This window comes from Macrosteles quadrilineatus, unplaced genomic scaffold (assembly GCF_028750875.1).
Source record: "Macrosteles quadrilineatus isolate MER2022 unplaced genomic scaffold, UCM_ALF_1.0 Scaffold_4__1_contigs__length_99947679, whole genome shotgun sequence".
NCBI lineage: Eukaryota > Metazoa > Arthropoda > Insecta > Hemiptera > Cicadellidae > Macrosteles > Macrosteles quadrilineatus.
The window spans coordinates 25,760,189-26,010,852 of record NW_026542597.1 but is presented as its reverse complement, the minus strand read 5'-3'; the positions used below and the strand labels follow the sequence as shown (position 1 = coordinate 26,010,852).

At 34.5% G+C, this 250,664-nt stretch overlaps 4 protein-coding genes, 1 long non-coding RNA gene and 1 other non-coding gene across 7 annotated transcripts; 3 read left to right on the top strand and 3 right to left on the bottom strand.

Moving 5' to 3' along the window:
* Positions 1 to 14,845: 14,845 nt before the first annotated feature.
* On the top strand, positions 14,846 to 14,918 carry Trnak-uuu (transfer RNA lysine (anticodon UUU)). The gene has a single exon. It is a non-coding gene; the product is annotated as a tRNA-Lys (tRNA).
* Positions 14,919 to 31,034: 16,116 nt separating this feature from the next.
* LOC128993307 (muscarinic acetylcholine receptor DM1) lies at positions 31,035 to 55,611 on the top strand. Of its 2 annotated transcripts, none has more exons than XM_054417116.1 (7): positions 31,035 to 31,234; positions 31,698 to 31,939; positions 36,872 to 37,151; positions 40,281 to 40,413; positions 49,920 to 50,029; positions 51,619 to 51,844; positions 53,916 to 55,611. In XM_054417116.1, exons 1-7 carry the CDS (start codon positions 31,038 to 31,040, stop codon positions 54,537 to 54,539), a joined length of 1,812 nt encoding a protein of 603 aa, XP_054273091.1. In that variant the 5' UTR covers positions 31,035 to 31,037; the 3' UTR covers positions 54,540 to 55,611. The 2 variants fall into 2 exon arrangements, with proteins under 2 accessions (XP_054273091.1, XP_054273090.1); XM_054417115.1 differs by having other exon boundaries at positions 40,263 to 40,413.
* Positions 55,612 to 65,285: 9,674 nt separating this feature from the next.
* Positions 65,286 to 67,851, bottom strand: LOC128991452 (uncharacterized). Its single transcript, XM_054414342.1, has 4 exons — positions 67,747 to 67,851; positions 66,873 to 67,039; positions 66,378 to 66,437; positions 65,286 to 65,367 (listed from the first exon to the last, which is right to left on the bottom strand). The coding sequence occupies exons 1-4, from the start codon at positions 67,823 to 67,825 to the stop codon at positions 65,314 to 65,316; spliced, it is 360 nt and encodes a 119-aa protein (XP_054270317.1). The 5' UTR covers positions 67,826 to 67,851; the 3' UTR covers positions 65,286 to 65,313.
* Positions 67,852 to 90,624: 22,773 nt separating this feature from the next.
* Positions 90,625 to 227,230, bottom strand: LOC128991282 (serum response factor homolog). The gene is made up of 5 exons (XM_054414034.1): positions 226,677 to 227,230; positions 190,792 to 191,043; positions 101,865 to 101,931; positions 100,534 to 100,623; positions 90,625 to 96,244 (listed from the first exon to the last, which is right to left on the bottom strand). Exons 1-5 carry the CDS (start codon positions 227,124 to 227,126, stop codon positions 96,027 to 96,029), a joined length of 1,077 nt encoding a protein of 358 aa, XP_054270009.1. The 5' UTR covers positions 227,127 to 227,230; the 3' UTR covers positions 90,625 to 96,026.
* On the top strand, positions 119,359 to 171,821 carry LOC128991283 (uncharacterized). The gene is made up of 6 exons (XR_008490624.1): positions 119,359 to 119,424; positions 127,278 to 127,353; positions 127,630 to 127,693; positions 157,935 to 159,147; positions 162,247 to 162,280; positions 171,667 to 171,821. It is a non-coding gene; the product is annotated as an uncharacterized LOC128991283 (long non-coding RNA).
* Positions 227,231 to 230,718: 3,488 nt separating the features above from the next.
* On the bottom strand, positions 230,719 to 248,902 carry LOC128991922 (exostosin-2). Its single transcript, XM_054415207.1, has 10 exons — positions 248,028 to 248,902; positions 245,641 to 245,853; positions 243,960 to 244,140; positions 242,915 to 243,054; positions 241,134 to 241,359; positions 240,329 to 240,512; positions 239,345 to 239,511; positions 233,926 to 234,069; positions 233,169 to 233,297; positions 230,719 to 232,364 (listed from the first exon to the last, which is right to left on the bottom strand). The coding sequence occupies exons 1-10, from the start codon at positions 248,546 to 248,548 to the stop codon at positions 232,143 to 232,145; spliced, it is 2,127 nt and encodes a 708-aa protein (XP_054271182.1). The 5' UTR covers positions 248,549 to 248,902; the 3' UTR covers positions 230,719 to 232,142.
* Between the last annotated feature and the right edge of the window lie 1,762 nt (positions 248,903 to 250,664).

The window sequence follows — 250,664 nt, the reverse complement described above, 5'->3', positions numbered from 1 at the left end:
CAAAGCCACGCAATGAATCTCCCAATCTAATTTGCTATTGCGATTGCATTAGTGATTGTGTTCCTCTGAAATGATTGTTATTGTCTCCTTTTAAACCCCTTCGCCTACGTGATTTAAATGTTTTCCAACAATATATGGTGTAGCTAATGTTTTATGAAATCTTTTGGATTTTGAATAACGTAAGTTTTTTTCAAACAGGCATTTTGGGTATGTATCTAATGAAAGTTAGCAGGTTGTGTTAGGTAGTCCCAGCCATAGCGATAATCCTTTTCTTAACCTTTTCATTTTAGTTTCCTCCTAACCTTTTCAGATGAGTTGGGTAAACAGTTTGCTACTATATTTGGTAAAAAGTTAATGTAGTTTTGGGGAATCCCTGTGCAACTTAAATCTCCCTAACCCCCTAGGTCACCTCATTACATTAGTTTTCAAACGGTTCAATAGCCAAAGATGTATATTTTTGATCAACAGAAAGATTTGCATTGTGGGCCTGGAAGCTTTATGAACATTACTTTATACCGCAATTTTTTTACCATTGCAGATAATGCGAAGTTTTGGGCATGAGTATTAAACCTAATAAACTACTTCTTGAAGCAAATGTCGAAGTTTCCATTATTCTGGGTACGGTTCACAATAAGTCGAAAGGAAATCTTAAACGATAGGGTCGAGTAGAAAATCAAACTGAAGATCTTTATTGGGGAAAAATGTCTCAAACCCAACCTTCATCGTAGCCAAGACGGCGGTGGTTTAAAATTGCGTACTTGCACGTGTAGAGCAAAGCTATTTAGATACTCCTTGATGACGTCATGGGTTGTGGGAGCTTTTTAAAATCAACCACTTGTGGACTCTTCGCGGTGGCAGACCTTTCTTGTACGCTATTTGTTTGTAGAACCATGCAGAAACTATACTAACGAGAATGAGATCCGAAGCGTATGCTATACCCGCAGTACACCCATGTATCATAATTGCTGCTACAGCGCCGTCCTATATTTGCCCATCTTGGCGTATTGGTTTTAAAACGCACCATGGATTTGTGTTGATTTCAGCAGTTCAAAATATAGTTCAATGATTCAGTTGATTGTAACTGTATTTCCCTTTGCTTAAACAAAAGAGTTTATACAACTTTTATATTAATTTTGTAGTCCATCATAAATAATTAATTCGGCTATACAGGTATAATATAACTTTGTATAAACTTTTACGTTTGTATTTTTTAGCATGTTATACTAAAGCAAAGACAGGTAGTTCTGAAATTATAAATTTTATCTATGTAATAAATATTTAGCAAAGCGAATAATTACACATTATTGTAGTTGCCACAAATATTTAAAATTTTTACTGACTGTGACTTTCTATTTAAATTTCATAAAAAATGGAGATACTGGAAATGGATAACTGTAATTAGCATAGGTTTTAATGATTGTAAATGCAGTAAATCGTGGATAAATGTATAAATTATTATCAATAATTTAGATGGGGACGCCACGAATGTGTGTATTTAACCCAAAGGATGAGTGTAGAATGATCTGTAGCTTTGTTACTGACTAAGATCAGCTGTTTCACTATTCGGGACCATTTATTCAAAGCCCAATGATCAGAAACAGCTGGGTCCAGTTCCATCAAAAAGCTTCTGGCTTTTCTCAGGATCGATCCGGCAACCTTTTGAAACCAACTTAATAATGACGCCATTATAATAATGTAGTTATATCGATAACGCTAGTATTCACGAAATAAATCTATCTTTATTAGTATGTATTCAATGTAAATTGTAAAGGTACTTAAACTCAGATACTAACACTATATAAATTACAATTTTCGTATATTAAAGTATGATCAAAATTAAATGAAATAACCAAACACACGTTGAACAATAGTTATCTGTGTAACTAGTGCGCAAAGTGGCACTTTGCGCTCATGTTAAACATTAAATGTTTTCCTACAGTTACTATAAAGCATATAAATAATTTATCCTTCAAACACTATTCAACACGTTTTTAGGTTTGGTTAGATCCAAGCATTGAACGAAATGGGAAACGCTGCTCCATCTGATCGTAGTCGTGATATCTGTAAGTGTTACCTACTTATTTTCAAGCGTACACGTATTACGTGCCAAATAACACTCTGTTTTCTGTTATTGGTTGGAATACTGGAGTGCGGCAAAAGTAAAATGAGTGCAGCAAAAGTGAGTAAATGCAGCAATATGCGTGCTATAGTCAGTGCAAGGAAGCCCATTTTGTCAGGTAACTGTAGGGAAAAGATATTGTATTTATCTGATAAACAAATAATCTGTGGTATTTATTTGTACATGTAGTAAATTGTGATCTTATCGTTAAGTCAGTGGTCAAAATGTCCATTTTAACTAAAGAAATAAGTGGGTAATGAGAGTAGAATTGAGTGTGATACCTACTGTAGCTTTAGTACTGACTATAGCGGTTTTTAAACCACTGTAATTTATTTTTAGTCAAATGACCAAAGACAGCTTGAGAACATTTTAGACCACTTACACAGTCTTTTTTCAAGATCCCCTACCTCCTGCTTACTATTCGAAATTGATTACCACTCGGATGAGCAGATATAATATCGTATATCAATTTTAAATCTTTAAATCATATATGGATTACAATTGGTAATTTAATCAAGTCACTGTGTAAGTTTAATCAGTGTACTTGCCAGCTCCTAGTCACTGTTGATATACGGCCTTGATTACTGAATGTGTTTTGTGTATGTTTCTGTTCGGGACCCAAGTTCTACCTTACAGGTGCGACACACATTGTAACTAATGAATCCGATATTTGTAGCTAAATATTTGATTTGTGTCGTATTCAAGACTTAGATCAGTCTTCCATGCTAGCCTAATTAAACCTAGAACAGAGCGTTATAGTTGATACGATATGTTGACTTAATTATAACATTAAAATTTCACATAACCTATATGAGGTAAGATACTAAGGTATACAATTTTATTTCTCAGGTATTATTAACTCATATTTTTAATGTTATGATTACATTTTTACTCCGATTTCATACAATTCGAGTGACTTTTCTGGCGTTGTTAAAGCTCATTTGACAAACTTTATAATGATTGACAATTTAAAAAATTGAATTCAGTTTTGAGATATCTTTTAGGAACCACACATAGGGCAGATAAAACGCTAGGGTGGACAAACGTCTTTTGTTGATCAGGTCGATATTAAAAACATAACATGAAAATTGGTACAGAGAAAAAAAGCATTTGATACCAATTAAATTATCCTCCATAGGATACCATTTTTGTATCAGGAATGTTTGTAGTCCTGATGTTATATATCAGTAACCACATGTCATAAAACAATCCCATAACGTAGCCCCTGAGGATTTTGTGTTTCTGCTGTACACGATGATTGAAATGAAAACTTCCATGACATATTTTATGGCTACGAAGTCAAAAAGATGGAAACCCCCAAACCAACCCATTCCTATTACCTTAACCTGCTTTAGCTTTTTTGTGTTGCTTCGGCCTAAGGAACAAATACACACACATCTTCCAGAACATTTGTAGCCTGTATAGTTTTGTAGATCACAGCAGGGTGGAATGTACAAAGCGAGTGCTTCAACAATAGGGTGGGCTGAGGATGTTCGCTTTCATTCTATGTTTTCTAATCTTAGCAGAGGCAGTAGGAACTGTCGTGAGGGTTGTGTGGAGGGGGGTGAGGGGGTGTAACACCAGCGGATAACTGTGCAATCTACCAGAGATTGTCAAACTCAAGTCCAGTTCAGCAAAATATACAATAGTTTTGAAATTGCATTTGTTGGTTTCGACCAAAGTAGTCATCAAAGTGGTAGATGTATCGGGACTTCATTTGAAGGTCGTTTTCAGATCGCGAAAAATAAAGTTTTGATATACAACTATTTGTCATATATCATTTTGATATAACAGATTTTTCATTATAATGCAGGTATATACAACAATCTTTAGAATTAAAATGCACGAGAGGTCGCCTAGTGGTCGAAACTCGACTTCTCTATTTTCACCCCACGCTCTAAAAAAATCATGCGATTGGAATTTCTTCTTGTTAGCGAATTTCCCTATAGGGAAGTAGCTATACCGTAGGTGGCACAGTAAGACCTAGTCCCGGGACCGATTTACTTTTTCATTTTGATGTCCCTAGAGACCAAAAACACAATTCGTTCAAAATTTTATATACGTCCGTGAACCCGATAACTTGAGTAATTTTTGTCCGATTTTGATGAAATTTGGTTTAAAGGTGTAAGGCAGGATAAAATTGGATGAATTCGCGTTCCAGCATGATCGGACCATGCGAATGGGGTTTTACGGGGGTTGTTATTGGTTAAAAAGTGGGTTTTTCTTATTTTTGACCCTAAAAACACAAGATTTCCCAATTTCTCTCTAACTCTTTTTAAAGGGCTAAAAAAAAAATAGTTAGTACCGGAGAAAATTAAAAAATTTTAAATTTAAAATTCCCATGTTATTCTTATGGAGAATATTGTAAAATGTTGTAATTTGCTTGTTTATTTATTTTGATTGAACTTGGCAAATTTATTTATTTTATACTAAGCTATTTTATATTTTACTAAAAAAAATACACTTTATTAGTTTCCTTGTAGCAGCAAACCTAGGTCCTCATTAAACCTAATGTTATCTAAATAGATTTAATTGAAAATAAATTCAGACAAATAGAAATTCGCTTAGTCAGCATGTTTGCTGTGGTGGGGGTATTTTATTTTATATTTATATTTGGTTGTTATTTCGTCATCTGTATGGCAACCCATAAGGCCCATGTTAAAATATTGTTTAAATTTTAAATACATTTTTGTGTTTATTTTTGAGCCTATTTTAATTTATAAAAGGATTCTGCACATCTACAGGACCATATATTTCTAACAGTATGCGTGGATTTTCCCTACGATGCACACGAGCTGAGAAAAAAGGTTTGAAGGAAACATGCTTGCCTATTAATATACACTAGAGGTCGTCCAGTGGTCGAAACTCGACCAAAAATATGTAATGTACACACTTATCTATTTTCTACCCACACTGTAAATAAAACATGTGATAGGAGTTTCTTACATTTGTTTTGATTTTCTGTTTATATTACGTTGTTATTTCGTCACCAGCATGGCAACTCATAATATCCATGTTAAATTTTTCAAAATTTTAAATTCATTTTTTGTGCTTATTTTTGAGCCTATTTTAATTTATAAAGGGATTCTGCACACCTACAGGAAAATAGCTTTCTAACAGTGTGCGTAGATTTTCCCTACGATGCACACGACCTGAGAAAAAAGGTTTTAAAGAAACATGCTTGCCTATTAATATATAGATAGATATTTTCGTTATATAACTAAATAATATAAACAAATAAATATCCTGGCTAAATTTTGAATTCAGGCTTTTTTACATTAATTGTAACTAATGTGCAGCACAAATGTAATGTAATAGGCAGATTTTCTTGTCCTAAAATCACTTTTATAATAAAGCCAAATATTTTTAATATCGTATGAGTTTCAATTAGATTTGCTAACCAATTTATTAACCTTTATTCTGTGCAACCAATTTGTAATTTTAATCATAAACTTTCATGCTGCACGAGCATTTACGAATACAAGTCGAATTTCACAGTCCTTTTTTCAGATTTTACAGCTACGGTTGTTTTATATGTTCTTTATTTGTTTGCTGCATCTTAACTTATTAAAATTATGAAAAGACTGAGTCTTGGCACATGAACTCTTGTTTCAGATCAACTAAAAAACAAAAGTTCCACTATACTGTAGTGATCATTGTAATTTTGTAATGAATTCAATTTTGTTATGTTTTATAGTGGTGTAGTAAAACTGGTAAAACTGTCCTAAATACAAACATTAACCTACAAATTTTCTTTAAACAATAAACTAATTAACCCGAAAGTGATTTGTTATTAGATTGACTCTTGATTGATTTCTGGATCAGTTGATGGATTCTGTCCTCATCAATATAGGCGGAAATACATCAACGGACCCATCGTCACGACGTCGTCTGCGACTTTGGAACTAATTAGCTAAAACTCCGACAGAACAAACTACACCTTCTGATTGATTATTTGTGACGTAATTGTCATTTATTTTCTACGTCACATTAGCTAAATTTTTGCGAAAAGGTTCAAGTAAATGTTTTAAATTCGTAAAGATTATAACAATGTCTTAACAGATATTAATTACGGTTCGACTTTTCCTGAACGAATTATACCTAGAGACATTCAGATTGTGTGAAATTGATATATTACTACTTATACGTGATACTTGGATTAGTGTTTTAAATAGCGATTTTTTTGCGTTTAAGACTAAATGGAATGCAGTAATATATATAGATTAAATTAATATGCCTACGTTTCCCAAAAAGTCATCTATGTCTCTAATATCTAAGTCTCTATGTAATATATTTTCTAAATCGATGCTATAAAATAACTTACTTTCAGTGATAAATGTATTCGTACGTGTAAAATCTTGTATAAATGTTTGACCTGAGATATAGCAACTAATCTTACTTAGACATTCCATTCTTATATTAGAGTTGTACCAAGTTTCAGAATGGAAAATGCTGTTTAGTGAAACGAAAAAAAAGTGCTTCTTTTCAATTTATTTATTTATCATTCCAATAGCAATACACCAATTTACATTCAACACATAAGATGGCTACCGATTTACATGTCATAACACCATTTTAACCATACTAAAAAGAGCACCAGGTTTTAAACAAAAACCCTCTTTTGGATCCCTACCAATCATTATTGTTTGAACTAAGAGAGGAAATATATCAAGGAAAACATATTTCATAAAATGCTTAATCAAAAATTATGTTATATTGAGTAAGACAAAAAAGCTGGCTACAGGTTGCCCATATAGATAGGATGTCTGCTTCAGAAGTGAATGATAACACTTAGAACAGATTATCAGGTTGATATAAAACTTGTTTGACAAATTATGCAAACATTTTTAACCATATTCTTTTATACTTTATATTTTACGTATCAGATGAAAAAGAACGATTTTGACTAGAGTAAATGATACTGTACGATGTAGGAATATCCAAAATAATGTTATGTCATAAGACAGGGTTTGAACGTATACAATGCCATATCAATTCTCGACTAGCCATAAAAGTGGGACACAAACTACACAGCTGGTGGATAAAGATTAGAACAGAATTTTATGTGAAACAATATTCTACATATTTCCTCAACTTATGGAGGAGTGTCTAGATGTAAGATACAGCCACACGAAGAGGAATATAAACTCAAAATGTTTTAGCGAATTTCCCATAAAGGGAAAAAGGTATTACCGTAAATCTCATGGTAAGTCTTGAACCCGGGACCGATTTACTTTTTCATTTTGATGACCCTAGATCCGATTTCGCTAAAATTTGCTTCAAACGTGTAAACCTACGTTTATTCGAACGAGTTCGCGAACTAGCATTATCGGACAATGGGAACGGGGTTTTATGGGGAGGTTTATGGAGTAAAAATTGATTTTCTTGTTTTTGACCCTCAAAACATAAAATTTCGCAAATTTTCTGTAGACCATTTTGAAGGGCTTAAAAATCAAATAATTTAGTATGTTGAAGTGGCGTAGTCTGCAGGTTTGCTGCGGCGAGGTATTTGAATAATGTTTTTGCACGCATGATTGAAACTTTACTTATGGTAATAACACTAGGTCAATTGATTGACCAAGGGTTTGGAAATTGATATAGTAAAAATTGCGAACAGCTATGATAGGACTTTTAGAAAATTCTAAAACGAAGAAAGAAGATAAATATTACGGAAACTTTAACCATGCAGTTAATAAAATATTGACAAGGAAAACCAACGTACAATGCAGGCCAAAATTATCCGTTCATCAAATAAAATCACAGCGAAGAGTGGTTCGATAGCTACTTCAAATGTAAATTGAATGATTGTGATTCTTTCAATAGAAATTGCACGAAGCAAATTCTATCAATATTATTTATCTATTATTCCGCAATTTCCTGAAATGACTAATTTCATACCCAACATTTTTTTTTTTACAGAAGTTTTTAAGTTAAAATCTCGGTAGTAATACTAATCGTTCTACATACAGTTCGTTTACAAAATGTAGGTGAATTGAGGGGAAGTTCCCTCTCTACTTTTTTGTACATATTACAGCTGACTGACGTTTAGCAAACCTCAGCTGTTGAGCTATTGTTTTAAAGGTAGGATCAAGACGTGGAGGGCATAGATTTCCTCAGCTATAACTATATTAATAATCTGAACTAAAGCATAAAATATTTCGAGTTTCTTCAATAACGATTTCCCAAGAGATATTAAAATAAATCACAATTTAACTAATGATAATACGCGACCGAATCACGCACGTTAGAACGAACATGTTTCTCGACATGTCGGTGAAAGTTGACAGGTGATGATGTGAGGGGGGGGGGTGGAGGGGGTGACAGGGTGACAATAATTGGAGGAAATGGAGTGAGGCAAGACGGTGACAGTTTCGTGACGAAGATACGGGAAATGAAATACCGCTGCGACAACAGTGCACCTGGTGGCGCGGGAGGAAAAACTTGCATCTCATATCATTTGTACATACTGGTGACAAGTAGGATATAGTTGTAGAGTGGTACATTGGAGAGATATTTTGGGGGTTTTCTGCTGAATAAAACCATAGACAAAAAGATTTTTTTTGTCTATGATAAAACTGACTAATACTGTACTAAACACTCGCTAATAGATCTGTCATCTTTAAGTAAGATAAAACATACTATATTGTATATTTCTCATCCTTATGGAACAGCTGACGCTAATTTTATTGTCAGTTCTTTCCGTTGCACGGTAGAGGTCGTGTTTTGTTTACAGTTTTTTTTTCTTGTTATTTCAGTAATTTAAAACCATGTTTACTAAATAAAACTATTTAATCATACAACTCATCTCCTAGTAATATAACCAAACTAGCTTCAAATTGTGCAATGGCATGAGAAGTCTACCAATGTTCATGTTTAATTTATGATCATCTAAATAGTCTGAAGAAAATTTAGTTAGATCAATCAGACTCATTTAGAAGTACTGTAGTGTTTGTCTCTTGTTTTCTTCAACTTATATTACAAATATTTAAATCAAAACAGTCTCACCTTCTGGTTGTATAAGTAAATAATATTGTACATGTCATAAAATCTACCAAAACATTAGATTAAAACATTTAGCCAACACTAACCCCCCAACATGATACACACAAAGACACTTGTCCGATTTTAATTAATGTCTACTTGTACTATCCAAAAAGCACAAATTTAAATTATATTTTCACTCCTAATTGTTGCTACTTTGATATAGGTTATATTCATCAGAGTAGTTTTTGGAAAAATCAATTTAAGTTTCCATTGATTTAAGTTGTTTTGGGATTACAATAATAAAAAAACTAAATTAAGATAAAAGCAAATCGCACTCATACCATATACAATTTAAATTGTTTGGTACTCCAAAAGTGCCTATATGAGAATCTTGAATAATCCTCCAATCTCATCACTACGAGATTTTATAACTAGTACACTATTTTCTTACTTCGGCTAAGAATTTGTAAAATTTCAAAACGTATTGTTCAAGCGGAGAACTTTTTGTCCAACATCGGGCTATTGTTGAAGAGGATCGTTCATTAATCAGGCAATGACAAATGGAATTTGGATCCTGAATCGAACCTTCAACAGAACTCTTCTTCAGGCGAATCTTTAGACATTTATCAAATATAGTTTTAAAACTAGTTTACACTAAACCTATTCATGGATTCATTTAAAAAGATATACCCAAAACCCTACTACAGCTTATACATAATTTCCTTGACCAACCAGATGAAAAGAAATATTTTAACTGCAGGAGTAGCATAATATACAAGCATTATATCACTATACTTTAGTATCACTACAAACGCTCGTCATAATTCCGTTCCTGAACCAAGATATACATAAATATTATATTTAGGTTTACCGGTTCATCTTAGGTAGGTTTATCTTAGCGATAACCTGGTTTAGGATCTCAAAGTGCTGAGAAAATGAAACCACGATGTTTCATATTCTAAATGGAATCTGTTATTTTATTTGATTGTACAGGCTTCTGAAGGATAAAAGTGTAATATGAACGGCACTCGACTGCAGATTGCCTCTCATATTTAATGTTTGTTTGAGGATTGGTTGTAATTTTTTTTTTATTTATGTCCTTGACAAGTAGAAACGTTACAATGATTTTTATCTCGAATAGGTTCTCTACTACACCGCTTTAGGAAGTTACGATTTGTGTTCAAATGTTCACGGGACAGTGAACAAATTTATAGAGACTTTTTTTGTAAAAATAAATACCTTTCCCACGAACAAATTATGGGGTTTCCTTAGACATACATGAAATATAATAGGGGATTCACATTAGGTTTTATACGTACTACTAAGTAACTCAATGATTGTGATCTTTAGATTGGTTGCCTTGGAAAACGTTAAATATTTTCACATATTTTGTTTGTTATACCATCCATATTCCATTTCTTTACATCATTTTAAAGTGACAAAAAGGTGGCTGGATAAGGCCTTAGCGATGAGACTCTTTATAATAAAATAACAGTACATTTTATAAATGAAAGGTAACCATAAATTTTTCATAACTTCATTTGTTAATAAATGTTGTAATAATAATAATGATACATTGTTTATAATTTAATGATAATTTTTGCCCTCATATTACAAACTAAACCCACTACAATAATAATAATTGTTGAGAAATCTAAACTGGTTACCTTTTTAAGTAGTGCGACCAGTGAAAGATATATTTACTGACAAAGGCAATAAAAACTACTTTGAGGGATGTTTTAGCCAGGTATAATTCGTTATTATTTTCAAATATCTACCGTACTTATTAGAATGTATTAATTATAATCAATGCTTTGGATACTAGATAGTTCTATACATTAGGTTAAACCCCCCATTCTTGTATCCTCCCTTACTCTCTTAAGCACCGGTAAAGCTACTTTTTAAATACTTAAATACTTTTTCAATGAAATGGCGACCATACAAAGTAGGTATTTTAAGCCAAGTACGAATGGAGATGAGTGTAGGATGAGTGGCGCGATCTTGTATAATAGTCTTTTTTATTGACTAAGGCCGACTTATTCCTTAGCCACAGCTGTTAATTAATAGCCAATGCGGATAGTCGTAGTACTCACCTGTGCGGACGTAAATCCACACCAGGGAGTATCGCATCCACAGTGAATGCCTATAAATATCCACAATTAGTAACCTCCTAAAATGTATTGAAAATAAAAACTAAAAACTCATCTTGATGGAGTTTTAGATCAAATTAGATATCACAGGCAGTACAAGGAGTGCATTTTCAGCAGGACAGTTCATTACTATTGGTTAATAGTCTCAGCGGGGGTCCTGATGACCCTATCTCATCTAAACTGCAAAACCGTTCAGCAGTTGCTTCTATACTCCGGGTCTATTGTATGGCTATTGCTGAGAACACGAGTTAAAAACAAAATAATAATATAAGATATTTATTCCTTTAAAAAATCATTTCATTCACCATAAAAAAGTCATTGATGGTTTTATTTTCATTATTTTGCCAGTTTTGCCGTTGGATTAGGATGTTAATTAATAGTTGTGTTTAAATGAATGTTTATGTGAGAAAAATTATATACACTGTGTCCCTGAATCCTCTACCAACCTTTTGAGTTATCATTCCTGCACAAAAAACAAACTGAAATATCACGTTAAAATTTCCAAACCCCCAAAATTACCCGTACCTGTCACCATTTTGTTTTTCACATGCATATTTTTTATAATGGCCTTTTGTAGAGACTCGAAATTTTGCGCATATATTAACACAATTACACATTTTAAGGAACAATTTTGTTTTTTTTGCCATGTTTAGTTTTAAAATTGTGGCGATTTAACAAAAACCACTGTTCCATAGCTGCAATGTTTGATTTAGACAATCTTTTTACAATTTTTACATTACTAAATTTAAGAAAATCTGTTTATAAATAAGGGAGAAAACTTATTTTAAGATACTGCATAATAGTCAGAGAAATATAGGATTTGACCTTAAAAAAATTGCAAGAAAACGTTTTATGGTTTTATTTTGTAGTGTTGGGTTTGCAGAATGACATACTAAAAGTTGCCAAAAATCGTTGCACGAGAAAACCACTAAAATTACAATTTAAAATGGCGGCTTTTCCCAACATTGGAACGATTTGGTAAAAAGATACCACATGCATATTGTATGAAAGTTTTTCGAGAAACTGACTTGGGACCACCACCGTTATTTATTGGGTCGTTAGTACTTCATTTTGATAGGGAACACGTTTTTGGCCGCCAGCTTGGATCCGTCATATTGGACATAGATAATTTTTTTTTAATGATAGTGTTGTGACACATCATTACAAACTACATTTTTACACCAATTTCAATGCCGAAATCCGTTTTTAAATATCATTTTTTTTTATTTAGAAGATATATTCAAACGAAAACTCTCCCCCATACATTTCTAAGGACGATTCGTAGTTTGATAATTTTTTTAAACTTATTTTAGCGAATTTCCCTACAGGGAAGTAGCTATTACCGTAGGTCTCATGGTAAGACCTAAGCCCGGGACCGATTTACTTTTTCATTTTGATGTCCCCAGAGGCCAAAAACACCATTCGTTCAAATTTTTATATATCTATATATATATATATATGTGTGTGTGTGTGTGTGTGTGTGTGTGTGTGTGTGTGTGTCCATCCGCACGATAACTTGAGTACTTTTTGTCCGATTTTGATCAAATTTGGTTTGAAGGTGTAAGGCGGGATAACTTGAATGAGTTCGCGAACCAGCATGATCGGACTATGGGAACGGGGGTTTATGGGGGGTTTTATGGGGTAAAAATAGGTTTTTCCCATTTTTGACCCTAAAAACACAAAATTTCACAATTTCTTTTTAAACAATTTTGTAGAGCTTAAAAAAACAAATAATTTAGTACATTGAAGCGTTATTATGCGCCTAATTGTTACAGAGAAAATTAAAAAAAATTGTAATTTTGAAATTCCCATGTTATTCTTATGGAGAATAAGTCAACTGTTGTTGTTTGCTTGTTTATGAACATATTTTGATAACATTTGGAAAATACATCAATTTCTTACTAAACCACAGTACCTTTTAATATTTTACATTAAAAAACACTTTTTTACCCTCCCTGTTGCAGCAAACCTAAGTACTCATTAAACTAATTCTGTTTAAATTGGGAATAAATGTGATATTTTTAAGGAGACATTTTAGTTTAAATCCAATCAGGCAAATTGAAATTCGCTAAGTCTGCAGGTTTGCTGCGGCGGGGGTATTTCTAATATCTACTGTTCTTATAACGCTTGCAGTTCGTTCTAGCCTTAAAATATTCAGTAATGTAAGGGCTTCTATTTAAGCTCTTAAACATTAAAATCAGACGAGTTAAAGACCAGCTACGAACCTCAGAACAATATTAAATTTAACTTTTTAGAAATATATTTTTATTAAAAGATTTATAACTCGGATTGTTAATACGTCACCACGTTCTTTCTGGTCTTAAATTACTTTGTAAATGTTTTCTTTCATATTATTAATCACTAAATAAAATCTGACAAATTTAAAATGAGTCATGAATCTTCATTTAACAGTGAATTATTTCTTTTTCGAAATTTGTCGTTAGTTAAGTACATATATCCCAAACCCTAATAACACCCAAAAAGTAATTCATAGCTAAAATAAAAGTCAATAATATTACGAATCATTAAAGACTATAAAGAGCTTTGGGAGTTATTTAGAATTGGGGATATACGTCTTTAACTAAAGAAAAATTTCGAAATAAATACATTTTAATATTAAATTAAGATCCATGACTCATTTTAAAATTGTCATATTTTGTTTAATGATTAATTAAATCAAAGCCAAACATTTACTGAGTAATTTGAGACCACAAAAAACTTGGTAACGTATTAACAACCCAAATTATAAATATTTTAATAACAATTTATTTCTTAAAAGTTAAATTTAATATTGTTCTGAGGTTCGTGGCTGGTCTTTAACTCGTCTGATTTTAATGCTCAAGATCTCAAATGAAAGGCCTTACATTACTGAATATTTTAGGACTAGAACGATTTCAAGCGTAAAAAAAAAAACTGAAGATATAAGAAAAATAATTAAAAAAAATATCAAACTACGAAACGTCTATAAGAAATGTATGGGGGAGAGTTTTAGTTTGAATATATCTTCTACAGTAAATGAAAAAAAGATATTTAAAAAGGGATTTCGGTGTTGAAATCAGTGTATAAATGTAGTTTGTAATGATGTGTCACAACACTATCATTACATTGAAAAAAGTATCTATGTCCAATATGGCGGATCCAAGATGGCGGCTAAAAACGTGTTTCCAATCAAAATGAAGTACTAATCACCCAATAAATACAGGCGTTGGTTCTAAGTCAATATCTCGAAAAATGTGCATAACAAATCCATGTGAAATGTTTTTTTTTTATTTGTCCAATGTTGGGAAAAGCCGCCATTTTAAATTGTGATTTTAGTGGTTTTCTCGTGCACCGATTTTTGGCAACTTTTAGTATGTCATTTTGCAAACCCAACACTACAAAATAAAAACATAAAACGTTTTCTTGCAATTTTTTTAACGATCCCTGTGTAAGTTTTTTAATTTGCTTGGACTATAAACAATATATGCAGTCATTAGGTGAAATTGCTGATAGTTATCTAAAGCAATCAGCTGTTTTAATTGTTGGACCAATCACATTACAGGATTTCAACACAGATAGAACGAGATTGGGAAACACGGCTGAGTTTCTCAGAGCCCGGATAGCTCAGTCGGTAGAGCATTAGGCTTTTAACCTAAGGGTCCAGGGTTCAAGTCCCTGTTCGGGCGAATACTTTTGATCCGTGAAATATTAAAAGGTTTTGGGGCCCTTCTTTCCACTGGTACTAATCCATCCTGATTCAGCCTCATGCAACTTTAACCTAAGTATAAATCTCATAATATTTCCCAGGAATACCTCTTTGTCTTCAACTATGGTTATTATTGAACCTTTTAACTTAACTAGCAACATTTATTTTTCGACAAGGTACTTTTTCAATTTCTAAGGTCTATTAGTCTGTGGAAGAAATACATTTCTGTACAATTATCTCCATACTTATTTAACATTAGATTTAAATGTCAGTTACTCACTACAAACTTTAAACTATACAGTACTTGTTTTTTCTAAAATAAAACAATTTAATTTCTAATTAAGTTCAAAACTTTACAAAACCCAAACCGTAAACACCAATGATTCAGAGCAGTGGAAATACGCGGGAAACGAGAAAAACAAATACCTCCGAATCAATTTCGAGCCGTGAGACATTGGCAGTATCGCCAAACAAGACGACAGCACGACAGCAGTAGCATTTATCAGCTACCCCTGCTTGTTTGCTGGGCAGGTGACGGGAGGGGGAGGGGGAGGCTACTTCTTCCCTGGCTTGTTGACTCTCTCCCGCCCATTCAACACGATCTCCCGCCAAAAGCGAGAGATAAACAACGCTTATGTGATCACCCCTTTCATTAGCCTGCGGTGGAGTGTTTTTATTCTGTTGACAAACGGGTTTCCGCTTTATCAACAGTAAGTGGGGTGTAGAGAGTTTATTAGACTTTGGCAAGTTGTAGTTGTCTGTAAATCATGTTCTTGTAAAATTTGGTAGTTGTATACACAAGTAATGGTGTATAAGGGGATTTCACACGGATTACAAAATGGGCCCACACCCAAATGTCTGTAAATCACGTTCTTGAAAAATTGGGTAGTTGTATACAAAATTAATGGTGTATAAGGGGATTTCACGCGGATTACAAAATGGGCCCACACCCAAATGTCTGTAAATCACGTTCTTGTAAAATTGGGTAGTTGTATACACAAGTAATGGTGTATAAGGGGATTTCACGCTGATTTCAAAATGGGTCCACACCGAATAAATTATTATTACTCGGGGTAGCGGATTTCTACCCCCGGATATTTACCCCCATGAAAAAACGCCTACGTCATTTTGACGTCACGAGGGGCGGGGCCTATACATGGTCGAGAAACAGCCCGCGACTGGAAATTTACCCCCAATATATTATTAAATAATCAACATGTAATTGTTTGATTATAAAGTGATTTGCCATAGCACGGAAATCTACCCCCGGATATCTACCCCCAGACATTTACCCCCGGATATCTACCCCCGGACATCTACCCCCGGATATCTACCCCCGGAAATCTACCCCCAGTTATCTACCCCCGGACATCTACCCCCAGACATCTACCCCCGGACATCTACCCCCGTACATCTACCCCCGGACATCTACCCCCGGAAATCAACGGCTCTTCGGTTAAGCATTGTCTTGTAATATCCAGTATTAAGCATGCGATATGATATGTCATTGTCTTGTTTAACATTATCTATCTTCCTAATTCAGTAAGCTGTAACAGTCCTTTTTTCACCCGACCTTCTTCGCCGATTGTTACGATTGAGGTGTCATTTTAAAGCTTAAGATCTTGCGCAGAGCAAAATGGCAATTAAAAAGGATATTTCGATTAGGGCTTCAAAAGGTTGACCCCTAAGCCTTTGATTTATTCCTAGAAGGTGCTTCCAATGGTTGACCAACTTTCACACTATACAGTAACAGTTTTAAAGGTGAAATGTGAGCAGATTACTAATCAGTTCCATTTTTAAGTCAGGTTGAAAACCAGAATAGATCGTCTGCATCTAAACAAGAGATGGAATACTACCCCAAAACGACTTTTCGTTCTCAATTGGCCCTCTATCAATAACCTGTGTTGCCTGTACAGCGAGGCATTTTGAGAAGGAGAAAACCAGCCGGATGAATGCTTTAGGTTTATCAATAACGAAGATAAACATGGTTTTAGTTACACACCGGTAATCTTTGAGTTGACTCATTTAAACTCATTGTAAATATTCATTGTTATTCATTTTGAAATAACTCCTTTAATACTTTGCAATTGCTCGAATTCGAGCAACATGTACACTAAATACATATTATTGCACTTACGATTTATTTGATCCGTTTATTTACGTGAGTCACAACGTTTTTAATCTTACTTGGTTTTGGATTTTATTACAAAACATGATCGGAAATGGTTGCAGTATTTGTAAACTAAATGTAATAACAAATTTCCAGTGACAGCTAGAAAAAAATCATCTTTATCCAGCTTTTCATCTTTCACAGCTGTTCGGTATTTCATTGATGTCGTATTCTCCAAACAAATTATTAGTATTTCATTAATTACTGGTAAACATTAGGAGTAGACTAAACTTGACAAAAATTCAAAAAATTGGGGGTTTGAACCAAATTTATTTTAATTCAAAAGTAGTGAGGCCATATTTTAATGGCTTAAGTTACTCGTGTCAATCCACCGAATCCAAAAAGGCTATTTAAATCGAATCACGATCGATGCTCTAGTTTTTGAGAAGAAGGCCACGTAAAATGCCTTCTGGGCCTTGACAGACAAGACAGAAATTGAGATAAAGACTTGTTTTGGCTTCTTTAATGTATGAATCGTAAAAATGACAAAAATAAATAATTTTAAGCAATGTTCATACTAAACTCTAATTTCATTAAAATAAATTTGTAAAACCAAAAGAACCATGAGGTAAAAATACCTTCCCTATCCCGAAATATCCAATTTTATGCTTTTACATTATTCTCCGTTATTTCACAACCAGCATTGACAACCAGAACCAATCATAAAATATGTTTATGTTTTATTTTTTACGATTAATTATATGTGTAAACAACTAGACTTTTTAGCCAATGTAAAACTCCGGATAGTGTCTACGACATAGGAGGTAATTACTACTTATTACTAGGAGGTAATTGATGGTGAAAAAATTATTAATTCATTAATCTACCTGTGGCAGGATTTTTATCAACATTTAATTGCATTTTTACCACTAGTAATCAGAAAATAACCTCCTTCAGTGATATGTTTTAAATTTCACGATCTGCGCTCGTGCATGTGCCGTTAGCTATGAATGTATGTGAAAATTGGTTAACAATTTAAATCACTGTCTGAAAATAAATCAAATGCTTATGGGTTAAACTTTTGAAGCCCTTTATCAACATATCATTTTAATTACCATTTGCGTTGCACTGAATCTTAAGCTTAAAAATTACACCTAAATCAGTTACAGCTTAATGAATTGGGAAGATAGATGACATTAAACAAGACAACGACATATCACATGCTTAATACTAGATATCAGAGAGTAATTATTAAACGAAGAGCCATTGATTATTTTTATAAACCAATTACTAAAATCAACTACAACAATGAATATTGACCGATACGTAGTGTAGCACGGGGGGTAGATTTCTGGGGGTCGCAAATAAATAATTCCGGGGTCGGACATTTATGATTTGACCACTGGGGGTACATTTCTGGGGGTAGATTTCCGGGGGTAGATATCCGGGGGTAGATGTCTGGGGGTAAATGTCCGGGGGTAGATGTCCGGGGGTAGATGTCCGGGGGTAGATGTCTGGGGGTAGATTTCCGGGGGTAGATGTCTGGGGGTAAATGTCCGGGGGTAGATGTCCGGGGGTGGATGTCTGGGGGTAGATTTCCGGGGGTAAAGTTCCGGTGTCAGGTTTATTAGCATTTTGATTAATTACAACTGTTAAGTAAACCGTGAAATGCGAGTTGATTGAATATACAATAATTTATCCATCCTAAAAGTTCGCGGCCGGAAATCTACCCCCATACATGTGACGTCAAAGTGACGTAGGCGTTTTTTCATGGGGGTAAATATCCGGGGGTAGAAATCCGGCGACCCTCAACTTATCAAACAATATCAACATTGCTTGGTTCACAATTGGACTTAAATATGGATTCCAACAGTAACATAGCATAAAGCGAATAGAAAAAATAATACTCGTTTACATAAAATTACAATAAAGTCACGAGGCAAAGTATTTCCCTTTACTTTTGCAATTCACAACTCTGAGATTCAATAGAGGATATTATATACGTTTCAGGGTACGAAATATTTGTTAAATAAATTGTATGTAGGTAATCAACACAGGCCAATTTAGGTTGCATTTTGTGCCAAAGGAAATTAACTTAAAATAAATTATATAAAGTTTATTATTTGTAATTTATTAGTTGTAAATAATGAATTATTTTAAACGTTTATCACGCCATGAAACCGATATTTCCTGAAACATTAAAAACCTAAAAATGAATTTTTATATAAGTAATTGATTGTATAACTACTATTAGTGACACACGTTTCCTCGTTGATTAAATCAGGATTTGAATTATTAAAACTATAAAAGCACGAGACAAACGTTGAACGGTTCGCCTCGTGTCGAAGTGTAATATTTGCGCCGAGGGAACACAAGATTTTACGAGCTACAGTTTTATAGGCTGCGAGGCGCATTTGTTGGATTCATACTTGGTCTACTTCCTGGATGTAAATAATAAATGTGAGCAAGCGGAAAATGTCAGTTACATACACAACCGACACAGCACAAGACGTGGAGACTACGAGGCAGTGAAACGAGAGGGAGAAATATATGGAGAGAGGAAGATAAAAAGGGATCGTCTTCAGCTGTATTGAGTTTTGGATTTGTTTTGGATGAAATATGAAGCCTCTTGAAACATGATGTCTTGGGTTTGAAAATGTCGAAAAATAAAAATCAATCAGAAATAATCAATGTAGAAAGTACTTGTTGGTCAGAAAATCTACGTATTTCTATAAAAAACGAGAAGATCTGTGCGCATTCTATTAAGGCTTAAAACTTGTTTCCTAGGCAAAATAATGCAATACACTTTTACTTAGATTACAGTATGTTTGTTCGAGAATTATGGGGTGAATAAAACTATTAATTTACAAAACGAATTTATTAATTTTAGATCTACATCACAGAGTGGTTTATTTACCTCAATCAGGTTATATAATCAAAATAGGAGCCTATATAACCCGTTTTCATCATCTGTCTTGTCTCTAGTTTACAATCGGATTGTAGTTAAACAATTAACTGAAGCATCAGCTGTTGTGTGATAATTAACCATTCAACCCGTTATAAATTAAGTTGGTCAGCTTGACTACATAGTTCATAGTAAGCTCTAGAAATAAATCAAACACTAGGAGGGGGGGAGCTCTAAAGGATTATACCCGTTCAGTCACAATTCGTAACTACGCTAGATCATAAGCTTTGAAATGACACCTCCATAGTACAAATCGGTTAAGTAGGATGGCTAAAAAAAGGAATGTAGCAAAGAAAACCCTTATTGTATTATTTGTAAGGATAAATTATCTATATGACACAAAAATCATTGGACAAAATTGGCTGATATTTCACTCATAGTACACTTTCATACTGAGGATAGCCACGAGCATACTGTTGTTTTTTAACATGTTACTGAGAGTTTGGCTGCAGATATTGAAAGTTTTAGATTAGGCTTTAAATTACAATACTTTAACTAAAAAATTGTCTCAATTTTTATCAATTATCAATTATTTAAGATGGGGACGCCACTATGTGCGTATTTTAACCCAAATATGAGTGAAGTATGAGTGTAGGATGAGTGGCGCGATCTTGTAGTCTTGTTAGTGACTAAGGCCGACATGTTCCTTAGACACAGCTGTTAATTAATAGCCCATACAGCTAATGGCAACTAAGGGACCTACAGTTTATAGTGGAATCCGAACCACATTTTTTCCTTGTAATTTACGAATTGGTCTAATTATCAGGATAGTACTGCGGATAGTCGTAGTACTCACTAGTGCGGACGTTAATCCACACCAGGGAGTATAGCATCCACAGTGCATGCTTATAAATATCCACAATTCGTGACCTCCTAGTAGCTGGATTACAGGACGACGCCACCCGTCATTGAAACAAAGTAAACTATAAGGTTAGTTTTGTTTAGTCGGATTTGTTTATTTATCTCGCATGATTATGAAAAATAATAAATGGTCTCCATATAAAAAATATATAAAAAAAACTACAATGTTAATAGTTTTGGGATTTATCCATACAGTATATATCTCGAATGTTTAGGAAAGAAATAATAAATGGTCTTTAAATACACCTTATATATGGATATGGATGAAAAACCATCATATTTTCACCCTAGGGTTGCCACAGTTTAAGGTTGTGGTAGCACTGTTTAGTGGGGTGAAAGAGGTAGAGAGGCTCAAAGGAACACCTTAGACAGCAGCTGGTGACGTCAAGCCCTTGACCAATACTCAGCTGATCAGTTGATCACGTCAGGGCTGCCACAACAATAACGCTAATCTCCAATAAAAACTCTCATCCAAAATCACGGACATTAGAACAGATACAGTATGGACCACAAACATGAACAAATGACGTAATTGGCCTGAATTAATCTAATAATCGTAGCACGTGGTGCTGTTTTATACTGTGAAAAAATATTAAAATTTTAATAATAAATTTGATTTTTTTTGCCAGTGACGTTTATGTTTATGTTCATGCATGGTCCCATGCAGTTTTCTGGTATAAAATCCTTTCCTAGGCTTATAATAAAGTATAATAAATGGGTTACAGAGACATGTAATTATAGATACAAATATTTTCAAAGACAATTACTTAGTAGTCAACGTCATGTAGCTCGCTCAATAATTTTGACGAATATAATTTATAATTTCAAATTTCAAAACTTTTTAAAATCACAATTTTATAGTTTTTAACACAGTAAAACTCTACCTTCATAAATACATAGTTCGTCTGATAACACTTCAAAGTGTACACACACATATATAACACACACAGTGAAATTATTATGTAATAAATTACTAAGTTCTTACAACGCTTAAAATTTTGTCTGAAAATTTTATTTCTATTATAAATTACTATGTTATGAAGTTGTTAAGTCTAATCTATATGTTTACATTATTTGTTTTTCTTTTCCGACGTTTGGCTCTTCTACCCGGCAGATTTTCATAATTTTGGTCTTAAATTGAAAGTATGCACGTACGTATTTGCCATCATTAATTTATCTACTGTATTACTCGACCAAAAACACAAATTTGATTTTATTTTATAATTTTAACTTCAATTAAAGATGTATTTCAGCAGTTCTAATTACATTATCCTAGAACCTTCAGTGAAATACAGTACCAGCTTTCATTTGAGCTTATGTTTTCTGTGCTATTGGTTATTAAGATCGGGCGTACCCGAAGCACGCTGCTGAATCACGAATCAACAATAGTTATAATTATTTTAGGGCTCATCAGCAATCAATGATACATAACTCCATGTTTAATTTAGTTATTTTATTTGTCTTGGTCTAAATTACTCCTAGAAATACAGGCTTTTATTTTAGATATCGATCGTTTTGTATTACTCAGTTAAATACTTATGTTATTACTGTACCATTATTGTGAATTTTATTTTGCTGCTAATTCAAGTAAAGTTTAATGCTACTTAGGTTGTTTAAGTAAACATGTGATAATTGATACAACCTAAGAACGAGCAGTATTTTATTTGAAGCTAAACATACACTTGCCAACAATGAACAGACTCTGCTGAAGTAAAAATAAACTGCAAATAGCGCAGTTTAATAGGGCCCAAAACTTGTTTTCTAGGCAAAATGAATCCAGTGCAAAACCCATTTACCTTAGATTATGTTTCTTTAAAACAGTTATCAGGTTAATAGCTCCTAATTTACAATAAATTTGTAGATTTTAGATCTACACTATAAGAATGATTCGCCTTCGTCTACCTGAATCATGTCACAGTTTAAAAAAAGTAGTCTATTTAAAATACATTTTCATAAACTGTTAAGTATCTTGTTTACAATCGGACTGTGGTTAAACATACAACTAAAGGAACAGTTTTAAAATTACAATTTATATAAACCGGATATTTTAGTCTTACGGGATATTTTAAAATTGACTCAAAAAATAAACTTAACGTGAGAGGGGCGAAGACCTAAAGGAAATTACCTTTTTAATTTCCATTTGCAGATGAGGTGGGCCATAAGCTTTAAATTGACGCCTCAATCGTACAAATCTGTTAGGTAGGACGGATGGAAAAGAGATGTTACAGGGAAAATCCCATATTGTATTAAGTATATAGACAATTTAAATCGATGACAAGATACATTTACTGTTAAGTAACACAATTATGGAGTATTACATAGGAAATTATTTTCTTACTTACCTTTTGTTAGGTACAAGAAATGGTGAAAGTTTAAGTCGGATGTCTCGGCTTAGAGAACAGTTGTGAATTAGTAACGCATCGCCCCAAGCTGTATCCTGCACAGAGTAACTGAGTAACTCTCGCCACAGAGTATGTTAACGGAAATCCTGCAACCATCGGAATATATGTTAAAGCTTTATAGGTAATATAATCTTGAAAAGCTAAATAGTAAGCTTATTTTTAAATTATCTTAATTGACTTTGTACACTCAATAGACTCCCCATCACGATGTATGATCTGAAGTAGGTTTTAACTCATAAAACTGAGGACGATTTAAAATTTTCTTCTTTTGGATAAGTTTTACGAGTGATTTACATTTTGGTTATAGTGGATAAGTGTACGTATTGCTAGATGTATTGGATTACAGTGGTTTAAAAGTTTATGAAATAAGAAGGATTCTATATATTATTAGGCAAGCATTTTTCTTTAAAACCTTTTTTCTCAGCTCGTGTACATAGCAGGTAAAATCTACGCATGTTGTTAGAAAGATATTTTCCTACGGATGTGCAGAATCCCTTTATAAATTAAAATAGACTAAAAAATAAACACAAAAAATGAATTCAAAATAAAAAAAAAATAACATGGCCCTTAAGGCTATGCCATGCTGGGGACGAAATAGCAACGAAATATAAACGGAAAATAAAAAAATGGAAGAAATTCCAATTACATGTTTTATTTACAGCTTTGTATGAAAATACAGAAGTATGTTCATTACATATTTTGATCGAGTTTTCGACCACTGGACGATCCCTAGTAAATATAAATAATTAAACACCACTTTGCATTTAGCAGGTTTTCGCGGCACGGATAAGATATCTAACAATAAATGTGTGGTGAGGTATTTATTTGAAAATTCTCGATTAAACACTTCATTGAAAATTAAAGTATTAAGTACAGGTACACTCTGTGTTCCTGGGCATAAGCACAAGAAATTAAACTATTTTATTTTACTTTTGAAGGGTTTGTTGTATATAAGCCTTCCGTAAAGATAATTTAAAGGATATATGTTCCGTTAACTTGTAATTATTATTGATTCAACATTGGAAATTATTTTGAATTGATTTAGTGTTATAGTAATGAGCTTAATTAGTTTGCAAATACTTTTGTTGGAAAAGGGAGTTGTTTCTTGGAAGAAGACACAGTGTTCAATGTAAAATCTAAATTCAATCAGTAACTTACTTAACATTAATTATTAGTGAGATAATCTCACTTTTGTATAACAAAATACCCCTTCTTTATCTCGTACAGAAAAACAATAAAAAAATAATACGAGTACATAAAAATGCAATTTTTACATGTAACTGAATTATCGTGGAGTTTAAAAAAAGTCTGTAGCTTGAAACTGCCGCAACAATGAGTCTCGACCGGAAGATCAGCTGTGGAGGAAGTGGCGATGACGTCACCCAGTGCCAACAGCAAGCACTAATCACGCCTACGCTATGCTCTTACGCTATTTTCAATTTTGCATCAAAAACCACAATAAGCTACAGCCCAAGGCCCCCCAGACTGCCTTTGTCCCGGCGAAGATTGCTTAATGAGTATTTCGATTTGAAATATTATATTGCGGCTAATTAGTGAGGAATTTGAATTTGTAATTTCTCCAGAAAATGCACAATCTTTGAGATTTTGTTCGTACTACTGGTACTACTAGGTAAAACTGTGATTTAAGGGGTGGGAATAGTTACTTGAGTTAGTAAAATAACCAAGCATTACAATTTTCAAAAGCAACTCTTGATTTTTATGTGCCGTGTTGTTTCGGGGTAAACAGTTCATGGCCATACTGATGATACTCCAGAATAGACTGGGTGAAAATAAATAAATCGTCCATCTTACTTGGTTGAGGCGAAACAATCTAAATAGACTATATAAGGTTCGTAAAGATTAAATGTCACCTCCTGCGATTTTTCATCACGTACTTTGGAGACATGATGAAACATACACAGTAATACAACAATAATTGAAAACTAACCAGTAACATGTTTATGGTTGTAGAAAACATACATTAAATTGACAAATGGGCCTACATAAAATAATAATTTCGTAACTGAATACGTGATTAGTTTCAATACTTTAGTAATTGAACGTTGAAATGCTCGATAATATACCATACTTTTCTTGAGATATACTCTAACAATGAGTATTTAAGAGGGACGAGATTTGACAAATCTCGCCGAAAACGAGAAAATAATGGTGGAAGAATATCTTCAGGGACGGATTTGCCGAAGGGAAGTTTCACTTAGCAAAGTAGACGTTCTCGTTCACTCGATTAGCACATGGAAATGAAACTGCCAAAAAAGCATTCGATTACGTGATTGATTAAGTAATTCGTCTTTCACAACATGTCACGGTACTTAAGTATCGATATACATATCGATATCGATATACATTTGGTTTTGTGGGCGTAACCGCATCACCTATTGGGTGTCAAGAAAATCACTAACACATTGTAAATCCTTTTGGGTTTTGGGTTTGGGCTTTAGGTGTTTTTCTTTCAGGTGATGAAATTGGTACGAAACACACATTGCCATTTCTATCTTTTTATTCAACGATCTATAGGCTCATAGTTTAGGATATTTTCTGACCACTGTCTTTAAAATATCTCAGAAATTGGCCATCAATACTTGCAGGACAAGAGTGATAGATGAAGAGGCCTTCCAAATTATTACAGTCACTACCTTCACATTTTCCTTAAACATCCTGGACGTTTTCTTGGCAGCTCAAATATACACTTTTTGTTTTCCGCTCCAGAAAAAAGTTGAAATATTCCTTCCATCAGTCCTTTTAGGTGTGAAAAATTCAGAAAAAACAAAACCGTAGTACTTGACAACACATTGTGTATCATCAAACTGGTACCTCGCTTTACTGCCATGACTTTAACAATGGCAATAAGATTTCTCGTCAGAAGTCACATAAAAGTAGTAAAACATGTTACGAGTTCATATTTCTTTACTGTAAAGTTTGTATTCTTCTCAAATGGTTGTATTTCAGAATTTTATGTAACGTTTGGCATCCCTCCAGTGCTATCTGCATTATTATCACACATGGTTACACGTGGTGTCCATCCCAATACTTAAACAAACAAATTTGAGTACACATTTTCGTACTATCTCAAATTACATATCAATCTAATAACGCACCATGTACACAATTGTTTTCATATGTGAATACAAAAATATCTTGGTAATAGAAATAACATAATTATTATTCTATGAGATTATTGAATCGAGCTAAATAATGTAACTGAAAATCGATAGGCTCCGAATATTACATACATCTTATCGTAATATTATTTTTACTTCTTCTAGAAGTTAAAATAAACTCGTCTTAGAAAACTTCGAACAATTAATTTTAAAATAAACCATTTTAACGAAGAAGTATTTCAAATAGGAATAAAAGTATGAAACGGAAAATATATTTTTTCTTATAATTTTAATTTATTTTTTTAGTTTAATTATAATCAACAATAAGTATTTGGTATTAGTTTAACAATTTGGATAAAATATATTTTCCAGAGTAAGTATAAAACACAGGAAACCTTTCTTTTATTTACTACTTAGCTGTTTGCAAACTCAAGGCAAAAGAGGCACGAAAACGTATAATTTTGTTTGTTGGTCATATTCAAATTATAGATGAACATTTTCTTGGATTTAATTTAATATTACTTTGATAAAAGTTGAAACACTTATTCTGTTTTCCTATAAATTCTTGTCCCATATTCTACTTTTTTACACCCACTTGCAGATTATTTGGGGACACTTAAAGAATGTTAATTCTAAACATATTACCTACATTTCCTAGTGGTCTTGTTTTGCTTTATAAGAACATATCCCCTTTCTGTTTAAGAAGGACTAGTATGACTTAACATATTTTTAAGATGGGACTAATAGGGTCTAGTAAAGTAATTTATTGTTTGATGAAGGCTTGCTATACTAGTAGACTTTTCTTTTTAAAAACCCGTGTGACGAACTATATTCTTCGTCATATTATTGCACCTTTATTTGAAAATAAAACCATTTTGCAAAACTAAAAAAGTTTTAATTTAAAGATAACCTGTAAAAATAACTTCTAACTAGTTTTCGATTTAATTTGCTAATGAATACAAGCAGTAGTTCAGTAAGTGATTCAATTTATTCGTCTATTACGACTATGCTAGTGTACATTTTACTATCGATATGTCGAACTATTTACAATAGGGTAAGCTACAGGCGACAAAACAAACGATACATATTTTCAATACATGCGATTGTTTACAATCAAAATTTAAAACTGAGTTAACAACAGCTGATTTCTACTCCCTAGGAGCTAAAAACGCCCTTTACTCCCTAGAGAGTAAAAATGCTACCTTAGACCCCCATCGCATGCTTTTTACTTTAAATTATTTATATCAATTATTTATATGTAAGAGTGCTTTTAATAATTACACCGGTGGATTGTAATACGAATAAACCTAATTAATGGTTTGTCGCTTCGATTTAAATATCGTTAAAAAATATGACCAGGAAAATGTATTATATTTAGGTGTTGATTTCCTTCTCTTTTATCCTGGTTTGCACTGCATCTACTGCAAATTGACCAAACCCCTGTTTTATTGATTCATTGGCTAGGTAAAATCAATAAATAAATACACCACCTTCTTTTTATGGCTAAACCTGAAACACTTATTCGTCATTTTATTAATAGTCTTTTTAACGAAAGTTTGATTTTTTTAAACATAACGACTTGTCAAATACTTTATTGAAAGTATTTATCATTCGAGATGAACTCGTTATCCTTTTTACAACAGCCATGCAAATAAAAAACGCAACGAGCTTAAACATTGAATTCGCTTAATTTATTCTGAAATTAAATTAAATTAGCATACAAAGGTATTCTCTGGGCCAATTTCGGTCGAGATGCCTGAATCCCAGCTAATCACAGCCCCCTGCTTCTACAGTTTATCTCAAATTGTCAGAATAGTTTACTAAAACTAGTCACATAGCAAAACTCGAACCCCATGCCTAAATTACAGAACTGCTTTAACGATATTTTTTTTTGCTCGAATCAAATAATTTAACAAAAACATTCAGATAGCAAAGCTTGGCCCCCATATGTAAATCACAGCACTGTTGTTTTGCTCGAATCGAATCATTTACACAAACGTTCACAGAGCAAAGCTCGGCCCCCGACGCCTAAATCTCGGCTAATCAAGGCACATGAGTCTCCCGTGGCCCCATCAGTGTACTACTACAGAGTAGAGTCCCCGGGGGCTCGTCTCGGGTAATTGACCACCTTGGGAAATGAAGTTCATCACGTTAACTGGACCATCGTGAGCCAAACAGCCTCCCACCCCTCCCCACCCCTCCTTCCCTTCATAGCTGGCCTCTGCCAAAACACACTACCCCTCGTCGAGACGGGCCAACACAGTGCTTATATTACAGTATGGGATGATAAACTACGCCTTCGGTTGGGTTTCAAAATCAACCCTTGGAATATTGCCGATACAACGTTTAGTATGTGCGTGTGGCCAATAAAATTAAAATAATCCGAAACACTACCATCTGTACACAGGGGCCTTCAAATGTAACATGGACGACACTTGCCTACCTCGTAAAGTAATAAACAACGAATTGTTCCTGTGGTTTTTGCAGTAAAAATACAACGTATATTAAGACTTCTTGCTGATCGCTGTAATTGCTTATTTCTAGTCAAGTTTTGACACTACAAGAAAGTAGACAGTTTTATTTACCAAAAAGAGTACTAGAACTAACCAAAGTAATAACAGTATGATAGTTAAGTTGGAGTTTAAGAAGTTATAAGAGCGATACATTAGAGAGTTTTCGTTCACGTAAGTTCACAAAAGGATAAAGTAGGTTTGCACCATGTAGCTCGAAATTGTCGAAGTTGGGGACCGGCACTGCCCCCGCAATGCCATGTGGCGCTAATACAAATGCGCATTTCAAATTTCCAACAAATACCCTTTTCTTATGAGGTGCACTATAAAGTCTTAATCTAAACGCCAAGGTTCATATTTTTAATGATTACATTTTACTTTACAGTAGTAATTGTGTTACAGGATGAGGGACTGGTGACCGGGCGACATGGATGAGATGCTAAATGTTACCTCAAGCCAGATACCCCCGGAGCCCAGGACTCACTACACTGGCACATATATCTTACACTCGTATCATGTTACAGGATTAGGGACTGGTGACCGGGCGACATGGATGAGGTGCTAAATGTTACCTCAAGCCAGATACCCCCGGAGCCCAGGACTCACTACACTGGCACATATATCTTACACTCGTATCATGTTACAGGATGAGGTACTGGTGACCGGGCGACATGGATGAGGTGCTAAATGTTACCTCAAGCCAGACACCCCCGGAGCCCAGGACTCACTTCACTGTCACATATATCTTACACTTGTATCATGTTACAGGATGAGGGACTGGTGACCGGGCGACATGGATGAGGTGCTAAATGTTACCTCAAGCCAGACACCCCCGGAGCCCAGGACCCACTACACTGGCACATATATCTTACACTCGTATCATGTTACAGGATTAGGGACTGGTGACCGGGCGACATGGATGAGGTGCTAAATGTTACCTCAAGCCAGATACCCCCGGAGCCCAGGACTCACTACACTGGCACATATATCTTACACTCGTATCATGTTACAGGATTAGGGACTGGTGACCGGGCGACATGGATGAGGTGCTAAATGTTACCTCAAGCCAGACACCCCCGGAGCCCAGGACTCACTTCACTGTCACATATATGTTACACTCGTATCATGTTACAGGATGAGGGACTGGTGACCGGGCGACATGGATGAGGTGCTAAATGTTACCTCAAGCCAGATACCCCCGGAGCCCAGGACTCACTACACTGTCACATACATCTTACACTTGTATCACGTTACAGGATGAGGGACTGGTGACCGGGCGACATGGATGAGGTGCTAAATGTTACCTCAAGCCAGATACCCCCGGAGCCCAGGACTCACTACACTGTCACATATATGTTACACTCGTATCATGTTACAGGATGAGGGACTGGTGACCGGGCGACATGGATGAGGTGCTAAATGTTACCTCAAGCCAGATACCCCCGGAGCCCAGGACTCACTACACTGTCACATATATCTTACACTTGTATCATGTTACAGGATGAGGGACTGGTGACCGGGCGACATGGATGAGGTGCTAAATGTTACCTCAAGCCAGATACCCCCGGAGCCCAGGACTCACTACACTGTCACATACATCTTACACTTGTATCACGTTACAGGATGAGGGACTGGTGACCGGGCGACATGGATGAGGTGCTAAATGTTACCTCAAGCCAGATACCCCCGGAGCCCAGGACTCACTACACTGTCACATATATCTCACACTTGTATCATGTTACAGGATGAGAGACTGGTGACCGTTCGACATGGGTGAGGTGCTAAATGTTACCTCAAGCCAGATATCCCCGGAGCCCAGGACTCACTGCACTGTCACATATATCTTATACTTGTATCATGTTACAGGATGGACTGGTGACCGGGCGACATGGATGAGGTGCTAAATGTTACCTCAAGCCAGACACCCCCGGAGCCCAGGACTCACTACACTGTCACATATATCTTACACTTGTATCATGTTACAGGATGAGGGACTGGTGACCGGGCGACATGGATGAGGTGCTAAATGTTACCTCAAGCCAGACACCCCCGGAGCCCAGGACTCACTACACTGTCACATATATCTTACACTTGTATCATGTTACAGGATGAGGGACTGGTGACCGGGCGACATGGATGAGGTGCTAAATGTTACCTCAAGCCAGACACCCCCGGAGCCCAGGACTCACTACACTGTCACCCAGATAATCTTCATCGCCATCACCGCTAGCTTCCTCTCCATCATCACCGTCGTCGGCAACTCCATGGTGATGATATCCTTCAAGATCGACAAGCAGCTCCAGACCATTAGTAACTACTTCCTTTTCAGGTAATTTACTTCATAGTTCCAAAGTGTCAAATCATCATTAAGTTTAAAATCAATTACTGTATTTCAAACAGTCTACAAGACCTATGCTTCTCTAAATTCATGAGGTAGGCCTAACTGTTAAGTTTTTGACACCGATCTATAAACCGTGCTGATCAGTAGGTGTCGTTAATATTAAAGCCTAGTTCATTGATGATACGGTTAGAAACAGGCCTGGTTCACTGACATAATTAATGTTCTTAGCACATTCTGTTATGGACTAAGCAGTCTGTTTGGTGGTGTTGAAATTAGTCCATAACAAACAATCAGGGAAACCCCTTAGAATCCAAAAGTAAATAACATAACTTATTTTCCCCCAATAGTACCTATCTCTTTCAAAATTGTTTTTCAAATTAACTTCTACAAAATTAGCTTAACTCTGGAACCTTGATCAAACTTTTCTATTCATTTTCTGCTCCTTTGTCAGCCTGGCCGTGGCGGACTTCGCTATCGGGCTGATATCGATGCCGCTGTTCACGGTGTCAACTCTGCTGGGGTATTGGCCTCTGGGACCCCACGTCTGCGACACGTGGCTCGCCCTGGACTATCTGGCCAGCAACGCTAGCGTGCTCAATCTGCTCATCATCAGCTTCGACAGATACTTCAGCGTCACGCGGCCGCTCACCTACCGAGCCAAGCGGACCACCAACAAAGCTGCCTTCATGATAGGTCAGTAAACTGATCGAGTGCAAAACGGATTGGAAGGAATGAGGTAACTGATTCTTTTGATGAACCTTGATATTTTTTACCTTGGGAGGCCAAGTCGGCCAGCAAACAAAGCTGCCTTCATGATAGGTTAATGGTAGTGAAACGTGATCAAGTATGTAATGGATGTTACTAGACGGGTGGTGAAGGCTTTCTCTGCATTCTAAAAGAGAGTGCTGAAGCAGAAAAGAACAGGACTGAAAAATATAAGAACTGTATGAGGTAACTGTATCTGATTTAAGTCATTATCCTAGGAAGGCCATGTTGACCAACATACACGTTGCACTGTAGATGCAATCTTTTTGTCCTATTTCGGTCTGCCGATGGAAAAATTCTATAGAAATTCATAATCAGCTGCTGAGAATAGTTATTTGTGTAACTAGTGGTGAACGTGGCACTTTGCTGCACACGAGAGCAATGTTTACGCACGAGCCGCAGGCGAGTGCGGAATGATCTCGAGTGCAGCAAAGGCCTTTTTCACTCGTGTTACACATTATATTTTTCCTACAGTAACTATGAAGCATATAAATAATTAGTCTTTCAAACACTATACAACACGTTTTTAGGTTCAGCTGGCAACACAAATGGTGCCCTAGAGAAAGTAGTACCCGCGGTCCGTATCACTCCGCTATTTTTCCTCGGCAAGAAATGTGCTCCGCGTTTTGAGAATATAGTTCCGTATGTTTTTGTAATTTGAAGTGGTTTCCGCGCCTAAAAAAATGCTTTAAAGGTATTTTCTTGTTTATTAAGATCGTGGAAATGTTTTAAAAACGTTTAAAAGAAAAGTCCAAAAAGTTCAGAAATACCGAAACTATAAACACGAAATGACAGGTTAAATCGTAGTAGTCGGGGGGCAAACTGTATTCCGTGGGATTTTTTGTGAAGCAAATGTGTGACTATGTGGAATCTCTTTATTATATGTCACATAATGGTGTAGTACCGGGTGTTTACCCTCAAATTGCGGGGTTTGGTTTTTATGACGTCGTAAATCCAAGATGGCCGCCATGTGTGACATCTATTCATTAAATTAATAATAACTCTTTTCAGAGTAAAATAATCGAATTTTAATTTACACCATTGAATTCAGCTCAAAAAATCAAACAATTTGGTGTTTTGAATCATTGCTCTATGACCATTGGTTACCGAGATATTGAAGGCGTAAAACACAGAACATTGTCCCCATGTTATCCTTATGGGGAACAAATAAAATTGTATATCTAGCTTATTACTCAGCATATCTTAATAATAATTGGTATGTGGCTTCATTTAGTAGAGATCTACTTGATTATGGCCTAAAATCCCCTATTTTTACATTTCCGTGGCAGCAAACCTGCATACTAACTTCCAATGTTATTCTTATGGACAATTTTTTGCATGCTTGTTCATGAACATACTTTGAGAAATGATGATGTGTGGCTCCATTTTAATTATTTATTGAAGCATTTGTAATTCGTTGAGTATACAGGTCTGCTGCTACGGGTAGGTCTGCTATAAACAAATTATAGGTATTAGAAAATAAAATAAATTAGACTATAGTTATGAGGCATGTGTAATTTTGTAGGATTTTGAATTAAGCAATTGTATGATTGGTGGTGATAGATAGGTAATGACATGTAGAACCGTGTACTACGGAGCATTTTGTCTGAAAGTGTGGCCAAGCTGGTGTTTTCGGTCGCCATCTTGGATTCGCCATATTGGATGTTAATAACCTTTTTATACAATGCTAGTGTTGTGACACATCATTATGAACTAAATTTTCACGCTGATTTCAATGCTGAAATATGTTTTTAAATATATTTTTTCGTTTGGAAGATATATTCAAATAAAAACTCTCTCCCATACATTTCTTACGGACGTTTCGTACTTTGAACATTTTTAAGATTATTTTTCTTATATCTCCAGTTCCTATTAACGCTTGCAGTTCGTTCTAGTCTTAAGATATTCAGTGATGTATGAGCTTTCATTTGAGCTATTGATCTTTAAATTCGGTTGAGTTAGAGCGTTAGAGTCGAGCTACGAACCCTAACACAATATTAGATTTAACTTATTACAAATCTGTTTATTTTATTTTATTTATTTATTTGTTAACGGTTGGACCATTTGTACATGAATAATACAATAATCTTACATACGGAAGAAGCAGAAAAAATCACAGGCCAGTACAAAAGTAGTGAAAAAAAAAACTGGAAAACAAGACTTCAAATACAAGACATAAAAAGATAAATAACAACTATAAATAACAAACTATAAATAACAAACTATGAATAACAAACTATAAGTAACAACTATAAATAACAAACTATCTGAACAAGTTGACAAAACGAGATATTCGAAAAACAAAACCAGTATAGGAACAATAACAATGATGCAATGCAGTAGCCGAGTGAAACTTCAGTAAAGAGGCAGAACAAACTTAATGAAAAACAGATAAAACTTGCAGAAAAATAACAATATGATAAACTCTGTACAAGAACAAGATATAACAATGCAATACCAACAGGATAGACTATATTAACAAAAATAAATAACAATGCAATAAATAGAAAGTTTGGAAATATGCAAAGATTGATGCAGGAGTTCAGCAAAAGAAGAAAAAAAAGTTCTGTTGTTATTAAAAGATGTATATCTCGGGTTATAAGTACGTCACTAAGTTCTTCCTGGTCTCAAATTACTTGGTTAATGTTTGATTTTACATTTTAATTATCACTAAATGTAATCTGACTAAGTTATTTTAAAATGAGCCATGAACCATCATTTAACATTAAATTATTTTTATGTCCAAAACTTTCTTTGGTTAAAGACATACAGGGCTAGTCATCAGTGTTACAATTTTTAGACGTGGAACCTTTTAGTCTTATATGCCTCATCACACATAATTTACTTTGTACTTACACCAAACAAATGTTGTAACCCTGATGACCAGCCCTGTATGTCTTTAATTGCTTTAACCAAAGAAAAATGTCTAAATAAAAATAATTATTAATGTTAAATAAAGGCCCATGACTCATTTTCAATTAGTCCGATTTCATTTAGTGATTAATAACATTTTAAACCAGACATTTACTGAGTAATTTAAGACTAGAATGAACCTTTTGCCGTATTAACAAACCGAGATATAAATCTTTTAATAAAACTGATTTGGAAAAAGTTAAATTTAATATTGTGTTGTGGTTCATAGCTCAACTCTAACTCGTCCGATTTTAATGATCAATAGCTTAAATAAAAGCCCTTACATCACTGAATACTTTAAGACTATAACGAATTGCAAGCGATAATAAGAACTGGATATATGAGAAAAATAATCAAAGTACGAAACGTCCGTAAAAGATGTATGGGGGGGGGGAGTTTTCATTTCAATATATTTTCGAAACGAAAGACGATATTTACAAACGGTTTTCGGAATTGAAATTAGCGTAAACATCTATAGTTTATAATGATGAGTCACAACACCAGCATTACATTTAAAAAAATATATTAATGTCCAATATGGTAGATCCAAGACGGCGGGCCAAAAACACCAGCTTGGCCACACTTTCAGACAAAATGCTCCGTAGTACACGATTCTATATGTCATTACCTATCTATCACCACCAATCATACAATTGCTTAATTCAAAATCCTACAAAATTACATATGCCTCACAACTATAGTCTAATTTATTTTATTTTCTAATACCTATAATTTGTTTATAGCAGACCTACCCGTAGCAGCAGACCTGTATACTCAACGAATTACAAATGCTTCAATAAATAATTAAAATGGAGCCACACATCATCATTTCTCAAAGTATGTTCATGAACAAGCATGCAAAAAATTGTCCATAAGAATAACATTGGAAGTTAGTATGCAGGTTTGCTGCCACGGAAATGTAAAAATAGGGGATTTTAGGCCATAATCAAGTAGATCTCTACTAAATGAAGCCACATACCAATTATTATTAAGATATGCTGAGTAATAAGCTAGATATACAATTTTATTTGTTCCCCATAAGGATAACATGGGGACAATGTTCTGTGTTTTACGCCTTCAATATCTCGGTAACCAATGGTCATAGAGCAATGATTCAAAACACCAAATTGTTTGATTTTTTGAGCTGAATTCAATGGTGTAAATTAAAATTCGATTATTTTACTCTGAAAAGAGTTATTATTAATTTAATGAATAGATGTCACACATGGCGGCCATCTTGGATTTACGACGTCATAAAAACCAAACCCCGCAATTTGAGGGTAAACACCCGGTACTACACCATTATGTGACATATAATAAAGAGATTCCACATAGTCATACATTTGCTTCCCAAAAAATCCCACGGAAGCTGGATATGTGCAGTTTGCTCCTGGACTATAGTTATAATAGTCAATCAGCTGCTGATAGTATTATTATCTTTAAGTGTTGCCAACCTATTTCCAAGCGTACAGGGATTACGTGCATAATAGAACCACGCTGTTTTGTGTTGTTTCGTTGGAATCCTGATGTGCGGCAAAGTATAAACCGTACGGCAAAGTATAAACCGTACGGCAAAGTATAAATATGCAGCAATTAGCAGCTTTCTGTACTATAAACAGTACAAGGAAGCCAACTTTGTCGGGTGACTGTAGGAAAAAATACATTTTAGTTATTTAAATCTAGGCAATGGTATCGTGCAAAACACTTTGCCATTGACGTGGCAAAACATGTGGAATATACCTATTGCATTCGTTGAAGGAATGACCACTAAAGCCTGTTGTCATTCTGATCCGTACACTTGAGGTACAAAGTCAAACTTTATCCTCCTCGACCTGCTCATCACCATGCTTGTCATGTCCAAAATGCCTTGGCCAAAATACCATAACAGGTTCTCTGTAAATTTTAATCAACATCTAAATTATCTTAGAACTAATTCCTTTCTTGCAGGGTGCGCGTGGGGTATCTCGTTGCTACTTTGGCCTCCCTGGATTTACGCCTGGCCCTACATAGAGGGCAAGCGAACCGTCCCCGACGACGAGTGCTACATCCAGTTCATAGAGACCAACCACTACATCACCTTCGGCACGGCCATAGCAGCCTTCTACGTGCCGGTCTCCGTCATGTGCTTCCTCTACTGGAGGATATGGCGGGAGACGGAGAAGCGACAGAAGGACCTGCCCAACCTGCAGGCGGGGAAGAAGGACAGTAGTAAGAGGAGTAACTCCAGGTATGCAGACTCTTGGAAACGTTAACTCTGAAACTTATAGTCTGTATGACGGAACCTGTCGTCTGACCGGGTCTACCTTGGAGAGATACGAGTCTTAAACCATTGGCCAGTTCTCAGGTAGAGAAAGGTTGAGGAGACATATTCCATCATACAGAATATAACAGTTTTGGTAAAAAAAAACCTTAATCATTGCTAAAATACTCCAAAAGAACACTGTATACAGTATAATTCATTTAAAAACTATGGATACTATAGTCTGTATTCTAGGACCTTTCTCCTGACCCTCCATCAGGTTCATAGTTACAATTCAAATATCTTTAAATTAAAACCATTGTTTGCATATTGAGGGCTCTTTTCTAAGCATTGATGCCTTTTCTAATTCAAACCCAACGAAAATACAATTTGCATTTTCACTTTAATCTTAATTAAGTAAGTTGTCAACTCAGATCCCAGTTCAAAAAATGCTTGATAAGCTATCATTTAGGGGAAGATATAAACTTATTTTGTAACTGCTGGTGTACTCAATCCAGGATATAATAATGATGAGACTTAAACACTTCACCGAAAGTGCGTTAAGCTGGTTAAAAAAAAATCATGGACAACAATCTTTAGTGAACCCCTACTAACTGATTCTACTTGGAAAGTTATACCACACAAAGAACGTTTTTAGTTTCAAAATTTACATCTTGTCCAAGTGCTACAGTATATTTCATTTTAATCAAATGGCTAGGCTGAGGATTTATCGAGTAAAACATATATTCTAAGACTAAATTTGCTAAATAAACTCATCCGGAGTCGTATTGGGGAGTTTCCACTGTTTTGCTAGCAGTAAGCATAACAGAGCGAATGTTTGGTAAACAAATGATCGGACAGACGTTCGCTCGAACATTGTTAAAGTCAGCAGTAAATCGAATTGCATCTATGGATAAATACCGGTACATTTAACAACTTTTTCAAACACCTTTAGTTATAAATTTTACAAACTTTTAGTAAATCTAGAAAACTTTTATTTACAATACTTTTTAAAGATTTTGACGGTCAAAAGACGTTTAAATTTGTTGTGAAAAAGGTAAGGGTCAAATAAAATAAAAGTAAATGGTTTTAAAAATGAATACAACGTGTTATGTTCAAACAATTGAGATTTGCTAAGATAATTATGGAAAAATAAACAAAAGTTAATATCCTATCCGGAAATACAACATGAAATACATAAAGAGAAACGACAAAATACCATGTGAAAATAATCAACACTTTTTGTACCAACATTTTTTATTCGACTGATTATCTCGGACATTAAAGCATGTGTAAAAAAAACCCCATAAATCAAATTTAATATTGATGTTTTGACTGAACCAACCGAAAAGGAAAAGTCAATTGTGATATATTCGTCCCAATTTTAAGTTTGCATTGTATTAAAATAGATATCAAACTATTGAATATTTTAATTACCATACAAAATACATGCATTGAAATTCTTGCACGATGTTTGTTAATCAAAACTAACTGATGTGGAAACTCAATCAAATTAAGTTGGTCAAGGCTACATGATGATAAACACATGCATGAGACAAATAATTTAATGTTGTTTGTTTGATAATATTATGAATAACCTAAACCACCTTAAGTGGAATTTTCCAATGCAAAACACACTACTGAAAGGAATACAGTTGAAGGGTTTCAACTTAGGTTTAACTAAATTCTTGTGTGTTTAAGATGTTATTATTCTATTTTTACACTTGCTTTTTGCTAAAACACAGCTTCACTTCCAAGCTTTTCCCTTTGCACTGCATGCTTTTCAGGTTAATGCTACAAAAAGCATATTTTACTTGTCAATATGAGATAAATTTATTTATTTACCGTATCAATGACGTGATATTGAAAATTGGGTTTGATTAATCCGTTTCAACATTGCTCACAATAATTACGATAAAAGCTGAACAATTGAGAATTCTCTCAAAAATTAACAATTTGAATGGATAAAATACTCAACAAGACCCAACATTACATCCTTAAAAAAAGTTGCACATTGATTGTTTTTCAAGTGTAAACGTATACAATCTCTGATTTACTAACGTTATTAATTTTGACCTTATTTGTGCCAAGTTTTATGTTTTAAAAGGGTTCCCAACATGTGATATATTTTCCAATCCCAGTTTGTTTTTTAGTCTCTGACTGAATATGCTAGGAATTTTTTCTCATGCGTTTTTTATGTAAGGGTTTCTTTTCATCTACAGTTTTTGTTCTAAATTGAAAACTAACGCTAACGCTGTCAATTCACGGAGTATTGTATGAGGTGGGTTAGTGTTGCAATTGCAAAACCTCTAGGAATATGTAATGTTTCATAGTGTAAATTTGCTGGGTATTTAGAGGGAATATTTCCAATGGCAAAGTTTTCCCCTTCGACCAAAACACTAGACTAACCTCCCATATTAGTTTGACCGATTTGTATTCGAGTAGGCCATTATTAAGACCTCTTTCAGTCAAAGTGAGAGTTTAACTATTATTTACTAGATACATCTTATATCACACCGGTGGTTGAAAATAAAGTTAGTGCATTTTTTAACCTTATACGAGATCACGTAAACTATTTTCAGTACTTAACCGTACTTTAGGAGTTTGGAGGAGTAACACGTGTTTCCAAACTTCGATAAGTACGTATTTCAAACTCATCACTTAAGCGAACAAAATAGAAAGGAGATGTAGATGAGTTTTATACTGTATCCTAAATTCGATAAAAATACTTATCGAGAATGAACAAATAATACTTAACAATACAAAATTGTTAGGGTTTCTTGATTCTTGTAATTATTGGACATCTTACAAAAATTTGATGAATGCATACCTAGGGGAAGCTTTTGGACACTTTGCCAGGCATTCGGCACATGTATTCAAGACTTGAATGTATAGGAATAATTTTTGGGCTTTCGTGGTGTAAATACAATCCATCGTGGTTGATAAATGAATTATACATTTTGAGCTTTTTACGTAAAATCGGTAACTACAAACTCCGGACACCAAAGTTTGCACCAATGTTGGGAACCCTACCCTCCACGCCTCCCCGCTAGCACCGCTGTATCGTTGCTTGTCTTGTCCTTGCCACGGTGGCTGCAGTAGTGTGGTTAAATGCAGTGACGAGGCGGTCGACCTGGAGGAGTGGCGGAGGGCGAGGGCCGAGTCTGGGGCGAGGACCCTGACAGACGGCGAGCTGGACAGCGCCTTCCTGAGCCACGGCATCGCCTACTCAGACCACTGCAGACAGAGGGTGAGTGCATGTAGCTGTAGTTGTAGGGAGGTAGAGGTGGAGGTAGAGGTAGTGATGGAGGTAGACAAAGAGGTAGAAGTAGTGGTGGAGGTAGAGTTAGTGATGGAGGTAGACAAAGAGGTAGAAGTAGTGGTGGAGGTAGACAAAGGTGGAAGTAGTGGTGGAGGTAGAGATACAGCTAGTGGTAAAGTTAGAGGGTATAGTTGATGGTAGACGAAGAGGTAGAAGTAGTGGTGGAGGTAGACAATGAGGTAAAAGTATTGGTGGAGGTAGAGACAGATAGTGGTAAAGTTAGATGCAGAGGTATAGTCGGTGGAAGACGAAGAGGCAGAAGTAGTGGTAGACGAAGAGGTAGCAGTAGTGGTGGAGGTAGAGATACAGGAATTGGTAAAGTTAGAGGAAGAAGTATAGTTAGAGGTAGACGAAGAGGTAGAAGTATAGCAAGTACAGCAAGGTGGAGTTAGAGATACAGCTAGTGGTAAAGGTAGAGGAAGAAGTATAGTTGGAGGTAGACGAAGAGGTAGAAGTAGTGGTGGAGGTAGACAAAGAGGTAGAGGCATTGGTTATATAGTCAATGGTAGAAGTAGTGGTGGAGGTAGAGATACAGCTAGTGTTAAAGTGAGAGGAAGAGGTATAGTTGGAGGTAGACGAAGAGGTAGAAGTAGTGGTGGAGGTAGAGATACAGGTATTGGTAAAGTTAGAGGATGAAGTATAGTTGGAGGTAGACGAAGATGAACATGCACTTGTTCTGGCACTTAAGGTTTTTAGTGGTGGGAAATATACAGGTATTGGTAAAATTAGAGGAGGAAGTAGAGTTGGAGGGGAGGTAGACGAAGAGGAAGAGGTAGAAGTAGCGGTGGAGGTAGACAAAGAGGTAGAAGTAGTGGTGGAGGTAGACAAAGAGGTAGAAGTAGTGGTGGAGGTAGAGATACAGGTATTGGTATAGAGGAAGAAGTATATTTGGGGGTAGACGAATAGGTATAAATAGAAGATTCCTTAAAGACAAATAGTTTTCTACGTATAATTTGTGAACCCCTAACTTAGCCAAAATCCCACAGGCACATCGGAATTCACAGCTTTTCAAACTCAACTTTTATCTGGGGTAATTTATAACTGCACCACCCAGTTATCTTTTTTATTTAAGTAGAGTAAGTTTTACTTCAGGACAACGGATACAACGTTATGTACTGTCAGGATAAAAAGAACCTTATCGCGGGTGTGGTCAAGTTTATAAGCAGAATGCACCTTGCACTTTATCCATGCCAATGTTTGCTGAATTACTGTATTTATTTGTGTTTATCTACAACATCGAATAATTCTCCACAAGGGAACAACAGAACCCCTGATCTTCGTACTGTAATAGCTATCGTTGATCTTTTCTCATTATTTTATGGTGAAATAGCCTCTGGTGATGTAGTGTTACATTTAAGTTTTAATTTTTAATATTACCTCGCTTCATCAAATAATCCCACTACTACTAGCACCTAAAACTTTATGGTTTCAGACCCCTGGAGCCTACCTTCAAATGTAAAACTAATATCTAGTATCATTCCAAGTTGGAAAGATACGGTACTTCAAAGCTATTGGACCAACCCAAACCATGTCGTTTGTTCGTGTAATGTGTATTTTCCAATGGTTTTGACGGATCTGCCCAATTTGGGTGGTTAACAAAATAATTTGTCACAGCTGAAGATGGACTCTAAGAGTCTGAAACTAAAGTAGTATAGTATACCACTAGGATAATTTTGACGGAGAGGGAATATTGTAAACCTTTAAAGGTTAAATTATCTTTTGGTATTAGATAGCGATCTCATAGTTTTTAGTGTGTAGAAGGTTTGCCTTTAAATAGCTTCATGTGTAACATTTTAAGTTACTAGTTGGAATTTTCCATTACTGATATGATCACAACATAGTCAACTACTATCACGGCTTCATTAATGTATAAGGCAAACAATGCAGATGATAATAGCTTAACGGCCAAATACCAATTACCCTTCCCTTCCCCCCCTTCACCCCTCCAACACCAGTGTGTATTCCAGTCTCGCTTTGAAATATTTGAGTATACGTTTATTCATCTTTCCTTGATTATTACGTAGCACTTTAGTCGTAGTACCACCAAAGGTAACACTTATAAATGTTTATGCCAAAACCAATCTAGGATTGTTCCTCGTTTCCAGATTATTACAATTAATAAAATTTGGTCGTCGTTAAGCTAACAAATACTAAATTTTTGTTGTAGTGGTGTTTGCGGACCAAATATTTGACATATACAAAGGTTAAGTTACCTTATGTCGCTTGTGGTCCAAGTCTTGTCCTTAAGGATTATACGCATTTTGGCGCGAACACCAACGTCAGATCCATAAGAACTAATTCGAAAGTTCACAAAAAAAAAATACATAAACACAAAATCACTGGTTGATCGTTATTTAGCATAATTTTTACTTGGTAACGACACGAAACAAATAATAAACAAGAAACAATAATAACAAGAGACAAATTGTAAACAAAACACTACCTCTACAGTAAACTGGACAGAACTAACAATAAAATTGGCTTCAGCTGTTCCATAAGGAATCTATTCTATAATATTAAAACGAAACTGGGTTTTTTTATTTCACGATTCTGAATCAACCACTTGACGGATTTTCATGATTTTTGTGTTGAAAGAAAGATAATTTTGAGAACTAGGGAATGTCGAAGCCATAATTTTAGTTTAGGGTCCCAGTTTTTTAGAAATTAAGTTTTAATTTTCAAAAAGTCTAGCAGCCGACGGACGAGTTAAAGTCGTTTTACTGGTGGTTTAACTAACAGCTGGTTTCTAACTGTCATTGAAATGTTTATGTCACAAGATGTTTGTATACAAAACTATTGATCCAGAGTTTGCCTACACACTATTTTACTTTAAAATGCAGTTTATTACCTACCGTAAAAGATCTATGTTATCAGGAGATTGTGTGTACACATGAAAATGTCAACCGGTGTAGTAGGTCTCCAGAAAACTGACCAGTAAGCTGCAGGGTGTCAGTAGAAACCAAAATCGATTCATACCATATCATAACTATCCCAGTAGTACTGATGATTCAGAAACTTGATAAAGGGGTACATTCCAAAAGTCTCAGATCTCGGATGGGCTGGGCAGGCTTTGCATGGCGGAGAGAAGATACTTCAACTTTTAAAAGTGTATTCCAAGGAGTACTACAAGGTAGAAGACCACTTGGAAGACCAAGTAATGAAAGACATCTTCAGACTGGTATCTTCCTTAGAAATGGCAAGGGATAGAAGAGAACGGGAGGCCAGGATCATTTTAGAGGTTTCAGTGGCCAAGGTGGTAAAATAAGGTAGGTAAGTGATAGTAGGCCTATGCAGTGGAAGGTGGTATGTAGCTGCTGTAATGAAAGCAGTGTGTGTGAATCGGCCACCAAGTTGTAAACTAGCTGTTCTGAATCATATACAGTTTTAATAGACTACTCGATTCCCGTACGTAGGACGGGCCAAACCGCTCGTTATCCTTATTGTTAGTTCTGTCCGGTTTTCTGTAGATGTCGTGTTTTGTTTACAGTTTGTTTCTTGTTATTTCAGTAATGTAAAACCTCGTTTAACCAAATAAAACTATCTAATCATAAACAATAACTCGTGCACTAGCTATATAACCAGACAGTGAGACACAAATAATGAGAAACTAACCCTAAAATAATAGAAACAAATTGTAAACAAAACACGACACATACAGAAAATTGGCTTCAGCTGTTCTATAAGGATAGAAATCTACTAAGGGACTATGTTTTATCTATAATTTTATCTAACAGCCCTTTGTGGAATTGAACAAATTTCAAACTAACTACACAAAATAAAACGTTTTATTCATTCAAAATTGTTTATTCTACGGTATCTTAACTAAAACAGTGAAGCACAAATTGTAAAATTAAGCCTAAAATAATACAAACATGACATCAGCACCCTCAAATGTGAACACCCAAAATGAAACACACTTGTACTATCTGAAGTCAACGATAAAGATGTTCTTTTTTCAAAAGAGGTGTAATGTAAAAGGCCAGAGTTTTTGGCTGCGACCTTTCATCTAGTTGTTTTAGCGAATTTCCCCTATGGGGAATTAGGTTTTTTCATACATATTGAGGCACTCACAGTGTATAGATTAGTTATTTTGTAAACTAACATCCCCTTTAGTAACAAGACCTAGGTTTGGGCCGTTCCCTAACAATAAAACCGTAAAAGATGCTTTGGGGTGGAAACAAAAAACTACAAAAAGTAGCGTAAACTGCCATAAACACTAAATCACATTCGGATTCTAGGGCAAAGCCAACCTATTTAGACTGTTTTATTACATTGAGTTCAGGCTGGAATGATTAGTCAATAGATTATACAGGTCAGATATTAACTATTAACTAATGCACTTTATCAGTCACTCAGATTGTCTATTTGCATTGATTAGAAAGGTCGCCACTAGCAAATCAACGATAGGCTAACATAGGGACAGTGTCAGTCAGTCAATACAAATGTACGGTAATAATACGTTATGAATAGTTTAACCTACTGTCAACACCTCGACGATATTAAGTTGGTATTAAGTTGATAAGTATAGGCTATATTGTCTTAATAATCATTTTAACATTACGTCCTATTTCATTTTAACTAAAAATAAGGCATAAATCAAACTTCCATAACTTTTAATGATGCTGATAAAATAGTAAATCCAAATAATAGATTGCTTACACCTAAACAAGTATTTGGAAGATTGTTCAATTTGGGATAAAGCAGACACTGTAAAACACATTCTAAAAAATCAATTGACATGAGTAAACTTGTTATGGGTTTTTGTTTACATTCGGCTCAATGACGTGTTTGTTTGTATTTATTATACATACCGTTTCTGTTTCTGATATCTGTGGTTTAAACCTTTAAACGGTTCTTATAAGAAAAGTCTTTTCGTTTGAATCGCATGTATGATATAACAGCTGACCGCCACTGTTATAAATCATGTTGTTGTGATGAATTTTAGCAACTGCAAAAAACAGGTAAATATTTATTTTCTCATTGGTTATGTTTGGATTTTAAATCCTTCATTATTTTACAACAAATTTTTACGTTCACGCAAATATTGTTCACGTGGAAAGTTTCGATGATTAGATTGTGTTAGTTGTACTGACTTTTCAATTATATCAAGCAGACCACCTAAAGATGCACTTCAAAGACACAGAAGACTTTATTGAACTAAGCTTTGAGGGTAAAAATATATTGAAATATTAGTGGCTAAAAATAGAAAAACAAAATAAAGATAAAATATACATTGTAGAAAATATAGATGCAATTAGCCTTGTTACGTTTGTGACCAAAACAATTCATAGCGTTCCTAAATTTAAACGTTCTTCAACAAAATTTATTCAACCTCTGATTCGTTACTTGATTTTATATTTATGAAGCACGTGGAAGATTTTGGGTTCACCAATGAAGAGAAACTAAAGATCATCGAGAGTTTGGTACTCGAAAATAGTGAAATCAAACTAATAAAGGAAGAAATCGCGGAGCTAAAAAAGGAACTCTCGGATCTGAAAAATGTTTTATCCAAACATGAAATAACTGATAAACAATACCTTTCAACAAGAAATTATTATTACAGCAGTTCCCCGATGGACGTTTTGAATTCCCCACATAATTTAGCAGAAACACACATGTTCTTCGGTAAGAACCACGAAGAAAGAATACCTCACAAAGTTGAATTTGAAATGAATGCAGAATCAAATCGCGAAGCTAAACAGGCTTTATTAAGACGCTTTCAATTTGAAAACTCATTAGGTGGATTTCCTCTGAATATTGAGCAAGAAAATCAAACGTTTCTGAAAACACAACATGTAGATACCAAGAAACAAGAGCAAAATACTTCACAATCGGATGAAATAGGAATATACATTCAAGATAATTGTACTAACCAATCATGTCTTCTCCATACGGATAAATTCAACCAAGAATGTTTCAAAGAAAAACAAAAGCTACAAAACATTTACATGAGAAATCCCAAGAGTCCTTTTTACATACCAGAAGATTACATTGACATCAATGCCTACCAAAAAGGGTTATTTGCCCATAAATTGAACCCAACGCAGGTTCTGTATGAGATCTGTGGGATTTGCTGCTGGGGCAAGCCAGAATTTGTTGATGGGGATATACTCAAAGGCTTCATGACATGTGTGAAGATAAAGGGGTACAGTTTCATGTCTTCGCATTTGGGGAGAAGTAAAAAGATTGCACGACATCTTGCATCTACTGCGTTCTTGAACGAAATCGGCTTCAAGTTCACCTTCCAAAATATACAATGATGAAGAATTACAATGGTCATCAAGGGTGTATCAGAATCTCCAATATTTACCTCGTGTTAGTGAAATACATACAGTGAGTGATTGAAATATTTCTCCCCCTTTAAAATGGTTGTATTAAAATTTGACCTCTACCCTAAGATTTATTATGCTACGTGAAAGTATCTCTGAGTATCTTCCTACCTAGTGCGGTCTTTTTTGTATAATTTAAAAACAAAATTTATCTTGCAAAATGACGTACTTTTTAATTGATTAATAAAGGATTGATTGATTATACTTTACCTAATTATTTTATAGAAAATGTTTTGACAAAAAAAAATTAAATTGATTTTACAGTAAACATATCACTGGGTTAGATGGATAGGCAGCAAAGACAGCTAAGGGGACTCTTTTAAGGGAATGACACTTGTGTGTTAATTTACTCCAAGAAAATCTGTAAATAAAATGTTCATTTGGCCAAATAGTATTTGTGCTGTAAGTTGGACACATGAATAAATGACTCTTTTATATTATTTGCGGATTACTTCCCTACATTAAATAAGTTTTACAAACAGAACTCCTCGTCGGCCTAAATATTTGGAAACTTACACAACTTTACTGGTATAAAAAGTCATAACCTTGGGGAAAGTTATGGAATTTCCTCGCAGTGACAGACTGATGAGCAAAGTTGGACCTAAGTTGGTAGTCAAGATGCCTTCAGTTCCAGAACTGCCCGCCAGGGGCGATCTTGTAAAGTTGTGCTTAATTAAGCATAGCGGGCACTCCGGCACTCCAAGAATGCTCTCAGCTAAATACTTCAATTATAAGTCGTTTTAGAAACAGACACCGTCTTAATGAGAGTTTTACATTTTACGTGAACAAAATCCACCTCTAAAGGTGTTTTAGGAGTAAATAATCGTGTTTGTCATATAAATGTTATTAATACCTAAAATCAAACGCAATTAGAGTAGTATCGATGAAGAGTGATCTGGTTCAATTAATGAGTTTTACCCTAGACATGGGCTTAAAGTACTTCACTTGATTGTCGTTTTACCTTACAGTTTAATGTGGGGCCGTGTGGTCATTTAAAACTGAAACAATTTGCAACAATAATAATCCAAAATTTAAAGAAAAGTAGACAACTTATGTTGAAGTATTGTAACTATGTACGTAGTCTTGTTTCTTTAAATGGGAAGATTTCTTACATTCAGATAGAAGTTTGACATGCTGAATAAACAATTACCGTTTTGTATTTTTTACATAGATACATTACTTCACATGCGATTAATATCTTATGTCATACCATACACGTTACGTCTGTACAAAACGAAACTCCCAAAAGGAACCGACATATTGAAAGACACGCCAGTAGTATCGTTAGGTTTCGATTAAAAATGTCTTTAAACTATAGAATTTAAGCGAGATCGTTTGGGCTATCATAAATAATTCCCCATATTCTTGTGCATGGTAAACAAAATGAAAATCGTAATACCTTTTCTTGGCATGTTTTATGTCACAAAAAATCCCCTATACCAAAATCTCGAACACAGTTTAAACAAACACATTTATACAAATTCTTTCACCGAATACCAACGTATAATGTAACCAGTTAAAAACTAACTGTATCAACAAAAACATGAATATATTAATTTTGTCAAAACCAAAATTTTATTTGACTTTTCAGTTCCAAACTTGGAATTAACAAAATACGCTGATTGTGCTGTGAAAGACTCGGCTGAAAAAGGTGTAAACTGGGGTGAAGCAAACTGGGAATTGATTGAGAGAACGAGGCAGCGGCAAGGGCGTCTAGGGGGTGGTAGGAATGGGTAGGGGTTGGTATGGTAGGGGGGGGGTCTGATAATCGAAACAGCGTGCCACTGACAGGCCTCGGGTACGATACGAGCGGCGAGCGGTGAGCGGCAAGCGGCGAGCGGCATCCTGAGCGGCACGTGAGCGGCGGTGGTGGCTACGATACAAGCGGCACATTTATAACGCTCATGAAATTTCCCAAGTTTTATAAGTTAGTTTAGTACTAAATGGTAAACTATGCTTACCTGCAAGACGTATTGCGACTTTGGTTGCTATCTGACAATTGTTTGCCTTTAAAGAAAAACTTAGTTTATAGAAAAACCACTTTTCTGGTGACTGAAGTGTTTTTAAACTTCCTTGTTGGTCATTCCACAAACATTACCTGGGCTGCACCTCACGTATAGACTCGTATCGCATGTTTGCTGATGTTTTCCTGTCATTTTAGGCCGAACAAAAGCATGACTCACCTGAGCGGCGAGCGGCGTTTTCGCGAAAATCGGTTTTGACTTGGAACCATGAGCGGCGCTGAGCGGTGCCGCTCACCGCCGCTCGCCGCTCAGACTTATCGTGGCCACGCTCAACAAATTTACACGCAACCAAATGAGACCCGATGTCAGAGCGGCGCCGCTCATACCGCTTGCCGCTCACCGCTCGCCGCTCGCCGCTCGTATCGTACCCGGGGCCACAGCCTCTTCACGTGGCAACTGGCAGCTAGGAGTGGACACAATCATAGCTCCTCAACCCACTACACAAACACAATGTCATGTTTGCACTGTTATGGGTTGTCTACGTACATGGTACAAGGGATGTTAGGGTTTTGTTAACATTTCAAATTTCTTACTCGCTGTTTGGATGCAGAGTTTATGACTAGATGTGTAATATGTATTGGAATAGTGGACCAGCGTCCTATTGTAAAATTTGAAGTGTGTTCTTGTGTTTCATGTCGATAACGTTTATAGTGTGATTTATTTATATTTCACTTTTATTGTACGATAGTTACGAATTGTGCTTTACTTGTTGGCTATGATCCCAGAGAATAAGCAATTGTAATTATATCAATTTTTATTAGGTAGAATATTTTTTTTTAATTTGAAAAAGTAACCCCCTGCTGTCAAAATGTTCCTTGCGAAAATCTATCAGAACTAAGATTAAAATTGTCTTTCTGATCCATAAGGATGACAAATGTAGGCCTACAGAGAGATAGTTTTTAAAATATGGTATCGAATGGCACATCCAAGCTTTGGGCTGTAACCTAATATAAAGTTGAAAGTGTGTATAGTTTCCATTTATTAACAACTCAGGTTTGGAGTCAGCTAATGAAATAATTTATTATAATTTTTATGTTAAATTTGTTACATGACTGATACAGTATATATTTGGTGATTGCAGAAGGCGAAAGCGTTGACTTGGGCGTGGATCAGAGAATGGTGCATCGCCTGGTGGCACTCGGGGAGAGAAGACGAGGACCCAGACATAGAGGACACTCCTAGTGATATGGGGTACTCAGTGACATTGCAAAATACTAGGTTTAAATAAATAGTAGGTACGAAAGTAACAGTTCCAAAGATTAACCTAGTACAACCAACGAACAGTATGACGAGAAGCTAGACGGTACGGGGTACTCGTTAGTGACATTGCCATACTTTGGATTTAGATAAATAATAAGTACGAGATAATAATAATAGGTAACTGTTCCAAAAAAATTACAGTTCAATATAATGACAACAAGGGGAGGGGTCTAGGTTATGGAGTACTTGTACATGTACAGTATTGAAGTAATAAGTACCACAGAAACTGTTTTAAAGCAATCTAGTACAACTGATCCCAAAATTCCAAATAAGCTTATCCCTTAAACATACAATCAAATCGCTAATCGACTTGTTGAAAGAAAATGATTAATTTCCAACATGGCTGGAGTTTGAGAATGAGTTAACGAGTATACTAGTCCATTGCACAGCTGTTGGATTTTGACATGCAATTCTGTTCTGAGTTATTAATACGATTTGTTAATAAATATAAAATGAATACATTTTGTAAGTGGAAAATACATTTAGTATCGAACAAAGGTAGAGATTGTGTCAGCAGTAGCCTCGAGCGGTGTCGGGCAGGAAGGAACGCCTCAGCGGAACACATTCCATGTCTGACGCGCTCAATTTATATATTGTTTTAGTAAGCTTATTTTGTTTTAACACGTATTTGATTGAAATACTAGGTCCATAGATTTTACATGTTTTATAAACATTTTAACTTTACGACGTACAGATTAATGTTATTTGTAGATAATAACGCGCAAATCGTAATAAATGTGCTTTACAGGTTTATGATATGAAGAAAAATTGTCAACCAGAAATAAACAAAAAGATGGTAATAAACGTAATCATTGCAAAAGCAACCACTAAAGGAGCAATAACAATATGAATGAGGGGGAATGAGTTCTGAATAGTACAGTCAGATAGTCAGAAAACTACTTACGAACTACCAGTATCGTTTTAAAAATTATGTATGACAACACAGATGGAAATATTGAGGAAAACTCTAAAATGATCAGACAAGAAAATTGATTTTTACAACTATATTTTACGTACTACGTATTTAAGATTTTCTATTATGACTAATGGTACAAAAAAAATGTATAGGTTATAATTTTACAAAAAATATGTCTATTTATTCAAATATTAAAAAAATGTATATTACCGTAGCAATAGTTTGAAAAGTGAATAGGTACCAAAGTATTGTATAAACAGTAGGTATAGTCAAACTGCAAAAGTAACTCTTATACATCGATATTTGTTACAAGAAGTAACAGTTGCAAAGAACAGTTACAAAAGTAACAGCAATAATAACAGTTGCAAAAAATAATAGTTTTTCTAGGCACGAGCCCGGGAATGTTTTTCACATTACTTCAGGCTAGACCTAGGGATTGCGGGACTATCACTTAGATAAAATCCATTGGTGATTTCGTGCGATTTGAGCCCGGGACATCAGGGACCGAAGTCCCGTGCTCTCGCTACTAGACCAGCTCGCTCCCCCAATAAAATAGTAGTCTGAAAAATAACCGTAGCAAAAGTAACACTGTGTTTTGTTCCAGGTACGCGACCCCCGTCAGTGTGGAGACGCCTCTGCCGTCGAGTCTGTCAAGAGGAACGTCGCTCAACGTGATCCGCGACCCTTACGCCGCGGGAAATGTTCCTCCGCAGACTCCGCCGTCGAGGATACATCCTCACGGGCCAATCGTGTCTCACCACGTACACTACGACGGTCGCAGCCTACCTTCGGCCAACCGGCTGCAGGCGAGGTCGCTCTCCACCGACTCGGTACCTATTATATGGCTAGAAGTAACAGTTGCATAGAACAGTTGCAAAGAGCAGTTGCAAAGAACAGTTACAAAAGTAAAAAAAATAATAACAGTTGAAAAATAATAGTTTTTTTTTGTCCTAGGATGCTAAGCCCAGGGTTGTTTTTCACATTACTTCAGGCTTGACCCCAGAGGTCAATTTTAGTCTGTTATTTACCTGGTACCAGTGGTACCACGGACTTGGCTCAATTCAATGTTCGTTCATTTTCTATTTAAAACTGGATTAAACATTTAGCTAGAGAATGTTAAGTCTTCTACTATCTAAAGATGTACATTGGATAACATTCCTTAGAGGAAAAGCCATCAATTAGAAAATAAATGTGAAGATGTTGTAGTAAGAAAACTATTCAGGAGGTTTGAGGGACCTTTCGTTTCATAGATGGATTATGGATTATGGTTATAAACCATATGGATTATGGTTTTAGCCAATGTGTTTAACGATGTAGACGATTTCCCTTAAGTAGTCATAATCGAATTAAAGAGCTGAATTTTACTATTTAATTTAACTATAATTTTGTAGATCCCTAATTAATAAATGTATGTTTTGGATGCTAGGCCAAACTAATCAACAATACATCGGGCGAAATTTCATAGGTTAAATACATACGAAATATTAAGAAACCTGCCTCATATATTTTCTTTTTCCTTTTGAAACTTCTTATGTATTTTATTGTATTCTAAAAATCAACAAATACTACTGCAAACGCTCGGTGCACAATAAGCTGTTCTAGCTGCGATGCAATCCCATGGTTACTTGTAAGACCCTCTGTAAAAAAATAAATAAAATAATAATAAAAACTGCAAATGCCCTTGTGTGGGTTATTTGAAATAATAAACAAAAAATAATCTGGCCAAATCAATCGTACACTGTAATTACCGAACTGTTGAGCAAAGAGCGAGCGGCGAGCGGGTTAGGCGAGAAGTACGATGTTAAAATAATGAAGCAGCGATGAGCACAAGCGCTCACAGCCGCGAGCTAGCAGCTAACACTGCTTCATTACTTAAACAGCTGTTGTACCTTGGCCTCCCACTCTTTAAATACCTTCTTTCACTCCACTCTACTCCTTCACTGCTGTGTAGACTTGTAAAGCGTTAGATTACGGACATGGTTAAATTACACATACTAATAAGTTGTTGAGTGTTTTATCCTTAGGAAGAGTGTTTGTCGATGACATAAGATATAAATTTTCTCAAATGGGGTTTAGAAAATAAAATATTTCAGTGTTCAATAGTCAATGGTATTATCTTTGACTATTAATACAACTTGACATTCCATTCCTATGCTCAATTTGTAGCCAGATTTTTCATCAAAATCGTCGTAGTTGATGTGAGCCCCCGACAGATTGCGCTGAACTAAATTATTAAATTCTGTCAAATAGACAAAATTTAATTCGTATTGCAATTCAAATATATTTGAGTTCATAATAGGGTTAAATTTTATTTTTTATTAGAACAGATACCGTACTCAATATTGTCAATATTGAGACTAATTTAAATGTAAACATGTTTTTAGCAATTTAATTCGAAACTAAGATTGAAGTTGGCGGAATAATAACTAATACAGTAATAAATCTTGGTAACAGTCATTGATATAAGTTTTAACAGTCACACTAAATACTGTAAACAATTCTTTGTTGTGACTATGGTCCGTATGATGGAACCTGTCTCCTGACCGGAGGTCTACATGGAGACTGACCAATGGTTAAAGGCTATAAGACTACAGTATTATAAGATGTCCTTACATAATGGTTCGGATACAACTTTGTCGTAATCGACATAAAATAGTAATTTAATCAGCACACTCTGTCGGTGAACAGATTCAACCACTAGAACGTTCATTTCTAATCTAAAACTGGTCTAATCTGAAAAGGGAATGGAATGTTTAGGCCTATCGCAAATCAAATTTAGTAGGGTATCATCAATCAATTTTCCTTGAATTTTATTGTGAAAATTTCTTGACCAATAGAAAGTGGTTCTCCTATTTAGATTATTTTCACCGAACGTTTGAGTTACAAGTGTTTTCTGTGTAGGTGTACACCATACTGATCCGCCTCCCTGGCGACACAGCGGACTGCGAGGGTGCGGGGGACAACCAACCCTCCATCACAATGATCGCGGAAGCGGACGGCGCACCTCCGGGCCACCGGCCACTGCCTCGGCCCACGCACAACTCCACCATAGACTTCAACCTGAGTCTGCACCCCGCGGGGGCTAACCGGCGGCCCTCGCACATCACCGACATACGGATACCGCTCAACCCCAACGCCAAGATCATCCCCAAGCAGCTCGCGACGGGGCCCAAGACACTCCTGTCGGGCGCCAAACACCACCCGGCCAAGAAGAAAAAGAAAACGCAGGAGAAGAAGGCGGATAAGAAAGCGGCGAAGACTCTATCCGCGATTCTATTGACATTTATCATTACGTGGACGCCGTATAACATCCTAGTGTTGTTGAAGCCGTTGACGGCGTGTACGGACTGTATACCACCCGGGCTGTGGGACTTCTTCTACTTCCTGTGTTACATCAACAGCACGATCAACCCCGTGTGTTACGCGCTGTGCAACGCCAGCTTCAGAAGGACTTATCTGCGCATATTGACGTGCAAGTGGCATAATCGCAACCGCACGGCGATGAACAGGGGTTTCTACAACTGAGTGATACACCGTGATAAATTCCTCGACGGAACTTTAATATCGTTTTATAAAGTATTTTTTAATACGTATCGACCGTGGACGCGGTCTAGTATTATTTTCTAATTTGCTCATACATGTGCTCTCTCGTCTCGTCATCGGCAGGTCATAGGCCTAATGTAATCTAGTGTTTGTACGGACGGGACTGTTCGGATTTTGGAATCCACCGACTGTAGTACTCTCCATACTGGTTGAATTTAAGTAGCCGAAGTTATTACTTTCAAAACCTACATTGAAAACTGAAAACCTATTTTGATACGATAAAGTTTAAAACGGAATATAACACATAGTACGTGCAATATTGTTTCGGTTTGTTTAATAAAAATCTGTGATCGAATGAGCTTACGATTCATCAAACTCTCATCCGGAACTGACTTTTTAGATTAGCTTACGGTCTTCTCTTTTCAATTTGGAATTTTTGAAAGTAATTGACTATTGTAAAATTTAATATATACAGTAATATAACTATTTTTGTCAGAAATATGATTCGATTGAGATAAACGCAATTGCATTTACATTTCGATAGCTTTACAACTATCACTGTTCTAAATTGTTGTGGATAATTGTAAACGATCTGATCGCAGTTTTATAATGCCTATCAATATTTCAACATGCATCTATTAATTCTTTTGATAAATTCCTATTTAATCCTAATGAAATAATTTCACACAAAAAATATTTGCTTACTTATTTGGTTTTAACAAATTTGGAATAAGTAAAAAAGAAACTTTAGGGTCCATTGGCAAAAATCTGGTTGAACGTGTGGTATGATTCGAATGATACGACTCAGTCAAAGAAGTTTAATATCAAAAACACAGAGACCAACAATCTTTCATCTCACAACACGCAGAGACCAGTTTATTTGTCAGCGTATTCGACTTTGTTTTACTTTCTAACAGCCGAATTGCGTTCAACTGTTGGTCAAAGTCGTCCGACTAAATTAAAACTCGTCATCTCAAACATTATTACTCTCTATCTAGAAAAGTATTCCAATATGAGTTATTTGTAAATTTAATTGGTACAAAAAGCTTGAGGTTAAGTAAAATTTTCGATCTTAATAACACTTTTATAGACTTTTTTAGACACCCCTAATATGTACTCGTTATGAAAAACAAAAATAAGTAAATAAATATTTGAATTTTAAAAGTACAAAATGTCCAAAAGATATTTAGAACTTTTTTAAATTTACAATAATATTTCAAAGTTTAAACAGTTTTATCAATTCTATTGATATTTTTGATATTTTATGCAAAGCTATGTACGAGAGGAAATAAGGTGGGATATACTATGAAAAACAAGGAAGTAGATCGTAATATTACAACGATTGCGATGGGGTCTCTCCAATATCTACAAGGTCAAAGTCAAAATCATTTAATCAGCCAGATTAACAATCATTTTGCATTGGCCAAGTCTTAAAACTACCAAGGCCAACTATTAGGCTAAAATTACATTTATTTTGAAATAAAATTAAGTACCTACTCAAAATCTGCTATATTTTAAAACAAGCAATTAGTTAATTAAAACGTTTAATAATATTACGAGACTATAGTCGCGAAGGAAAAATATCGTCGATGATTAAATTTGAATATGAATTCGGCAAAGAATTTAATTTGCATCCTGTTGAAAAACAGGTTACGTTCTTTGATTGTCAAACAGTTTATGGTGATTAAATATTATTTGTTATCTTTTATTATTCCAATTAGTAAATCGAATAAAAGTCGAATTGATTATTTTAGATTCTTAGGTTTTATAAATTTCAATAATGAACTTTTTGAACACCAGCAGCCAATATATCAAACAAATGTTTGAAACAAATATTTTCTTGTGAAAACGGGTTTTTAGAAGCAAAACTAAAACAACCCAACTTATTATTTAATTGGAACCAGATTCTCCAAAATTAATTTTACACTAAAATATTTTTGTATTAGTAATTATAAAACTTATTTTGGTTATTAAATTCCAATTGGGATCACCTAAAAGATGCTAAAATTCAGTGGCCTCATACATCCATGCAGAATTAAAATTATTTTTTTTAACAAACGATCATAAAATCAAACCATAAAAGAACCAATATTCTGGAACGATTCATTAAATTGATTGGACTTCTTCGGCTTTTTACCTCCTGAAGACACATATCTTTAGTAGCACTGTCAAAATAAATTGGTCTCGCTGAGTTTAAAGTTGTTTGTTGTCAATTTAGTGTAATTAAATTGTAATAAACTTCCAACTTGAAGAAAAAATAATCTACAAATAATTTTGTGTGGATTATAAAAAATACTAACAATCATCGGCACTCACTTGTTCAATATGAACTTTTCATAAAACCAAATCATTACCATAGTTCAAATAACTTATGTATGGTTAAACTGGTAAACATTAAAACCAGTAGCTCACTGAGCGATTGTCACAATTTTCTTCCAAATATTTTTACAAATTTACATTACCCTATTGTTTCTCCAGGTAAAATGTTGACACAGTTCTGGTGGTGAGTAAATTAACTATGATACACGAATTTACAGTATTTTTACGAAGCCAAAAACCCATAACCAATATTCTATGAAATGTTGCCATTGTTTCGATGATTCTCCACATAGATGATGTATTATATGTGCATGTGTTGTATCTATGTCCATGACAGTTTTTTATCTGCAGTGTTACTATGGCTAGTACCTTCGGCACTAGAATACCACGTGTCTTAGAGTCAAAGTTCAATATTTAGATTAGTTTACTGTACGTGTTTTAACAGAAATTTGTTCAACCAAGAGTCAATTCAACTTTTATCGCAACATTTTAAAAACACTAGTTTTTTCTTATGTAAAAATAAGTAGCCTACCACTATAAGCGAAAACAAGTTTTCGTTTTATGTCGCACCGTGGGAACTTAATGGAAATTATTTTATAGTGTTAAATACCATATCAATATGTGTGTACAGTACCTTGAACGGTTACATTTACATTTTTGGATGAATTTTTTCAAATGGAAAATGTTTTTCAATTTATTAACTTAGAAGTAAGATAGTATAATTTTGTATAGTGACAAATTTGGTTACAGAAAGAGAAGGCCTGCCAGATAAACTATTTAAATAAAGATATTTCAATTTGTTTATTAAATTGTTTAAACAGATTGGTTTTATATGCAGCATTCTCCTTTATAACTTGAGAATTGATACCCAGTGGAAACCCCCAAAATAAGGAAATAAATTATACTACTAATTCGAACAAATCGATCTTTCTTGAAATGTTCTAAACAACGATAAAATAAAAATGAAAGCATCCAATTTAATGTGGTTAAATATTATATTTGCATGTATTAAAACTTATTATATTGACATAAAAAAGTACAACAATAGAAAAATCCACAATAAGATTCATATTTTAGAAAATATTTATTTAAAAATATTGAAATGACTCTTGGTTGTAAGTTTAGTTATGTCAACAATGCAATGTTGAAAGACACCAACGACAAAGATATTTTTATCTTATATTACTTAAATACCTGGGATTGGTAAAGAGTCATATTTTTTATGACAACTCAAATTGAAGAAATTGCCATTATATGTAATTTTACTTAAAACCTAGTAACTTGAATTGATGTTTTGATTAGATTTATGTCTTGTTTGTAGCTGGGCAGTTAAGTCATATTTTAAACTTCAAATTGGTGAATTGTACAAATTTGTTGTCGCTAAATTACTTAACAAATATTAATTTGAATGAATTTCAAGAAAACGATTGTCTACAGGTGGTTAAAACTAAACAATTTAATTTTATCTGTGGTAAATTCCAAATGGTTGTTATAGTTGATTTATTGCAAGAACTGATTACATATTTTACAAAAATAATTCTTATCCTTTTCAAATATTAAGCAATCGATATACAACTTTTCCAAACAGTTAGTTTATTCCGCCTTGAATATTTTAAATATATTTAATTGGTTTAATGATAACTAAGATTTAAACCTCATTATATACTCCAGTTTTATTGTCTTAGCACTTGCAAATTACATACGAATCTTCCCATGATGAATTATTCACGATATTAAAAAAAAATATAGTTTCCTGCAACTCATTCACCATTGAACACAGGCTAACGCAATGCAAAGAACATTAAAACTATCTTCAAATGAAACATTTCTTAAACTCTAAAAACGAAACATTTCACCGACATTGTTGCATTATTTCATTGTTGTAATGATATATTTCTTTCATTGACAAGAAATTTTTTAAAACTGTTGCATCTGAACAACGATTTCTTGTGAAACATCTCAGTCAATTTTTCCAATAATTAAGTTCCACTCACAACTTAACTGTACATATTCTTACAACAAACCTGTAAATGTTCGAAATGACAATCGAAATGCTGTAAATAACATTGTTTACTATTTGTAAGATATGCCAAAATTTGTGCCGAAATTGAGTGTTACAAAAGATAAATAGAGATAAGCATGTGTACATATGGGTCTAATGTTCGTGGACTCACATCCACATAGATCCGATTCTGGAAATTCGGTTCATAAAATCATAGAAGAGATATTTCAGTAAATGTTCCTTAGTCTCAGAGTAAATTACCTCAAGTTAAAAATATCACTGTGTAAATTCTGTGGGTGTTGTGTGTATTACCTTCGAATAGTTGAAGACTGGTATTCATAGCATATGTCTCCTTACTTGCATTGAATCATAAGTTATGTACTAAAGTATTTGGAAAAAAATTATTAAAATATGTTACTGTACAGTAAATACATGTGATAACTGATCATCCGACTAAAGTTATATATAAAGTTTTGTACTCAGCTGAATTGATGGTGTGTATTTGATTGTATAGCTGATAACATAACGATTGGGTATTTGCTGGAAACAGGACAAAAGTAATTTTTTTCATAATAAACTAAGTAAAACCGAAATAAATGAAATGAAAATATATGTTGTAAGTGAAAATCAGAATTAACTGTAGGCAAATTTATTTTAAATTGGATAGTGATAAAATGTTTCATATGTTCATTTCAAATGGTCTATACTATGTTTAGTAAATGAAAACATTTGTGAAAAGCTGTTGATTATTTAGAAAATTGACGTGCACATTTTTCTACTTCAGGATTATTTCTTACAATTTGTAATAACTAGACTAAGCTGGTTGATAAAGAAAGTAAAGCCAAAATAACTTTTAAATGAAAATGTAAGTTAGTTTGTTTATTAGATGTGGCGACTATATAAACACTTTGAAATTAGGAGGAAAACACAAAGATTTATGCTAGATCGCAAGACAGCATGAGTTATGAAAATATTCCTGCATTGGCTTCATAAATTTGTGAAACATTTGTGAAAATCCCCATTGAAACTTTTTTTCCTTGATGTTCAATATGAGTTAAATACGATACGTAAATAAAATGTTAACCACACGATGATTACAAGAGCTAAATATGTTTTGAGATTATTTCTGTTAACTTGTGATTATTTTAAATTCACTTAATTTAATTTACGCCATTCATCGCAAGGAGAACAGAAATGTCTTGCAGCTTCAAACTTTAAACCACTATCAAATTTCCGCAGCTAACCTTCTTCTTGTTGATGTTGCTTGATCAGCATGGCAAGATAACAAGATTATACTGATAAATCAACTTGTAAACTTACAATTAATATGCACGATGCCTAAAGACGTTTAACCTTTAGTTTGTCAGCTATGGAGGGGAAACAGTTCAGTTCCTAGGGTAGTATAACATGTCACAGTGAAGAAACGACGACGCACATTAGACATAACAAGGTTGTTTTGTATAAAATATAAATGTTAAAATGTACGACTAAAATTATTTGTAAAATAATATTAAAGTTTGTATTAATTAGTTAAATATGAAATATTGTTGAGTTTTATAAATAAAAACAATAAATGGTAAGGTTTCTAACAGAGCCTATTATTTAAGGCTTTAATTCCATGTTTAATACGGGTATTTGATGTACGACTGAATAAAGACATCCTCATAACAGTGTGTTTATTTCTCCCCTACACAGCTGATTGTTTGAATCCTCATAACAGTGTGTTTATTTCTCCCCTACACAGCTGATTGTTTGAATCCTCATAACAGTGTGTTTATTTCTCCCCTACACAGCTGATTGTTTGAATCCTCATTACAGTGTGTTTATTTCTCCCCACACAGCTGATTGTTTAAATCCTCATAACAATGTGTTTATTTCTACCTTACACAGCTGATTGATGAATGTGAAATTGGAAATAAAATTATAACAAGTGCAAGCTTTTGAGCATTTTAAAATCAACTGAAAATGGTTTAAAATTAGTGGGGTATAATTTAATGCTATCTGTTTTTATAATGTTGTTGTTTGTATTCGCTGATTTTAAACAGATGTTTCTGTCTCTTTTTATGGGTATACGAGAAACCCCATTTGGCAACGGGAAGAGGACGTGAAAGAGAATAATGTTGCTATTTCGACTTGGCGTATGAAATAGTCACATATTCTTAATTCATTTTAGAAAAAAACTTACTACCTTATTTTACTACCTGGTTGGAGTTTACCAGCTGGTGATATTGTCATATGTTTTAATATGAATTAATTGTCGATATGTTTACAGTTCAGTTTGTTTACTCAAATAAAATACACATCAATTTTTCAAAATATGTCTAAACAGTTTATTCTATTAATATAATAAACCACAACACTACAATGGCGCAGTCGAAAATATTGATTTTAAGTGTAGCTCATTTGACGGGACGACCGAAGATTCGATTTACTGGTTTGAACGCTTGAAGATCAGATTAAAGTCTACGATATAGCCTACATAAACAGTTTACGCAATTGAATCAGTTGATGTAAACAACTGTTTTTAGGTAGGGAAAAGCTAAAATATAAAATTGGTTGCAATACATGGGCCATCCACCACTACTGTGGTTGAAGTGACCCAACACACTAAGGAAGTTATTAAGATTATATATGTTATTTACTTTTATGATAAATTTGTTAACCAAAAGATTACTTTCATCGCAATTTATAGCTTTTTTCCATCAACCTATATTTTAAATTATGTTTTAGGCTATTTTTTTGTCAAAACAAATCTTATAGTTAATTTTTTAATTCCAGTTTGTGTACAGCATGAGATATCGAGAACATTGAAATATTGAGACTGGGAAGGTAGCGACGTCCTGTAATCCAACTATTAGGAAGTCACGAATTGTGGATATTTATAGGCATGCACTGTGGATGCGATACTCCCTGGTGTGGATTAACGTCCGCACTAGTGAGTACTACGACTATCCGCAGTACTTCCCGATAGTTAGACCAATTCGTGAATACCAAGGCAAAAATGTGGTTCGGATTCCACTATAAATTGTAGGTCCCCTAGTTTCCATTAGCTGTATAGGCTATTAACTAACAGCTGTGTCTAAGGAATATGTCAGCCTTAGTCACTAACAAGACTACAAGATCGCGTCACTCATCCTACACTCATCTCCATTCATACTTGGCTTAAAATACTTACTTTGTATGGTCGCCATTTCATTGAAAAGTATTAAAGTATTATATTACATGGCCTGCTGTGGAGTCACCAAAGAAGTATAAACTCATTATCACACGGATCCATCGTCTAAATGGAAGTTAACTCAAATTATTGTAATTTGTTTATGTTTGAAGTATTAAAATTGTTTTAAACTTGTTGTAGGGAAGGAATATACAGAGTCCTCGAACCCTTTACCGACATTTTAAGGTATCATTCCTGGACCAAACTATCATTTTACAAACTCCCAGAAAATTTGTACAGAAACCATTTTTTTCTTTTCTACAACACTTGTTTTGTTCGTCAATGGCTGTTCGTGCCAAAACGGCAAGTGTCGTCCCCACCCCTGGGCTTCGGGGGTGTGAGTGGCACAGGCCAGTTAGGCACCAACGTTCGGTCGCGTCGGTAGTCGTTTTCAAGCATTACAATTTCATTCATTTTACATATCACAATCAAGTTTACATTTCAAGTTTCATGTTACATATTTTCATTTACTTATTATCATTTATACAGTAGCATTATCATCATATTTCAATAAACAGTGTTTTACTCCAGGTGCAGTGTTATATTTCAGCTCCATCAAACCGAGTTCATTACATTACATATTTCATTACATTCTGTGCGTCTGCGTACATCGCGGTACGTACATATTTTGGTCCTTCGAGCCGGATATGAACCAGCGACCTATTTGGTACATTGACTAATGGACAAATACCTATTTGAAGAAAACTTATTAATTTTGTACACTTTTAGTTTTTAAATTACGGTACCGGTAATTTTAAAACTTTAACGACATAAAAGCTACATATATGTGCAAAACTATTGTTGTGATGTTTTTATTTATATCTTATTACTACAGTAACTTCAACGATACCAAATTTACGAAAATCAATTTTTAAATAAGGGAGAAAGAACACTAATTGTAAGATGCAGTTTATGAAACAATATCTACGAACATTGGGTAACATCAGTGCTAGTTAGCTAAAACAATCAGCTGTTTTGATTGTTGGTTGTCTGTCTAAAACATGGCCTTATCTTTTTACCGTTGTACCTTTTTGTGTTATATGTTTAAAACTTTTAAATGGTCACTGTTTTAAAACTAAACACCATAACAACATAATGTTTTTTCAAAATAGGTTTGTTTCATAAATCTATGTACCAAATTTAAATTCACTAGAAAAAGTGGTTCGTATTTTTTTTATCGTTGTAAAAAGCAAAATAGCGGTTTTGTACGAGTGAATTTTTAGTTTTGACATTTTTTACATGACATTTTAGGTTGGCCATGGTCCAGAAATGATAAAATAAAATGTCAGAAGAGACTTAGGGGACACCCTATTTGAAAATTATTTTAAGGAAACTTATTTAAGATTTTTCATTTTTGTAAATACTATTTTATATTAACTGTGAAATTTTACTTATTATTCACCCTTCAAATGAAAAAGGAAAGTATATAAAAATACAATAAAACAGTAATATTTCTTTTATTTAATTGCAGATCATATACACAAGTATAAATTTACCTTTTCTAAACTATAGGTACATGTTTAGAGGCACTTGCAATGCCTTGTAATGTCTTGGACAGCAGTTGAAATTATTACACTACGTTTAAATAAGTAATGGAAGCAATACGTACAGCTGTTCATCTACTAAGTTTACTGCACTGAGTATGTTTCATAATATATTTTGCTTTCTTAAATTTATCAAAAATCGACAAATTTATTTGCTTTGTATTAACTTTGCATCACTATTGCCATACAATGGTCTTTTTCATTTATAATAGGGGCTTCACAAACAAAATTTAGACTCATGCTAAGGTCGAATATTTTTTTTAATCAAAACAAACCGTCCAAACCACATAACGTTTTGTTACGTACATTGAATTTACGTTAAACACAACTGGTTAAAGCAGCAAAACTAAATCAATATATAAATCACGACATAAAATGTTGAATTATTTTGGTTTCGAGTTTCGATGTAAAAAGATACAGTGAGCTGAATTATTAAGCCCATATTGGAAGGAAGGAACATTTATGTGTAAGAAGGGCTGTTTGTTTTGGGGGGGATGAAGGCTTTTAAGGTGGGTGGGCAGAGAACTCTACTTTACACACACTTTTTACGCTTGGCTGACATTATTTTGTTATTTTCCACTGGAAGGTAAAAATATAATACTTATTCGTCAATAACTAAGAAAGAATACGTTTTCAAGTATTGTTAATGTTTCTCAAACATAGTTTACAAATAGCAAATAAATATTTCTCACTTATCAGTTCAACCAGTTATCATTTTGTAATATAAGGGTAGCTCTGTACAAAATTAATATACAGTATATTTATATCTTCTGCATGCATTTTTTTATCTAATTGCAAACATTTTAGACCAGTTAACAAAGTTTTAAACATTGATGTATATTTTTTTAAACTATATATATATTATACTGTTTAGAACATGCTTTACTATATATATATATATATATATCGTTTTATATAACTCATTTAAAGCAAGTGCTCATGTTAACTGCATAAAAAATTACAATTGTGTCATATTTTATACATTTTGTATATCCATAACATGCTGATAAATTGCTACACATTGCAATAAATAGGAACAGAGCTATATTACAGTAAGAGTTATTCATTTTATTCTATTCCGATGTCAATGAAAATGAGATAGTAAAAATATTATTTCCCAATTACCAGGACATAGAAGAATGCTGAGATTCACATTTTCATAGATTATCAACAATATATATTTGGAATATACGAGATTCCAAAACCAACAGAAGTTATGAAAAATAGGTGTAGCGTCTAGAATTTATTTTTATCATCTCCATAATCTCAGCACATAAACCTTAGTAAATACCAATTAACATACTATAAAGTAAACAAATATCATAACAAAATCAGGAACCATACAGATGCTAAAATCAAAGCTACCAGAGCAAATACAGGCAGTAACAAAAGTATTCCTATATAAATAACAACCAGCATTCCACGTTCACTCATCTTGATCAATATTTACAAATATGAAGTACATAAGTTATCACTTATGGAAAGTTTTTCAATAGTGTAGTTAACATCTAGATGTTGGAGGAACTCCTGATTTGTGCGGATGATACATAGCATAGCCCTTACATAGTTTTTGATATCGCTATGTGATTCTTATAAATTGAAGGATATCCAAAATTTGAGATTGAATTCTTATCCAAGAATTTTCCAGAATTCTTATCCAAGATATCCAGACGAGTCTCACAGTTCCACGGTGCCGGGCTCCTGGTACATTCGTTCAATCTTTGACTTGTTCTGTAACATTAGCCAACTTTGAGATATGTTTTGGACAGCTTCAATAATTGTGATAAGAGGAAATATTCAACATCCGAAATATCTGACTTTCAAAAACATATTGTGAAATGCGTTAAGAAACTTAAATCAGTAGTATTTCGCATTGGAATATATCAGGTTGAAAGTTTAAAACTAACTAAATATCATTTTAGCGTTGTAGTTTGTTAAATCTCATGAAGTACGACGTTTAATTCCTCTATTTAGTATTCAAATACTGTACTTATTTACAATTAATTATTCAAAATGGTTAAAACATTTAAATAATATACAATCCTAAAATATACTACCACTTACGCAAGTGACATAAGCACTATGTCTTTTACCTTACTAATATAAAAGTGAAGGAATCACATAACCATGAATACATTCAGGGTTAGGAAGGTGCCTAAAAATAAATCGCCCAAAAAAAGTAATGTTAAAAACTTTAAACACCCCCAAAAATAGAGTATCCTAAAAGCCTGAAAATTTGGTTCAATCTTAGACTACAATAACTTAATTCATTTGTTTAAATAACGTAGGAATTTATAAGACTGCTACATTTACCATTAAACAAATAAATTGGTAAAGAAACGCGCCTTCACGTTACAAATCTGGAGTGAGACAAAGTAATTAGAGTGAGACAATGTTAACATTGTCCACGCGAATGATGAACGAATTGGCCACTTTGCTTTCTCAAATCAGTGAGAGAAAATGTACATTGTTAGGTAACTGTAGGAAAAACAATTTGTCTTCCATTTACTGTAGTCTATTATCTTTGTCACTGAGGGCTAGGACATCATGGAATGGGCAACTGGTTTTTTTAGTGTAAAACTGATATTTCTTTCTAAATAGTTTCAAACATAGATCACATAACACCGTTCCACCGCGTTTTCTTCCCCGTTCAAACCCGTTCCTACTAAAGGAGCTCTTTGTAATAATAGCTCCTATGACGAATATAATAGCTTAAAAACTTTGTTGAATGCTGAGCTTACCTCTCCGTTGCGTTTCAACTTCTGCGCTGCCCTCGCTGACGCCACTCGTTGACTGAGAATCTGTTAAGTAGAAATCATTAGATTAGTTTCGATAAGCTCCTAGATATTCAAATGTGTCCAGTCTTACTTGCCAACACATCTTCCTAATTCTATGCATTGAATTGATCTTTACATTTATTGAATCGATATAAGATCACTATCCCCTCATTCTTTTGTGGAATTCTTTGGTTGAAAAGCTTGTGTTGGATATATTTCTTAAAAGGTAAAGCAAAGCAAGGGGTTAGCCGACAGTACAAGATCGAACTGATTAAGTGGTGGCACCAAGATGGTAGCCCATCACATCGACTTTTTGGCTTCCCGTCGCTTGGTATATTCCCTTGTCTGTGCTCCTACCCAAGGTTTTAGTCCTCAGTCCTTGAACACTAGGTGCTCATCACCAACTAAAACATTAGGATGACATGACGTCATCGAACATCATATGACTGTTTTGATCACCTGTTGTCTCCTCTGCTCCGCCTCCGCCAGTTTCTCCTCTAGTTCCTCCAATGTAGGAGGTGACGCCTGTTGCTCCTCCAACATCCGCAGTCTCTTGGGCGGATGTTTCTTGATGATGCTCTCCTCCTCCTCGTCCCTCAGAGGGATCTCGAACGCCAGACCCTGGGCTGCCAGCATACACTCAGTTAGTGGTATCCTAGATACTATGAAAATGTTGAAAAAGAAAACAGAGAGTGGAAGTTATCAAATACTTTATGTCTGTGAACCTTCATCATGCTAAGTTCCTACATCTCTCATTTGTCTTCAACATGACCAAGTACTGTACTTTGTCATTGCCCAAACCTTTCTTGTATTTCTTAAAAGAAAGTTGTGGACTTCCACGGTGGGTTTCCAACCAAGATATCTTTATGACTTTGAACCGTGTTGTGTATGAGCGATGTAAGATGCCGACATTTCGCAGTGCAGTTCTCTAGCTTCAGGACAACGTAAAGACCTTGTTCACATAAACACTACCCCTTACTCAAAAATGATCCTTACTTACTATCCCTCGTGGTGAAAAGTGCCTACGATGTCCTGAAGATCCCTTCACTATAGTGCGTTCAAACAGCCGTGGCACCTGAGGGATTAGGAGGCTCCAAGGGTTATGGGGTCTCCTAATCCGTCAGGTGCCACGGCTGTATGAACGGAGTATAAACACATCTACAGTAGAGGTGTATAGTCAATGATGAAACCCTGATCTCCGAAATGTTACTTACATCGCCCACACACACTTCAACCCAAGTCTCACAACAAATTTTTCCTGGTATTTAGGATGTTGCCTAATTAGAATCTTTCCTGGGACGAATAAATAAAACTATGTTTGGTATATACTGACGTGTACGGGCGGTGATAGACACATCTGAGGTGTCTGGGTCCAGCGGTATGACCGCGGACTTGGAGGAGTTACAGCCCATGTCACATCACCTCATATGCGGATCTGGAACAATCAATGATGAAAACATACAGTATAAATCTATTAACTTCTATACTATTATAAAATTGAGGTGGTGTCTGTCTGTCTGTCTGGGCAGCTGTCTCGACTAAAATGCTAAACCGATACAGCCAAAATTAAGCACAAAGTTGGTCCACATATTTAGGAATGTCATAGGCCTATTCACATCCCTGAGTTCCTCTCGGGCTACGCCCCTTGGATGTCCAAAGTTTTGAAGTGAGGTTTCCAAAAGTAAATATTAATTGGTCTCCATGGAATCATGAGAAAATTCACAATGTTTACCTTTAGCTTTGACATTAAAATGTAAAGAACCAGAATTTCCAAATGCTCATTTCACAATTTCAGACAGCAGATCCAAATAAATTAAATATATTTTACACAACTATGTGGTAGGATTATTGAATCTTAAGCTTTATGATGGATTATTTATCCTAAATCTATTTCAATTATTATGAAACTGATTTTTCTTCCCGTTGCGAAGCACGGGTACAGCAGCTAGTAACTGATAAGTTTATGATTGATAATTATTATCAATTGGGTAAACGCATGGGTTTCCTTCGTTATACGACTATATACCGTAAGACATACCTTAGGTATCTAAACCGATCAGATTTTCATCTGTAGGGGATTTCTGTAATTATTAAGAAAAAAAACACGTCTTTCGATATATGTAGTTCATTTATTCAAAACTCTTTTATAAAAGGACATGAATCAAACTGATTCTCTAAAACGATTATTTTTAGTAAACCATACATTGACAGAATCGCCAATATATTGTAACCAACCAAAGCAAATTATAAAAATGTTAAAAGAAAAAAGTAGTGTGTCTAGTATCATTAAAATCTAAATAGTTATTCAACTAAATTTTTAAGATAGGTTTGCTCAGTCAAATGTATGGAATTTTGTTAAAGGTTTATTCGTCGACTGGTGCTGGCATCTGGTGGAGTTACGGCCAACTATCTAGCCGCTGTGTTCAATCTACACTACCGACACTGCCAACTCATATCGTAACTGTTAATTGAAATCACACTGTTCACAGACAATATATCCACTATATAATATATTCAATACAATACATTCAATAGACCATCAACCATCCAATTGGTATGATATGAAACTTCGTTCCAAGTTTCATGTAAATATCTATATTCTAAGGGGTTACATTCTAAGGGGTTTTTTTGCCAAATATATTGAATTTGATGACCCGGGTCAACGAAATAGGGAGTCCCCTTAGAAGTCATTGTAATGTTATACGTTTATGAGATAGTTAATTAAATAAAGACATAACTACTATAATAATAGTGCTATTAGTATTTTGAAAATGGCCTTTAAATATAAAGGCCATTTTCAAAATACATCTTCAAAAGCCATTGCGGCTTGGCACACCAAAACTACAATTTTTCATATTTTTGTGTGAAAAGCTTAACCTTGAACTTGTAAGTAGTATCAACTATCAACTTAACACGACAGTTTACAGCAAAATAGAGTGGGCCTAAAGGAAACACAATTTTAAAACAACTTTAAAATAAGATTGTATATTAAGCTTTAAATTAGGTCATGAATAACATAACAAATACTTCACTACTGTTTAATATACAAGCATAACTAGCGTAATTGCCAAAACTGTTGAAAAGGTACGCGACATATGCTGCAACCTGGGAAGCAAGCCTAGAACTACTACAGTTCTATTAGTTTATACAGCTTATAAAGTATCAACCTTTCCACCGTTCCTACTAAATTAATCAACAGTAGAATTATTGGAACTAAATTAATAAATTCTTAAATTGGGGAAACTTTAAACAATGAGTTTAATCATTTACGATAAATATAGTTACAAACCATAAAGGTAAAACACAATTATATATTGAGATGTAACATCTTACTTCTGAATTGATCGACAACGAATATTAAAATGTCATATTATAGTCTTTTTGAATTTTAAATGCATATTTTAGTTTTTTTTATTAATTTTATTACAATATTCCCACCACAGCAAGCCAGCATTCCAAGCGAATTTCCACTCGCCTGATTGGATTTCCACTACAATAAATTAGGAATGTCAGATTTAAACTATTCGAACAACATTATGTTAAACAAAATCTTAGGTTACCCATTCAAGGAAAGATAATAAATAGCATTTTTGTGAAATATATAAATAACTTAGAATGAAATAAGTAGCTTTGCCGAATTTTGTCAAAATACATACATTTAATAAGCCAACTACGGTTCAACAGTTTACTTATTGCCCACGCGAGTCATGGACATTCTAAATTTATAGTTTTGGGAATTTTATCCACAACCATTAGGCGTACAACCAAGCTCTAATATATAAAATTATTAACTTTTTTATGCTCCGGACAATTATATTAGAAGAAATTTCAAAAACCTTTACTTTTCGGCACACTACACCGTTTAAATGTGCTTTCCCCAAGGATTTAGTCCGGAAAACAGCTGTTTTCCGCATTCTTAATCAAGTTGGATTTCATTACACACTACTGTACTGAAATAATAATCTTTTTTATTGTTGGAAAACAATTAGCATTGACAAAGTTGAATCAAATACAGCCAGAGACTGACAGTCAAAGTGAAATATTGGCAATAAAGCTGATGAAATATGGAATTACACAGAATAATGGACTTTACTAATATAAGTCATATCAAAAGATTCTTTAAGAAAATTAAAGGGATTGCCCAAAAGCCATTATTTGTAGAATGTGGTTTTAAAAGTATTTTCAGGATATTTTAGTATTAAATGTATAGCTTAGCTTGTTGTATATTTTAAATTAAATTACAATATGGCTTTTAAGAGTTTTAGAACATCTAAAAAAAATGTAAACTTTTGTATTTCTAGTATTATGAGGATGAGAACTTTGTTTGATTAAGTTGGGATTTTTTAGAATATTCAGGGTGTTTTTTTTTTAAACTTGCATCTTTATGTAAAAACCGCAATAGATAGAAATATGCAGTTTACGGGAATCATCTATTGACGTAGGGGGCCCAATTGTTTTGAGTTCAACGTTACATTTACATTCCCCCCTTGCCTTCAACTTAATTTTTTTTAATAGCAAGGTACCCCTTGTGACATATCAAATGAAAGAGCATGAAAAAAGAAAATGTTTGATGAAAAAAAATTGAAAATCGGTTCATAAATTTGTGAGATATTCCCCCCTCCACCCCCCAGAACTTAATTTTTTTTAATAACAAGGTACCCCTTGTGACATATCAAATGAAAGAGCATGAAAAAAGAAAATGTTTGGTGAAAAAAAATTAAAATCGGCTCATGAATTTGTGAGATAATCTCCCCCTTTTCCCCTACCCATAACTTTTTTTAATAGCAAGGTACCCCCCCCCCCCTTGTGACATATCAAATGAAAAATTAATTTCACCAAACATTTTCTTTTTTCATGCTCTTTCATTTGATATGTCACAAGGGGTACCTTGCTTTAAAAAAAATAAGTTCCGGGGAGAGGGGGGGGGAAATATCTCACAAATTTATGAACCAATTTTCATTTTTTTTCATCAAACATTTTCTTTTTTCATGCTATTTCATTTGATATGTCACCAGGGGTACCTTGCTATTAAAAAAAATTAAGTTGGTGGCAAGGGGGGAAAGGGGGGGAATGTAAATGTAACGTTGAATTCAAAACAATTGGGCCCCCTACGTCAATAGATGATTCCCGCAAACTGCATACTTCTATCTATTGCGGTTTTTACATAAATAAAGATGCAAGTTTTTAAAAAAACACCCTGTATAATACCATACAGAGTCAAAAACATAAATGTTAATTACCGTTGGAATTTGTAGCTGAATGAACAGGGGCTTACAGTGTTCTGATAGGGGGCACAAGACATTATCCTAACTAACTTCTTTTGTAAGATTAAAATTGTCTCTATCCTACTGCAATTGCCGTAAAATATAATATTGTATCTACAAATAGATTTAAAAAGCAAAATAGGCTGTTTTAATTTAATTTTGATCTATACAATGTGTTAGTTTAGTTATAAGACAAATTACCCTAAAAAGCTTAGGACTTGTGTAGTCGATATGAGGTCCCCAAAAGGGGGTCTTATCCCGATACAGATTAAATAAAGAAATTTAACATTGTCTACATAACAATGTAACATATTTAATTCGCACGGCTAAAAACAATTTTTGAGTGTTATCTTTGTTTAACAGAAAGCCATTAGATTAAAACCCAAAACAGTGGAGGCTTTATTAATTGAGTTTTGAGCTATCTCTCAAAGTTGTTTAAGATCAGGACTAATATTTATTAATTAATGCTGTATCATATGCATATAAGAAAGTTTTGCTATTTATACATTCTGGGAGGTCGTTTATAAATATAAAAAAAATATAGCACCTAGAAGAGACCCCTAAGGCACGCCATTTTTTTCCTGGGACCATTCTCCATCAATACATACTTTTTGTGTTTTATTGTTAGGTATGATTGAAAAAAGTAGAGTCCCGTCACGAAAAATCCGTAATTAGTTCTTACCGGACACCAGTAGATTATAATAATTGGCAATTATTGGTTATAAACAAAATCATTACTTCTCTTTGAAGTGATAAGTCGTGATGGTTTAGTTCTGTGGTTTGTTGGGAAAATAAAAATACAATAGATTTGTGCAGTTTATGGTTTGGTCAGTTTAAAGTACTAAAGTAGTATGGCGAAAAATATCGTAGTCCCTTGTTCATCATGTGTTTTTCGGAATAGTCACGTAATATTCCAGTACTTTGGTTACTTTACCATAGTTGCAAAATTTGAATTTACACTTTTTCATTAAAAGATTCCCTTTCCCTCCGTTAAAGTAGGGCTGTAAAAAGACAATATTTTCACAGGAGCACTAACTTTGACTAAATTATACTAAATCATTTTTAATATAATACAAGCAACAAACTCCAATCATAGATAAGGAATTCCTCCATGTAGATTTATCATGTGTAGAGACGAGCAATTTTAAGCTTGGGTTATGGTTATGCACAATGGAGGGAGTTTGTCTTTTTAGTTTTTTTATTATTTTTCTTATTTTAAAACTTATCAAACTTAATGAGACTGTCTAATTATAAACAATAACTTTTCATCTTGTGTCATAACCATTTTGATCACAAAATCATAAAATCTACCCTAAAGTACGTCCGAACAGCCTACACCATGATGAAACAAATAAATAAAACAGGATGAGATCTAACGATATGATGAGTCAACTTGCTCTTTTCAAATCCAATGAACCATCTTAAATACGGAATGGGATGTTTACTTTGGGGTAGCGAATGTACATTAAAAATAGCGGATAAAACAATTCTTCACTTTTTGTTTTGTAATTAAAATCATTCTCACGTGACGTCACAGAATGTGACACCTAAATCTACCAAGCGATCAGCTGGGCACCTCATTGTTGCGATCAGCTGTGTTGAACTGTGTGAATTGGGCTAGAGACACCTGAGAACCCAGTTATTACGAGTGTGCAGTCTTGTCTAAATGCTCTTTAATAAGTCATTTGACTGAAATTTATAAATTGGTATTTGGTACCCTACTTCAGCAATGTATACTTGATAATTTTTACCCGTCTTAACGTATAAAAAACCTTCCAATGTGTTTTAGTTACGATTAGACACAAACAGCGCATATCATAGTCGTACTTTTATAACTTAAACCCTACTATAGTCATTTATATTATGTTTTAATCTGTTTTGTTTCTATGAACTGTGTAATGATTTGTTCCGAATGACCTTGCTACGATTTATTGACCAGTGTCCATCTGCTATGGCATTGATTATGTAGTCAATGGTTGTGGTGATTGAACTTTGTCACGCATCCACACTTTGTCACACAGTAGTGCCACTAGGACACTGACTAATCGATGGACATCAGAGCGTAAATCAATACACTAGCCTCACTACAGGAAAACTGATAACGATTAGTGTTAACACTCTCACATATTGGTTGTGTACTCAGTGGTAGGTGGATGGTAGTTACACTGAACTCTCCACATATTCAGTGGAACACTTGGTGACCCTTCTTGTTCAAAACACAACTAGAACAGTGAAAATACTGACTAAAGTCGTACAAGTAGACTCGTTTGTAAAATCGGAAGTATGTGTTTCATGTATGCGGCGTTTGATTGTGCTAATGTAGACTAAATGTTCTTTTTTTTATTTGAGGGTGTATTTAAGAAGTTTTTTACAGGTACATACCAGAGAAAAGGTGGTTTTCGTGTCTATGCCTGTAGCATTTTATGTAAAAAATACCTCTACGCTAACAATAATGCTGCTACCCGAAACCCATGAGTACTGTACAATTACATTATATAGTGTTCATAATTATTACATGATCATTATCGTTTTATTTGGTTTGAATATTTTTTAAATTGTCTAAGTAATAAGTAACGAACACTAAACAACAAAACATAACTAGATAAACCAGTCAGAACTAACTACAATTCTCGGCAGAGGATACATAAGATTGATAAATCCTTAACAGAGAATGTTTTGTCCTAAAAAGTTTCAAACCATTATACTGAACGATTTTGATATCTAACTCGAGGTAGTGTAGTCACTAGGATGCCTGGTTTCCCAGGGGTGGATTGTGGGCCCTTCACGAAGTAAATTAAAATTATGTACAAATAATCTTTTTTTCGTCATACATCTTATTATTACTATAACAATTGCTATTTCTTCTCACTGAAATTATTACTCATTTTCTCGAAGCTGTTGATATTTCCAGCTTGATATAAAAGGTTTGAAGGAAATTTAGTTGATTATTAAGTTATTTCAGTAATGTTTCCTGATGAGCGAAAAGTTACAGTCTTTAAATCTTCCTCTGAGACACCAAAAACCTAGACGTATGGTAATCCCAATAATATAGATCGATGGGTAATCCTAGCGCGGGGGTGGTGTATTCTCGCTTTTCGCTGTCAATTGTGTTACTAGAATTTCCGATACAAGTTTACCAATAATTATTGAACCTCTTAAACCTCTAGGTTCTCAAGCTCTGTGCGTCATGACTTCACAAGTAAACATAAAAACCTAGCTGCATAAAACAATTATGGTAGAACGGAGAATTAATTTCCAACAACGTAAATGAAAAACAAGCCACTATTTACGGCAGTCCACCGTCCATATGGGGCATCGTAGCTATTTTATCTACACATTCCCCTTATCTGCGAGTGACCGCTGGCCAGTATCGCACAGATGGTACAGCCCCCGCGGTCTCTCTATGCGCAGCGCGGCGCGGTTTTTGCGCATGTAGCCTCGCAGTCTAGCGCGCTGCTGCCCATATACAGGCGCATTCCATAGACGCGCGGAGAATGTCGATAGCGCACAACAATACATACAAACCGCGCATTAGTGACAAAGGCTCACTTATCAACCTTACTATCAGCTGAGTCCTCACGCCGTGCCGCCGCAGGCCGTCGACTAATGATGGACAAGTGATGGAGTTGGTTGTGATAAGTGTAAGTTCGTAGATACAGTAGTGAAGATAAATTTAGAAAGGACACTCATCGTTGATGAACAATACCTTATGGGTTTGTCACCCTTATAGACCGGTTTGGAAAGTTTTGTCTGGTAAATCTCGTTTATCAACGAGCGTAGCAAAGATTGTAAAATTTCACCTAAAGATTGAACCATTTCCACACCAACGCACTCAAACGTCATCAAACGCACGTGTAACATTCTTCAAAACAATAGGAAAAGTATGCTTACACCATTCAAAGTTGATTGTATCATACAACTTAAATAAATGTCACTAATGAAACGATGAAGTTTCGCCAGAAATTACTACGACTCTGGCTATCTGTCTCTTCTTCTTACTCTCCAGGATCCAACCGGGATTTAAACTTTAAAGGGAAATCATTGGCAAGTCAAATGAACGAGGCAAAAAAACCTACACCTCTTGTTAAGTAGTTGGAATAAGTTAAGAAATAACACCACATATTAAGTTGTTTTAAAAATTGAATTCAACCATTTGTGAAGGTAACAACAGTAAATGATACACGTTTATTTTCTCCTCACTTCAACACAGGTAACTATTTTTTTGCGCAACGATTTGGTTGTAATTACTCCCATTCACTTTATTGAATTTATATTCGAATACGTTATAGATTCAAATAGTATAAAGAGGGAGGGGTTCTGCAAATAGGAAATTTACTCATAGATCCATGCGAAATATAAATGACTTTATCTCAAAGAAAGGTTAGGTTTGTTGTTACAGAATAGATCAAATTCTTTCCCATAGTTAAGTTACTGTGAAATAATTGAAATATCCACTCTCCGTAAGTAATTCATGGGAGAGAGCGTACTGCGTTGAGCCACAGGTTTAGCACATACATACTAAAGTTATTGAATAAAACGTAAACACTGAATTGTTTACAGTACTGAAAACGTAATACAGTACAACACTGAATTGTTTATATTTTAAGCTGATTTAGGAAGAGAATAAATTTTTAATTGGAGACATTCGCAAAACATTGATTACCGGTATTGGATAACGGACTCTTTAAATCCAAGGTTTGTATGTAACACAAAATGGCATATCAATCTTTATGCTTACGAACTAAGTTACTATGAAAACAACATCGATATTTAAATGTGTCTTCGTTACTATTCTCATACTTCGCTACTAAAAAAATGTGTTATCAACCATCTGTAAAATGGAAGTATCAAACAAATATTACTCCTTTTAAATATATTACTAAAAGACCTCTTTATTCATGTCTTATGTTCAACTAAATCTTGACCAAAGAAAAGTTCGGCTAACCGGCTAACAGCATTATCGATTGCGTTGCCCTAAATTCACCATATTTACCGACCAAACACTTAGAAAAATTAATTCGCTAGGAGATAAGACGAAATTGACTGTTTTATCTACTCTGCTATTTACAGTATCATGTAATCAAACAGTGTAGTTAAGAAATGCAATAGCCAAAATCCCTGCCACTATCATTGCATGCTTAACATTTTTAAACAAATGCCAATTAAATGGTCCTAATTTAAACATCCAGACTAACTTTTTAAATACAAGCAGTGTGTCTTGAGATAGTGATTCTTAAAAAGCTAACAAATGTTTAAATTGCGCCCGTTCAAACTATAGTAAGCAGGCATGGTATTTACAATTTTTTGGAATTTTCTTCCTAACTATAAGGCGCATAATAACGCTTTAATATACTAAATTATTTGTGTTTTTTTAGCTCTACAAAATTGTTTACAAAGAAATTGCAAAGTTTTATGTTATCAGGGTGAAAATGGGAAACCCCCATTTTTACCCCATAAACCCCTGTTCCCATAGTCCGATCATGCTGGTTCGCGGACCCTATTGAATAAATGTAGGTTTATGGGGGGTTTATTATTCAACTGCAGTATTGAAGCATTGTTGTATGCCTAACGGTTACGAAAAAAATCACAAAAAAGTGAAAATTTAAAATTACCATGTTATTGTTATGGATAATAAATTAACTGTTGTAGCTTGTTTGTCTATGGACATAATTAAATGAAATTTTGAAATCTTTTACTTCATACTATACCATCAATATTTCAATACCACCCCCTATTTTCTTCCCTGTAGCAGCAAACATAAGTACTCATTAAAATTAATCATATTTAAATATGAAATAAATCTGGCAATTTTAAGGGAATAATTTAGTGGAATTCCAGCCAGGTAGATAGAAATTCGCTTAGTCTGCAGGTTTGCTGCGGCGGGGGTATTTCTTTCCTTACATTGATTTAATTTTGTATATTACGTAACCTAAAAACAATATACAAAAACGGAATGAAACTAAAACAAAACACAAGTCTTTAAAACGTAGTCTCAAGTAAAAAGTGAAACACAGTGTACCATTATTAGCTCACTGCATATCTTTGACTGAACATGGAGACATTTTAGTGTAGATCCAATCAGGCCAATGGAAATTCGCTTAGTCTGCAGGTTTTCTGCGGCGGGGGTATTTTAATTATTAAATAATAATTGGTTAAGAACTAAATACAGTAAGTTGCAGCATACATCAAATATTACAGTTTTAGTAGCATGGTACCCGTTTACTCTTTAGTTTGTGTGGAAGAGAATTGGCTCTTTTCCTCGTTGTACGTTTGTGATGCCAATCTTTGGAAACGATCATACAACCTTTCTGTCTCTCGGCTTGTCAACTCAGATTAACTGAATCCTATTTTGAACACGACGGCCAAGTATGGGCCTATCTCGTCTAGGGAAAGCTGTTCCAAAACAAAGCCGAATCGGATACTCGAACCTCTCTTTAAGGCAGACATTGGCACGATCCAAACATCCTAAGAATCTCTCTAAACACCATTGATGTGCCATGAATGGGGACTAGGCAATTGAGAATGCAGACTGGAATGGTGGTGTATCGCAAAGGACATGTGTACATTGTAAACCGAAAACCCCGATTCTGCAGTCAGAAGTCGTACTTTGAACCAAGAAACATCGATCCAGGCTAATCAACTAAACTGGTGAATTGAATTATAATAATTGGAATTATTTTACATTATCGCTTATGAATTAGGAAAACAATCACAAAAAGAATTGTGTTTGAAAACCTGCATTTTTTTAGTTGAAAAAGAGTTAAGCTTGTGGTTTTAGTAGATTACGTGCTTAAAAACCTTATTCTATTCTAAACCACAATATAAAGTTTACAATCAAATACATATTAAAACACGCGATACAGCGAACTAACAAGGCACATTTGTATACGTTCGAGGCGCGGGCATACGTTCGCTCCAAAATATACCAAATCATCGCTTTTTCGTCGTCAACTATCTCTCAACGAACTGTTACTAATTCTGCGACGTTAACTTATGTATATTTATAGATGTAATAAAACATTTAAAATTGATTCAATGGGCCAAACACTCAATCAAACAATTAACACTAGTGCAAGAAAACCCATTACAAAAAAATATTTTAAGTGAATTCAGTCTATCTACAACAGTGTGGTTGGTTTCACATGGTCATACCTGTAGGACGGCTATGAAGTTACTGGGGGTGGTGACGAAATAGCAACACGGGGTTGCGCCGCGACGCCACACACACACCCACACACACACACACACACACACACAGCGTCGCGGCGCTGTGACGGATAGGCGTCTTTGTGAATCATTGATGCCTCAAGGTTCACACACCGCTGGAACGTTAACCCACTTGTGGTACCTTGTTGCTAAGCAACGCCGACAACGACCTATTGTACAACGCCACTAGAATCAAAGTTGTGGTGTAAGTTAAACAATTTGGCCGATGTAAGCTGGGCCAAAGTTGTGGTGTAAGAACAAAGTTGGCCGATGGTTAAGTTGAAGCTAGGTCAAAGTTGTGGTATAAGATTGACAGTTGGCGGATGCAATTGTACAGCGCAATTGAGTGCAATTGACAGTGCAATTGAGTTTGGTAAAGTTATGGTGTAAAGTTCAGCAACTGGCCTATAGTCAAGTTTAGTAAGTTGGCTCAAAGTTATGGTATAAGATGAACAATTGGTGGCTGTAAGCTGTAAGTTTGGTCAAATTTGTGGTGTATAATCAATTGGACGCCAATATTTGAAGCTTACAGTCCATAGGTTAAAGTTGTGGTAGACCACTACTACCTGATCCTGATCTATTAGTTATATGGCATGCTGACAACGCGAAATGGTCACAAGCAATTTATTATCGAAAGTATTTCTAATATATCAACAATAGGGCCTACAGTTGCACGACGAATGGTTGACATTTTGATGCAAGATCTATACAATGTTACGCCAACGTGTTCAATAGTGCAAGTAAAGGTTCAAGTTATGGAGGACTGGTTCGTCAACCAGATTTGTTATTTATTGTATGGTTAACCAAAGAGGTATTTTTGAATGTTAGCAAAATATACTTAGGAATAGAATGAGATGTATATGGATATTTTAAGGAAAAGTTGTATAAAAACTCAAGCTCTCATAGTTTTACTCCGTCCCGTTCATAAAAAAATCTATAGCGAGAAACTATTGTTTGAAACAGGGCAGGCTTTCGAGGTTGGACATTTCATGAGGATACTCCAGATAAACATGCTAAGCCCGTGGCTCAGTATTTTCTAGCATAATCTTGAATTTGAGGCATCTTCATCAGACTCTCAGGAGAAACATATCATTCCGAGATTTTCTATTATTCTAGTATTATAAAGCAGTTACAGTATATGTTCGCACAGCGACTCTTCAATGTCCGTAAAAAAATAAAGCTTATTGTATTATTCACTAAGCTAACTAACTTGATGATGAGCACATCTCATGAAATAATTAAATTACATGTTTAAGATCAGGAAAGAGAAAACTTCTTCCAAACAAAATCAAAACTATTTGATTTGTACATTTCCGTCATAGATTTATAAACATTATTGTTTAAGTAACTAATTTGAAACAGGTCACATTTATTTAACGCCATGAACGCCATGAACCAATCAATGCTAAACACATTGACTGTGTTTAGAGTTTTGAAATGTCAACTAGTCTACGAGATCTGTAATAAAATCATTCTAAACTCAAACGTTGATTTCTGACTCTCTAAAGAAAATGCAATTTGGATGTTTTTTTTATGAAGTCTGCTCAATCAATTAATTAAGTATACAATCATTACTCATCGACATAATGCAAGAGTTAAAGCGTCCGATTCTTCTCTCAAAGCTCCAGTTGCACCAGTCGGTTTCAAGTTGTGGGAAAACACATGACACCGAGATTTGCCCAGTCAGCTGATCAAGTATCGGTGGTCGATGATCCATCAATCAGCTGACGATGACGTGTAACCCACTTCCGGCACGCTTGCACGCGGAAGTGGAAGTGGCGCCTTCGCCGGAAACGTCGATATTCTCTTTGACTTCACAAGTAACCATATTTCCTTTATCCTTGTCTTCCCCATTTGGCAAACGACATTTCAATATTCATGTTTCAAGGTCTGATTCATTATGCTGCAACCGTCTATAGGGCTTTGAATTTTAAATACCTATACCGATTCGTTGGGTGGGTTTAAAATACAATTTGCTAAAGGTTTGAGGGTTATATAATAAAGGAAATGATAACATTTACAGGGTGGTTCATAATAACCGTAAAGGTAGGGTAATGATAAAACACATTTCGTTGTTATGACTAGAATTATTCAATAGCACATTTCATCACTAGGGCCTAAAGTGACTCTTTTCGACACGAGATCAAATTTTACGATTGAGGCGAAGTCGAGGTCGGAAAATAAGCGAGGGTTAAAGCACTTTTTGCCCTTGTCATGAACTACATTTTGCGTCGTATTGCACCATTATTTGAGCAAACTATGTTACATAACTAAAATAAAAATCTTTTGAAGATAACCTTTCAAAACTATCCTAACTTGTTTTTATTTTAATTTGCTAATGGAAACAAGCAGCTGTTTATTAAGTGTTTCAATCGTTTATTCTAAACGATTGTGTTACTACACATTTTATACTGTCGAATACTACATTATGGCGAACTATCATACAGTTCTTCATACTAATACTAGGTATGCGGCCTCATGTCTGCAAATTTAGCGGGGTGAGCATCGACATAAACCTAAGGTTAGTTGTAAATAACCTCATTTACAATTTCAACTTTTTATAAAAATATTATAGATTACAACATAAAAACATGAGTAAATGTTATTGATCCATAAACCTAATGATTTTAACGCATAATAATGTTATAATCAATTGGCATCTCTTTTTTCTTTACTTACCATTTGCTTATCTTATTTATGCTTTTGGCTCTCTCTATAGAAAATTGCTCAATAAGCAAGCCCTCGATTGTTCTAACTCGTGACAATGCTACGTAAGTAAAAATAAAATTCAGTTTTTTCTAAGTCCATCCGAGCCTGATCTAAAGTACATTCTTGACTGCAATGTACCGAAATCGGTAGACAGAGTGTGTACAATCGAAATTTACAATTAAGTTGACACAACTGATTTTTACTCCCTAGGGGCTTAAAACGATTTTTAGTAAAAATACTGCTTTAGACCCCTAATGCCACTGAAAATGTTCGTCGAACATGTTCAACGGACTTATTCTCGAATGTTCGTCCGTTTTTTATGTTCGCGAACAGTGTTGAGCGGACACACATGCTCGGTTGGTGTAGACGGGGCTGCAGGTAAAGAATGTTTTCAAGCGGTTTTGATATGAACATTAATTTAAAATTGTATGTATTTCATGGATTACGATATCCAGTGTAAAATGTTAAATCAAATCCCTTGCCACGAAATGTAGAGTTACGGTTCGGAGCAAACAGCAACCCAATTTGGCAAAATCCCATAAATAGTTATTGCTACGATACTATAAAACTACAAATTTATCCTACCGCAGAGAATGCCCCTGGAAAACTCATAATCAATCAGTGAAAATGGATTTTCCTTAACCATTTGCTAAAAAACTACACTTCGTCTACAAAAAAATACAAATCTCATAGCTGACTGTAGCTCCAGTTCTCTAGTATGGTTGTGCCCGTTGAGTAAAGTGGTAATTATTTACTAGTGTCCCTGTTGCTCGAATTCGAGCAATTGCTAAGTATTACAGGCGTTATTTTAAAACGAATAACAGTCATAATTTCTGATGACTTTCAAAGATTCGACTCAAAGTTTAGGGAAATACTCGAGATGTACATAACAGATCGATATAATCAACATTTCTTGCAAATATCTGATCATTTTTCAAAAGGTGATCTTGTTTTTTAGTGTTTTCTACAAATAGCCTTACATAATAACGATTATAAGTTCTAAAAAAAACATTATTTATATTTCTTCTCCTTGGTGGTGTTCTATGACTTTCCTATGTTTCCATAGTTTGCAAATCGGCTCTTTCAATGATTAATAAGAAACGCAATCAGATGATTTTTGCAGCACAGTGTTAATTCAGTTTTCTTTTTAGTATATCAAACTATCCAGGCTCTCTCGCTTTTTTCCATTGTAATATTTATGCCAACCCAAATCCAAATCTATATAATACGTGAAGCCGTTTTTTGTTAACGCAACTCCTCCCTTATTTGTGGACCAATTTCAACGTTTAAGGTGTCAAAAGATTCGTCTCAATTTGTAGTTTTACAATAAGGTTTTACAACTTTAAAATTCCTACTCTTAAGGGCGTGAGACCCTCTCAAAGGTCGGGTTTTCGCCATAAGAAATACACAGAAGAAAATTTAAAAACAAAAAAACAGCTGTTTATAAAAAGAAACTTATTAGCTTTTTGGGAGTAAATATTATTGTTAGTAATATTCAGTAGGTTAAGACCAAGTTAAACAGTTAATCAGTTTTGATGGAAGAACGGAAAATGCCTGAAATTCAAAGAAGAAATATTGAAAATGGGAGCAGGAGACAATTAATAATAAGGTATCTTATGCGTATAAGGAGGGTAGAGAAAGAGAGGCCTGGTCTAACAGATACACATACATGTACACATTGACTTGGTGAGATGAATAATATTTTGCCAGTTCTGCTATGCAACTTACTTTGGAAGTGAAAAATATACGAAGCACATAGTGTTGTCACGATGGTAAAATAAAATTGCCTAATGTCCGATCAAATGAATGCACGCGAGAAATGTTTATTTCTGACACTGACAGATCTCAAAAAAGTTAGTACAAACAACAATAATGTCTTGAATATGATAAGTTCAAGTAATAAGATTATACCAAATTTTGGCGGACCTTATATTTTTATTGTAAACTTTTGTATTACTCGCTCTACTTTATTGAGGAAAAACACAAATGGATTGTTTACTTCTAGGTTATGTTGCCAGTTCCTCGTACAAACTTATACAAAGTTTTTTGACTGAATTTTAGTAGCAATATTAGACATAAGTGAAGGAATTAGTGTTTATGTATTCAACGATCGAGTAGTTACAGACAAGTTTATTTTTATGATTCATGAGAGGGTTAAATACGCTTTTCAAAAAGAGAAAATGAAAATTGCTATCCAAATCTTATAGCTACAAGAGTTATCCAACCTATTTCGACAAATGAATCCATACTTTCAAAACTTTGGGGCATGTAACCTATTAAGAGAAACCCCAATGAACAACGTGAGAACGTTCTGATGCGGGTCATATACTGTGACTAACACACAACACATTAAAATACGTTAACAAACTATCAATGGTGTTGCTGCTTTAGCCTATTCAAAGCAGATTATGGCTTTCCAGTTGATAACCCAGAGTTTGTGGGTAAAAAATGGAGCACATTAAATGGTTGATATCACTCCACTTTTCAGGATTATCTACGGAGAAAATTCGTTTGATTAGGGGGATGTCTAGGCAACAGGTTTCTTAAATTCTCAATGCTGGAAAAACTTTGTTGCAACATGTTAGCTCGAATTCAAGCAAGTTTAGCATTCATTAGAAGTTATCAGTTAAAACTGAGAGCAGAAATAATGTAGGTGAACCTTGACGACACAAATAGAGATATTTAAAATTAGTTTCTAACAAGTGTTTAAACAACTCTAAGATGTAACTAGAATTACTCTAATTTAAGCATAACGTTTTCCTCGGCGTTATGTTTCATACTATGCGGCTCATTGAGCCGCACGGGTTCTCTAGTAGTAAATATTTCATTTCAACCAAGTCAGTAACATTTGTAGCAAACTGTTAAATTAGCAAACCTATTGACTGTTTACAATTAACATATGTTCTTCTTCTCACTTTTGATTTCTGACAACAGCTGGAGTTTCATTACAATGTTTGTTTCCCAGGTTAATATTATGGAGAAATACGAAACTTTAAAGGGCCCCAGGGCTCACTCTCTAATTATTTCCCTTAAAAGAAAGTTTCCTGCACAACTTCACGTTACGCTCTTTCTAATGACACCAAAAACATGTCAATCGGTTCGGTACAGTATTTCCGGAGGAGTAATTGTCACAAAAACCCTGCTTGCGTATTAAATAAGTACAAGCTGCTATACCCGTGCTTTGCAACGGGAAGAAATTGTGACCTAGAGAGCTATTAAAGTGGTGCTGATGTGTGTTTTAGAATACAGCAACTCTATGATTTAGTTTGAAAATATAAACTGATTTAAAAGTGTTAGCCTACTTACTAAGATTAAGTACTTTCAAACCCCTACTTTTGATGTTAATAGATCCAAAAGAATATGACAACATACCTTAGTGTAGCAATAGCATCAATTGCTTCATATAAATGCTTCATGAATGACATATTTTAACATAATTCTACAATTTTAGTCAAGCCTCTTTACATGTAGCTTACTATATAAATTACAAAATGAAACTTTCAGCAATACTTTACAAAACGTAGCCTAATACAACCTTTCTTTAAAACCAAACATAACCCTCCTAAATCTACATAAAGCATCGCAAACATTTTTCTGCAAGTAAATAAACAAACACCAGTTAATTGTACTGACCAGCTGTTTCATTAACTATTGTCGGGACCACGTAAGTTTGCAGTTGAGGGAGGAGCCTATTTACCATATGGTTTTGAATGAACCAATGAGAACCGTGCGGTGTTGCCAAATCTGTTAATACCAGCTGATTTTAATATATTGCTTAGTATATTTTAATTAGTGTTGTCAACGGGCGATGTGGCAACGTCGCACTAGCCTTGTCTTGTGATTGGCTGCCACCAACTGCAAACTTACGTGGTCCCGACAGTAAATTACTACATCAAATCATCTAAACTTTGGAAGCATGCCAGGCGTAGCCCTTTTGGAAATCAGCCTGTGGGGCATAGCCCTTAGGAAATTCGTCCACATCTAATTTTGATGTGCCACATGCCTATATTTTTATATGGTAAATGGCCTTAAGCGTTTACATAAAATTTGATTGTATCACTTTAATAATATAATAGATAGATATAGATATATATAAATTTCTCTTTACAATTTCCCTCTTTCTTTACATATCAGACTGTTCGAACGTTGTTTCCTCTTATCCAGTATTTCCAGATTTTTTCGAAAATGGTACCGATAGTTATCTATTTTTCTAGACTATTTCCCCATCCTTAACTATGAAGATGGAATCAGATTCCAGTTCTCAAAACGTCGGAAAACGTTTCAGTGGTTTCAGCCATGAAAATATATTCTATAATCCTTTGAACAAAGACAAATTTATTGTTTAAAATGAATTTGCAGTTACAGGGTGTTTTTTTTCGCAACACAAATTACAGGTACACCCACTCGCTGTTTAGGGACGAAACAAGTTCATGTGTTGACAGCCTGTTTTCTTTACTTCATTGCCGATCAGATAACATTCATTTTAGCACTGTTGTCAACACGGTTCAGTATTATTAGGAATTCATTGTGATTAAGACTCAACATGGGGGCCCAAAGAGTATGCATTGTAGAAGAATCCATTAAAAGTAAACTATCCATTTCATGCCAATCTCAGTTTTTAAGCCAAAGTAAGTCTTAAGGTAAGATTACAGTATAAATTAAATCAACTATAGGTTATATGAACAACAGAAAAGATAATTTAAAAAATAGGCTCCTCATTTTTTCGATGGATGTACGATACCAATCATACGTAAATTGCTTTGGAGAAAAACATGTTGAATCTTATTCACAGTAAATTCCCAATGACACTAAACCGTGCAGACGACAATTATTCTATAATGTATATCAGCAAATTTATAATGAGGTACAATACGTAGAGCTGTCATCTTACGAGCTTCTTACAGCTGTACACAGTGACTCAATTTGGGCTGTGTTAAAAACCAACCTGTATAATATTTGGTCTTAAATTGCAAGGTACACAGGTAAACATTTCCTCAATTTATTTGTAGACATAGAACACATAACATGTGTAGCATCTAAAAGTGACATGAACGCGCGGTGCGACCTCAAACCTAGGTTGTACACCTCAACCTCACCGCGTCGCCAAGGCCGAGGCCGTGTAAATGTCGAATATTTACGATAAATATTAATGCTACTATGTCGTACAGGTTGTACGCCGCCTCACGTTTACTACGCTACAGATAAATATTTACAGGCCGAGTCGTCCTAACAATAGTACACTGATTGAATTATAGCGTACGTATTTGGCGTGGACTATTGGTATGCCTCGGCGGTCGTGGCGGTCATCATTAGGTGTGCGACCGGTCCATCGCATACTGATCGGACGGTAGCAGATCCCCGCACAAAGAGATTCCAACATTTAAATTTATCGGGGATCGTAGAGTGAAGGGTCGTGGCATCAGTTGTGCGCACGCGCAACAGCGCGACACCAGATCGTGAGGCGATACGAGGCCATTATTGTAGGCGGCAGTAGCGGGTGGGTAGTGGTTTGCGATTTATAGGAAATGATCAAGATGGGATATTTTTATGTTTTGTAGCTTTGGGATGGTTTTATGACTCACTTTGCCTTGGAGGCATATTATTCGATGAAGGGGTTGCGAATCACTTTACCAATGAGAACTAATTGATTGGCTATGATCATAATGACCAGTTCACGAATCTTATCTGGGAACACACTATAGATGTACAGTTTATGAATTATTTAACTGAAAAAACACTAGATATTCAATTTAAAATTATCAAATTATTTTTGCCAGGGGAGACATTATTTAATTTACATTTTAGGAATCACTGCCTGAAAAAGAGTGTTTGATGAAATAACTATATGCAACTTAAGACATTTACATTTTTTATATATAGTTTTATTTTACCAATATGTTTGCCTGGGAAACATTTTATGCACATTTTACAAACAACTTTTCTTATGAGACATCCTTTTGGGTGTACAGAGTGGTACAGATCAAGAATCTGCCAGGAAGACCACTACTGCCTGGGCCTGGGGGCATTGTATTTGATATACAGTTTACAAATTATTTTGCATAGAAGGCATACTAATCGGTGAACAATTCACAAATCTATTCCTATGGTAGGGATCCGATTTGATTTGGTTTTGTTAATAAATTTCCTTGCCTGGTACACACACTGTTTGATGCATAATTTGCGGATCTCTGAAGGGCGGAACTTGCTATTTCCTCATCTCGTCAATGCACCTTCTTCTAGGTCTTCCTCTTGGTCTTCTTTCCATTTATATAAAGCTCACTCAATATCAAAGGATTAATTAAAAATATTTTTTGTCGGTGACATGATACACTTTTTATTTTGTTACCAGTAAGATTAAGGCCCATATTCTCATGTAAAAAGGTTCAAGCAGGCCAGGTCATCACACTACCATACCCCAATGTAATTTTAAAACTCATCAATCTCAGTTTTTTCCTAGCCCTAGCAAGTCATAACATAATAAACATGAGATAATAAGTGTGTGGAGGTAAGTAGAGAAACATCTTTGACTATTGATACAACTAGACATTCCATCCTCATGTTAAAGTTGTCGCCAGTTTTTTAATCACATTCGTCATAGTTGAGTGTGAGCCACCACCAAATTGTACTAATCTTAATTAATTTCTGTTGTATACACAATTTTTTTACCACGTTTTTGAGATCTTTTAACAAGCATACATACAAGCAAATATTTCTCATATTATTTTATGGAGTATAGGATAGGATAGGGAAAGCGTGAGTAAGATTTCGTTGAGATTTACTTGGCTGAGCTGTTATTACTAGTTGTTTCTCCCCAAGATCAGAAGGGGTTTTTTAATGGAATGGCTTATTGTGAGCTATAGAAACTTGTTAAGACTCGTCAACTTGGTCAGCAATAAAAAATAAGGTAAAAAAATAATGTTAGACACTAGTGTATTCCAAGCGCCTTGAGTGTATTCTGTATCTGGCTCACACAGCTATGTTTTTTTTTATCACAAATTGGTGACAGCTGGCCCATACAGGTGGGATGTCTATTTCGGTATCCAATGGTCAATGTTAATATGTAGATAACATCACATGACCACAGAGAAGTAAAGTACATAGGAAACTCGCTTATGGGAGAACCTTGCACTTTCAGCCCTAGTATGTTGTGCCAGAAATATACTTGTGAAGAGCAAGGAATAGCCTGAGCGGCGAGCACTGTGTGGAAATCTCTATTACACATTACACAGGGCACAGGGTCTTCCTCACTGTGAGCATTGCAGTACGTGAAGACGAGAGGATGGTATCCGGACTTTGCCCTAGACGAGCGACTAGTGCTAGACACCACTTAAGTGTAGCATTGGATGTTTCCTTTGTACCTTACTCCTGAGATGTGACAGAAGCATTAACCAAGGGTTATACAAGGAAAAACTAAATGTATGGGAAGAAAATACTCAAAGTGAAGTAAATAAGATATTCACAATCAAAACATACTTTATGTATAAGTACCTGGGGACCGAGCCATGGCTCGGTATAGTTTATTTCCAATCCAATATACCACTATATCGAGTAATTTTTTTGTAATTTTTGCTTAATAGTAACAACTGAATGTTTTTCCCATTGTAGGACTAATGTATTTTGTAATTTGATAGTAGATTATAAATATCTTGTCATAAACACATGTTAGAAGTCATTTGTTTACTTTTTCTTTGTTTTGTTATTTTGTCCAACCAACATGGTTACTTGGCAACCCATATGGCCAATGTCTTTCAATTTCATTTTTTAAGATTTTTATTAGCAGTTTTAACTGCAGTAAACATAATTTTAGACCAGATAAAAATCATTTTCAACATTTTGAAGGAAAACGTCAAAGCCGTTTATTTTTGGTGGCAGGGATGACACTTGCTTATGGAAGTGGCCATAGTGGCTGCAAGTAGCTGAGCCCATGCACAGAGCGCAAGCACCTGCTTATTGTAGTGAATTCTTCATTCGGTTTCACATTCTGATTCAGATAGTGGTTGTACACTTACTATTTTATTACATTAAATTGGTTTTTATAGTAAATTATTTATTTTTTTTTTCTTAAATGTTTTACCACTTAAGGCTCTTTAGGAAAAATGTTTTTTTTTATGTAGGTTACACCAGTTTCTTACAATACAATTTTTAATTTTTATAATTAGTTTCAGGCTCCATTCAACAGTATAGAAAGAGTCGTGCTCAATCATTTCTAGCTATGGGTAAAGACATAATATCATAAAACCATTTTTCACTGGCTGTAACTTCACAACAGTTTCAGATACTATAATTGTACATGTTAATTCCTCATCTGGCAAATCCATAACTACGACTAAGTTGCTTCTTTGCTAAACGTGTCAGTACCGGTGGCTTATTTCCTGCTTTCACAGTGGCCACCAACATATCTGACTCAGGTTCTTTCTGCTCTTCAGGAAAAGCAATATTCTTTTAATTATTAAACCTACCAGTAGGTTCTTATATTTACTACCAAGTGTATTTTTTAGGAATTTAAACATTGAACGAATGTGATCTTAAATGGATGAATCAGTTCATTTTTTACAAATGTATTTCAGTTACCTTTTAGTTCAAGATATTTTAGTTTGTAATTAGTTTGTTTCATGTTGTTTTTTAGGTTCTGAATTAATACTGTCACTATGAATTGTACAACGTACATAACATAGAGATTAAAATTGAATGAAGTGTTAGCGAGTGTCACATTATAATTTCTGATTATAGTAATCTATTAACTGGGGGTTTTCAGAGGAATTTTGCAACTACATTTTTAAGAATTAATTCAAATTGGAAAGACAAACCAGGTTTATAAGTAAAAGAAATATGTTCAATTTTAAACAATTAGGTCAAAAGTTTTAATGGTTTTTAATGAAAATAGACGATTAATTATGAAATAACACAAACATAAGCAACTAGCTTAGTTACTAAAACAATCTTTATTTCCAGAGAAGAACAAGGCAGAATGAGTTACACTATGTAAATGAATAGGGAAATAAAACAATTCACTAAAATAATAAAACTCCAAGTACAGAAAACTATTTATTTAATAAATAATACAAAATCAATTAGTTAATAATGGCACCTTGGAAAAGACAACAGCATAGTCTAACAACAATAGTCGGGTGATATATACACGAGAATATTAAATATAGAGTTAATCAAAAACAGGATTACTTTTAAAAACTATACAATCTATCAACAAAACTATATTATCGCCATAAAAATATAACACTTGTATTAGATCGTAAGCATTAGAATAAAAAACTTAAGGACTAGCTCGACATTTTAAAACAATGATCAGTACAAAATATTAACTTACAATCATCACAAAACACACTCCTTTTAGTGTTATAATTTAAGCACCTCTTCTATGATGGTAACAATACTTAGTCAAGTAACAGATGCATAAAAAGTTTTCATTTTGTGTTGGAAAAAGTAAAGAAAATTTTTATTTCATGAAATACATCAATACGGTGCATTTTTACTTTCAGATAAAGAGAGATACATGTCATTGTATTTTGTGTATTATGCCTAAACGTACTCATACAAACCTCAGTTTAAAACAAAGATATTCAATAAGTCACTATAAATTAAATAAAAGAGTAATTACCCTAAAATTAAGATTAACTTTTTCATAACCGCAGATTGGTGTTAAAATAAGAGAAACTTCTAAACATTTAATTGAATGTATAAGGAAAACCGAACAGGCAGAGTATTATATCAAATTTAAATGCACTTCTATTGGCGAACAGCTCACATTGGCTAATTCTTATACAGCAAGAGGTGGATTGCTTGCCAAGAGTCTTTCTAAGATTAGTGTCGCAATATATCTTGGAAACACTGTGAAATCTTAGAAGAGAAAAATATATACTGTGTTGAAAATTACTGAAAACTTACTCATGTCTTAACATGAAGTTTGCCTAGTCAAGGTAGTGTTTTTACGAACTTACGATAATTTAAAGAAAGGTTTTATTGTGAAGTAACAAACTCAGAGTTACACATAAAAACAATTAATCTTGACCTTTTAAAAAGGTAGTTTTTCTAAGTTAGCTTTAAACTATTTATTGCTGGTTTAACGGTAGAGCGCGGGACTTTGTTCGTGTTTGAATCCCGCCAAATCACCAATGAATTTTATTTTATAATGCCACAACCTCTAGGTCTAGCCTAAAGTAATGTGAAAAACAATCCCGGGCTCGTGCCTAGCACCCTAGGACGATGAAAAAACCTATTTATTTGCCCATCTACATGGTTGTGTGGATCATAGGAAAGCAAGGTACAGTACCTGTATGAACTATAGTGCTAAATCGTTAGGGACAGCACTGGGATAAGATCCAAGCCTTGCGGCTTGGTGTCACAGTCTGCTACCAACTGAGCCCCTGACTCACGATTTTCGCCCTAGACGGCTTTTGACTTGTGATTTGCAATATAATTTGTGTTCTGGTCTAATACAAAATGCTGCTACAGTATTAAAAGATCCTCCTTATATAATATACACATACAGCTACTTGGATGCCACAAATTGTGAATATTTATAGGCATAATCTGAGGATGCAATACTCCCTGGTGTGGATTAACGTCCACACTAGTGAGTACTATGACTATCCGCAGTACTATCCTGGTAATTAGAACAATCTGTAAATTACATGGCATAAATGTGGTTAGGTTTCTACTATAAACTGTAGGTCCCTTAGTTGCCATTGACTGTATGGGCTAATAATTAACAGTCCTGTCTAAAGAAAATATACTACTTAGTCAGTAACAATACTACAAGACCGCGCCACTAATCTCCATTCTCCATTTTACTAAGCTTAAAATACTTTTCTTCATATGGTCGCCATTTCAGTTAAAAGTATTAAAAGTATGTGGATTTCTCTTTTAGTCAACAGGGAAAATTCAAGTTGCAAAAAACCTTTAGTAGAATTTACTAATTGAATTGTATAATACAAAAACAAACAAAAAACAGTATATTATCCAAATCAGATCGTCCCCCCAGTTCAATCAACCCCTTTCCAATGCTCATTAATGCTTCTTTTTCAAATTGGTACATCTTTGTTTTTCTCTGTTGTCTTAGTGTCTACTAAAGTGGTCTTTTAGCGAATTTCCCATATAGGGAATAAGCTATTACCGTAGTACTCATAGTAAGACCTAGACCCTGGACCGATTTACTTTTTCGTTTTGAGGTCCCTAGAGGCCAAAAACAGTTAAATATAAAAATAATGTAGATAGAGCTACAATACTTGGTACAAAGTTAAAGAGCATAAAACTTTATTTTAACACATATTCAATGATCCAATAACTCTTCAGGGCCCACAAGGAGTCGGTCGAAAATCTTAAATGGAAGCATAGGTCAATACGCACATCAAATGAAAGGTATTTTTTAGTAGAATACAATGCTGCAAACCACACTTAAAAAGGTTGATCCTGTGCAAAATGACAGCCAATCAAAATTTTTTTCTTAAATCTACCATTTTGTGGCTTTGAACGACTGTCATTTTTTACTCAGGCGTTCTTTTGAGCTTGAATTTACAGCATTGTAATCTACTAGTGAAGACCTTTAATTTGATGTGCATATTGACCTATGCTTACGTTAACAATTTTCTTCCGATTCCTAGGGGGCTGTGCCCCCTGAGGAGTATGCGTATAATAGCAATGCAAATTAAATGAATCTTTGAACAACTGTCATTATTGGCTCGGTTGTCCGTTTGAGTTCAAATTTGCGGCAGTATATTCTGCTAGTAAAGACCTTTAATTTGATGTACATGTCAACCTCTGCTTCTATTTAAGATTTCCTCCTGACTCCTTGTGGGACGTCCCCATGATATGACAGAAAATTGATATTTCCTAAAAAAGTAGATTGTTAGGTGTTGTGTTGACGTACCAAATCTTTTTGATTTATCTGTTGTCGTTTCAAAAATATTTAACTGTCTTCGGACTTTATTACCACCCTGTATGTATGTGTCCGTTAGCACGATAACTCGAGCAAAAATGATCCGATTTTGATGAAATTTGGTATAAACATGTAAGCCTACATTTATTCGAACGAGTTCGGGAGCCAGCATGATCAGACTATGGGAACGGGGGTTTTATGGGGTAAAAATAGTTTTTTCCCATTTTTGACCCTAAAAACACAAAATTTCACAATTTATTTCCAAACCATTTTGTAGAGCTTAAAAAAACAAATAATTTAGTATTTAAGCTTTATTGTGCACCTAATGGTTACGGAGAAAATTTCAAAAAATTTTAAATTTAAAATTTCCATGTTATTCTTATGGAGAATAAGTCAACTGTTGTAGCCTAGTTTGCTTGTTTATGAACATATTTTGATCGAATTTGGAAAATACATTCATTTCTTACTATTTCTAACTATTTAGATTTTACAACAAATACACTTTATTACCCTCCCTGTTGCAGCAAACCTAAGTACTCGTTTAACTAATTCTATTTAAATAGGGAATAAATTAGATATTTTTTAGGAGGCATTTTAGTGTGAATCTAATCAGGAAGATGAAAATTCACTTAGCCTGCAGGTTTGCTGCGGCAGTGGGTATTTAATAGAGACCTCTCAAAAACTAAACATTCAAATTTTCATTCTAAATGTAAAAAATACTTGATGAAATAAAGTTTTTTTTTTATTGGAGTATAGTTACAAATCTAGAATGGGTAGCTATTTTATGCATCTGTTACTCAACTTGAAACTTCCAATTAAAAAACATTCCTGCACACAACAATAATTACACCAGTCAAAGTCTATAAAATGTCCTTAAAAGGGTAAATAGTTGTATACTATAGAAGAAAGAGAAAAAAACCTGGAAAAAAGTTTTATGCTGATGAAATACGGTACATAAAACAGCTTAAAAAACAAAAAAGAATAAAATTTAAAAGCTGCACTTCTGCAATTACTCTAGAAAAAGTATTTGGATATTAAATAAAACTAATATTTTATATAGTCTTAGAAAAGTATACAATACAGTAGCTGCGAAATATCACATACAAAGATTGCATGATCGCAAAATGATGATTTAATTTTTTAATGCTTTTAGGGACCATGTTTAAATTTGTGATCAAATGAAATATTCATAAAACCCCGATTTATAATTGGTTATTTTACCAAGTGTTCACAAAATATATTCTACACAACAGCCCTGTCTCATCATGTCCAATGCAGCATTTCAGGTTAGATGTTTCTAACAGATCCAAACTATCCAACATATGCAAAGCCAAACATCTGACTACAATAAATGTTCCATAAACTGTCTTCCTCTCTGAATGTTGGCATATATACAATGAGCATCCATTTTTCTTCAAAAAGCAATATCAATGTTTGATTCGGCCATCCAATATTAAGTGTTTTCTAGGATTTGTTTGGATCAAATGTCACATAGGCCTATGTTTAAATCAATTAGAATAAATAAACACCATTTCATTTAACATTTTAAACATACATAATACATAATAGACATTTGTGAACTTTTGGACCACTCGTATCAAACCGAATTGAATCAAAATAAATCTTTAGAATGCTCTTAAATGAAATGTTAATTTTGTGTATTGCCTTTCAGATTACTTCACCATAAATCATCTACAAGAGGTTAAGTTACCTATCCTATCCAAGGTAGCCGACATGAGGATTACTTGTTTAAGCTAATGTTTGTCCTACCACTGCAGGGAAATGATGACATTGCCAAACCTGTAACAGTATGTCAAATATTTTCCTATTTTATAGTATATACAAGATATTAAGTTACCTCGCCAATCCAAGTAGACCAAATGAGAATTACATTGATAAACTAATGTTTGTCCTACTACTTCATGGAAATGATGACATTGCCACACCTGTAAACAGTGAATGACTTTTTAAACAAAAAAGTTAGTCTGTGTCTTATGATAAGTTAATTATTATTGTGTGTATTACGAGCACAAACAGTCATTGCCGCTCTTGAAATGTATGGCACACTCAGCTAAAGCTTCGTCGGCCATCTATAGTTCTCCAGCGGAAATGACGTACTTTGCGCTCTTAATACGCAAATAGCTATTGAAACCACTTAACCTCTTGTAGACAGTTAAAATTGTACTATTTTAGTATAACAACAGTCCTTTCAGGATCGGTAATTTTAATTTTAAAATTTAGACTACCGTACCTATTTTGTAAATGTAGGAATAAAATGCTTGTCAAATTCTACCTCCTCTGCATAAGTATTAGATTGACAATAGTCTCAAGTTGCAAAATCTATTCACTTCCATTCCGTTTCTATTGGATAGTTTGACCCGTTTGAAACACACCACGATACTCTGTAATGTTAAAAGTTATCCTGAGCATAAAAATCCTATAAACCAGTAAAATAAAGCTGAATCAATATTAACTTCCAAAAATGGAATGATAACTTAAGGCGATAACAGAAACCAAAACAGAAGCTAAGTTAGGGGTCTGTCACTTCTTGTGCTTGGACAGATCGGCAGCAGCAGCCTGGGTAGGGGGGGCTTGTAGACCTCCTAGGGGGAGAGGGATGATGAACTGACCTCCACGGCCCGCTGCGTCACCCCCCAGACTGAAGATGACTCCCCCGTTGGGCATCCCTGGAGCAGGACTAGCGTAGACGACCCCGGTACCTGCCTGGGGGTACATCACTGGGAAACCGGCACTTACACCTAAAACAATAATTGAAATTAATATGTAGAAGCAAAAAAGCTCAGGTAGGCCTACTAGTTTATTATTGGTGACAATCAGAAACATACCTTGTAAATTGGTTTTTGGAGAGCACTGGGCTTAGGAGCACTAACTGGCTTATCCAAGAAGAAGTCTATGCTGCAGCACAGAGACGTAATGTACAGAGGAAACTTGCTTATGGGACAGCCGTGTGCTTTCAACTCTAGTATGTTGTATGTGCTGGGGGAACATACTTGTGAAGTGCAAGGAAGAGCCCAAGTGAAGAGCACTGTGCAAAAGTTTCTATTATACAAGACACAGGGCCTTCCTCTAGCGTGAGCATTGCAGTACATGATGGCGAGGAGAGCGGTGTTGAACTAAAGACCAATTCTACCGAGGTGTACCATTAAATGTTTCCTCTGTACCTGACTTCTCTGTAGCTGCTGATTGCACAGATCAAATTCACAATACAATTTGATTTTACATTATTTCTCTTCAAAAGAATTAGTGGAGCTAGGGAAGAAGCTCCTTCATAAGAGTGACATATATAGTTAATTGTGTTGTGTATTTTCTTGATTCAACGCCCTAGGACTCTTTCTTAGGTAAGTGATAAGATGTCTCCATGTGTCTCCATTCCTTCCTCCTTACCTTATGAATCAAAATTGTAAATATAATATGTTATAGTCTGTATAATGTAACCTGACTGACACTCCATCTACCTAGGACTGGCCTATGATTTGAAGGGCTGGGCCAGTCCTAGGTAGATGGAGAGTCAGGAGACAAGTTCCATCATACAAACTATAGTATTTTGGTACACCAATAACAAGCCATGTGCTAACACTTGATGATATAGCCCAGATTGACTACAATCATTGACTTTAGGATCACCACATCTATATGGACCAGCTTTCACAAAAGTTTAAGCCTATTCATAAATTAGACAGATGGAGCCAGGCACAGAGTGTGCAAGTATCCAAAATAATATTTTCTTTCTTTTTGTTACCCAGATAGTTGAAGTGACATAAAGGATGCTGTAGTTTACAGTAAGGTCCTAATAGTTTGATTTGGTTAAATATTCCGCTAATTCAGAAATCAGTAAAATACCAGCACAATCAATCAGTGGATCAAATAAACATCAGCACAATCAGTCTGTGATTCAAATCAATATCAGCACAATCAGCCAGTGGCTCAAATAAACATCAGCACAATCAGTTCTAGTGGTTCAAATCAATATCAGCACAATCAGTCTGTGATTCAAATCAATATCAGCACAATCAGTCAGTGGCTCAAATAAACATCAGCACAATCACAATCAGTTAGTGGATCAAATAAACATCAGCACAATCAGTTATAGTGGTTCAAATCAATATCAGCACAATCAGTCTGTGATTCAAATCAATATCAGCACAATCAGCCAGTGGCTCAAATAAACATCAGCACAACCAGTTATAGTGGTTCAAATCAATATCAGCACAATCAGTCTGTGATTCAAATCAATATCAGCACAATCAGCCAGTGGCTCAAATAAACATCAGCACAATCAGTTATAGTGGTTCAAATCAATATCAGCACAATCAGTCTGTGATTCAAATCAATATCAGCACAATCAGTCAGTGGCTCAAATAAACATCAGCACAATCAGTTAGTGGTTCAAATCAATATCAGCACAATCAGTCTGAGATTCAAATCAATATCAGCACAATCAGTCAGTGGCTCAAATAAACATCAGCACAATCAGTTAGTGGATCAAATAAACATCAGCACAATCAGTCTGTGATTCAAATCAATATCAGCACAATCAGCCAGTGGCTCAAATAAACATCAGCACAATCAGTTAGTGGTTTAAATCAATATCAGCACAATCAGTCAATGGCTCAAATAAACATCAGCAAAATCAGTTAGTGGTTCAAATCAACTAGCAATTATATCAAAAAGTCAAAGCTACGATCTATTGAATGTCTGGCACAATGTCAGTGTTTCTGGCCAACATACTTATCCAACAGTGGAACAACATAATTTGTAATATGTAGCTGTGGAAAATCAGGCTACTACATTGATGATTGGGCTTTAAATTTAACATCCCTATTCATATGAAAATGGACATAAAACCATCTAATCAAAATCCACGTGTTACCAACTGTTTAAAAATATTTATTTGGGTTTCCCTTAAAAAGGTTTCTGTTATTACAATTTAAAACTAACTATGTTTGTGTAGGGTACATGTAATAGCTATTTTGTGTACGTCAAAGCAAAGTACGTCATTGCCGCTCGAGAACTGTAGACGGCTGGACGAAGCTACACACAAGACTTTTCCTATCACCATAATTAACGTATCATAAAACAGAGATAACTTTTCATCCGTATATAAACAAACGGTAATTGAGATTATGGTTTTTTCTTTTGTTTGCTTATTTAGTTTTTTATAAAAACCAGAAACACCGACGATGAAATTTGCCAACTTAGCGAACACGTGATAATGGATAAAGCGGACATGAGCTCTTTAGCGTACTGTTTACAGGTTTGGAAATGTGGTCATTTCCATGCGGTGGTAGGAACAATTCCTAAACCAATTACGATAGGATACTCCACGGCCCAGATCCATCCACAGTATCCTCACCCAGCCAGCGTCGCCAGTTTTTGCCGAGATCGCATCACTTGTCATCACGCCGCGCACTCCATTCCGACTATAAATAACTTATAAATTCCACAAAGAAATATTTCAATTAGTTGGCAGGACACGCGCGGCGACATTTTTTCGAGGTCCGCGACTGGTTTCGAATCTCCGACATCGCGACGACGCGGGCGAAAAAAGAAGCGATTTGATGTAAATAAGAGTGAGCGAGAGCGACGAAGTTGCCTCCTCCAACCGACGGCCATTGTTGTGGAGTAATTGTCAGCGTATTACTCTGTTGAGGAGATTATCACGAAAAATAGACACGTGATTGGATCGTTTTGGCGTTGAATACACTATAGACGTATTACGGTATAAGTCTGTTGGAAGTAAAGCACGGATATATGTTCAAAGCAATGAGTATTTTTAAACCTGAGAAAAATCTTGCTTTTCAAGGTTTGAACTGAACAAAGCTGTTCTTAGATAATAGGACTTTTTATGGCCCTGCTTGAGTAAAAAACTATACTAGGTCAGTAACTAAGCTACACAAGACATCTTATCCCATTTTCCTTTTTAAGTTACGGTTTTAAGCTCTTATGACCGAAATCTGTAATATTTTATATTTAACATGCCTCTCAAGACGCCCACCACGACGCCTCTACTGCCCAATACCCCAATACTCATAGGCCAAAGCTATAACCACGCATGCAAATCACCCAGCTGATGTACGCCATGCAATCAGCCGGAACTGACAGACGGCACATCCGGTCAGGACCGGAAACGGACGTCTTACTTTAAACACAAACAGTGATTGAATACTGAACGCCGGTGACAGTCGCGGCTGACCCGAGCCAATATCCTAGGATGACCCGGAGCTTCCTGGCACGACTTGAGGAAGAAGGAAGCGACGGCGACTGAGGATGAAGTCAGATTGTATTGCAATTTAATCGGGAATTCCAATACAGTCAGTTGTGTTCTCATCATTGATTATTTTTTTTATATAAAAGAAAAGGTTCTCATCGCTAAACAAATACGAAAATCCTACCTCTCACACAGTCCACAAAATCAACAATTATTTTGTGGATATCACCAATTTGAGTTTTTTGAGGTAGGCCTATTTAGAGGTTTACAGTCAAAACACGGATAGAAAAAATAGTCTTATCATAATATACCTCATACTTAGTATAAATTACCTCTAAACTTAATGCATTTTCGAATACTTATTTAGTTTGTCAATACTGTCACGGTAAAAATTATTTGTGTGACAAAAAGTCTACCTTTTTTTACTGAAATCCCCGTCATCATAAACGTCCAGTCTCATGATTATAATACGTTTAAGTGCATTGACGTCTAATATTTATTTATAGGTCATTTAAAAAACTTCATTAAATGTATACAACCAATCAAAACAACTAATCTGTAAACTAATCCTTGTCCTCTGGTATTATAGTCTGTATCATGAAACATGTCTCTTGAACCTTCGTCTACCTAATATTTGCCAGTCCCCAGATAGACAAAGGTCCAGGAGACAAGTTCCATCATACAGACTATAATCAGAGCAAAACGCACACTGTATACTTTTACCTTAATTAGTCTCATTCACTCAAGAATTGTACACGAAACACCAAACCAAAACATGCTTATTTTAAAGATAAATCTATGTAAGGTCAGTGATATTACCTAGAGATGTGGATGGTATCCTGGCATTCTGATGGGCGATAGGTACGGCGGGCGGAGGCGACTCTCTACCTAGACTTTGGTGCGTCATCCCTACGACATAAAACATACATAAATGCAAGAGGAAATTGCGATATCTCGTAAAGTCTTAACAGTCTAAATACAGTAACAGTGTAAAATAATGTAGGAACACTAAAGCACAAAAGGTTTTAACCATAAATCCATCGTCTACTGCTACTTCATTTCAGTCTCGGGGCGGAAATGTTTTCAAAAATAAAATTAAATATATGATGTTAATAATACACGTACAATAGCATGTAATTTTTAATGTATCGTCCTAATAGTTATAACTGATTATTACAGTACTATATTCTGCATTATAACAAGAAGCATAACAAGGTTATGCTTAGACCGATCTATTAAATTCTATTGTTATTGACCGTTAGCGTGTGTATATTAACTAAAAATATTGAAGAAAAATCGAACACTTAAATTTTGTATCACCGATGCTTTAAGAATTTTGCAAATAACTACATTCAAATCTGAGTTGTTGCGTAGAATTTGAAATACTTGCTTTAATTGATAGACATGATTTAAGGAAACAATAAAACTAATCATGCAACTATACTATTTTCTTCAAACGTAGAGGAGTACCTTCCAAACATTACCACAAAAGCGATGAAAATATCCATGAACATTAAATTAAAATTCGGACATTTTTGTAGGAAATTGAAAAAAGGAACGTAATTTTTAAACATACGATTTCAAATCCTTGTAAAAAAACTAAGGTTTTGAAAACTGTATTCAATGGATAAAGATACAATAAATTAAATAAATCATCGTACATTGCTTTGGAAAAAATAAATATTTCGTAGATTAGGAAGGCTACACTCCTTTTCTTCGGGGGTATTGTTAAATTTTGTTCGATTTGCAAGACATTTTGAGTAATACGGGGTTATCTTTGGCCATACAATCCTGTTTCATCATTGTATTAATGTTTCAACATCTCGGAAATTTCCCAATTTTTTTTTGTACTTTCAAACAATTATTGTTCAATATATTGCCAAACATCTTATTTTCAAACATATCCAATTCCACAAACTGATACAATAAAAACATATGAAAATCTCCCGACGAACTCGAGCTATTCCTAGCGAACATCGGACGCGAAACACTCTGGAAAATTTTAATTGCTTATAAATATTTGCACGCAGTCGCCGAGTGCAGACGGGCGGAAAAAACGGGAATAATTCGATGTAAGGATAACAACTGGTTGTGTCTGGAACGGTTGACAGTCCGGTCATGTGCGGAGGTTCCACGCTGTCTGTACCAACCTGGGGGTTCTGGCGATCCACAGCTGGACGAGTCTCCCCCACTGGCCGGACCTTCGGACATCTCCTCCTGCAACACACAGCACGGGGATAAGTATGGCTGACAGGGATATTTTGTGTGTGAGGGATAAATTGTGACTCAGGAAACAATCCTGCAACGGTTCGAGGGGTACAAATAGTAAACCTTTCGACATCTCTTCCAGTAAAATACGTCACCAGGGCTCGAAGAGGGATAAATGTCGCAGAAAGGGATATTTTGTAGGTTGTGAGGGGTAAATTGTGACACCTTCGGAAACAATCCTGCAACTGTTCGAGGGGTACAAATAGTGACCCTTTCGACATATCTTCCTGTAAAATGCATCACCAGGGCTAGAGGAGGAATAAAAGTCGAAGAAAGGGATATTTGTAGATTGTGAGGGATAAATTGTGACTCCGGAAACAATCGTGCAACTGTTCGAGGGGGTACAAATAGTGATCCTTTCGACATCGCATTCTGTAAAATACGTCAACAGGGCTAGCGGAGGGATAAATGTCGCAGAAAGGGATATTTTGTAGGTTGTGAGGGATAAATTGTGACTCCTTCGGAAACAATCCTGTAACTGTTCGAGGGGTACAAATAGTGACCCTTTCGACATCTCTTCCTGTAAAATGCATCACCTGGGCTAGAGGAGGAATAAATGTCGAAGAAAGGGATATATTGTAGATTTTGAGGGATAAATTGTGACTCAGGAAACAATCCTGCAACTGTTCGATGGGTAGAAATAATCACCCTTTCGACATATCTTCCTGTAAAATACGTCACCAGAGCTAGAGGAGGGATAAGTGTCGCAGAAAGGGATATTTTGTAGGTTTTGAGGGATAAATTGTGACATCTTCGGAAACAGTTCTGTAACTGTTGAAGGGTACAAATAGTGACCGTTTCGACGTTATATTCCGGTAACATAAGGTACTTCCCAAGGGTTAGATGAGGGATAACTGTTGCAGAATGGGATAATTATAGTGTGTCCGGGATAAATTACGACCCTTTCGAAAACGATCCTGCAACATGGATGTTGGGTACAATTAGTAAAATTATCGACATCCCTTCCAGCAACACATGCTATAGTTTTACGAAGAAATAAGTGAACAAGAAAGGGGTATGTTGAGAGAGGGGTAAATTAATTGTGTGTTGGAAACCATACTCTTGCAATCTTAACGTTAAGGGTTTGAGGGATACAAATAGTGATTCTTTAGACATCCCTTCCTACAACACGTCCTATAGTTTTACGAACAGATAACTGTACTAGATATGAATACTTTGAATGTGTGAGGGAATAAAAGTTGTGTCCCTTTAGATACATCCCTCAGTAACATGGGAAAGGGCGTTCATTAAGATTGTTTCAAATAGGATGTTTTATGATGGATGAAAGTTTAGGCCCTTCGAATACTACCCTTATATACCGGTAACAGAGAAGAGGGTGTTAGCAGAAATATCTATGTAATAATGAGATAGGCCTATTCTATATCGTGAGACAGATGAGTTATACCGGTAACAGAGAAGAGGGTGTTAGCAGAAATATCTATGTAATAATGAGATAGGCCTATTCTATATCGTGAGACAGATGAGTTGTGATATTTCGAACGAATTCTCCTGGAAGAGCATTTCTAGGAAGATGGTCCGATTTCTACTGTTTAGGGTGAAAACTGCGTGGAGTTTAACCGTGATTCCTCGGTAATCCCTTCTTGCAAAAGGACAGAGGGTCCTTTTGGGAATATCTGAATGGATATCATTTAAAACTTTGGAAAGATAAAATCACAGAACGAAAACAGTGACAAAAAACAGGAATATCTGGTAGGAATAGGATATTTAAAGTATACTTTGTGATATTCCAAGTTTAGAGGGTTTAAAATGAAAACACCCAAACGAATTTGGACAAGAAACATGGATCAAAACGTCTCAAGAATGCACAATTGGACAAAAGGTCTACTTAAAGCATACAAAGTCAAAGGTACTCCGTTCACAATAAGTTTTAGCTAAAGATTTTCGTCAAGAACCAATTAGAACAGTGATCCTCCATCTCAAGCACTGAACTACAAAACTAAAGGATTCACATCTATCTCCCTCGTTACCGGAAGTTAAAATGGATTGCAAACTGTGATATTCATCCCACCAGGGATAAACAGGGATATTTCCCAGCAAGTGAGGGATACTTTGTACCATTGACACAGGTATAGTAGTTCCAGGAAGACCAGATGGCCACGGCATCAGTACCCGCCACCACGCGGCCGCCAATTACCTATTACTGGGAAACCGTGATAAGAAACTCCATCTATTTATTTACTTATAGCTAAACTACCCGGAGCATCATTCACCTTGTTGCAACACTTTTTGTCCGCGGTTCGAGTGAAATATTGATGTTCCTCGTACAACTGTTGACGTACTTTATGAACAATATGTTTACAATTTGATACAAAACTTAGTTAAACATTTGACTGGTTGAAGATTTAAAATTGTTGTAAGGTAGATTTTGCATAACTTGGTTTAAATGTGAATGTAAATGGTAATAGCTGATTCTGACAAACTGGCTTCTATGCGGGAGAAGTAGTAGATGCAGTTTGTCGTGTGCTAAGTAAACTTGAAGCTTCCAAAATAGGCCTAATCTTTATTTTATGTACACTTTTCGAAGCCAAAATAATATAAGCATACACTCTGTAAAACGCAGACAACAACATTATATATAAAGACTATTTGCTAAGACTTTATCTATTTGCTAAGATGAATATTCAAAGTTATCCACAGTCAATCGATGAATGTGTAAGAATAATTTTTTATCAACTACGTTAAAAAGATAGAGAAGATTATTTTATATTCGAACGGAAAAGGTTAACAGTCCTTATAAATTTATGTTTGTGGGAAATCATACCCAAAAATTTTTTTTTAAAGAACACACCCTGTATTAAATTGATACACCAATCACTGAAAATTGCATTATATAAACCAAGCTTCAATTTTACAATCTTGTAACGAATGAGAGCTCACACAATGTTCTGTCCGTATGGTTTCTTTTTAACACAAGTGACATTTTTAATTTACGGCATTTAATTTTTTCAGGGCTTTGTTGGGAATCGAACCCGCCACTCTCACACCACATTCCACGACATTACCTTGGGAAAACTCATTTCATTTTATAACCTTGTAAAAACCGCAGATAACAGATTTCTGCAAAAACGTAATATTTCTTCGTAATCTAAATGCCTAAAGTGAAAAGCTAACAGATACAACAAAGTTGCCGACTAAAGACTCTTAATTCGCAGAAACTTAACCATAACGGAGGAAAACGAACTAACGAGAGACATCACACTTGATGAAAATTATTCTGCGAAGAAGAGAAAAGCGGATGTCATACGTTAGACTGACACGGACATAGACATACTGTAGTGGAATTGAACACTGGACAGTGTGAACCGATGGTACAACAATTGGCGGATCAGTTTAGAAAGATTGCGAAATTGGCAAATTAAAACATAACTAGTGTACATGTTGCTCGAATTCAAGCAATTGCAAAGTATTACAGGAATTATTTCAAAACGAATAACAGTCATATTTACAATGAGATTAAAAGAGTTAACTCAAAGATTACCGGTGTGTAACTCAGACCATGTTTATCTTCGTTATTGATAAACCTAAGCATTCCGGCCGAGTTTCTCCTTCTCAAAATGCCTCGCTGTACAGGCAACACAGGTCATTGATAGAGGGCCAATTGAGAACGAAAAGTCGTTTTGGGGTAGTGTTAGGGCGCATTTGTAACCGAATAGTTGAGATTGTCCAGGGCCAGGTGCTGACTGTGATGAGTTAAGCCTATTACGCGCCACTGTTCTGTAGCTGCGGTCGTTATCACGATTACGCCTCCTGTCTATGTTTCGTTGTCGTCGCATCGGAGGCATTTAAAAGAAAAAACAACAAATAAACTAATTATAGCTACTCAAAACAACGATAAATGCACAAATTTAAGTTACAATCATGCTAACACGATCCGTCATAGCGACACAAAACAACGAAAATACACAAATTTAAGATACAACCATACTAACACGATCCGTCTTAGGGGTTATGTTTACACAAACTCAAATAGTAAATAAATGTACTCAATGCGTTTCATTGAATTGAAAAATAAATAACAGCAATTAAATTATACAGCTGATCAAAATGTAAACAATTATGTTCTCCATAAGGATAACATGGGAACTTTCAAAGCCACTGGGGCAGAGCCCAAGGGACGTTTTCAAAAATGTAAGGCCAGTTTGCAAATCTACGCGACACGCTCTTTCCAATGAGACGTCAATAGATCAAATCGGTTAAGAAATGGCGGAGGAGTTCAACCGACAAAGTTTCATGTAGCGTATTAATTATATAGATTGTATTTTACAGCAGTACAATATATCTTGGCATATTGGAGAACATTTTTACAATTTTTTTTCTTAAAACTGGCTACACACGTCACAAAATATTGTATACTACAGTATTACATATTACTTGAATACTAATTGTTTTTTATTTGCTATTGCGATGGTGTTTTTAAGTCTGTGTACACGAGTGTGTTTCCAGAACTAATCACAAAAATATAAGCAACAAATCACGTGGAAAGCTAACAGTTAACTGAAAAACACGTCCGATTATAAACTGGACGCCGTCAATAACTCATAACATCAATTATGAATGACCGCGAGAAATATGAATTTATGTATGGACAAGAGAAAACTACCAGTCTTGTAAAAAGATCAGCAAATTCATTATGATTTCAAAACCGCTTTTAATAGACTCTCTATACTGTATCATACAGTAGGTAGAAAATGGTCTAAAGAAAATGACAATTTGAGTTCTTCACTCGAATATTAAATAAAGACTATTGCTTAAAATAACAATTAGTTCAAAGTGTTAGCGATGCTGTTTGAAATAGATGGCTGTTGTCCATAAAACTCGATGAAAGTTAAGGTTAAACCTAGCTAAAAAATAAAACATAAACTACAAACGGTAGTGCTCGTAGTACCAATGGATGATTGTATATAATTGAAAATATTATTTAGAGAACGATTGAGAAAAAGAAATTGACATGAGAAAGGGTAATGATAAAGATAAATAGTTGGAAGGACCAGTGCGGTAAAATGTAGAAGATTTATTTCATTTAAGTTATTTAATTTACATTTTTAAATAACGTATTATGTTAACAATAGAGAATAAATTAATATGGGTGCAAACACATGTTGTTGAGGAAAGAGGTACAGTATTTGTAAGTAAAACATAGTGTTAGGCAAAGAGCATTTAAAATAAAATGTTGAAGTTTACTGAACAGATAGGTCAAATTATATAACTACGTCATATAACTTTGGCCTCTGGGGACCTCAAAATGAACAAGTAAATAGGTCCCGGGCCCAGGTCTCACCATGAGTAATACCTTATTAATAGCTTATTCCCTATATGGGAAATTCGCTAAAAGGTGTCTTTGCTATGGGGAATCTGGTTTCGAAACATATGAGTTTTATATTTGATACAAAAAGTGGCAGGGGATTCTGACAATATTTCTTTTAATAACACACATTCACATAACCTAACCTTAAAATTAAAATATAGGATTTTATCTATTGCTAATAACTACTGGTATACTGCTCCAAACAGCACCTAATGTAGGCTGAAGTTTGAGATTAAGGTTTTAATACATAATCGACCCACACAATATTACAACAGATTTGTAATAACTACTGTACTATTTTTACATGCACCTCATACAGTGGTGCGCATGGTAGTTCTCTATACGGCGTGATATACCTCCTTGTCCTGGGCAATATGTGTTGCACAATGTTCTATACACATTTACACACAATACTACCAGTTATGATTCACCGACTCTAATATCTAAAACAGGCCGTATTAGACCTACCAATTGCTAAACATTATACACATTACTACTACTTGTATATACAAGTACGGAGTGTGAAAGATTAAGCCTATATTTCGTCATAATGGAAGACGGAAAAGAACTATTTGTTAACAGTTTTGAGTATTGTCATGGGAGATTTAAAACGAGACCACATCAGTGTGTAGCATTTAAGGAAAACATATGTAACTTAGATAATTTGTAAAGTAGATCTGTGGTTTTGTTAAAATCACGGCAAGAACTATTCAAATAGGTAAAACTAGGTAAAACTTACAAGGATTTTCATCAAAATTAAATGGCAGATTTTGCATCCTTATAAATGTACAATATGCTCTACCGTTTTCCAACGGCTATTACTTGTTTACAAATTTAAAATTTTATTTAAAATTTCCTTGTGATTGTCTAGTTTTAGTCTGCAGCTCAAATCAGTATGACACGTTGTATTTTCGATATTTCAATATCTAGCGAGAACAGGCCGGTATCAACCTTAGATCTTTACATCACTGAAAACATGTGTTTCAAACATTCACTATCTCTGATCATGAAGAAGTAAATAGTACAGGTGAAGTCGTTACCTATAGAAACCCTACCGGCATGTATAAAACCTATTCCCAAATCAAATACGAATCTCTTTCAGCAAAAGGTTTAAGTGGACTACCGTCAGAGGTGTGCTGATGCATAATACCGATTATCCTCTTTTCACGATAAATTTTACATTTATATTATACCCCATCGACAATCATATTTAACGGTAAAAGTTACCATCTAACAGCCTCCATATTTTCATAGACAGCCTCATAAATTTATAGCCTAATGACAAATGTCATCTGGGTCAATATTCGACCCCACTCAGGATCGAACCAGTAACCTTCGGATCAAAGGCGAGCACAACCACTACCCGGTGTGGTAATGTAGTGATTACCGGGTAAGCTCTGTAGATAACTTACGACCCGTCCTCGGTCTTGTGTTCTGTCCCCTCCCCCACTCCTCACAAGCAGGATTTTTTCGTTTATTGGAAAACAATGCGATCGGTGACCAGTTCCACAGAGCTCGCCGGTCCGGTTCACATTAGCATCGCGGACGCCGCTCTTATATCTTTTGCCGATTTCAATTGGCCGTTTTATCATAAGAATGTAATCAAGATTACCTCTTAGCGAAAATACAGTTTACGTCAATCTGCGGGGGGGAGGGGGCGGCGCGTTTAATCTGGCTAATGGAATTGTGTCTTGTGCGCATGCGTATCGCGGGAGTCGCCGGACATCGCGCATGCGCCGAGCGCCGGTCTCCGCTTCGTCAACTCGGCGCTGGCCACAGGGAATTATTGGATTTAGATTCATCATCTGTTGGCTTCAAACGAGTTGCACGAGCCTGTGTTGCATAAATATTGATTTATTTGTGTACATAATCTATGGGGATTGTTTTAGTCGTGGTAGGATAAGAATAGCAAGATAAAACTCAATACATCGTAGTCATTTTTTGCACTCCACTCCAAGTCCAAATGAAAATACATTTTTATGATCCAAAATTGATATTTTTTATGTGGAGGATTATAATTCACTTGCAGAATCCTATAATTGAACCAGCACCATACAACGCACCAATATTAAAACCTTTAGTAAAATAATGAGAATAAGTATTGCAATTGATAAATACGATACAAACCGAATGGGGCATAATGGTTTGTCCAAAGGTTTAAGGACTTGATGAAATTACCCACACTGTTAATATAGTTCTAAAGGACCAAAGGCCGATTATGTTACAAACTTATTTGACTTATTATACGGTCTCAAGACTTTTAAAATACCACCTACAACACAACCCAGTAAATAAATATGTTAAGTATCCTTATACATACATAACCGTGGAAAAACTTTAAACTGGTCTTGTGGACTAATTAGATTAATTATTTTCTAATAAAATAAACTGCTAGTTCAAGTAAGAAAAGTTTAGTTCACTATGAATGAATATAGACAATTTAATAAGCCATAGTCTAAGTACCTACTTGAATCACGCAAGAGCAAGTTAAAGACGAATCCGAAGACGTAACTGAAAAAATTTAGCAAAATGGTATTCTTTCATTCCTCAAATTCCGCATGACTATCAAATAACAATAGTTAAAATTTAAACTATATTTTAGCCTATATTTTCCAGAGTCGTTTTTACAATTATAGATTAAAACCACAAATTGCACAATATTTCTTTTATTTCAATGCTAAAATGTCAAAGTCAAATTACATTTCCTGCAAGAAAACTCAAAACCGTAACTCGTGTCTTCTCAGAACACGTTAGTTGACTAGTAGTAAGTATGCAATAATTTGTAATCATCATAAAAGCCCCCAACACCATACAAGTATATCTCGAGCAGCGTGATCAGCGGGGGAGGGGCGGGGGTGTGCAGGACCTTTTTTGGAAACATCCTCGCCCACCGTCGCGACCTAATGTAAAATTGCCCACTGACTATACAATTTCTAACCCGACTTGTATAAGGCAAGATCTCTGTTGTAAATTAAATGGAAAGTGTAGTTCCCAAAAATGATTTTGCGAAGGATAAAATGAGTCATAGATATCGATATGTCCGTATTTAAATTAGTTTTGAGGCTATTTATTATTATTTTGACTAAAAACCATGGCTTACCATGTTGGTACTTAAAGAAGGAAAAAGTACATGAAATACGTTTAGTGAAATTAAAATTTTTCTACAATCTGTACCAAGGTTTAATCGGTCGTTGCAATTAAGACCACTATGTAACGAAATGTGGATGTTGGTGACTTGTTTTGGATCCTTAAAAAAATATGCTTAGTTAAAAATGGGTCACCGATTTCGGTATGTCGGTTTATAGCATTTTACAACGGTTTATACATATTTTAACGGAAACAATAAATAGGTAATGCGTGAAACCCTCAAGAAATAAATAAGCAACGAATTTTAGTTTTTTTCTTCCATGTTTCTAAAATTATTACGGGTTATATACCAAGATGTCATTTGTTATTGGGATTATATCAAAATAATTATAAAGGTCGGCGTAAGCTAACATCAAGATTATTATATGGACCGCTGCCTTACAACAACTTAAAAATGCCAATGACGTAAAAACAGAAAATTAAATAAAACAATATTGCAATCCCCATACCGATGTCTATCTTCGTGATCGTCCCTAGTTGAGATTCTCTTTTCTAACTTAATAAAATATTATTAATACATACGTGAAGTGCTACATAAAAATGAAATTACTGTATACAAAGCAAACTTGACTTACATGTATCCGCGAAGAATTTTCTATTTGTAAATGCTGCTATATGTACCTATCCCTAAATAAGAAGAAACATTTAATCGGCATTAGCGCATTTAAATATAACCGGACTTTTAGCGCAACTAAAATAGCTTTTAGATTTTACTCTATGTGAATTGTGTTTCCAGTATCCAAAGTTGATGATACTTTTAAACCACTGAATACAAATGAGTGTAGAACAAAATAAATAGCATTGTTAAAAAGCTGATTCTTTTCCCAATGCCATTTATAATAGCCAGACCAAACGAAAATATAGCGGAAATTCAAAACGCCACAAGCCAATATATCGCCGTAGCAGTTAACACAAAGCTGTTCCATAACAAGTTACAATGTTGGCCGAAACTTTATTTTCACTACAAGATGACCGCTGCCAGCCGCAGCCATTGGTGGCATTCTATTGTTCTTAGTTAACAATAGATCTCGAATGTCTAACGATATATTACAACAAAGGGGCAATCACTTTGTATTATGACACTGCGTTGGATATCGGTAGGTCTCTTAAAGACTAGTGTGATGAAATTATTAGGAAATAGAGCATAAGACATCTTAGCTTCTAAAGCTTAGTAATGTGATTTAATGATTGAAATTGTTGATTTTAACGTTTGCCTTTATGTTTGGTTTGACGTTCAATACAATGACTTTAACTGAATACTTCCACATTTTGACGGAAGAAAAGATACATTTTTTACTTGTAAAAAGTAAAAATGTTATCAACATTGTAAAATGTTAAAATTGTAAATAAATTTTAACCGTCAAAAGTGTATGTACTGACAACAAACCATTGTATAATTATATTTTGAATCTATTGCATTTTTTACGATTTCAATATTTGTACAAGTATAAAATAATACCAACAAATTAGAGTTCGAAATACAAACCATGATTAGAGGGAAATTATATAATTTCTTTTAAAAAGGAAAATTAGCAATAGACCAATATTAATATGTTTTCTCAAGGGGTTTAACAAGGAAAACGAGAGACAATTAGTCAATCAGGACCACAAATAATCATTTAACAATATTTAAGTTTACATTAATCAATAACTAAACGAGCTAGGTATTAGAACCACGTAGTTATTCTTTTTTTCTATAGCAAAATTACAATCTCATAAAGATTGGAAACTGTAAAGTTCACAAATAAGTATTTTAATAACCAATTAATCCATAATGAGAATTCACTTACAAAGTTTTTTGGTCAAGGAGAAAAACATAATTGCTCTAACAGAAGATATATCAGATGTATTGATTTAAAGAGAGAATATTCCCGAATTTCACTAAGTTTTTCAACAACACCAGAAGAATTTCCAACAAGACATGCTTTCTACCTAACAATCCAATATCAATTTTCGAAGCAATCAACAATGTTTGGCAATTGCAGAGCTCGCTTTACATTTTCTCACCGCAAACGCAAATGTCAACGCTATTGCGGCAGAACAGCTGATAAAACAAAACAGCTGACTGAGGAACAGCTGATCAACTGGTCATCAACATCTGGAACTCTCTATTGTTGTGTTGTTTTGACTGTACTAAAGAATGTATTGTGATCAATAAAGAAATACAGTCGCTGTGACAAGAGAAATTACGATAAATACAGCTGTGGGACTTTTTTAATGTACAATCAACAGCTTAAGTTTTTCCTACTAAATGTATGGAATGAACAACGGAATCAACTGTATTTTCAAGGTTGATTAATGGAGCTAGTTTATTCAGGGTATATAACTAGAATGTATTAAATGAAAAGTAGAAAACAAAATAATGATTAACATAATATTAATAAATAAAAACTGGCCCAATAAAGTAACGATTCGAAAATAAGCACGAATAAAATTTCAACTACGATTAAAGGTATTTATTAAAATGTTAAGTACGCTTTAAAGAGTTTAACTGAGATCTCTAACTTTTTATATACTGCACTTGACAACGGGTTTAGGTTTACCTAGCTGGGGTTAGGATAATAATGTATCCTTAAAGTCAAAAGTGTCATTATTACTGTACGCTATTTATGAAAGTTATTTAGAAGCCCCACTTGCCTTTTTGTACACTTGAGTTTTGTTTTTGGATCCTCTAATAAAACGTAAAACGATTACTCTTACCGGTTGAGTTTTTTTCTCATTTTCGAAAACATCTCTCTGACCAAACCCAAATCTGTGGTAAGAAGCTTCTAGACAATCTTTTCCAAAAATGTATTTTTACTGTAGGTAAATAGACTCAGTCGGTAAGGGAACAGGCTGTGTTAAGATTGCGAAGTGTTAGGCCAGGAGCATGCGTATATGTTCAACAACCTTACGACGTATTTTTATCACGAGCGTTACCCGTAGATTTGGGCAACACATGAAGATCAAATCAACCACTCAGCGAGAAATCCCACACTAGAGAAAACGAAAAATACCCGGAAAAGAGAAATAAAATGGGGATCGATTACAAAATGGAATTTAGCTCTTTTAGAAGATAAGTCTGTACATAAACACATACAATACGATTTCTCGCCTCTTCAATTATCCAGATGGAACTAAAAACTGTAATCATTGGATTTTCAAAACTGAAGTAGGCATAATTTTTCGTCTATATGGATCCTCTGTGACTAAAAATTTAAAATCATTTATTGACAAAGTGCGCTGCCGTCAATAATCAACGTTTCCCTCAGTTTTTTTTTACTTCGATAGTTAATGAACTTATAATATGCCATAGCTTACGAAAAGGTGAATTTTCATTACATATTGGTTAAAATCCTGCATAGCTCTACAAAATCAGTAATTAATGTCAGCGCACCTGTCCGAAGCTTCCAATTTCCATTTTAATGCAAAACCAGCAACAGCTTGATGGGAATGGGATGTACAATCACTCATAAATTTGGCATTTGGCCACTTGGTGAATAAAAGTGAAATCACCAAACTGTTTTACTTTACACATTTACCACACAATGACAATGTATCTGCGGTCTGCGGCACACCTGCGCTGCGCCGCGAGGTGTGAAGTCCCAATAGCAATTTACAACCTTCGCCGCGATAATGCGATACGCAGTGCAAATTGTGGACACATGTACAGCGCAGAATGGCCATTCACGATGTCCTATCTGTTGCCGTGATAATTGACAACAATATACACCAACAAATTATATCCGACAAACGCCATTGATGCCGACACCTCGTTATCCTATCGCGGACGCGTTAAATCAAGAGGATTGTTTAAACAGCTGATCGTGTAAATCAGCTGATGCACGTGCGTTGGGACTTGTTGCCGCGCTTTTGTTGATTGTCGAGGCCAGTGGTGGATTTGAAATTCGAGGTGTTAGAAGTAGATCGTGTAGATATGTGGTTCTTTATAATACAATTTATAAGGAACCATCTCTCTACACGATCTACTTAAAATATAGGCCTAATTTAACTTTTTTGGAATGGAGCGTTTTCAAGAAGAGATAAACCCAAGCCTGCTGTGGAACACGTAATTACAACATCCTTACAATTAATTAGTGGGAGATACTGTATGTGTCACAAATATAATTACTTGAAGCATTAACAAATCTTCTTATATTCAAATTTGTAAATTTCACACGTACCAGTAGTCCTCGTAGTTTGTTAAATGGAAGAAGGAACTATTCATTTTTCGTATGGCTGTAGAATAGGCTACTGTAGAATTTTTACCCTATCGCTGAAGACTTGTCGAGTAAGAATCAAAGATACCATTTCTTTTCCAAAGAATGTTATATTTAAGCTAGCTAGCCCTTGTATAACCAATGATTATTCCACTTGACCAGTAACATTTCAAAGTTAACCACCCTCCCAGTGTCATGTGTTGGGTAGTTGCCGACCGCGCCGCTACCAGCGCTAGTGGCGGTCACCGACCGGCCGCGATTTATTTCAATATTGTGCCAAGACAGATAGATATTGGCAACAATAGCCCTTTGTGGGCCGCTGCTTAATTGGCTGCAGTGACCCTCTTGATTCCCTCTTCATCGGCGACGGTGAGATACGCGATGGACAGCCGTGGCCAGATGGTCAAATGGCCAGATGGGCAGATGGTCACTTGGCCAGTTAGGAGGTGACTTACGGGAACGCATCGGCACTTACAGGCAGATCAACTAGTAGTGGAGTCACCAATCGTCATGACAATCGTAGTAAACAATGGCACGATGGATTATTTCAAACCCATTATTTCCATTGTTAAAACATTCAACGTCGAAAAACTTGGAGTTCTGTCTAGTTAGATCAAAATCAAACACTGTACCAACATTTGTATGTTGTCTCCTACTTTTCACACTATTTTTGTCTCCCATTAATTAAAACATTGTGTGTTTGCATCATTGTTATCACAATTACTTTCTACTAATCATTTCAGCATACAGTAGTATAGTTGTCTCGATCTACTAACATGTGGTTTGTTTGTCTATTATTTTTCACAACCTGGTTTTGCTATCTCCTAATTCTCATAAAATGTTGCCTATTATATCAGACAATAGCTTTTTTTGCTTTCAAATTTAGCGTAACGTTATCTAAATTTATCTTATTACTGGCATCTTCATTTATGTGCCTCGTACTACTGACGCAAAAGCTGTTGAAATTAAACAAAGAAATGTGGTAATACAAACACTCATAAAAGCATAAAAATGGGTTATTCCCTTACAAGACGAAAGTTAAAAATTGTTGATGATCATTTAGTAAAATCATTGATATAAACTATATTTACAGCACCACACAGCTTAAGGTATTTCAATTGAAGTTATTGTGTATAGTATAACTGAACTGACTACAGCCTTCGATTATTTGTTTCAACATTAATATTATAAATTAACCGTATGATTACAGTAGTGTGCGTGTAGTCAATGGCACAACACCAGCAGCAGTCAAGTTTAAAAGAATATAGTCTGACCCAAAACAGACTCAAATTACATCAGTGACGGCATACATTAATCGCCATTTTCAAACGTAAACACAACCAGCTGTTCTTCTGAGTGGCTGATGTCATTTATTTGGAGCATGCCGAAATCTGCTTCTTGTAAATTAAAGTAGCTCAGCAATATTTTAGATACATTTTCGTTGGGTTACCATCAACTATTTCCCAAATTCCAAAGTGAATTTAGAGTAGCTTAGTCTAAATAGAAAACCAATAATAAGAGTCTCGTGTAAATAAGAAACTGGTATAAATTAGCACTTGTCGAGTAAATTTATGCAGACAGGGAAATTGTGTTTTTATTAATTGTAACAAATTATAAAATCTGTAGAAACATTTTTTGTTTATAATAATTTTCCCACTGACAAGAACTAGATAATTGAACTATTTAAGTTACAGTACCTTGTTTTGTAAAATTCGCTCTAACAGAAATTAAAAAAGGACCTGCTCAAATCTACCCGAAGATGCCACACACCGTGGCGAAATAATCGGAGAAAACATAAGTTTCTTAAGGAACAAAAGATACAAAACATTGTAGAGGTATACTGTGTACATTTAAATAAACATATTTGGTATATATGTTTACACAAACTTAAAAAGGTGTAACTTTCTATGCATAAAACTGAGTACTTTAAAACCACTGATGATTACATTTTAAGTCAATTCTAGACCATCTGTACTAGGAAGTATTGCATCGATGCATAAAAAATATCTATCTAAAGTTGTAAAAACTGTACGAAAAATTCAAAACTATTAAATATTTAACAAAATTTTACATCTAAAACTCACAGACTGTCGATTTACGTAGGGCTTACCTGTGAACAAAACGTAAAAATTAATTACTACACATAGTACAATTTGCCGTATGAATATTATTTGATTTCTTAAAACATAACAGAATAATACATACTTAGCTATACACCATTTAAAAATTTACCATAAAACATGGGTAAAATGCAAGTTTGGGATTCAAATCATGGTTTATTTGTGTTATGGTACCAAATCAGTTTTGTGTACATCATTTTAAAAGCCCAAGATGGTTTTGAACCCTCTGATTGAGGTAATAAATTAAAAAAAAAAACTGATAAGGAATCTGATTAAGTCCTTACCCGTTACATTTTGTAAAAAAATTTACAATATATCAAATAAAACTATCAGCTAGACTCATGTTATATGTTAGGAATCATATTATATAAGGATTCTAAATACCGTACATCTATATTAGTACAGTAGCATAATTATCAACAATATACTATATGACATGAAATATTACATGTTTCCGTGTAATTTTGTTGGAATATGTTGTGGAACGTGGAAATATTTTTAAATTCTACAATTTTAAATTGTAATGTATATGAACTTCTAAAGTAGATCTCATCCCATTTTAGTGGCAGAAAGGAACACATGTATTAGTAAGTTGTCCGTGAAGGGGTATATCAGGTTGAAACCCTAAAAGGAATGTGGGTTTCAACGATTGATATTCGGATAGCATCATGACAATAAACATGTAGAGAAATTTGTCCACAAACGGTCAAATCCTGTAGAGATTGCAATTGAGGTTACGAACCACCGGGAAATATTTATTGGACCAGATATTGACGTGTAAGGCTTCATGATAAGGGAACAATCAAGCATTTGCCTACAGTAAACGGTGATTGGACCCTTATGCATTAAATACATGTTTACAGGTTTACATATGCTTTTAAATGCATAACACATGCACCGGATACATTTGTATCCTCAAATATATAAACACAATGGCAGCAGTTTAAATTTCGGAGATACGAGATCAATTTCTTAGCTAGTCCTTTAATTTTAGTTTCGGACACCAGATCTTATAATCATACAAGATCAATCATTCGTTAAAAAACACGTTTCTAATCCAAGCATCAGGAAATTATTTTCCAAAAAATATTTCTAAGAACTTAGACATCTCGATCAAAAGTTGTTTACCGTATAGCTTGTAAAAGTAAGCAATATAGGCCTAAGGGTCATATAGTCTCTAAAATAGTCTAAAAACAATATTTAAGTAGGTGTGTATAAAATCTGAGAATCTAGACTATAATGTTCACGAAATAAGGGAGAACAAATACAAATTCAATTCTTTAAATTCATTTCATTTCGCGATTTCACAATTGGTTTTCGCAAGCGCTACTCGTGACAGCTTGGAAGCGTAAACATCGCTAGATTAGCCTATACAGTATGATAATTGCAAAACAGTATATACAAAAGTGTTTACTACATGTGTGACATATGCCAACTCTACTGACGAATTCAACTTTAGCGATTATTCTCGAGAAAAATAGCTTAGGATGCCGTAAATACTTAAATTCATTGGGTGACGGGTAACTGAATATCAAAATGTTAAACAATGCCCACTCCCTACAGCAAGTCATTATTCTGGAGCTGCACCTTCTTAATTCTTAATTAATTGTAAGCTTAGTTTTTTTTTTTTCAAAAAACCCCAATTACAATATACAAATTTCAACACACTTGAATCAATTTCAGGAATTTTTACGAAACATTTACCTATATAATTTAGTATAGAATCTCATTTAGGATGGTTTTTATGGTTAAAATGTTGCCCGAAAAATAGTATATTTCAACACTATAGTAACTCTTTTCGACACAGGGAATCGAAGGTTTTTACGACGATGGTTGGGAAATGAGCGAGGGTCGTCATACTACGCCATTGGGTAACGAAATCACCAAATGATCTTTTCGCACGTTGAGGGTTATGTAGTGGAACATACAATATAGTGGAACATACAAAATGACAAAGATAACACACAAATGAATTATAATACCAAACTAATAATTTTTGTAATTCTCTTTTCCTGGGCAAAATCAGCGGAATATTGTTTAGACTCCTTCGATGCTAAGGCGATCTTAAATTTGCATAAAAGCAATGTTCAAACAGGCGCTTTAGAGTTATTTACTATCCTAAATTGTTTTCCAAAAACCAAAGTGATTATAATAAATCTAGAGCGCTATAAAATAAAATATTTGATTCTAGTTGTAGTATTGTAACTTCTATATGAGTTGGCACAACTTCAAGGGATCTAAAAAATTCAGAAAAATGTACACAGCTACAGCTACAGTTGATGCCCTTGATATCAGCTGATTCCTCGTTGCGCAAGGGAGTAAAAGAATTTCTTAAGACAACCCTTGTAACGCAAACAGCCGATTCCGTTACACAGTTACAAAAGCCCATTAACCAAAACATTAAGTTTTCGTTCTACAAAAACTGTTTACAAAGTCCCATATCAAATCGTGCTGCGACCCATGGTATCACAACAGATAAACGTAGTCTTCGTCCACATGAGTCACAACCACCATACATGGCACAGTACGCATCGTACTCCATATAGGGCGGTGTAGTATAGTTCAGGTAGTTGCCACTGTGGCCGCGGCGAGCAGCACTGGCGCGCGGTCTGGTCAGTCGCGGCGCGCCGGCCCACCTCGCAGCTACATGGTGAGTCTGTCATGTAACCTAGCAACACCTGATAACGTAATTGTTATCAGTGTCGCCCGCTTGGGTGTAGGGGTGGTGAGTGGGGTGCGAAAGGCTTGGGTAGAGTGTAAATATTAGTTTAGTGTAAAATAAGTGCAGATTTTGTAAAAAATTAGGGTGTTTTTGTAAATTTTGTTGTTGGTGTCGTAATTTGATTTAAAACGTTTTATATGTTTTTAAATTAATAGTAATTTAACCATAGTAAATGTTTTATATTATATAATATGTTTACATACATTTTTATACCATTTAGGCCTACATTGTATTTATTTGTTTGGTTGCAACAATATTTTGACGCGTTGATGTTCAATTTTGAGTTATTTCCCGTGAAAGTAGTTAAATGTCAAAATAATTGTTAAAAACTTCAAGTTTTATACAAATACAGTTTATACTAATCACTGAATTATGTTAAACCCTTTTATAGAACGTCTGCTGAAATCCGCGCGGAAACCTACTTTCAATTCAGGTCACTTACCATCTGGGGATGACTTTTCTCATTTATTTATCCAGAAACTAACTATAACTTTAAAAAATTATATATTTACTCCCCCCGATGGATAATTTTGGAATTACTATCAATTTGCCATACAAAGATGTATCTTTGTACCCCTAATAGACGGCAAGTACGACGCGCAAAAAATATCAATTACAAAAACATTAATCCATGTTTTCCTCGACTTGTCAACATTTGCGATCAAGTGATTGATAACATGTTTGATGCACCGCGATGGCGGCTGTCCGCCATTGTTACCCTAGGAGGGGGTTGGCGGGGTGGGGGGCGTCCCCCACAATTTGTTGGGGTTTAATTAATCGACATCTCGAGAAAGCTGCGATGAGAGATCATCTATCACGCACAAGAAGCGTCGTTAGCGGAAACGACCAATGCGAAAAAAATGCGCAGATTAATAATTAATTGTGCTATTGAGTTTAAATAATTAATTAATATTAATAGTGGAATCTAAGAGACGTTCATCAAATACTGTAGTTATCGATGGATGTTTTGTCCAGTTTTGCCCCAATGCCCCGGGTGTTGCATCGCGTTTAAGAATCTGATCAACTGTTTAAGCCATTTGTTGCCAAAATATTTAGTAAGAATGTGACATAACGTATTTATTTAAAGGCGTTTTTTTAAGAGAAGAGAAACCGCTATCCTGACAATGAGCTCCGGCAGTTGGGTTAGTTTATGACAATGATAAACAAGGTACAATTTGTACAAATTTCTCTCTTTATAAAACGTGAAAAAGAGGGAACGGATACTGACGTCTTGTTAAAATAGTTTTTTTAATCACAACTTCTGTTTATGTAAATGTCACATTGTTTCTCTGTCTCAAAAACTCAACCTAACCTAACTAACCTAATAACCACAGCGTTCAATAGTTGTGTTATTCAAGAGTGGAACAATGTTGGAAGAGTATGTAGAAGAGTAGAGGCCCTCTTAAAGAATATAGGCCTACGGGCTTAGAGTCTTCAAAATCTACGTTTTGTCACGAGTGTAAAGAAATGTAAAAAAAATAAAAGGTTTCAAGCAATCGGTTGCCAAAATATTGAGTTAATCAAGTGAATCTAAAACTAGCAATAAATCAAAACACATTAAAATCTTACAGTACCTATAGTTTTACATCAACGGCTGGAATGATTTACTCAAATTTGGGAGTGAACTCAACAAAGAATCAAGAATATTTTGATACCGCAAATGGCCCTATATTATGTAGTATAATTTACACTGCCGTTGAAAACTTGACTAATAATAATTGGTAAACTTGTAAACGGAAGTAAACATCAAAAACACAACACATCATACAACAAAACATCATTCGTATCATGAAGTGTAGCTTATTAACGTGTTTGGTCAGAGCAAGTTTGAAGTTCCACAAATTAAATTAAAATGTCCATAAGGACTTTAAGGCATAAATTCGTTTAAAGACTTTATTTGAAAAAACAATTTTAAAGTAAAACCGCATGTAAATTTGCACGTTAGCTTCACCATTTTGTAAGGGGCTACAGTTTTTCCTTAATAAGATGTCTTGTTCATGCGTCATTGATAACGTTTTACTTATTGAAAATCTAATAAAAGTAAGTATACAGAATCTCCATGAATGGCCGCTAGGGTTGGTTCTTCTCACTTTTAATTTACCCGATATATTACTGTAATTACTTAAATAAAATATTAAAAGGTCTACGAGAGAAATGTTCCATTAAAACTTTGTCTGAATTTGAAATAAAATATGTTTTTGACAAACAATTCAAAAGCAAGTTTAGTATGCAACTATACAAGGTAAAAACATTGCAATTCAAGAACAGTTATATAATCTGGACTTCTGATCATAAACTTAGTTTAATTAGAAAACCCTTCGTATATATTAAAGGTTTTTTTTTTATTTCACGATTCTGAATCAACCACTTGGCGGATTTTAACGATTTAATTTAATGTACAAATTAATTTAAAACCATTATGATCAAAACATTGTAATCTCATTGCGCCATTGAGTGTTACATTTTACATAGTATAATCAATAACTAATAATGTACCGTTCTTTGTACTATGGCGAAACCTTATCATTTGCGGAAACCACGAAATTTACTCATGGACTCACTTTTGAATCTTATACACATTCATTAAACCTTTTATTTTGACAAAGACTACATTTTATTAATCTTTCAAACCAAACTTACAACATAGCAAATAGTGATAAGGTTTAATTTGAAGTTTCCAGTTAAAACTTGGGCAACACAATTAAAATAGTTGTATAATGCTAACTACGTTGACAAAATGTAATCACAGAATACTTTAAATTTTGGCAAGAGCTTCAATATAAAATTGTATATTTCGTACCTAGGGCCGAAAATCATTTCGGTCCGTGGTACGAACGCTATTTTTCACCACACTATACCCTATTACCACTATTCACCACTATAATAATGCACACTGATAGATAGTCAACGCAACTATAACTTCAAGGTTATGGGAAGAAATAATTTGAGGAATCAGCAAAAATAAAAATAAATAGTTGCTAGGCAACGGCGACAATAAAACAATTCTATTGCAATGCTATGGATACTGGTTGTGTATTTAATATGCATTCATGTCTTAAGTAAGTGGGCAGCTGATTTTGCGGCCCTAGGGATGTAAAAACCTGCTCGGTCCCCAAATAACGACGACAGCTGGCATGGCCAGCAAAACGTAACTTTCAGCCACCAATTAACGTATGTAAAACCGCTAAAACATCATAGTGTGGGGAAAAGTTATTTTATTGCGAAGTAAAAATAGAGATAGATCACAAGCCAATAAAACGTACACAGCTAAAACAATCCGAAGTAATTCTAATCTTAAGAGAGTGTATAAAAAAAGACTAAATTATTTGACCGTCTATTAGCTTCAAGGAACAATATGCAGCTTTTCGTATTCATGTTTTAATAAACTCGAAGTATATTCATTCAAATAACCTCGAACGTATGCACAATGAGTGCTTTGCATTGGTCAATGAGTTTTGATATTCACCACTGAAACCGAGCCGGAAGAAACGAGTGCGTTTTGTTGGTGCTTCGAATGTGAAATCGTAAATTATTTCACTCCTAATCATGACGTCAATGGTAAATTGATTGATGATTTATTTCACGCATGAATACTATGATTTTACGCAATATTACTTTTTTAATAAGGTCGATAGTATCATTTAGTAAAATATCTGCTTGAAAAATTCCACTTTACATAAAACTTTAGTTACCCTATCAATTTTTAAAATGTAAACTTCAAACGTCTTATGGTTCTTCGTGGATATTCTCTGAGTATATGTAATAGAACAGACACAATGTTAAGTACCCATTAATTTCAATGAATTTGAAAGGCGTATATTATTGTATTAATGTATTAATATTATTGTATATTGTATTAACTCTTCTTCCTCGAGGTCATTGACGAATTTTCAAGTTGTATTGTTGGATTAGACATATCATTGTACTAACTACTAACATGTTTCTAGGATTAAAAACTGTTGTACAATTTTAATTTTCGTTCGTTTGACATCAAACAGTATTTTAGCAGGTAATCTCTACCAAACGCATTTCTTCTCTTAAGTTTAAGATTCAAGTTTAATTGTGAATAGTAAAATATTCGTTTGGGTCGAGTTGAAACACATTAATTTACGTCAAATTAGCTTAGATCATTGTTTCAACTTCAATTTCAAACCATAGACTGATTTATCAATTCACAAGTAAACACATTGCTATCAATCGAAGGTTGATTTTTCAATTTATGTTGTTTGAGTTAACATTACTGGCCAGAGCATCGTCAACAATTATGTTGTTCAAATAAACCAATTCATTTATCAATTAAGGGTATCTTTGAAAGTTTTGTGGTTCGATTCAACCACAGATAATAGATTAGGGTTCTAGTATTAGGGATATTAGGGTTCTATTCAACACAGCATTTTGTCACTTTTTTATTATCATCTTTAAAATAGTTAAAAGTGCTTAAGTTCTAGTAAACGAAATATTGCTACATGTATTACATTTTCATGGCCTCGTCAAACCAATGGCTCGGTTTCAGCCATCACAGTACTGGAACTCTAATGTTCAATTGTAACCTAGGGACTTGTATCCCTGTGACCAGTGTAGCGACAGACAGGTGACGGGCGACGATGGAAGGCGTCTACTTGCACAGGTGAAGGGTGTGGCAAGGCACTCCCTCGCACCTCCTACATTAGTTTTCTCATCTTTCATTTCCCTAAAAATCTTACTGTTCATAAGAAAAATACCACCGCTTTTCGTTTGTATAAAACATTAAAAAATGTGTACGGGTTTTGTAAGCGTTACAGTAGATTCCATTACGGTAAAGAAATTTAGTGTGAGAAACTGATTAAGCTCACATTACATTTTGATACTCTGTCGGCCAAGGGTTTAATAAACTTGAATACTGTTCTTTAAGTGTAAAACCTGTTGGATTTCAAAAATATATCACGACATGAAGCGGTTTTAAACGAGGGTTTGGCTGAACTGGCAAATGTATGTCGAAAACTAACTACCCAAATGTTGCATTGATATGTTTATACCTTAATATTTTACTGCAGTGATTATTAATTGAACGAAATTAATAGACGATTCATGTATTTATGGTGGATGTATTTATGGTGGTATTTATGGATTTCACAACGTTAGGCTTTTAGGGTAAACTCTGTGGCATAACTTGCAACCCCTAAAACCAATCTGTTCAATGTTTCGCTTGGGGAAAAGGGCGAGCACCTAGGTGACCCGGTCGAAAGACTGTACTTTTTATCACGGAGATATTAGGATTCTTTATTTAAATCTCTATACTTTAGTTCAATATATCCCCTATATTCTTTGAACCAATTGGCTAATAACTTTGGGGCGATTTTCTTTAAGTCCAATCTAAAATGGAAAAGACAGAGGATTTTGCTAGTGAAACCTGTAAAGATCGCTGTAGTTTAATTTTTCAAGCGGGTCTTTTTAGAAGACCACCACTACTAAAATCTGCCCCATTCTGGTTAGATAATTTAGTATGCATAACCTGCATTTGACACAATTTTTAAAAGTTCCCTCTCCTTGAAAAGAACTACGTGCAACAACAATGCAATCTTCGCGGATGCGAATGCAACAATGAACAATGCTTGGACAGTTTTCCAGCCGACATATGACAGCTATGACTCCTCGCACAGAAGAACCTCCGGGGACGGACGTTGGCGGAAGGAAGGTCCGTGGGCGTGCGAGGCGCCGCCGCGGCTCAATCACAGACTTGAGGCCCGTCACGGGATCGAACTCGGCTACTTGCGATATCAGGATTATATGTGCGTCGTGACTGGCTACTGACCACTGGCCACCGAACATAAGCCTCTTAACTCCACGCGTCGTGTTCACTTCGGGATTTGTCTCGTTTGGTGAAAAATGTCTGATTGCATTTCGAGACCAAGTTTCGTGGCCTTGTTTTTAATACGAATTATTGAGGTGATTTGGGTACATATAAGATTTAATCAAATCGTTTGTGATTTTCTATAAGAATTATTTGTATATTGGGTTTAGTCCAGTTATAACTAATGTCGGGTACATTCAGGATTTTATGGGATATCAGAAAATACGGTTAATGAGTGGTCTAGTTATGTTGGGATGCAAGAGGTGACAGGAGAAGGATGTATTTAAGATTTGAAAAAATAGTTTTAAATTTATTTTCTTCGCTAATTATTTGTAGCCTTCGTATTTCGATCGGTCAAAAGCATTCTCATATATTTCGAGGGATAGTCGAAGTATTGTGGTATTGGTATTAAAAAATGCGAATTGTTAGGTTGGTCAGGAAAGGGTATTTTATTGGCTATAATTTAAAGCCAATAAACTTTGAACGTTGATGTGTAAAGTTTATTGTCGATACGGAATTTAAATTAGGGTCAGTTTCGTTCGGTTTTATAAAACTCGTGATACTTTTTGTATATCGAGGGAGAAATCTGATACGTTTCTGGTGTTATTCCGGAATACAAAACGATGAGGAGAAAATGGTAAATGAATATATTTGACGATTTGAATATGATGTTCGAAATGCATTGTCGATAAGAATTACTTGTCGGATTTGTTCAAATATTCTTGAATATTTTGCATTTTCAGAGGAAAATCCGATGCTAGTGTTTGTGGTGTTCTATTTCAGAGTATAAATTGTAAAAGGGGCACGATAAAGAATATAATCTAAATGTTCTTTAAGTAATTTCGATACGAACTCGATTTGTGACCAACAACAACTGACTTGCCTGTATCTCGTCATTTCAAAAATCAATAATTTTAGGAATTGAATGAATGTGAAAACCACTCAGTCATACGCTTTATTAAAATGTTTGAAAATTGTTGTAGTCTATATTCGTTCCATATACTCGGTCGATTTCGTTCGCTTTCCAAGTGTGTCTTAATTCATCCTTTGACGACGATTTCATTCGCATTCTAAGTGTGTCTTAATTCATCCTTTGACGACAAATTCGTTCGCATTCTAAGTGTGTCTTAATTCATCCTTTGACGACGATTTCATTCGCATTCTAAGTGTGTCTTAATTCATCCTTTGACGACGATTTCATTCGCATTCTAAGTGTGTCTTAATTCATCCTTTGACGACAAATTCGTTCGCATTCTAAGTGTGTCTTAATTCATCCTTTGACGACGATTTCATTCGCATTCTAAGTGTGTCTTAATTCATCCTTTGACGACGATTTCGTTCGCTTTCTAATTGTGTCTTAGTTCATCCTTTGACGACGATTTCGTTCGCATTCTAAGTGTGTCTTAATTCATCCTTTCACGACGATTTCATTCGCTTTCTAAGGGTGTCTTAATTCATACTTTGACGACGATTTCGTTCGCTTCCAAGTGTGTCTTAATTCATCCTTTGACGACTGGTAAGCTTACAATTTTGTAAAACTAACCCATAAAATGTTCAATAAGTCGCTAGACAGTAAAATGCCACAACAGTGTAAATTCATTTCAATACGGTATTTAAAATGTATTTACAAAAGAAATTCCCTGGATATGTCTTGTTCAAACTTACGATAATGTATTAGTACATTTTGTACTAACTGAAGGAACTCCAAATCGTTAACGGTTTTTGGTGAAAAATCTTTAAGGAGTTGATACGCTAAATAACAAAAAATATACTAAAAAGAATCTCTGAGGTTTCCAAAACTATCTGTCATAATTGTGGCTTTGATTATAATATAATGCTGTAATTTAATCAATTACACAACAATAAACACCTTGGTAAATTTGTTTTAAATGTGGATAGGTATGTAAGATATAACAATATTATTTGTCTTAAGATGTCCGTTATTTTTCAGACACGCATGCTGAAACTACCTCCAACATGCAGGGTAGCTTCACCGTTCGAGCAAATTCTTCAAAAAATCAAGAAAGGTAAATTAAATACTATGCAAATTGACTAGAAATTATTTTTTTCAACTCTTTAGCTTGATAACATTAATATTACACAACGTATCGATGTTCCTTCTGAAAGTTAAAGCTTTGAGTGAGTAAACCATATTACCATATATTTATATTACTGGCATTTAACGCGAAATCTATCAGACACTCAATAAACTTTTGATTTCACAATCAAAGCAAATATAAAAATTAGTTTTACGTTATTTTATGGTCATGTATGGGGGATAACCGAATGATTATTTTTAACAGAAACACAAGAGATCGGCTAGCTTCGCTACCGGAGAGTGAAGACCGGCTTTCCATCCCACCACATGTAAGTCTTGGATATTTTTTATGCAAATTTATAACTTGAAAGTGCACAAACTGGGCAGCCGAAAGGTTATTTGCTCGCCTTCAACTCTGCTACAGTAGTTCGATTGCAGGCGGGAGTGATTTGTTGACAATTTGTCATTGGGCTATGATACCACGATAAAGCAATAAGTAGACCATATGGTAAAAAGACTAAGGTTTGGAGCGTTCCCTTACAAAATCGTAAAAAAAACTACAATGACTAAAACAAAATAAGCATAATTTATTAATAATAGACCCAGGGTTAAATTCGGTACGGTAAGGTTAATTTTACATTAAAAAAATAATTTCAACGTAATGAAATTCGTGGTGAAATATGGAGAATAATGTTGTTAGTGTCCATTCTTAAAAATGCTTAGCTGATGTTAAACTTTAGCGACATACATTTTAAAATTTTAGGACAACTTAACATTGCGTTGTTTACAATGCTATACTTTTTTCTGTGCTGAAGAAGTGACGCTTAAATTCAATTACGATGAAAGTAATTGTATAATTCCACTATCCATTCCTTTAAAACAACCCTAGTCGTATTTTATTATGCAAAAAAATCAACAAATTTTAACACAGTTAACAGCAATATACAGCAATCCATAGTAACATAAACTATTTCAAAATATTTACTGAAGCTATAATCCCTTGGGGTTCTAGTGATAAACGCTCTATTAAGGTCTAATTATTATACAGATTTAATAACAACGAGGGGACCCGAATGTAAATTGTGCTTTTTGGGCTCAAAATTTGTCTCCGAGGCAAAAGTAATAATGTGCTAATTTTTCAAAGGTGGCTTTATAGCTGACAATACTAAAATTCAATAAAAATCATTATATGAGAATTTATATATTATGAACGGGTTACTTGAGGCAATTAGGTCTTTTATATAAACAACACTGTTAACTTACAATATATAAAATATGTATATTGTTGATATATACCATAACAAGTAATTTACGAAGGCTTCCTTAGTCATGTTTCAATCATCAGTATAAGTAGGCTATTTAACTTTTATTTTCATAAAATGTTTGGTCTCTTGTGTACAATCTGCTGTTATACCATGATTTAATTGATACTTAAAACTGTTATTAAGAGAGATAATCAGCAACCACTGGACAGAACAAATTACCATTATTATGACTGTTGCCTACCTAGCAGGGTTAACAATACATTACCAATTTCCCCCAAGAATTTAGGTGGAAATGAATACAGTGGTATGTAATAAGTACGGTTTTGGTACACATCGACTGTAATTAATCCAACAATTTCTTTACCACACCTTACGAAAATGCTTTAAAAAAATTGCAACAGGTTTTTACAAGACACATATTTTTAACATACATTTGGCCACAATGCATACGTTTCGCAGACCTTTTCTACAACGATAATTTCTGCCAATGGGGTTCTTATTACTTCAGATTTTCTCGTGTAAATTAACGAAAAAAAACTTGCTTGTTATATGGTTTGGTTTTTGTAAGAGAACGGCCAAAGCCCTGGTCTTGTTACTATCTAACTTCGAACTATTGTGAGAAAGAATCATTAATTTATAGCTCAATGAGAAATGGAATCTGGTTCTTAAGAGGACGATATCGCTGGAAATGAAACAGCGACTTTAAGATTTTAAGTTTAGCACTATAACCACTCGGCTACCCAAATAGTTTTCAGATAGCGTAAATAAAATTTTTAATTACTGTACTCATTATTTGGGATAGGTTTACTTATCAATAAATTACGAGTAGACCCAAAACAATAAAACATGTTATACACATATAAATATAATTAAAATTCTCAGTACTGAAATTTAACTTACAGCTTTCCAAGTCTGGAGACCCCCTTTAAATTTTGTAACGGCTCACACTAGAAAAACTAAACTCTGTACACCTTTATGGTATGTTATATAGTACTTTTTGAGCCTAATTGCTACTTGGTTCGCAAACCCAAAATGGAGGATTTAGGGGGTAAACTAAAAAATAAATGTTAAAAAATAAATGTTAAGCCCCATCGAGTGACCCCTCATTTTGAAGGCAGTGATAAAAGAAAACTAACAACGCAAATTAGAAGAGGTCTCTATCTTAACACAGTAAAATATGACAGTCAATTGAAATCCTTAGAAGTCTAAATTCTGACTGCTAAAGATTTCAACTGACTGCCATATTTTAACTAGGTTGAGATAAAGAGCCCTAGTTTTCGTTGTTGTGTTTATTTTATCAGGACCTTCAAAATGAGGTCATGGGGTCACTCGATGAGGCTTAACATTTGACATTTTTTAGTTTCCCCCGAAAACCCCTATTGGGGGGATGTACACGAAGTGGCGGTTGTGCCCAAAAAATACTTCATAGCATGCCATAAAGTTGTGCAGAGTTTAGTTTTTTTTTTCTAGAATAAGCCGTTAAAAATTAACGGGTGGTCTCCAGACTTTTTATTAAACCTATACAACACTTAAAATCAATATAGTATGTTCATATTTTAAATTCCGTATTCCTAATTAAATTACGATTTTAAGCTCCAACAGTTAAATAAATTGTTAGGACCGAGGTTTCTCCAGGGGGTTTAATCTCATTTTTAAAGATAACACTGCAGGCGAACGCAATCACAATAAATTACCAACTACGCTCTCATTGCTGAAGATTACGACCAAGAAAGGAATGCAGTTTACATCAAAGTAGGGTTTAGTTACCCTACATCGCTCATATTTTACGCAACGCTGTATTTCATGGTTTTATTCTGATTGCGGATATAAAATAACTCCCTTAAAATAAAGGTATGCACGATAATCGCCATAGATATGTAGTTCATTTCCTCTTTGCAAATTTACCGAAACGTGATATTTGTATTCAGATTATCATATTTCTGAAGATGTAAACACATTAGAAACACAAACGTAGTTTCTTTCATTATTTACAATTCTTTTAGCTTCTCAGACTTAATTTTAAAGTACTATCAGCTAAATAGCTGAAAGTACTTGAATTTTAAAATTTTCTTCTCGGAATTTCTCTTCTCGGCGTCTCGGATTTCTGTGTGTGATGGTAGGGTTCGATCCACCGCATACACAAAACTTTGAGAGTTTTTAACGTACTTCCCTGTATAGCGTTAAGTATTTTGTAACGAAATTCCACTCACAGATGTAAGAATATATAAAATACTGCTTTTTCGAAACTCGGAAAGTATATTACTGGCCAAGTGGTAGTAATAACCATTTTCGCTTTCTTTTAACTTAGTCTTTAATCGAATAAGTATGATGACACTGGCATTTACTAATTTATAACAAGTGTTTGTTACGAACAACGTAAAACACATTCTATGATAAGGTCAAAGAAGAGAATGAAATTAAATAGTCGTTTTTCTTTATTGGGAATTAGAAAAATCTTTTATGTTTCTCAACTGTTCAACAAGGATAGTATATTAATATCGGAATAGATATTTAATTAATAAAGTAAGCCACTTTGACATAAATACACAATACGCAAAATATAGCTGTTTGATACAAGTAAGTGATTAAAGGTGTTCGAAGCACGATGAATATGAGATTAACAAACCATGTATGTTGTTCGTTCCAAGAGGTTGTCACCGACCTTCAACAGGTCGCCATTTCATTGAAAAGTATTTAAGTAAAGTATTAAAGACGTCGTGAAAGAGAGCGGCGTGTTCAGGTACAACCGTACCCACCTCGGCCACCTCAGGACGTAAGGTATGAAGGTTCCACTGCTTTTAACATCCTTTCAGATGACAATTTCTCGAACTTGGGCCCTTTAAATGAAATATAAAGTCAAAGTTGATTAAATTAATTTAATAGTGGCTTATGTACATCCGTTAATTCGCGGGTAGAACCTCTTGTATTATAGTTATTATTGTCACTCTTGTAAGCATGGGGAGCGAGCTTCCTAATCTTGTAGAAGAGCGCGGGACTTTGGTCCCAGAGGTTCCGGGTTCAAATCCCCCCAATCACCAATAGACATTTATCTAAGTAATAATGCCGTAACTTCTGGGCCTAGTATGAAGTATGTAAAACAATCCCGGACTAGAACTTCGTAAAAGTATTGTCAACAACTCGACTTGCAGATTCTCTAAAACGCGAAAAAATTGTTAAGAATTGCAGCATATTGGTTAAAACAGTGGCCAGGTGTTCCACATTATCCGGACACTAAGTCCACTTAACTCCGCTCCACTTCTCGGATCAATAGGCGCCGATGGAGCCGCTAACACAATAAGTTGGTGGCTCATTAGTAATAATGGCACGAAGCGGCTGAGCCACTGGCTCGCTAATTAGACCAATTTATGGCTCAGCGAGTGATAGACTCCGGCGTTCACCATCGTTCGTCTCTTAGAAATTTGAATAGGCTAAAACGTCGGTGTTAATAGTTAAATAAATACCTTCGGAGATTGGTTAAGCGCGAGGAGATAGAATAGCTTGAGACTGTGAAATTGACTACGTTTTAAAAGTATTATCGATAGTATCAGGACTTTGTAATATAGTTCAACAAGGAGCATTGCGCTGCCAAAGTGATAATATTGTCGAAAAGATTAACGCCAGCTGTTGACTTGTACAATTTTTTACACAATAGAAGTACTACCAATAGTTCGGTGAAAGTCATAAAATTGTCTTCTGCTATTAATTATTGATTCACAATCATTAGTCAAGTACCAAGTAATTAAGTGTCACGAAACCAATTCAGATTGAGACATTTTATCTATTTTTACTCCATTCTAGACGCTTTCTCGTATAAGTTATTCGTCTAATATCCATACATCGAATTACGAAGAATATGTTCTTATTATAATTTGTACACACAACATTATAGTTTAGAAACAAACAGCAGTTGTGGCATTTCAACTAATAGAACCGGCAAATTGATTTTATTATGATCCGCGATCAACTGTAAAAAATATCCAAAATAATTTAAAAAAACGACACATCCAGATATAGTATGGCATTTTAACTATTTTCAATGTACCGTACTCATTCAATAGGGAGTAAATGTCTCAAAACTGTATTACAAAAGTTTATTACTTTTCTCAAGATCTGAGCAACCTTTCGTATGTTAGGCGAACAATATGACCACTCCACTTCGTAGAAGTGAAGAAAAACTTGATAAGATTCTATTTGTACATATTTAAAAAATATGCCAACAGTACCTTCTAGTTTTGTCAACACATAATTACCATTAACAAACCAACGTTATTTGTGATTTTTCAATTTACATACCGGCCAATAAATTATATTTTTTGTCTTGATCATAAGTCAATTGATCACATGTCCCCAAACAGTATCTCGTTCTATTCAGATACATCACGACATTTAAAATATGTTTAATCCACTCAAAACTTTCTCGCTTTATGAAATGTCTAGATGGTTAAATACGTGTACGTACTCTGTTAACCGTAACTTACCATTAGTACGGTGCAATTAGACCTAAACCGGGACATCCAAAAAAAAAGTTTCAAACCAGCGCCAAATTGTTGAATACACTTCCCTCAATATGTAAAAAAAAGTTACACTGATTTGAGTGTCGGGTTTGGGGGGGAGGGGGTGAAAATGGTGTGAAAATAGGACTTTTTTTACATTTTTGCAAATACCTCAAAAACGGTGAGTTTTTCTTAAAATACAATGAATTACAAAAATAATCTACATTAAATTTCGAACAAAATGATACCATACAATACCTATCTACTATGAACGGTTCAGGAAATATTGGGGGGTAAATGTGATTTTTCTTAAAATTCTAAAAAAAATTGTTTTTTAAATGGAGAAAAACAATGGACACCCATAGAAAAAGTTTCTAATGAGTGCCAAATTGTTCAATATACCTCCCTTAATATGTGTAAAAAAGTTACACTGATTTGAGTGTCGGATTTGGGAAGTAGGGTTTAAAGAAAATGGGGTGAAAATAGGACTTTTTTTACTTTTTTGCAAATACCTCAAAAACGGTGAGTTTTTCTTAAAATACAATGAATTACAAAAAAAACCTACATTAAATTTTGAACAAAATGATACCATACAATACCTATCTACTATGAACGGTTCAGAAAATATTGGGGTGTAAATGTGATTTTTTCTTAAAATTCAAAAAAAAATTGTTTTTTAAATGGAGAAAAACAATGGACACCCATAAAAAAAGTTTCTAATGAGTGCCAAATTGTTCAACATACCTCCCTTAATATGTGTAAAAAAGTTACACTGATTTGAGTGTCGGATTTGGGAAGTAGGGTTTAAAGAAAATGGGGTGAAAATAGGACTTTTTTTACTTTTTTGCAAATACCTCAAAAACGGTGAGTTTTTCTTAGAATACAATGAATTACAAAAATAATCTACATTAAATTTCGAACAAAATGATACCATACAATACCTATCTACTATGAACGGTTCAGAAAATATTGGGGTGTAAATGTGATTTTTTCTTAAAATTCAAAAAAAAATTGTTTTCTAAATGGAGAAAAACAATGGACACCCATAAAAAAAGTTTCTAATGAGTGCCAAATTGTTCAATATACCTCCCTTAATATGTGTAAAAAAGTTACACTGATTTGAGTGTCGGATTTGGGAAGTAGGGTTTAAAGAAAATGGGGTGAAAATAGGACTTTTTTTACTTTTTTGCAAATACCTCAAAAACGGTGAGTTTTTCTTAGAATACAATGAATTACAAAAATAATCTACATTAAATTTCGAACAAAATGATACCATACAATACCTATCTACTATGAACGGTTCAGGAAATATTGGGGGGGTAAATGTGATTTTTTCTTAAAATCAAAAAAAAATTGTTTTTTAAATGGAGAAAAACAATGGACACCCATAAAAAAAGTTTCTAATGACTGCCAAATTGTTCAATATACCTCCCTTAATATGTGTAAAAAAGTTACACTGATTTGAGTGTCGGATTTGGGAAGTAGGGTTTAAAGAAAATGGGGTGAAAATAGGACTTTTTTTACTTTTTTGCAAATACCTCAAAAACGGTGAGTTTTTCTTAAAATACAATGAATTACAAAAATATTCAACAGTACAACAGCTGACCAGCTGATTTACAGCCAGTGCTGCCAACGTATTTCGCGCGCATACGGCGTTGTCTGCATGTTACGCGCTCACTATTTCGTGCCTTCACGTTGAAAATCTGGAGTGAGACAAAGTAATTAGAGTGAGACAATGTTAACATTGTCTCACTGATGAGCGAATTGGCCACTTTGCTTTCTCAAATCAGTGAGAGAACATGTACATTGTTAAGTAACTGTAGGAAAAAAATAATGTTTATGTGTAAAAAAACAAAATGGCAAATATCTGGTTAACGAAGTGATTTTGGGAAATAATTTATTCTTGATTTTCGTATTATTTTGACCCATAGAACCATTTCCTGGAGTTTGGCTGTTCTTCCGGGACACCCTGTAGGATGTCTCACGTAAAGTGAACCAATAGCGTTGAAACTCAACTTTTGTATTATGAGTTATAGGGTTGACTTCTTATGGAGCACTCCCCTTTACTTTTTAGATTTTTTTTGGGATGATTTCCAATTTTAAAAATATGTTTGCCATTTTTCAATATGGCTGACAACTTTGTTATTTCTTATGGAACACCCTGTGGTTAGTGATTGTTTTATAATTCAAATGCAATTTTAAAACATTTTTAATTTTGACATTTTCTCTGAAAAACTACTCGTTTAGGAGTTACAACGTGTTACACTTATGGAAAAAAGGCTTGCTGTGTACATTCCGCATCCTGTAGCTCATATACGAATAAGTTTATAGAGAAAATGCAAAGAACAAAAAAGAGTTAAAATCGCATTTATACCTTAAACAGGCCATGAAATACAGAAGGCTCCAATATTAAAGTTAGCTGTCATTTTGGAAAATGGTGGCCATTTTTTTACAAGGAAATCAATATTTTTATCGTATTTTATTATTTTATTAGAATGTAGTTGCAATTTTTACAACCATTCATAGTTAATAGGTATTGTAATTATTATTGTGTTTGAAATTTAATAAAGATTTTTTTTTTATTCATTATATAAAAAAAAACACCCTTTACGAGCCTCCCTTTTTGAAAAGCCCTCCTACCAAATCAGAGACTCAAATCAGTGTAACTTTATTATACATATTAAGGGAGGTCTATTGAATAATTTAACACTCATTAGGAAATTTTTATGGGTATCCTTAATTTCATGAATTAAAAAAAACTACTTTTTAGAATTAAAAGAAGAAAATCACATTTACCCTTCAATATCTCCTTACACGTAAATGGTAGATAGGTATTGAATGGTATCATCTTGTTCTAAATTTAATGTAGAATATTTTTGTAATTCATTGTATTTTAAGAAAAACTCACCGTTTTTGAGGTATTTGCAAAAAAGTAAAAAAAGTCCTATTTTCACCCCATTTTCTTTAAACCCTACTTCCCAAATCCGACACTCAAATCAGTGTAACTTTTTTACACATATTAAGGGAGGTATATTGAACAATTTGGCAGTCATTAGAAACTTTTTTTATGGGTGTCCATTGTTTTTCTCCATTTAAAAAACAATTTTTTTTTTAATTTTAAGAAAAAATCACATTTACACCCCAATATTTTCTGAACCGTTCATAGTAGATAGGTATTGTATGGTATCATTTTGTTCGAAATTTAATGTAGATTATTTTTGTAATTCATTGTATTCTAAGAAAAACTCACCGTTTTTGAGGTATTTGCAAAAAAGTAAAAAAAGTCCTATGTTCACCCCATTTTCTTTAAACCCTACTTCCCAAATCCGACACTCAAATCAGTGTAACTTTTTTACACATATTAAGGGATTATTAAGGGGGGGGGGGTATATTGAACAATTTGGCACTCATTAGAAACATTTTCTATGGGTGTCCATTGTTTTTCTCCATTTAAAAAACAATTTTTTTTTTGAATTTTAAGAAAAAATCACATTTACCCCCCAATATTTCCTGAACCGTTCATAGTAGATAGGTATTGTATGGTATCATTTTGTTCGAAATTTAATGTAGATTATTTTTGTAATTCATTGTATTTTAAGAAAAACTCACCGTTTTTGAGGTATTTGCAAAAATTAAAAAAGTCCTATTTTCACACCATTTTCACCCCCTCCCCCCCAAACCCGACACTCAAATCAGTGTAACTTTTTTTTACATATTGAGGGAAGTGTACTCAACAATTTGGCACTGGTTTGAAACTTTTTTTTTTGATGTCCCGGTTTGCTCTTTATTTAAGCTAATTGCACTGTACTACATCGGAACCTACTACGTTTGACCACAAAATTACCATTTACAAACAAACGCCACTTGTGACTTTTCAATCCACCGTACTTTACGGTCCGAACAAAGAAGCTGGAACAGTTTTCGCATTGTCTCGTTTGCATTCTCACATTAACATTTGTTCGCGGAAGCGGCGGCCAGTCATTATGTAAACCACACCGGGGCTGTACCGACTGTTTGAGATGTGCACTCCGTATTTTTTACCCGCTTTCACCGCCACATGTGCGCGGTGCGCGGTTTACGAGGGAGGAATGCGCGACAGATGGTGGAGAAAGTCAGTGCGCATGCGCGTTACACAAACACGGGCCAGGCGCAGGCGCCCTGCACACGACGCGACCGTCCTGTCACTGTGACTGTATCAGGTTTGATGGGGATCCAGAGTAATATGCTTAAACTTATCCACAAAAAAGTAACTAACCCTCAACCTGGCGAAGTGACGCGTCAAGTGCATTGTGGTGGTTACGTCCGAGTCAGAAGAAAGTTAATCTAAACACACTTATTTTTTGAGTGATTAATTTAAATCCAAGTTATAATCAAACTATAACATGATAAGGTCGCAGGTTCGATTCAAAGCAAAATCGTTTTCTGACGCAGATGTTATTTGTCACTGGGCAATTGATGATGTCTACCAAAATGTCGACGTCAGATATTAACAAGACCAAGGTTTTGACAGTTTCCTTACAAACACGTTAAAAGTGTGATTGTGTAAAACACAAATAACGCATCGAATTAAGTACAGTAGCCTATAACACGCAAATATCAGTACTTTAATAAAAAAAATATTTACTAAACGGTCAAGTTTACACAAGTGCAAAGGAAAATTCCACTGCACCTGATTTTTTTTTTAATTTCGTGGATGTGGATATTGTTTACTGTTTTAATTTGTACATTTAGTTCATTATACATGTTTTAAAGTAATACAGGGAGTAATTCAGTACTTCGTACCATCTATAAACATTATAACTTAAATGGTTATATCGCCTAGTACAGTACTGCAATTAAAAGGCAGCCGGTTCGGTCCTGAGAAAAGTCAGTGTTTTTTTTATTGTGGCCCAGCTACCCTTCATCATGGGGCCTTTAATTAATAGTCCTGGCTAAATTAACAGCTGGTCTTAGTAAAACAGCTGGTCTCACTCCATTCACTCATCCTTCACTCATATTTGGGTTAAAATACACGGCCAGATGTTACGTTGCGTCATCTGAATCGGAAGTATATGTTCGCAAAGGAAAGGAGGTTTTCAAAGTGTCAGAAACCCCCTAATCAAAGATATTAATAAAGTAATACTGGGATTAGTGTTGTGGCTTTAAAAAATGCTTAAGCTAATCCAAGGGCTTAGATTCATAATTAATCAAAAATAATATCCTCGATTTGATGTATAAAACCAATAACTTAATTCTGCAGTGATGTATACCAAGTTTTACATGTCTTTGGTAGACAATGCTTCTATTCAAAACACATAGGACGTATTTTCAAAATTATTTTAAAGTATGAGTTTTAATTGAAATAATTTACAATAATTAACCTATGTGTAAATTAGATTCAGTAGTTAAAATAAAAACAAGGCAAGTACCAGGAATTATTTATTTGCCTATTGAGCTGATTTAAACTTATCAAACTCGTTATCAAAAATCGTCCTAACAAAATCTACTCCGGAAATTACTTTAAAATTGTTAACGAAGCCTCTTCTCCACGTTTCGCTAGTTTTACACAACGGCTTGCCAGAATTCAATCAACACCGACGAGTCAAGCCCATTTCCGACACAGATTTGAATAATTCCGTCATTAATATTAACACCAGCTACTGAAACAGATTTTCTTGAAAGTTAACAGCCGAAACAGCTCAATAACTTTGCTGCCAAACACAGATAAATAACTTCACGGTTTATCATATAAATTGAATTCTTCTCCCAAAACTACGCGGGTAAATCTTTCGTAGACAATGGAAGAATGTGACAACCCTGAAACTTAATATATTCGTTATTGTAAAACCTACAACTGTGTGGTCAAGCCATACGAAATTCATAAATTAAATTCGCGATCCATACTAGGGATTGAAGAATTTTAGAGAACTATAACGTTTATAAAGCATCTGTAAATATGTATGTCAAAACAAGATACTGTACGTGATTTTTATTTTATTTTTGTAGACATGAATGGTGGATGAATCAAGAAATCTGGTTTGCAATGTGTTTTGAAACTAGCCTCTGACGGCTAACACAAAACCTAGTTATTTTCACGATGAACAGTTTCATGAACTGATCTAGTAATTTTGCCTCGAAGACATCCACGTTCCCGTTTAAGGAAAACTAAATACCGGTAAGGAAAAATATTAGGTAACAGAGATGTGTCCCTTGAAGACGGTTTGATTTGTGTAACAAGATATATGTTTACGATTATATTTAACAGTTGTATTGATTTATTATTGTTTTAACGAGTGATTTACCCTAGTAATATTTTACACTTTTCTATAAAAACGGTTCAAGCCTTGGACTAGTTACATTAATATTGTCGTGGCAATATTAGTGAACTAGCAGAGTACCCGTCCTTCGTACGGGGTTGGAATATAAGTATAAAATGCTTATTGCAGTTATACTCAAGCTTTGCGTTTGCAATGGGTGGAGGACACAGTTTGATAAAATTTGCTTTTATAAATTTACAGTATTTTAGTATTACACATCTACCATAGCCATAATGTTCTACCACTTCACCTAAACAATAGAGAAAAATAAATTATCAACAATTCGCAAAATATTACAAATTATTCATGAAATTAAAAACATAAACATAACTGTAAACAATCCTACTTTGACAGTTCTCATTGCGAATCACAGTTTTTTGTTGCTGCTTAGTTCAAATTAGCTGTTTTCATAAATGCAAAAAAAATATAGCGCTGCACCCTGTTGGTAAATCTTATAACTTTTTAATGCTTTTCCATATCATAGAACCAACTTTTTTAGTTGAAACAGCTGACTAAATTCTTTAATTCCCTTTAAATATGAATACTCATAAGGTTAACATGGGGAATTACAGAGCCACTGGGGTAGAGCCCGAAAGGATTTTTGAAATAAGAATATGCCTATATGTTAATCGGGAATGTAAGCTATCATCATGCCAAATTTCAGCCCAATCCGGCCAGTGGTTTATGCGTGATTGAACTTCAAACAAACAAACAAACAGACAAACAAACAAACACACAAACTTTCACATTTATAATATTAGTAAGATAAAATACAAAGACCACGAATGTCGTTTGTATGCGTCCATACGTTTCCAATGCTGCCAGTACAAAATCGATCTTGTTGGAATCAAACCAGCAACCTTCAGATGAAGGCGAGCGCTATAGCCACTAGAGTGCGTAGACAATGTCGTAATTATTCCTACTTTACGTAATCGCATGAAATGTTTAAGAATCAAATATACAGACTACGAATTTTAATACCTTACAGGTACCAAATTATATTTTCCTACAGTCACCCGGCAAAGTTGGCTTCCTTGTACTGTTTATAGTACAGAAAGCTGCTAATTGCTGCATATTTATACTTTGCCGTACGGTTTATACTTTGCCGTACGGTTTATACTTTGCCGCACATCAGGATTCCAACACGGCTATATTCTCGGCCCAGAGCTGTGGCCCGCGGCTCTCCATTGTGGTCCATAAGGCGCTGAGGATGACAGGCAGGCCCGTCCTCTAATGAGTCCGCTAATCACCACATTGTGGACACGCGTCTAATTAATCTCCAGAGGCACGCGAGCGCGTGCGCGTGTCGGCGGCGCGCATGTGTGTGTTGCGCGAAAACAGGCGAGTCACCGGGTCCAACAACCCGGAGAGAGCGAGAGAGAGCGCGACGGGACGCCAGCTGCTCGTCGTTCCTGCGGTTCCCGAAGGATAGGTGGGACTCGGCGCCCCCGGGATGGTGTCCCCGGCGCCCCCACAGGGGTACCGAGGCGCCACCGGAGACTCACCCCTATCACGTGACAAGAGACCCCCCAGGGCGGGAAACTGTGTCCAGGTGTGTGGGTAGTAATTGGTGACTCCCCCTCGGCGGTGCGCGATGAATGGGCCGCCGCTTAGACAATAACTGGCGGCTTACGGGACCTAGCCGACGTTACTGTACCAACCCTCGTAAACATCTTGGTACTATAGACTACAGGTGCTACTGTGGACGATAGCATGACTTGTGGTCATAGTGTGCTACTGTGGGGTTGCATCTCGTCATATCACTGGCGTTCATACTATGGATACGATTATGGAGGGCTGGGGGTTCAGTCGATTAAATGCCTTAGACCGACTTTTTGGTTATCGAGTGATTATGCGCTACTGTATATACAGTTTAGGGTCGCTCCCGTCACATCTGGCTTTAGAATTACAGAAAACTTAGACATAACTGCAACACTCTTTATCGTAATATTGTATCTTTATACTAAGGTCTACGTCAGTACTTATACACCGTACTAGTCACCAAAGAAATTAAAACCCCTTTAATCGAATTTAAAGGAACGAACTTTATTATACCAAGTAGTAAAATTAAGTTTTGTTTCTAAATGAACGAGTGACTTATTTAATACAGCAGATCAAAGAATCACATTATTTTGTTTCGCGTACTCTTTTGGTTGCGAAGTACAGGCATAACAGCTAGTAATACATAGTTGTAATCGCTCTTGTATCGTGTTTGTTAAATCACTTTTATTTCGATAGTTAACGCATTTATCGGCAGAGATCGTTTTGACGAGATTTAAGTAATACTTCTCGATTTTCAACGGCCTATCTATAAAACGGTTCAGAAAATCTTCGTAGTAGACAAGAATAAGTGTTAAACATCTAAGAACTATTAAAAGCTTCGTGTACTGTAACTAGAATTGCATATCGTCATTTTCCGATTCTTGGGCGAAAACATACTTTCTGTTATTCTTATACATATTAAAATGCTAAATAAGGTATAATTTTCGCACAATGACCAAACCTAGCTTAGCCAATCCATTGCCCTAAGATGCGTATCTGTGTTCACTATTTAAGTTCAAACTAATAATAATTTTTAGAATTAAACTTTTAAATGTTGTCAATTTTGCGTCTTAGAGCGTAGTGAATTTTAAACAAATTGTTTGCCATAACAGTTACAGAACCATACAGAACCTAGTTAGGCTAGAAAATGTTTAAGCTTTTAAATATTAAATATTTTGTTGTTATTATTAGTTTTTTAGAGGTTAACTGTAAGAAAGGACCATGAGGTCCTAAGGTCTCCCCAGGATTTCCATTTAAATTCATTTCAAGCTTGTTTTATCAATCATTCAAAAATAAGTAGTCCACGCCATTATATGGGTCACTGAGATTTATACCACGCAATGCCTAGAATTCATCCCAATGTTATACTGCAGTATTCACCGTCTCGTACGAACTGTATCCGCGGACGATTCTGGCGCATAATTGACAACTGAATTTCAACGCTCCCGTTTCCAGTCCAAAAAGATCAACCTCTTTTTAACCGTTCGATTTCCATACAATACGCACATGCATCTTGTCTCGTGTGTGTTTGTTTTATGAATAGCAATCGCCGAAAATTCATTCTTCCGCACCTGATTTATTTTTGTATCACACTTTTGAAACTTTTTCACTTAGCCATTGCAGTTTTAGTCCTCTAAAACACTTAAATAAAATAATATATCAGATATCACTATTCTACGGGGATATCGTTTACCCAAATTGTGTTTAAAATATCTTTAAAATCCAAAAGAACAAGCAATTTTCATTAAACTATAAATTGATTATGATTTGTAAAACGACATTATTTCACGACATTGGTTTATCAACAACATTGTTGATTATGTTTTGACATAATCCAGTTTTTGTAATGTGTTTGACATTACAGTTTCAAGAACTGAGTTCGTAGAGTACGTAAAACCTAAACAATTGTATAAATTAACACACGTACAAAACAATTTCTTCTAATATTATATTACGAAATCGTATAGAAGAGTTATGTTAATTGGCATTAAATAAATAAACTGTGTCACATCCTGAACTAATCGCAACAATTTATATTATTAAATACAGTTTTATATAATAAATCAACTTTTTTACCGACGGACGTGGTGTTTCTAAGGAATATTTCTGAATAGTTAGTTGTGTATGCTCGATTTAGAGAAACAGAATTCCTAGTCACTTGTTAATCACGAACATTTGTATATTTTTAAGAACAGACAGGGTTGGGGTATTAACTGATACATCAAATACTTTTACAATACTCTTCATCAGATTCGCAAAAAATTCTAAATTTTTCACAATTATTGTTATCAAGCTATCAAATTGTACAAGAATCATCACAGAAAACAACAAACGCTAATTGAACTTCGAAAGAACTAATCAAACAGAGTCAATAAATTAAGAAGGTTAATCATCAAAATGGGCAATCGCCAGTACATACCAAAAACAAATACAGCTAATTCAACGATAATGTTAAGATCTGCTCGACGCCAACCAAACGCAGAGGAGTAGTAGCGCCATCTGCTCAAATTACACAAACAAGCATTCAGTGGTGACGCGGTTAGATGGTAACTTGGATGTAACATAGCTGGTCTGCAGATCATCATCTCGAGAAGTTTACACAACAGACCAAACGTATAGAGAAAGGACGTAACAGAGCAACTTGTATGTTGATAGATTTTACATTTTACATTTCATAATTTTACATTTTATTTAACTTGTGGATATCGTTGAATGACTGTACTCACTACACAATAATTTGTCTATGATTGAATCTAGAAAGTGGTTTTATAAATCGGGACGAAAACAGAAAAAAGTACAAAGAAAGCTAGTTTATAACACCTACGATGCTAAAGATTGTAATTGATCCATGTTTGGTTCATTCTTACTGTCTTCATACTGTACTTCAGAACTGTAAAATCTAACACGTCTTGGTTGATGACAAAAAAGGATGTTTACGGTTCTTCGGTTTCGATGACGTTAAAGACAGTAGTTAATTTTTAAAGAAAATGTCTCTAATTCTTGTATAATAAACAAAATTTCATAAGATCAACCTCCTGAGCACATAGTAACCTATATAGCAATTTTACGCAGTCTCTAAATGTTTACGAATCTAAATAAATCCATCTAGTTAACATACTCCAGCCGTAAACTCCACAAATCGAGTTAAAAGGTATATTTAAATCACAGGTAAAACAGCACGTTTGTAGGTGAAAGGATAAGTTATGGCTGACAAGAACCTGAACCTCTCGTACTATTAATAATATTGGTCAATGTTCGGACGCTTTATGTCGAAAAATCCCTCTAATACCTCCTACGTCATTTGTACTTTAGAAAGTTCAACGTCAATTTTATGTACGAGAATTTACGAGCTTGGATGTTATGGAGTCGTAAAGTAAATTATTGAATTACACTCACCGCTGTTCTACAGACAATACGGTGATTCTAAGACCGATTTCGTTCATAAATGTTTCGATCTTATTAAATTAAGTATCTTCTGAACTATTACAAAGTCTTGAAGTCAAACTAAGAAAGGATTCTAATTTGTATCAAAAGCCACGATTACAACATTCCACATATTTTCATATTTTGTGTCAGACATTAGTGGTAGGTTGTATGTTGGTTACAGCATAGTAAAGGCGAAATCGATTTCTATAAAATGCACCCTACCAGAAACATTTAAAAAATGTCAACTTCAATAAAGAACAAGTGAAAAAAAATATTTGTGCATAATACATACTTCACATTTAATAACAATTCGCGTGTTTCTAATATATCAAATAAAGTAAATCTAGTATCTTGCTTAGGAAAAACGATATTATATAAATTAACAAATTAATTGGTACGGGACGCCAACTTTTTGACCAAACTTAACTGAAAGGATACCTTATTGTAAACGATGTATCTTTTACGTCATACCATTGACTATTGGTTGTATCAGGCCCCCAAGTGGTTTTTGATCTCAAAAAAGTAGGAAAAGTAGGACTTTTTCAGCAAAAAGTAGGACTTTTTACTGAAAAGTAGGACTTAATTTTACATACAAATAGAACTTTTTTGCTGATACAATATGTATAAAAAACCAAATAATACTAGCATACACAATAGTTTATCAAATATAATAGTGTATATAAATATACAGGGTGTTTCCAAATTGTCTGGACATATTTTGTGGACTTGTTTCTGGGGCTAAGACAAACATAAAATTCCATATAAGTATGCATGGGTCTAAAATGCCTAAATTTTTGTTGGTCGGTCTGTTTGTGACATTTAAAAATTATTTTATATCTTGGGCATTTTTTAAGATAGAACTTTTAAAATGGTTATAAATGTGTATTTTAGAAGGTGAAAAGAGCTTGCAAAGTTTCGATCCAATATCCCAAGCCGTTTCAATATGGCAGTCATTTAAAATCTTTAATGCCAAATTTCATGAAAACCGTAAATATTTAGAAAATGGTTTCCAGGATCAAAAAGATAGAGAATTCAAATCCAAATCAAATGAGACCTTGTTTGAAAAATCGGATGACAAACAACCATAAATAAGTTTTTTTTCAACATTCGGTTACGCAATTTAATAGCACTACCATACTGTATTCTTATTTGTTATTTTTCAGAGCAGTATGGGTAGTCCTATTAAGTTGCGTAAACAAATTTAGAAAAAAACTGATTTGGTTGTTTGTCATCAGATTTTAAAAAAACAAGGTCTCATTTGATTTGTATTTGAATTCTCTATCTTTTTGATCCAGGAAACTATATTCTAAATATTTACGGTTTCAAATTAAATTTGGCATTAAATATTTTAAATGGCTGCCATATTGAAACGGCTTGAGATATTGGATCAAAATTTTGCAAGCTCTTATCACATTCTAAAATACACATTTATATCCATTTTAAAAGTTCTATCTTGAAAAATGCCCAAGATATAAAATAATTCTTAAAAATCACAAACAGACCGACAAATTAAAATCTAGGCATTTTAGACCCATACTTATATGGAATTTTATGTTTGTCTTAAGCTGGGTCCTAGACGCGGAAGCGGAGAGCGGAGAGAGGAACGCGGAGAGCGGAAAAGAAATTAACATGGTGTTCCGCTCCGCTTCTAGGAAAACAGAAACATTAAATTACCTAAGACAAGTGGAGTCCGCTCTCCGCTTCCGCGCCTAGGAAAACCCGGCTTTAGCCCAAGAAAGAAGTCCACAAAATATGTCCAGACAATTTGGAAACATAACTAAAATAATTCTATATATAAATTTTAAAATTAAAATCAATAATTAATTATTTTTATTTAAAAAATCTTCAACTAAAAGGCCGGATATAGTTTTAGCTGAGATTGTACACCAAATATTCAGAAGTAACGCACAAGAGAAATTTAAGAATGTTAAGGAGTCATTATCTACAGTCATCACGAAAAAATATTTAGGACAAGCAGCATTAAATAAAGGATAAAAATAAATATGTTTCCCTAACGTTAACCAACCCTAATTTGTGTTTAAAATGGTGTTGTAAATAAGAAATTTGTTCTTTTTTTTATATTATTTAATATTTCAGAACTAAAATTAATATAAAAGTAAAATGAATTTTTTTGGGTGGAAAACAGAAGCACGAATAGTTATTTAAGTAGGCCTATAAAGTACGGAACTAGATATAATATAAAATTCTAAAAATATGTTCCAAAAGTATTTTGAATTAGTTAGATTAGAGCGATCTTAAAAGTAGTAGGAATGTTTGAATTGTAATGAGTAAAAACTATTTGAGCCAGTGAAACTTGGACATTTAAACTTAAACTTAAGCCTTAATTTATTTTGAATACAGTTATGTCAAAAAATCATGTTTAGGCTAATCAGGGAAACACTGGACCGATAAGTGCTAAAGTAAACTACTTTTGAACTAGTATCCCAGGGCTCCCCTGGAGCATTGATTTCCCCTCAGTTTACTTCATTGGGGAATCTAAAAGACATGTCAGAATAGTAAGCACTGATAATAATCACAATTTTTATTTTCTATCACAATAGTATTGCCATGTCTTTGAAAATAAAAATGTTTTCACCCAATAACAATGTTGATAAGATTAACCAGACAGATACTACCGGTACTGGAACTTATAAATTAAAGATTTACACCATTATTTAGTATTTAAATGTGATCAGGAGGCTAAAACTCAATATAATGAAGTATAAATTAAAATTTAAAATCATTTAACAAATTGTTTTATAAAAAAATTATCTCAGTCAGTCATATTTTTTAGGAAAAAACTTCTCATTGGGAAATATTGATAAGTAAACATTAATAAGTGTAATAAAATATCGCAAAATCGACATAATTTTTATAAAAAAGTAGGAAAGTAGGACAAATGTGTAAAAAGTAGGACTTTTCCTACTTTCCTACTAAAAAGTAGGAAAAGTAGGAAAAGTAGGACGACTTGGAGGCCTGTTGTATTAATAGTCAAAGGTCATACTAACTATTGCAGCAACAAAAATTAAATGATAAGGTCGAATTTTATCAAACAGAACAATCTTTTAGTGGCTTAATCAAAAACGTTCAATTCGAATGAAATATTTGATACAGCTGGTACAAATAAACAGAATGTCTACAATTTCGGTAATAAAGGGTAACAGGTCTTTTCGACAAGAGTTTCACCACCGTGGAAAAATGTTTTATGTAAATGAAGATGATGTTGATGAGTTAGTTGTACGTTAAAATAAAACAAATAACCAATCTTACAGAACAAGAACAACATCTGGCATTTCCGGTCCAAAACAAAGAAACCTTCATCGCCATGAGTAGGCAAAGTTTCTTAAGAACGTACAACAGTTAATATATATCTACAATTTGTACATACAAAAGCTGTCACCTTAACTTTCATTGAGCTAACTTCGATAGTGCCGGTTATCTTATTCAAAACTCTTCAAAATACAACTAGAGGACACATACTGATCCGCCACGTTAAAATAAGTATCATATCCAAGAAATAATCAAACTTATGATTTTTTTATTGAGTAATACAGTATCATGAACGATCAATAACTCAAATTAAGGCCTATAATTTAATAACTATTTTAAGCCTAAAAAATATAATAAAGAAAACGATAGGTATTGATTTTTAATAATAGAAAAACCTTCTAAAAATAATTTTTATGTTGGTTGTTCATCTTGCGTTTGTTTGAAACTCGTCCGATTATAATAACTTAAGGAAAGCCGGTATTTCACTGAAGGTTCATAGACCAAAATATATAGGATTATATAATTATAAGTGGTGAGATACATCTAAAATTGAAGTTAAAATTCGAAAATAAATCAAATTGATGTGTTTTGGTCGAGTAATACAGTAGATAAAAATGTGCCGGTGTTTGATTGTGACATCTGTGCATGCATACCTTCAATTTGAGACCCCAATCATGAAAATTGGTCGAGTAGAAGAGCCAAACGAACTCGGAAAAGAAAAACTAAATTTAAATCCTATAAGAAATCAGAAATACATTGGGAACAAATTTCGTTTTCGAGTGAGACTGTAGATAAATATATATCGATGCTTGATGTGAAAACTATGCGTGCATACCTTTCAATGTGAGACCTCAATAATGAAAATCGGTCGGGTAGATGAGCCAAACGAACTCGTAAAAGAAACCCATTTTTTATGTATACAACTCTATACAACTTTGAGGAACATCACACAGTAGGTCTAACTCGGTACTTCAAATTATCATAGGAGTTTCCCTCTCTATTTTCTCTTAAAATCTAAACGTCCAATCTATAGTTCAATCCCTATACACTTTGACGACAGAACGTAATAATTATTCACACAGCATTGTCGCACGTTGACGTTTTGCACCGCACCATATCAGGCGACGGATGGCCAAGGGTCAGCTATTACCGCGCATGCGTTGAGCACCGCGACGCCGCGCCGCCGTCGTGACATCATTAGCGACGATTAGCACCTCTGTCACGTGACCAGCCAGAAGCCTCTGGCAGTCGAGGCTCCCTCCAACATTTCGGTACTTCCATAGCAATTTGCGGCGAGGCTCTTTAATCCTGCTACTTGGTTGATTTGAATTTTCGAAGATTAGTCATACTGTCGAATTGCGTGGTTGTGCGCGTAGATTCAAACTGCTGATTGGTTGTAGTAATCGACTAGCAATCGATGGTCGCCAGTTCAATGCTAAGGAAAATCTGTGTTCTTTTAGCTGTCTCGGTCTGTAAAAATAATGAAAATACTGCAGTACACCCCTTCAGCATTCATATTCAGTTTAAAATACGTACACAAAAGCACGTCGCTAACGTGATATGCGAGTTACTGTCGTCTCAGAAAGAATTTAACAGATTTCCAGCAGCTTTATCGCAAAACTAAAGATTTCGCTTATTAACGTAAACGTAAACTATACGAATATCCTCACTGAAATTCCTAAAACTTAAGAACACACTAAACTCTAGTTTGGTGTAATTGTATATTACGTTACTAGTCCTGAAAATAGGTGTTTGGACGAGTGTGGTCGTTCCCGTGCGAGACGAAGTCGCATGCGAGATTATCATACGAGTCTGTGAACACATTTTGAACGAGTGACGTACGATATTTTACGGCATACTACTCTAAGCTAACTTTAAAATAGATCTGTACAAATCCTTATGTATTCCCACCGACTATACGACTAACAACGCTATTCATAACTAGAAGTTATGTTTTTGTTTATAACCACTCATTGTCAAACATAATATAATCAGCTGGTTGGTGTCCGGTAAAAACTCATTACAGTACAGTAGTACGTAATGAAACCCCATTTGATTAAGATGGCGGCAAACAGTTGTTTTCTGGATCCAATGTTTTCTAATCCCACAGGAATCCTAACCCAATTGATACACGGTATTTCTGAACTATTGCATGGTGAAACGATTAATAAAATAAGCCAAATCTGTATAATTGCATACATCACGCATAATTTAGATTACTATGCAGTCGTATAAAGATTCTACCTAAAAACCATCTTATTTTGGACGTATTCATCCACCCTTCAACCCGAATCACACTTCTAATTTTCCAACCACATGCCCACCAGATCGTTTAATATTTATCCGAACTGAGTGAAAATGAGTATAAACCAGTTGATGGTGATGTAAGCGGTCTTGCGGGGCTTCAGTGACAGCGGAGTGTGGCGTGGAGGCCGTCGAGTGGTCACTCTGGTCACTGGCTCGGCTAAAGGCTAATGGGGGATAACATGGTGATTATTGGTGGAGAGGACCACACGGTGTTGTATGACAAAGCTAAACCATACACCCGATTATTCCACCACATCCTAATTTTGCATCCTCATCAGGGTGTCCACAGAAAATTTGCCATTAATTTCCATGACTTTCCATGACTATCCATGACCATGTATCATTGATTTCCATGATTCACGAACTTTACTCGAAAATTTTAATATGACATACACACACAAATAACACTGCCTGGACGAGTTATTTGACAAAAAAATAGTGACATATGTATTAACAAATGACAATGGAGTACAATAGATACAACAATGACCTAATACAAACCCAAAACTCATAAACTAGTACAACTGTAATAAATTTAATTGTCGTATGTCTTGTGAAAAATGCTACAATAGTCGGGGTTACGGCCGACTAGAGCATTGAAAAGTCTCCTCAAATCCATCAATCATTGGGGATTTCCATGACTTTTTACCTATTTTCATTACTTTCAATGACCAGAATTTTTTTCCATGACTATCCCTGACTTTCCAGAATGTGGACACCCTGCTCATCATTCTCTAGTTTTCAACATCAAACTGTGAGATAGTCTTAGTCTCCCTGAAGATGAAACTCTACGTGGAATCCAAAACATTAGCGAGCATTGTTTCTCCGATTTAGACACGGTAGTCGTCTGAAAAGCACAAATCTACTCGCAGTAATTAATTGTTGTTACAAATTCTAAACTAGGGATTTCTTCGTACCCCAGAACCTTGATCCCCGAATCCCCCCGAGATCCACCTCGTTAGCGTAGCCTCTACCGACGGCTCTATGCAAATAATGCGTGTAATGGCGGCGGCGGAATGCGCATTCGCGTGTCTGCGCGTGCGCGCGTCCACATAATAAACAGTCCACTAAATACTTGTATCGGGGCCCGCATAAATAACCGCGCTCCTCTGTGGCGGCCGCACCGCGCCGGACAAACAATACCGACGGCCACGGCCGAGACATGTGTTGGTGGAACTGACAGTAGCATTGTCATAGCGGCCTCATTGTAGATGCGAAAAGTGCTTTATCATTATGTTAACAGTTATCAAAGGTAGCCATGTTGGATTTCTTAAATTAGAACTTTCAAAATCGAGATGTTCGACGGTAGAAAGTGTTTGCCGTGATACCACGTGTAAGTGGTGCAAGATTAGGAACATGTGATTGACAATGAAATATCCGTTGTTTTCGGATCAAGAATTACTTGCAAACTCAAAAAAATGAAAGTAAACTGCATGTATTGGTCAGTAGCGTATAATTGGAATCACAATCGCACTCGTTGGTTTAGAGGACAGGAGAAAATATTACCGTTACTGTGCCATTATAGCATAAAGATAACATTATGTTCGCTCAGCTAAGCTGCCAACTGTCTGCCATTGTTGATCATAGCCTGACTTCGTGTATCCATACAGAGCTTGGGTGGTACATTACTTGCTTGCGGTGAAGATGAGTAGGCCCTACTTGGCTGTTCCGATATGTACTGCCGAAGCAAGTACTACAAGCTGAAAATGTTTCAAGTTTTAAAACGAAACATCACGAAAGAAGAAGTACCTTACCACGTAGTTTAACATTGAACTACTTCAGAGAAAAATCAGTGGCTTTTTGATGGTTTTAAACTTGGCAAACCGCCCTAGACTATTGGGATGATATGGTTATGGTTAAAGAAAAAGCTGGTCTTAAAGCATCAAAGGTATCTCATTCATCCTTAATTCAGTCGCCCCTTCGTAATTGGTAATTGTTAATACACCACTGTGATGTATCCTAATGACACATCAATTTCAAATGTCTGTGACAAACACAGTCAAATTTCATCCTAGAGTTTATTCCTGAAGTGTCAAGACTATTAACTCTAATAACCGATGAACAGAGACAGTATTCACCGAGTCCAAGATGTGTATTTCCCAACACTACAGGTGTCTGTGTTGCGAGAGCGCGTCGTCGTCGTCGTTGTGCTATGTTGTTGCGCCGTTTTATGGGATGTAATGAGAGTCTCTCTGGTAAACAGTAAACACATAACATTCCCTTCACTCCTCGGCTTCGACTGTAAACTCCATACGATCAATTTCCCAACACGGTTTTGTTAAGGAAGGAGTTAAGCAATTACATAAGAAATTTAAGAGTGTATTTTTCTCGAACTGCATTATTTAAGTTATGGTATTATTATTCATAGATTAGGATTATTTATGTGAGTTTGGTAGTTTCCAAGGGCTTCGGGCGTTCGCTGATGTTAAGATGTTGACGACGTTATATAGAGGTTGATCAAAATTGGTCACGCTTTAAAGTTGAGGAAACGACACAGTGAGGAGTCGAAAACACAACTTTTGTAATGAGTAATAAGGAGTATTCTAGTATTCGTGAGTGTAATGAAAGAGTTGTAATCTATAATAATTTAAAACGGGTATCACAGCAAACAACGTTTAACATACATGGGGAGGTATTTAATCACTATCCAGATCAGAACACACCTAGGATGTACCGAAACAGTGCCTGAACTAAGATAAAAGACCTAAGATGTACTGACATGTTGCTCGAATTAGGATTTTGTTCAATTCCACAAGAAAACTATTCAAGGTACTATATTCAAAAGTGCATATTTATTTATTGGAACCAATTATTGTAACGCTAACTTGAAATTGTTTTCCAACTCCTAATCATTTTTTCAGACATCTACGTATAAAACTGGGAAATACAATAAAACTTGGTAAAATGGATTTTGCACAAAAACTTTTATACATTTTATAACGTATTTTTGATACGCTCAGTTTATTTTCAAAATACTGTACAATGGATACGGTAGACAATTTAGCTGCTTTGAGGTGCACGATCTATCACAAGCATGATCAAGTTTCATCCTTTAATTTGACAAACATTCGAAGTGTTAAAAACCCCTAGAATGAAACCTTACTTAAAACAACGGACATGACTAATTTAGACCACCTCCATCCAAAACTTGAATCCAGTGCTAAATTATATTACAAATGTCATTGAAGCATATTTAGCCCAAAATCATCTTCTATATCTCACAACCTTGCGGAGTAAACTTCAACCTTCCCCAACCTTATCAAAGTTACTCCACAATCCACCTACGGTAGAAGCCTGCCAAAACATAGAATCTGTTGGCCTCGTAAGATTTCAACTTAATTCCAAAGGAAACAAAGGAACTACATCAACAACGAGACACTCTATCCCAACCTTTCACTTTACAAATCTCAAATCTTGCTAGCAAATTTCAACCTACCTCAACCCTAGTGAGGCCAGAAGCCGCCGGCTGCAGCGCCGCGGCTAGCCTAGAAGCTGCTGGTCTCGTTACTACAGACCAGTCTACGCGCACCGCATAAATTAACCGCGGTCGCATCCATCTAATTATTTGGCGCGGCGGCGGTGGATGCGAGATATCGCTCTTGTTAACACCGTCACCGTCACGATAACTCCCGTTCCCGGTCCTGTACCGCACTCTATCGGCATGTTCGTTATGCGGCTTTGTTGAGCTTGGGGGAGTTTTCATCGTTTTATCAAAACTTGGAAAATGTGGTCCTTCGAAAGCGCAAGTCATTAGATTACTTCAATTTTTCTGTTGTGTCCATACCGTTCGATATATTTAGCTTGCGGGGAGTTTTCAACGTTTTATCAAATCTTAGGGAATTTGGTCTCACGGATACTCGCAATGTTGAGATTAAAATGATGCTTTTCGCATTCATATTTGTCAAGTTTGAGATCACACCCACTTTTCTGGTTTTTATACCGTTTGTTATGTAGCATGGTTTGAATTTCATAGTGGAGGTTTTCATGAAGTTCTTTTGTGAAAAATCTCGGTCCTACGAATGCGCATATGTTAAGGTACATACACGGATTTATTTTCCTCGTTGTTTTCTGACGTTTCCATACCGAGTCATCTTTGTTTAGCATCCACAAAGTTTTCATGAGACAGAAAATTTTAACAAAACTAGACGAATGTTTAGATTAAAATGGTGCTTTGCACATGAATTCGTATTCGTCAAGCTTGCGTTCACACATATTCTGGCATTTACACAACGTTATTCATAAAGCGTTGTTTAGCTTAGAGGAAGTTTTCATCAAAACCATTTTATACAAACATGAGATACAATTTGACAAAACAAATGTTCATAATGCAAAGGATAATTGGTGTGTGTACACGGAGTACACATTGGGGTTCACTCAAAGTTTTTCTATTCTGTGTTCCCAAACCATATGGCTACGTTTCGATGGTCCAAGATGGGGAAAGAACTCGCTGCACCGGAATGGCCTGGTTAAGAAGTGACTTGATTATACCAGTACAATAGTGGTTTGGTTTTCTCGGTTGGATATCAAATTGCATGGAGAACTCTGTGCTTCTGGATATTTCATTGCTGAATTCACTATTTTCTTCTTATCCATTGTTTTCGTACCACATGTCTAGGTTTTAGGAGTATGGTTAGGGTAGAAAACTCCGTTGCCTCCGTCGCTCCAGATTATTTGAATTTAATTTCAATAAAATCTCCCTACAGCCAGAAATTTTCTATCATACGACAAACTTTTGATAAAAAAACCTCGTATTTTGGATTTTTAAATGGCAGAGAATTCTTGAGCCTACAGACTATTTCTTAAATCTCACTACAATAATGCTTGCATAACCAGTGGTTCCATATTACTTTGATAGTTTTTAGCTACCAGATTACAGGAAACTGCGTAAGTTTCATAATTGATCTAACATCATCCAGTGTCGGTTCCTTTACAAATTGGTGTGTTTAACGGATTTAAACGGCAAACACTTCGATGTCTCCAGTTTATTTAATTTTACAGCTCACTAAAATCTCCATATAACCAGTGGTTTCCTACCCGTAAGTGAAGTTTTGCGATTTAGTGAAAGTAAAGAGAAAGAGAGATAACTCTGAAGATTCGGGATAACCCGTTACAGAACTCTATACCGTAGTACGGTAAATTTCCCCATGCCTTCGGTTCCCTCATAAAGACATAAATGGGTAAGTTTCGAGTGATTTTACAAGATAGCTTCATATCTCACAATCAATTATTGAATTTTAAAAGTGACATCGACCCTCCTGCACGGTGGTATGCTATTAGCAATATTTTTAACAACTCTTTGTCTAAGAAGTTTTCAATTTTTAATCTGACTAAATTTCTTTGATCAAGTTGTGGGCAATATCGGTACCGGAGTATCTCGTTGCTGTATACTAACCCTTTACAACTCCGCTAGTCCCTGGGCTCTAGTTTCCCTCCAAATCCCACTGTTTTCCCACCATATGGCCGTCCCGGACCAGTCACATTCCGAGTAACAAGCAGCCCATTGGCGGTCGAGGCACGTGCGACGCAAAAACCGCCCTGATCCAATATTTCGAGTGCCCGCTTTTTGTCCGGGAGACGGATCGTCCGGTAAAAACGAATAAGATATAAACGGCCGCTAAACAATAGCGGGTCCGGCGGCAAAAAGACGACCGCGGGCACGGGCAGGAACATATGGTCGGGTATGATCGGTCATACGCATCTGGCCATCCCGACATATGGTCGTGTTAATTACCGCGGACCGCATTCCCGGGCAGAAATCCCGTTTTGACACTTAATGCGCGCAAAATTAAACGCCTTAACAATAAATAAAGTTAATGTATAGTTGTATTATGCTTTGATTCGTCCGCCCGGTGGAATGCGGGTCGTTAGTGGCCCGTTGGTCCAGCACCTGTGTGCATATCGCGGTCGTAATGGGTCGTACACACGAGGCAATTGATTTGATCGTGCTGGAAGTGTCTAAAACATGCATGTGTCTTGGCAGAAATAATAAAGATGGCGAAATTGTGAGTTTCTAGTTGCAAACTTTTGTTCTAAAAGTAGGATTTGGTTCAATAATTTGTTTTTTTTTCGACCTCTAAATTTATGTCGCTAAAGGGTTTGAAGTTGGGCATCGATTGTCATCTTTCTAATATAGCATTGATATAATAATTAGACAATCTCACTAATAGTATATATGAACGGTCTAAGAGGAGAGAAAAGTTGTGTACGGGTTAAACTAATATTTTGAATGAAATTAACATATTATCTATATAAATAAAATTAGAGTTTTGTCTGTACATTGCTTAGAATAATGAACTTTTTGGTTATTTTTACATTTCATAGGTCAGAGAAACCGAATCAAACCTTATCTCAATTTCTGTCTGTCTGTCTGTCTGTCTGTCTGTCTGTCTATCTGTCATTCTCTTGGTAACGCTAAAATACGCACTTTATTACAACTACTCCTCAATAACTATAGCACTGTCCCGCCTGAAACTTATTTTCCAAATACTATACATATATGAGATGGTTTTAGACGTATTTCATCGAATATGAGACAGTTAGATATTTAACAGTAAACCCTTGAAAATCAAGTTTTTGTCGATTTTTGACGTGGAATTTCTGGAAGCCCATGTTAACCTTATGAGAAATGAAATTATTGAATCTTAACAGCTGTTTCAATTAAACAAGTTGGTTCTGTTCTGTGATGTTCAATAGCATTAAAGTTACAAGGATTACCAACAGGGTGCAGCACTAGCACTATTATTTCTTTTACATTTATGACAACAGCTAATTTGCAACCTGGAGGCGAGTGAGCGTAGCGAACGAGCTAACCTGAAGGCAAGTGAGCGTAGCGAACGAGCTAACCTGAAGGAAAGTGAGCGCAGCGAACGAGCTCCAACATACAGGTGAGTGAGCGTAGCGAACGAACTTCAACCAGGACGTGATTGAGCCATGCAAACGAGATCAGATAGTAAAAATAAAAGTAAGCCTACCGTTATAGGATCGACCGGCATCTTAAAATATGCAAACCAACTGCTGTTCGTTATATAAGAAGGTTTCAACTGAATATTATAAGATCCCCGTGCGTAGAACGGGTACACAGCTAGTAAATAATAAATCTAACAGAAATAGTGCGAAAATGGTGAATTTAAAATATTAAATCCCCATGAATAAATCCATATACCAGGTGTGTGCAAATATTGTATGAAGTGTATAAATTACGTTCTCTTGGCTTTTAAACCCCCAAAAACTCGATTTGTCTCTAATTAAAAACCTAAATTTACAAATTATGTTTATGAATCAACTCGTCTAGCCTCAAACTAGAACATGAAATTACATTTGGGTTTAATTCATAAACCCGGTAAAGTTGCATGTTAAAATGAAACGGAGTAGCCTACTACAGAACCATATACAAAATTGTAAACTCTACTTAGGATAACAATACATGATCGGCGAACTATCTGAGCAAAAAATGAACGTTGAATACCACGAACAAATCAATAAGTTAACAAAACAATCAATATTGAACGTTGAATAGCACTAACCATTCAATAAGGGCCTGCGCTACAGACAAGCACACCTGTTCGCTCGCCGTGGTTACGCGCGAACGCCTAGATGTAAACCCAATCGAGCGTATCTAACTGCCTGATGGTGTAATTATCTACAAAACGTAGTAGCAATAGTAGCATGGCGAGTGTTGAATGGAATAACTGAGAAAATCACTGAATGGAACGTCGTGGCTACCTGGTTACGCCGTTGAGCTACGGTTGGGATTGTCAGAAATATAGTTGGAGAATTGATTGGGGTAAAACTCCATAACAACAATTATTGTTATGTGTCTAACACCTGTTGAACATTTACAATTCATTTACGTGTTTTGAACTTAAAACTACTAGTGGCTTGTAGGGACATAGGTCCCTAAAAAGCTTAAATTTAAAACTATGTTCCCAACTTTTATTTTAAGATATTAAAATCTCATTTTTATTGTTTCAGAACCGTGGAGTCTCGGCTGAAAGAACACTACCTACCGCCTATCTCGAACATGAAAAAGAGTATCTGCTTGGCCACAAGTGACATTTTTCTCATCTATGAAACTATAGTTCAACTACAAAATTAAAGAAATAGTTGACAGTGTTGCCAACTTTTAACCAACCCTGACGTGTATGAAGGAGGAATACTAAGATGAAGCAAAGTATGCTGTCATCTCGGAGCAAACTCTACAACATCAAAGAGGAATTCAAAGCTCAAACAAAGTATGTTGTCATCTTGAAGCAAACTCTTCAACATCAAGGAGGAATAAAGATCAAGAAAAATGTTGTCATCTTGAAGCAAACTCTTCAACATCAAGGAGAAAATACAAAGATCAAGCCAATTATGTTGTAATCTTGAAGCAAACTCTTCAACATCAAGGAGGAATAAAGATCAAGAAAAATGTTGTCATCTTGAAGCAAACTCTTCAACATCAAGGAGAAAATACAAAGATCAAGCCAATTATGTTGTAATCTTGAAGCAAACTCTTCAACATCAAGGAAAAGTACAAAGATCAAGCAAAATGTTGTCATCTTGAAGCAAACTCTTCAACATCAAGAAGGAATTCAAAGATCAAGCACAGTATGTCGTAATCTTGAAGCAAACTCTTCAACATGAAGGAGAAGTACACAGATCAAGGAAAATGTTGTAATCTTGAAGCAAACTCTTCAACATCAAGGAGAAGTACACAGATCAAGGAAAATGTTGTAATCTTGAAGCAAACTCTTCAACATCAAGGAAAAGTACAAAGATCAAGCAAAATGTTGTCATCTTGAAGCAAACTCTTCAACATCAAGGAAAAGTACAAAGATCAAGCAAAATGTTGTCATCTTGAAGCAAACTCGTCAACATCAAGGAGGATTAGAAATGATAGTCATCCTAAAGAAAGTTTTTAACGTCAACAATGAAAACAAGAGCATTTTTCAAAGAGTGTTTGCATCTTGAAGCAAACTTTCCTCTGTTATAGCTGATGAAGACATCTTTACCTCAATGGTGGTTATTTGAGATTCCTACCTCTTCAAACTCGAGCAAGAAGATAATGTTGACGGAGAAAAATGGGGATCAGAAAAGATTCAGGAACATCCAATTAAAATCGCAGAAGATATTTGGATCACACAAAGACCTGAGAATCTTCACGAAAGGAGGTCAAACAGAAGACTCTTCTCTACATTTAAATGTAAGAACTGTCAGGCAGAGGGGCAGTCAAATATAACACTTAAATAGGCGTTGATTTAAGTCAACTTTTACAAAATGGCGAAGTTAGTCTAGAACACAGCGGTTTTAAAATTTGAGTGAACAACTATAGATTAGTTGTCGTTTAGCACATTTAAAGAATGTTTGATACTATTTGTTTTGCTGTGCAAACACTGTAATTGAATATTAATCAATGCATTGATGTAAACAAAGATTTGTTAGACGACAATATTAATACGTAATATCGTAAAAAGATAGCTTAAAAGTTTTTCTTATTATGTTTTATTTAAATTATCAACAGTGGAGGTAGTAGTATACATGTTACTATGTTAAGCAGTAAATCTCTATAACGTTAAATACATTACATAGTAGCATAAGTTAAGTCGAAAACACGATTTAATGAGTTTTGTAAATTTTTTAGTGTGAACACTGAACATTCTAGCCTATACGTTCTTATTCAGCAGATCTACTACATTGTAATTAACGATTGAAATAGTTAAAGAGGTATTTGGCAAATAGTCTCCGATTGAAATATTTAAAAATTTTCAGCACACACAAATTAGTTAAATACATTGAAATGTTTTCTTCACGCACACAAATAAATGAAATATTAACGTATATCCACGGATAAAGCAGAGCAACCACGACTGGACGAGTTTTTCACCTCATTATACCGGTGTGAGGCGACTCTGAGAGTTGTCCGGTGAAAAAGAACACAAGTTAGCAGTAGACAGAGCAGGTGGTGCGACCTGCCTACACTGTCCACAACTACCGCCCCGCCGAGAATAGGCAGAACAGTAGCTGTGGAAAATATTGACACCATCCACGTAAAAACTGTATTGATCATGAACATAAATACCCCCGCCGCAGCAAACCTGCAGACTAAGCGAATTTCCATTTCCCTAAATACACTAAAATGTCTCCTTAAAATTATCACATTTATTCCCTATTTAAATAGAATCAGTTTAAGACATACTTAGGTTTGCTGCAACAGGGAGGGTAAAAGTGTTTTTTATGTAAAATGTTAATAGTTAGTAAGAAATAAAAACATTTTCCAAATTTGGGCAAAATATGTTTATAAACAAGCAAACTACAACAGTTTACTTATTCTCCATAAGAATAACATAGGAATTTTAAATTTACAATTTACAATTTTTTGAAATTTTTTCCGTAACCATTAGGCGCATTATAACGCTTCAATATACTAAATTATTTGTTTTTTTAAGCTCTACAAAATAGTTTCGAAAGAAATTGCAAAATTTTATGTTTTTTGGGTCAAAAATGGGAAAAACCCATTTTTACCCCATAAAAGCCCCCATAAACCCCCGTTCCCATGGTCCGATCATGCTGGTTCGCGAACTCGTTCGAATAAACGTAGGTTTACACGTTTGTACCAAATTTCATCAAAATCGGATCATTTTTGCTCGAGTTATCGCGCTAACGGACATATATATATATATATATGAATTTGAAGGGATGGTGTTTTTGACCTCTAGGGACCTCAAAACGAAAAAAAATCGGTCCCGGGTCCAGGTCTTACCGTGAGTACTACGGTAATAGCTTATTCCCTATATGGGAAATTCGCTAAAAATGAAGTCATTGCCCAAAAATTAAACATATTCGTAATATGGACACAAAAATCGTCCTAACCATCTGTTACAGCTATTACATTAGTATAAGATTCGGTCCAGCGACGTCATTTGCTCGTTTATGATACATACAGTTTATGTTATAGTATCCGTTCTGACATAATCTTCTTTAAGTTTTTCGCTATTTTATTTTATTAACGTAGGATACATCTAGATTAATGATACATAGGACATGAGGAGTGTACTACAGTAAAGATTCTACTTTGTGCGTTATTTTTTGCATATATTCAAAAGAACATGTATTTAATTCACTGGGGGATATAAATAAAAAAAAAATTCTAAGTAAGAAATGTATTTAAAGTTTTGCACGATTGTTGGTCCTGTTTCGAGCACAAACACTTGGGGAAACTCAATAATGGCGCATTTTACATTTAAACCCCCCGCTCCCACACAAAAAGCAATTGCTTTCTTAAAAAGAAAATATATTTTCTAAAAATTTCAAACCCTTACTAAATCTGTAAGGGACATAAAATTTGATGAGGGCGAATGTCTACGTCTTAATTTGTTAAGGAATGTATAAAAAATCAAATTTCAAAAAATTACCCATTTGAAAATTTTTGAACATGTGGATATAGACGCCTGATATGAGATGGTGAATATAACATAAATCTATAATTAAGATTAGCATATTTTTTCGTAAACTTAATACAACTACGAGACTAGTTTATATTCATCGCAGAATTGGCAAAAGACTTCAATAGCTTTATTTTTTTATTAATCAATCACTTTACTTAATTTAGGTATCGAAAAATGGTTGAACATACATATACAATTAATTGTTTCATTATTTGATAAAAATGTGAAATTTTTACTAATTCAACATTCAATTAAGCGAACATTAGTTTCAGTGTAAGATATGCATTAAAACACAAAAAAGACATTAATATATTTTGTCTCTGAAGGCAATGATTCCCAATCATAGTAATATTTTATTATTATTTAAAAGCATACATGGCTTTATGTATTTTATTTATAGCATACACAGTACCTCAAACAAAAATATTACATGAGATTATAGATCACAGCTTATAGATTCAATATACAGCGTCCTTTATTTAAAAGTGAAAAAATGTAATTTATAAGACAATTTACAAGATGACTTTTTTCATCGTAACTAAAAAATCTGTTATTTAGTAGGCCTTACTGCATAATTTATTTTTTAAGGTTTATTAGGCAAGGATTTAAACATGTATTATTCAGGCCTAAGTTAAAACAGTATAGTCAAATTCCTGTTACCAAGTATTAAATCGTATTTTTCATTTTATTGTATGTTTTATTGTAATGTTTATTGTGCATAACTTTAAAAGTGTAATTTGTAATACAGTTCTACAATGGTATGTCAACATTTTATGTTAAAATTGTATTTCTATTCCCTAAAATTTCAATATTGTAACATGGTTAGTTTGGATATTTATTATTTCCCTTATTTCCAGATAACAACGATTGCTGATTGGCTGCATCTGGCAGGTACGTAACAAGTGGTCGCTAAGAGGGTTTTCATAAAAAAAATTAAAATTTTAAAAATAGACATATTTCAATTTTTACTCAACTTTTTAAGTATTAAAATACTCTATTGCAATGATGTTAGAATTATGATAAAATTGAAATAACCTCTGAACTAAAAATACTTTTTTATACCCTTAAAAATGAACATTTCGTTGAATGAGGTTACGTTATCATTGAAAAATTAAACATAATAATATCTGTGGAGATAGGTTTCCATAAATGTTAATAATATAATTTTTTAAAGTAATTTTAAAATATTTAACATTTTAATCATTGTAATAAGGTGTATAAATTGCTGAACAATCTAGTGTGTGGTACAATATTTTAGTGATAATGTCAAATTTTTAGTTATTTAACTATATTTTATTTGTAAAATTGTATATTCACGCAAAAAAAGAAAATTATTTCCAAAGTAAATACTATTTACGGGTAGACCAACAGAAAAATATAAGCTATGTGTATACTAGAAAGTGTAGATAAATTTAAATTTAAAATTAGATTAATCAGTGTTAATTATAAAGGAGGGGTACATAAGCAAAATAAATAAATAAAATATTGGCATGTCCCATCAAAACATACTGATAATCAGAATGTATTTAAAATTACAAGATTAGGGCTATAATAAAGCCATTTTGTAAGCATATAACTATACACGTTATATTTTCTTTCGAAATGGCGAAGAGTGTGCAACGAATTTTAAATAGTTATGTTTAGTTTTTGACAACAAACTATAGGCATTAATATATATACAGTATTGCATATACGTTTCATAACTTATATAGGAGATATATTGGATATATAACTTATTTCGAGAGTGGTCAATTAATAATGAAATGCATAACTAAATTTAAATGTTCAACAAGGCCAATATATAATAAATTGTTTTATTCACAAGCGCTTTCGGAAACTAAGTTTCCATCGTCAGGCTGTGTGTGGAACTTTCAAAGTTTGCACACACAGAGAATATAAGTAGGTTGTATTGTTTGATAAAATAATAGCACGAGGTTAACTCACTAAAACGGACAGTAAAAATTTATGAGACTGGGGAAGAAACATGCGGTACATAAGTGTGCATACAAAAACACGAAATAATAAAATTCAAAGAGGCAAGCGTACTAAATTCTTATCAAAGCCTTATTTACCGGATTAAGTGAGGCAAAAAACGGTAATGGAGAATTTGTAATTTAAGGACGCCATTATGAGTTGTATTTAAATATTGAATCGGTATTCAAAAGATACTGCTAAGTGTGTTGCTTAAAAATGTAGTTTTTTTACACACCAACTTCTTTTAATCTTGGCAATTTTAAAGGGCACCCTATCGTACGCTAGGCATTTTTTATGTGCCAATCAACACTATAAAACATTATGTATCACAAGACCGAAAGAGATTAGACGACAATACGAACAATTAACAAGCGTTTTATATGGGTAAAACATGTTTTATTTGATAAATTAAAAATGAAAGAGATACGGATGAGGTTAACATTTAAAGTTTTGGAAACACAAAACCTGTAAAATGATTTGACAATATTTGACACATATTGGGTATTTGAATTTTTTTGAGTTTTGGCTATAGCTTACACTATATAGGCCTACTAGTATATTTGCAAAAAATACTTTTTTCAGAAATATTCGTTTTCTGATATTGTTATAATATTGCACATCAAGTTAAAGCTTGCATCAAAAGAATTGTGGAATTTAATTGGAGTAGAGATCTATTTTTTTCAACAAAAAAATAAGAGCATTACATTTTTTATATATTAGCCACAATTTTGAAAAGAGTAAAAATAATCTACTTCTGATAGTCCTAAAATGTTTGTAATAAATAGAGCTTTAAAATGATTTATAATCATATAACAAACAAATAGAATATTTGCTAGAATTTGAAATTCTGACATTTGAACTAGTGGACCTCATTTTTCGGGAAATACTTTATTTTAAAACATAAAAAAAATTACGTTACCTCTCCCTAGGGGGGTTAGTGTTGATAATTGTATTTCATCATTGTAGTTAGTTGTAGGACCAACGGGTTCTTAAAGCTGGAGTGAACACAATATTCTTTCTCAACGTTTAATTGGTAGGGATCGGTCTCTATAATAATGAAAATTAAAAATCTAGCACAACATTACTATGTCCCCTTGCACTCGCGTTTGCACATATCACAATCGTCAAGCATGTGACGCGGCTAATAGCTGTTTAGATCGTAAGACTTCTGACCTGAAAACAATAGGTTAAAGCCACGCCAATCGCTAATGGCTTTTCACTATGGTCCAAAGCTCGTCCAAGGCTGAAGGACCCTAGAAATCCAAAATGGACAAACCTCTGTGGCGAAACCTTCATCTGTACAAGAACCTAATTCAATCCAAAGCCTTTCGGAAACTTGATTTCGATTTCAAAAAAATCATAAATATGTTAAGCATATTACTAAGAACAGTATCGTTGCTACTGAGAGAAGCGTCAGGGATTGTGACCCAATATGTAAATACTCGCTAGTATGCGAATACGCAACTACTGCATTGCAACCGAGCATTACACTCACAAAGCTTTCTCAGTTGATTGTAATTTACTTTCCGTCGACAAGGTTACTTTGCGCATTGGTCATCACGGAAGATGTATTCCGAAGTGAAACCATCCGATGTTTACAAAACTTAAATTTTACATCGCAATAGTCAAGTAGGCCCACAACGTAAACTATTTGAAACGAAATATTGCTCAGTTTCCAGACAAACTCAGTTAAGATTACATTGAAATGTAACTATTTGTGTGTGTAATTTTTCGTCTAATTAAAGATATGTGTAAACAATTAATTAAGCATGATGTTAAATTTCAAAATCAGTCAAATTCCATTTCATTATAAGAGTACGGGATATAATTCACTTGGTTGCAATTTCCCCCTTTTATGAAGCTTCTGTTGATTATTTTACCTATTCTCGACTTAGGTTGTATTCTATAGTGGTAAAATTGTTGTTTTCCGCACTTACAAAACCACAAGATATACCAACCAATTTCAGTGTCTCGATTCTTACAAAAAGTAAACATCTTACAAACTATTTCCCAGTTACTATTACTAACTATACTATTCCTCTAACCAAATTTTAATTCGATCTCTTTCACAATCAATATTTAAAACCCCAATATTTTCCCAAACGCCTCATCATTACTCATAACCGCTCAGATCTTATCCAAACGATTTCGAAATCAACATCAACAGAGTGGTTAGCCCCAACAAATGGTCCCACGGAGCGGCTGTCTTCGCCGTTTAAGATTAGGGGGTCTGAAAGTTAGTAGAACTAATTGGTAGCAAATACGGCGGAGGGGGGCTTCGCCCACCTGGGTGAGTCATGGTAGACCTCCTACACTCGGCCCACGGTGCGGCGCCTGGTGTAGGGGGGCTCGGCCCTGCTGGCTGACCACACGATTAGGCAACTCCTCAAGGATACAACGACTTTCCTCTAGAGCTACAGGCGGAGAAAATTGCGTTTTTCATTTACAACATCAGCTGTTTTGAATGTCAGTTTTGCTAACTTTATAATTTTGCGCATTGAAATATTTGTAATAACGTGTTTTTGTGCTTGACATATTTTCTCTAGGTATAGGCCTGCTCTAGAGTTAAAATGTGCTACTCACGTTTAAAACGTGTTTTGTTCATGGCTACAACAGTTTGCTAACATATTTAGTCACCAAACTATGTATACAATAAAGATTGATACAAAATCCGTTGGAATATCAAAATGGAAACAAATACTAAAAACTAAGTACCTATTGGTAATTTGGACATAGGTGCGGGAACGATGGATTAAATTCCAGACCTGTCCACAAAATTCGGAATGGTTGGACTTGTAAAATTCATGAGTTACGTTATTCTTCTACATTACATTTGCAAATACAGTATAACATTTTGATTGAATTAGATTATTGTGTAATAATAACTCAAGCCTCGTTGAGTTTTAAAACCTACATAAGTCGGTTTTACCCTATACCGTGCATCTACCTTTACTTGAGTACAGTACGTTATTATTTAAAATATTAAAATCCTAGAAACAATTTAAGATTTATGAACATTATTACCTAACGTCTCCTCATTAGATTTACTTATTCACAGCTCAAAGTAAAAAATTACTCATTTCAAAAATTAAATTCGACTTAGTTCACGAATGGCACATATTTTACTCAACCGGTAAACTAAATCACATTCTTCGCTAAAAGGGACGCCGCTTGGCGCGAGAAGCAGCGTTTTTGGCGGGAGTTGGGTCGGAGTTCACATTACTGCCGTATAAGGTGGTTTAATGAGCTCCAAGCAGTCGTGTACCACTCATTAGTAATCTGGTGTCAAGAATATATATCTAGCGGAACAATGTCCACCAGCGGCTGGAGCCATCATAAAACTCTCCTTCACATTCCAACGGCGAGATCCAGATAGAGCTCCGAAACATATTTTCGGAGCAGTGCCTTCTAAAAAAAGATTAACAAGGATATTTTAAATAAATTAACTTTTCAGTAGTCAATTTACCGGTAATGTTTTTAAAATATAGTTTCGATAATCAAATTTCAAAGATTAATAGTCAAACTAAAGAATACATTATTCTGTACATAAGAGTAACACATAAGTCCGCAACTCATTTTCTTATCGGATATTAAAACTATTACGAAATCCTTTACTCAGAACCATATCCAAGGAAAATTCAAATTCAATTGTTATAAGGGTTTCACAAAATACAAAGCGTAATTTAATAGTATTAAATTAATAGTAATTTAAAACAATACACCTTTTTTGTACAACGATTGAAATTATGTGAGTTTTAATGTTCTCACTCAACACGATCAAGTTGACATTTAACCAAGTAAAGTTTCTTGTCGAGATGAATCAAGTTGCATAAACGTTTGCCGTCTTTACGAAGGCGTTTGGACTAGGCTAGGCGCTGTGATACAGATCAAGAAACAACTGTCAAGCTAACACACTTTAAAACTCAATCAAAACCTTCATGATGGTCACTTGTGATTATGATGCAGCACTCAACTAATGGACAACGTCTATGAAATTTTAACATAAATCTGACAACTATAATTCCTACTGTTTATGGTTGATTAATACGGGTTCTGTGCAGTTGAAGATATTTATTCTCTATTTTTACTTTAGTAATGAAAGTATGTATCAAATCTTAAATTTAAAAAAAAAGGATATAGAGTTTGCTTGACCAACACAGTGACAATATATTGATGAAATAAGTTAAGGCCATTTGCGGCTGAACACTGGACCTTAAGAAACCTTAATATTGGCCGGTTAATGTCAGTTGTTGGAATTTAAAAGTAGTACAAAATATACAGGGAAACGACTATATTTTATTGTAAATTGACTAGTTTGATGGATTTTGTCACTTAAACGTATTTAAATCTAAAAAGTCATTTTATTTATTGAATAAACAACACTAAAACTTAATAAAAACTATCCAAAATCTCCATTTATTGGACCAACTTTATCAATCTACCGTTACATTCGGTTAGGTTAAGTAGTAAAGGAAGACTACGGGAAAATAGACCACGTAGATTCTTTCTTTTTCCTCCGTTAAAACTATTGACAGATTTCTGGGCGTTAAGGAAATTTTAAGTCAATGCACGGGAAGTTCATCCACACACGAAGGATCTATAGCACTATTTAGTATTGAAGTAGCCTATTCATGAATTTCGACTCTCCACGGCCTTATTTTTTTTACCCTAGAAAAAATTTTAAAGAAGTTGTCACAATTATCAAACATCTTATCACTTCGGTAAAACAGTCCAACCCCATTAAATGTTTGTGAACAAGTCGGGAATCGAACCCGTTGCCCTAGCACCAAAATCATCCAAGGCTAGCGTTACACCCACGGTTCAAGTCTATACTTTGTGACGAGGTACACAGTTACCAGTATGACTGGGTTGCCACGAGTTTCCCGACTGACCCTCGTCGTGTAAGTATAAGGTTTCCCCGGGTGTGTCGGGACTACGCCCCCGCGGTCCACGGACACTCGTCCCTCGGCCCGCCTCTCTGACGAAACATGCCCGCTTGCGTAACAGGCTGGAAAACCTCAAGAGGATGAAACCCTCCTACTTCACTACTTTACCACATCTGATTTGATTATTTCGAGGCAATTTATAAATTGTAGACAAACTTCCAACAGAAAAGCTGCCTACTAATTTTGTTAGCTAATTTTAGTATAATTTATTCCAAAGTGTCATTGTAATTTTAGCTTTGAATTTACAATTTGAAATTACAAACTGAAACACAGCATGGGTTTGTTAAAACTTCCTACATTAAACTTGTTTAGTAAAAAAAAAAATTTTAACAGTGTAAACACTTATTGCTTGTGATGTTTAACGATTAATTTTTTTTCATCAATAAAGCCATGATTGGAATGCGTTTAGGGTGCTGAAAAAGGAACATTTAAAATCAGGAATGGTCCGAAATCAAAATATGCCGTGCTGAAGTAACTCGAACTGGCCATAATAATCTCGTTTCGGAGCTGTGGACGATGTGAATTTCATATTTGAATCAAAAGACGAGATATGCGACACTCCTATCTAACCGCGATCTTGAAAGCAACCCAATACACAAAAGTGTATCAGCAAAGTAGTACTGTGACGACTGAAAAAGGTAGACTTGTCAACAACTAGAACGTTTACTAAGTTTACTTAAGTCATATCACCATTTCAATAAACGAAAAGAATCTCTTTAGCAACGAATTGAAGCCAATGTAAGAGAAAAAGAGGATCAGCAATCTAGTCCTATAGTTACGAATCGAAAAAGGCACACTTGTCGATGAACTGTCTAACTATCACCGGTTCTCTAAAGAAACCATCAACACGTCACGTCCAACGACGTTTTCGTGAGCACAATAAGAAGATGGGTAACGTATAACAACCATTGTGTAGTACTGTATTGAATCAAGAGCGGAACAAATTTTGTTTGAAACATCTACTTCTACTTCTACTTATATCACCTGGTACTTCACGAACCAAAATCACTAATTTTAACTCATTTATCACTTTCACAACCACTCTGCACCTTCACTAGTATGGACGGTAGAGTGTAGAGGCAAGGAGGCAGGGCCAAGGCGAGATTTATTATTTGTTTACAACGGCGACAGTCAACAGTGGTTGCAGGTGGATCGCCCACCCGCCCACGGACCTCTGGGGCGAGGCCTTACATGGAGTGATGACGCATACATACACTAACCACTAACCTAGTGCCAACGGTAACGTACTCATCGTCGTCATAGCTACGTCAGTAGAAACATTTAAAGTTTCTGAAAGGGGTTGGTTGTCTTTTTACATGTAACGTCAACGAAGTAGAATAGCATCAATAGCCTTTTGCTTAGTTTTTCTGTGTCAGAATCCATCAATCTTTTCAGCATCAACTGCGTTGTCAGAACAAATATTACTGAGGATATTGGATTAAATATACGACACTGACGCATTAGTTGCATATTTTAAGGCAATTATGAGTGAAAGATAAGTGATGAACAGGTGATATTGTTGTTACTGACTAAAATCAGCTGGTACAGCTAGGGACTATTTTTTAACAGTCCTATCTAAACACCAAAACAATCTAAAACCTTCTGACTGGACCTACTTCTGAGCGAGTACTATTTTCACTCAGCAATCCGGTTTTACTAAAGAACTAATTAATTTAATTGGTTTTTATTATATCAGAATCCATTGCTATTCAGCAACAATCGGAATCCTTTTAAGGGAAAAATCTAAGCTACTGAGGGATGCTATTTCAAATTTGGTCAAACTTCTGACATTAAATACTATGTGCATCTATAGATTCAATAGCCTATTTAGTATTTAGTGTATTCGTCTAGGGAGATTTTTGAGCTAAAGCAAATTTATTTAATTTAATGCAACTCTATACATTTTACCGATTAGAAGCTACAACAACCCAAGGTAACAGGTCGCAGTGTTATCACACATGGAAAATTGCAATTGGTGTTTCATATGGTTCAAAGTTGAGCTTCGCGACGCTTTAATTATGGGTTTATTTATTTCTCCAATTGAATCTGAAATGTTTCAAGAAGGTTTTGCGTTAGCTACAGTATTACAAAAAACTACAGTATTACCAAACGTACTATGCTCTAGCACCAGAACAGCCTAGCTCTAGCTCAATGACAACTGAATTTTTGTATTTGCGAATTTTGGTTTGGCATTTAAAACACCTTGAAGTTGCTACTAGTTCAAAATAGTTGAATTGAAGGGTGTCACACAATTCCTACTACATTACTTAGGTGCTTGAAACAGTCTACAGTATTTAACGTTTGGGTTATAATTTTAAGCGTAAATTAATGTGAAATTTGTTTTGTACCAGCTGACCTCAATAAACTGACTAGTATAAATTACCACAGCTGTTTCCATTGTTGCATTGTTGTTGAAAACAATAAGTTGACTAAATAGAATATTGGCTATATTCCATTAAGTAAATTTAAGGAGCTTCAAATAATATCATAGCATTATCTCATTTTCTGTTCTATGTTATTGTCTTAAAGGTATACTAATTATGATTTAGTATGTTCAAACTACTTTTTACGGTACAGTAGTTTTATGCTGTTTAAAGTAATTTTCCATCACTACCAAAGAGATGTATTTCAAATAAATGCTAGTAAGTTTGTCTAAAAAAATTTAACTGTGGCAATATCAAGGTATCTCAATTCAGTTTGATAGGTCTACATCAACGACGCCTTTAATGGAAGTATTTTGGTGAATTTAATTAAAAAGGACAAATAAATATAATTTAAAATGTTAAACCCACATAAGATTGTACAGTCTTTTAAAACTAATATGTTATTATTAAAAAAAAAAAAAACAGATTGTGCTTTTTTATCTTAAATTCATTTAGTTTTATTTCGTTGTAGTAATAATACTAATAATTAAGTAGGTACATTAGTACAGTATGTAATAATTAATATTTCTTTTAAGAAGACCCTTCTAGGGTTTAGGAATTTTTTTTACTGATACAATATGCTAAATAAATCATACCGACTAAATTGGTTTAGAAGAAATATTAAAAACACTATAGTTTTGTTGCAAAAGCAATTCAACACATCCTTACGGCAAAAGATGCAAATTTAATGTCAAGTAACAAATGTCAGTAACTTCTAATATAGCAAGACATAATCAACCAGACGTTGTAAATTGGTTCCCCTGAATCAAAAGTAAATTCAAATTATGTGAAAGTAAACAAAATAAATTGAATCTATATTAAATTTGGATCTCTAAGTAGGTAATGGTTAGATATGGTTAAATAAATTATTATTAAGCTTGCATTGTGCCTTTTATTATTTTAAATTTATATCTAAAAAATCATTCTGTTACAGGTATTAAGAAGAAACCGATCTCAAAGAAGCCAGCTCATGTAAACCACACTGTTGTATTTATAAGATAATTTCCAAATATTCATGTCATTATTTGTTATCATTGTCTCATTCTGCTTGAATTCATTCATGTTATTTATTCAATAAGTGAAAACCAATAAACAAATAAAATGTATGAATTGTTATTCCTTGTCCTATTACATTAGATGCCTGACAGTTAGTAGTTGAATTCTCTTAAACAGATCTACCTTGCATTATTGTCGAGAAATATAATTATAACCATTTAGAAAAAATAACTTATTTGTGTATTATGTTTGATTAATTTATAAAATATTACTGCTGATGGCTATTTATTGCTCCAGCTAGCATTAATAAAATATTATTTGACTTAAAAACTGAACCCCTGACCTAGGAAGAAAACTAATTTATTGTCAATATAAAATAAAAATCTATAATCTCATGTAAATAAAAAGTATTTTTATTGACATATCAAATTAGTTTAGATATTTTCAAATATAGAGAAGTATTTGTAAAGGGCGAAAATACTTAAAACATATTGGAATTTATTTGAAATAAAATTGAAAAATACACCTTCAAAATAGCCACTAAATTAAAAAAATTGAAGCCTTTTAAGTTGAAGTTTTGAAAGATTTTGAAATTATTTAAAAATCAGTCAAAGATTACTTTGTTACATTAAATGGATATCATATAAGTCGAGGATTATGTACTGTGTAAGCTTTGCTATGAATCCTAGACCTCGATATATAACTATGTAGTTATATATCAATGTCCTAGACAAGACCAAAAAGTTAGCAAACAACCTCACAAAAATTATTCAATCTAGATATACTAATTTGTCCTTCTTGCTAATAGCTTAATCAGATTATCAAGAAAAGTAACAACATTTTGAGTTAAATTTTATGTCATATCAATGCAGACTTCATTATATTCATTCCTCTTTCAAATTATGCTAAATATTTGTCAAATATATTCCATATGAAACTTTTAATGAACAGTTTAATTTTAATCATATTATGCAGTGTTCATATTATATTCTCCAAAATAATATTTTGATTTTCACTTGGTTAAATTCATTTCATTAAAAAAACTGTATGTAATATCTTTAACAATTAACATATATAACTTCAGTATCCAATAGTCAATGGTAATATGGTGATAACTAGTTTCCAGAGCGTATTTTAATGTTATATGGACAACTCATTCTGCATTTATTTTGCTGGGGCTTTAAACACAGCCTTCACCGCACCACAGCACATATTATGCAGATATATATATATATTTTTTAATAACTACTGTTGTAGAAAATTAATTTAATTATTTCAAGAGGCATTATAGACGATATTGATGACAAAAATCTTCTTTCTTCTTTCTTCTCTAACAACAATCAACAACCACTGCATCACTTCTTAAACTACAACACTTCTAGAATCTAAACCACCTTCTAAAGAACCATACTGGTATTAGTGTTACCATTCAGATAACTACTAATTCTCCATTGAATTAACTTAATTTGTTGTAATAATATTGTCAAGAATGCATGGAGATATATTTTAAGTTATCATCTTCAAGTATTTCTATCCCAAAAGGGGATGATTTTTCAGCGTTGGTTATTATTTTCTTTTAAAAATATATAATGTGATTGAGCACTCTTTTCAAACTATATAGCATTCAAAATCTCAAACTTTACCACAACATTGAAAAGCCACACAACACAGAGGCATAAGCTAAATCTTCAAAACACTAAAAATATTCAAAAACTACCATTTCGACAAAAGTCGAAACCATCAACATCATAATGCATGCTTGGTATAGTATTGCATGAAAACTAGAGTAGCAGGTGCTAGAAGAAACTGGAATTAGGTAAAAATAGTTATATTTATTATAAAACAATTAGTTAGTAATAAAAACATAGTTGATTTAGCGTCGCAGATCTGGACGAGACGAGAGGAATTGTACATAGCACAACGCCAGACTAAAGCTACGTTACTATGGTACATAGATACAACATTTTACACTTGCCACCTCAGAACTCCGCCTGCAGGAACTTGGATTGTACAATGGATAAAGTGGATTGTAGAGAAAATATTGTAAAAGCTAAATTGAAAGCTGTGGAAAATGTATGAAAATTATCTTTGCAAAAGTTACAGTATTAAAATTTAAAACAACAAAAATTATTTGCTACAACAATTTTTCCAGACACAACTAATCAAAAGGTACAAACCTATGATATAATGCTTGTCTCAAGCTGAACGTATATAAATCTTTTTTATACTTAAACCTCAATAAAAATTCAATACTAAAAAGATTTTAATTTAGTAAAAAAAATGCAATGAAAACATTGAATAAGAAATAATGATGCAATGGTTATTATGGCACACATGAACTTATGGCACAGAATGGAACAGATATTTACAGAAGACGGGTGGCAAGTGGACAACACAATACAGAATATGACATACAGAATCTGCGGCCTGCGCAGCTATAAGTATCCACAACAGCTTCTGCACAAGGTATGACACCACAAAGTAAATCTTTTGAATAAAAACTAAAAATACGAACCAAAGAAAAATCATGCATTGTAGTTTTTTAATTTTATTTTAAGCACCAACAACACATTTTAAAGACTCAAATTTAATGTTAAATCGAACAAAATTTACCAAAGAGCTACTTACAACCTATACTTTATATACGGTAGCAAAAATATAGGACATGAAGAAAAAATGTATATTTCACAAATTTATAACTTTTCTATTTAATAGCTTAGTATTCAACAAAAGTGGGCATATTATCTGGTATGTTTGGTCAAGGTAAAACTGTGAATGTAGATTATTTTATCATTATTTTTTTAGAACTTGCGTTCATTTGATGATCTTGGATAATTTACTTCAGAGATAGTTAAAAAAAAAACTCTGAATGTGTTTTAGTAATACTTTAATTATGTATTTGCTTAAATCCTAATACTTTCATTAAATATTTTCTATTGGACTTGTTTAAGTTTAATGCCAGAGAGACTTGAAAGAACTAAAGCTAAGATTTAAATTTGTTTCTTCTTGTCAGCTTCAATGATATTAAGAGCACGAGAATTCAGTAAAAGGACACATAAGTAGGACTAAGATGCACATACAGTTATCATTGCAAAATAGATTTGTTGAAAGCCAGAAAAAAACTAATAGCATATATGTATATGCTAACAAGCAATTCAATGTGTTATTTGGCCATAAAGAGTCATGGTCATGACTTTTCTTTAGTTTCAATAAGTACTACACTTTTCACACCCAACACAAAAGCTAGTTGTGGATACAGAGAACAATATACATCAAACATCAGCAAATACAACGCAAACATGCTGGGGAGAATTGTACACACCCACTCAGTGCGGAAATATAAACATCACTATATAAATAAACGATTCAATAAATATTAACAAAATTACGTCTAATAAATAAATATTTATTTACCAGTCTAAGTACGCTATATTTTGAATATCGAGTATACTCTGTGAGTATTCAGAGAGCTGTTACGTTCTTATCACAGACAAGTAAAACTTCTGCACCTAGTAATGTCGAGTATCGAGAACCGAGAGAGAAGGAACGGTCGAGAGATTAGTTCCTGTTACTGAACCGTTCCAAACAATATCCAGATTCATGTATCACCTCTTGAATGTATGACTAGCATGGCGGCACACTTGTTAAAATGTTAATTTTACTAAGTGTTACTTCAAACTAAATCTACTTGTTTAGGAATTTTGTTAGCTGTGTTACTTCACAATGACAGTGTGATGAACAGAATAATGCTTTCAAATATTGAACTGCATTTTGCTTTTAATTACAGTTTCTGATGTATTCGAGGCTAGAGGCCATTAATATACTTGTCTCAGACACAATTTACTTTTGATTTAAATTAGAAAAAGTAATTATAATTTACTAAATTACGTTTAGTGTGGTTTCATCCTCAGTGTACTTGGAAAAATCAAAAAGAACTTATTTTATAAATATGATAAAAACACTTTTCAGTATCATAATTTAAAACGTACTGTAAAACCTATAATAACTGTCACCCATAGAACTGGGACTATGATAACAGAAATTCCTTTATAAATGACTATAGTTGGTTAGGAAATTTCCAATGGTTTTGGAAAGAAAGAACACAAATGAATTAAACATAGGCTAGACCTAGAATGGTTGTATTTACAGTATTATCGTGGACTAAATTATTTTAAAAGGGCTGCGTGGAATAATCGTACAAATAATAGTTGAAAGAGTGACAGTTAAGAGGTTCAATGTACCAATAAATGAAGTTTTTGTTGTAAAAACCACTTAATTTTCTCGATATTTCTGAACATTTACAATGAAGTAATCAGACAAAGTCTAAAATATTCAATTTAGAGGCTACCATGAATCTGGATGTAGACACTGAGTGGATGCGTACTAGTGCATGTGAGGATGAGAGGTGGGATACGGACTGGGACATTGCTGCTGATACCCGGAGCTCAACATAGGTCCCGGACTGGAGCTAGTAATATCATAGTAATATTTTATTATTATTTAAAAGCATACATGGCTTTATGTATTTTATTTATAGCATACACAGTACCTCAAACAAAAATATTACATGAGATTATAGATCACAGCTTATAGATTCAATATACAGCGTCCTTTATTTAAAAGTGAAAAAATGTAATTTATAAGACAATTTACAAGATGACTTTTTTCATCGTAACTAAAAAATCTGTTATTTAGTAGGCCTTACTGCATAATTTATTTTTTAAGGTTTATTAGGCAAGGATTTAAACATGTATTATTCAGGCCTAAGTTAAAACAGTATAGTCAAATTCCTGTTACCAAGTATTAAATCGTATTTTTCATTTTATTGTATGTTTTATTGTAATGTTTATTGTGCATAACTTTAAAAGTGTAATTTGTAATACAGTTCTACAATGGTATGTCAACATTTTATGTTAAAATTGTATTTCTATTCCCTAAAATTTCAATATTGTAACATGGTTAGTTTGGATATTTATTATTTCCCTTATTTCCAGATAACAACGATTGCTGATTGGCTGCATCTGGCAGGTACGTAACAAGTGGTCGCTAAGAGGGTTTTCATAAAAAAAATTAAAATTTTAAAAATAGACATATTTCAATTTTTACTCAACTTTTTAAGTATTAAAATACTCTATTGCAATGATGTTAGAATTATGATAAAATTGAAATAACCTCTGAACTAAAAATACTTTTTTATACCCTTAAAAATGAACATTTCGTTGAATGAGGTTACGTTATCATTGAAAAATTAAACATAATAATATCTGTGGAGATAGGTTTCCATAAATGTTAATAATATAATTTTTTAAAGTAATTTTAAAATATTTAACATTTTAATCATTGTAATAAGGTGTATAAATTGCTGAACAATCTAGTGTGTGGTACAATATTTTAGTGATAATGTCAAATTTTTAGTTATTTAACTATATTTTATTTGTAAAATTGTATATTCACGCAAAAAAAGAAAATTATTTCCAAAGTAAATACTATTTACGGGTAGACCAACAGAAAAATATAAGCTATGTGTATACTAGAAAGTGTAGATAAATTTAAATTTAAAATTAGATTAATCAGTGTTAATTATAAAGGAGGGGTACATAAGCAAAATAAATAAATAAAATATTGGCATGTCCCATCAAAACATACTGATAATCAGAATGTATTTAAAATTACAAGATTAGGGCTATAATAAAGCCATTTTGTAAGCATATAACTATACACGTTATATTTTCTTTCGAAATGGCGAAGAGTGTGCAACGAATTTTAAATAGTTATGTTTAGTTTTTGACAACAAACTATAGGCATTAATATATATACAGTATTGCATATACGTTTCATAACTTATATAGGAGATATATTGGATATATAACTTATTTCGAGAGTGGTCAATTAATAATGAAATGCATAACTAAATTTAAATGTTCAACAAGGCCAATATATAATAAATTGTTTTATTCACAAGCGCTTTCGGAAACTAAGTTTCCATCGTCAGGCTGTGTGTGGAACTTTCAAAGTTTGCACACACAGAGAATATAAGTAGGTTGTATTGTTTGATAAAATAATAGCACGAGGTTAACTCACTAAAACGGACAGTAAAAATTTATGAGACTGGGGAAGAAACATGCGGTACATAAGTGTGCATACAAAAACACGAAATAATAAAATTCAAAGAGGCAAGCGTACTAAATTCTTATCAAAGCCTTATTTACCGGATTAAGTGAGGCAAAAAACGGTAATGGAGAATTTGTAATTTAAGGACGCCATTATGAGTTGTATTTAAATATTGAATCGGTATTCAAAAGATACTGCTAAGTGTGTTGCTTAAAAATGTAGTTTTTTTACACACCAACTTCTTTTAATCTTGGCAATTTTAAAGGGCACCCTATCGTACGCTAGGCATTTTTTATGTGCCAATCAACACTATAAAACATTATGTATCACAAGACCGAAAGAGATTAGACGACAATACGAACAATTAACAAGCGTTTTATATGGGTAAAACATGTTTTATTTGATAAATTAAAAATGAAAGAGATACGGATGAGGTTAACATTTAAAGTTTTGGAAACACAAAACCTGTAAAATGATTTGACAATATTTGACACATATTGGGTATTTGAATTTTTTTGAGTTTTGGCTATAGCTTACACTATATAGGCCTACTAGTATATTTGCAAAAAATACTTTTTTCAGAAATATTCGTTTTCTGATATTGTTATAATATTGCACATCAAGTTAAAGCTTGCATCAAAAGAATTGTGGAATTTAATTGGAGTAGAGATCTATTTTTTTCAACAAAAAAATAAGAGCATTACATTTTTTATATATTAGCCACAATTTTGAAAAGAGTAAAAATAATCTACTTCTGATAGTCCTAAAATGTTTGTAATAAATAGAGCTTTAAAATGATTTATAATCATATAACAAACAAATAGAATATTTGCTAGAATTTGAAATTCTGACATTTGAACTAGTGGACCTCATTTTTCGGGAAATACTTTATTTTAAAACATAAAAAAAATTACGTTACCTCTCCCTAGGGGGGTTAGTGTTGATAATTGTATTTCATCATTGTAGTTAGTTGTAGGACCAACGGGTTCTTAAAGCTGGAGTGAACACAATATTCTTTCTCAACGTTTAATTGGTAGGGATCGGTCTCTATAATAATGAAAATTAAAAATCTAGCACAACATTACTATGTCCCCTTGCACTCGCGTTTGCACATATCACAATCGTCAAGCATGTGACGCGGCTAATAGCTGTTTAGATCGTAAGACTTCTGACCTGAAAACAATAGGTTAAAGCCACGCCAATCGCTAATGGCTTTTCACTATGGTCCAAAGCTCGTCCAAGGCTGAAGGACCCTAGAAATCCAAAATGGACAAACCTCTGTGGCGAAACCTTCATCTGTACAAGAACCTAATTCAATCCAAAGCCTTTCGGAAACTTGATTTCGATTTCAAAAAAATCATAAATATGTTAAGCATATTACTAAGAACAGTATCGTTGCTACTGAGAGAAGCGTCAGGGATTGTGACCCAATATGTAAATACTCGCTAGTATGCGAATACGCAACTACTGCATTGCAACCGAGCATTACACTCACAAAGCTTTCTCAGTTGATTGTAATTTACTTTCCGTCGACAAGGTTACTTTGCGCATTGGTCATCACGGAAGATGTATTCCGAAGTGAAACCATCCGATGTTTACAAAACTTAAATTTTACATCGCAATAGTCAAGTAGGCCCACAACGTAAACTATTTGAAACGAAATATTGCTCAGTTTCCAGACAAACTCAGTTAAGATTACATTGAAATGTAACTATTTGTGTGTGTAATTTTTCGTCTAATTAAAGATATGTGTAAACAATTAATTAAGCATGATGTTAAATTTCAAAATCAGTCAAATTCCATTTCATTATAAGAGTACGGGATATAATTCACTTGGTTGCAATTTCCCCCTTTTATGAAGCTTCTGTTGATTATTTTACCTATTCTCGACTTAGGTTGTATTCTATAGTGGTAAAATTGTTGTTTTCCGCACTTACAAAACCACAAGATATACCAACCAATTTCAGTGTCTCGATTCTTACAAAAAGTAAACATCTTACAAACTATTTCCCAGTTACTATTACTAACTATACTATTCCTCTAACCAAATTTTAATTCGATCTCTTTCACAATCAATATTTAAAACCCCAATATTTTCCCAAACGCCTCATCATTACTCATAACCGCTCAGATCTTATCCAAACGATTTCGAAATCAACATCAACAGAGTGGTTAGCCCCAACAAATGGTCCCACGGAGCGGCTGTCTTCGCCGTTTAAGATTAGGGGGTCTGAAAGTTAGTAGAACTAATTGGTAGCAAATACGGCGGAGGGGGGCTTCGCCCACCTGGGTGAGTCATGGTAGACCTCCTACACTCGGCCCACGGTGCGGCGCCTGGTGTAGGGGGGCTCGGCCCTGCTGGCTGACCACACGATTAGGCAACTCCTCAAGGATACAACGACTTTCCTCTAGAGCTACAGGCGGAGAAAATTGCGTTTTTCATTTACAACATCAGCTGTTTTGAATGTCAGTTTTGCTAACTTTATAATTTTGCGCATTGAAATATTTGTAATAACGTGTTTTTGTGCTTGACATATTTTCTCTAGGTATAGGCCTGCTCTAGAGTTAAAATGTGCTACTCACGTTTAAAACGTGTTTTGTTCATGGCTACAACAGTTTGCTAACATATTTAGTCACCAAACTATGTATACAATAAAGATTGATACAAAATCCGTTGGAATATCAAAATGGAAACAAATACTAAAAACTAAGTACCTATTGGTAATTTGGACATAGGTGCGGGAACGATGGATTAAATTCCAGACCTGTCCACAAAATTCGGAATGGTTGGACTTGTAAAATTCATGAGTTACGTTATTCTTCTACATTACATTTGCAAATACAGTATAACATTTTGATTGAATTAGATTATTGTGTAATAATAACTCAAGCCTCGTTGAGTTTTAAAACCTACATAAGTCGGTTTTACCCTATACCGTGCATCTACCTTTACTTGAGTACAGTACGTTATTATTTAAAATATTAAAATCCTAGAAACAATTTAAGATTTATGAACATTATTACCTAACGTCTCCTCATTAGATTTACTTATTCACAGCTCAAAGTAAAAAATTACTCATTTCAAAAATTAAATTCGACTTAGTTCACGAATGGCACATATTTTACTCAACCGGTAAACTAAATCACATTCTTCGCTAAAAGGGACGCCGCTTGGCGCGAGAAGCAGCGTTTTTGGCGGGAGTTGGGTCGGAGTTCACATTACTGCCGTATAAGGTGGTTTAATGAGCTCCAAGCAGTCGTGTACCACTCATTAGTAATCTGGTGTCAAGAATATATATCTAGCGGAACAATGTCCACCAGCGGCTGGAGCCATCATAAAACTCTCCTTCACATTCCAACGGCGAGATCCAGATAGAGCTCCGAAACATATTTTCGGAGCAGTGCCTTCTAAAAAAAGATTAACAAGGATATTTTAAATAAATTAACTTTTCAGTAGTCAATTTACCGGTAATGTTTTTAAAATATAGTTTCGATAATCAAATTTCAAAGATTAATAGTCAAACTAAAGAATACATTATTCTGTACATAAGAGTAACACATAAGTCCGCAACTCATTTTCTTATCGGATATTAAAACTATTACGAAATCCTTTACTCAGAACCATATCCAAGGAAAATTCAAATTCAATTGTTATAAGGGTTTCACAAAATACAAAGCGTAATTTAATAGTATTAAATTAATAGTAATTTAAAACAATACACCTTTTTTGTACAACGATTGAAATTATGTGAGTTTTAATGTTCTCACTCAACACGATCAAGTTGACATTTAACCAAGTAAAGTTTCTTGTCGAGATGAATCAAGTTGCATAAACGTTTGCCGTCTTTACGAAGGCGTTTGGACTAGGCTAGGCGCTGTGATACAGATCAAGAAACAACTGTCAAGCTAACACACTTTAAAACTCAATCAAAACCTTCATGATGGTCACTTGTGATTATGATGCAGCACTCAACTAATGGACAACGTCTATGAAATTTTAACATAAATCTGACAACTATAATTCCTACTGTTTATGGTTGATTAATACGGGTTCTGTGCAGTTGAAGATATTTATTCTCTATTTTTACTTTAGTAATGAAAGTATGTATCAAATCTTAAATTTAAAAAAAAAGGATATAGAGTTTGCTTGACCAACACAGTGACAATATATTGATGAAATAAGTTAAGGCCATTTGCGGCTGAACACTGGACCTTAAGAAACCTTAATATTGGCCGGTTAATGTCAGTTGTTGGAATTTAAAAGTAGTACAAAATATACAGGGAAACGACTATATTTTATTGTAAATTGACTAGTTTGATGGATTTTGTCACTTAAACGTATTTAAATCTAAAAAGTCATTTTATTTATTGAATAAACAACACTAAAACTTAATAAAAACTATCCAAAATCTCCATTTATTGGACCAACTTTATCAATCTACCGTTACATTCGGTTAGGTTAAGTAGTAAAGGAAGACTACGGGAAAATAGACCACGTAGATTCTTTCTTTTTCCTCCGTTAAAACTATTGACAGATTTCTGGGCGTTAAGGAAATTTTAAGTCAATGCACGGGAAGTTCATCCACACACGAAGGATCTATAGCACTATTTAGTATTGAAGTAGCCTATTCATGAATTTCGACTCTCCACGGCCTTATTTTTTTTACCCTAGAAAAAATTTTAAAGAAGTTGTCACAATTATCAAACATCTTATCACTTCGGTAAAACAGTCCAACCCCATTAAATGTTTGTGAACAAGTCGGGAATCGAACCCGTTGCCCTAGCACCAAAATCATCCAAGGCTAGCGTTACACCCACGGTTCAAGTCTATACTTTGTGACGAGGTACACAGTTACCAGTATGACTGGGTTGCCACGAGTTTCCCGACTGACCCTCGTCGTGTAAGTATAAGGTTTCCCCGGGTGTGTCGGGACTACGCCCCCGCGGTCCACGGACACTCGTCCCTCGGCCCGCCTCTCTGACGAAACATGCCCGCTTGCGTAACAGGCTGGAAAACCTCAAGAGGATGAAACCCTCCTACTTCACTACTTTACCACATCTGATTTGATTATTTCGAGGCAATTTATAAATTGTAGACAAACTTCCAACAGAAAAGCTGCCTACTAATTTTGTTAGCTAATTTTAGTATAATTTATTCCAAAGTGTCATTGTAATTTTAGCTTTGAATTTACAATTTGAAATTACAAACTGAAACACAGCATGGGTTTGTTAAAACTTCCTACATTAAACTTGTTTAGTAAAAAAAAAAATTTTAACAGTGTAAACACTTATTGCTTGTGATGTTTAACGATTAATTTTTTTTCATCAATAAAGCCATGATTGGAATGCGTTTAGGGTGCTGAAAAAGGAACATTTAAAATCAGGAATGGTCCGAAATCAAAATATGCCGTGCTGAAGTAACTCGAACTGGCCATAATAATCTCGTTTCGGAGCTGTGGACGATGTGAATTTCATATTTGAATCAAAAGACGAGATATGCGACACTCCTATCTAACCGCGATCTTGAAAGCAACCCAATACACAAAAGTGTATCAGCAAAGTAGTACTGTGACGACTGAAAAAGGTAGACTTGTCAACAACTAGAACGTTTACTAAGTTTACTTAAGTCATATCACCATTTCAATAAACGAAAAGAATCTCTTTAGCAACGAATTGAAGCCAATGTAAGAGAAAAAGAGGATCAGCAATCTAGTCCTATAGTTACGAATCGAAAAAGGCACACTTGTCGATGAACTGTCTAACTATCACCGGTTCTCTAAAGAAACCATCAACACGTCACGTCCAACGACGTTTTCGTGAGCACAATAAGAAGATGGGTAACGTATAACAACCATTGTGTAGTACTGTATTGAATCAAGAGCGGAACAAATTTTGTTTGAAACATCTACTTCTACTTCTACTTATATCACCTGGTACTTCACGAACCAAAATCACTAATTTTAACTCATTTATCACTTTCACAACCACTCTGCACCTTCACTAGTATGGACGGTAGAGTGTAGAGGCAAGGAGGCAGGGCCAAGGCGAGATTTATTATTTGTTTACAACGGCGACAGTCAACAGTGGTTGCAGGTGGATCGCCCACCCGCCCACGGACCTCTGGGGCGAGGCCTTACATGGAGTGATGACGCATACATACACTAACCACTAACCTAGTGCCAACGGTAACGTACTCATCGTCGTCATAGCTACGTCAGTAGAAACATTTAAAGTTTCTGAAAGGGGTTGGTTGTCTTTTTACATGTAACGTCAACGAAGTAGAATAGCATCAATAGCCTTTTGCTTAGTTTTTCTGTGTCAGAATCCATCAATCTTTTCAGCATCAACTGCGTTGTCAGAACAAATATTACTGAGGATATTGGATTAAATATACGACACTGACGCATTAGTTGCATATTTTAAGGCAATTATGAGTGAAAGATAAGTGATGAACAGGTGATATTGTTGTTACTGACTAAAATCAGCTGGTACAGCTAGGGACTATTTTTTAACAGTCCTATCTAAACACCAAAACAATCTAAAACCTTCTGACTGGACCTACTTCTGAGCGAGTACTATTTTCACTCAGCAATCCGGTTTTACTAAAGAACTAATTAATTTAATTGGTTTTTATTATATCAGAATCCATTGCTATTCAGCAACAATCGGAATCCTTTTAAGGGAAAAATCTAAGCTACTGAGGGATGCTATTTCAAATTTGGTCAAACTTCTGACATTAAATACTATGTGCATCTATAGATTCAATAGCCTATTTAGTATTTAGTGTATTCGTCTAGGGAGATTTTTGAGCTAAAGCAAATTTATTTAATTTAATGCAACTCTATACATTTTACCGATTAGAAGCTACAACAACCCAAGGTAACAGGTCGCAGTGTTATCACACATGGAAAATTGCAATTGGTGTTTCATATGGTTCAAAGTTGAGCTTCGCGACGCTTTAATTATGGGTTTATTTATTTCTCCAATTGAATCTGAAATGTTTCAAGAAGGTTTTGCGTTAGCTACAGTATTACAAAAAACTACAGTATTACCAAACGTACTATGCTCTAGCACCAGAACAGCCTAGCTCTAGCTCAATGACAACTGAATTTTTGTATTTGCGAATTTTGGTTTGGCATTTAAAACACCTTGAAGTTGCTACTAGTTCAAAATAGTTGAATTGAAGGGTGTCACACAATTCCTACTACATTACTTAGGTGCTTGAAACAGTCTACAGTATTTAACGTTTGGGTTATAATTTTAAGCGTAAATTAATGTGAAATTTGTTTTGTACCAGCTGACCTCAATAAACTGACTAGTATAAATTACCACAGCTGTTTCCATTGTTGCATTGTTGTTGAAAACAATAAGTTGACTAAATAGAATATTGGCTATATTCCATTAAGTAAATTTAAGGAGCTTCAAATAATATCATAGCATTATCTCATTTTCTGTTCTATGTTATTGTCTTAAAGGTATACTAATTATGATTTAGTATGTTCAAACTACTTTTTACGGTACAGTAGTTTTATGCTGTTTAAAGTAATTTTCCATCACTACCAAAGAGATGTATTTCAAATAAATGCTAGTAAGTTTGTCTAAAAAAATTTAACTGTGGCAATATCAAGGTATCTCAATTCAGTTTGATAGGTCTACATCAACGACGCCTTTAATGGAAGTATTTTGGTGAATTTAATTAAAAAGGACAAATAAATATAATTTAAAATGTTAAACCCACATAAGATTGTACAGTCTTTTAAAACTAATATGTTATTATTAAAAAAAAAAAAAACAGATTGTGCTTTTTTATCTTAAATTCATTTAGTTTTATTTCGTTGTAGTAATAATACTAATAATTAAGTAGGTACATTAGTACAGTATGTAATAATTAATATTTCTTTTAAGAAGACCCTTCTAGGGTTTAGGAATTTTTTTTACTGATACAATATGCTAAATAAATCATACCGACTAAATTGGTTTAGAAGAAATATTAAAAACACTATAGTTTTGTTGCAAAAGCAATTCAACACATCCTTACGGCAAAAGATGCAAATTTAATGTCAAGTAACAAATGTCAGTAACTTCTAATATAGCAAGACATAATCAACCAGACGTTGTAAATTGGTTCCCCTGAATCAAAAGTAAATTCAAATTATGTGAAAGTAAACAAAATAAATTGAATCTATATTAAATTTGGATCTCTAAGTAGGTAATGGTTAGATATGGTTAAATAAATTATTATTAAGCTTGCATTGTGCCTTTTATTATTTTAAATTTATATCTAAAAAATCATTCTGTTACAGGTATTAAGAAGAAACCGATCTCAAAGAAGCCAGCTCATGTAAACCACACTGTTGTATTTATAAGATAATTTCCAAATATTCATGTCATTATTTGTTATCATTGTCTCATTCTGCTTGAATTCATTCATGTTATTTATTCAATAAGTGAAAACCAATAAACAAATAAAATGTATGAATTGTTATTCCTTGTCCTATTACATTAGATGCCTGACAGTTAGTAGTTGAATTCTCTTAAACAGATCTACCTTGCATTATTGTCGAGAAATATAATTATAACCATTTAGAAAAAATAACTTATTTGTGTATTATGTTTGATTAATTTATAAAATATTACTGCTGATGGCTATTTATTGCTCCAGCTAGCATTAATAAAATATTATTTGACTTAAAAACTGAACCCCTGACCTAGGAAGAAAACTAATTTATTGTCAATATAAAATAAAAATCTATAATCTCATGTAAATAAAAAGTATTTTTATTGACATATCAAATTAGTTTAGATATTTTCAAATATAGAGAAGTATTTGTAAAGGGCGAAAATACTTAAAACATATTGGAATTTATTTGAAATAAAATTGAAAAATACACCTTCAAAATAGCCACTAAATTAAAAAAATTGAAGCCTTTTAAGTTGAAGTTTTGAAAGATTTTGAAATTATTTAAAAATCAGTCAAAGATTACTTTGTTACATTAAATGGATATCATATAAGTCGAGGATTATGTACTGTGTAAGCTTTGCTATGAATCCTAGACCTCGATATATAACTATGTAGTTATATATCAATGTCCTAGACAAGACCAAAAAGTTAGCAAACAACCTCACAAAAATTATTCAATCTAGATATACTAATTTGTCCTTCTTGCTAATAGCTTAATCAGATTATCAAGAAAAGTAACAACATTTTGAGTTAAATTTTATGTCATATCAATGCAGACTTCATTATATTCATTCCTCTTTCAAATTATGCTAAATATTTGTCAAATATATTCCATATGAAACTTTTAATGAACAGTTTAATTTTAATCATATTATGCAGTGTTCATATTATATTCTCCAAAATAATATTTTGATTTTCACTTGGTTAAATTCATTTCATTAAAAAAACTGTATGTAATATCTTTAACAATTAACATATATAACTTCAGTATCCAATAGTCAATGGTAATATGGTGATAACTAGTTTCCAGAGCGTATTTTAATGTTATATGGACAACTCATTCTGCATTTATTTTGCTGGGGCTTTAAACACAGCCTTCACCGCACCACAGCACATATTATGCAGATATATATATATATTTTTTAATAACTACTGTTGTAGAAAATTAATTTAATTATTTCAAGAGGCATTATAGACGATATTGATGACAAAAATCTTCTTTCTTCTTTCTTCTCTAACAACAATCAACAACCACTGCATCACTTCTTAAACTACAACACTTCTAGAATCTAAACCACCTTCTAAAGAACCATACTGGTATTAGTGTTACCATTCAGATAACTACTAATTCTCCATTGAATTAACTTAATTTGTTGTAATAATATTGTCAAGAATGCATGGAGATATATTTTAAGTTATCATCTTCAAGTATTTCTATCCCAAAAGGGGATGATTTTTCAGCGTTGGTTATTATTTTCTTTTAAAAATATATAATGTGATTGAGCACTCTTTTCAAACTATATAGCATTCAAAATCTCAAACTTTACCACAACATTGAAAAGCCACACAACACAGAGGCATAAGCTAAATCTTCAAAACACTAAAAATATTCAAAAACTACCATTTCGACAAAAGTCGAAACCATCAACATCATAATGCATGCTTGGTATAGTATTGCATGAAAACTAGAGTAGCAGGTGCTAGAAGAAACTGGAATTAGGTAAAAATAGTTATATTTATTATAAAACAATTAGTTAGTAATAAAAACATAGTTGATTTAGCGTCGCAGATCTGGACGAGACGAGAGGAATTGTACATAGCACAACGCCAGACTAAAGCTACGTTACTATGGTACATAGATACAACATTTTACACTTGCCACCTCAGAACTCCGCCTGCAGGAACTTGGATTGTACAATGGATAAAGTGGATTGTAGAGAAAATATTGTAAAAGCTAAATTGAAAGCTGTGGAAAATGTATGAAAATTATCTTTGCAAAAGTTACAGTATTAAAATTTAAAACAACAAAAATTATTTGCTACAACAATTTTTCCAGACACAACTAATCAAAAGGTACAAACCTATGATATAATGCTTGTCTCAAGCTGAACGTATATAAATCTTTTTTATACTTAAACCTCAATAAAAATTCAATACTAAAAAGATTTTAATTTAGTAAAAAAAATGCAATGAAAACATTGAATAAGAAATAATGATGCAATGGTTATTATGGCACACATGAACTTATGGCACAGAATGGAACAGATATTTACAGAAGACGGGTGGCAAGTGGACAACACAATACAGAATATGACATACAGAATCTGCGGCCTGCGCAGCTATAAGTATCCACAACAGCTTCTGCACAAGGTATGACACCACAAAGTAAATCTTTTGAATAAAAACTAAAAATACGAACCAAAGAAAAATCATGCATTGTAGTTTTTTAATTTTATTTTAAGCACCAACAACACATTTTAAAGACTCAAATTTAATGTTAAATCGAACAAAATTTACCAAAGAGCTACTTACAACCTATACTTTATATACGGTAGCAAAAATATAGGACATGAAGAAAAAATGTATATTTCACAAATTTATAACTTTTCTATTTAATAGCTTAGTATTCAACAAAAGTGGGCATATTATCTGGTATGTTTGGTCAAGGTAAAACTGTGAATGTAGATTATTTTATCATTATTTTTTTAGAACTTGCGTTCATTTGATGATCTTGGATAATTTACTTCAGAGATAGTTAAAAAAAAAACTCTGAATGTGTTTTAGTAATACTTTAATTATGTATTTGCTTAAATCCTAATACTTTCATTAAATATTTTCTATTGGACTTGTTTAAGTTTAATGCCAGAGAGACTTGAAAGAACTAAAGCTAAGATTTAAATTTGTTTCTTCTTGTCAGCTTCAATGATATTAAGAGCACGAGAATTCAGTAAAAGGACACATAAGTAGGACTAAGATGCACATACAGTTATCATTGCAAAATAGATTTGTTGAAAGCCAGAAAAAAACTAATAGCATATATGTATATGCTAACAAGCAATTCAATGTGTTATTTGGCCATAAAGAGTCATGGTCATGACTTTTCTTTAGTTTCAATAAGTACTACACTTTTCACACCCAACACAAAAGCTAGTTGTGGATACAGAGAACAATATACATCAAACATCAGCAAATACAACGCAAACATGCTGGGGAGAATTGTACACACCCACTCAGTGCGGAAATATAAACATCACTATATAAATAAACGATTCAATAAATATTAACAAAATTACGTCTAATAAATAAATATTTATTTACCAGTCTAAGTACGCTATATTTTGAATATCGAGTATACTCTGTGAGTATTCAGAGAGCTGTTACGTTCTTATCACAGACAAGTAAAACTTCTGCACCTAGTAATGTCGAGTATCGAGAACCGAGAGAGAAGGAACGGTCGAGAGATTAGTTCCTGTTACTGAACCGTTCCAAACAATATCCAGATTCATGTATCACCTCTTGAATGTATGACTAGCATGGCGGCACACTTGTTAAAATGTTAATTTTACTAAGTGTTACTTCAAACTAAATCTACTTGTTTAGGAATTTTGTTAGCTGTGTTACTTCACAATGACAGTGTGATGAACAGAATAATGCTTTCAAATATTGAACTGCATTTTGCTTTTAATTACAGTTTCTGATGTATTCGAGGCTAGAGGCCATTAATATACTTGTCTCAGACACAATTTACTTTTGATTTAAATTAGAAAAAGTAATTATAATTTACTAAATTACGTTTAGTGTGGTTTCATCCTCAGTGTACTTGGAAAAATCAAAAAGAACTTATTTTATAAATATGATAAAAACACTTTTCAGTATCATAATTTAAAACGTACTGTAAAACCTATAATAACTGTCACCCATAGAACTGGGACTATGATAACAGAAATTCCTTTATAAATGACTATAGTTGGTTAGGAAATTTCCAATGGTTTTGGAAAGAAAGAACACAAATGAATTAAACATAGGCTAGACCTAGAATGGTTGTATTTACAGTATTATCGTGGACTAAATTATTTTAAAAGGGCTGCGTGGAATAATCGTACAAATAATAGTTGAAAGAGTGACAGTTAAGAGGTTCAATGTACCAATAAATGAAGTTTTTGTTGTAAAAACCACTTAATTTTCTCGATATTTCTGAACATTTACAATGAAGTAATCAGACAAAGTCTAAAATATTCAATTTAGAGGCTACCATGAATCTGGATGTAGACACTGAGTGGATGCGTACTAGTGCATGTGAGGATGAGAGGTGGGATACGGACTGGGACATTGCTGCTGATACCCGGAGCTCAACATAGGTCCCGGACTGGAGCACGGGATCTGTCCGTGGGGATGGGGAGGAATCATCATGTGGTGTTGGTGGTGGGGAGAATGGTGTTGTTGGAAATGCTGCACATGAGAGGGAGGATTTTGATACACCAACTGTCTTACTTTCTGTTCCTCGTCGCCGATGTTGTACGAGAGCTCGGTCTCCTCGAAGCCGGTGGCGGACATGCGTTGGTCCCCGGAGCCTCCTGAAGGACAAGGGTCCGGAGAGTTGAGGCAGGTCTGGATCAGAGCCTTGCCAGCCTCGGAGGTGATCATAGGCTGCAGCTTGCGTGTGGCGAAGGTGTACACGTGTCCTGTCTCCGAGGCCACCAGTAGCATCACCTGGGTGCCTGTCAGAGTAGACAGCTCGTACGCCTGCAACAGACACAAATTATGAACTACCAAGAAAACATATATTGAAAGTAAATAGGTCATCTTAACTTTTACTGTTCTCAATTCTTATGGTTGTTCCAATGACTTTTTCATTTAGAGGCTTTGGTTGCATAATTTTCAAACCCATTTTCTATGTTGAACTCTTTTTATTGTTATAAATAATAACCAAGCCCACATACAGTATGAACAAAACATTTAAGCACACAGATACCACATCAGCATCTGTCCACAGCTGGAATTTTTTGACCGGCCGAACACGTTTGAAAGTTCATTATATATGACGATTAGCCTACATGTTTTCAATATAGGAGACGTTTAAATCTATTATTTATGACAATAACTCAAAGTTTTCAATAGAGGAGACAGAAAATGTAATAATGAAGCAACCTAAGCCTTGAAATTAAAATCGTCAGAAAACTATATACCTAAGGATTGACAGAAGTATAATTTATTTTTGTAAAAAAATACAACCGACTTCAAACGCTCTAAAAAGAATGAAATAATTTCAATAAAGTACACTTTTGTATTAGGCAAGCTCACGTATTTTAAGTCGGCGCGGCTCTATGATGATTTTTGATACAAAATTGAAAGAGGGTGTCCATATTTCAGGTAACTATCTATAACTAAAGGTGTTAATCTGCATGTCTTTTTCATAGTTATGCGTTAAGTGTTATTTTATCACCGTAATCAAAGATCGGCATTATAGTGGTACTGTATTAACGAGTATCTTTGAAAAGATTATAACGCATTTAAATGTTTCTAACTTGGAAAAGTAACGTTTTAATACTAAACTAGCTTCTTTTCCCTACATAATATCAAACTAAATTATTTTCCTATTCATATAGAACATTTGTGCGTGTTATTTTTATAATGCATTTATTCTGAAGTAAACATAAAATACAAGAAATTATTTCCTAATATGTAAACAAAACAGTTCATTGTGTTTTTATATATTTATGTTATCCAGCTACAATTTATTGATTTTCAAAATACACAAACAATATTTAATTTCAATCATATTTACAGTTTGAGCCGCGCCGACTTGAAATACGTGAGCATGCCTAATACAAAAGTGTACTTTATTGAAATTATTTCATTCTTTTTAGAGCGTTTGAAGTCGGTTGTATTTTTTTACAAAAATAAATTATTTCATGATTTTTAGTGACTGTATAATTTTTTATATATTAATTACTTGAGGATTTTTGATAAGCAAAACTGTTTGAAACAATCAAAAGTTCCACAGAACAATCATTATTTTGAAACTGCTTGAGTCACCTGTTCAGGTTACATAATCAATGGGTATGAAAATAAACATCTTTAGATATTCCTTAAGAAAGAAAGAGTTGTCCATTACATTAGGCCTAATGAAAAACTAATTGTCTTCTCTAGATACATTGAAATGTCAGACATCATCGTTTCCTGCAATCGGTGTACTTCTACATTATAAAAAGAAATACAGTAACGTCTCAAGCCTTTTGGAGCAATATGAAAGTTATTCCTCAGCTACCAGCACTAAAAAATCTCTCAAAAGTGGAAAATTGGTCGTTAACACCATAGTACCTTTCGTATAGTACCTTTGGAAAATATGTATTATATGAAAGATTGGTTCAGCTAAAAGTGGTGTAAGTCATGTAGGGGGTTTTGTTTGATCAAGATATAGCCTAGTCGAAATTGCAAATCATCTTCCTCTAGGACTTTCCGAAGCAGGCATAATAGTATTGATATGATATAGTAACTGGGTAGATAATATCAATAAACATTCCACATCTGCAAATGCATGTTTAGTAATTAAAATATTTAACACTTTTAAGACAATTGACGATTATGCACTGTCATACTTCTTAGGTCGTGTAAGGAATAATTGTATTTGATTTATATTAAGACCTGTTTTGCGAATGCTTTGGTTTTCACAATACACCTTTATTTGTCAATATCATACAGCTATTCACTGAAACATATATGTTTTTGTAAGTCAGAATATTCAATACTAAAAACAGAATTACTGTATACACAAATCAGGTCAAACGTTAAAATACATTTTTTATAGTAACCAAAACAAAATGCATTTTTCTCAATGTAATTCATTTAGGCTCCATGGCAAGAAATAGTTTATTGATCAATATGAAGCAACTGTTTCAAGAAGAATTGTCTGTAGCTTCATTTAAATGGTTTCAACTAACAGCTGTAGGAATGTTATTATTATTTATTGCCTTCTCTGCACAAATGTAAACAAAATAAATGTTGAATATTTAAGGTTTTCCGAATTTTTCACCGAAACAAATATTATACTTAAACATAATATATAAGGTACCAAATAGAAACTCTCCTGGTTATTTTGATGGTGGAACCACACTGATCGGTAAAAGAATCGCAGAGAAATTGGTGAACATACATAGAAAAAAAAAACATCGCCACAAACAAATTGAGAACCTCCTCCTTTTGTTGGTAGTGGGGAAGTCGGTTAAAAAGGTAACATAACTTATTTAAGTATTGATTTTCAATCGAAAAAAGCAAATCATATGAATGACACAAACACTATCACTAAACTTTTGTTATAAACTGTTGTTAAGAACTTGATGATATGAAAAAATAATTTGCTGAAGTTAAAAAACATTACTTCCGATGTCGACTGTAACTCATCTGTTAAAGTTGGCTTAGCACTCAAAATAACCAAACTCAACCTTATAGGGTGAGTGTGCTATTTGAAGGACCAGCTCAAAAATCGAACTTTCTTGCATTTTGTGTTTGACCCTCGATGCTGAATACACAATATCACATTATGACATAATGTAAATCTACCTCAAACACAGTGAAAGAAAGATGACAATTTGAAATGTTCATGAAACTCAAGGCTATATAACTTTGTAGCCTATTTAGCATATGCAAAATACCAAAAGAACTATCTCAGATCTTAAATAACCAACCGTCTATTTACAGTTTATAAGTGGGATTCAATTTAATCCCTAAGCAAATGTCTCAGGCTAACTTCATTTAAATAAAATGAGGCTCATTTACCTATGACAAAATACACGTTGGGGCTTTTACATGAAACCCCTACCTGGGTAGAACTCTCTGTTTTCATATAGTGTATGTGTACAAGAAGTATTATCATTCATGCTAAACTGTATTACATAATAATAGATAACAGGCCATATTTGATTAAGTTATTCCTCCAGATCAGGTACCACAGATTACAATTCAGTAAAACTTGGAACTAATATATACCCAAAACTATGTTGGAATACTGAAAGACAAGCAATTGCTAAACTAACGTAATGTTATGATTAACCACTTAAGGTTTTGTAGACTAGCTTACAATAAAAGTCCTGGATAAACAAAAAATACCCCGGCCAAAAAATCCCTTATTTTTACCCCATGAATAATCAACAAGAAACAAACAATAAACAGCAACCCCTCTTCATAAACCGGACAAAACTGACTTTCAAATTGAAGACAAGTCTTTGAGGGATTATGTTTAATCTATTATAATGTCCATTAAACCAATTGACCCCCATTCAATGAAATAGGCCTAAATAAAAAAAGTGTCTTGAGTAACGTGTTCCTACTGTGTCGGAGTCATTTGTGCTCAACTTGTTGAGTTTTTTATGGAGTATTTAAATTTCACTTTATCAGACGAGGATAAAATAATTCAGTAAGTTACAATCCAGGAACAGAACTAAAACAATAAAACTCCTATCCTAACTATCTTTAAGACAATATCGTTTGGCAAAACACTGAAAGCTACGTCTCATGACACTATTTACTTCTCACATATTTTAAATATTGGCCGAACCCCCCAAAACATTTGCTACACCCACTCTGACAAGTCCTTACCTTAAAAAAACAAAGGAATATATATTCATCCAGGTAAGATTATTTAGGCTAGGGCCACACTTGGCGACTTTGTCGCGGCGACAAAGTCGCTGCGTCAATCAATGAAAGTGCGTTGCATTAAATTAAATGGAGGCGGCCACACTAAGCGACTCGCGACCTGCGTCCACTGGCGACAGAAAAACAAACGCGACCGGGAGCGTTTTTCGGTCTCGGCGACAAATACGCTCCCCATGTTATCTTATGGCACCGGCCATACTAGGCGACAAGTCGCTCGCTCACACACCCTTTGCTGCTCTATTTTCATATCTATATTGTACAGTTTTGGACTGGATTTGTTAAATGGTAAATATGCTTTTAAAATACCAATATTGTCATCGACAAAATAAGTGTTGACATGTGTGCTGTAGAATATATGAGATTTAACTCTTCTGGTATAACAGGAATCCAAAACCTCGTGTATTTTTCAAATGCTGTGTGTCGTCTTCAATGTCAATAGCTCGCCAAAGATTTGTTCATCCAAAATATTACTAAAAATTTATAAATTAAAATACGCCATCCATAAACGATAGTTTTAGGGAATTAATTTGTTTTCTCTTCCTTATAGCGAATTTTCGCTATATGGAATAAGCTATTACCTTAGGTTGCATGGTAAGACCTGAGCCCGGTACCGATTTGATTTTTCGTTTTGAGGTCTCCAGAGGCAAAAACACCCACAGTTTAAATTCATGTATACGTATATATAAGTACATATGTATGTATTTACATATATAGTGTATACATTTAGGTCTATGTGCCAATTAGCGCGATAACTTGAGCAAAAATGATGATATTTAAGTGGGATTCGGAACAAATGTTAAAACCAACGTTAATTCAAACGTGCTCGCAAATCAAAATGATCGGACCATGGGAATGGGGGCTTTAATGGGGTATAAAATTGTTTTTTCTTCTTTTCGACCCTTAAAAATAAATTTCACACTTTTCCTTCCAAACTGAGCTAAAAAAATGATTTTGTTAATTGAAGCGTTGTTGTAAACCTAACGGTTACGGAGATAATTTAAACAATTGTAAATTTAAAATGCCCATATTGATGAAGAATAAACTGTTTTAGTTTGCTTGTTTATGGATATATTTTCATAAACTATAACAATATTTTAATAAATATTTTAAATTTCATACTAAGCCATCAAAATTTAAATTAACAAGCACACCTCATTAGGTTACCTTATTTGTCACAGTAAACCTAAGCATTGATTTAAATTCATCTTATTTAAATAGGAAATAAATCCAACAAGTTTAAAGTGAATATTTTAGTGGAAATCTAGCCAAACAAATGTAAATTCGCTTGCAGGTTTGTTGCGGCGGGGGTATTTAGATATAAAATAAATAGCAATAGCAAGTATTAAACTGCGATTTCACGACGTAGACGTCCATATTGGTTTTCAAAACATAGTTTAACACATCAATTTAGTAATACAAATTGTATTTCTTTTGTTGCAAGCAAATGGATAAAAACTATTACGTGACCTAGTACGAAATATAAAGAGGTGCCGCGCCGGTGCACGTATGAAAATACTATAACGATATGATTTAATGTGTAGATGATTCACTTAAATCTTATGGTACTGCAATTAATAGTAAAAACATCGATTTATTCTAAGGTGGTCAAAAAACATACAAAAACGGCCATAGATCCTAACTTATTTCCATAATCAATGAAACATTTTGAAAATACAATACAACATCTCAAAACCCTATTTACTAGTATAGTAAAAAAGTAAACTGAAAGGTTGAAATGGTCGCCTATTGTGGCCACCCCCAGCGACTTTGTCGTCGCGACAAAGTCGCAGGAAAAAAAGTCGCCGCGACAAAGTCGCCAAGTGTGGCCCTAGCCTTAAGTCCACGGTGACGACTGGAAACAGCAATTATATAAGTCAACCCATCCCCAAACGATCTTGCTTCCTTTCGACGACAATTTTCCGTTTCCAAATCGACACCCCACAGTCGCTACGTCGGGTTGGTCGGTACCACGTGTGCCGGCGGCTCTTGACCTGTCACGAGACAGTGCAGGAAGTGTTCTGGAGGTCAGGGGGTCACGCGCCATATGGCCGCACCACCTGTCCTTCCATCAGCTGATGGCTCCCGCCTTGCCGCGGCGACCACGTGCGAAACGGTATGGAACGACACACACGTGGTTGTACTATGCAAGTTTTTAAAGTAATTTTCATAAAAATGCATAAGTTGCTACGGCGCTTTGGATCTACGGGCATTAAAAATATGGTCGCTATTCTACAGCGCTCTGCGGCCGTTTTGTTATGTTAAAGTAACACTAAATTGAATGTTTCATATTAAGTGTTGTTTAAATTTTTTTACATTAAAAATCCAGTTTCTTCTGGTTAAAGTTCACGGCGGAAGGTAAAAGGTAACACGAGGAAAGCCTCGTGATTAAAATGCGCATTTTGGTAGTGTTCAAAACTTTTTTCCGAGGAAAAACGAATGATGCAATACCCTTTTACATTTCGAAGATTATGTTTGTTTAAAACAACCATTAAAATTGCATTAGAACTGCAGTGAACAGGTTTGATGCTACAAGCATAGATGAAGTCATCCATAAACAAGCCACTACAATATTTTACTTATTCTCCATAAGATTAACACGGGAATTAAAAAGTTAGTTCGTAAACTTGTTCAAATGTAGGTTTACACGTTTGTACCAAATTTAATCGGAATCGGATCATTTTTAGAGTTATCGTGCTTCGTGCTAACGAACACATTATGAACACAGACACACATTAAAATGAATTTAAACATATGTGCTTTTGGCCTCTGGGGACGACTAACAAAAAAAGTACAGTACAATGAGACTAGCAATAATTCTTGTGTAGCTTGTTACCTACATGGGAAATTCGCTACCGGTACACATCTCTTTGGAGTGTTTCTCATTGCAGCAAGACTAGGTAAGGATTGAATCAAAGTTATTTTAATTTTCGGTGGTCTAACCTTAAGTTTCCTTTTTATTTTGAACCCATTTTGACCAAAACCTATGAACGACTGGAGATTTGGTAGTATTTACTGGAAATATTGAGACTGTAGTACTTCAATAAAAAAGGCCCTCGATGACAAGTATACCTATTACCATTAACTACATGTAATTTATTGCAAACCTCAATAAAAGGTCAACCTTCATAACAAGTCTTATTTCATAATCCTAATGGGAGACTAGTTATCGAGGTTTTATTGTATTTTATTGATGTTTTCCATAGCACTAATAATACAAGATGAGGGATTATCGACCAATTAGACCATTTTAACTCACTTCCCATTGTATTTTCCCCTCTTATTCCCATCATCCGTGCAGAAACACCAAAAAGTTTGCGTATTAAATTCAATTGCCAAACCTGGTAGCAGTTTCTAAATTAGTAGCCCATAATTGTACATTACTAATATAATTCTAAGATAAATTAACCCCGTAAAGACAACGATTCCCAGAGTGCACATAATTAAACGTGTAATACAACCCGAGTTCATAAAGACCAACTGCGGCGTCAGAGCTGTAAAAGGGTCGGTATTTATAGAACCGAGAACTCCGACTGAGAAGTTTTGTAAAAATAGAGACAAGACAGTCGAGCAAATGGATTCGTTTCTGAGGTAGACTTCTGAGACGCTGCTTTGGCTTTATAACTGAATACGAGACTCGCTTTTCAATGCTGTTGAACTCTTCTATTGTCAAAGACACTGGTACAATTTTTTATCAATTATCAATTATTTAAGATGGGGACGCCACTATGTGCGTATTTTAACCCAAATATGAGTGAAGGATGAGTGTAGGATGAGTGGCGCGATCTTGTAGTCTTGTTAGTGACTAAGGCCGACATGTTCCTTAGACACAGCTGTTAATTAAAAGCCTATACAGCTAATGGCAACTAAGGGACCTACAGTTTATAGTGGAATCCGAACCACATGTTTTTCCTTGTAATTTACTAATTGGTCTAATTATCAGGATAGTACTGCGGATAGTCGTAGTACTCACTAGTGCGGACGTTAATCCACACAAAGGAGCTTCGCATCCACAGTGCATTCCTATAAATATCCACAATTCGTGACCTCCTAGTAGCTGGATTACAGGACGACACCACCCGTCCCAGGTGAAATAGATATGCACATTTCATGTGAAATATTGGTCCAATTTTGAATGAAAACAAATTGTAATGTTTACATAAAATAACAGAAAAAGCCATTTTAAAGTGCAGTTTTCGAACACGAACTTTTAGTAACGCTAAAATAGGTACACTCTGTGTTTGATATTAACATTTTTTTTATCATTCATAGTTGTCAACATTATTTACTACTATGGACGTGTGAAAAAGGGTCATTAACAAAAAAACTTTCATTGCATTGAGTATATGATTTATTCCCTATTTAAATAACAACAGATTTAACGAGTAATTAGGTTTGCCGCTACGGGGAAGGTAAATTATTTTTATCAAAGCATAGTAGGATGTGAAATAAAGATGCAAATTAAATGATAATCTATCCATCTACAGTAAATATATCTATCTATCTATTTATCGTTTATCTATACTACTGTATTATGAAATTGAGGTGGTGTCTGTCTGTCCAACTGCCACGACTAAAACACTAAACCGATACAGCCCAAAGAATTGATTGTCTACATACCTAGGAATGTCATAGAACTATTCACTTCCCTGAGTTCCTCTCGGGCTACGCCCCTTAAATAGCCAAAGTTTTGGGGTGAGGTTTTTAAAAGTAAATTTTAATTATGAAAGCATGAGAAAATTCACAATCCTTGATTACCTTCGCGTTGACATTTCAATGTAAACATTTAGAACTGCTAAACGCTTATTTCACAATTTCAGACAGCTGATGCAAACAAATAAAATAAAATATTTTCCACAACTATGTGGTAGGCTTATTTATGCCAATGATTATGAGAATATTCTATAACCGTAAGTTATGAAAATTATGTTATTGATATATATTTAAGTAAACAGTAGGACAATTACAATGTAGGTCATAATTTTTTGTAAAAGATATGGTGGATTTTGGTTTATAAATTCGATCTACTTAACAAGTGTTTGGATCAGGTAAAGTACATTTTTCCGTTGCGAAGAACGGGTACAGCAGCTAGTATTTACATAAAGAAGCAAATTACAACGTTCACTTTCCTCCATAAGATTAGCTTAGAAAAAATTTAAATGTACATTTGTAGTTCCAAACTACAATCTACAAGTAGTTCCAAACTACAATCTACAAGTAGTTCCAAACTACAATCTACAAGTAGTTCCAAACTACAATTGTTGTTCCAATCTGTAGTTTTTGGAATTTTGTCCGTAACCATTAACCGTGCAACGATGCTTCAAACTGTTAAGCTCTACACGAAGGTTGTAATTAATTGGACATTTCCATGGTTTACGGAGGGAAATTTTTGGGGGAAAATTTATGAGTTTGGTAAAATAATGATATATCAAACACCTCTCTCTCTATACACAATATTGTTTTATAAAATTCTTAATTATGTATGAATTTTATTAAAAAGTATTAAAGTATTAAGTATTGTATAATAGATTGTGCATTTCTGGTAAGAATAAGAATAAGAATAAGAATAAGAATATCTTTATTGTCATTAAATACAAACAAAAGTACAATAGACAACGTCAAAATAAATACAAACTTTCTATGGATTAGGTCAATTGTGTTGAAAGAAAATAAGTTACAGCAGGAATTGAAAAGGGAAAAAACAATGAACTATATATTAGGTATTTGGTATTCTAAAAATTCTTTTACTGAAAAAAAAACTTCTGTCAAGAAGCCAAACAGCCAATTTATTTTTAAATTTATTAAAGCTAAGCTCTTGAAACGATACAGGTAGCTTATTAAAGAGCTGTATTTGGAGGAATTTGTGGCTATTAGTTGATTTTGATAATCTTACTATCGGAATATCTAGGTGGTTACTTGTTCTAGTATTATAACTGTGAAATTCATTACGTTTTGGGAATGATGAAAAATTTTCTTTAACAAATAGCAAATTTTGAAAAATAAATATACACGGTAGAGTCATTATTCTGTGTTTGCTAAAAAAAGGTTTGCTGGTCGTTCTGCGTGGTATTTCAAAAATTATTCTCAGTGCTTTTTTCTGCCATGAGAAAACCTTTCTGGCTCCAGCGCTATTACCCCACAGAATGTTTCCATACAGGAGATGAGAGTGGAAGAAACTATAATAAGCAGTAATGAGCATACTATCCGAGACGCAACTCTTAAGTCTTCTCAACAAAAAGCAGACTCGGGAGATCTTAGACACAACATGCGTAGTGTGGCGTTGCCATGTAAGCTTTGCATCCAAATGTATGCCTAAAAGTTTCACTGTTGACGGGATATTTAAACCTTCAAAGTGTTTTAGCGAAAAGCAAATCCGCTCAGTTTTATCATGATTTAAGGTAAGAGAGTTTGCATTAAACCAATTAGAAGATAAAGTAATTGCGTTGTTGACTGTGGCTTCAGACTCAGTAAAACTACAACTTGAGGAAAATAAAGTGGTATCATCGGCATATAAGAGTGATTGGCAAGATAGGTTACTAGGTAAGTCGTTAATCATTAAGAGAAACAGAATAGGCCCCAACACAGACCCTTGAGGGACTCCCGCTAGAATTTCCTCAAACTCAGATGATTCCTGCCCAACAACCACTTGTTGGAATCTGCCACATAGATAAGTATTGAAGAAATTTAGCTCATTTTTTTGGACTCCATAAAATTTTAATTTATGCAAAATAATTTGGTGTGACGTACTATCGAAAGCTTTACTGAGATCCATTAAAGCTACGTTAAGATATTTGTTGTCTTCAAAAGATTTTAGTACCTCAGAAATTAATTTGTCAACTGCCTGTATTGTTGAAAAACCAGGTCTGAAACCGAATTGAGCTGGGCTCAGAATTTCGTGCTTATCCAGATGACTGTAGAGTTGAGATTTCACATGATGTTCAATTATCTTTGAAAAGATTGGAATTATAGAAATTGGTCTAAAATTATCAATAACTGTTCTGTCTCCCTTTTTATGAATTGGGTGTGTTTTGGAAAATTTTAGGCTATGGGGAAATGTACCTGAAAAAATAGACAAGTTTATGAGATAGACTAATGGTTCTAAAATGAAAGGGATGATTTCCTTTACGACATTATTTGACAAACCAAATATATCTTCGGATCGGGAGGTTTTTAATAATCTTACAATTGATAGCAATGACCGGTTATCTATTGGCTGAAGGTGGAACTCTTTGGTCACCGGCTTTACTTTTTGAAGAAAGTTGACAAAGTCACTATTGCAATTGGATGAATTAACTTTTTCGGCCACCCTTCTACCGATCTTAATGAAGTGATCATTAAACTCTTGAGCTGAAATTGGGGACTCGAGCTTCTGTGTTTTGTTACTGTTGGATTCAAATTTTATGAGCCGCCAAGCGGCAGCGCATTTATTTGGCGCATTACTGACAAAACTGTCGTTGTATTTGATTTTAGCCTTAATGATAGCTGACCTGTATTGTTTCTTAAAATTAAGATAAAGTGCTTTCAACTTATCGTTTCTATACTTGGGTATTTTTAACAAGTCATTTAATAAAATTACAGTGTTTCTCTGTTCTTTCAGACTGCTATCAAACCACGGCTTTGAGACTCTTTGACTTCCCGGTACACATTTTTTTGTTATTCTAGGGCAATAAAAGTTATACAATAAAAGGAGTTTATCCAGAAATAATTTAAACGCTAGGTTGACATCAGGAGTACAAAACAATTCATCCCATTCAGTATTGGCCAAAGAGCTAGCAAACAAATTGATCTGTTTTAGATTTCTATAGGAAATTACATCTAACTTGCATTTTAGGGGATTTTGTAATATTAATTCAAACCAAATAATTGAGTGATCGGAAATAGTATGGGGCCAAATTCCTTGTTTAAATTGAGATTTATGACAATTAGTGGCTATGTTATCCAGACAACTCAAGTTTCTGGTAGGCTCCCTATTTATACGTAGTACAAATTGAATGACTTAAGGATATTGAGAAACATATTACTGGTAACATTCTCTTTAAGTATATCAATGTTGAAGTCACCCCCCAAAATCAATCGATAATTAGTTTTTTTCTTACACACATAATCAAGTAAGGCATCTAGTAAACTTAAGAAGCTATTAACATCGGAACTCGGATTTCTGTACAATGATATAACTACCACCTTATAATCTATAAGCTCAATACAAACTGCTTCCATTAATCCTACTTGTGTTAGGTGAGATACATCGAATTTGTTACATTTGAGATGTTTGAGAATAAAAATTGCTGAGCCTCCGTGTGGATCATTATTTCTACAATAAGCATCGGCCAGCTTAAACCCTTGGGGTGTATAAAACATTATCTCTTCATTATAACACCAGTGCTCGTTAACTAATACCACACTACACGCAAACTCATCCAACAATAAACCAAGCTCACCTACTTTGTTTCTGATGGACTGTAAATTGGTATGCATAAATCTCAAACATTGATTACCTTTATTTATTTTATCGTCAGTTTTTTTATAATTTACTTTGGTTTTTGTGCTGCTCTTTAAACCATCACAGTTTTCCGGAAATAGCTTTGTATTTTTAGTTTTTACGTTGTTTTTGTAGTTTAAGTTAGAAGATCTTAAGTTGTTCTGAGGAGCAAAACTACTTTTTTTGTCATTGTGCTTTAGTTTAAAGTTGGCGTGAGCGGGCTGAGCAGTGAATTACTTAATCTATGATTATGATTATTTCCAGACGCCACACCGTGCACACACATATCTGACAGAGAGCCATTTACATTCTTGGACACTGATGCGGTCGTAGGCACTTCACTGACACTTATCTTCTGAAGATACGCTGGGTCTCGGTGACGGTCCCCAGGCACAGCTTCCCTAGAGTTTCCATGTGATGCTGCATTTGAAGGTAGGACTGTCGACTGTGGCGAATTCTGGCTAGTGCTCATCCCTGCTCTTGGTGTGGATCCACTGCTTAATTCGGACGAAGAGAATATGGGAGAAAGATCAACATCTTGACTATGGGGTTTGTAAGCAACTTTCTTCTGAATCAAACTCTTCATCTGGCTTACAAAGTCGAGAAATTCTAGCCCATTTCTTAACGAACGCGTAGAACGCTCTTCATATGTTATGATCTTGATTGTAGGTATTAGCCTATATCTAAACATTATTACCTAATTTTGTTATTAGACCTATTAGTTTTACGTAAATTAAATTTGATTTTAAAAATGATTTTTCAAGACACAGGATTTGTATATTTGTTTACCATTTGTTGTTTGTTTGAATCCACTCTGTTTCCGTTTATAAATTGAAACGAATCGTGTTTTTAGCCTCTGAGGAAATCAAGTAAATCGGCCTGCGTCTTTCCGTGCCACCTACGGTAATAGCTCCTTCCCTATAGGGAAATCCGCTAACACCACTCGTTCAATTCAGCCACAGAAACAGACTACTGCAATACAGTGTTTCTATGTTGTGTTTATATGCATGCGCAACAGCTTACTGTAACTATATAGATGAATACCTCAGAATCTTAAACCAATGATGTTATATTACGGTATACATCATAGGTATACTGTATACATCTTGTGAAAAAATCTTTGATAGACGATTCAACCGGTTAAATCGATTGTTAACAATTCGCATGACGTTAATAGATTCTACCGATATTTACGATTATATTTTAATCTACTAAATTTGATTTAATAACAAATTATAATTATATTCTGCTATAAGTAAAGTAGTATCGATAATACGATATAGTTTATTGCTATTTAAACATGTGGATCAGGCTAGGTTAAATTTGGTTTCACGACTTTTAAGGAGAGCAACGTTGTTGACGAAAATGTATTTAAATATTCAATTAATGTTTACAAAGACAATTTATTCTGCAACACACCTGTTTGAATCACACCAAGGGGAATTTTATAAAACTAAGATCTATACAGTTGATTAAATTTGTGTTTCTACAACCAATAACCGGTTTGAGACTGTTGTCAACTATACACTTTAGTAAACCCTTTAAAGTTATTAACCCCCCACTTTAGTTATTGACTTTAAAAGTTGTAAGTAGACTTCTCTCTATAGTATAGGAAGATCTGAAAAGATTTCTATGTGTGTATCATGTTGGGAACGTTTGAGTACGCTGTTGCGGCTGTTTTTCTTCCATATAGGCTATACATTTAGATTCGTGTCGTAAGATAACCAATCGTTTAAAGATATAATATCATAGTAAAATTAGTTAGGCCTACTTAAAAAAAATTGAAGTTGGTTCAATAAAGTGAAACTAATAATGAACAATATAAACCGGATAGAGCTAATCTTAAACAGTCTTCCGATTATGCAAAATAAAATATAATAAATTTAAATAGGGGATAAGCTGAAGCATATACGTTCTTCTGCCTTCTCACTTCGTTGCCAAAGCACGGGTAAAACAAGAGAAATAGAAGTACAGCCATGGAAATATAAGAAATTCTGTAGTAGATAGAATTGTTAAAACTACACCAAATGCAGTTGTATTTAACTATAGATGAAGGAATGTTATTGATATTAATTATAAATTAAACACAAATTATATGCTACTGAAATGTAGGCTACGTGCATAGAGAAACATAAGGAAATATTACAATTTATGATTGCATTTTGTAAAAGAACGTTATTTTTCCTTTAGACCACAAACTCATCACCTTAGTCGTAATTTATTACCAATTCAAAATTAAATCATGGTTTAGTGGCAGTAATTACACATTTTTAATTGGTTTATTTGCTATCTTTCGAAGGTAATTAGAAAGGTAAAACTCAACGTTTGGCTGACTTTATCTATACTAACCCTTTCATCACTCAATAGAACCACATAAGAATATATTTAAGACGTATTACGAGCTAAGAAGCACATTTAGCGAAATCCACGCATTTTGTTTCTAAACGGTAAATAACCAGCCAGATAATCTCAAGATAACTTAAAGAATTAAAATCTGGCTGTAGGCAAATTTTCTAAGAGGGAATAAGAGGGATTTTCAAATAAGACATGGATGCGTAACACTATTATTAACCATTCTCATCATAAGTTCATCAACTCTTTCCGTAGTTTAGCTCGCCACCAACGGTTCCAAAATCCCAAATTCGTCAGAGATAATACCGTAGTAATTACTACCCGTACATATTTTGGAATTACCAGGAAAAAAACATGTTTCACCACACTATGATGTTTTTAGCTGTTTTACATAAATTGGTGGCTGAAAGTTACGTTTTGCTGGCCATGCCAGCTGTCGTAGTTATTTGGGGACCGAGCAGGTTTTTACATCCATAGGGCCGCAAAATCAGCTGTCTGCTTACTTTCATAAAACATGAATGTATATACACAATCAGTATCCATAGCATTGCAATAGAATTGTTTTATTGTCACCGCTGCCTAGCAACTGTTTGTTATCATTTTTGCTTATTTCTCAAATTATTTCTTCACATAGGCTAACCTTAAAGTTGTACTTGTGTTGACAGAGTGCATTATTATTGTGGTGAATAGTGGCAATAATGTTAAAGTGTGGTGAAAAATAGCGTTCGTACCACGGACCGAGGTATTCGGCCCTAGGTACGAAATATAATATTGGGTAATCCAATAGTAGCCTACCGTACTTATGTCAGCTGATCAAATAGGTAGTGTAAATAACTAACGGCAAAACAGCTCAAACATTCACTTTCATTTGTACAGTAAACTTATGCTGAAAATAGCTAAGTTGTCTAGCAAAAATTATTATGTTAAGTATGTCTCAAAATTAGAATGGCACAAGGTTTTCTACCTACCAGGGTTAAGCTAATCTGCTATCTTCGAACACTTGATGATATTCATGGTTTTGGGTGGTGTGTCTGAATTTCAACATTGGCTATGAATACTAAACAAGACACCCCACCAATCCGACTGTAGCCACATTTTGATGAAATCGAAAGTGAACATGAACAGCGCTGTGGATAGCACTCATAACGAATAGGGTACGCAAATTAACCATCTTTTGGGTAATTTCCTGAGATATCCAAGAAACACTTTAAAAAATGGGATCTCAGAAACACTGGTTACAGAACAACTGAAAATTGGGATAAATTTTCCAAAGAATGGTAATTCACACAGTTTACATTGTCATGCTAAAGGTAATGCCAAAGCCAAATAAATGTCTAAATTGATAACAAAAATACACTGAAAAGATTGTTCGATAACATATTTCTAAAACAAAATTGGCTAATTGCTAGGAAAAAGTAATTATGAAACGTTCATTGAACAGGAAATTTATACAAATTTGTAGCTAGAATTTGAGACGATAAGGCTACGGCCACACGGGCGTTTTTTCACGCGGTAAAATGTAGCTTATTTTCACGCTGCTTGAATTCCCGCTGTTGTATGCCACACGTGCGTTTTTTCACGCGGTAAAATGTAGCTTATTTTCACGCTGCTTGAATTCCCGCTGTTGTATGCCACACGTGCGTTTTTTCACGCAGTAAAATGTAGCTTATTCTCACGCTAGTTGAAGTCCAGTAACGGGAAAATGCACTCGGAACCCGCAGTTGATTGACGAATTCACGTAATTATGTTGTATATCTTCCTAATGACCAAAATAGTAACCTTGTTTCTGACTAGTGAACAAGAAATATGAATGGTATATTAATGTTGGTACATTAAAATTATTTTATTTTGTTAACCTTTCATTCAATTATTTACTTTTAGTATAAAAAAATAAATATAGTACAAATATTTTTATGACAAGATTTTCGTCAGATCTTTGTATATTCTACTACATAAATGCCATTTTACATTTTTTAGTCCAACCAAACGCCTTTCCTTTTAGTAACAAATTATTAAGTGGTCCAGTAAGGTCGACCTATGTTTAAGATCCTACTGTGTAATTGGCTAGACCCAAAAATATTTTACGCTATCCTGGAAAAAATGAGATACATTTATCTTTATTTAACTTGCTAGGACGACTTGATCAAAGCTGCGTGTTGCTCCCGCCCGTGTGGCCAGGTACAGAGCGTGAAAACAAGCTTCAAAAATTCACCCCAGTCCATTCTTCTGCGGGCCCGCAGCGGGTGATTTTGCAGACGCGCATTATCTGCGTGAAAACACACTCCGTGTGGCATACCTCATTACATTTAATGCTGCCCATATTTCTCGCTTTTTTCACGCTGCGTTCTTGCGTGAAAAAACGCCCGTGTGGCCGTAGCCTAAATACAAAACTTAGTATTATACACCAAATCTGTCCGATTAATTGCGTTGCAAACTGATTTCAGCGGGGAAATTACAAGTTTACAGAAAAGTTTACAGTTACCTTTTATACATTTTCGAAAAACTAAATTGTACAGAGTGGAAACGTTCTAGCAAATGGCTAGGCCTACTCTTCGAAGTTTTGGTAAATTTCATTTAAACATTAAGATGGGTTTGACCATTGATATAGCGCCTACCCGTATAATTTAAAAATATCTACATATCACCCATATAGGCCTATGTTAAGGCGTTTTTGAAGGTTTCAAAAATTCTTTTTTTATCCATTAAATATGGGGATTCAAAATTTGCATTAGAGTCTTCGTGTAAAGCCCAAAAAAACAATATTTTTTAATGGAGAATGATACAAAATTTTTAAGGTTATGAACAAAAATTCCAAAAAACCTGTAAATTCGAAATTATAAATGTTATTCTTATTTAGCATTAGAACCTTGTTTTGTTTACTGTTGTTGTTTGCTTATTTATGAACGTGATTTGATCGAATTTGGGAACATGTGGCCTATTTATTTTATACAAAGCAATGAATAGCATTTTACCTTTGACTATTAAAACAACAACTGTATTAAAAAACTTCTGTATCCAATAGTCAATGATTTTACTAAAAGACACAGTTTATCACCTTCACTGTAGCAGCAAACCTAAGTACTCACTAAACCCATGAATTAAATGGGGGAATAAACACGTTTAAAGGAATCTTTCAGTGGAAATGCGATCAGACAAATTGGAATTAGCTTAGTCTGCAGGTTTGCTGTGAGGGTGGTACAAAATAATAAACACTTAGGCCTTCCATCAACAACAACGGCTTGTGTGTATTGTGCTGCATTGCTTTATATCGCATACTGAAAGGGGAGATTATTGTAAAATATAGCATGTTTAAAGCCCTTATCAAGTATCTTCAAGGCACAGAAATATTGTTTATTGTAAAGGTACTGTACGTTGTACGTGTAAGGTTTATGACAGCGACAGAGCTAGCATGTTCGTGTTAAATGATTGTGATTAGTAGGCCTATCTTGAAAGAAGATGGATGTATTCTTTAACATATACCTATTTTGTTGCCATAAATAAAATAATAAGTTACTTTGAAAACCTAAACCTTTGAACGCCTAAACATTTACATTGAAATTATCAAAAGTAAAAATAATAATAAAGTGAAGAAGAAATGCGAAAGTGAATCAAGCCATATGTGGCTGTGATCAAGCACATGAAATAGTGTTTAAACAAATCGGACATTCCGTAAGATATCCCTATTAAGATGACTACAAACTTTAATAATTAATCAATACCAAGATGGAGACAACTTAAACTATCATTCGATATATTGTGCACTCTAAAAATATGTCAGCAAAATTGCAAACAAATTTAATTTAAAGGTAATAACTCCAGTTGTTTTGTATGACCAATTGCATGTTAACCAATTAAATTTGCCTATATTGCAAGATTTTTTTAAAATCTTATATACAATTTAAAAAAAAATAGGTTTTTCTTTTCCAAGTTCATTCATGGGCTCTTCTACCCGACCGATTTCCATGATTGAGGTCTCAAATCGAAGGTATGCACGCACAGATTTCATATATATTTATCTGCATATCGGCATATCTACTGTATTACTCGACCAAAAACATAAATTTGATTTATTTTCGAATTCTTACTCAAATTTAAGATGTATTTCACCAGTTATAATTTTATATAATCCTATATATTTTGGTCTAAGAACCTTCATTGAGATACCGGTTTTCATTTAAGCTATTAATTATTCAAATCGGACGAGTTCCAAGCAAACGCAAGATGAACAACCCACATAAAAATTATTTTTATGTGGGTTTTCTATGATTAAAAATCAATAGCTCCAGTATTCTTTGTTTTTTTTATTTGTTTCAGACTCAAAATAACCAGTGAATTAAAGGCTTTAATTTGAGCTATTGATCGTTTGAATCAAGCTATGCTACTGTATTACTCAAACAAAAAAAAATTTTTGAATATCCCTCGGACATGCTGCGGAGCAAGCATGAGTCCTCTAGTTTGATTTATTATTTAAGAAGTACCTAAATTAAATAAATTAATATCCATATCTAAAATAAGAAGAATCATCGGTAGGACTTTATTTTCTGAAACGATCAACCAGACTCACGTTGGTAAAATATAGGGAATAATTTTTAGTTAATCGATGTAAAAGTACATATTGCTAATTAGTGTACATCGCAAGGAATTTTAATGGATGAAGATACATGTGCAAGTCACAAGCCCATTGTGTGTATCAATATCTCAGTGTCAATTAGAAACTATGAATCGTTAATACTGAAACACTGCACAGGATAAGCTATAATAGGCTTATATCTCGTCAGACAATAAGCCTTTCAAAACGATGCGACAAAGATTCAAATCAATATCAATATCAGTATACTGACACATACTTTCTCCCAATTTGTAATTAAAAGTGAAAATCGTACAATTTTTGTATTAAAACAATTATGGTTGAAAACGTTTGAATTAGTTTATGAATGTTTTGCATATGAATAACTTTTGGATCGTAACACGTACAGCGTTGGGGTTGTGCCATTTTAAGTTTAAAAGGACTAAACATGTTGCACGTAATTTCAATCAGAATCGTTAGAACCGTGTTTGTGTAGAAAAAAGGGGTTTTACTATGCATAAATCGTCATTAAAAGTCTAAAAACTTTTCGAGATACTATGGATAAACCAGTAGGCCTACCTATACACAAAATTTAATCAGACTCGGACCACAGATGTGGTCTGTATCTGTACACATTCACTTTGAAAGCAACTTTTTTATTCAGAAGTTCCCAACTCGTATATTTCCACCGAAAACTCAAACTCGAAAATGTTTACGAAAACAATCATTTCTCCTTATATAGTACTGAAGAGGGGGTAAAAGTAAAACTTACACTTTAGAATTTAAAGTAAAAAATAAAATGCATACAGTGTCAAATTAGGGGTTTAAAGAGGTGTTAACGGGGGCTATTTAATCATTGTTTGATGACAAATGTGCATCTATGTTTGACAATATCGATTGTTGTTGCTTGATAACAATGCAATGTGTTTTCTACTGACGACGCTATTCGATCCACAATCCCAGCTGTGTGGAAAATACGGCTTGTTATATTTGCATTTGAGGATTACAATAGAAAATATGCAACAAAAACAATATTCACGAGGAAATGAAACAATACCAATATACTTTTTCGTGTACAAACTTGCGTCATTGTATTTGCAAACCTACTTTTCGTACTCTACCAAGCGAGAATATTCCCGAGCTTTCAATAAACATGTGATTTACATAGAAATGAGTGGAAATCTTACAAAACTCAACTAAGGGGGAAGTAATCAAGCGATAAAACGCATATTGAGTATACCAGATGCACAACATGGGATGCGAATTACGAATCAATTACTGAAAGTCGGTCAAGCGGCAACGTTTGGCATTCCAGTCTGCGCGCCATATGTTGCGGGGCGGCGGGAGTCTGCGCACAGTGGCGGCAAACGACCAGCTGATAAACACAACAGATGGTCTGCTAACAGCTGATCCGCCCGCCATATCTACCCTTCAAGCTTGATAGTGTAAACACAGGACGTTACTTTGATTACGATCGCTATTCTGAGTGTGCAAATGGAGTATCGAATTAAGCACACTGAAGCGGATAAATGGCAATACACGATTATTGCAAATATATTTAACGAAAACGTTGTGCAAAGTAATTCAGTTCGTATGAATATATTTCCCGGGAAATAACCAGAAATAGTTTGTGTACTAATGATGATCACATTCCCAAATAGGGGCTCAGATTCCACATCTCAAATGCCATAAAATTTCGGAGTAGTATCAGTGATAAAGAATAGGCTATTCACAATAATTTTTAAAACCAACATCAACATCAACAATAATGAATTTCCTTCAAAGATAGAATAAATAATTTTCATGCACAATACAATTTATGTTAATCATAAAGTATTGTGCTTACATGCAAAACATGATTAAACAATTTGAATTTGAATATAATATTAAAGGGATTTGTTCGACTACCAAATTAAAAATAGTCTATATAAAGTTAAAAAATACATTATACAATATCCTATCATTAAAAATTTTCATTAAAACCTCTTGACAGGCTTCTGTATTAAAAATATATAACCATTTTTACTTGATTCTTATAAAACATTATCTAAAGCAAATTCAATATCTAAACTGAAAGAGACGCTGAACTGAAAACACTATTTACAAAAGTATCTATACAGTATATATTAAACTTATATACAGGGTGTTGAAAATGTCTGGAACCAACATTATATCTCGTGAGTGGTTAAAGAAAACCAACTGATATTTTGTGTACGGATATACTATTGTTTTACCTATCTTTTGGTGCCTTATGAAAATTTTTACCACTTATAGGGAACGTCCTGTGGAGGATGCAGTAAAAAGTTTTAATGGAAGCCTATGGTAAATGATACATCATTTTAAAGGCCATTTTTGTCTGAGTAAGGAGCCACAAGTTTCATCTCAAAAGGACCACCCAAGCAAAAATGGCGACTGTTTGAAATTTAAAAAACCACTAATAGGGAACGGAATTTTTTAAATTTCAAACAGTGGCCATTTTTGCTAGGGTGGTCCTTTTGAGATGAAACTTGTGGCTCCTTACTCATAAAAAAATGGCCTTTTAAATGATGTATCATTTACCATAGGCTTTTCCATTAAAACTTTTTACTGCATCCTCCACAGAACGTTCCCTATAAGTGGTTTTTTTAAATTTCAAACAGTCGCCATTTTTGCTAGGGTGGTCCTTTTGAGATGAAACTTGTGGCTCCTTACTCAGAAAAAAATGGCCTTTGAAATGATGTATCATTTACCATAGGCTTCCATTAAAACTTTTTACTGCATCCTCCACAGGACGTTCCCTATAAGTGGTAACAATTTTCATAAGGTACCAAAAGATAGGTAAAACCATAGTATATCCGTACACAAAATATCAGTTGTTTTTCTTTAACCACTCACCAGATATAATGTTGGTTCCAGACATTTTCAACACCCTGTATATATAAATATATTAAAAACGCTGCATAGGCCTACAATTTTGTTCCTGATAAGGCATTTTTGTTTTAGGCTACGAGTTATCCCCATATGTTATAGGTGTACATCAATAGACACGTCTAGATGTGCAGATTTGCAAACTAAGTTATCTTTAGATTTTCAATTCAAGCCATAAAACACTTCAAAAGTAAAAATCCCTAATTTCATTTGCATAAATCCACTAGAACTAAACCCAGTTTTTTATTGTCAATTTAGGTGGGGGTGCAACTAGGGTGCACCAGTTACCATTTTGCATAAAAACATCATACAGTAGGCTTTCTGTTTGCTCATTATCTATAATATTAAAAGGAAACAGGGTTTTTTTTTATTTCACGACTAGCTGTGTACCCGTTCTACGCACGGGGATCTTATAATATTCAGTTGAAACCTTCTTATATAACGAACAGCAGTTGGTTTGCATATTTTAAGATATGCTGGCCAAACTATTATACATAGCTTCATTTTATGTTGTTTTTTGTTGTTCCGGATCGGTATGACAATCAATAAAAGGTTAAATTACCTCTGTGTCTGCCGGTCGATCCTATAACGGTAGGCTTACTTTTATTTTTACTATCTGATCTCGTTTGCATGGCTCAATCACGTCCTGGTTGAAGTTCGTTCGCTACGCTCACTCACCTGTATGTTGGAGCTCGTTCGCTGCGCTCACTTTCCTTCAGGTTAGCTCATTCGCTACGCTCACTTGCCTTCAGGTTAGCTCGTTCGCTACGCTCACTCGCCTCCAGGTTGCAAATTAGCTGTTGTCATAAATGTAAAAGAAATAATAGTGCTAGTGCTGCACCCTGTTGGTAATCCTTGTAACTTTAATGCTATTGAACATCACAGAACAGAACCAACTTGTTTAATTGAAACAGCTGTTAAGATTCAATAATTTCATTTCTCATAAGGTTAACATGGGCTTCCAGAAATTCCACGTCAAAAATCGACAAAAACTTGATTTTCAAGGGTTTACTGTTAAATATCTAACTGTCTCATATTCGATGAAATACGTCTAAAACCATCTCATATATGTATAGTATTTGGAAAATAAGTTTCAGGCGGGACAGTGCTATAGTTATTGAGGAGTAGTTGTAATAAAGTGCGTATTTTAGCGTTACCAAGAGAATGACAGATAGACAGACAGACAGACAGACAGACAGACAGACAGAAATTGAGATAAGGTTTGATTCGGTTTCTCTGACCTATGAAATGTAAAAATAACCAAAAAGTTCATTATTCTAAGCAATGTACAGACAAAACTCTAATTTTATTTATATAGATTCTGAATCAACCCATGATTTTTGTGTTGAAAGAAAGATAATTTTGAGAACTAGGGAATTTCGAAGCCATAATTTTAGTTTAGGGTTCCAGTTATTTAGAAATTAAGTTTTAATTTTTGAAAAGTCTAGCAGCCGACGCTAAGATTCTAAACTAGCTTTTGGTGTAATAAATTTGTTTAACATAACAGCTGTAAACATTCAGCGTTTGTAACACAAATTCACCATTTGGATAAAATTAAAAGACATACTAAGGGCTGACTTATTTATACTATGTGTAATGATAATCATTGATACGTTCAATTCTTCGATAAGAGGATGACAGATTATTTAAATATACACGTAAAACACTAGGATGTTCAAAGGATTTTTTAAATAAATTTTTGTAATCTTCGGTTTGTTTCAGTGCAATATAATTTTCTTTTAACTAATAGCTGGTTAAATATAAAAATGCTCTGTAGAACTATTGAGGTTATTTTATTTACTCTGATTTGTCATTTATTTTTAGAAAAAGAAAGATTGCTAGACCACCGAGAAAAGTAACACCATCGATGTATACAAGTCGAGGCTCTGCACACGAGTCTTAAAAAAAGGATATGCAAATTATTATACTGCTCAACTTTATTAGGAAAGGGTAGGAAAATCCATTTTTTACACGTTTAATTCATCTTGGTTTGTTTACAATAAATGTTTTTGAATGATTAAACTATGTTTGGATTCGGCCCGGAAATATTGATGGCATAAAGAAGGAGATCAAGAATCCTCAGGAATACAATTTTAAATTACCACCACAACCCAGACGGGTTTTATCCAAAGATGTACAGATATGAATGACATAGATTGAGCAAAACGTCATCATTGACCTAGGATACTGCAATTAGACTAACCATCTTTTTATGAAATCTAAAAAGTTGTTTGGCGTGTGTTTAGTTGTGGTTAAATTTGGAGGCACTGAATATTTTATATTTTAATAAATGAATAAGGGGAATTACTGTGTACATTGATTCAATGAGGGTGGTTGAATTACTAAGGATATTAGAACTGATAACGAAATGGATAATAAACATAGACAATTAATTACGTCACTAGCTTTACTAGCGTGTTTTACGTTTTAAATTCCTTCAACATGTGACCAGTTCTTTTGTTCAAATGAATATTATTTTATTTTTGACTCAGCTGTTTACAAAACAAACTATATGTTGTTGTTTTTACTTTTCTTTGTTTACACTTATTTATTTAGCAACTAGCTGTTGTACCCGTGCTTTGCAACGGGAAGAGAACACAAAATAGAAACACTTTACATCGGTTGCATATAATAGTTACACATCCGCCAACGGTTTTAGAAACAAAATTCAACTTTTATGGCCGAAATAGAAGCGTCTAAGTTATGACTTTTAAATCTGGTAAGTAGTGGATACCACAATTTTGGTTTTGACTAAGTTTAAATCTTGTGTAGTCTGATATTAGAAAAACTTGACTAAATCTTTGAACACAACTTTAACATACATGATTTACCTTCATCTCCATTGATTACATATCTTTTTTTATTTATTTTTGACATTTTCTATTTCAATTTTGAAGTTGCAAAAATACTAATTTTTAAATTTAAATGAACATTTTTTAAATTTAATTCTTCTTCATATTAAATCACAAATCCTTCCACCTACAATTTCTTCACTCACAATAAATCATTAGCAAAACGGAGTATATTTTATCTATGGCAAAACTAAGTCAGCTGTTATACACTTAAGAAATATTGTTGTGTCTTATCAATAATCTTTTGAAATATTAAAGAAACTATATCTGTAGGCTACTATAAAATGTTTGAACAAATAATTTAGCATTAAAGACAGCAGACAAAACTAATATGATTATCAACACATCAAGGACTAAAAAATATAATAGCAAAATACAGTATATTATGTTTCATTGCATCTCTGATTCTACTCTCCAAAAATATCAACAAACAACTTAATATACAAATCAGTTCTTTTAATCAGTTCCATCGTACATTGCCTTTACATTTTCACACTTGCCATTGAGTAAACATTCATTGTAACACATATTTCATTGATTTTAGAAACAAAATAACACTGTGTACTGCTTAGTTTTATGATATTTTCCTTGGTTTAATTTAATCAGTGGTGTGGCAAAACCTAATAGTAAATTTATCAAATAAATTAAATGTGAATTGAAAGCTATGTTAAGATAAAATAAGAGTATTTTGTATTACCATTTGATAATTAAATATAGTTATACATATACAACAGATTTTAGAACACAAAAATCAACGACATACAATTTAGTTATTGATGATATTTTTGAGTTTATTTTTTTTAAGCATAGGTTTAGCAAAACACAATAACTAAATTTACCTAAATATACATATAAAAAAACAATGTGATGTGCAAGTTATGTTAAGTTAATCTAACTTATGTTAAGCAGTTCGAATTTATTTAAAGTAGCTTCCAAATTCATAAAAAACATCTATACATTTTAATTTTCTTAATGTTTCCATGACAATATATCAATAACATTATTTTCATAACACTTAAGACAATTTAAAAATCTAAAGCAGAGCCTGTGTTGATACAGCAATGCTTTTAGAATATATTTTTTATTTCTATAATCATTGACATAGTTTTTGAATAAATCATCTTTGATAAATTTTTAGATTAAATAAATCAACCACATAATTGTGTGAAATATTATATTTAACTTCATTGGATCAGCTGTCTTAAATTGTAAAATATGCAATTTGGCAGTTCTTCTTGTTTACATTGAAATGTCAAAGCAAATGTAAATGTAAACATTGTGAGTATTCTTATTGCAGCCATGGAGACCAATCAATAATTACTTTTAAAATCCTCAACTCAGAACTTTTAAAGCCAAAGGGGCGAAGCCCACGGTCGGTATCGAAATGTGAATAGTCCTATAATGGTCCTTGGTATGGTAGCTATATTTCTGTAAAATTTAAACCCAGTTGGTTCGGTAGTTTTTGCACCTATTAGTAATACACATACAGACAGACACCATTAGATTTTTATATAATAGTATAGATTGATGCAGTGAAATTGATATGTGTGATAATTGATAATTGATGTGTGGACGATTTGTTTAATGATGTCAGGACACCAACGTTATAATTTTATGTGTACTGTGGATTTTATTGGATGTTTTCGTTTTATTTTAGGGAGTTTCTATTCAGATCTACTGGAAATTGTGTATAGTATGAGTAATTGTATTGTGGTGATATTGATTATGGAAGAGGCAGGTATGCGATGGAATTGGAAGGTGATATCGTTGACTAGGCCTATACACTTTCTCAATTGATAATTACTCTTTCTACTTTAGGCTGCTATAAAATTTGTCTTTATACGTGTAAGCTAGCTGTTCTGATTTATACACAGTTTTAACTGACTACTCCCGTACGTAGGACGGGCTAACACCTCGTACATTATAAAGACAAATTTTCAGGTTTTACACTTAATAGGATATTTGTATGTATTTTGGAATTTAATAGAATTTTTAGTTACAGTGATATCAGAGTTTTTGTACAATATGGTAAAGTCAATTGTTTATAGGCCTAGTGCTGAGTAATGAGCTTTTGTTCCTAAATCGTTGTCATTACTTAAATACGCCAAGATGTGTATTGTAAGCTGAATGTGGATGCAAGATCAGTGCGTGTAGGCCTACATTGAAGTGTGATGATCTCTGTGTAGCTGAGTTACTGACTAAGATCAGATTCTGGTTTTTCTCCAGTCAAGACAATTTATTTGAAGCCAAATCAAGAAATGCTGAGAGCTGGATCTAGTTTCTAACAAAAAAACATGTGAAAAGTTAGTTGATGTTCTCTCTGGCACAATTTGTGACAAAGACAGAAGATGACACAATTTTCATATCCTGAGCTAGAAAGTAGTGTATGACTTGAATAGAAATACCAACAATCAATAATTCACAGCAGCTCGTTAAAATTAAAAACCTTAAAAAACCTTGAAGTTTTTCCAAACATCTATCCTGTGACCTTTGTATGGTGTATCAGTTCCATAATGTAAGTAAAATAGTAGCTAGAAATCTCAGTACAGTACAGACCTACAGTTTAGTAGTTTTTGACCTCCAAGCACTACGGTTTGCTACTTAGAGAAAAAGAAAAGGTACCGTAACAGGATTGGTCAAATTTTAAAAATGTAGGCCTGCACTTAGCATAAATGATGAAAATTTCCAAAAGTCCTATACTCTTATATGAGCAATGTTTGCTTGTATCATTGACTATGCTCATATTAGAGTAGGATTGGATACTGAAGTTTTATTAATAGTCAAAGCTTGTATGTATGTTTACTTGCACAAAGATCTCAAAATCGGCTTCGGCGATTTCTTTCAAGATATACAGACAATATACACAAGACGATATATAGTACAAGAGGAAAAACATCAGTTGCTACTATCTTTACTGAGCAAAGGTTACACCGAAGTTGAGGGGGAAATAGTTCTGATCAAATACTGATTATTTTACTTGGATCCTCCTACCAAAATTATATCCTTGAATTACTGAAGTAATTGTCAGATTGTTGATTTAACAGTGAAATAAATCCATATATAAATCCCGAAGTACCCATGAACTTTTGAGAAAACTACAAGTCGCACCCCCATAAACCATATAAACTTACTTTTTAAAATTTTTTTCATGACTAGAAACCTTGCGCAAAACTATCCATTATTTCATACCTTGCCCTTCAAGGGTGCGCTCTACCTCAGCTCGGATTTCTCTATAGGACGTTGCTGAACGCCAATGTCCCTAAGTTACCAACCATTGCATTGAACAGCCCCATGAAGAGCACTTGCAAGACTTTCGAATCTGGGTGATTATATCGTTATCCTTAAGTTTTTAATAATAAACTAACTGCAGATTCTTGTTTATAAGAATCTATTGCACTTTCCCCGTTTTTTTTATATTTTTTCTTTAAAAACTATTTGTATTTGTTAAAACTTATGATAAAAAACGCATAGGCTATTTTAACATTTTTACCAACCTTTGAGCCCAACATTTTATAAATTACCTAAGTATCAAAATTAAAAAAAACGGCAAAACTAAAATAATACCGTATTTAACAAAAAATATGACAACAAGATCTTTTAAATCGGTTCATATTTGGGGCTACAAACAGTAAGAACTAAAACCCTTGCATTTGCGTGCGCTAGACAGGTAGAGCGCAGCCTTGAGGTCCTAATTCCTTTCTAAAGGGAACTTTCCATACACCTATACTGTTAAAAATACCTCAGCTGTACTTATTTGTATGTTATTCTTTCAATTTATTACCATACGGTACCTTATTAAAATCAGTGATTACTTGTTTGCATACTGTATTCCGTTTTGTTTATTTCAGCTTAACTTAACCAATAGTTTTATTAATACTATGAAGTCAAACGGGGTGAAGCCCATGGGTAACAGCTAGTATTTAATAATATTAAGTTATACAGGGTGCGGCAAAAACACCGATCCATTAACTGCACACTGTTCAGTGTTCAGCGACAGGTCGTCTGAGGGTGATGGGAGTAGGCTCGTTGGAAGCCTAGATGCAATGCCATTTTTTGTAGTCATAGAGCAGTGGTCGTATGAGCTACGTGCGGTTGTTATCGAGTTGTTTTTAAAAAGTAATGATTTAGTCATTGCAACACAGCGGCAGTTCCGTGCTTTTATTCAATTAGGTCGACATAGAGAGGTTCCGTCGTGATTATCCGTGATGGATGATTACCAAATTATACAGATTATTATTCTAATCCATAGGGATAAAAATTAATTCAAAATTCGTATAACTGAGCAGTCAGACATGTTCAAGGCAGCCACTTGTTTTTGGGCTGGCCTAGAGGACTGTTTTCCACAGCAGCACAAACTCTATCAAATGTTTGTTGTCTGGTGTTCGATCTGACTTTGGACGGCCTGTCCGCTTCCTTTTCAACGCAGAAGGCGTTGTCCTAAAGTAAGTAACCCACTGCATTTTTGTGCTACGCTACGGAACTTCTCCATATCTCCTTAATTGAAACAATGCATGAAACTGCCGCTGAGTAGCAATGAATTGGTTCACTATTTTATAAAAACGACTCCATAATAACCGCACTAGATCAGGCGACCACTGCTCTATGACTACAAAAAATGGCATGGTGAAGCCTACTCCTACCACTGTCGGACGACCTGTCGCTGAACAGTGCTCTGCAGAAAATAGATCGGTTTTTTTGTCGCACCCTGTATTTATGTAAATTATAATTTAAACAAATAATTCCAATCAGCTATTTTAATTAATCAAACAAACTGTCAATATGCAAGTATAGTTTACTATAAACGAGTGAGTGATCTTTCATCAAATATAAAATGAATTAGACTTAATGTGTTGTGGATTGCCAGGTTAAAATTTTCATCATAAAATTGAAATTCCACTGAAACTTAAATAGGCTAATAAAACCCAAAATTAGCTGTGAATGAAAAATGAGTAAGTTAGGCCTACTAACTGGTGTTTAGCACTAAACATAATAGATATAATAGCATTGTAACAATGGCTTATCAGGTTAATTGCAGAATTGAAAGATTGTAAAATATAGTATATCCCAGTTGTTCTAAAAGAATTTAATCCTATTACTGACAAACTTATAGCAATTAATAATACAAACCCTTTTGTATTCATTGCTTACAGCTAGCATCAATTTATATAAATAGCCTATCTCATGTTAAAACACTTTGAGAACTAATCTTTTGAAAGCTTTTATAAGATCACCTCATATCCTCAGCATAGCGTTTAAATTCAATAATTCATTTAGCCTATGTCATTTTTTTGTGAATTTCCCATAGGGTTAGTTTGTGTATTCATTGGTATAAGCTATTACCGTAGGTCTCGTGGTAAGACCTGAACCCGGGACTGAATTACTTTTTTTTTTTGATGTCCCCAGAAGCCAAAACGCTTTATTCGTTTAAAATGTTATACATGCATATATAGATTTATATGTTATCCGTGAAAGCGATAAGTTAACTTGAGTAATTTTAGTCCGATTTTGATTAAACTTTGCGTAAAGGTGTAGGGTGGGATAAACTTAAATGAGTTGGCAAACCAGCAAGATTAGACCATAGGAATGGGGTTATATGGGGTGAAATTGGGTTTTCCCATTGTCATGACCCAAAACATAAAATTTTTTAATTTCTCTCTAAAGTATTTTGAAGATCTTAAAAAAAACCAATATTTTATTATAAGCTAATAAAGTGTTTTTGTACGTTATTAAATACGAAGAAAATTCAAAAAGTTGTAGGCTAAACATAAAATTCCCGAGTTATTCTTAGAGAGAATGAGTAAACTATTGTAGTTTGCTTGTTTCTTTATCTTGATCAAACTTTGCAAATTTATTTATTTTATACTAAGCTACTAATATTTTACTTAAATACCCACACCACAGCAAACCTGCAGACTAAGTGAATTTCTATTTAGCCTATCTGATTTTCAATTAAATCTATTGAAATAACATTAGATTTAACAAATGGACGGGCAAATGCAAGGTTTAAGAAAGCCGCCAGCCTATATATTTTAATTTTACAAAAAATAGTCAAGAGCTAGCATTGGAACAGTTAAAAGTTTTTAAATAGTAAAGTGAATTGTTTTAGGCCCTACTACAGTACTACCATCAAAGGTAACAATTAATTTACTTCCCCATTGTACATAACTTAACGAGTTACCAGTACCAAATTTAGTATAACTTAGATAAAAGTAAGTGTAAATATAGGCCTATGTTTTAAGCATAATTATTTAGGTGTATTCTTACTTTCTGTAAAGGAAATGTACCTATTGACGGACTGTAATCTATTTTGATAACATTAGGTTTAATGAGTAGGTACCTAGGTTTGCTGCCTACAGGGAGGGTAAAAAGTGTGTTTTTTTTTTGTAAAATACTAATAGCTTAGTATAAAATAAATCAATTTGCCAAGTTTGATGAAAATATACCCATAAACAAGCAAAGTACAACATTCTCCATAAGAATAACATAAGAATTTTAAAATCACACTTTTTTTAAATTTTCTCCGCATCTAATAATTGTACAAAATCACTTTGATATACTGATTTATTTGTTTTCTTATCTCTTTAAAAAAATGTCAAGAGGGTAATTGGGAAATTTTGTGTTTTGAAGATCAAAAATGAGAAAACCCCATTTTTACCCCATAAAACCCCGTTCACATCGACCGATCATACTGGTTCGCGAAATCGTCCTAGCTTATTCCGCCTTAGGCCTACACCTTCAAACCAAATTTCATTAAAATTGGACAAAAATTACTCAAGTTATCACGTTCATGTTCAACACATACCAATATATAACAATTTTAACGAATGGTGTTTGTGGCCTCTGGGGACATCAAAATAAAAAAGTAAATTGGTCCAGAACCTAGGTCTTACTGTGCCACCTACAGTAATAGCTAGGCCTACTTCCCTATAGGGAAATTCGCTAAGATGGTACAACAAAGCATAACGTTTGCATCCCGATTGTCACATCCACTAAAAATAATGAATAACGTAAACAAAACGCTCTGTCTGCTAAACTCAGTTCGGCTTTGATAGTGAACACGGATAGGCCTAACTTCGAAATGGCCGGCAGACGCGAATTGAAGGACTAGGTCCAATGAAACAGACGACAAACTAAGGACGTTGTTGGCCAAACCAAAGTGAAACTAAAAGTACTGTAAGGAATAAAAAAAACGTTAGTAAAGAGTAAAGGAGTGGGATTTTTCAGTCATTATATTCTAATTCATTCAAAAGACACCTTGTTAAGTTATGCCCTTAAAACAATGGAATACTTGGCCTGATACGACTTTTCCAAACCAACTCTCTTCCCTGACATGTTTACTTTTCCACTCCCTACGTTACTTGAATAGGCCCATACGCCTGACGGTATTTATAGTTTGTAAACAGCAATACCCAAAGCAAATTTTGCTAACGAAGTTGAATCGCTTCTAGTCACTTGTTTAAAAGTTGCATAAGTTAGGTATCTCTCTTTGTATACATCTTTTAAAGGAAAATTCAAAGTCGAATAACTATACATTTTAGGGGTACGGTACCCACTTTCCTGTTAAATGGAACAATCATTAAGTTTATTATCGATGATTTTTTCCAATATAGGCTACGGTATCGATATTTTTGTTTTCCTTCGTGATCCATATTCCATCTAGTATATTTATCTTAAAACGTATTTAAAATAGGCCTACAAATTGACAACTGATTTTGTTAAAAGCAAAAATAATGTAAGTTTATGTACCGGTAACTTGGATTAAGAAATGAAACTGTTACAAACTAACCTAACATAACTAACCAAACTTGCTATAACTTATAGCAAGTGCCATTTTTCAACATTTCGTTTGGGGCTTTTTAACTTAACCGAAAGTATTTGGGGAAATCAACCAGAATTTTGAAACATTACACAGCAAATTTGGTTATTAAATACATAGGTGAGGTTAGTCCAGAGCATGTAATTTCAATAGGTAGGTAAAATAGGCTATTTTTGTAATTGTTTATTGATAATGAACAATTATCAGTTTTATCAATTATCAATTTATCATAGTTGTCAGCTAATATGTTTCAAATTGTTAATATCAATATAGGCTAGGCCTAATCTTCAGATCCAAAAATAGGTACAGTAATTATTCCGTATAGGTGCCTCCAAACAAATTTTTAATTTTGATATCTTACTTTACCTATAGTTTTTTACCTCCTGAATCCAAATATACCATCATTTTTCACAGCTGATGAATATTTCTCAAGATATCGCGGTAATAATATACAACATTACAATACACAAGGTAGGATGGATGACATTTACAAGTGGAATGAACTATGGGTTAAGTAAACCAACCAGCTGATTGTTTTCAATCATAGTCAAGCAAATGGAAGTGACAAAGCAAATGGAAGCAAATGGAAGTGACAATTAGCAAACTCTGATTCTGCAATATGAAAATCGCCTGATTAAGTTACACTTTTCACTTTCTAAGACCAATAAGTTAATAATATATTATTGTTACCGGTATTTTATCCTTATTAATGATTTATTGATTTATATTTCGCCGTTTAGAAATTACATAATAAAACAGTGCTATTCTAACATAACCTAACCTAACCAAACCTCTAGAATGTGTAAGCAAACTCCTTTTGATGTCAGAAAAGGCATGTCAGGGTGACAAAAATAAGCATTTTTTAAATAGTAATTTGAAGTGTTTTTTCTGGATTTTAATTTTACAAAAACAGTCTGCAGGCGACATAAACTAACAACTTGATACATTATAACCTAAACTTTAACTTACCTAATCTAACCTACCTTCAAAGGACTTAATGCAGTCACCAATTCACATAAAGCACGACCTACCACCCTGACATGCCTGAATAAGAACTACATGTAATTAGTCCACCAGTCCATCTAATCTCCATAATGTGACGAAATTCCTGTTATAGAGAACATTAAGTTATTTGACTACAGAATCACTTGAAATGTTATCCATCCTATCTTGTTGATTGTAATGTTAAGTATGTTTTTATGGCGATATCTTGAGAAATATTAATCAGCGGTGAAAAATAATGGTATATTTGGATTCAGGAGGTAAAAAACTATAAAGTAAGATATCAAAATTAAAAATTCGCTTCGAGGCACCTATACGGAATAAATACCCAAAAATAAAATATCAATGTAGGCCATAACATAAGTTAGGAAAAAAACCAACGATAATAATAAGTTCCCTTTAACAGGAAACAGTTTTATTTATTAAACATCTAAGTTTAAGTTAACACCAATAGAAACGTAAACAGATCACAAGTAAACTAGGAAATTCAATGCTATACTTACAGGCCTATATTAAGGTATTGATATCCAGACGGATTAAACTTAACTTAGTAGTTAGCCTATATACCTAGTCGACATCGCAGGATCACTGACCGGTAAAAATTATCATAGCCTATCATCGCATCATAAGGTAAAATTAAATTTTATGCAAACAATGGAATGAAAGAAAAAAGTCATAAAATATTCTTATAATAATAAAAATCCATAAATCTATAAACTACAAGTTAGATAGCCTATTGATATTTAAACCGATAGGCCTAATACTTATAGGATCGCAGGTGCTCTGCAGAAATACAGTGTACTTAGGAACAGTTTACATAAGTTAAATGAGCTCGATAATCGTATATTTATAAGGTTTAGCCTATTATTGCTGAAGAAAATCTGTGCTGAATCTGAATGGAATTAAGTTAATGAAAGAAAACACATTGCAACTTTGATAGGCTCAGACTCTGTCCGATTATCGAACAACAAAGATAATTTAGCTTGATAAAAAAACTTTGACTAAGTACAGTAATTTAACTTAGGCTAATTACTTAGGCTAAGTTAACCAATAGGCTATAGATTATAACAACCCATAAGTTTAACACAATGGAGTCGGATATCAAAAGTTAGAAAGAGCAGAAGTTTAGGCTGCTTAAGATGATCGATATATCGATTATTTAATCTAATGTAGCCTATATATCAAATTAAATTATCGCCATATTGAATAATCTTTCATTCGAATAATGGTGTGATAACTTAATAATGGTGGTGTAATAATGGTGTTTCCGTATGAAATAAATTTGGTTGATTTGACAAGAGATACGGAAGTGTACCCTTTGTCACTAACTTATTCAATAGCCGAACCGCCTAAGTATGTACAGTTTGGTAAACTTAACTGCTGATACATAAGTAGGCCTAACTTAGTTGGTTAATACATCTACTTAGAGCTGCACTTTACTTTAGGTCCTACACTCGTTCGAATAAAAATATGGATTATTCTATTGTTTCATTCGATATATCGTTTGGTTAGTTAGGTTAGGTTAACCTTACCTAACTAACCAAACGATATATCGAATTAAATAATCGATTAATCGATATATCGATTGATATTTTCATTCGAATGAGTGTAGGACCTAAAGTAAAGTGCAGCCCTACTTAGTTTGGTCTAAAACTAATTCAAATTGATTTGGTCTAGAGGCCTACCCTAGGCTAGGCTTAGGTTATGTTTAGAGTAAGAGGTAGTATGTTGAGGTTAGGTTTGTTTTCTTACCTTTTTCATTATTCCAGTTTTTCTTTTAGAAAAAGTTGTATATCTCCTCAATTTGTTATCTATATATTCCATTTTAATTTTAACACGTCCTTTTGTCTTTTTGCCATTAGACGGCGGTGAACCCTTTTGGGGAGCAGAGGAAAATCCATGGTCGTCAACTATATCCGAACCACAATCACCTGTCATTCCAGACATGCCCGATCTACCACTCGACACATCGGGATCAAAACACACGTCAGAAGACGTTCTTTTAATTCCTCTTTGTAAACCCGCACTACAACCACTAGATAACGATAAAGAAGACCTAGACAATCCTGAGGTTATTGAGGTTGAAGGTCTACTGTGCACTGAACTCGTATAAATTTCAGGTGCTGTTTCACCACTTAGCAATGACATATTGTAGCCCATGCTAAACCGGGAATCTCTTCCCCCACTTGATGGGGCATCCATCACTTCACAACACTAGCACTTTAACAACATCACCGAAATAAACACGAATTCACTCAACTTTCGATACTCATCATACTCAAACACAACTGAGATTCACAATCATCACACACGGCAACTGTTCGTAATTTGACCTGCGTGCCTCGGCACGACATCTCAGCTGTGCGCTAGAGGGGGAAAATAGTTCTGCGCTAAAAACCAATATATTTTTCGTATTATGACTGAACTACACATAATAATGTTAAGAAACATGGTGTTTGTTTGTTTTAGTTAACAATCAAAGTGTTTTTGTCCCATGACATTTCACAACTCATAAAATACAACACTGCGGAGGGATATCACGACATAAAGACACCGCTCCCCTCCTCTTATCCATATTTAGAAGACGGTGTTGCCAAATTAGGTAAACTTCACCAATTATGGCAAACTGAGATACATCCTTTTTATGTAAACATCATTGTTGACAGTCGTAAATTGCTTCCGTGTTTATTGACCTTCCTCATATAGAGATTTTTTTAATATCAAAACCTTTTGCAATTTTAAACAAAAATAGTAGGTAAGTAACAAATTAAGTAGGCACTGTTTACTATATTTAATGCAAATACAAATTAGTATAACATGTATTCTAGAAAAAAATATGTACCGGTATATCATGCTGTGATCCCATCCATACCAGTACCAGTATTACAAAAAATCGCATAATAATACTATAATTAACTATAAAGAACCTTAACAATGTTTTCAACAAATTTATTATTTTTTAAAGGCAGGTCAAAGTATGGAAGTAATTAACTTCCCTACAAAGGCCCTAAGGGACATTCAGTTTCTTTTTGTTTTTAATTTACTTTGACTTTTATCTCAAAGTATTTAAACTTTATTCTCGAAGTACTTAGACGTTACGGTATTCTCGAAGTAGTTAGACTTTTATTTTCAAAGTAAGGTACTTTGACTTTTTTCTCGAAGTACTTCAACTTTATTCTCAAAGTAGTTCGATATTTATAGTCTAATTTCAACACACAAACTGAATCTCCCTTCAGGGCTATCGTAGACTATCTATTTACCGTCGTTTGTTAAAATTTTACGGCAACTGCCACAACTCTGTTGATGTAGGGGTGCTTCTATAGACATATTTTTGACCAGAATTGACAGATAGAAAGTGTTTTTTAGCACACATCACATCATGGAGTATGTGTTGGAATATATCAGTTGATCATTAATCAACTGATTCAACGATATTTTAATTTATGCCTTCAACAGCCTGAAATACTTTTCTACTGTTTTTATTGAAGCATGACATTTGCATAAGTGAGTGGACACTTAAGACACTGACAGAAACAGAGAGAAAGTTGTGTGTGTTGAAATTAGACTAGAAATATCGAAGTACTTCTAGAATAAAGTCGAACTACTTCGAGATAAAAGTCGAAGTAAATTAAAAACAAAAAGAAACTGAATGTCCCTTCATAGGGCCGTCGTCCTTTCCAGCAATTTTTTAGCCAGCTCTGGTGGCTCATTGAACCTGGCTAAAATATCTGCAGCTCAGTGTTAACTGTTAGTGTATCACTGCAGATAATTCACTAATCAACTCAATAATGCATAATTGAAAGCAAACCAAACTAACATAACTTAACATGTTATTAGAGACCTCTCAGAAGGTATTATATTAGAGATAAAGTTATTTTACTTTGTAATGAATTTGTTAGTTAATACCTTGATATTTTATATTGTTTTGGTCGCTTGTTTTTGCCACCTTGTACCGGAGTTGCGTGACATCACAGAGAAAGTAAGGAATGGTACAGAGGACATCACATTCAATGGTACACGTTAGTGGTGTCTAAAACTTTTTGCTGGTGTCCAGGGCAAAGTCCAACACTGAAGACACGGGTCCAACTCACTCGCCTCAAGTGGAAGAAGACCCTGAGCCTTGTGTGATAGGAATTTCTGTTCAGAGCTCACTGCTCAGGCTCTTCCTTGCTCATCACTTCCCGCACAACATACTATAGATGCTGAAAGTGCACGTTCATCCATAAGCAAGTTCCCTCTGTACCTTATTTCTCTGTGGTAGCGTGTGGCGTAAAATCTGTGTCTGTGCTACAAACCGTGATATGCCGGCCCACGTGAGTGCCCCAGCTCATGCAACATCGTAAGGAAATATGGCGGCACAGTGTTCTACAGTGTGTTGCGATGCGTAGCCTGCATATTGGCACACATCTAGCTTATTGCTGGGTTTTCCTAGGCACGGAGAGAGGAACGCGGAGAGCGGACTCCTCTTGTCTTAGGTAATTTAATGTTACTGTTTTCCTAGAAGTGGAGCGGAATGCCATGTTAATCGCTTTTCCGCCCTCCTCTTCCGCGTCTAGGAAAACCCGGCTTAAGGGAGGATCCTACAAAATCTTAGAAAGTAAAATCGTTCTGGCTCAAGAAACAGCTGTTCTTAGCTAATAACAAAGCTACGTACCATTGACTCATCTTCCATATTTGAGTAAAAAATACCATCTTAGTAGCTCTAAATTTGAATTACTTCATTTGTGATCTTTTTACATTTTTATTAAAAGAACCAGACCAAACCTTAGTCTGGTTAACATTCAACAAACATTGGTTGGATGGTTTCATAATTCATAAGAGCCCCATGATGAAAAATTGCATCTGGGTTCGGAATATTATCTAGCTTGCTTAGCATCAAACCATTGACTGTTGTATACTGAAGTAGACATAACATCATCCATATGGACCAGCTGTCGTCAAGTTTTTATTAAAAAAGAACATAGTTTTTTTAGCCAGTTACAGAATGCGCTAGTGTCTAAAATATTCTACCAGTATGTTATTTTAAATTGCTAATCACATTGATGGGTCATAACAGTTGCTATAGCTCACAATAAGTCATTGCATTAGTTTGTCTTGGTAAAAATGTTCATGTATTCGACAGAATATTTAGTAGTCTAATTTAGATAAGCACAATCTGTGGGTGGCTCACATCAAATACGACGATTTTGGTTAAAAATTAGGTGAAAAGTTTAACATGGGGATGGAATTTCTAGTTGTATTAACAGTCAAGGATCAAACCAACAATCGTAAAAATTGAAGGGAATAAAATAAAACTTTAAACTTGGTGTGATTTTGAAAAATCTAAATAACGCATTGGATGAGTCACAACCACCTTGGATTTATATTCAGGGGCAATTGTGTTCTGGTAATCTGATAAATGAGTGATTATACCGTCACTCATAAAACTTGCCAATCTCTGTCAGTGAGAATTATTCTCTGCAGAATAGGCCTGCTTAGTAAACTGGCTACACGGGCAAGTTCAGTTGTTAGCAAAGCATTATATGAGGAAAAACTTAAACAAAGGATTAAAGAAAGATTGACAGGTCTGCAAATATTTTACTTTTTTATACATACAAACAATATTTTATGTATATCCATACAAATATTATACACATTCATCTATACACATTGTAGGCCTACATTTTACTAACTAATATACATTTCAAAATTTATACAACATAAACAAATTTATATGTTAAACAAAAACATACTTTGGTTAAAGAGGTACACCAAAAAATAACTTTTTTGGCTCAACTGGATATAGTTTAAAGTATTTTCTTTTGCTTTCACTGAATACCAGAATACCTAATGTAGGGATTGAAGTCCCACAACAAGCCCGGGAATTACTTCAGGCTAGACCTAGGGGTTGCGGTATTATCACTTAGAAAACATCCATTGGCGATTTGGCAGGATTTGAACCCTGGACCTCAGGGACTGATGTCCCGCGCTCGCTTCCTCGACAAAAGGTAAGATGCTTATAAATAATTAATATGCAACAAAAATCACAATGTTTAGTCTGGTACTCTGGTAGTAATACAAAATTGTTTGAGTTATTTGCACGATAACCCAATCATACTTACAAACATACTGTAATCATACTTACATGAGTTACAAACAGATAAATTAGTTGACTAATTGTAGAATATCAACATTCACTCCAATCTAAATGCAAAAAAGTATGTCATCAGCTTTCAATTAATTACGGACAACAAATAATCAAACTTTACATTTGTAGCACTAGTAAATAAGTTTTGCAGATGCAGATAATACATAAAACTAAACAGTTTGTCATATAAAGTTATAGTTAAAAATATATATATCACAGACTAACTAACCTACTAATCCCTTACTAACTAAATGTCATTTGAAGTTCACTTTAAATATGGCATTTGATATGCAAGCGAAACAAAAATAATTATTTAATTAAAAAAAAAATAGTGCTTTTAGCAAAATAAAAAATTAATAAAACAATAATAAAATCATGATAGAGACAGTTCTAATCAAACAGACAATACAAACACAAATACTTTTTAAAATTATTCTCTTTGATTTTTGCATACAATGGCAACTAACACAAAACACATAACATGTTCTAAACATAATTGCTTAGGTATATTAAAAAAGTGGTCAATAAAATTAGGTACATTATAAAATCATATTATTCCAGGATTCCTGCGCTTCAGACTATTATATTTTTCAATATTTTGTTTGGCTTTGGTATTTTTTTTTTTCAAGCACACAATAGAGATGTAGGCTTACACATAAAAATTGTGTATGCCACAACAAACCTATAAAATTAATTTGATTGTAAGTGGCACATTAGGGATTGCTTTGAATTTCATGATAACAGTGGTTCATGATAATAATTTCTATGAGTAGGCTGAATTGATTTCCATCTAGTCTTGAAAAACTGGTGGTTTACTAATAAAATGTATGTAGATGGAGATGAGCAGTGCTCGATTTGCGGCTGAACGTGACAGAACGGTGTTCCAGTACCTCTCTTTTGGAAAGATAAAATATTGTAATAAATAGGTACTAACCACATTAAATAGGTTACAGTTTGGCACCTCATTTTTTACAAATCAAGCACTAGAGATGAGTAAGGATACAGTAATGGCACTAAAAAAAGTCATGGATATCTTACAAAAATAGGTAGTGAACTTTCAAACCTGTATTTCAATAGTAAATCTCTATAGTTTATAAACTGCCTATATCGTTGAATCGCTTGAGCTTCTCTGGGAACGAGTCCTTGTAGAGTACCGGGTCCGCTCGGAACTCGACGGTATGCAGTGGCATGTAGCCGTAGATGGAGGTGAAGCGGTTGATGCACTCGGAGCGCTCGACCATGTGACTCAGGTCCAAGCTTAGCATCTCAGTGTTGACACATTCCGGACACTTAAACTTCTTGCGAGGAGTTACCTGCGGGAAACAGCAGGTTATTTAATAAACAAGGATTACATTTTTAGTTTAGTTCTTAAAATTAACTGATTAAAAAAAAAAATAATAAAGAAACATTATAGAGTAATATCACAATGATTCGGCCCAGGTGCAAGATTTTTTTACACAAAATCCTTCCAGGTTTTGTAACTATACATAGGGAAATCCATGCTCCCGCCAAGTATGAATCTATCCTAAGATTAGATTCCGGTGGTCTAGGGTGTCAACCACTATTTTAATTCTATCGCTGGATGACAGATGTTTATAGATATAGAAAATAAGTATAAGGGGTGGAGGGGAATCGGGGGTGGTCATATAAATGTGTACACTATGTTAACGGATTTTGCATGGCCAGATGGGGATGTTCATCCGTCTTGTATTTGTTTCGATTCCGTCTCGATGAATGAACCTGCTCTGGCCGGGCACATTGGGAAAATCCGTTTGATAACTCCTCGACCTGATAACGGGAAATCGTAGAGCGTTCACTCAAAGTTGTATTTATTCGTCTTTCTCAGACGAACAAAATGAGCCTTCGCCTAATGCTCCAAGTCTTATGGTTCTATTTATGCGAATTGTAGTAGGGCACGGATTTTCTAGGAACAGCGAGGGGAGGGCGGTATTCCCGGCCCGCCTGCATCGCCGAGCTCCTAACAATAGCGTTGTTTTGACAAGCAGCATTACAACGGGTCCACTCTACCTGCAAACATGGGACTTTAATTTAGATTCCTACTATACAGACAGCCCTTGTATGTTAGCTACAGTATTTTTTTTGTCAACAAAGCTTACCTTGATGGGAGCCTTGTTGGTGATGTTGGCCACCAGGAAGTTCATGGCGATATCCTCACAGTTCATGTGGCTGTCCACCCACTCCTTGATGTCTCCCGGCATGGCAGTCGTGTACAGGTAGCTCCAGTACTGGACACAGTTCAAAAATCAGTCGGTTAAAATATTAATCAATAACTCCAATTGGACACATTTGGCCAAGCTTGATTTTTGTTAAAGGTTAAGATGGAGAACCCTTGTGGTTTGGGTAAAGATGGCATGGCGGAGTACAAAGGAATCTAATATCTAATAGCAATTGCGACGCGATTTTCTGCACTGGGAAAATATTAAAAGTAAGTGCAGTCGCAACCGTTTGCCGGGGATAGCTCAGCCTACAATGGCTGGGAAAAGTTCCAGGGTCTGCGATAAGGTCAGGGAAACCACTAGGCCAAAAGCCGGGTCTAGGAAAATAACTCGTTACACAATGTCTTAGAATAAACCAAAAACAAACTTTTAAAAACCAATCTTGAAAAGAGCTTAAAAAAAAGAACAAAGCCAAACATTTTGAGCAAATTTCTGTTAGTAATCTCTCATTTACAGTTTAGCAAAATGATCACACAGCCAACATGTTAGGATACAAATTTTAACTATCAACAGTTTAGCTATTAAATTCAACTCTTTAAGATTGCCGCACACACTTTGGATTTGGAGTGTATTTTAAGCAGAGTATGAATGGAGGATGAGTGTAGAATAGAGTGTGTGATCTGAATAGCTTGGTTACCTTATGGTGGAAGGCCACACCAGTGAGCACCATGGAGATCTGGTTTGTCCACTCAGACTCATACTTCCACCTTTGGGTAGAGTTGTCCCACACATGGGTGCGGGAAGGGAATCCAACTATCCTGTCTGGGAACTCTCTCCACACCTGTGAACAAAAAATATTACACAGTGCACGATGTGGACAGATCAAGTTAATATCCTCATTTATTTATTGAGGGTAGTGTATTTATAGCTATGTATGGTACAGTATGTATGGTATTTACAGCCTCTCCAAAACTAATAGAAATTATGGACCTGATAACCAGTGGCGTAACTACGGGGGGGGGATGAGGGGGATAGAACCCCCCCCCCCCCCCACCCGAAAGGCAAAAATAAAACTGGATAACCTACTCCATAATGAACATTGTTCACAGAGGGTGGATCAGGAATTGTTGCGGGTAGTTTCATTATCTTTGCGAATAAAATCTGGGATTTCCAGTGGCAATTACGTGGAAAGTCATCATATTAGGTCGGCAACACTGCCGCTCATGCGCTGTAAGTTCCCGCTCAGTCTGTTCTGGGTCTGGCGCGTTTCCCTGTGCTTGTCGCCTGTGTTCTGCGTGTTACTTGTTATTCAGTGATGATGTGTTCACAATGTCTAAGAGGAAAGCATCAGCATAGCAAAGCTTAATAACAGATTTGTTTAGAAAGCGTATGGTAACAAAAACTGAGCATACTGAAAGTGATGACAGTTCCTGATAACATACAATAACATTCCGTCTTGCTTACTTTGCGACGACACGTGGTGTAGGGGCGGGTGGGGTAGGGGTTTCTGGTTTCTAGGGAGGGTCACTCTTTCCGCCCAATAATTTTACCTACAGTCAGAGGCATCGCACGAAAAAAATATTTGGGGGGAGCCACTGAATTATCCAACTATTTTACTCGAACTAACCCAACTATATTAGGCAACACGAATTTCACAACTATATTAATATCAAGTTTTAACAGTAGCCTAAGGATATTATTTTACGTTTAAATCCTCTTTACAGCTGACATACACAAATAACAAGAAATTTAAGGGCTTTCTAACAATATTGGTTTTGACTGTCAATCTTCATTGTTGATTGTGTCTTAAGTGTCTCAACAAATGTCTCAACACTGTAGGTATACTGATCAGTAGCGGCTAGCCCATAAGGACTCTCGGACGCCGCCCTCCCAACAATACAGAAATCAATATTTTTTTTATTTATGTAATAAAAAAATAATATGTCGTAATTAAAATTAAATTACAATTATTTACGACTACTTAATCAATATGATAATAATATGAAATGAAATAGTTTTAAATTTTGAATCCAGTAATGACTGTTTTGCGATAGTCGCTTTCATAATGTGGATTGCGGACGGCGGCAACCTCCGTCCCAAACTCAATGCATGTAGTGTTATGGTAGAAACACCTAACAGCGCTGAGGGTGCCGTGACGTCATTCCAATGCTTTACAATAGGGACTCTGGGGCAGAGTCCAAAGCTGCGCGCGCATCCATAAATCAGGGCAGCCACCCTAAACTGGATAATTCTGCATCACACACGATTAGGATAGGAAGAACCATGTTGGCAGCGCTGGAGCCATAATCCACACTGTCACTACCATAAACATAAACTAACCTCACTTCTTTCCATGTCCATGACCACAGTTCAGTTATAGTTTAGTGCCAAACGACCTGTTGTTTTGTGATCAATAGTGTTTAGTGATAGTGATGGAGGCCTAAGGAAGGCAGCGGTAGTTTTTTGAAGATTGAAAGAGCTAAGTAGAAATTATTAATAGTTATACTTAATTGATTGAGTTAGTTAGTTGGTATTTTTGAGTCAATAAGTTACGTCTGTAGTTTTAGTATAGGCTAACCTAATCAACCCGAAAACGAAGTAAACTAACCATAGGTAAAGTGACTCGGACAACTTTAGTTATAGTTACTTATTATTGTCTTAATAAGTTATTACGGGTAAATTTGCCGTGGGTTGAAGGCCTAAATCTAAATAATAATGGACGGCGGCATTTCGTTGTCGTCGACGGCTAACGTCACTAATGAAGTTAGCCTGATTATCAATGAAGGGATCAAAAATATTGACCACAGAATTTCTTTGAAAAAATTAGGACCTCCTAGACCTTTCATGAACATAAACCAAATTCAAAACAGTTCAAAGAATAAGAATAGCTTCACACGAAAATTTTCGCCACATATGTACAATCATGCCGATTGGCTATGTGGCTGTTCAATTAAAAATTCATTTTTCTGCTACACTTGTTTGGTCATGGGGGTTCAAGATAGAGCATGGACTGTAGACGGGATTTCAGACCTTAAACATCTACTGGAAAAAGTAAAAAAACACAAAACAAGTGAAAAGCACATAAATGCGTCAATAGAATATGCTGTTTTAGGTAAAGTTGATATTAGATGCCAATTGGACAATGCATATAGGTTAAAAATACAAAAACAAAATGAAGATGTTTCGAAAAATCGATACATTCTAAGTAAGCTAATTGATGCAATTAAATTTTGTGGAGCGTTTGAATTAGCATTACGAGGACATGATGAACGCGAAAATTCAAAAAATCCTGGCATATTTCGTGGTTTGGTTAACCTTATGGCGGAGCTGGATGTAACATTGCAACAGCACATAAATCAAACAAATAACCGAGTGTTTTTGGGTCTGTCTAAAACCATACAGAACGAGTTATTGGACTCAATATATTACGTTTGTCTGCAAATGATTCGTGACGAATTGACACAAACCGACTATGTAGCTATTGAAGCCGACGAAACAACAGACTGTGCCACTTTATCCCAACTAGTATTTGTTATTAGGTACGAGCTGAATGGCACGATTCACGAGCGATTTATCACTTTTATTAGACCAAAAGGCCATGATGCAGAATCAGTTAGCGAAACAATTTTTGAAGTATTAGAGCAATTAAACCTCGACAAAACTCCTGATAAAGTCATTGCCCAGAGCTACGATGGGGCTTCCGTAATGAGTGGCCAACACACGGGAGTACAAGCGCGTGTAAAATCTAAATATAAGAATGCAAATTTTGTCCACTGTTACGCACATCAATTAAACTTAATCATTGAACGCAGTGCTACACAAAATAAGCAGGTTAAGATATTCTTCAGTAATATCGAGGGGTTTTCATCATTCTTTTCCCAGTCAACAAAGAGAACTGCAGTTCTCGATGAGATAGTAAAACGTCGTATTCCAAAAAGCTCAGGTACTCGGTGGAATTTTAAATCCAGAATTGTAAGCACAATTTTTAATTATCAAAGAGAGTTGGAGGAATGTTTAAGTTACATACTCGACGATGACACCAATGACTATGCCACAATAAATAAAGCTGTTGGCCTAAGAAGTATTCTAAAAGACGAAGACTTTATTTTCTGGCTGGACTTTTTCAATCAAATACTGCCCCACAGTGACATTCTGTACAACCAACTGCAGCAAACAACAATTGATTGCGTCAAGGCGTTTAAGTTTGTAGGCGATTTCAAAACTGTGGTAGATCGCGTAAGAAACTCGACCATGTTAGATCAACCGAGAGATAGTGAACCCGAATCGAGCAAAAAGCGGAGAAGATACGACGATCAAAAACGCGTTGTCGCAAAGGAAGTGTGTGACATAATTACGTCGGGAATTGATGACCGTTTTACGTTTGTAAATCATTTGTCCGCGGCAAAACTGTTTCAGCCAAGTTTGTTTGGGGAGTTTAAAACCAAGTTTCCCGAAAAAGAGTTACACGCTGCTGCGGAACTATTTAGCCTAAATAAAACTGAATTGAAACAGGAGTTAAATGTTATTTACAATAGGGATGATTTTTCAACGGCCACAGGGTCATTAAGACTACTCAACTTTGTCTATGACAACAACCTCAAAGATGTGCTTCCAGAGTCAATCAAACTTTTAAAAATCATAAGCACAATACCTATGACTACTTCGGAAAGTGAACGTTGTTTCTCTACTTTGAAACGAATTAAAACGTTTACCAGGAGTACCATGAAACAAGACAGACTAAGTGCGCTTGCTATGTGTTCTATCGAAAAAAAGCTGTTGTCAACTTTAAACTTCAACGAAAAAGTAATAGATCACTTCGCCGGGCAGAAAGAAAGGAGGATGGATTTCACATTCAAACAGTACAATTAAAGTTAGGCCTTATCCTCATGGTATGGTTTTCTACTCATATTACCGTGGATGTTTTAATATAAAATACAATTAGTCAAGCCTTACCCTCATGGTTTGGTTTTCTATTCGTTATTGCCGTGGGTGTTTAAATTATACAATTCAATCATTGTCAGGCCTTACCGTTTGGTTATCTACTCATTATTGCCGTGCATTTTTTACTATTAAATTATCAATTGTTAGTTATATTTTCAATACAGTGTAGTCCCGTTTTACAAGGCCGTAGGCAGGGAGGGGGGTTAGAGAGTCAAACCCCTCCCCCAAAATTCCGAAATTGAGCAGTACAAATTAAAACTAGGTTTAAAAAGTTGAATTATGAAATAGAAACCACAATAGAGGATTAATTGTTATGTTTTGCAATATCTATTCATATTTAATATAGGCCTAGTTCTATTGGGATAATAAATCTGATCTATTAAATAAATTGGTAAAAACTATTAAAAAAATATACTTTACTTTATTCTACTTATGTCTATTTGCTCATGCATGACAAACAACAGGTGAAATGGGAGTTTTTGGACTATTATTGGACACAGTTTTAGGCGTTAAAATTGCTTTAAAAAGTCACCAAACGGCTTTAAAATTTTAAAAATTTTTCCGGGTTGGGGGGTGCTCCACACCCCCCAAACCCCCCGGAGTCCCCCCCTAGACAAGGTCCTAGAGCCGCCACTGATACTGATCAATAATACATTAAGTTTTCAGCCTGTCAAAATCTATTTGAAATAAAAATTCAGTAGATACGGCTCTTCACGCGCAGCACAGAAGGCTACAGTACAACAACAACTTAATGATAATTTGTTCGTTTGTTGTGTTGTGGTTTTGATTTTTTAGTTACTTACTATTTCCTGATACTGACCGGTCAGAGACCGGCCTCAACTGGGTAAATTTTTGGAGTTCTTTTGAACGTTCTTTACACCTCTACAATGCCTGAAAAAGCGAGTTTGGAGTTCGAATTTTTCAAAATTTTCTGGAGGACCCCCGGACCCCCCCCCCCCTTTGGCTGGGGGGTATTCCATACACCCCAGGCCCCCCGGTATTGGGCCTCCTCCATCCCCCCCCCCAAAGCCATGTTCTAGTTACGCCACTGCTGATAACATATCTGAACTGAACAGTTCACTGCATATTTATATAATCCAACCTAGTGTTGATTACCTAATTGACTCCAATAGGTAAAAGGACCATCATTTTATTTCACCCATTAGTCCTCATACCTCAAACCCGAACTCAAGTTCGTCAGCCGTTAACATCATAATGTCGTCATCAATGGTGAGAATGGCCTCTGTCTCTATCTCCTCGTAAGGGTAGAAGCGGTTGGACAACTTGTTCTCTTTGGTACGTATCAACTTCACAGGCTTGTTCACTTTGGGCCATAAATGTGCTGGAACACAAGTCTTGGTAAAAGCAAACTCAAAATTAAAAATGATAAAAAACATTACAGGCAACAAAGTAATAACAATCCATATTGTAGCCCTTAGACTCCTCCATGACAAAAAATATGGACTACAGATGGAGAAAAGATAGTCTTTTTTGCAACAATGTAATTTAGAATATATTTTAAGAGAAGGACTGGTGGCAGATAAAGGAATGATGGTATGACAGGACTTAATCAGACATATCTCATGTTAAGTTTGGTAAAAAACTGTAGCCTATATGCCTTTGTCACCCAAATCCTCAAATGTGCTAGAATTCTTGCTACGCATAGTTATACGATATCACATTTTTATTGTACTGAAAAAATATGATTTTGCTCCTTATATCAAGTGGTTTTACAGCAGGTGAATATGGAACGCCGTGTAAGATAGAGTAATAAAAGTACTATACAACTATAGTCTAGAATGGTCATAGCACTGAAATCTGGTTAATAATTAATAATAATGTTTTCGGTTTGTTCACTTTTATACCCTCAAAGGTCTCGGTCTGTGTTTGGATCATATCAACCAAGTTAGGCAGTTCAATACAAGAGTGAATTGTACTGATTAGTGATGTATGATTAATGGTTTTTTTTATAAGAACAAAGAGTCTAATACTGAAAAATTATAGTTAATATGTAATCAGTTAGGTAAGCATACTGTTTTAAATACCTGGCCTAAAGCCATCTTTACCAAAAACATCATAACCTTAATTCATTCTTACATTATCTTCCGATGGTTAAAACCTTTTTCAGTTGAGACAAGGGGTATACCAACAATTCTTACATGGAGGAGGGTGTTTTTTCTGGTGATTCCACACAACGATCACCTTGCTGAGGCTTGGCACAGTGATCAGTTTGTTGATGAGGGTGAAGAGACTTTCTACACGATCGTAGGTGAGGATGACGGCTGTGAACCCTGGGCCACGAGGTGCAGTCAGCGGGAGAAACAGCGGCGACTGCGGAATCCTCTGTAAACAGAGTTTATTCATTTCATTAAAACACATAGTTTGATAACTGAAATAAAGTATTTGATTACTTGACAAAATTTCAAAAATGTCCTCGGAGAAGTTTCAGTTTTTAATTGGACATGTCCTTAATGTACCGAAAGACACTAAGAAATATAAATCCTAATGATCACTATTGCTCAATGTGTAGCAAAAAATGAAGACACCATAAATTGGGCACACCCCTTTGGTGATGTGATCTTTAGGCCATTAGTTGGTCTCATGGATCAGTTTGCCGCGATCCTAGCAGAGATGATAATGACATGACCGAGAAGATTTTACTGAGACCGCAAATAATGTTCCCGATTACACCATGTCCGCAGAAGATGTTCTTGATTTTGACAAAACCACAGAAAACATTACGAAGCTTTTGAACTTTTTGTGATATGGGGGATCGTCAATCTTTCCAAAACAACCTGATTTTGGCCTGACCAAATCTTGGTCCAAGTCCTGAGGGCTCAAATTTTCGACCCAAAGTAAAAAAAGTCTGGCCTGCACAACCTTACTTTTCATGCAACCTACGTTGTGCTCTAAAGACTTTAAGCCTTTTGGACTTGTACACTCAAAGATGTCACAAGTACATACCTTATAGTTGGGGAAGTTCCAGTCCTCATACACCTTGGCGTGGTGAGGAAACACTCTATCATTGACTATGTCGAGCACTGTCAGTGTTAGTGCCTCAACAGAAGAGAAGTATTTCTTGTAAAGCCACAGTCCTTGTTCACTCATCTCCTCCCTGTGACGAGGTGACACTCCAGCAGCAAGGTCTACGATGGTGTTCAGATCTGCCTCGCCCACGAACAAAGCGGCTCTGGTTGGAAAGATAAAGTGTAGTCAACAAACTGCGATTGCACCTTATATTTCTTAGATTGTATCTTTTCTTGATTGATAAAATAAAAATAAGAACTTAAGAAATGGTTCAGTACAGTTCACAAAAGGGAAATTTTTGGATATGGAATTAGGCCTAAATTTTTTACTAAATAACATACAATTTTAGTGATTAGGATCAAACAATTGACACATTCAGGGAAGTAAAATTAACATACGTTGAAGGATGATTAAATTACTAAAACAAAATCATTTAAAAGTAAAACCAAAACATGACACTTGCTAATCTGGCATGTTTAGAACTTTGACAGTGCCAAATTGCTGAAAATATCTCAGTCTACAAATTGTGGCTGCAAAGTTGCAAAATACAGCCAAAAATTCTAAAACTAGGTATTACACCATTTTCTGCTAGAGAACATGTCCAAAGGTTTAAAATTAAACATGCCCAATGCAACATGCTACTGTACAGGGTTTGGCAAAAGTCTGGAACCCCCCAGTTAACTTTTTAACGCGTTGTAGTAGGAAAACCAAACTCGGCAAATATTTACAGTACAACATAAGAAAATGCACTTTTTCATTAAAAATACAACTTTGTTCCAGTATTTTGGGGGCAGCCCCAAATTTTCAAATGTAAACACCTATCATGCGACCCCTCATTTTAAAGAGTTATCAAGAAAAATTGAATGGCGCAAACCAGAGGTCAATATCGCATCCTTAATCAAAATGGCAGCCATTTCAATTTAAGATGAGCAAGCAAGATAAAGTCTGGACACCCCCAGATAACTTTATAACGTGTGGCAGTGGGAAAACCAAACTCGGCACATGTGTACAACATAAAAAATTCACTTTTTCATTAAAGTTAGAACTTGTACCCAGTCCCCAAAATGGGGTATTTAGGGGGCAGCCCAAAATATTCAAATTTAAACACCTATCATGTGACCCCTCATTTTAAAGGGTTTCTCAAGAAAAATTAAATGGTGCAAACTAGAGGTCAATATCGCACCCCTAATCAAAATGGCAGTCATTTTAAAATATCCCCTATTAGCTTTTTAACAGGTTATAGCAGGAAAACTAAACTCAGCATACCTTTATAAAAAAAAATAATTCACCTTTTGGTCAGTATTAAAATATAAACATTTTAAAGTTAACTAGGGGTGTCCAGACTTTATCTTGCTTGCTCATCTTAAATAATTAAAATGGCTGCCATTTTGATTAGGGGTGCGATATTGACCTCTGGTTTGCGCCATTCAATTTCTCTTCATAAACTCTTTAACATGAGAGGTCACATGATAGGTGTTTACATTTGAAAATTTGGGGCTGCCCCCTAAATACACCATTTTGGGACTGGGGCAAAGTTGTAACTTTGATGAAAAGTGCAATTTCTTAGGTTGTAGATATGTGCCGAGTTAGATTTTCCTACTGCAACGCGTTAAAAAGTTAACTGGAGGGTTTCCAGACTTTTGCCTAACCCTGTATAACCCGGATATGCGAAAGTTTTCTGTCTCTATGACTTATGGCTTTATAAGCTCGTTACTCACCTTTTCCAGTCAATGACATCAGCGAAGGGCATGACCATGGTGTCTGCTGCCACTATAGGTATACAACCAGCCGCTAGAGCCTCCAGCAGTGTAGGCTGTCCTAGCCTAGCTCCACGCAGCACTAGGCAGAAACTGCCTTCCTGTTCACACAACAATAAAAAATGTCATTCTAGTTACTGCTATCACCATGTGAGGTAGACGGCTTGAAGTTGTGTCCCATATGCGCCATTTAGGAATTTCTGTCGCAATGTACAATAAACTCCATCATAGGTTTTAATGTTCCACTAGCTAAAAAAAAGGCATTGTGTTCTATTTAAATGCAAACGTTACTGAAGCAGTTTTACAAATTATATGATGAACTCAACTAAAATTGTTCTTTATAAGACTTGATAACGTTAGTGAAATTAGGCGGAAACAAAGTTAAGAGTTCTGAAGTCTTACTTTCTAAACATTAGGACTAGATTACGCTATACCTTCAACTTTTCATCAGTGAACTATTAGTAGCAGTCTTGTGTTTCATCCATCATAATCATTATCAAATAAGATGGGGACGCCACCTAGGTGTGTATTTTAACCCAAATATGAGTGACGGATGAGTGTAGAATGGTGTGAGATGATCTGTGTAGCTTTTGTTATTGAGAGATCAACTGAAAGATCAGCTGTTTCATTAGCTATGATCATTTATTTAAAGCCCAACGATCAGGGACAGTTGGGTCCAGTTTCAAACGGTCAATTTGCTATTGACTTTTTTAGGATAGATCCGGCAACATTTTGATTGTTAAAGATTACGATGAGCACTCAGCTATAGGGCTACATCCATCCACGGCTTGCCCCTAGCTCACTTTGGTACAATGATGCTAGAAACTTTGTTTACGTATATCAACGATCCTGTCATTACACAAGAAATAACCACGATACACTACATCCTAACATAGGCTATGTTTTTAACCTGATATTTATATAACTGTCTGTAAGCTAGCTTTGTTGTTAGAGAAATCTTGTCGCTAATTCACTACAGATTCACTAGACGCTTAATTATACACACCTGAAGTATCTCTGGATAGTGGTAGACAGTGTTGGAGGGACCAGCACACCGCAGCGATGTATTGGTCTGGCCAGGACATGGCTCCAACACCAACAGCTGTGGTTTGGTCTCAGCCAGACCTTGTAACTCCATACTGTACTCTGGGTGGATGTTTACTTGCGAGGATATCACCAGCCACTTCCTGCACAAACGTGAACGTGTGAGTCCGAGTTATCAAGTAATTAATCATTTAGTTTAGCTTCATCATATTGAATTTAACATTATGCTGAATGTAAGATATACATAACTTTTTCAAGAATCTGACTTCCCTCATATTGATAATGGTTGGATACCCCTGAGAAAAGAAAAAGGTCTCACACACTCCCCTAAACAGGACCAGCAACAAGGAACTACTGGAAACAGCATTGGCAGCAAGAAGAACAGGCCAGAGACAGGAAGAATGAAACATGATCAAGTGATGAAATCTTTATCAACCTCAGGGCTTACCTCTTTGTCAAAGATCATTGTTGGAACTTGTGAGGACTCCTCAAAACCACCTTTGAACAACATTGTGAGGACTCTGTCAACATTGTTGCTGGGGAAAAGAACGCTTGGTTTTACCTTAGAAGGGTTAGAAAAGGTACAAGTGTTGATTCAATAATGGAGTTATTGTCCACTAAGATATCAGGAATCAATACCGCTGAGGAAAAGATGGCCAGCGAAGAAACTAGGCCTAATGGCAGTTTTAAAATTGGTGTGGACTTTGCCAAGAAGGATTATTTAAATGAATGAATCAATTTGGCCAAAGAATGTGATTCTTTAGCGTTTTTCATTCAGGCGAATGAGCAGGCCACAGAAGGGATAGAACAGACTGCTAAATAGACTGAAGGTAACCGCAGCATGTCCATACAAGGTAAATGTAGACATAGTCAAAGCAACTTGAGAGTTTCTTTCCTGAATGTGCAATGTAGGCTAGGTATATCCCATTTTGAAAGAAACAAGCTATTTGGAGACGCCCTCCCAACATGGATTCAGAGAGCAGAAATCAACATTGACTGCTGTGTCAAGTCTGGCCTTTAATATATCATGAAGACAATGAAGGCATAAAAATAGGGTTTAGTATCTCTAATTCTTGACAATTTAAGCAAGGCATTTGAATGTGTTTCTCAAAATGTTTTACTACAAAAATTGAAGAAATATGGCGTTTAAAGACCAGTTCTAAATTTTCTGTGCTCCTAAATCCAAGATCGTCTGCAGATAGTCTCAATACCAAGAGCCTCATCTTCCACCCTTTCAGTGAGCCAAGGTGTCCCACAAGGCTCGGTCAAGGGTCCTGTGCTGTTTATCATTGCAATAAATGACTTAAGTTTGCTAAGTGATAACTCTTTGCAGGTGTCACCACAATTTTCAAAGGGTAAAACACCAGGAGATGCAAGTCTGAGGGCAAATGAAATTTTTTTAAAAGGCCAGGGAATGGTTTTAAGTTAATAGGCTAAGCCTCAATGCTGACAAAACTCAAACTATGACATGTAGCCCCAGCCAGGGACGGTCAAACTTTCAACTTGACTCAAGACTACTGTGGAACGAGAATACTGAAAATGTCTGCAAGAAGTTGTCAAGAGTTACAAGTATTACCACCCCTAGGCAGATAGGAAAGGTTTTACTACAGCTAATAAGTTAAGAGATTTCACCTGCAGCTTACCTTTTCATGATACCAGATTTGTCAGTATCAAGTGTTGAGGCTGAAGGACTGTAAACAGGAAGTGAAATGTCAAAGCCCACACGATAAGTCCACGAATCAAATCCAGCTCCAGCTACTAAAGCGTTTCCCAGTGATAAATCCACTACTGTGTTGTATTCGGGTGGTGAACCAGGAATCATGTTCCATATTAGGTGATTCTCTCCACCATACCAACTAAAAAACAATTGGGTAGGAATAATCATTGAAATATTGGCAAAACTTTAAACATCCAACTCAATCGTATTTAATCAGTGATATTAAGTTACGATACGGTACTGATTTAACCATTAACTAAGACATAACTTAATCAAAACCCAATTATATCAAAGATCCAATTATATCAAAGATTTATCATTGTTAGTCAACATTGCTCAGATTTTAGTTGTTGTTCTTGTTGTCAAGTTCTCTCTATAAGTAGATTCTTAAGCCCCTTTCCATGTTTGGCTTGACCATTAGTTATAGGAACATTGAGTAAGCATTATATAAAAAAATAATTGTAAATTGGTTTATTTGGACTGTTGGAAGCAAAAATAAAAAAAAAAAAAATTAAAAAAAATAAATAAAATAAAACCCAAACTTCTATATCAGTTGTAGCAGTTAGCGGCTGGTGTTCATAGGTGGTGGAAGGGTTCTGCATATTTTATATGTACCTAAACGAAAGCCTAACATCAATCACGTTTGTCAAAGAACTGAAAAAATTTAAGGCTAAAACTTATAATACAAACACACATAGGCCTAGCCTACGATATATTTATCTAAACTTGTTTCCAAGGTTGCTATTGTAGGCCTATCCTTATATATAATACGTGACGACGATTTCAACAAAACACTACTCCTCCGTTAATAATGGACGGATCTTTACAAACGATGTGTCAAAATAACGAATTTTTCGTGTAGACACCCCCTTTCACCAACTCCTGTAATAAAAGTCCTCGGGCTTTGCCTCACAGGCCATCAAAATCTCAATGTATTTCTTAAGAAGAAAAGATTTAATTTAACAGACGAATAAAATTTCATACTAAAACAGCTGTTCATAGTAAAGACATGATACCCACAAGAACGTTCGTTATATTCAGAGTGAGTTTGTTTTCAGTTTCGATAACTGGAGTGGAGTGATTTATTACATTATCCTTGAGTTGACTCTGTTAAGTCATCAGAAATTATGACTGTTATTTGTTCTGAAATAACGCCTGTAATACTTTGCAATTGCTCGAATTCGAGCAGCAGGTGCACTAGTTTATCTTAATAACAGTATCTGCAAATGGGAATGTCCTGAAAATAACATTAACAAAATAGTGATTATATCCCAAAAAATATCCAAGGTAATAAGGAATAGAAAGCCAAATAAGTAAAACAGCTTACAAAAACAAATTGCATTTAAACTTACACCGGTACCCGAACCTAAAACTATTATTAAAAAAATATTGATTAACCAGAAATGCAAAACCTTTAACAAAACTGGATGTGAAATCAATTTAATAAAGAATACAGTTAGTATTTTACTTAAATACATTCACGAACAGTACTCCAACATCACTATTCATTAATCACTAAACAACAAAACCAAACCAAAATTACATTTCGAGGTTAGCTGCAGTTGTTTTCTAGTTTTAGAAATTAGATAGATGGTTTGACTTATGACAAACCGGTGCGACAACATCAGTTCTACCCATCATAACGTTAGCTTGCAATACAGAATATCCAGATTGTGGTGGCTACCCTGATTTAAGGGTGTGCGTGCAGCTTTGGACTCTGCCCTAAAGCGCCTATGCTAAAGCATTGGAATGACGCCATGGCACCCTCAGCGCTGTTCGGTTGTTCTGAAGACTACATGTATTGGGATTGGGACGGTCTGGCTGCCGTCCTTACTAAACAAGCGACGATCAAAAATGAGTCTATGCTAAATTGAATTGCCGGTATCCAATTATTTGACATATTTATGTTATATATTGTTTAAAGTACTCGTTAAAGTAATTTTAATTTAATTAAACCGAAGAATATAAAAATGTAATTTATTTATGAATTGTTGGGAGCGCAGCGTCCGACAGTCCTTATGGGCTAGCCGCCACTGAATTGTAGCAATCTATAATTACAATGGAGTTGGGTATCAAATTTTAGCCAAAATAGTCTATGTAACATTTGATAATCAGGTACCTACATAAAATGGAATACAAAGACAACTTTAAATTGATACTAAGTAGTAAGTTAATTTATGTTGTTGTTTGCAGTCAGTATTAATCAGAGACAGATATAAATTAGAAGTTAAAATAATGCTCATTTAAGATTTTAACCAAGATTACTAAGCCTAAACCAAGAGTTACAAGGTTAAACCTAAACATCATACTTACTACGGCAGTAGTCCAAGTGCTTGAGATATCTCCTTCAAACGCAGCCGATTTTGGTTTAGTGTATCGATTGAAGGGACCAAAATACATGCTTCTTCTGGATCAGGAGTGTAATATTTACTCTTAACAATTGTTTTCAAGATAGTGAAATACTCCTTAGACATCTGTGGGCCTACAGATGAACCGCTTTCATCCACATATTTTCTAAAAGGATAAACGTATACTGATATTTGATCAGCCCCTTTTCTGCCACAACGATACACATTGAAACAATCGTAGTAACTGCAACGGTAGTTCCTACTACCTGATATCAGAGGCCGTTTCGTCAAAACAATTTCAGGAATGTGTTGCAAGTTATCAAATGAGATTTGTTCAAGTTTGGTATTGCTGTTGCTATACAGACTCTTAGAAAATATATTCAGTAAAGCAAATATTATAAAAACAAATGAGAGAATGATTACAAACAAAACAATAATAAAGAAGTGTCTGTATCTTTCAACAACCAAAGTTTGCTTTTGACCCATTTTGTAGCAAGAAATGAAAACTGGAACTAATTAGGCCTATATTTTGTTATTCACAGCTGAACCAAGGCTGTTGCACCGGAATAAGTCATTGTTCAATCTTTTAGCTTTTAGGTTAGGACTCAATCATAATTAGGTATGTTTATAGGCCTACCAAGAAAATAACTGTGGCCTTGTTCTATTTATAATTTAATTTTCTAATTAAAACAGAAGGCAACTATTTTAAATCTAGGACTTAGTTCATTAACACCAATATCACTCCACTTCCACTAAGTTTAACACTTTTCTTTTCATTAATGCCTAGGCTTATTTGTCAGCAGTTATTTTTTCACTGTTTCACAATGGTTTCACTTACTTACTGAGTCCTGAGTCTGAGTGATTTGATTTGATTTTCAGTTCAGTCAAAACAGTCAACAAATAATGTAGAAAAAATTACGTCACACGCCAGTAGCAGACGATTTTGTTTACGCCTGCTCTCGCCGTTCATCCCGAGAACCTCCCTTCAGCCGCACCAATCATAAAAATATGTAAGAACAAGAACACATAATGCACAATTTGTTTTTCAGGATTAATTTTGCCAACAGTGTCATTTAGAGGCTTCTGATTGACTATAACGAAGGTTTAGTAATTGAAAAATTATTTTTGTTCATAGAATAAAATTATAAATGCCTCAAATTCAATTTTATATTTTTTTTATGAAATTAAACCGTCATAACCTAACCAAACCAACCAAACGTGCTGACAATGAAAAAATCTAATGAAGGTTTATTAATCGAAAAAATAGTTATGTTCATAAAATAAAATTATAAATGCCTCAAATCCTATTTTATAATTTTATTTATTATAAAATTAAACTATCATAACCTAACCAAACTAACCAGACTTGCTAACAATAAAAAATCAAATGAATGTTTAACAGAAAAAAATATTTCTGTTCATAAAATAAAACTATAAATGGGTCAAATTCAATTTCATAATGTTTTAATTATAAAATTAAACCGTCATAACCTAACCAAACCAACCAAACTTGTTGATAATGAAAAAAATCCAATAAAAAAATTGTGATACGGGTGGGATTCGAACCCGGGACCTTCGGATCGTCAGCCCAGCACTCTATCCATTACACCACCGAGGTCGATGGCATCAACCGTATCGTTGCGGTAATGACGTTCCCTCATCCAATCAGAAGCCTCAAAATAATACTGTAGGCAACACTAAACCTGAAATAAAAATTCAGCACACATAATAGCTAGCATCCAGTAATACCACAATGCCTTACGTAGACGTAGAACAAAAATCTTAAAGTTGCTATGAGGATATATCACAAATCTGACAACCAAAATTTTGGTCCCATGTTTGGTTGTCCATGAATGTTAACATTCATTGAGCGCGTTCTGGGAACATGCACCGGTGCACCGGTGTTGCCCCGGTCATATCTGGCTGGGCGTGAGCAGAGGTTGCTTTTAAATGGGCATACCTCTAGCCCTTGTCAGATAACTCATGGTGTCCCACAGGGGTCTGTACTGGACCCCCTTTTGTTCATGACCAATGACCCCTTTCCAAATTTTGGGGGAAATGTCGTCTGCTATGCTGATGACACTGCATAATTAAAAGAACAAGATTACAGATTTTTTATATGTACACTAGATTAGATATTTATTTTTTTATTGTAGTTTGTTAGGCAAAATACTAAAATATATTTTTAACTAGGTATGGAATAAACAATAAATAATTAAACTGGTATCTCTGGATAAATAATCTTTCTTTTGACTTTGTTTTCTTTGCACTGTTCGTGTTGCGTCACAGCTTTTGTCAGTAGACGACTAGACTGGCTCTGACTGGTGGCAGAGTGCGGCAATTGCTCTTTTGTGTCTTTATTCTTAAAGGTCGTGAGCAAACTTAATATTATATCCTCATTTGAACATTTTAATTCCTCTGTAATAATAGGTATAAAGTAAGAGTGTTTCTTTGGAAATACATTTTTTTTTATCGGCCTGATCTTATCTGGCCAAACCCGAAAAATTCGGGGACCCGCAGACTCCTAGTTTTTGGTAAACACAATAAACATTTTATCGTGATTCCACCCTTTTCACTTTTTCCAACCTGTTGAAATATGTCA

Excerpts from the sequence above, each read along its gene's own strand:
- LOC128991282 (XM_054414034.1), bottom strand. The coding sequence starts at position 227,126 with ATGGATGCCCCATCAAGTGGGGGAAGAGATTCCCGGTTTAGCATGGGC. Across the intron at positions 100,624-101,864 it reads TGGATCGCCAGAACCCCCAG|GGATGACGCACCAAAGTCTA; the intron begins GTTGGTACAGAC and ends TTTATGTCGTAG. Across the intron at positions 96,245-100,533 it reads GATACCATCCACATCTCTAG|GTGTAAGTGCCGGTTTCCCA; the intron begins GTAATATCACTG and ends TTATTGTTTTAG.
- LOC128991922 (XM_054415207.1), bottom strand. The coding sequence starts at position 248,548 with ATGGGTCAAAAGCAAACTTTGGTTGTTGAAAGATACAGACACTTCTTT. Across the intron at positions 234,070-239,344 it reads AACTTGAGTTCGGGTTTGAG|GTGTGGAGAGAGTTCCCAGA; the intron begins GTATGAGGACTA and ends TTTTGTTCACAG. Across the intron at positions 232,365-233,168 it reads CCAACAAGGCTCCCATCAAG|GTAACTCCTCGCAAGAAGTT; the intron begins GTAAGCTTTGTT and ends TGTTTCCCGCAG.
- LOC128991452 (XM_054414342.1), bottom strand. The coding sequence starts at position 67,825 with ATGGGCTGTAACTCCTCCAAGTCCGCGGTCATACCGCTGGACCCAGAC. Across the intron at positions 67,040-67,746 it reads GTCTATCACCGCCCGTACAC|CCCAGGGTCTGGCGTTCGAG; the intron begins GTCAGTATATAC and ends GTATGCTGGCAG. Across the intron at positions 65,368-66,377 it reads AGTTGAAACGCAACGGAGAG|AACAAGTCAAAGATTGAACG; the intron begins GTAAGCTCAGCA and ends CTAATGTTACAG.
- LOC128993307 (XM_054417115.1), top strand. The coding sequence starts at position 31,038 with ATGGATGAGGTGCTAAATGTTACCTCAAGCCAGACACCCCCGGAGCCC. Across the intron at positions 31,235-31,697 it reads AGTAACTACTTCCTTTTCAG|CCTGGCCGTGGCGGACTTCG; the intron begins GTAATTTACTTC and ends CTCCTTTGTCAG. Across the intron at positions 50,030-51,618 it reads GACACTCCTAGTGATATGGG|GTACGCGACCCCCGTCAGTG; the intron begins GTACTCAGTGAC and ends GTTTTGTTCCAG.